Source organism: Trichomycterus rosablanca, chromosome 6 (genome assembly GCF_030014385.1).
Source record: "Trichomycterus rosablanca isolate fTriRos1 chromosome 6, fTriRos1.hap1, whole genome shotgun sequence".
Taxonomy (NCBI): Eukaryota; Metazoa; Chordata; class Actinopteri; order Siluriformes; family Trichomycteridae; genus Trichomycterus; species Trichomycterus rosablanca.
The window spans coordinates 21,746,810-22,035,167 of NC_085993.1; the positions used below are offsets into that span (position 1 = coordinate 21,746,810).

Consider the following 288,358-nt stretch of genomic DNA (forward strand, 5'->3'; position numbering starts at 1 on the left):
GGATGGTTCTTTTTCGTCTTTGGTCCAGAACACATGGCATCCATTTTTCCAAAAAAGACCTGGAATGCTGATTCATCTGACCACAATACACGTTTCCAGTGTGTGATGGTCCATCCTAGATGCCTCCGAGCCCAGAGAAGTCCACGCCGCTTCTGGACATGGTTAATGTAAGGCTTCTTTTTTGCAGAATAAAGTTTTAAGTGGCATTTGTGCATGTAACTCTGTATTGTAGTGCTTGACAAAGGTTTGCCAAAGTAATCCCTCACCCATGTGGTTATATCAGCTATTGTTGAGTGGCGGTTCTTGATGCAGTGTCGTCTGAGGGATCAAAGATCACAGGCGTTCAGCTTAAGCTTGCGCCTTTGGCCTTTATGCACTGAAATTCCTCCTGATTCCTTGAACCATTTAATGATATTGTGCACTGTAGAGGGAGAAATTTGCAAATCCCTTCCAATCTTTCTTTAAGGTAAATTGTTTGTAAACATTTCAATAATTTTCTCACACATTTGTTGACAAACTGGAGATCCTCTGATCATCTTTGCTCATCAAAGACTCAGCCTTTCCTGGATGCTGCTTTTGTACCAAACCATGATTACAATCACCTGTTGACATCACCTGTTTAAAATCACATCATTATTTAGTTTTTCACCTCATTACTAGCCCTAAATTGCCCCCATCTCAATTTTTAGAATGCGTTACAGGCCTGAAATGCAGGAATGGATGTTTTTTAATAAATAAAAAAGTTGAGCAGACAAAACATGAAATATCTTGGGTTCAAACTGTCTGTAATCAAATACAAGTAAAAGTAAATGTAAGGAACACTGCATTTTTATTTTATTTGCATTTTCCATACTGACCCAACTTTTTCTGATTTGGGGTTGTACAACATGTGTATGTAATGCTCAAGCATGTCTTGCACAAACCTGGTGTGACAGACCATTTTCACAGCAATCATGTTGACATGAAATGGTAGGACAAATACATGTGTTAGGAATGATATTAGGGTTCCATTTCACTTAGGTTTAAGAAAGCCATGTTCCTGCTAAAGTGTAAGAGGAGGTACAATAAGTTATATATACAATAAGTTGGTTATATATGTTATATATGTTTTTATTCATGAACGTCTCTAACATCTGGTTCTGGCAACTTAAAACTTTGCACAAAGTTGTAGTATGCATTATTTTTAACAGAAAAAAGACCAGTGAACATAAGTTAATAATATGTACTATTAATAGCAAAATGGAAATCTCGAAATAGCGACAACGAAGTTTCCACCAACATCCAATCAGTAAATGCACTGTAAGCCTCCTGAAGATTAACAGAGCATGACTGAACAGCCAATTATTTGCATGATCACACATCATTGTGTAGCAGTCACCCATTCATAAATATAATTACTTCACATGAACTTTCATATGTCACAGCAGAGCAACAATTCATCCTCCATGACCAGTCTCTCTTGTACTTGACATATTAATGCAGTAAACTGGCAAAGAAAATTTAACTTTTCTTTACAATGTTTTATTACTTTACAAATTGAATAAGTAGATTATACAAAATGTATCTGCTTTTATTTTAAACAAATTAGCAAATGAATAAAGGGCTCTGCAGAACCTTGTTTTTAATAATCCAACTAGGCAATTCACATTTTTCTTCCAGTGCAGACTCACTGATATTATCTCTAGCCCAGCCACTATCTACAGCGGTTTCCATGTGGTATGTCTGTAATAAAATCTTATAGTGGGTTTGAAATATGAGCAAATGAGCGTTTAGTGATATTTGCTTCGTCCTCCTGGCAACATATGAATGATGCGTTTACTTGGTGGGGGAGGTTAGGAAGGCAGTTTATGAACATTACATGTTTTTCAAATAGAGCTGGCCAGTCAATAGGCTGTCACACAAAGACCACATTATTAGGTTGTCCACATGAATGAACAACATTGTAGCAAAAGATAAGGCTGCAAGTGATAGACGGATCTCAGCAGTGGTGGGCTATCATAATAGATTGCTAAATTACATTATACAGTATTATACTATACTATATTATACTACATTACAAACGCCATTTTTGAAAAGGTTGGGACATTTTTTTAATGCAGTAAAAAGAAGAATTTGTGATCTGTTAATTCTATTGAATTATTTTTATTTATTTATTATTTCACTGACAGAAGTGGAAAGAAAAGATTTTCAGTGATTGAACTGATCAGTTTAATTGCATTTAGTAAATTAATAATTTGATGTCTACACTTTAAAAGAGCTGGAACACTTTAACAAAAGCAGGTGAATTGGTAACAGGTGAGGGAATCATCACTGGGAATAATGTAACGATGGACTAGATGTGACAAGAGGGGGCAGACACACGCAGAGATGTTTAACAAAACATTTAATAATAACAAACAATACAAGGGTACACAAAACAAGACACATGAACACATGACCTAAGCTAATGCTAAATGCTAATGCTAATCTAAATACATGAAGCATAAACCTAACCAAGCCTAAACCATAAGCTAAGCTAACAGGCTAACACAAAACATGAACAAGACTAACACTAAACAAGTCTTCTGAGCCTGAAAAGGAGCAAATGAACAGGAGCATGGACTGACAGGAGCATGGACTGACAGGAGCATGGACTGACAGGAGCATGGACTGACAGGAGCATGGACTGACAGGAGCATGGACTGACAGGAGCATGGACTGACAGGAGCATGGACTGGACAAGAGCATACCATACCAAACCAAAATAGTCTCCGCCGAAAGATCCACAGCTGCTCCCTTAAATGCTCTGAGCATTACCTGCAACAAGGAGCAGCTGTGAATCATTAACATCATTGACCAATCATTAGGAGGAGGCGTTGGCCTGACATCCTAAACAAAGCCTCCTCTACCATGTGCTCACAGAGAAATGGGCATGGCACCTACACACTCAACATGCTCTGGGAGCACAGATGGGGCTGAATTTGTGACAAAGTGAGAATCCACCAAAGGATCAGTCTTTACAAGCAATGATGGGTCATGGCTCACCACTTTGTTCCAGATTTCAGAAAAGAATTACCAATCAATTAAAAAAAAAACTTTAAAAAAAACTAAAAAAAAAAAACTATTTCCCAATGCAGAATTACAAATAATTTCTTTCACCACCTACTGTTAAATTATTGTGAAGAGATTCAGGGAATCTGAAGATATCTCAGTCTGTGTAGTATCTTCATGATCTTTGAGCTCTCAGACGGCATTGCATGAGAAACCATCATGTTACAGTGATCAATTTAGCCACATAAACTCAGGAGTGCTTCAGAAAACCATTGTCACTTAACACAGTCTGATGCTGCATTAGAAAATGCAACGTGAAACTCTATTACACAAAAAGAAAGCTGTACATCAATTCTATGTAGAAACGTCTTAGAGTTTGCTGGGCCTGATCTCATCCCAGATGGTTCGAAAGACAGTGGAAACATGTAATGTGGTCAGATGAGTCTATGCTTAAGCTTGTTTTTGGGGAAACCGACATTAGGTTCTCTTTGCTAAGGATGAAAAAGACCATACAGTCTGTAATCAGTGAAAGGTGCAAAAGCTAACATTTATATGGTAGGTGGGTGCATCAGTACCCATGGCATGGGTGACTTGCATATGTGAGGCATTGATGCAGAGGCATTTATTGGGATTTTAGAGACACACGTGCTGCCATCAAGGCAGTGACTTTTCCCTCAAGTCGATGCCAGGCCTCATTCTGTATGAACCACAACAATAGACACAGAATGCATGTGCTCGACTGGCCTGTCTGCAGTCCAGATCTGTCTCCTATTAAAAATGTATGATACAGCATGAAGAGGAGAATCAGACGACTGAGGCCACAGACTGTTAAACAGCTGAAGTCCTGTATTAACCAAGAATGGACAAAAATTCCACTTGCAAAACTGCAACAGTTCATGTCCTCAATTCCCAAGCCATAAAATGTCTAACAGGTAAGGCAATGAAAACACACCACAGTCCCAACTTTTTTGGAGTGTGTTGCAGACATTAAATTCTAAACATGTATGTATTTCCAAAATACAGTACAATAAAGTTGAGCAGTGAAAACATTGGAAATATTTTTTTTTTACCTTTACAGTTAAATATAAGAGTTAAAACTATTAAGAAATCGCAGATTCTTATTTTTATTGCATTTTACAAAACGTCCCAACTTTTCTGGAAATGGGTTTGTATGGTATATTGCAAAATCTATTATCAGAAAATTGGAAACTGAGGACCTTATCTGTTGCAGTTTTATGCCAATTCTTGCTTGATAAAAGACTTCAGATGCTCAATGGTCCGTGGTCACCATTACTGATTATTCTCTTCATGATGCACCATACATTTTCAGTAAAAGACAGACCTGGGCTACAAGCAGGTCAGTCAAGCACATGCAGTGTGTGGAATGAGTTCTGGCTTTTATGGTTGAAACAACAATCAACTTCCTGGAAAAAAAGACATCAGTTTGATGACAGCATATACAGTATCTCTCTAAATTCCCGATACAGTGGTACCATGTAACTCAACTTCCCCTAAACTCAAAATCGCCCTTCGTCAAGAAATATGTACCCTTAAACTCAACGTTTCCCTTAAACTCAATGTGTTCAGTTTCTTTAAAAAAATTATTTATTTAATTTCAAATTAACAATGAACAGCTGCTTTGTTCAGCGTTCAGCTTGAGTGGTGCATTAAAACGTCATCAAAGTGCGAATATAAGACGAATCTGAATTTAGCTGTGTTTAGGTGTGTTTTCCTTCTGTTTCACTTCTAAACTTGTGTTATAGCTCGGGGTGCTGAGAAATGATGAGAATCAGTTTTTCCGAGAGAGTCTAAAACACATCATAAAAAAAAAAAGCTCAATGTGACTTAATGTATTAAAAGAACAACATAGGAACACTAAACCTCTTTTAATTATTGCTGCTCATAAGTTCCCTTCACTAATGAAATTCTTTGCTCGTTTTAGTACAATAAGTCACGTTAAGCTTCATGCACTGCCACACTCCATAGGAAATAAGGAAACAGCCAGGGCAAAAGCATTGGAACGCATTAACAGGTTTCCCATACATCCTTATGGGAAAAAAATACCTTAAACATACCTTAAAATAACCTTTTTAACACCACTCCCAGAACCAACTGACATGAGTTTCAAGGTACCAGCGTAATTACCCCCTTGTCTATGGTATTTTTACACATATGCAATTCACCCATGCTACAGGCACTGATGCACCTCCATACCATGACCGATGTTGGCTTTTACACCTTTTACTGATAAGTGTGTGGATGATTCTTTTTTGTCTTTGGCACAGAGAATAATATTTCTTGGAACAAAGACAGCAAATTTCACTCTATATGTGATAAGTCAAGCCCAGATAACTCAGCGGTTTCTGCATAGAATTGATGTATGACTTTCTTTTTGCTTAAAAGATTTTTAGGTTGCATTTATTGAGATACAGCAGTGGACTGTGTTAAAAATGGTTTTCTGAAGCACTTTTGAACCCTTGTGATTATACTCATAGTAGCTCACACACATTCATTACATTACATTAAATGTTTGGCATTTAGCAGATGTCTTTATCCAAAGCGACTTACTGTACATTACAATTACAGTATACAGTCTGAGCAATTAAGGGTTAAGGACCTTGCTCAAGGGCCCAACAGCAGCAACCTTTTCATGCAACAGCACTGAGATTGAACACCTTGAATTTTTTCCATAATGATGCTTATGAGGAGCTAAATTATTTGCAATATTGCATTCTTTCAAAAATAATTTTTGATCCACACTGTGAACCCAAGTTTGGCACTGTAAAAAATGGGCTAGACGAGACAAGAGCGGGCAGACACACACACACACACACACACACACACACACACACACACACACACACAGAAATGCTTAACGAAGTATTTAATAATAACAACAAGACAAGACAGGTTACACAAGACAAGAATCACCAACACCTGACCTAAGCTAAATGCTAAACTAAACACACATTAAACCTGACTATTCTATTCTAGACCCTAAGCTAAGCTAACCATGCTAAAGCTAAACATGAACAATACTAACACAAAACAAGACTTCTAAGCATGGACACCAAACCTAATACATAAGCATCAAAAACCAAAAGCATGACAGTCAAAGCCAAAATAGTCTCTGCCAAAGAATCCAGAGCTGCTCCCTTAAATGCCCCGAGCATTACACCTGAAATGAGGAGCAGCTGTGGATCATTAATTTCACTGACCAATCACAATTGAGGGGGCGTTGGCTTCTCCCATAACCAAACAACCTCAAACATGTGCTCCTGGAGAGAGGGGTGTGGCACCTCAACCTGAGGTCCTGAAGCACAAAGAGGCTTAATTCGTGACAGGCACAAAGTGACGAGCCATGTACCTATCTTCTCATGCAGTTGTTAACAATTCACCTGATCATTGTGGAATACCTATCACTTTTCACTCTTATTTTGCCCCTCTCTCCTCTTTTTTGTTTTGTTAATTTACAAATACAACTAATGTTCTGGAAATATGGGTTGCATATCATATTATAGGATTTGAGTGACACCATCTGCCTTATGTCCTTTTATGAACTGGAACATATTAGTGCAAAATTACTCTCCAGCATTTCTACAGTAACAATTAGGACAGATTCAAGCTGTTTTGAAGGCAAGGAGTGACCTTACTCCTTATTAGATCTTTATTATGGATTTTTATTATTTTCTCTGTCTTCCATGTAAGGCTGTCTTAAAGTGTTCAAGTATGAGGGGGTACATGTGTCTGGTTGTCCTTTTTTATTCCTTTTGCGTCTACTGGTAATATGAGATTTGACAACTTCACCCTGGAGACCAGCATGCTTTCATCAAGATGAAGCCAAATCCACCTATGTCTCACCTCCAACCTCGGTTTGTGTGTGTATATGTTTGTGTGTGGGTGCGTGTGTGTAAGGGATAGAGAGAAAGAAAAAGAGCAGTGTACCAGAAGTGGTTCTTCTTCATATCCACTTCAAACGCCGTCTAGTAGGCGACACACTTAAACCTCTTTGTATTACAAACAAGCGTGAGCTGATATTAAAAGGAAACATGGTTTGTTAGCTTCTTATCAACATGTATTGTTATACACTGATCAGCCATATACCACCTCCTTGTTTCTACACTCACTGTCCATTTTATTGGCTTCACTTACCATATAGAAGTACTTTGTAGTTCTACAATTACTGACTGTAGTCCATCTATTTCTCTACATACCTTTTAGCCTGCTTTTACCCAGTTCTTTAATAGTCGGGACCACCAAAGGACCACCACAGTGTAGGTATTATTTAGTTGGTGGATCATTCTCAGCACTGCACTGACATGGTGGTGGTGTGTTAGTGTGTGTTGTGCTGGTGGATCAGACACAGCAGCATTGCTGGAGTTTTTAAATACCATGTACACTCACTGTCAACTGTATTAGACACTCCTATTTAGTTGGTCCACCTTGTAGATGTAGAAGTCAGAGATGATCGCTCATTCATTGCTGCTGTTTGAGTTGGTATATATCAACATGTACATAATTTAACTATGTATTATGGAATTTTACTGTAAAATTCTCCAGGTATAATGTTAGACAGGAGGCATATTCTACAAATTATGATGATTACCCAGAAACACTGTGTGCAGGAAAAGAATACACCCTAACCAGGTTTCAAGGTTTCAAAGGTTTGAAGAAACATCTGCACTTTGGTTGCGGAAGCAGTCCTAGTTCCAGCTAAAAATAACATGAATAAGCAGAGGAATTGAGTGGTAAACATGTGGTTTTTTGTTATGCAGAAAATCGCTATACTCAGGAGAGATTGTAAAGCAAGACTACATTCCTTTGAAAGACAGAGGGGATGAATCTGCAATCCTCCTGAGGATTCTGGTATTAATTCTCTCTAAACCAGAAACTCTTTAGAGGTTTCCTATTTTTTTTTTTTGCCTACTCTAATTGCTTTTATTAAATATTGTTGGCCTATTTTATCTGAACCACAGGAATTTTATTTCTTTTTTTACAGCTGTTTATTGCTAGCAGTTTTAAGTAATTGCTTTAGGTTATGATTTTTCTATGTACAGTAGTTTCATTTTTCCTAAATCTGTTTTACTTACCACAACAAAACCGGCGATGACAATAATAATAATAATAATAATAATAATAATAATAAACAGTCAATAATAATAAATAATAATAACAGTCAATAATATAAAATAATAAAGTCAATAACAATAATAATAATAATAAATAATAATAATAAATAACAAAAACAATACATAATAATAACAATAATAATAGCAATAAATAATAATAATAATAACAATAAAAATAATAATAAGTCAATAATAATAAAAAATTATAATAACACAAAATAACAATAATATTAAACAATAACAATACATAATAACAATAATATCAATAATAATAATAACAATACATAATAACAATAATATCAATAACAATAAATAATAATAAATAATAATCAATAATAATATCAATAAATAATAATAATAATAATAATAACAATAAATAATAATAATAATAAATAATAATAATAGCAATAAATAATAATTATAATTATACTAATAAATCAATAATAATAAATAAAAATAATGATAATAATAAAAAATTATAATATGAATAATAATAAATAATAATTTACAGCAAAAGACATTCTGCACTGATCTGTGTTAAATGGCTTGTAGAAATCCATCATTACAGTCGTACACCTTCTTTATTAGGTACCCAGCATGTTTGGTTTGCGCTGACCACATATGGTCAATGCTCCAGGCCTGTTATCTACACTCGCCCAGCTGTGACACATTGCACAAAGCTGACAATAAATCAATTTGGGTTTGAGAGCATGCTTTGAGAAGTGGGTAGCCTCATAAAAAGATCTACAGTAGTTACACTATGTGGCTGGCAAATGTCATCCCCTAAGCCCTTCTCTATGATATTAAATTGGTCCAAATTAGATTAGCTCTGCTCTTTTGCTGTCTTGGACACATGAGACGAAACCATGCAGTGTGTTAGACAACCGAATGACTCATGTGACCAAGCACTTTTTTTGTATATAGAAATATATTGCTGTGGGAAAGTGGTCATCCCTCATCTGGTGGGTTCAAGAAAAAAGCAGGTTTCCCAACAGCTTCCATGGAATCTATGGTTCCATCTATTGTGACAAGTCTTCCAGGTCATTATTCCAGATGTAGTGGGATCCATGTCTTTCAAAAAATCCCCCTAACTAGTCTAGTCTGCTGCAGGCGCTTTCGCCACCTGGGCACCTTTTGTTGATGTGTTCTTAAGAAAATGTTTGTAGGCTGGCTGGCCACTCCTGGGATTGGTCACCACTGTCTTCTCCATTAGTGGATAATGGCTCTCACTGTGGTTTACAGAAGTCCTAGAGCCATTGCAATGGCTTTCTAACCCTTTCCAGACTAGAATACTTCAATGACTTTGTATTGCATCTGTATTTGATTTGCAGAGTTGTATACTTCAGTGACTGTTTTGCATCTGTATTTGAAACCCTTTAGAAAATGGTATGATGCGGTGCTTTTTGAGAACTTCTAGCCTGCTACAAATTGCCAGACAGGTTCTATTTAAGTGATGTTTAGATTCAACAAATTTGGCAGTAATCATGGCTGGGTGTGGCTAGTGACAATTACCTTTTCTAATACATCCAGGTAGGCCTAAACAACATTTTCCTTTAGTAAATAAAATCCTAATTAAGAAACACATGGAAAATATTTTGAGTAGTACAAAGATCAGGACATAATTGTACAAGCCAATTTCCACTGGACACTATAGACCAAAAGTATTTGGACACCTGACCATGAGCTTGTTGCACAACCTATTTCAAAAGCAAAGTTTTTTTGAAAAAAAAAAACGGATTAAATTTTATGTGATCTTTCAGCTCTCAAAAGTTCTGAAGTATGTCTATAAAAAATTATGTCCATTTAGTCGTAGAGCTTTTGTATGACTGGGCACTGATGTTGATCCAGAAAGCCTCCAGTTCCTTCCCAAGCTGTTCAGTGGGGCTAAGGCTCTGTGCAAACCACTTGAGTGTTTTCTATAGACCTTATTTGGTGCACAGTCATGCTGGAACATAAAAGGGCCTTTCCTAAACTGTTGCTGCAAAGTTGTAGCAATTGTTGAGGCTGAAACACATGAATTCAAACATAATAATTAAAAAATAATAATTTAAAAAAGTGTGTCAGTTATTTTGTCCTTAGTGTAATTTAGGTACCATATGTATGTTAGGGAATCTGCCAAAATCTCAGTCCATGTAAGACAAGGCCAGGAACGTTGTTGAATGTACATGACCTTTAAGCTTTCAGATGGTATTGCACGAGAAACCAACTTGCTACTGTGATAAATATAGCTACTTGGGTTTGAGACTACTTTGGTAAACCTTTATCACTTAGTCTACAACTACATTAAGTTCTCTGTGTTATGGGATAGGGGGTAGACCCAAGAGCAGAGCTCCTGGTTTATTTATTTTATGGTAAACCATGAAAGTGAACTAATATAACAAAGAAAACAAGATATGAGGTGTGGAGACTGTGTTTGTGTGCTTTTACTGTGAAGTGCTTGAGGCTGGATTTGAACCAGCAACTCACTGAATCAAAGAGCAATGCTTTACCACTGCTCTACTGGGGACATGCACAAGCATGTGGGAAAAGCACTCAAAAAGGTGGTAGTAAAAAAGGAGACGCCGAAAATGGCGTACTCAAACAAAGGAAGACAATAATAAATAATCCAACACAAAATTATCCTCAGCCTCAGGGCTGGAAACACTCCTTTAACTAAAATGTTGCTTTCTCAGAAATAAACTTAGACAGTGAGCTGAACCCTTTAAGTTCAACTCACAGATTTTCTTTTTGAGTTTATATCTCAGTTAATCTACTCTATTTTTTCTTTGTTTCGGCTTTCTGTTCTTTTCCTCTCTTTTCTTTTACTTGTTTGTTGTAGCTTTCTTTTCTTTTTCTTTTTCTTTTCTTTTCACCTTTTTGCTAACTACCATACCATCTGCCCCTCTACAAAGGTGCAGCACTGAGCAATGGTTTGTGTGAGCTTTTATGCAGAGCCCTGCAGGTGTGTCTGATTGGTAGTAATTAGTGCTGGGGCTTCTGGGAACTGGAGTTCTGAGATCTGCACCAGCAGCTCTTACTGCGCCCTGGCCCCCTGGTGGTGACCAGCGGCGTGGACCTACCACTTACTCTCTGGGACCAAGTTCATCTCAGATAGCATTAAAAAAAGGTGAACATGGGCAGTGTAAGGGGCAGTGTAAGGATAGTATTGGGATACAAAAAATCCTTAAAATCCTTAATAATGTGTGAGTTCAAACAACATGTCAACAGGTGATCACAATCATTAATTGAACCCTTTTTCGTTCTGCATTGTCACTTTTTTGACTCCAGTTATTTTTAAGGTACTACAAGCAGGTTTTTTTAATTGATTTTGTCTTTACAACTTTTAAAGTTATGTTTAAAGCTTTCATACAACAACTTACAGCTGAAGTACATCTAAACAAAAAATACCAGTAAATAATTGTTTGGCATATGTATCTGTGGAACTCCTCTATGAGAAAACCTTAACTAAATTAATACTGGATCAGTGATTTTCCTAATCACTGATTTTATTTGCTTGCATTTTATGTGTGATAATAAGCTTATGATGATAGACAATAATACACAATAATAATACAGTAAAAAATTGAATATAAAATAAGGCTGTCATTGTAAATAATTTAAATATATGTAAGCATGACCTGACATTAGTTGAGGTAATAGTAACTATATAAAGGGATTACTGCTTTAGAGTGTCTTTAGAACTATCCGAACTTTAAAGAGACGGAATAATCAATTTTTTAATCTAGCATTCTTTTTGAACTGTATTAAAAAAGAAAGTTCTGTTCTTGGCCAGTATGATTTTCTTCACAAAAACATTCACACTGTGTTCTTTCTGCAAGGCAGTAGGAATGCAGTGGTGATAAGCTGCTGTCTGAGGTGCTGAAAAATTGAACTGGCCAATGCAAAAGTAATCAAAACAGGCTGCTAAGCTATAAAAAAACATAAGGAATATAGTTGGAAAAGACCAAAGTCAGGCTCAAATCAATGTACTGATAAACCTAGGAAAGACCATATAGCTTCCTTAGAACAATAACTGTAGTAAACTAACTGTGTTTAATAGTTTTATCTGTTGTGATACACTAAAAATGACCTTTGAAAGACCCTAAACTTCAGGCAAAACTAAGGAGTAATAAAAGAGAAAGTTAAATTTAGAAATACGGTTTGTTGAAATAAAAGGTTGAGGTTACAAGCATTATTGTTGTTATTATTATTATTATGTTTGATTTTTTATTACAATGTTATACGATGTTATTTTGATACTATAACATTTAGAATGTAAATACCATTAGCTGTAAAACATAGAGATTCAAAGTTTCAAAAAGGTGCTTCTAGTGTTTGGACTGGTGACCAGATATTTTTATTTATAATTAATTATGTCTTCACCCAAACCCTAAAAGAAACAAGCATCATCACACCATCACACTAGTACTACCAAGTTTAACTGTTGCTACATTGTCAAAATTGTGGCCTAATGTAACATAAACTATGCCTTCAATCAATGGTTATCACTGTGGTTCATTGTTGCTTAAGAAAAATAAATATTACTTTTGGCATTGCAGCTTTCCCATGAATACGATTTTCTCTCTTTTTATTGGTAACACAATTACCATTGACCCTATCTGAGGTGTGAAACATGACGTTTCTCTGGTTTGTCTGGATTATTTTGTGCGACCTAAATGATAGTGCAAAACCCTCTTTAAAATGATATATTCTTAAAACTTTAATCAATCATGCTATAGTGGTTCTGCTTGTTGAGACATTTTAGCCTACTTCACATGGCACAAGTTGAGACACTATTTTTTGGGATGCATTTGTTGACTGATGCAACTGGTGTGGATGCTGCCTATGTACCAAATAATGTTAACAACCCTGTGTTTTGTTGTTGTTGTTGTTTGTTTATTTATTTATTCATTAAAAAAAAAAAAATCTAATATGGGATTGTTTTAAAGTAGTTTTTAAATTCAAGATGGTTGTCAGTAGTCAAGCCTGCGTGTCAAGTTTAATTTATTTTGGTTTTTTTAGGTTGGTTTTATCTTAAATCAAATTTTGTTGTAAAGATGATGTCTAAATTTGGATGATAATAGACATTATCTAACAGCTAACAGCTTGGACTAACAGCTTGGACTCTTTCGCCGGCCTCGTTATATTCACAGGGGCTCCCGGAGAAAGCTTGTTTATCTTCGAAACGGTAACGCTATTCCATCCTTCTGGTCAGCCGTGCGCACTGTCGCTCCGCAAACACGTCATCAGAGCGCTGCTGCCTTGCACACCAGTAGCGGTGTAGTCTCCATGACAACGCTGTCCACGGAGTGGGATGGGAAACGCGGAGTGGACTTAGCAAATCTCCGTTCTCTTCCTCGTTCCTCACAGCCAACTACACAACAATACCACTTGAAAATGGCATTGCTTAATGTTCGTTCACTCAACACAAAAAGTACTGTACTTAGTGAATTTATATCTGACAGTGAACTAGACTTTTTCTGTCTCACTGAAACTTGGCATAAACCCTTGGATTATTTTATGTTAAATCAGACCACGCCAATGGGATACTCGTATATTGATGAACCTCGTATGGAAGGGCGAGGTGGTGGTGTTGCTGCAGTCTATAGGGATGATATTAAAATAACCACTTTGTCTTTTCCTGCTGCTCTTTCTTTTGAACACCTGGCTTTCAAGTTGTCAGGGCCTACTCCTCTGGTCACTGCTGTAGTTTATCGTCCGCCAAAGCCAAACGCTTCCTTTCTCTCTGACTTTTCAGATTTTTTAACCCAGCTTAGTGCCCTCTCATCCTCTGTACTGCTTATGGGTGATTTTAACATCCATATTGATGACAACAACTGTAAATTTGCCAGGGAATTTTTGGAATTGTTACAGTGTTTTAATTTCACACAACATATACATTTTCCAACTCATAAAAAAGGTCATACTCTTGACCTTGTCTGCTCTACTGGTGTCCTAGTTCATCAGCCGTCCAGCCATGACCTTACTGTCTCTGATCATTTGACAATCATCATGGACATTGAGGTCACTAGGCCCATCACTAGAGCTAAACGTAAAATATCCTTCAGGAATCTTCAATATATCTCTCCCTCTGCTTTCTCAGATTCTCTTGTTAAAAAGATGTCTGTCTGTCCTGTACTGTCTAGTAATTCATCTGACCTTGTCGATTACTATAATGACATACTCGCCTCATGTCTTGATGAGCTGGCTCCTTTGAGAACCAAATTTGTTTCATTTAGTCATTCCGCACCATGGTACACAATTGAGCTTCACCAAATGAAATCCCGTAAACGCCAGCTTGAAAGACTTTATAAGAAAACCGGTCTAACAGTACATTATCAGATTTATTCTGATTATCTTCAACATTACAAAGACGCTCTTACGGCAGCCCGATCCACTTACTATTCCGAACTCATACATGCTGGATCAACAAATCCTAAGACTCTCTTTTCCACAATAAATAAACTTCTCAAACCAATTGACAATACTACCAATTCCTTTACAGTTGACAAGTGTAACTCTTACCTCTCATTTTTTCAAACAAAAGTTGAGAATATCCACAATTTTCTGACAGTTTCCCCTGTCATCTCTGTTTCTCCGCCTATCTCATCTCAATTTATTACCCAGCCTCTGTCTCAGTTCTCACCTGTGTCTCTTTTGGACCTATCTGAGATCTTAACAGGGATGCGAAGCTCCACTTGTGTTTTGGATCCTGCTCCATCAAAACTTGTTAAGGGTTGTTTTCCAGTTATCTCATCACTTATCACAGAGATAATCAATTCCTCTCTTAGTTCTGGCTCAGTCCCTCAATCACTCAAATTGGCTGCTGTTACTCCCATACTTAAAAAACCTGGACTTGACTCTAACATTATGAGTAACTTTCGGCCCATTTCCAATCTTCCATTTCTGTCGAAAATACTGGAACGTGTTGTTGCCTCACAGCTCAAAGATCACCTAAATTCCAATAATCTATTTGAATCATTTCAGTCTGGTTTCCGCCCCCAGCACAGCACTGAGTCAGCCCTCCTCAAAGTCACAAATGACCTTCTTCTTTCCTCAGACTCTGGACAAATTAATATTCTCGTCCTCCTTGATCTTACTGCAGCTTTTGACACCATTAATCACTCCATTCTTCTGTCCCGCCTTGAATCCTCTGTCAACATCACTGGTACTGCCCTTTTGTGGTTAAGGTCATATCTCATAAACAGACAACAGTTTGTTAATATCAACAATTGTAGTTCTGCCATTGCTCCACTGTCCCAAGGCGTTCCCCAAGGCTCAGTGTTAGGTCCCCTTTTGTTTATTCTTTATATGCTCCCCCTTGGTGACATCATACGTCGGCATGGTTTACATTTCCACTGCTATGCTGATGATATTCAGCTTTACATCTCCTCCAAATCCATTAATACTGAACTTCACTCCACTCTGACAAATTGCATCACTGAAATGAAATTGTGGATGAAAGCTAATTTCCTCAAATTAAACTGTGAAAAATCAGATATGATCATCGTAGGTCCTACAACCCTGGCAAAAACCACAAAAAATTTTCAAATTACCATTGATAATGACACTTTGTCTCCGTCTTCTAACATCCGAAATCTTGGTGTAATTTTTGATAGCAACCTCTCTTTTGACCGCCATGTAAATCACATCACCAAAACTGCTTTCTTTCATCTAAAAAACATAGCACGTCTACGTCCATCACTCTCCTTTTCTGCCGCCGAAACCTTGATTCATGCTTTTATTACATCCAGAATTGATTATTGCAATAGCATCCTTTATGGTACATCTAACAAAATCCTAAAAAAACTTCAGTATATCCAGAATTCAGCTGCTCGCCTCCTTACTCATACTCGCTCCCGTGATCATATTACACCTGTTCTACAAAAACTTCATTGGCTTCCCGTTGCTCAACGCATTCAATTCAAAATTCTTCTATTCACTCACAAAGCTCTCCATAATCAGGCCCCATCCTACCTCACCGACCTGCTCCATCAGCACATTCCCTCCCGTAGCCTTCGCTCTTCTGAGGCTAACCTACTGTCCATACCCTCTAGGACCAAGCACCGGACCTGGGGTGACAGGGCCTTTTCCATAGCTGCTCCATCTTTATGGAATGCTCTCCCCAAACACCTACGAGATTGTCCTGACCTGTCCAAATTCAAGTCACTTCTCAAAACTCATCTATTCAGAGTGGCATTTAACTTGTAACAACACAAAATAAATGCTTTTATTTTTGCTATTCTTTTTAATAGTTTTTATACTTAGATCATGACAGAAATGTGAAGTCCTAGATCCTAAAACTTGTAAAGTTTTCAGTTTCCTGATTGCATGTAAATCTGTCCTGTTTCTGTCTAATTTTAAGAAATTGTTCTATATTTGTTGTTCTCTCTCATAATTTAGCTAATTTTTAATGAACTGTCTTATGCTGCTCTCTTTGTTTTTATCTTAATTATTCTTGATGTTGATGTACTATTTTGATTTTGTACTATGATTTGTATGGTGTATGTACGTATTTGTTTTGATTATTTGTCTTATGTAAAGCGTCTTTGAGTATCTTGAAAAGCGCTATATAAATAAAATGTATTATTATTATTATTATTAAAGATGACAAATATGGAATTGTGAAATGTTCTATTACCTTTATGCCTAATGTAATAGGTACTATGTCTTTAGAAAAGTTTAACTTTTAACTATCCCACAAAACTTTATCTCATAGTACTTAGGGGTCAGCAGGGTGTTGTTTGACAGATGCAAGTTGCACATTTGTGTTTCCTAGGAAATACCATATAGCTTACTTAGAACAATAACTATAGTAAACTAACTATGTTTAATAGTTTTTATTTGTTGTGATACACTAAAAATGACCTTCAGGCAAAAATAAGGAGTAATAAAAGAGAAATTTAAATGTAGAAATATGGTTTATTTGAATGAAACGACGTGAGGTTAGGAGCATTGTTATTATTATTTTTTTTATTGTTGTTGTTGTGCGTGATAATGTTATTTATTTATTAATAACTTTTATTACAATGTTATACCATGTTACGTATTTTGATTATGTAACGTTTAGAATGTAAATAATATAGGCAAGTATTGCAACTTGTCATTAATGTTCTTGTTGGAATGTCTGTAGGCCGGCCACATCAAGGTATATTTGCCACTATTTCAAGTTTTCTTAATTTGTAGATACTGGTTTCCGCTACAAGGATAAAGAAAATCAGGTAGGGCCACATTTTTACAGTGTATATGTTTGTTTAATGACGCGTGTGGTTTATATATATTTATTTTCTGTAGGTCAACGTTATGAACTATGCACTGTAACCGTATGCTAGCTGCTAGGCACCTGTACCAACCGGTACTCGATCGGCTCGCGCGTGAGTGCACGCGATTTCGTGTTTGCATGTGTGCGCGCGCACGTGTGTGTGTGTGTGTGCGATAACGCGGTCAGAGCGGCGTGCTGAAGTTGCGCACGGATTTTCTCGGTTGCCATGGATTTGTAGAAAGAAGCCATTGACCGGAGTGGTTTCATTCAGAGCTTTAGAACAGAGCAGAGCTGGTGTAGTAAAGTACTTCCATACAGAACCACGACACATTAAACCCGCTCTAACACCAGATTCACACAGCTGTTACACAGCGCTGTGGTTTACAACCGAAGCTGCTACCTGTCACCACACGGACCGCTGCAAACGGTAAGTGTGTGCGTGCGTTTCTTATTTTCGAAATTTCGATATTTCCGACTCTGTTTATGCATACTTGTATGTTTTCGAATTGAATAAACTTGTGTAAACATGCTCAGAGTTTTTGTGTGAAGCGACTATCCATTAGCTTGTCCTGGTAATGTTGGTGACTTGATGGAAAGTCGGTTTGTGTTTGGTGTGACAGGTTAAATTGTTCAGTAAACTGTTGTTGGTACCTGTTTACGTCGGTGTATCGTTTTAAAATAATTGTACAGTATTCCATACAGAAATGAACTTATTTCTAATTTATGAGACCGCTTCTGGACTGGTGTTCCGTACACGCTCCCTTAATTCTGTACTTTCTTTTCGACGTGTTAGCTCTATCAGTCGTCCCGAACGCTAAACCTTTGTAATTTCCGCACATTTTTTCAATTTATTCATTATTTTATTCCCATTTATTAGTTTTTCCTGCTCAGGGTCGCGGTGCAGCCCGCAAACACCATGCGCAAGGCAAGTATGGTCTAGCTTTCCAACATGCGCTCTCATTAACGCATACACTCACACACACCTAGGCTCAATTTAGATGTAATATGCAGACTGTAGACCAAAGCCAGATTTCCCTGAGAAAACCCACACATCAACCTCACAGGCAGCGAGGCTCGAACCCAGGTTCAAATGACCCTTGCTGTAAGGCACACATCCTACAAGCTGCATCCCTGTGCTGCACATGTTTAATCAAAAACATCCACACCTTACTCACTGCCTTAAGGCTGGATGTGTTGACTGCAATCTGTACAGTGCAGGTTTATCTTCCCCATACATGGACTGTTTTTTAATCCTCCCCTGCTGCTGGATTTACTGCTCCTTTGGTGTTATCTCACATTATAGGTGCAAATAAGTACTGGTTTCCAATTTATGCATAATAATTTGAACAGTGTGGTAGGGCTGGGCGGTATTACCGATTACACCATGTACAGTGGACCCTTGACTTACGAATTTATTTGGTTCCAAAGGGCTGTTCTTAAGTCGAAATGTTCGTTAGTTACACCTATTTTTCCCATAAGAAATCATGTAAATAGCATTAATCTGTGCAAGACCTCCCAAACCACCCTCTTACCTAACCTTTCTAATGTCTTAAATTGTCTTTTTTGTTATAAATACAAGTATATTTTCCATTAAATCTTAAATTATAGAATAGACATTCCTGTAATAAACAATAATAAACAACAATACACAGTAGTATTGTACTGTACATAAAAAACACACATCACATTTCAGTACAGTACGTGTGCTGTACCATACACCATAATACATTTCCTTCTTTTTTTTATAAAATGTATCTACCAGAAACAACAATAACTCTCATATTTCTTTATTATTTCCTTCTTTATTTTAGTAGTGTTGTATTTTGTCGGTGTAGTTGCACGAAACAAAGAAGCGATTTCCTTCTTCTCTCTCACTCACTGTTCCCTCTGTCTGATACACAGTGACAGCTACTGGCAGGAGTAATTATACAACACAACAAATGGTGATTTTTTTTATTTTCTCACCACCGCACTTCCTCTGCACATTCTTTGGGGACATTTTAATATTGAATTTTACAAAATATAAAGAAAACACAGGAAAAACACAGTCCGCTGTTCGAATGTTTGCTCACGGTATATATATATATATATATATATATATATAGAGAGAGAGAGAGAGAGAGAGAGAGAGAGACGTTTGGAATCAACTTTTTCGCAAATTTCTGTTCGTAATCTGAAATTTTTTTGTACGTTAAGTTGAAAAAGATCGTTCGTAACCCAAAATGTTCGTATGGTAAACCGTTTATAACTCAAGGGTCTACTGTATATAATGAAGGTTTTGAGTACTATAAGCTTTTTTGCTTGGCCCCACAAAATGACAAAAATATAATGGAATCAGTACGTGTGAAACAGTTGTAATAAATACATGTTTTATTCTTTATTTAATATTGAAGTATTGTACAATCACCCTTAGCTCTCCCCTTAACAAATAAAACGACGTTTGCAAACTCCACTGTACAACTTGATCACAGGACTGTTGTATAAAAGTGAACAACTTTAAATATATCTGTTTCTAGTTAGCTTATAATGTTGTTTTAGCAACTGACCTGAAGTATTTTCGTCCTGTAAGACATACCTGGAATCCAGTGTTTTACTTATTGCTCTGAAAGCTTCTTTCTCGACTGTCTATAAAGGAATCGTGTTCTTGCATATGTGGATTGTTACTGCGATCGTAATGTTGTTGTTTGCAACAGCCGTGGTTTAACAAACCGTACAGTATATAGTGTTTTATTCTGTTCTAAACTGTCGACACGCCTCCTTTCTTTGGCAGGTTCTTCCGGTGCATATTTGGTCTTCCTCTCTTCATCCTCCATCTGTTTTTGTTTATTTTTTACCATATCGAGGAAGCCTCTGTCATCTGTTGTGAGAGCTGTATCTAATCAGCACAGTGCTCCAGAGCTTTTAGCAGTGAACAATATTATATGATTTATATGCCTACTGAAGCCTACAGCTGTTGTATTAACTATGCTACCGTATAGCAGTATTTGAAAAATCCATACCGTATGAGGAATCAAAGACGGTATAACGAATGTACCGTCATACCGCCCAGCACTACAGTGTGGCTTTAATTTGAACATTTGGGCTGTATGGAATATGGTGGGCCTTTAATAGTCCAGCCACAGGGTGTGTTCGAAAACCTAGGGAGCTGCCTTGCTGTCTTACTGTCTACATAGGCAGCTGCCTTAGTAGAGAGGATTCTAATAAGTCAATGACTTATAAGGCAGGTTATTCGAACGCACTACTTAGATAGCGATTCCATCGGGTTTTGCATTTCGCGTTTAGCATCTTGCCATTAAAACCAATGGATGAGGTAGCACAGCACGCTAACGTCAATATAACATCTTCCTTCATGTACCGATAACGGTTAAATTTCCTGACAAGCCCGACCTTGCAAATAAAAACACTCGGTACAAGTTTATACAAGTTAAAAGTCAGTAATATTTTATTTACGTTTGAAAATAACTCCATTCGTTTCTCTGCCCCGTCAGAGAGAAGAGAGAAGAGCACCCGACCCACAATGAATTCTGGGATTGCCTTGATCACTAAGGCAGCGTCGGATGCTCACTCGTTCTTGAGCCAAAATAACATTGAAATATGAAGATACCTCAGAAGTGAGGATTTTAAGGCATCTAGGATTTCGAACAGCCTCCTTCTCGGGAGTGCGCACAGGATGATGTAAAATGCTGTCTATGTAGAGAGATCACTAGCTTTTCGAACACACCCACAGTGTTCCAAACATTACAGGGTATTTTAACATTGTTTGTTATTATTTGGAGTGGTGCACTTGGGTGGCACAGTGCTTGCTCTGAGATCTGAGTTTGAATCTCAGCTGTGCTATTGGCTGGCCGGGTGTCTATACAGACGAGATTGGTTATGTTTGGGGATGGGGAGGAATGGCTGAAGTGATTATGGATTGGCATCCCAATCAGTGTGTTTATGCTTTGCCGAATTTGCCGGTTGATTAAATTTAAACCTGAAGCCTGATGTGGTATTTGCTTGTTTTATTGACCTATGTATTAGCCTTGTTAATATAAAAGAACCTCTTTCTGTAATACACATATGGACTAACACTTTCCAAACAGTGTATACTTGTCTTTTACCAATCTCCCAAATGCAGAATGTAGATTGATCTAAATGTTACCTAGCCGTGAAGAGTCAATACATGTGTTCTGCCGAGTGATTGAAGGGCAACCACATAAACATGGCTCAGATTATCTTGAGCATGCTGCAATTAAATTTTTCATCTTTTTCATAACTAGCAGAGGATGCCCCCATCATGACTTGTGTGTTTTGCATGATGTGTTTGGATAGAGTCTGTTACTTTGATGATATCGGAATCAGATCAGTATCAAGTACCACCTGCTGCTCAGAGCTTTCATATCAGTAGTGCATTGAGAAATTGGGGAAAATAGTTTAAAGGTTTGTAATAATACAGTACTGAGTTTCTTTATCAGGGCAGATACTGGTGTAAATCTATATGCCAAAGGTTTCTATCTTACTTAAAATTGGAAAAAACATATTCTATGCTATGTAAAAGTATTTCGGCTTATGCAGGTTTTCTCGGGTCTGTGTAAGATTAGATATAACTAGGGCTGGCACCGATCCGATACTCTGTATCGGTATCGGTTCGATATTGGCCAAAACACTGGATCGGATATCGGAAGGAAAAAAACGTGTAATCTGATCCGATACTGTTGCTGAAATAACACTTAATGTAAATAAGGCCATTGTTTGTGTGTAAAGCAAATTACACACGAAGATACGTTCCAACAGAGCGCTGTTTATTGCCAGCTCACTCGGCAACTGCCGTAACAAGGTGCATCTCGATGACATCATTAACCACTGTGTGCCACTGATCTACAACTGCAACAGCCAGAAATGAAAACACATTGATCTACTTAAAGTTTTAGCATTAAAAAAAATAATCTACTACTGCCACATCTAAAAACACAGTTTAAACACAATAAAAACCGCTTTATAAATGAAAAATGGCTCACCTGAGATAAAGAAAACCTATCTTGTCCCGGCTTGGAGATCTCTCACATCCTCAACGATGAATCCATTAGTGTTATGAAATAAAACAAACTACACCGTTTCCTGTTTAGCCACAGATCCTCTTCAAAATCCAGCAGGGCTTAATAATCTAAAAACGTGACAGAACTTTAATGGAAAATCTCAACTCTGCGTCAATTCTAATTGGAGACACTTTAGACGACACGCCATAAAGTGAGATGTGTCATGTGAACAACAGCTCGAACGTAAGTGAAATAAAAAATGCTGTTAAATGTTCTGTGTAAAAGTGAAAATATAAACAGCAGTTTTGCAGAAGTGTGATGTTGTAGGTTCTGTATTTATTCCTTTAGAATATTTGTTTCACAGTCTGAGCATTGTTATTTAGATAGCTAGTTTATCCATGGTGCATTGAAACGTATTATTACTGCTTAGTTGTTTGAGCGGAGAAATGACGGTATCGGATTGGTATCGGTATCGGCAGATACTCAATTTGCAGTATCGTTATCGGTATCAGACATAAAAAATGGCCAGCCTTAGAGATAACATTTTATTGCAATCAACCCAAGTATTATTTTAACCTGTTGTCATTATTTAAATGTGTTATCTGTGTACGTCGATGGCTGGCAGATCCATTTAAGTGTAAAAATGCCCTCATGTGCCTTTGACATTTTGAATAAAATAGTGCAGAGAATTGTTTTGATTACTGTGAGGATGTCAGCATCCGATCAGTATCAGATTAGTCCTGGGAACTGGTTGACATTCAGATATTTAATACCAGTATTGAACTTCAAAATTGTTACTATGGCTGTGTGATATCATTGCAAGTTACATTTACAGGTTACATTACACTGACCAACAATATTCACAATTTACTGCTCTGTTGTGTTTTTGTGACCGTTTTAATTTTATTTTTGACCCAATATTTGAGTTTTTAAATCAGAAAGTAGCATCCATGTCAAAGGAATGTGTACGTTTCTATAGAAACTGCCCGAGAGGAGTCTCACATTGTGACTGTCTGATGGGTTAAAGGGAAAATTATCCTGTATAGGAATCTAGCCTATTTTTTTAACACTTTTACTCACTGCCTCATACACAAATGTAATCTATGTTTTTTTATTATAGCATTAAGACATTGTCAATTTTAAACCAACTAAATACAAATACAAAATAAAATGCAAATAACGCAAGGTACAAATTGAATGAGGCGACCGCATCTCTTTCACACTCCAACTGCATTGTTATGATAATTGCCCACAACCAGGCATCTGAACTCTGAGTACATTTCTCATCACTAGATCTGTGAAGTGGTGAATCTGATCACCCTAAATCCCACATCATTACAATAAAACCAACCCTTGAACACCATTATTACCACCACTTCAGTTTCAAGAGTGCATACAGACTGTTTCCGGTCCACAGAGAAACCTGATCAGAGTGGCTCTGCTCTAATGAAACTAAATTAAATTTTATCTCAGAAAAAAAGGGTGCCCTGATAGTGAGATGAGCTACCCAGATATAATGTCAACAATTAAATTCGCATTAGAAACAGACAGTGGGCTGCTGTCAGAGGGATCCAGAGCTTTGAGACTGGCTTATTGAATTAGGAGGTGGATGATGGGTTTTACCTACTGGTTCAAGGAATGCAGATTGTTATGAATTAGACTAATATTACTGTACTTTATTTCTTTAAACACAAAAAGATCCTAATGTAATATGCAGTTATTTTAAACCTGGTGGGATGATTGGGCGGGATCTTACAGTATTTAACACCATACTGTGGCCAATAAGCTGTCGTTTTTAAGTATGGTTTGCTTATACTCAACTATTTAACTACTTTAACCAAAAATAAACCTTTGTCTATCGAAGCTGGATTTTATGAGAGCAGCTTGTCAATTTTAATGACCTGAATAGAAATGTATGTGCCAGAGCATGCCTATTTAGGTCACTAGCACCCCACTAAAATTAGGGCAAATTCTTCTCAGCAGTTTATAACTAATGAAACACATTGGACAAGCAACAGCTATATGGCAAATGTTAATGTGTCCTTTCAATGGGAGACAGGACTGCATTCATTTATCATGTATGACCCAAATTCATAATGAGAACTTGATAAATTTTGAAGTGGAGGATTATAAACTGTTATTGTTATTTTTATGCTTTTTACACTAGCCCACACAGAGAATGGAAACAGAGAATGGAAAATTGTGTATGTGCTGGTTGGTTACATCAACTCATATTTTAAATGCTACCTATAAGGATTTTGGTACATTTTCCCTATGTAAGCATGCATGGATTTCCTCTGGGAAGTCTGGTTTCTTTCAACTTTTCTGAAACGTGCTTATGGTGTACAACGATCAGGCATGACATTATGACCACCTTCCTGATATTGTGTTGGTCGCCCTTTTGCTGCCAAAACAGCCCTGACCCGTCGAGGCATGGACTCCACTAGACCCCTGAAGGTGTGCTGTGGTATCTGGCACCAAGATGTTAGCAGCAGATTCTCTTGCTTATGTTCCCATTGTTGGCGCTTTCGGCAGTGGGCAGGGGTCAGCATGGGCACCTGACTGGTCTGCGGCTATGCGGCTTCATACGCAACAAACTGTGATGCACTGTGTATTCTGACACCTTTCTATCAGAACCAGCATTAACTTCTTCAGCAATCTGAGCTACAATAGCTCGTCTGTTGGATCAGACCACACGGGCCAGCCTTCGCTCCCCACGTGTATCGATGAGCCTTGGCCACCCATGTCCTGTCGCCGGTTTACCACTGTTTCTTTCTTGGACCGCTTTTGATAGATACTGACCACTGCAGACCAGGAACACCCCAGAAGAGCTGCAGTTTTGGAGATGCTCGGACCCAGTCGTCTAGCCATCACAATTTGGCCCTTGTCAAACTCGCTCAAATCCTTATGCTTGCTCATTTTTCCTGCTTCTAACACATCAACTTTGAGGATAAAATGTTCACTTGCTGCCTGATATATCCCACCCACTAACAGGTGCAGTGATGAAGAGATAATCAGTGTTATTCACTTCACCTGTCAGTGGTCATAATGTTATGACTGGTCTGTGTATTTGGCTGCTTCATATTACCAATGGGTGTGTCGCCCTGTGACAGAGTGATAGCATGGCTAGGGTGTTTTTTTTTTTGTGTGATTCCAATAATTTCATGTGTCACCAGATGCACTGCAATCCTGACCAGGATAAAAATGCTTGTTACACATGATGGCCACCACTATCTTATGCCTCTAAAGCAGTTCTCACACTTGCCAGGAAGAACAGAAAGACATATTGACATTTACATGAACCTACCTAACCCTCCTAGGCAATGACCTACTCTGGGTGCATCTCTGTGTAGCAAAACTATTTCTTTCTGTCACACTTCCACTCTCTCATACACATCTACTTGCTCCCTGATGATATTTATTGAGCTTCATCCTATTATTTTATCCAATCATCACAGACAGAGATCAATTCCGCAGCGATACCCTTTCATCTACACCCACAACACCCGATTCCGATAGTCATACAAATACTTTATAATAACACCTGCGTCCTGGGTAGAATATGCTTCCATGGCAAGTCTTCTGAGGCCGTATGACATTAAACAGAGAAGGAATAAAAGAGAACACCAGAGACAAGAGGATAAACAGTATTAAAATAAAAAGGAAACGAAATGTCAAAGAACTGTCACATTACAGGGTTTACGGTGTGAAAGTCCACTCAATAAAGGCCCCTCTGACCTTAGTGATGATGATATTGTTTCCATTTCTTTGGCAGATTTTCTATTTGAGCGTGGAGAAACACCAGAAAATCTGAACTACTTAAACATTACTGAAAGATTTTTATAATAGGCTAAAAGGATAAAGTGTATCTCTGTTAAGAGAATACAAATGTGATGTCTTGAATACATGATACAGCAAGTATTATAATTTATAAGTCATGGTATTTAAACACCTTGGCCTTACAGGGCAACACACCCATTGGTAATACAACCCCATTACCTGTACCCTCTTCTTCCACAGCCATGCCTTTGTAATGTGTGCAGCATGTGGTTTTGCATTGTCTTGTTGAAAAATGCTCGGACATCCCTGGAAAAGATGACGTCTTGAAGGCAGCACATGTTGCTCTAAGATCTCAGTGTACTTTTCTGCATTAATGCTGCCATCACAGAAGTGTAAATGACCTTTGCCAGGGGCACTGACACAGCCCCATACCATAACAGACCCTGGCTTTTGGACTTGTTGCTGATAACAGTCTGGATGGTCCTTTTCGTCTTTGGTCTGGAGCACACAGCGTCCATTTTTTCCAAAAAAGACCTGGAATGCTGATTCATTCGATCACAATACACATTTCCACTGTGTGATGGTCCATTCTAGATGCCTCAGAGCCCAGAAAAGTCGCTGCCGCTTCTGGACATTAACATAAGTCTTCTTTTTTGCACAGTAAAGTTTTAAGTGGCATTTGTGCATGTAATTTGTATTGTAGTTCTTGACAAAGGTTTGCCAAAGTAATCCCTCACCCATGTGGTTATATCAGCTATTGTTAAGTGGCGGTTCTTGATGCAGTGCCGTCTGAGGGATCAAAGATCACAGGCGTTCAGCTTAAGCTTGCACCTATGGCCTTTATGCACTGAAATTCCTCCTGATTCCTTGAATCTTTTTATGATATTCTGCACTGTAGAGGGAGACATATGCAAATTCCTTCCAATCTTTCTTTGAGGTACATTGTTTTTAAACATTTCAATAATCTACTCACACATTTGTTGACAAACTGGAGATCATCTGTCCATCTTTGCTCATCAAAGACTCAGCCTTTCCTGGATGCTGCTTTTGTACCAAACCATGATTACAATCACCTGTTTGGAATCACATCATTATTTAGTTTTTTCACCTCATTACTAGCCCTAAACTGCCCCCATTCCAACTTTTTTTGGATTGTGTTGCAGACCTGAAATGCAGGAATGAATGTTTATTAATAAATGAAATGAAGGTGAGCAGACAGAACATAAAATATCTTGGGTTCATACTGTCTGCAATCACATAAAAGTCAAAGTAAATGTAAGGAACACTGCATTTTTATTTTATTTGCATTTTCCATGCTGTCCCAAATTTTTCTGATTTAAGGTTGTAAAAACAACCAAATACACCATGAGCATGTATCAAAAAAGTCAAAATAAACCAAACTACCCAGTGGAAATCCATGCAGGTGGACATGGGAAAAACATACCAAACTCCTTATAACCAGCACATACACAATTTTCCATTCTCTGTTTCAAATGCAGTTAATAAAAACCCACTATAGATGTCAAAACAAATGCCATTTTTAATATTATTCGAATGCACTATACATGTGAGATCGTGTGGCATAATGGTAAGAGGTTCCAGGGGTTTGAGTCCTGGGCATATTAGTACACATTTAGTGCTGTTCCAATCCCGGATAAATAGGAGACTTTGTCAGGAAAGTCATCAGTTGAAATATGCAGACAATTGGTCCACTGCAGTGACCCCTAACAGAAACAGCCAAAAGAAATCATTCACTCATTTGAATGCACTCTACGCAGACCAGTGAGCTCTTTTTTCTCTGCTGGGCTGTAGAAAGAAACAGTATTGCAAAAAAAGAGAGACTTTGCATGTTATTCAGTGCACCCTGCATGCTATTATCATATTTTAATAGACATTATAATAACCATTACAAGGTAGCGGGCAATCTACAAGGTTAGTGAGTAGGTAATTTTCTCATACACAGTTAGCTGAAGCTGCATATTATAGATAGCAAACTCTTTACCTATGAAATCACCAATTTTCTGTGCTTTCTGGGCAAGGTGCACCTTTGAGGTTCCTACATGCTGCAGTTTTAGTTTAATTAGGCATTTAATAAAACACAACTGGTATTTAACACAAATTACCAATTAAACAATTATTATGACTGGGATAATAACTAGGATAATAAATATATTGCCTGGTTATAATAGTTTCATGTCCTATTTTACACACTCCTGGGTGAAAAAAGGGGTCAAACCCAAAATTCACCGCTGAGACCTGTGCCATCATTTGCTCATTACTACTCACTGGGCAGTGGCCTGTTGGTGGGGATGGGGGGGAGTAATTGAATTAAGTGCATTAAGGGAAATTCACTTGAATAGGTTAATTAATAAAAGTGATCAAGGTCTCTTGCTTGGCCTTTTTTCTTCACATATGAGTGCAATTTTGAGTTTGGCCCAGGAGTGTGTATGCAATACAAAAGAAAATCTTTACTCATTTAGTAACAGTAAAATAATCACACATTTATTTGTTATCTACAACCCCAAATCAGAAAAAGTTGGGACAGCATGGAAAATGCAAACTTTCCTTTTATTTGATTGCAGGCAGGATGAACCTGAGATATTTCATGTTTTCTCTGCTCAACTTCATTTCATTTATTATTAAACATCCATTCCTGCATTTCAGGCCTGCAACACATTCCAAAAAAGTTGGGACAGTAAAGCAGTTACCACTTTGTAATGTTGCCATTCCTTTTCACCACACTTAAAAGACGTTTTGGCACCGAGGAGACCAAGTGATTTAGTGTTTCAGCTTTTATTTTGTCCCATTCTTCCTGCAAACACGTCTTAAGATGTGCAACAGTACGGGGTCGTCGTTGTCGCATTTTTCATTTCAAAATTCTCCACACATTCTCTATTGGGGACAGGTCAGGACTGCAGGCAGGCCAGTTCAGTACCCGTACCCTCTTCTTCCACAGCCATGCCTTTGTAATGTGTGCAGCATGTGGTTTTAAATTGTCTTGTTGAAAAAAGCATGGACGTCCCTGGAAAAGATGACGTCTTGAAGGCAGCACATGTTGCTCCAGATCTCAATGTACTTTTCTGCATTAATGCTGCCATCACAGAAGTGTTAATGACCTTTGCCAAGGGCACTGACCCAGCCACATACCATAACAGACCCTGGCTTTTGGACTTGTTGCTGATAACAGTCTGGATGGTCATTTTTTTTTCCAAAAAAGACCTGGAATGCTGATTTATCTGATCACAATACATGTTTTCACTGTGTGATGGTCCATCCTAGATGCCTCTGAACCAAAGTAATCCCTCACCCATGTGATTATATCAGCTATTGTTGAGTGGCGGTTCTTGATGCTTTTTGAGGGATCGAAGATCACGGGCGTTCAGTTTAAGCTTGTGCCCTTGGCCTTTCTGCACTGAAATTCCTACCGATTACTTGAATCATTTAATGATATTATGCACTGTAGTTTATTTTTATTTTATTTGCATTTTCCATACTGTCCCAACTTTTTCTGATTTGGGGTTGTAGTTATTGATCAAGAAATAAAGGGTGGGAGAAAATCTAAGTATTCAGACTCAGGGAGAACGTCACTATCTTTAAAGACAGTGACCTGAAACAAGTATCAGACCCCAAACTCTGGATGCTTGTTGCTCTACCAGATGAACCGTGATACCACCCTGATGAAACATTTGTGGACTTTAAAGCTTTGCTTCAGTTTCTTAGTAAACACACTCATCTTGTTCACTCAACTGAGCAATGACTCCTGCATGACTTTCTTTTACTTGTGTCACATTCATTCATTGTGTTTCTCAAAGGGTCTTTGCTTTTTTTTTTTTTTTCACTGAGTATCCTTCATGAATTCTTTTTATGAAGAAAGACTTTGGGGAGAGGTCACCCTACATGCGTGAGTGAACATGAATGACGCTTCGCTGTCCATTCAGCAGTGGGGGAGGGCAAAATCGGTATAGATGGGGGCGTTTACAGCACAGAAATGGAGCCCCCCACCCACACACATCTAATTAAATAGGACTTCTGAGTCAGTGGATAGACACAGCCAATTAATCTGCTGCACCCATTGAAGGACAAACCTGAGTGTGGGGTCAATGTTATCACATGTGCTCAGGGCAGCTCGGACCAGTGAATGAACGAAAGGGAAGCTGTATGCTCTGATTGACGTTCATGAAAAAAGCCTTTCCCAATGATTGGAAATTGAGCTGCATCATTATTATTATTGATGAATGACAAATTAAAAAAATGAATTAAGGAGTTTCGAAAGCCTTGAGGGCCACAGGTGATAGAAGCTTGGTCACAAAGATTGCTTAACTGGCTAGCATTTTAATAGGAACAGTAACTAACCCCAAATATTTGTATAATGTCTTTTTTTGACTGTAGGCAGGATTGTGTTGGCCTGATTTCATATGAAGTTCATATGTTTCTATATAATACCGTGCTGCCCATTTTTGTTCATTCTTATGTAATAACATTTTTGAAGTGAACCCACACTATATGTCCTTTAAACCACATGAAAAGTCACTTAGTATGATCAATACGTACATGCTAAATCCCCTGGGAGTGAAAACAACAGGTGGGGTGTTGGTATTTTGTGAAGCATTTCTCTGTGCAAAGAGGTGTGGTCAGTTCCATTCAGGTTAGCACATCATTACTAAAAACAATTTTATGGTGTTGGATTACCCTCAGGCTTATTTTGCTGTTGTTACTGGTAGCAAGAAAGCATTTGTAGCTACACTACTTTCAGATTATTATTATCTGTTTATAATTTGTCTGATAATTTAATTTAAATTTTGTTTACAAATGATTTTTGATGGAGTAATCCAATTAAGATTGCAAATAATTTAAGGTTTGTTCCAACTGTTATATACAATATTGTAAAAAGATTTATGAGTTTCAGGTTGTATTCCTTAATGCAGCGGTAGACTGTGTAAAGTGACAATGGTTTTCCAAAGCACTTCCAAGCCCATGTGCCTATGCAGTCTGTATACTAAAAGAAAGCCATTCTGCTAAGTCATTGTTTGGCCCAAGATAGTGAAAACATGCTGTGGTCAGATGAGTCCACATTTTAGCTTGTTTTGGGGAGTTATCTAAGACAAGGATGAAAAGGACCAACCAGACTTTTATCAGTGAAAGTTTCAAAAGACATCTGTTATTTATGCGGTGCATCAGTGCCCACGGCATGGGTGACTTGAATATGTGTAAAGGTACCATTGACACAGAGGCATGTATTTGGTTTTTGGGGAAAGATATGCTGCCATCCTTGTGCTATCTTTTTTGTGCTAGATGGGCTTGTCTGTCATCCAAATCTGTGACCCCTTTGAAATTGTATATAGGATCGTATATAGGAGAATCAGACAACAGCCGACTGTTAAACAGCTGAAGTCTTGTATCAAGCAAGAATGGACAAACATTTTAATATCTAATAGGAAAGGTGTTGTAACACAATGGTAAGCATGTCTCTGCCATAATGTTTTTTTGGTGTATTGCAGGCATCAAATTTTAAATGCGTTTCTGTTTTACAAAAAATACAATTAAAATGGTCAACTTAAGTGAAAAACACTGGAAATATTTTCTTTGTACGTCACATATTCTTGTTTCAGTTGCGTTTAAGAAAATGTCCCAACTATTATGGGAATTGGGTTTGTACACACAGCTACTTAAAATATAAATTTGAAGGCCACTCAGGTAGCGCAGTGGTAAAATACGCTAGCACACCAGAGCTTGGATTTCGAACACATCGTATCGAATCTCAGCTCTGCCATCCGGCTGGGCTGAGGGGTACATGAACGATTGGCTGTTGTTCACGGGGGGATTAGCCGGACCAGGGTTCCTTATAACTTGTGTAATTACGACCTCTGCAGGCTGATTGATGGTGCCTGCGCAGAGTTGAGTTGAATAATGCTGATCAGGGTGTGGCTCTCCGTTCACAAGGCTGATCTGTGTATGAACTCGCCTCATGGAGATGAAAAGATGCAGTTGGTACTGCACACGTGTCGGAGGGGACGTGTGTCAGTTGCAAAGCTCTTCAGTCAGCAGTGGAGGGTTGTATCGGTAGAGGATATGACTAGATTAGGGGAGAAAATTAGGGGAAAAAATTGGAGAAAAAGAGAAAAAATGTATATAAATTTGGTTGTGTAAAAAGTTTTATAAGCTCATTTTACGGTAATGATTGAGACTACACGACTATAGCATGTAACGTTTTTGTACTCAAACAAATAGGGCTAGCTCGGCACCCATTGAAAGTAAATAGAAAGGTGGTCATTGTCCAGGTTGAAATAAAAACCCAAACTGTAATCTTACCCTGAGAGGGAATTCATCAGACTAGCTTTACAATGGTCTGACTTTACAGAAATATGATGAAAGTATCCATGTCCTAAATTCGCATTTATAAATCTTATTTGGTGTGTGACTGTTAACACCGAGCATTAACACACAACCAACCAACCATAACTGAAGTCTTTTTAATCATCTTCATATCTTACAGCACATATCCCAGATGAAAATAGATGTCCTTGGTAGAGTGGAGGAAATTGAGATGGATTTGTGCTAAACATGCCGCATGCATTAAGCCAACAGTAAGCTGAAAATGTGTATAAAGACAGGAACCATTAAAATGATGAATGTTCTTTACTAGTGAAGGAACAGCCAGAAAGACCTTTATCCCCTGCACTTCTCACAGAGAACGATGCGTGTTGGGGGTATGAGCGAAGTTTTAAGGACACCCCAGAGACGAAAGGACGAACAGAATAGAGGGAGGAATGGAGGAAGAGGGATACATGTGACAGCCATGGGGACCTCAAAGTTCGCAGCGTTGAAAAGGTTTATTGTGTTTTTGGGACGTGATATGAAACAAGAAGGGGGTTTCCTGTTCATTTTCAGCCCCTCTCTCTGTAAACAAGAGTACACTGTTTTGAAACATGGAAATGGTGCGGTGTTCAATCATGTGGTCAATCAAACAAGTATCCTGCTTTAAAAATAGCAAATTGCAACAAATGTCACATTTTCTACTGTATAATGTTACTAGACTCAAATCTGTCTATATAACAAGCACACAAATATATGGATGGCGAGTGCTCTCTGTGAACTCCCTATGCGAGTAAACTGTGGTTTCACGCTCTGCCCGATGCTTTACCTCCCTTTGTTTTGCATGAGCTATGCCTGTAATAAACACACCAATTTGGCTCAGACCAAGCCAAAGCCTATCCATCACACAGAGCGCCAGAGCCCTGGAACGTTCTCCAACAGGGTTCATTCGATTCTCTAAAGACCCAATGGGTGCTGTAACGAAATAGGTCTGACAAGCTTTACTGCCACTAGCGCTCCTGGTGTAATGCAAAGTGTATGCAGCATATGCTCGAGTGCTCTGAATTACAAAATCTGTTTACAACCCGGAGCCCAGCTTGGCTATCCCTCTAATTGAGGATCAGCAGGCTCATCATGAACTGTGATTAGAGCAAAAGAACCTGAAGAGCATGTTAAGTGGCCAGAGTACTCCAGTTAATGCAACATCTTATGCAATATCTACCACACAAAGACTAGAAGCAATAACACTAATGCTTAGAAGTTGGCATGGAGGACTAGAGAGTAAATTTAGAGCGCACTTTTAAATAAATTGCAGACAGTACAAGTGCAGTGTTTAAAACACAAAATAAAAACCCTTTATATTGTTATGCTGAGGGTTCCCATCATATGGTTTTTATGGGCATAACATGCATAACAATGTGGCATTTAAACAATGCTTAGCTTGTATGAGGTGACCCAATTTGTGCCAATTCCTGGTCTTGGTTGATAAGGTTGAATGCTAGTAGGGGGTGCTTTTCTGCTCAACACGGTTGTAAAGCATGGCTAATTGAGGAACCACAGCCTTCCTGTCAGCTTCAACTAGTCTGGCTATTTTCCTCTGACCTTTAGGATACACTGGATGTTTTTTTTTTTTTTTGGTTGGGAGTGCCAGACTGGAAAAGGTTGGAAAGAAAAATAAAAGACAAAATCCCAAAAATATAAAGCAGAAAGTGGTGGTTCAATACCATGCAATAAGAAAATAAAATGCAAGTCAGCACCAAATACTACCATGTTTAATTACCATGTTTGCACTAATTAGTACAATTACTTGTGTTGTTACAGCAGTAACAACAGGTAGGTGTAATGGGGTGGTTCATGCCTCACCAAGGTACAATAATACTGTGGCTAAAAAGCAACAAACAAAAGGGGCAATTGTTTGTTTGTTTATTAGTATTTGAACATCATGTTTTACACTTTGGTTATATTCATGACAGGAATGGTAATTACTCGTTACACAAGATTAATCAGTTCACAAGGTTATATCGAACAGTCATGGACAATTTTTGCATCTCCAGTTCACCTCACTTGCATGTCTTTGGACTGTGGGAGGAAGCACCCGGAGGAAACTTACACAGACACAGGGAGAACATGCAAACTCAACACAGAAAGGACCCAGACAGCCCCACCTGGGGATTAAACCCAGGACCTACTTGCTGTGAGGCAACAGTGCTACCTACTTTGCAATGGAGAAAGTGGATAGAACAGGGGTAGCGCAGAAATGAAAACTGGTTGTTACAGTATGGTAAGCTGCTCAGAGCAACCACAACAAACCTAGTTCTCAGAAAAAAAAAGATTAAAGAGGAAACTGGAACAAGACATTAATGGCAAAAAAAAAAAAAAAAAGCGGCACCTAACCCTACCTCACCAATCGATGCAGCCCATGCCCAGCGTGGGTCCAAATATGGGCCCAGCTCGGGAAGCTCTGTTGTCACGCTGCTTGCTTATCCACAAAAGCTCTAAAGAGTCCCACAATGCCAGCTGGGTTCAGAGGAAAAGATAAAATAGTCTCTGAATATCCACCAGCAACTGGACTAGATCAAGTCCTGTGTCACGGCTTTAAGAGAAAGGCAGATTGCCAACAGAGGAGCTGGCAAATCTGTGAGGAAAAAAACCATTATAAATAGAAACCCTCCTACCTGAAATCAATTAACGCTCAACGAGGCACAGGTGATTGTCAGTTACATCAGTCATTTGCGCCTCCATGTCCCTTCTGCCAGCCAAAAATAGCAAGACAGAAGGACATGATTCTGCACAGCAGGTGGGCCCGGTACAGTAGGTTGTGGTTTGAGACACTGCAAGTTCTGTAGTCATTTTTCTGCACATGCAAATTTGTAGCAAGATGAAAGATAATAACATATATAAACAGAATAATCAGATTCATTTTGTTTTAAATCCAGTTATAGCCTTTTTAATATTATACTGATGCTGGTCATAAAATTAGAATATCATGAAAAAGTTGATTTGTTTCAGTAATTCCATTCAAAAAGTGAAACTTATTATATTTAGTATATTATATTCATTCATTACACACAGACTGATATATTTCAAATGTTTATTTCTTTTAATGTTGATGATTATAACTGACAACTAATGAAAACCCCAAATTCAGTATCTCAGAAAATTAGAATATTACTTAAGACCAATACAAAAAAAGGATTTTTAGAAATGTTGGCCAACTGAAAAGTATGAACATGAAAGGTATGAGCATGTACAGCACTCAATACTTAGTTGGGGCTCCTTTTGCCTGGATTACTGCAGCAATGCGGCGTGGCATGGAGTCCATCAGTCTGTGGCACTGCTCAGGTGTTATGAGAGCCCAGGTTGCTCTGATAGTGGCCTTCAGCTCTTCTGAATTGTTGGTTCTGGCGTATCGCATCTTCCTCTTCACAATACCCCATAGATTTTCTATGGGGTTAAGGTCAGGCGAGTTTGCTGGCCAATTAAGAACAGGGATACCATGGTCCTTAAACCAGGTACTGGTAGCTTTGGCACTGTGTGCAGGTGCCAAGTCCTGTTGGAAAATGAAATCTGCTCTAAAACTTCCTGGTAGACGGCTGCTTTGACCTTGGACCTCAGAAAACACAGTGGACCAACACCAGCAGATGACATGGCACTCCAAACCATCACTGACTGTGGAAACTTTACACTGGACCTCAAGCAACGTGGATTCTGTGCCTCTCCTCTCCTCCTCCAGACTCTGGGACCTTGATTTCCAAAGGTAATGCAAAATTTACTTTCATCAGAGAACATAACTTTGGACCACTCTGCAGTCCTTTTTGTCTTTAGCCCAGGCGAGACGCTTCTGACGCTGTCTCTTGTTCAAGAGTGGCTTGACACAAGGAATGCGACAGCTGAAACCCATGTCTTGCATACGTCTGTGCGTGGTGGTTCTTGAAGCACCGACTCCAGCTGCAGTCCACTCTTTGTGAATCTCCCCCACATTTTTGAATGGGTTTTGTTTCACAATCCTCTCCAGTGTGCGGTTATCCCTATTGCTTGTACACTTTTTTTCTATCACATCTTTTCCTTCCCTTCGCCTCTCTATTAATGTGCTTGGACACAGAGCTCTGTGAACAGCCAGCCTCTTTATCAATGACCTTTTGTGTCTTGCCCTCCTTGTGCAAGGTGTCAATGGTCGTCTTTTGGACAACTGTCAAGTCAGCAGTCTTCCCCGTCATTGTGTAGCCTACAGAACAAGACTGAGAGACCATTTAAAGGCCTTTGCAGGTGTTTTGAGTTAATTAGCTGATTAGAGTGTGGCACCAGGTGTCTTCAGTATTGTACCTTGTCACAATATTCTAATTTTCTGAGAAACTGAATTTGGGGTTTTCATTAGTTGTCAGTTATAATCATCAACATTAAAAGAAATACACATTTGAAATATATCAGTCTGTGTGTAATGAATGAATATAATATACAAGTTTCACTTTTTGAATGGAATTACTGAAATAAATCAACTTTTTCATGATATTCTAATTTTATGACCAGCACCAGTATATCCAATTATAGCCTGATTTAATATACTCTAATATAAAAATGCTGTATACATGAGTGTAAACATAATCCACTCTGATTTAATATACACTAATATAAAATTGCTGTATACATGAGGGCGTACATAATCCTCTAATGTCATTATGTTTCTTTAATCAGATAATTAGTGTGCATTAAATCATATTCTTTGATTATCTCACTGTTAAGGCCATACAGAAGATCTTCCACATAGTTGAGAGAGATTGTGTAGAAGTGTACACAGACTTTGTGTGTGTTCTTGGCATGCTGTGCTGTAAACCTGCACCAAGGCCAAAGGCACAGTAATAGTTCATATCTTAGTGGTCTCACCCTGCAGAAATAACAACTGTTGTTAAAGAAAAATGCCAAATAGTCAGAACACCACTATTAATCAGTATAACGCTTGGAAACTTAAACCCCATGGTCATAATTGCTAACTTGACCCATAAAGCACTTGCAGAGTTACAATAACCTTTTGACTTTGATACTTTTCTCACTGTGCCTTGTTGTGGTGGCCAAATGGTATTTTGACCCCAATTTGTTTGACATATTAGTATTTACACAACGATCAGCCATAACATTAAAACCACCTCCTTGTTTCTACACTCACTGTCAATTTTTTCAGCTCCACTTACCATATAGAAGCACGTTGTAGTTCTACAATTACTGACGGTAGTCCATCTGTTTCTCTGCATGCTTTGTTAGCCCCCTTTCATGCTGTTTTTCAATGGTCAGGACCCCCACAGGACCACCACAGAGCAGGTATTATTTGGGTGGTGGATGATTCTCAGCACTGCAGTGACACTGACATGGGGGTGGTGTGTTAGTGTGTGTTGTGCTGGTATGAGTGGATAAGGCACAGAAGCACTGATGGAGTTTTTAAACACTTCACTGTCACTGCTGGACTGAGAATAGTCTACCAACCAAAAATATCCAGCCAACAGTGTCCTGTGTGCAGCGTCCTGTAACCACTGATGAAGGTCTAGAAGATGACCAACTCAAACATCAGCAATAGATGAGAGATCGTCTTTGACTTTTACATCTACAAGGTGGACCAACTAGGTAGTAGTGTCTAATAGGGGGACAGTGAGTGGAGACGGTATTTAAAAACTCCAGCAGCGCTGCTGTGTCTGATCCACTCATACCAGCACAACACACACTAACACACCACCACCATGTCAGCGTCACTGCAGGACTGAGAATGATCCACCACCCAAATAATACCTGCTCTGTGGTGGTCCTTTGGGGGTCCTGACTATTAAAGAACAGGGTGAAAGCAGGTTAAAAAAGTATGTAGAGAACAGTGATGGCATAGTTACCTTGAAAAAGTAATCTGATTACTGATTACTGATTACTCCTTTAAAAAGTTTTATGGATTTATGGATTACTTGATTTTAAAAGTAACTAAGTTAGAATACAAGTTACTTTATTAGTTATATAATGTGGAATATTTCAAAGATATTCCTTTGCAATACTTTATCATTTGGCTGCCATCTTGTGTGTACTGATGAGACTCAATTGAATCCCAGAACATGCTAGTGTGAATGCATGGAAAACAAATTTTAATTTTCTTTCAAGAATATGATACAGACTGACCAACACTATTACGCTAAATCAGCATTGAAAATTGACTTTACTTTTAATAGCCTTCTACAATGCTGGAGCTTCTTAAAACGGAAGATTTTCTTTTAAATAGAAGTGTTATTTATCTGCTATTAAATTGTTTTCCAACAAAATCCGCCCAATTTGGCGGATAATCGCCCAATCTGGCAACACTGGAATGCGCAGAGAAGCTGCCGCTTTTACTCGTATCGCTCCACGAATACTACTAAATAGTACTACTTCTGTAATTGTGTTGGTGGTTGACATTTATGTTGAGTGTATTACTGAACTGTTTTAGTAAAGAACTACTCATCTGAGGTGCGCTGCTCCTGCGTGCAGAAATGCTTACGCAAAAAAATTGCCGGCAAAGCGGTGGTGGGGGGGCCAGAGGGGTGGCCGAAGATTACTTTATGGTGGCCATGGAAACCACTGGCCACCCCCTGGCTCTGCCCCTGCCAAGAAGAAAGCAAAAATATCTTTTCACTAAGGAAAATGACATAAATAGTAACGCACAGTAACTTGGATAAGTAACTTTAATCTGATTACTGGATTGGAAATAGTAACGCGTTAGATTACTCGTTACTGAAAAATGTGGTCAGATTAGAGTAACGCGTTACTAAGTAACGAGAAATAGATAGACTACAGTCAGTAATTATAGAACTACAACGTACTTCTATATGGTAAGTGAAGCTGATAAAATGTACAGTGAGTGTAGAAACAGGGAGGTGGTTTTAAGGTTATGGCTGATCTGTGTATATAAAATTAAACTGTATACTTCTTTCTTCTCAACTTCTCAGCAGTGTTATTCTCCTTTGACATAATTCAACATCTAAAAAGCTTATATAGTTTAGCTTTAATTCTTTCTCCTGACGTTTAACTAGCCATGACCGCTTCTAACCGAGTTTAAATCTCAGAGGTGCTTTTGGCCGGCCGTCCATCTGTACTGACGTCATTGTCTATGTCTGAGAAGAAGTAGGGATGCCTGAAGCCCAATGATGGATTGGTGCCCTCTCCAGGGTGTTCTTGCTTTCTGCCCAGTATTTTCTGGTGGAAGTGGACACACTGTTGCCCTGAGCATGATAAAATGATTGATGAAAAGAGAAGCTTTTAATGCTATAATGCCTATACAAACATTACACAACAACACTAAACCTAATTGGTTTTATGAGACCAACCTTTCCAACCTTCTGTGACATTTGTTAAGGTTGGACTGAATTTTTTTTTAATCCATGTGTCTATTTATTCATGGCATGATGCACTTAGCAAATATAGTAAGCATAGCAGCAGCACAAGAGGGGCAGACACACTCGCAGAGTTGTTTTAACAAGACGTTTTAATAATAATAAGACACAAGACACGTTGCACAAGACACACTGAACCCTGACCTAAGCTACTGCTAACCTAAATGCTAACGCTACTCTAAACATGAACAATGCTAACTCTACACTAAATGCTATACTAACTGCTTAGCTAATGCTAAACATGAACCTGAACTGACTAACACAAAACATGAACTAAAACAAGACTTAAACAACAAGCATGTGCAAACAAACAAGAGCATGAGCAGACTTAGTGATGTCAACCTCGAAAATCGAATTCGAAACTGAATCAATTCATTTGAAGTTCAGAAGTCTGTATTAAAATGAAAAAGTCCTGTGACTGTCTTGAAAAAGGTTTCATTACGTCATGCTGTTTCTAAACGTTTCAAAACTGATCAGTTGTAGGTGTCAGTGTGTAATAAATATTGCATAGCCTGGTTGCACAAGCACTTCCCCTTTTTGATTGTATAATAAATAATGGTCAATGTCAAGGACACTCATTATATGACAGAATGATGTTTCATACCACTGTCAAAACACTTATTTTAGTGATCTATAAGACATATGTTACTGTTAGACCACTGATTGAACACTAGATGTCACTGTGGTGCGATGATTTGATTCTTTTTCTGAATCATTTGTTTAATTTGCTTCGATCTCTCAAAAGCCCCACTATGCCATCTAAGCAGACTTACAAAGGCATGAACTAGACAAGAGCATGAACAAACCAAAATAATAGTAGCGAGGAACCAAACAAACAGGAGCATGACAAAGGCAAAATAGTCTCCGCTGAAGGATCCACAGCTGCTCCCTTAAATGCCCTGAGCATTACCTGCAACGAGGAGCAGCTGTGGATCATTAGCATCATTGATCAATCATGACGAGGGGGCGTTGGCTTGTCACTGAACTCCTCCACCATGTGCTCCTGGAGAGAGGGGCGTGGCACACAAACGACCCGATTTGTGACAAAAATCTAGTTTAAATGGCAATTTTGATGGTGGCACAGATTTTTTGGCAGTAATTAAGAAATATATTGAAATGTCAGAAGAGTTTGACCACATGACCTTTAGAAGTATGCTTGAGGGATGTCATATTCCAGCTTGGGAATTGTGGACATTGATACATTTACCAGCACAGTACAGAAATAGGTGGTGTGGTGCTGTGAACTGGAATAAAATGCAAGTGAACATGACCTGCTACAGCGCTACATGAAGCACCAGCAGTGCTCGAATAGCATGTAATTTTATTAAAATTTTTTCTTGGGGCCGAGTTACTTGACCCCAATTTGTTAAACATATCAATCAGTATAAAAAAAGGGATTGTGTAATCTTTTTTTTTTAAATTTTTTTTTCCAATACTATTCCTCTTCCACACAATCCGACATTCACAAAGCTGTAACGGTTTAGGTTTAATTTACTCTCTTGAGGTTTCACAGTAGAAGAAAAAATACCTTTTTGCAGAAGTACATTTGCTCTTAGCCTCATACAAAATGTAATGACTCTCCGCAACTTCTGCTGTGTGAAAAGCTTTCACAGCAACAATACACAAACTGACAAATACAGTGTACCCTTGACTTACAAATTTAATTGGTTCCGAACAAAATGTTTGTTAGTTAAACCTATTTTTCCCATAAGAAATAATGTAAATAGAATTAATCCATGCCAGACCTCCCAAACCACCCTGTCTAATGTCTTAAATGGTATTTTTTTGTTATAAATACAAGTATATTTTCCCTTAAATCTTAAATTATAGAATAGACATTCCTGTAATAAACAATAATAAACAACAATACACAGTAGTACTGTACTGTGCATAAAAAAACACACATCACATTTCAGTACAGTATGTGTGCTGTATCATACACCATAATACATTGTATCTACCAGAAACAACAATAACTCTCATATTTCTCTATTATTTCCTTATTCTTTATTTCAATAGTATTGTATTTTGTAGGTGTAATTTCACGAAAGAATAACTTCCTTCATCTCTCTTACTCAATCTCCCCTCTGTCTGATATACAGTGACAGCTACTGGCAGGACTAATTATACAACAACAAAAAACTGCGCTTTATCTGCACCTTCTATGGGGACATTTTAATATAGAATTTAACAAAATATAAAGTAAACACATATATATTTATGAGAGAGAGAGAGAGAGAGAGAGAGAGAGAGACGGTCGGAGTCAACTTGTTCGTGACGTCACGTGTTGCGTGAATTTCGGTTCGTAATCCGAAATTTTTTCGTACGTTAAGTTGAAATGATCGTTCGTAACCCACAATGTTCGTATGGTAAACCGTTTGAACCCAAGGGTCTGATGTACAGTAAAATGTTTATCTCTGCTACAACTAATCATTTTAGTGTGACAAACCTTTTACTTTGTGATATTTATGTAAGTCTGCCTGACTGCAGTTAATCTCTTAAATCAATGGCTAATTGCACAAGCTAATCAAAGGAAAGCAGGTCAGTCGCATAGTGCACTGGAATTTTTCAAATTGAGTCTACTGATGCAAGGTGAATGGCAAAAGATTTCTGAAATGTGCATGCCACCTTGGTTTTAAATTGGAATGTCATGTAAATGAAACAGCAGGGTGCTTGAGGGAATGGAAATGGAGTGGAAGATATGAGCTAAGAAAATCATTAGATTCTAAATATCAGCTAAAGTAGTGATGTGTACATAATTTGTTGGGGTAAAACAGTAAAATTGGAATGTTTAGTGTTTGTTTCAAAGTAAAAGAGCAACCCATTAATGCTTTCAGGCTCCTAATATTCTAATTAATTCATTTCTAAATGCATGAATGGGTGTCTTCCAGAAGAATTAACCTTGGAGGATAATCAAACTGATAATTGTATTTTGTTTGTCTCTCTCTACTTTAATTTATAATTCTGTGCACCAAACATGTTTCCCTAGTGCCAGTAAACACTAAGTGTCAAAACTATAGGGTACAGCAGGGGCGCCTAGGTGGCACAATGGGATAATCTGCTAGCACACCAGTGCAGAGAGTGTATGCTCGCAGGTTCGAATCTTGGCTCTGCTACCGGTCGGCTGGGCGCCCACTGGCAGGCACAGTTGGCCAAAATTGACCCCCAGTCTGCAGGGTGGGGAAAGACTGGACTATGTGGTGGGGTTATTAGCGCTGTGTAAGGACTTGGTTGCCCAGAGGGAGCACAGAGATTGGGACGTAGCCCTCCGTATTTAAAGCTGACCTCAGAGGCAAATCAACCAAAGCATGGATGAAAAAGAAAGGGATTGGTGGACTGCACACACATCATAGGGAGTGTGTGTCGGGCGAATATACACCCTCCTTGGATGCCGTCAGGGTCCCCAGCAGCGGATTGGCTACGCTAAAATGGGAGAAAAAGGGGTTAAAATGCAAAAAAAAAATGCCAGCAAAAGAGTTTGACACATTTAAAGGACATCTTTGTTTTTCCATATTTGGAAACAATTGTCCATTCATGTATCTTTTGTAATGTGGTGCATGTGCTGGATGACACTGAAGTGTCCATCAGTGTTGCCATTTTGGCCATCAAAGGAGGCATGGAGGCACAGATGATTAATGTGTCAGTTTCTCTTGATTGACAATCACTTGTGCTAATTTTTTTCAGCAAGAAGTTCTTCTAAATATCACAGATTCTCCCTCTCAGACTCTCTAGCCCCTCTGTCTGGCAAACCTGCTTTTTTTTGTGGAACCGTGATGCCTGACTGGGTCCGTTCCGGGTTGTTGCTGGCATGGGATGTCAGCATCCTTCATCTTTTTTAAAAGCATGAGGGAACTCAGTTGGTGTTGTGGCAGTATGGTGGTGTCTCATTTGATACCGCCCTGAATGAGCGAGCTACCCCAGAGGTGATGGACAACCCCATTTCCATATGGTGCTGGCTTACTGTTTGAGTTTATAGCAGCCAGTCCACCTCTATGTTTTTGGATAATGACACACTCTCCAAATTTGAAGTATTTAAATAAATGCCCTTTCAGAAGAGGATAGGTCACTCTATTTTAATACTATTTTTAAATGGGCTGGCCAACAAGCATATGGCCCTATTTGGAAACAATTCATTAATCCATTCATTAATCATTTGTAATGTGGTGCAACTGCTAGATGAATTTGGCAGTGAAGTGTCCTTCAGCGTTGCCATTTTGGCCATCAAAGGAGGCATGGAGGTGCAGATAATTGATGTGTCAATTTCTCTTGATTGACAATCACTTGTGCTAATTTTCTTTAGCAAGAAGTTTTTCTAAATATCACAAATTCTCCCTCTTAGACTCTCCAGCCCCTTTGTCTGGCAAACCTGCTTTTTTCTGTGAAACCGTGATGCCTGGCTGGGTCCGTTCTGGGTGGTGTATCATTTGATACCACCCTGAATGAGGGAGCTACCCCAGAGGTGATGGACAACCCTATTTCCATATGGTTCTGGCTTACTGTTTGAGTTTTGTGGAACAATTTGAGGAACAGTTTAGAGCAGCCAGTCCACCTTCATGTTTTTGGATGGTGACACACTCTCCAAATTGGAAGTATTTAAATAAACTAAAGTATTTAAATAAAGGCCCTCTCAGAAGAGAAGAAGAGCCGAGAGTATAGAGGTCACGCTATTTTAATACTATTTTTAAATACTACTTTTAAATATTTTGTAATGTGGTGCATCTGCTGGATGAATTTGGTAGTGAAGGGTCCTTCAGTGTTGTCATTTTGGCCATCAAAGGAGGCATGGAGGCACAGATGATTAATGTGTCAGTTTCTCTTGATTGACAATCACTTGTGCTAATTGTCTTCAGCAATATGTTCTTCTAAATATCACAGATTCTCTCTCTCTGACTTGCCAGCCCTTCTGTCTGGCAAACCTGCTTTTTTTTCTGTGGAACCGTGATGCACGAGGGAACTAAGTTGGTGTTGTGGCACTATGGGGGTGTCTCATTTGATACCGCCCTGAATGAGCGAGCTACCCCAGAGGTGATGGACAACCCCATTTCCATATGGGTTGCACCTACCGTTCAAGTTTTGTGGAACAATTTAAGGAGCCATTTAGAGCAGGCAGTCCACCTTTATGTTTTTGCAAGGTGACACACTCTCTGAAACTAAAGTATTTTAATAAAGACCCTCTCAAAAGGGAATAGGTCACTCTATTTTAATACTGTTTTTGAATGGGCTGCCCACCAAGCATATGGCCAGGTGTCCAAATAATTAAAATAAAATGATGCCAGCAAGATGTTTCAAAGAATTTGGGACAGGAACTAGTTGTTATGTTACTCTACCTTAATTGGATGGCTGAGCATCATTTTTGGCTGGGTAGGGGTTCTTGATAACCACAGGGGTTCCGGGATTGTTACCCTCTTGTGCACTTACCCTCGACTGCTTTCATTTCAGATGAAAGGAACATTTCTACTAGACTTGATGTTACTTTGGTGTGTGTGTGTGTGTGTGTGTGTGTCGACACTATTGTCTAGCTGTGAGTTATGAAATTCACCTGTCATTTTGAAGACTGATGTTTCTTGTAGGCTCACTGTTGCATGACTGAGTCTATACACACTGTTAAATTGCTTTGACTGTCATTTTCAGTATACATCGACATGCAGAGGAGTAAAACAATGCAGTTTCTTACAGCTTGTATATGCTAGCGTAATTTTAGCATAATAAAAGTGCCAGTTTTTAACCATGTTCAATTGTTGTGCTCTCAAATCTGAGCTAATGCTTTGTTTCATGCTTAACAATTCAAGACTGCAACAAAAACAGCCTTTAGGGTTAGTCATTTTCATCTTCCTGTAACGATAAGTTCCTTTTTTTTTTGTTTTACATGCTCTTTACATAAACGCTGTACGTTTCGTACACCCGAATCCCCCTGCATGGTGTAAAACCCACAGTCTTTAAATGCTAACTTAAATTGCACAGCGCAGGTGGTTCAGCTCTGTTTAACATGACCTTCACAGAGATGGGCCACTGGATGCTGGTAATTGGATGATAGGACTGTCAATCATTTGCACAAAGGGGACAGTTTCGGCCGTGCTATCTGTTCAGAGATCACGTGCCAGGAACGACAGCTTGTATTTGATTCATCCCAGATATCTGGGTACATTCTGACCAGCTGGTGTGTTTGATGTTGTCGTATTAGTTCTGTTTGTAATCACAGCCTTATCAGGCAGAAATCCCTTGGCTTTTTGTGTCCTCCACCCACCTTTGATTTTGGACAAAAAGGCCTGGCTCTCGATCAGCATTCTAATTCATCCCAAAGGTGATCAATCTGGTTAAGATCAGGGCTCTGTGCCAGCCACTGGAGTTTTCTCCACATTAGGAACGACTTGTCAAGCCGTGTCTTTATTGACCTTGCTTTGTGCACATGGGCACAGTCATGCTGGAACAGGAAAAGACTTTCCCAAGCTGCTCAGGGTTACCAGTTGTAGCCTAGTGGTTAAGATACTGGTCCAGTAATTAGAAGGTTGCTGGATCAAACCTCACCACTGCCAGGTTGCCAAAGTTTGGCTCTTGAGCAAGGCCCTTAACCCTCAATTGCTTAGACTGTATACTGTCACAACTGTAAGTCGCTTTGGATAAAAGCATCTGCTATGTGCCAAAAATGTACAAATGTACCAAGCTTCTTAAATGCTTACCAGAGGAAATAGAAAGGGAAACTCAGAAAACCAGTAGGAGCGTTGTGGGTTTTTCAGCTGTTACTGGTTTTCTGATGAAGTCTTTGGAAACCAGAGCTAAACAATGTTAGCAAGGAAGCTAGTAGAAGAGACAGGGGGTACATGAGGGATTCTGAGGCCCACAGCTTAATCACAGGTTATTGTTTAATATCTTGTTTCCAGGTATAGCGAGAAAGGTTAAATGTAGCCAGGGTAGGTAGAGATGTTACAAGAGCTACTGTAACAGGCCCATCTTCCGTAGGATCGGCAGTGGGCTCAGATTACAGAATCATGTCCACCTTGCTGGCTGGGGGCATTGAGGCGCAGATGACTACGGTGGTCTCTTTCAGTCTCTGCGTCTCATCACTGGTGATCCGCTGCATCTGGGAGATTCTTTTTAATAATGTTGTGACTACAATCCTCAGTAAAAAAGGAAACATTATTGCTCTAATAAGTCTCCTGTGTTTTAATCAAACACCCCATAGTGTTTACTCCACCCGATACCAAATATCCTTCTTCTACATTTTTTCTTAGTTGTTATTTATTTATTTAAAAAAATAACTATAGTAAATCACTCGACTCTGCCCAGTGTTCTCATGCTTTTAGCATGAACTCCATGCTGCTATATTTCATATATTTACTAATTCTGTGTAAAACAAAACTGTTACATGTTACTCATATACAACCATCTTCCACTTAGAAACTTTGTAAAAAATAAACAAGGTGCCTGAGATTGACCAATACACATTCTGAGTAATTAAGTATGTGTTACTAGATTCATGAAGTTAATGAAGTTTAATTTCAGCGAGTTACTACATGCAAATGGCACCCATTGGGTGGAATGGCCCTATTAATAACTGAGCATTTTGTTCACTTCTCTCAGATCAGCATTTTATAACTGTGTAGTAATTACACTCTATAATGACCATCCGTAACACATAAGAAACCACTTGGGATTCAATATTTTCAAACTGCAGAAAGCGAATCTGTGGATAAGATGGATTAATGTTGGTAAAAATATTTTTACAGTTAACAATTGCTGTCATCTAAAATCAGTGGATCATCCACACACGGGCTTACCTGCTGCACATCCTTTAACCACCCTTATAGAAATGCCCTGCCTTATAAAACTATGAAACTGTGTCCTTGTTTTTCTTGTGTTGTGGTTACCCAACCAATCTAGAGGACAGAGGAAAAGAGAGAAATGAAAGAAATGAGAAAGAGAGAGAGTTTCTGATGCCTAGTCATGTACCCTTTGTACTGGTCTGGACATGATGTCATCACTGACACTTCTAAGTTTAAAAAACACAGTCCACTCATCCTTTCCAAAGTCTCTTCATCACCTGCTATTTAAATGGCCCCAGAGTTTGAGCCTCTGTGTGGCAACTCATCCATCAACCCTGCATTCCAATGTTTTTTTAAGCCAGGGTACAGAGAGAACTGTAAGTTCTTTTAAATTATGACCAAGGCTAAACATACCTATCAGTGGAAATAAACTTGCTGTGCGGTGTTGAAATCATCTTTAAACAAAGGCTGTACTGTTTATGTCTCGCCGGTAAACTCCTAAGTCTTAAGATTTACTGGACTGTTAGTCGAATAAATCACAAAGTAGGAGTGAAATAAAAGTAATAAAATCGATCTTTGCTTGTTAGTAAAATAGGACCCCTTATATACCATTAGTATGTACACCGATGAGGCATAACATTATGACCACCTTTCTAATATTGTGTTGGTCCCCCTTTTGCTGCCCCATGCGCAACAAACAGCGCTGCACTGTGTATTCTGACACCTTTCTATCAGAACCAGCATTAACTTCTTCAGCAATTTCAGCTACAGTAGCTCGTCTGTTGGATCGGACCACACGGGCCAGCCTTGCACACGCTCCCCATGTGCATCAATGAGCCTTGGCCACCCATGAGTCTGTCACCGGTTTACCACTGTTCTTTCCTTGGACAACTTTTGATAGATTTTGATAGTTTCGCAGACTGGGAACACCCCACAAGAGCTGCAGTTGTGGAGATGCTCTGACCCAGTCATCTAGCCATCACAATTTGGCCTTTTTCAAACTCGTTTAAATCCTTTTGCTTGCTCATTTTTCCTGCTTCTAACACATCAACTTTGAGGATAAAATGTTTACTTGCTGCTTAATATATCCCACCCACTAACAGGTGCCATGATGAGGGGATAATCAGTGTTATTCACTTCACCTGTCAGAGGTCATAATGCTATGCCTGGTCAGTGTACATTTAAAGTACATATAGGTCATAAAAACGCACAAATGTTTCTGTACCATAAATTAGTTGTATCATTCATGCACATTTTTTATGTGAATTATGTACCGATGAGTAAAAACATTAGGACCACCCTCCTAATATGCTTAGGTCTTAACCTAACATGTGGACATGGACTCTACGAAGCATCTGAAGGAAACCTGTGCTATCTGGTACCAGGATTAATTATAAATTAATAATTTAACTGGCCTCTAACTCCAAAGCTCAGTACACAGAAGGGGTCAATGCACTACATGTTGTGACACATTTACCTTACCACCAGTATTAACATTATCTAAAATTTGAGCCACATTAGCTCTTCTGGTGATATATCTGTATACCAAATGCCATAGTCTAGATTTCCTTTAGCATGAATACGTCCTGACTGTGAAAATTGTTCTTGGTAGCTCACAATCATACTTAAGGCAATGTGTTGTACAGCACTATGTGTGGTTACACACAGATTTAATATACTGGGATTTGGATTTGCCAGAACACACCAGTGAATTAGTGTAGGTCAGTAAATAAGTTGGTAACACCCCACTATGGATTGGTGCCCATGTTCAGAGTATACCTTGTGTGCCTTGTACCCCATGTTGCTTTCTATCAAATGTACCATAAGTAGTAATTGAATAATTAGTATTATTACTGAATACAATTAAAACTGTTTGCAATAAAAGTGTCTGCCAAATGTTAAAGATATGAATGTATTGAGCACATGTAACAATAAATGTGTAACAGGCACATGATTGAATGATCGAAATTCAGTTTTAGATGCTAAAGTGCAAGCTAACTGTAGCACTAAGCCAGCCAGCCTGCTGGTAGCGAAATGCAGCAGGAAACTGGGGTTTTGTCAAATATCTTATATAAGATGATTTTGAGTTTGGAACAGCTTATGGGACACTGTTGGATAAATGGCTTATTTAAATGTTTACATTTTTTAAAGGTTTATGTCAAGAAAGAAAAAAAACAACAACTTGGAATGGGTGACACACTTTGGTACGCTTGGTCCCTGGTCAGGAAGGGTAACGAAATTCACATCAATTACCTTGGTACAGTATGTTCACATGGCAATGAAAACAAATAATAACTGAAGGGTCAAGGATTTAGAAATATACCATACCACAGGGTACAGTGTAGTCCAAAAATAAGAGGATAATAAGTATATGTTGACTAGCAATGAATTAATCCATTTTTTACGGTGTATTTCTTAAATGTTTTAGTTGGCGCTGAACGCACCACAACCTTGAAAATAAAGTATTTAAAATACCATTGGTTAAGAAGTGTTACATAAAGTAAACAAACGCGCACTAGACCATGACGCTTATTGAACAAAGCAGCGAGGTCTGCGGCTTCTGACGAACACATTCACTGCGCTTTAATTCAGACTTAAGGCTTCATTGCTACCACACAGACGCCTTTTGTTGCCGTAATGACTTCTTTCATCCTGGCTGCTGTGCAAATAGAAAATGGATCGGTAGCAGCCCCGCCGCCAGACACTGCTGGAAGCGGGTTAATATTGAAAGTGGAGTCACGTCAGCATGCTTTTGTCCTCTGAAGTGTGGATGGCATAGTGGAGCTATCTGTGAACCAGAGCTAGCCATGAATGCTAACACCAGCATTCCATCACTCATATCAAGCTTGATAAAAGCATAATTTAGCAAAAAAATTCCCACCCCAGCTAGCAGCTAAAGATTGCTCCTGAAATGGTCTGTCTCCCATTTAAATACGCAAAGTGCACCCTTGACTTTTTTTGTGCAAGTGGGAGTGGTGTAGAGCTGTTACCTGCCACTTTCAATGAAGTACAGGTGGTGTGAGGAGATATGCTGGGAATTCATAAAGGTCTGCATCTGGGAATGGGTGATTGCTGTTCCATACTGCTGGTTTTCTCTCTTATTGACAGGCTTTAAAGGGCAAACCTGGGCCAGAAATGGAAATCAACATAGTGCGTTTGGCAGCTGACAGGGGAGACTGTCTTGGAGATGGTGTGATTGGTAAAAAGAGATGGGAGTAAAGAAAAAAAAAACTAAATAAATATATACACCGATCAGCCATAACATTAAAACCACCTCCTTGTTTCTGCACTCACTGTCCATTTTATCAGCTTCACTTACCATTTAGAAGCACTTTGTAGTTCTACAATTACTGACTGTAGTCCATCTGTTTCTCTGCATACTTTGTTAGCCCCCTTTCATGCTGTTCTATAATGATCAGGACCCCTACACGACCACTACAGAGGAGGTATTACTTGGGTGGTGGATCATTCTCAGCACTGCAGTGACACTGACATGGTGGCGGTGTGTTAGTGTGTGTTGTGCTGGTATGAGTGGATCAGACACAGCAGCGCATACCAATGTCCACTCACTGTCCACTGTATTAGACACTCCTACCTGGTTGGTCCACCTTGTAGATGTAAAAGTCAGAGACGATCGCTCATCTATTGCTGCTGTTTGAGTTGATCATCTTCTAGACCTTCATCAGTGGTTACAGGACACTGCACACAGGGCGCTGTTGGCTAGATATTTTTGGTTGGTGGACTATTCTCAGTCCAGCAGTGACAGTGAGGTGTTTATAAACTCCATCAGCGCTGCTGTGTTTGATCCACTCATACCAGCAGAACACACACTAACACACCGCCACCATGTTAGTGTCATTGCAGTGCTGAGAATGATCCACCACCTAAATATTACCTCCTCTGTGGTGGTCCTGTGGGGGTCCTGACCATTGAAGAACATCATGAAAGGGGGCTAACAAAGCATGCAGAGAAACAGATGGACTACAGTCAGTAATTGTAGAACTACAAAGTGCATCTATATGGTAAGTGGAGCTGATAAAATGGACAGTGAGGGTAGAAACAAGGAGGTGGTTTTAATGTTATGGCTTCTTAAGTTTCTTAAGGTGCTTGGGTGGCACAGCAGTGTTTTCAGCCAGAGGAGTGTATACACAGACAAAAATTATTATGTCCGAGTTGGCCAAAGCCCTGCAATGAATTGGCTGTGCAAGGTATTCCTGCCTGGTGTTTCCCGGTAAAACCAGACCTACCATGTCCCTGACCGGGATAAAACAGTTGATAAAAAAAAAAGCAATAAAATGTATTTATCATTTATTGCATCCATTTTTAACAAATTATTTACAATATAAAAAACTCAAAGATAACTGAGTTACCATCACACAATAACATGCCTAGTTACACCCTACTTAAAACACACATAAATACAAGAATCAATTGTGCTAAAAAATGGTTGAACATCAGTACAGTTTGAAGTCACCATCTGTATGGAATCCCCAGAGATGAAGGGAACAGAAGCCAATATTGACGACATTGCAGGTGCACCACTGGGATATTTCGCTATTTCCTGCATGCTGAAGAGCCAAATAAAGAAAGACACTCAATCAGCAACACTGTATGCCCACGAGTGGGGGGATGCTACTTCATTAACTGCAAAGAGTAGCAACACCAAACCCACCCGCTATCATTACACCACCATTATGTTCTAGAGGCCCAGAGACCACATTCTCTTTCTGCTGTATGTGCACTTTCTGCCAGCTCATTTGAGACCCAAGAATTATGGGCAGTGGGCCATTAGATTGAACCCTGTATTCCCTGGAAGCATCATTCACCAACAGAGCTCAATTTCCTTCCATCTAAACCAGCGGACACTCTTGGCAACAGAACCTCTCTGGAGGAATCTAGCCTGGTTTTAGCCTTTTTTATTTCCATTTGTGGTGCAAATGGCGAGTGTTGGTTTTTACCAGTTGCCCCATTAGGATTACAATCGAGAGGAGGGGCAGTTACTACAGATTGTGCTTGTCAACGGGGGAGGGGATGCTACTGTCTGCATTGGTGCAGAATTTCCTTACACCCCTAATTACCTTCAAAGATTCTCCAGTCCAGAATTAAAGATGCACACTGTGGAGGAATGAAACCACCAACATTAACATGGAGATACACTTAGTTCCAATCGGCATTTATCAAACTGTCACCGCTGTTGCTGAAAATGGTGCAAGTCAATACAATTTGGTGACAAAGCCCATTAATCAACATTGTTTACCCAAATGTTACAGCTGGTCTTACCAACAGTGTTCCCAATTGGATGTTTCGAGTACAGTCTCTGGCGTCCCGCTGGATGGATATGGATTTCTCCACACCAAAGTGAGCACATTGCCTACCAGCTTTGCTTTATTACTTTCAAATGGACCCAATCCAATCAATAACCATTTCATTCAACACCCTTTTTATTCTCACTCCTGGTCCAAGCTCTGTCTTAAAATGAGTCATTGTTTAGAACTTGTATATTCAGACTTTCCTTTTTACTAAACACTTTATTCTGGTGAGGATTATGAGGGTCTGGTGCCACCAGAAACATATTTTCACATTTACTCACACACTCACTCACACTCTTACTCACTGACATTCAAACCTCACCTTAAAAATCCCAGCAAAAAGCCAGTGGAACTATTCTGGTGGCCTTTTTCTCTCATTCTGTGTTATGTTTATCCTGCCTCCTTAAGACCACAGACAGCCCATGTTTAGTTAATCATTTCCTTAATGGGCTATAGACATTTTTGTTGAAATGTCAGATATGTGTGCTGGATCACCTTAAAACAGTGCATAGAGTAAGCAAAAGATTATCAGTCTGGTTTCCAGTCTAAATATTTCCTTATTTGGATCTTGATTTGATTTTGTTACGAATGGTTGGCATCCCTAATTAGATCTCACAGCTTTTCTTGTTGTGCTCTTTCTTTATCTCTTACTAATTAAAGGGCTATCACATCCTGTTTTCGAAATGAGACTCTTGGATTTATTTTGACTGGTTGGATGTTAAAGGAAGTCCAAAAACAGGAAGTCTTCTTTGCAAGAACACGGCAAATACTGTGGATTTTATCTCTAATGTGCTTTTGAGATTTTGGTCTATTGGGTGCTGTGATAATGGTACCAAGAGAGATACGACTCATTAGTTGTTTATTTGTATTTTGTTTGTAGTTTTCATTCCTCATTTTATTCTCTGTCAGCACATTTACGTACTAGTCTGTGTGTACCTACAGCTTTTTTAAGTAGTTTTTAAATTAGTGTCTTGTCGATTTAAACTAACTCGATTGCTCTGTTTGTAGTTTGTTACAGTAAGTCTAAACGCTTCTTATTAAACTCTGGTGCGCACCCAATAAGAGGACCAAGACCGCCTGAGCAGTATGTATCTAAATAAATTCTGGTGCAAATAATTTCAGGTATGAACACAATACAAACATAAACATTAATGCAAAAAACATTTAAAATATTTATATATACAATGATCAGCCATAACATTAAGACCACCTCCTTGTTTCTACACTCCACTTACCATATATAAGCACTTTGTAGTTCTACAATTACTGACTGTAGTCCATCTATTTTTCTACATACTTTTTAAGCCTGCTTTCACACTGTTCTTTAATGGTCAGGACCACCACAGAGTAGGTATTATTTAGGTGGTGGATGATTCTCAGCACTGCAGTGACACTGACATGGTGGTGGTGTGTTAGTGTGTGTTGTGCTGGTATGAGTGGATCAGACACAGCAGCGCTGCTGGAGTTTTTAAATACCGTGTCCACTCACTGTCCACTCTATTAGACTTTCCTACCTAGTTGGTCCACCTTGTAGATGTAAAGTCAGAGACAATTGCTCATCTATTGCTGCTGTTTGAGTTGGTCATCTTCTAGACCTTCATCAGTGGTCACAGGACGCTGCCCACAGGGCGCCGTTGGCTGGATATTTTTGGTTGGTGGACTATTCTCAGTCCAGCAGTGACAGTGAGGTGTTTAAAAACTCCATCAGTGCTGCTGTGTCTTATCCACTCATACCAGCACAACACACACTAACACACCACCACCATGTCAGTGTCACTGCAGTGCTGAGAATGTTCCACCACCCAAATGATACCTACACTGTAGTGGTATTGGGAGAGTCCTGACTATTGAAGAACAATGAAAGGGGGCCAACAAAGCATGCAGAGAAACAGATGGACTTCAGTCAGTAATTTTACAACTACAAAGTGTGGTTGTATATGGTAAGTGGAGCTGATAAAATGATGATATGAATAGGGGATGTATTTTTCTAAACAAGTTCTTTGTTGTCAATGGATATGCTGTTGATCACTAAGGCAGTGGTTCCCAAATTTTTTTATTTTTAATAATATTAATAACAGTAATAATAATAATAATAATAACAACAACAACAACAACAACCATAAATAATAAAAACAATTAATAAAAAATAATTATTTTTAAAAAAATAATTACTTATTATTACTGTTTTGTTATTATTATTGCAAAATTATGTTGAGCTGTAGTTTGAAAGAAAGTCGTGTGCATAACAAATACAAACCTGTGTTGATGATGATCTTCCCCAAAAGAGCCCAGAATCAATTTTGGGTATAGACTTGTGATGAACATTCCACCCCTTTTTATGACTTTTTAATGAGCTTAATTCCACCTTGTTCCTAAAACTAATGGGCTTTTAGAACAACAAATAAGTAGTCTGATATCACACAGATCAATGTCCCCTCCCCCAAGCAACCTTATTTTAAAAAGGTTGTTTTCTCATTAGAGGAAAATAGCATGTGTACCCCCTCCCCCATGTTAGAACCGTTGGGAGGAAATGCTTGTGACAGTTACATACACTGAGAGGAAAATATCCTCAGGGAATTTAGTAAATTACATGGTGAATTGTATGTCACACATGGAACACGTTATTACATTTTATGCATGATTTCAGCATCACGTACGTATGTTTCGGGAAACAAACTGTAAAACAGATTTGCTGACATGCACATTTGACTCTGAATTGGAAATAAAAGCATGACATGGTGCTTAACTGACCAAATGTCATGGTGAATCAACACAGTCTGGGATTCAGTTCAAATGTGCCAGCAGCAGAAGTGTACAGATGGTGTGATCTGTCCTGATAATTACAAAGCTATTATTATATCAAGTACATTAATCCAAACAGAATTTAGTATAACACTACACTAGATACATCATATTTTAATAAACGATGACATAAAATTCTAGATTCTATTTCTTTTATTTTGCAGTCTTCATGAGACAGGTATAGGTGCATTTCTATTGATTGAGGGGTTTAATCACACCCATTGCCAACAGGTTTGTTTTGACAAATATTGATTTGTGGCGGCAGGTTTTCTTTCTTTTCCAGAATTAGTGTGCCCATTGGGCACAAAACAAGGTTCATCAAGGTCAGGCAAGGTCCACCAACCACTGAAGTTGCTCTATACCAAACGTGTCAAATCATGCCCCTATGGACCCTTTTTTTTTGCACACAGGGGCACACTCATTCTTTTTATTTATTTATTTATTTTTGACTGAATGGGCACACATTACCACAAATGTTGAAACTCTTGTGGAACACCTTTCATGCAGGCTGTTACTGTAATGTAGGGCAGTAGGTATAGGGGAACAGGTTGACAGAAAGAGTAGTTGTCTTGGACCTACAGTATATGCCATAGCATTCTCTGTATCCTATTAAGCATTGCTTACTACATCTGAGATCATTTTTTCTATTATTATTATTATTTTGTTTATGCATTTTCTCCCCTTTTTCTTCTGACTTTAGTGTATCCATTTACGCAACTGCATTATGCTTCCTCTCTACTGTTGATCTCCACACTGGTTGAGGAGAGCCAAAACTGACACGCCCCCTCCGACACATGTGCAGTAGCCGATTGCATCTTTTCACCTGCACTAGGCCCGTCCATATGCGGATCGGCTTTGTGTACGGAGAGACACACCCTGATCCTCATTATCCCTTGCTTCAATCAGTCAGCAGAGGTCAAAATTGCTTCAGTTATGAGGAATCCCCATCCGGCTCACACCCTGTATGAACAACAGCCAATCGTTGTTTGTGTAGGCGCCCAGCCCAGCCGGGTAGCAGAGCTGAGATTCAAAACAACGAGTTTGAAATGGAAGCTCTGGTGTGCTAGTGTGTTTTAACACTGTGCCACCTGAGCGCATGAGAGAAATGTTTTAAAAGCATACCTGTGACTCAGCTCAGGGATTAACCCTGTTTGCACGGTTTGTAACAGTTAGTCAAAACCAAGGGGTGGGCAATTACGTTGTTCAAAGGGCCATACAAGAAGGGCCGGACCAATAGGCTGAACTTAATTCCTTTTAATATGTATTTTATCTCTTTAAAAGGCAGTAAATTGTACAATTTTTAATAAGCTATTACTGATAAAAAGCAGGCAGAGTAAAAACATCAACATTACATCAGTATTTAACTAATTTTTATGAAGACAATTGTAAACAAATTTGGAGTCAAATTACCTCATTTGCTGGTTTGCAGTCACAAAGTCTTGAATGTGTAAAACTTTATTAAAAAGTCCTTGTTGCTTTTGTAGTTTAACTAGCAAAACCTTAGATGTGACCGATGTGACTGCATCGTACAAGTTTAGGTATTTCACTGTGTGTTTAGTACCTTAATAGTGATTCAAATTGTAATCCTTAAACACACTGTTTTCTACAAAACAAATACACAGTGTTTAGGTGCTGGACTAATAATCAAAGGATTGCTGGTTCAATTAGACATTGCCAAGTTGCCATGTTGGGCCCCTAAACAAGACCCTTAACCCACAATTGATTAAATTGTATTTGTAAGTCACTTTAGGTAAAAGCGTCTGCTGAAAGCCATAAATGTAAAAACTCTACATTTTGTATCAATCGCACTTACAATTCTGTTCAACACGTTACGGTGAAGCTGTATACACTCGCACAAAAGCACAAACATAAAATAACACAATGCTATTTTATTGCATGTATGGTGTACACTTATTTACGTCTGATTTCTAATTACTGACCTCATGTGGGCCGGTTGGGCACAGCCAAAGGGCCGAATGGTATTCCATGTATTAAGCTTGGCATTACATTTACAATTTCAGCATTTAGCAGATGCTTTTATCTAAAGCACCTTACATTACTGTGACAGTATACAGTCTAAGCAATTAAGGGTTAAGGGTCTTGTTTAAGGGCCAATCGGACAGTGGTGGGACTTGAACCAGCAACCACTAGTCCAGTACCTTAACCGCTAGGCTACAACCGCCTTCCTTGCTTACTACATCTGAGAGAAATGCTTTACAAGCATACCTTTGACTCAACTCAGGTATTAACCCTTTGACTTCCTGAAATACTCTCTGTCTCTCCTACTAGTTCCCATGCATTCTTAGGTTCTCTTGGTAGAGGATTTCTGGCTACTGTAGCCACCATAGGCATCCTTCAGTTTTGAGTTTTTCCAAGGGACAAGTGACTGCTTTCTGGGTTATTTAGCCACTAATGGTGTCTAAAAAGAGTATCCCTGTCTCGCTGTCCTGGTGAGCTTTGATAAACGACGGTATGGTGGACTGAGTAGCAGGCAGAGTTGCATGTAAGTGTTGTTTCCTGATAAGTGTGTGTAGCCTAGTGCTTAAAGTACTGGACTAGTAATTAGAAGGTCATTGGTTCAAGCCCCACAATTGCAAGGTGTTGGGCTCTTGAGCAAGTATTGTAAGTCCCTTTGGATAAAAGCGTCTCCTAAATGCCGAAAATGTAAATGTGTGGCCTGGAGTGCAGCTACTGTATACTGTTCCTGTAAAGCCTGTGTTTCCTATTCTTTGACATATTCTTTGAGCTAAGCTATGTTATAATTTATCATTCAATTTAGTTGGAGTTTATGTAATTATTATTTTCCTTTCTTTGTTTTCTGGCTAGGTCTCCTGCAGTTGGGTTCATCTTTTAATATCTCAGGTTCGGGGTAATATATGGTTCTTTAGTCGCCTCACAGCAAAAAGGTCCTGGGTTTGATCCCCAGGCGGGGCGATCCGGGTCCTTTCTGTGCAGAGTTTGCATGTTCTCCCTGTGTCTGCGTGGGTTTCCTCTGGGAGCTCCGGTTTCCTCCCACAGTCCAAAATCATGCAGTCAAGTTAATTGGAGACACTGAATTGCCCTATAGGTGAATGTGTGTGTGTGTGTGTGTGTCTGCCCTGCGATGGACTGGCACCCCGTCCGGGGTGTTGCTGTGTACCTTGCGCCCATTGAAAAGCTGGGATAGGCTCCAGCACCCCCTGTTACCGTAATTGGTTAAGCGGTTAAGACAGTGAGTGAGTGAGTTACAAGATGTTTACCAACCTATGACAGTCCTGGGGGTTGGGTTGGGTGGTTAAAATCATGACAATGACTTTACAATAACAATGCATTTGGAATGAAATGTTCAGCAACCTCATAGCTATGTTTTTACACACTTGGCAATATTTATTAATTATTTATTGGGATTTTAATGTCATGTTTTATACTTTGGTTACATTCATGACAGAACAGGTGATTACAGGTTATGCAAGATTCATCAGTTCAAGTTTAATGGCAAACACCATCACTGACAATTTGTATCACCAATATGCTTACTATACTTAACTTTGGACTGTGGGAGTAAACTAGAGCTCCCATGCAGACATGGGGAGAACATGCACACTCCACACCACTCCACCTAGGAATCAAACCCAGGGCTTTCTCGCTGCTCACTGAGCCACTTTGCTGCCTACTTTCAGCCATATAGAGTATGATTGTTAAATCTAACGACTAAGTGCGTCATCTCAAATAATTTTGATAATAATTGTGACAGATGACACATGGAAAACATGGCTTTGGATTACCCAAAATAAATCTGTGTTTACATTTGACATTCATTTTCATGTAAAAAATCTGCAGCTCCATCTGTGTTCTTTACATAAATCATAATAATGTATTGAAGACATTTTTTTTTCATCCGTTAAGGGACAAAGATGAAGCACAAGTGCAATCTGACTATATATCTAGTTCTTTATTTTTTCAGGACAAATTGCCTCCTTTGTGTCCAACATTAAGATAAATCAGGTTGTGAACTCTTCCACCGCTTATAAACTCATTATCTGACTATTTCTTTCTTTCTATTTAAGCCAAGTCGACTTCAGGTTCGTTGGTCTCAGTGAACCTCTGAGCTCCTCCTTTAATGAGAAGTCTTTAGTAAGAGCTGAAAAACCTGGCTTCAGCGTTTAGATAAACTCTCAGGCAGTGTTTGTGGACTGGGTTTGTGATTTCTCCCTCATAATTTTAAGATAAAGACCTTGTTTCCAAGAGACCTTGAGCGTTCAGCCAAAGCATGCAGCCGACCGGTGAACTGAAAGCGAAAAAGCAAAACGCCTGAATCTACTAGAAGTTTCTCAGTTCTAGTAAACCAGCCACCCCCCAAAAAAGCTTGCATTAACTGTCAAACCCTCTATTCTTTCTTTTAACTTTTAATATGAGCAAAACGAGGGATGTGAAAATCTCCTTTAATGGAGCCATTCATGGAGACACAGGAAGACGAACAAGTGCTTTCATTCAGAGGCCTCCAAAATGCAAATGCCCCTGGCCCTTAACACTTTTTATTAAGGTTCCCATGTCACAATATGGCAAGGACTGCATCAGTGGCTCTTGCGTGTTTCAGAGCAGTGGAAAACATGAATGTGTATGAGAACAAAAACAACATGGCCGGGTTTGGCGGTTCAGAGATATTTTTTTTCAGTAACGTAGTAGGGATGCTTCAGCACTATTACAACCCCAGTATGGAAAATGCTAATGAAATAAAAATGCAGTGTTCCTTACATTTACTTTGACTTTTATTTGATTGCAGACCGTTTGAACCTGAGATATTTCATGTTTTATCTGCTCAATTTCATTTCATTTGTTAATATACCTCCATTCCTGCATTTCAGGCCTGCAACACATTCCAAAAAAAGTTGAGATGGGGGCAATTTAGGGCTAGTAATGAGGTGAAAAAACTAGATAATGATGTGATTCCAAACAGGTGATTGTAATCATGGTTTGGTAGAAAAACAGCATCCAGGAGTCTTTGATAAGCAAAGATGGCCAAAAGATTTCCAGTTTGTCAACAAATGTGTGAGAAAATAATTGAAATGTTTAAAAACAATGTACCTCAAAGAAAGATTGGAAGGGATTTGCATATTTCTCCCTCACCAGTGCATAATATCATTAAACGATTCAAGGAATCAGGAGGAATTTCAGTGCATAAAGGCCAAGGGCGCAAACTTAAGCTGAACGCCTGTGATCTTTGATCCCTCAGACGGCACTGCATCAAGAACCGCCACTTAACAATAGCTGATATAACCACATGGGTGAGGGATTACTTTGGCAAACCTTTATCAAGCACTACAATACAGAGTTACATGCACAAATGCCACTTAAAACTTTACTGTGCAAAAAAGAAGCCTTATGTTAACCATGTTCAGAAGCGGACTTGACTTTTCTGGGCTCTGAGAGAATGTGTGGAGAATTTTGAAAGGAAAAATGCTACAATGACGACCCCGTGCTGTTGCATATTTTAAGAAGTGTTTGCAGGAAGAATGAGACAAAATAAAAGCTGAAACACGGTAAATAAATAAATAAAATATATAAATGAATAAAAATCTATGAGAATTCAGCTCTATGAGGGCTGATTGATAGCCTTGAATGCACAGTGGTACCTTGAAACTCAACATCAGTTGGTTCTGGGAGTGGTGTTGATCTTAAAAGGAGTTAAATTTTAAGGTATTTTTTCCCATAAGGATTTATGGGAAACCTGTTCAGAATCAGAATCAGAATCAGAATACTTTATTGATCCCAGAGGGAAATTGCGGATATATCCGGTTCCCTTGGAGCCGGATATATTTCAGGCTAATGTAAAATAATGGGGTTGTTTTTGACACTTATACACTGAAAATAACACAAATATAATATTAAAGTACTGAAAAACAATTGCAAACAGTTAAAAATCAATAAAAAATACAATAAAACCTGCACTTTACCCGTACTTCTTTATTGTTTCATTATGCTTCTTAATCATGGATATGCTTGATCTGATACAATACTCCATTCAGTAAAGGTGCATTCACACGAGAAGCAGCAAAATCACTTTTGCGCTGGCTGTGCCGTTATTTTCTATGAAGTGTGCTGGTGCACAAAGTTTAACGTGACTTATTGTACTAAAACAATGAGCGAGGAATTCTATTAGTAGAAACTAATGAGCAGTAAAAATTAAGAGAGGTTTAGTGTTTCTATGTCGTTTTTTTAATATATTAAGTCACATTAAGCTTTTTTTTAAGATAAGTGTTTTAGACTCTTGCGAAAAAAGCTGATTCTTACAATTTCTCAGCACCCCGAGCTATAACACAGATAGGACAGGTGTGGCTTAGCGGTTAAGGTACTGGACTAGTAATCCAAAGGTTGCTGGTTCAAGCCCCACCACTGCCAGGTTGCCACTGTTGGGCAAGGCCTTTAACACTCAATTGCTTAGACAATATACTGACACAGTACTGTAAGTCGCTTTGGATAAAAGCATCTGCTAAATGCTTAAAAATGTAAATGAAAATGTAAATGTAAAGATACATGTGGAACTTTCAGAGTGAATTTGATGGTTATTCCACACAAATGCAGATTCGTCTCATATTCACACTTTAATGACGTCTTACTGCATCGCTTGAGGCCAAGCATTGAACAAAGCAGCTGTTTATTGTTAATTTGAAATGTAATAAATACATTAAAAAAAAAGCTGAACACGTTAAGTTTAAGGTCAACGTGGAGTTTAAGGGTATTCAACTAATTTCCTGACAAAGTGCGTCAAGTTTCAAAGATTTTAAATTTAGGGGACGTCGAGTTACAAGGTACCACTGTGTTTAGATTTTCCACTTTTCTTGACAGTAACATATTTGAAACGCATTTAAACACGGCAGGAAACAATCGCTGTCCCTGCTTGTGCTGAATATTTAAGTTTTTCCTGCCACATTCATTATTTGCTCTTGTTTATACAGCCTGGGGCAAACACAAAGACCTGACATTTTGTCTGAACATGTATTTTATTGTCAGCTCCCAGAATGCAAGAAAAACTCTTCCATATAAACAGCTGAACCTATTATAACGTAAGTAAGCTGCCTGGAAAGCTTCATTGTGCTTTGGTGTAGATCCTAGAAGTCTCTGGAACTGGAATGGGGGATGGAACAGCGGTCCTTTAAAAGAAATTCCTTTAGTTTCGTGTTTTGATGAGAAGGTTTCTTTGTTTATTACACTTCAGTTTCTTAAAGGGGAACAATCACATTTTCCTAATGGGCAATAGTTGCAAAAAGGCTGCTTAATGCTAGATCTTTGAGAAAAAAGAAAAAAATAATAATTTTAACTATTTGTAAGAAAAAACTGATCAAACGAACTGATTATAACATTCAGGGAGATACAAGTTTCCATCGATACATTGTAGCAACATTAACAAGAAGATCCATGATTGATCATGTTGGGTTTGATTGCTATCAGTGATCTAAGTGGGCTAGTACTCGCTTAGATATTTTTTGATTTTACCATTTGGAGTGCTTTTTTCTTGCATATCAACACTTCTCACAAGGTGCAGGTACTCTTTGGCATTTTGGTTCTCTCTGTATATCAGGTTCTGGTTGATTTATAATTATCTGGCCGATATATATAAATGACATTACCCAGGGGCACCATGTAACATTCACCTGTATTATACAGTAGTTTATAATCCACTTCACAGTGAAGTTTTCTTTGACTTTTTTATTATTCCTGCCTTGCTCCCAGTGTTTTCTAGTGGTGTATTTAACTAGTATTTCTTTATTTGGTTGTGACTTACAGTACTGTGACAGTATACATTCTAAGCAATTAAGGTTTAAGGGCCTTGCTCAAGAGCTCAATAGTGGCAACCTGGCGGTGGGGCTTGAACCAGTGACATTTTGATTACTAGTCCAGTACCTTAGCCGCTAGGCTTAACCGCTGGGCAAACTTTATACACACCCCTGTCCTCCTCTTGTGACCATTACAACCTTCGCTTTTCTGGAAAGGCTTACACAAAAGTTTGGACTGTGTCTATGGGAATTTGTGCATGTTTAGCCAAAAAAGCTATCGTAAAGAAAGGCAGCAACATTTTTTACTTTATTTCATAGGTGTTAGGTAGAATTAGATTAGGCATTTGTTTAGTTTAAACTCATTGAGTCATAAACATTGATTTGAAAACATTTTCAAATGTACCACACAGTGCACAGTGTGAAAACACCCTTTGTTTCTTAATGATTTAGTCAATCATGATGTACAACGGGGCACTCGGGTTATGCTAGCCCCCTGCCGCTGGGATCCAGGGTTTGAATCCCCAGTGGTCAGTCAGGCATCTACATACAGACATGATTGGCTCCCATAATGTCTAAGGGGTTTGGCTGAAGTTCAGTTCTGGGTGTGCTATTGCATTGTGCCTAGTGATTCTGGGGAAACTGAACCCACCATGACCCTGGCCAGGATAAAGCGGTGCTAAACATAAAAATAAAAATATTAAATGAAATGACAATTAAAAGTAACCTAAAGTTGGGACAGTAAAGCATTTACCACTTTGTAATATTGCCATTTCTTTTCACCACACCATCATATACACGTTTTGGCACCGAGGATACCAAGTGGTTTAGTTTTTTTTTTTTTTTTTTTGTCCCATTCTACCTGCAAACACGTCTTAAGATGTGCAACAGTACGGGGTCGTCATGTCGCATTTTTGGTTTCAAAATTCTCCACACATTCTCTATTGGGGACTGCTTTTGTACCAAACCATGATAACAATCACCTGTTGACATCACCTTTTTGGAATCTCATCATTATTTAGTGCTTCACTACTAGCCCCAAATTGCCTTGTCCCAACTTTTTTTGAAATGTGTTGCAGGCCTAAAATTACGAAATGGAGGTATATTTACAAGCTGAGCAGAAAAAACATGGAATATCTCAGGTTCATCCTGTCTGCAATCAAATAAAAGTCAAAGTAAATGTAAGGAACACTGCATTTATTTCATTTGCATTTTCCATACTGTCCCAACTTTTTCTGATTTGGGGTTGTAATTAACAACATTTAACATTCAACAAATAACAACGGGCTCTTTGCAAGCATGGATAACAGCCAGACAGTGAGTGTCATACCACGACTAATTGTGCATTTTTGGACATAAAGCATCAGTCAACATTTCTTTGGGGTCAAAAAGCAGAGCTGCGAGCTTTTGTTTTCACTCAGTGCAATTCCTGAGTACGGAACTGAAACACAGGTAGTCAAAGAGTCTCCTGCACCCTGCAGTTAGCACATACTCTGCCTTGCACATTAATGAACCAGAGCTCAGCAGTCCTGATGGGGAAAGTGAAAGCAATTAAGTACTTATCTGGGACTCAGAGGGGGCCAGCACTGCTCTGAGTCGAGGTTAAAATCCACACAACTTCTGCTGGCCCAGATTCTAGTGCTTCCAGCTTTTTCTAACAGGCTTAGAAGGACTTACTATCAAAGAGGAAAATTCAGACCAGAATCAAATTTTTTTTCACATTAGACACAGATTGCACACCCATTGATACATCAAAGTTCTTGCATGATTGTCAAGTGGTAGTGTGTGAGTACAACCTGACCTTGGTATAGAAGTGTGTGCCATGTAAATGAGTGATTTGATTACATATTGTTATACTATTTCATGGATGTTGAAGTAATAGACACTGTATGATGTCTACTTGCATACAAGTGAGTCTGTGAATCCCTGAAATTGTTGCAATCTCAGAATTATTTACACTCAAAATGTGCTATTTATGTCATGGGTGGTGCAGCGGTAAAACACGCTAGCACACCAGAGCTGACATTTTAATCGACACTTGTCGATTCAAAACTCAGCTCTGCCACCCGGCAGGCTGGGCGCCTACATGAACAACGATCGGCTGTTGTTCTAGGGGGGTGCCGGACGGTACCTTATAACTGATGCAATTACGACCTCTGCTGGCTGATTGATGCCACCTGCACAGAGTCGAGGGATAATGAGGATCAGGGTGTGGCTTTCCGTACACAAAGCTGATCCATATATGAACTCAACTTGTGCAGGTGAAAAGATGCAGTCGGCTACTGCACACGTGTCGGAGGGGGCATGTGATTGTAACGGCTCTCCTCAGTAGAGAGAAAGGGTAATGCAGCAGGGTGATTAGATACGACTACAGTAGGAGGAACATTTTGTAAAAATACAAAAAACAAACAAAAAAAGGTCATGGGGTCTGTCCAAAAACCTAATGAGCTCTCCAGATAGATGCATTTTGCAACATCCTACGCACCCCCCTGAGAAGAAGGCTGTCTTAATTCTTAGATGCCTTAAAATGCTGCCTACTAAGGTGCCTCATTTCCAAGCTATAATCTAACTGAATAACGAGGGACCATCCAATAGATCCTAAGCGGTGAAGGCAATCCCAGCATTTAGTGCGGCACAACTTTTCTCACAAAAGAAATGTAAAAGCTAAACAATAAAAGGAGGGACAGAAAGAATATCAGTGCTGGTAAAGATTTTTGAGAGTACCTCAAAGAGGAAGAGGACAGCCAGAAACAAGAAGGATAGATGCAATTAGAGGAACAATGAACATGAAGTGGTTCTGGAGAAACACTATCAATATGATTACCAGGAGTCAGAATCAGCTTTACATCACTATCTAATAATAATACACAGTCGAGTCATATTATTATGACCAATTTCTACTTTCTATGGCAGCAGCTCGTAGCTCATGAAGGAAGTCATGTTTCGTAAGCTGGTTTGGTGGGCAGATAAGGTGTGTGATAGGCTGTCTGCACATATATCCCTCGTTGCTGTCATGGGTAAAAGTATCATGGGTAAAACTGTCTTCCCTAGGTTGAATGGGATTTTCCAGCAAGACAATGTGACATGTCACATGGCTAGAAGTGTCCGACATTGGTTAGAAAAGCATGACCAATACTTCCATGTACTACTCTGGCCCCCTAATTCCCCAGACTTGAAGTCAATTGAGATTCTGTGGGACCACCTCGATCGTCATGTTCGCTCTGTGGATCCTCCCCCACGCACCCTCCAAGCGCTGTGGGATGCACTGCAGTCAGCATGGCTCCAGATATCTGTGACAACCTACCAGGACCTTACTGAGTCACTCCCTGCACACGGCGGTTACTCTGGATATTAGCTGGTGATCGTAATAATGTGACTCGACTGTGTTATAATAGCACGTATACCGGACTGTAAGCTTATTGGACATCCTATTCATTTAATTTTTCTTTTGTCTTTTTTTCTTTTATTCAACCGTAACTTTATTTTTTATGTCAGACAAGCTTAAAATTGTGCCAGCATCTGAGTTCACAGAAAATTGGACCGGCACAGGTGACTGTAAGTTAATAGGAACCTTAACTTTATCTGCGCCTGACCATAAATGGCAAGGCACAAAGACATGATTCTGCAACTGTGCCTAGCTGCTGTTAATGGCATGGGCCATTACAGCTCCAGTTATTACTATTATTTTTTTATGAAGGTCAAAGATTACAAACATCTTCTTGTAACTGTAATTGGCTCCAGTAAAGTGGATTTTTTTTTTTTTTGTGAAATACAGTTTACTATAATGGAATGTTCTATATCAGCTACACATGGATGAGTCTCAGCAAAAAGTTGCCGTTTTCTTTTACGCTCACAGCAGGAGGTTAAATATTCACTTATTAGTATGTAGGAATGTAATATTATAGTTGGAATAACATTAGGATCTAAATATGTTAAATATGTTAATAGGTTAGTTTTTAATTCAGTGTAGAAAAGGCAGAAAGCTTTTACTCTTCATATCTTTCTTTGCATGAATTTTCATGAGCCCTTTCTTGGGACCTAACCTATTTTCTTTTAAGATTTTCTCCCATTCTTGCTTGTTCTGTGTTTCCCAAATTCTCTGGAGAGTTGATGTTTTGACACTTTTGTCTTATTTGATGTCACATTTGCAAAGCTCAGTCGTGTGCATTGTGTGATTGGCAGAACTAATGTTATGGGTAAATGCTGCTGAGTCCAACTTCTCTAAAACAGACAACGGTATGAAATTAACCGATTAACTTCAGAAGTGGTTTTTTGGTAGACATGCTTCCATGTAAACAAGTTTATCAATCAACATCACGCTCAAATAATACGGCACGAATCAGACTCACGGTGTACCTGAGCCTAAACATTGCTGTACACGTTTTACACCTAGTGAAGCATAAACTCTGCATTTTCCTGACCAAATTATTATTTAAAAAGCATTTAAATTGGAACTATTTCATAGATTTTGTAACAGAATACATTAGTGAGAATGTGGAAAATGGAAATAAATAAATGAAACACTTACAAGCATCTTAAATAATTTCCCAAATCTTGTCTACTTCACTTTCAATGGACACCTTATAAAATAGACACCCTAATACTTTAGTGCAGTTGATGTGTAATAGATTAACATGTAAAATACGAGGGATCTTCTATTATATACATATTCGTTGGTGAGGGTGGGAGGAGTAGTAATTGGTCATGTACAGTGTATCACAAAAGTGAGTACACCCCTCACATTTCTGCAGATATTTAAGTATATCTTTTCATGGGACAACACTGACAGAATGACACTTTGACACAATGAAAAGTAGTCTGTGTGCAGCTTATATAACAGTGTAAATTTATTCTTCCCTCAAAATAACTCAATATACAGCCATTAATGTCTAAACCACCGGCAACAAAAGTGAGTACACCCCTAAGTGAAAGTTCCTGAAGTGTCAATATTTTGTGTGGCCACCATTATTTCCCAGAACTGCCTTAACTCTCCTGGGCATGGAGTTTACCAGAGCTTCACAGGTTGCCACTGGAATGCTTTTCCACTCCTCCATGACGACATCACGAAGCTGGCGGATATTCGAGACTTTGCGCTCCTCCACCTTCCGCTTGAGGATGCCCCAAAGATGTTCTATTGGGTTTAGGTCTGGAGACATGCTTGGCCAGTCCATCACCTTTACCCTCAGCCTCTTCAATAAAGCAGTGGTCGTCTTAGAGGTGTGTTTGGGGTCATTATCATGCTGGAACACTGCCCTGCGACCCAGTTTCCGGAGGGAGGGGATCATGCTCTGCTCAGTATTTCACAGTACATATTGGAGTTCATGTGTCCCTCAATGAAATGTAACTCCCCAACACCTGCTGCACTCATGCAGCCTCAGACCATGGCATTCCCACCACCATGCTTGACTGTAGGCATGACACACTTATCTTTGTACTCCTCACCTGATTGCCGCCACACATGCTTGAGACCATCTGAACCAAACAAATTAATCTTGGTCTCATCAGACCATAGGACATGGTTCCAGTAATCCATGTCCTTTGTTGACATGTCTTCAGCAAACTGTTTGCGGGCTTTCTTGTGTAGAGACTTCAGAAGAGGCTTCCTTCTGGGGTGACAGCCATGCAGACCAATTTGATGTAGTGTGCGGCGTATGGTCTGAGCACTGACAGGCTGACCCCCCACCTTTTCAATCTCTGCAGCAATGCTGACAGCACTCCTGCGCCTATCTTTCAAAGACACCAGTTGGATGTGACGCTGAGCACGTGCACTCAGCTTCTTTGGACGACCAACGCGAGGTCTGTTCTGAGTGGACCCTGCTCTTTTAAAACGCTGGATGATCTTGGCCACTGTGCTGCAGCTCACTTTCAGGGTGTTGGCAATCTTCTTGTAGTCTTGGCCATCTTCATGTAGCGCAACAATTCGTCTTTTAAGATCCTCAGAGAGTTCTTTGCCATGAGGTGCCATGTTGGAACTTTCAGTGACCAGTATGAGAGAGTGTGAGAGCTGTACCACTAAATTGAACACACCTGCTCCCTATGCACACCCGAGACCTAGTAACACTAGCGAGTCACATGACATTTTGGAGGGAAAATGACAAGCAGTGCTCAATTTGGACATTTAGGGGTGTAGTCTCTTAGGGGTGTACTCACTTTTGTTGCCGGTGGTTTAGACATTAATGGCTGTATATTGAGTTATTTTGAGGGAAGAATAAATTTACACTGTTATATAAGCTGCACACAGACTACTTTTCATTGTGTCAAAGTGTCTTTTTGTCAGTGTTGTCCCATGAAAAGATATACTTAAATATCTGCAGAAATGTGAGGGGTGTACTCACTTTTGTGATACACTGTATGAGAGACTGAGAGAGAGCTTATAGTCCGGATTTAGCGCCATCTGATTTCCACCTTTTTGGACCGCTCAAAGCAGGGGTGCATCAGTGGCTACATGCTCAACCAAAAACATTTTTGCTGATGGCATTAAAATGGTACGACACTGGAGAAAATGCATCGGAAGGTGACTGAAAAAAAGTGTTGCAATTTGTTTTTGAAATTCATAATAAATAAAATACTGTAGAATAGAAACTTTTTAAAGACCCCTAGTAAAACCACTGACCATTGCTATTTCCTGTACATTTCATAACCATAATCTTTGTTTCTACTGTTTAATTCTCAGTTTATACCACTGTAAGAAAACAAAGTAAACACAAACATCCTGGCTTCAATTAGATTTTTAGATCATTTGGTTTGTGATTATGACTGTAAAATTCTTTGTATCAGTACAATGTATAAATTCTGTGACCACTTCCTGTAGTGAGCATGCAGGACAGCTGAGCCATGTCCAATGTTAATTGACTTCTTATTTTTATTTCTGTGACACTACACATGCCTCTGCACTTGTCACTAATGTAATCCGTCTCATGTATTTATTAACCTTCCTGCACTTTTTCCCAGCATGAACACTGCAGGAGTATAAATCCAGCTGAACAGACTAAGGTCTGCTTTGCATCACATTTCAGGACTTCTATTAAAGTGACCCTGACTGGAATAAAAAAAAAAAAAGTTCAATTCCACATCATTTTAACTGTTCAATCTTATGTAAAAGACACGTCTGTGTCACATATCAGGCCAAATGATTGGATTTGGGTTCCTGTGACCTCAGTCCTGTGACCTTATGTCGTCTTTTTCCACATCAGATGTAACTAGGATGACACACTTCCTCTACTTTCCTTTGTAATTTTATAAACACGGGTTTCTATAGAGCGGCACTTTTAAACCAAAGAGATTGCTCAGCTGTACGTATTCAATAGATAAGAGTCAAGTCAAACAAAAGAATTGTCAAAACAAGCCTTGCGCGTTTCTTTGGTATTGAGATAAAAGGGTTTGCAGAGAGTACTGAGTCACTGAAGAATTTTAAGTTAAAGGAAATATATTTTGAAATATACTAAATGTAATACATAATAGATATAAACATATAAACATATCTATTAAACATATCTAATAAACATATGTAACTTTTTATATGTACTGTTTACTATTAGTTATAATATTTACATTTATTGCAAAGCCTATAACTTGTTTAATAAAGGTTAACAGAAAAGCAACTTACCGCATTATTTATATTACAAAGCATGTCATTTTAAACGCAGCGCAGCAGGATATTAGTCCGCTAGTACACCAGCGCCGAGAACTCCTCGATTCGAAACTCGGCATTTTCACCGGTCGGCTGGGCGCCATCTAGCAGCCATAATCGGCCTATAATGGGGACTTCAAATGCTGTGTTAGGACTCTGATTAGCAGATAGAAAGACGCCTGTGCAGAGTGCATAGGTAAAAAAGGCTACGCTTAGGGCTGCGCTCGGGTCGGAGGAGGCGTGAGGAATCAGGAATCCCCCAGCAGTGGAAGACAAACTGACTACGCTAAATTGGGGAGAAAATGGGAGAAAATTCATAAATAAAATAGAAAAAATCTCTGATAAAATAAAAAATTTCACTGATAATTTGTATTATTTAATTTTATTTTAGATCTACAAAGATTCATGATCATGAGCTTGTTTGGCAACTCATTTTAAATACACAGACATTAATATTTGGTTGCCCCCATCATTCTGGCAATAACAACCTCCACTGTTCTTAAATTTATGTCTTAAGATTCATATAACTCTTTAAAAAAAATAATGAGTTATTAACAGGTTGCACCACATTAGGCAGTATTAACTACAGCACAATCTTTCTGCAGAACTGCTTTAAAGCAGCCACAACATTAGGTTTTTAGGTATGAACTTTCTTGTGTCAGGTCTTGTCACAACCCAATACAAAACATATTTTAATTATTTTCTCTTTTAGCTTTTTAAGCTCTTTATTATTTTTATTTTTTTACCATATTAGATACTTTAAGCTGTTTTTTAAATAGCTAAACTGTCTCACCAGTTAACTATGGTTATTTTTTTGGTTGGATAACCAAATCAATTTGAAGAAGAGAAGCTCAGGTAAGCAGCGGTTATGATTTGATGCTGCTGTGTGGTTGATCTTGGTCGCGGTCCTGCTGTTTACCATGTGCTTTCATTTTGCAATTGCAATACATTATTAAATATTGTGATTTATTTTTATGCTTATTTATTTGAAGTAAAACGGACAGCATAAATGTGATTTTAAGATTCTGCTGGTTTGTCTGATATAAATGTTTTCAATATTAATACAAATACAGTCTTATAATAGTACAAAATATAAACACTGTAATTCTGTCAGAATGTATCAGAACTACAGTATTTTGTGTTTTTAATATAACTTGTAAACAAAGTAAGCTAAAATACGGGCAGTGGTCTGCCACTGTACTTTTAAGTTTTTTAGTCATATCACCCAGCCCTACTTGCCAATGTATTCCAGACTTTGGCACACATAGTTTAGAAGTGTAGTTGTCATTGGTATGTGAAATATTGTGTAACAATTCTAGTAAACATCTTATTCTAGTTTATTGTAAAGAATATATTGATATGATGATAAATGACATTTTATGAAGACATGCAGTAAAATCTAGTTACCTCTAAGGAGTGCAAAGTATATACAAACTATTCTGCAAAGAACTCTAAGTGGAACCCAAAATATGTTGTTTTTCTTGTACCACCTACCAGTGTTATTAAGGTTATTCAGGCTATCATCAGGATAAAACAATATAAATACTTATTTACAATAACTCAGCATAAGATCAAAAGAAAGTATGATGTTTGATGTATCAAAAGAATGTATGAGGAGTGAGGTTCAAACAGAATGTGGACTGACTGTTAAACAACAGATGAGGTCAGGATTCTATGAAACATAGTGGACATGCAAAACGGTTACATGGTCAAGTTTCAGGTCTCAGGGCAGCTATAAACAAATCACCAAAACATTTAGCTTAACTCCAGATGTGCTTTGCAGGTGCTGTTATACACTGGATCATGAGGCCACAGGGGTCATTACACTGTAAAACAAGATACCTTCAGTTACCTAGTGTCCTGGATCTGTCTGAAATATAGACTACTGTAAATTTTTTTACTATTGGTTTGCAGCAGAATAAAACCCCTATAGAGGCACACTCAGCACACTGTGCCATACAGCCTCCCCTAAAACTGGTGATGGATTTTATATTAAGAGTGCTTGTAATACCAAGAGGTGATAAAATGATAAAGCATATCCGTGTCGTAAGGACTGCCATTAGCACTGCATTATTCAGTGACTGATGTCTCCTTGTTCTGTGCAGACTTGATATAGACTTCCAAGGAAAATAAGTCGACCAGATGGCAGCATCTGTCTCCCCAAAATCCTAATATATGCCTCTGCATCAATGGTATCTTCATGCATATGCAAGTCACTCATGCCATTGGCAGTGATGCACCCACATAACATGACAAATGATGGCTTTCGCATCTATCTATCTATCTATCTATCTATCTATCTATCTATCTATCTATCTATCTATCTATCTATCTATCTATCTATCTATCTATCTCTCTCTCTCTCTCTCTCTCTCTCTCTCTCTCTCTATCCATATGTCTGTCTCTCTGTCTGTCTGTCCGTCCGTCTGTCCGTCCGTCCGTCCGTCCGTCCGTCTGTCTGTCTGTCTGTCTGTACAGTAGTGTTCAAAAAAATAGCAGTGATTTTAAAAAAGCAAATAAAGCACAAAATCATTATAATAACTTTTATTTCCATAAATGCAAATGCACTGAAAATACTACACTTTCAATTCTAAATCAAAACATTAACAACATTTAGCCAGTTTGTGTTAATCCTTTACAGAAAGTTAAGAAAAATGAATATTAGGCTGTTCAAAAAAATAGCAATGCCAGCATTTTTCTTTAAAAACTCAAAAAATGTATCTATAAACAGAAAAAAATGTTTGATGTTTCACTTTACTTTAAATTACTGAATTAATATTTAGTGGCATAACAATTGTTTCCGAGATCTGTGTTGCATGGAGTCGATCAACTTTTGGCTCCTCTGAACAGGTATTCCAGTCCAGGATGATTAGACTACATTCCACAGTTCTTTTGCAATTTTGGGTTTTGCCTAAAAAAAACGTGTTTCAGACGTCAGAACACAAGTTCTCTATGGGATTGAAGTCAGGGGATTGGGCTGGTCACTCTATTACCTCAATCTTATTTGTCTGTAACCAAGATGTTTTGGGTCATTGTCATGTTAAAACACCCATTTTAAGGACATTTCTTCTTCGACATAGGGCAACATGATCTCCTCAAGTATTCTGATATATTTTAACTGATCCATGATCCCTCGTATGTGATAAACAGACGTAACACCATGGTAAGAAAAACATCCCCATATCATCATTTTGTACCACCATGCTTTACTGTCTTCACAGTGTACTTTGGCTTGAATTCAGTGCTCAGGGGACGTCTGGCATACTGTCTACAGCCACTAGACCCATAAAGAACAATTTTGCTTTTACCAGTCCACTCTTTGGACCAGTCAATGTGTTCCTTGACAAATTTGAACCCATTCAGGACACGTCTTTTTCTTAACAACGGGACTTTGCAAGGAGTTCTTGCTGGTAAATTGGCTTCACTTAATCATCTGCTGTACTCACTGGTAACTTCAGATGTTCCTTGATCTTTCTGGAGGTGATCATTGGCTGAGTATTTGCCATTTTGGCTAATCTTTGATCCTTTTGAACAGTAGTTCCACACTTCCTTCTGCATCTTTCAGGTTTTGGTTGTCACTTCAAGATATTTGAGATCATTTTAGCTGAGCAGCCTTTATTCTGCTGCACTTCTCTGTATGTTTTTTCCCTCTGCAATCAACTTTTTAATCAAAGTACTCTGTTCATCAGAACAATGTCTGGAACAACCCATTTTACCCAGTATTTCAGAAGGAAATGCGCTATGACCAACCTGTGCAACATTTGCCACCCTCCTACCTTAAATAAGGGCCAAAATTGACACCCGTTCTTCTGCAGAATGAATGACTTCACCAATTGAACTCCTCACTGCTATTATTTTGAACAACCCCCTTTAAATCAATGCTTTGGTTACTCAGAATGAACGGCATGCATGTCCTAATTGTTGGATTTGTTTTGTTTTCATTACTCTACTACACTTTCAAGTCAATTATTTGCTATGTAGAAATAGCATTTCTACTAAAAACAGTGATTTATCAGGTTAATGGTGTTGGACTGCTATTTTTTTGAACACCACTGTATATCTGAAATGAGATTGGGTCCAGAGCATTTGCATGAATGAATGATTGAATTTATGTATAGCTTTCTCATTGAGTTTCAGGTTGCATTACTTTATGTAGAGTCAGAGTGTTAAGTGACAATGGTTCTCTGAAGTACTACTAAATCCTGATCATGCACATCCATGTCGTAAGGACTGCCATTAGCACTGCATAATTCAGTGTCTGATGGCTCCTTGACCCGTGCAGACTTGATATAGACTTCCAGGGAAAATAAGTCAACCAGATGGCAGCATCTGTCTCCCCAAAATCCTAATATATTGCTCTGCATTAATGGTACCTTCACACATATGCAAGTCATCTATGCCGTGGGTACTCATGCACCCACACACCACGACAGATGTTGGTTTTTTCATCTTTCACTGATAACACTCGGGATGGCACTCAACATTCATTTTCTCGAAAATAAGCTGAACCGTGGACTCATCAGACCACAGCATGTACAGTATATCCACTGTACTTCTGTTCATCAGAAATGGGATCGGGCCCAGAGCATTTGCATATACTGTAGAATTAATGTACAGCTTTCTAATTGAGTTTCAGGTTGCATTACTTTATGCAGCGTCAGATCGTTAAGTGATAATGGTTTTCTGAAGTACTACTGAGCCATTATTGGCAGTAATTTTCACTGTAGCATGGCGGTTTCTCGTTGTTGCCATCTGATTGGTTGAAAGTCACAGACATTTAGCAGTGACTGAGATCTCTCTAGATTTCCTGAATCTTTTTACAATATGTACAGTTTGTACAGTAGATGGTGAATGACTAGATTATTTGCAGTCTTGCTTTGATAAATGCTCTTCCTGACTTATTGACAATTCTCTATTCTCAAATTTCCTTTTATGTCCAATCATGATTCCCTCACCTGTTATCAATTCACCTGCTTATTGTGGAACATTGTAACTTGAATATTCTGTGAATTTTTTATTCTTATTTTGCCTCTGTCCCAACTTTTATGGAGTGTGCATTGGGCATCAGATTTTAAATGTGTTTACATTTTTTAAATACAATGAAGTTCACTCACTCACTCACTTATCCACTCACTTACTTATCCACTCACTTATCCAATTCAGGTCGCGGTGGGGGAGCTATCCCAGCTTTTCAATGGCCGCAGGGCATACAGTAACACCCTGGATGGGGCACCAGTCCATCGCAGAGCAGACACACACACATACACACACCCATTCACCTATAGGGCAATTCAGTGTCTCTAATTAACCTGACTGCATGTTTTTGGACTGTGGGAGGAAACCGGAGCTCCCGGAGGAAACCCATGCAGACACGTGGAGAACATGCAAACTCCGCACAGAAAGGACCCGGACCGCCCGCCTGGACCTTCTTGCTGTGAGGCGACAGTGCTACCCACCGAGCCACCATGCCGCCCTACAATAAAGTTGTTCAGTAAAAACACTTAAAATCTTTTCCTTCTACTTTTGCCAGTAAATTAAGTTTTTACAAAATGTCCCAACTTTTTCAGAAATGGGGTTTGTATAAAGATGCAATTTACGTCTTAAGGCATTGTAAATTATTGAATGCAGCCATTTGAGATAAATGTTCCAATATTTTTTTCCCACCAGACGTTTCAGACCGAAAGTCCCAGTAGCAATCAGGTACTAATGCTGGTAAAGTAATTAACCTACACAATCAATCGTTAGGTTCCAACAGTACCATTTGCATAGTAATGCAATTTCCCAACACACCTTCAGCCTACAGGCTCTATTTGCTGACATAATGTGATCGTCTATAGAGGAAAAAAGAAATTACACTTATTTTTTTCTGAGAAAATTCTGACTTGTTACAAATTGGTTCTTAATTTTTTTTTATTACAAATTGAAAGAGTTTTATCTGCCAAATTTTTTTAGTATTATATTACATACAGCACTTAATAAAAAACATTTACATTTTCGGCATTTAGCAGCCTTTATCCAAAGCGACTTACATTACAGTTAGAGTATACAGTCTAAGCAATTGAGGGTTAAGCGCCTTGCTTAAGCGCCTAACAGCAGTAACCTGGCAGTGGTGGGGCTTGAACCAGTGACCTTCTGATTACTAAGTCCAGTACCTTAACCTCTAGGTTACAGCTTGCCCTGTCCTGAACGTACAATTGTAGACCATTTTATGAGCTACTATCATATAGCTGAACTTTTGAGGATACAATTACTGACTGTAGCCCATCTTTTGCTCTGCACATTTTGTCATCCTCTTTTACGCACTGATATGAGTCATGTGAAGCGGTGCTCTTGGCATTTTAAACACCTAGTTATCATTGTCAATGCTGGATGGAAAATAAAGCTCCAGCCAATCATATAAGCCAACAGCATCTTATGATCAGAAGTGGCCACTGATAAAAGACCCAATAATGTTGAGCACACATTGTATTTGAAAGAAGAAAAAAAAGCTTTAGTCTCAAACTGTACACCTAGAGTACTATCAGAATTAGTGTTTCTAATAAGGACGGCAAAAAGTGTAAACATTATTAAAAAAAACTCAACAACACTGCTGCACCTGATACAGTCGGCATTGAAGTCATTACGGATGGTGTGAAAGGGCGTGAAGGGCAACAGTTGGACTACACTTAGTAATAGTATACCAACAAATCTGCATGGTTGGTGAATGGCCAATGAATGCACGTTTGAGACAGGTGTTCCTAAGGAAATGACAGGTGTGAGACAGGTGTTCCTAATGAAGTGCTCAGTTAGTGTACATGTATGTAAATGGTTAACTTTGCCTAAATAATGTCCTGACTGATATATGAACTGTTTGTACTTTTCAGCCCAGTATTTACTATTTTTAAGTTTTACACACTTTGGTTTCATTCATGACTCGACAGGTAGTTACTGATTACACAAAATTCATCAGTTCAAGTTCAATGTCAAACACAGTCACAGACAATTTACCTCCTCCAATTCACCTCACCTGCGTGTCTTTAGACTGTGGGAGGAAACCGGAGCTCCTGGAAGAAACACATGCAAACACGGGGAGAACATGCATATTTCACACAGAAACCACTCCACTTGGGAATCGAACCCAGGACCTTCTAACAATGTGAGGCACAGTAGACAGTGCTACTGCCCAAGCAACAGATGGACTACACTTAGTAATTGTATATTGACAAATCTGCACTTATAAAATGGCCAATGAATGCACATTTGAGACAGGTGTTCCTAATATAGTGACAGGTGTGAGACAGGTGTTCCTAATGAAGTGCTCAGTTAGTGTACATGTGTATAAATTATAAACTTTGTTTGCCTAAATAATAATATTACTGAGATATGTTTGTTTGTTTATTAGGATTTTAACGCCATGTTTTACACTTTGGTTACATTCATGGCAGAACAGGTTGCTACTGGTTACACAAGATTCAACAGTTCAAGTTTAATGTCAAACACAGTCATGTACCATTTAGTATCTCCAATTCACCTCAGCTGCATGTCTTTGGACTGTGGGAGGAAATCAGAGCTCCCGGAGGAAACCCACACAAACATGGGGAGAACATGCACACAAAAACCACTCCACCTGGGAATCTAACCCAGGACCTTCTAACTGTTTGAGGCACATTGGACAGTGCTGCTCACCGAGCCACCATGCCGCCCAAGCAACAAATGGACTACACTCAGTAATTGTATACTGACAAATCTGCATGGTTGGTGTCACTAAAACAGCCATTGAATGCACATTTGCAAGTGTTCCTAATGAAGTGACAGGTGTGAGACAGGTGTTCCTAATGAAGTGCTCAGTTAGTGTACATGTGTGTAAGTGGTCAACTTTGTTTGCCCAAATAATAACATTACTTAGATATGAGCTGTATGGAAGTTTCAAGGTACAAGTCTTTCAAAAGTGTGTTGCTTGCACAATATGACACTCAAAAGACGATTAAAGACCCACGTCTTTACTATAAGCACTTAGGCTGAGCAATAACATGCACTTATCTTCTATAGCATCTTCTAAAAAATGTTCTTACATGGTTTCAGCTGATTTGTTTCTTTGAACTGTTGTATACTTAAACTAGAGTAAGCTAATGTTTACTGTGGAAGCACTTCTGTCTGTCTGGATAAGAGCGTCTGCTAAATGCCGAAAATGTAAATAAGAATAAGTCGCAAGACAAAAAAAGTGGTAATTGAGGGCCCGCGATGGATTGGCGTCCTGTCTGGGGTGTGTTACTGCATAGCACTGAGCAATTCCTGGGAAACTGGACCCACCTAAATCCTGACCAGGATAAAGTGCTGGTAAAAAATACTATTAAATACGATATGTTACACTGTAACATTCCTAGCCATGAGCTGCAGGTGTTTTTTTTTTACCAAGAAAGCGATATGTAATGAATTAAGTCACAGATCTAGGGCAGACTTTGACACGGCTGCAAAATCAGCCGAACTAGGTCTTACACATCTGGAGCTACAGCTGCAAAAGAATGCATCAGCATACAGAAATGAGCATTCCTTCAAAGAATATTTCTGCATCTTCAAAATCCTTAATCATCGCTTTATTCATGAGCAATCAAAGTACACACATACGCACTCATATTTATTCTGCATCTTTAGCTCAGAGGAATGGCTCAGAGTGTTCTGAAGCCTTGTGTAATCGTGACCGACATGCCAATTCCCACACCTCATTTTCCACTTCAAGTGCGGAGGACTTTGCTTTCATTAAGAGGAACTTGCTCAAACTAATCCTTAATATATTTTCCACTGCTGGATTAGTCATGTATTCTACCACGTCGCCTCACAGCCCTGACCCTGGCTCGTCTCTCCTTAAAAGGCACCAGGTCGATGCTGCGGCCTTATCTTGGGCTTGCTAACCAGAATTAGCCCTTGCTTATCTCATTATTGTGAAGAGAGAAGGAAGTGCAGAGATACTGGTGCTTCCCAGAAACATTAATCTTACTTGTTGGAAATCTGATTTAGCAGCACTGGAGGCGTTTGTTTGGCGGTGCACGTTCCGCTCGGTGCACTTTTTGATGGACCTCTCAGCTAGCAGGTGGGAAGATGATGGTGATGATCCAAACAGCCATATGCCGGCAGGGTTTCTGCATTAAATTACTATTGAACCACTCAACCACTCTGGTTTTGAGGTAGCACACATCACTTTTCATTCCTTCTCTGTAGGGCTAGCTTCTATACCCCTTACACAGCAACTAGCAGAGTAAGGTTGCTATGGAGTCTAACAGACTAGATGGGTATTTTAATGAATATGTCTCCACAACTACATGTTTGCCCACCACTCTCGGCTTGTAAAAACAATCTAAATACCCCTGGGCTTTAGACCCTTGACTTTGTTTAGGCTACCCCCTCCATTGGAAATGGTTTATCGATTTCTAGGGAAACATGATTAAAAATGGTTCTATCAGGACTCCTCATTTTAACTTGGGTGGTGGGCAGTGGGTATGCCAAAGGCATTTACTAAAGAGTGAATTTAGTCAGATGGGACCAAATCTGTTACGCTAGCTACAAAAAAAAGTTTGTGCAGTGCCAGTTCTTTGGATTGTAGGGAAAATGTTGCAATTATTTCAAGGAAAAACATGTGCTTGGGTGGCTCATCAGTTTACTGCACTAGCCCATCATCACCAAAATCTCAAGCTGTTGAGTTTTAATCCACACAAGGGCACAAGGGAGGGCACTTGAATATGTACCTCCTTTGAATGGATGATTCATGAATAGCAGTTCATAACTCCCCATACACAATTTTGCTCTCTGTGAGACTCTTTGAGAATCTTTGGCAGGTGAAAAGAAGTGGCCGCTGACTCAGTGTGTGTCGGAAAGGAGTCGTGATAATCTGCAGCCCTCCTCAGTCAGAGTTCAGAAAATGAGACGCAACTAGATTGGCAGGGACACAAAGAGAGAACTATGTGCCCCAGAATGCTTTTTTTTTTACTAACGGATCATGCATTATAGCTGCATGTACCTCATGCAGCTATAATGATTTCTGAGAGTTGACTGCTTTCCTTACATAATACAGTAATAGTGTCAATAAGAAGCTCTGACATTGCACAGTACCATTTTTATATTAAATAACAGGCCCATGTGACCGTTCAAGTTTCATTTAGAAATAATATGTCAATGAATATGTAGAAAACGTTATTTATAGTTGCAGTGATCACCTAAATAAATGCATTTTCTGGACAATCTACAATGGTTCTTCAAACAGTTTCTGCTCCTTTTTTTTAACTCTATTTATTAAGAATTTCAAAAACATATTAGATTACTTTTCTACATAGCATTTTTCCCACCATCGTACCAACTTTTTGAAGATCCTTTGTATTTGGGGTTATGGAAGTCCAGTTTTTACATAGGCTTTTCCTGTGTGTCGTGCTTAAACCAGGAGGTTTTCATTTAGGTTTTATTTACAACAAACAATATAAGCCCACCAAAATTTGACTAATAAAAATGATAAAGCTGATTTCATAAGTAAGATTTGCAGAATCACCAGTGTGAACACAAGATTTTATAGTCCGCATAGCACCAAGGCCATATAAAGAAGGTTTAAATTGGTCAATCGACCACTATATGCAGTCCATACAGCTTGTTTTGGCAAATAGTTTGGACACCCTTCAAATCGATTTGAAATTTATTGTATTTATTTATTTATGTATTTATTTATTTATTGTAGATGGTGTGTAACATATTCTTATGTAAAAATTAAACCTAGTGCATTGTGTTAATTAAAATGGCCAATCTGCAAAGTTGTTATGATACTTGGTCCAGAAACCAATTATTCAATGAACACAAAGAATAATTAATTACTGATACTACTGCTAATACTGCTACCACTCTTACCACTACTACTACTACTCTTACTAGTACTACTACTAATAATAATAGGGTTCTTCAAAAAGTTTCCACACTTTTTTTAAAAAACTTTACTTCATAAAGAAATTACATCACTTCTACTTAGTCACCTTCCATCATTTGTTCCAGCGTTGTACCAACTTTCTAATGCCATCAGCAAAAAAATGTGTTTTGATTAAGTGTGTAGCCACTAATGCCCTGCTGATTTTACATCATCATCACATAAAAATCTTCTTTTTCTGTCTTGAAAATAAATTTTCTGCTAAATCTGCTGATAATTCCCAATAATAACCGTGTTATTAACACAAGTGCTACACAAGACCTTGATGACGGTTATTGCCATAATCACATGGAGTGCCATCTGTGAATATATGTAAATATGCCAATAGAAGTTCAGAAGAAGACAGAGAGGGCGGGAAAAAGCACTCAACAGTATTAGAGTCCCCAGCCATATTTCACCACAAGCACAATTGTCTTAATGAATTTTCACTCTGTGATTTAACATTTTGCTAAAACAAGTGGACAACAGCTTTCAGTAATTGCAGTGTGCCCTGCCAAGCAGGAACCAGTTATCACTTTCCATGCTTGAGTGTAAAACGAGCAAAGGATGATTGCGAGCCAACATTAAACTGAGGTTTGTGTTTCACTCACCTTAAAGTGCAGGTCTGGAATCAATTTGAAGGCTGTTAAAGTGTCAAGGTTAACAGGGAACTGCATATAAACACTACAAGTGAGGTGTGGTATTACATCTGGAGAGGCATATGGCGTTATAGTTCATGAAGAGTACCCATCAGATATCCACCCATCATTTCATGCATGTAAGGGTTTAATGATGGTGTAGAGAAGAAAACATGCTGTACCTTTGAAGTTTTAAATAAAACTTGCTAAATTACAAGTGCATATAAGTGCACTCTTAGTACTGGTCCCAAGTCTGGATGAATACAGTTGTGTCAGGAGGTGAGCAGCCAAAAGTAAAAACTATCTATCTATCTAATCTATCTATCTAATCTATCTATCTATCTATCTATCTATCTATCTATCTATCTATCTATCTATCTATCTATCTATCTATCTATCTATCTATCTATCTATCTATCTTTAATTTTAAATTGATTATTATATTGTCACGCTCTTTTTTTGGCCACAAATGTATGTTTGGAAGGCACTCAGAACTACAATCAGTGTAGCCTGGATTACTGGGGAGCCAGCGGGATCCATTTTCTTACGGTCTAGTGAACCTGGTCATGTCCTGGCACTGACCCTAACCTTCCATACCCAACACTTCATCTCTCAGCTTATATCCACAATCTGGGAGTTCTGTATTAAAGCCAGCACATATATCACCTTAGACAGGATGGTGGTGTTGATCAGGACCCAGGCGAGCACGTCGTCAGCGTTGCCTGAAGGTTAGTCGGAGGTTATTTCTCATAACACAGAACACCTGTGCTCCCCACGCTCCACGTTTGACTTGGCGAGTGGGTTGATTTGTTGGCTTTTGCAGGTGCTGCAGTTTTCTCCCATCCAGTTTGATTGGCTGGAGGAAACCCTGACATCATATAACTGTTTACTGCAATTTTCTGTTATCAGCAGTTACTAATTTTCATGAAATTATGTTCGTCGAATTATACATTTATAATTTGCATTTGCTTTGATTGTATTAAATAGTGAACAAATCAGGCAACAGAAAATGTTAATTACTACAAAATAAATCTAGAAACCTAAACCAATGATGTGACAATGAGTAGAGGTTGTTTTACAAAGCAAATGTCACATCAAATGCCCCAGACCTGATTCTGCACAGCTTGGTGGCATGCTGTGAGCTGTGCAAAGGACAGGAACAGAGATAGAAGGACAAAGAGAAGAAAGAAAAGAGTGGGAGAGCGGAGGGGAGAGAAAGGAAGCGATTCCCTTGGCATTACCCAGAACAATGCCAGGTTTGTTAGGTTCAGCTAAGCTCAGAAGAGCTGGCAGCTCGCCCCATCTACCTTTCCGCAGTTTCAACTCTCTGCTTTCTGTCCGCTGTCCTTCCCCAGAAGTGCTTGTGCAAAGTTCATAAGGCTTCCCTCTGTTTGTGCGGCCCATAATGCCAGCTTCTTCCTGTTGGCACTTAAACGGTGTGCCAAGGGCCCCGGATTGACACAGCAGCGAGTGTTCTCAGCGGCTGGTTTTTGGCAATCTGCTCCTGCTATTAAATAACCTACAGTGTCTGTGCTAAATCCTATTCTCCCCTAGCTGGCCCCTCCTGTGTTAGGACATGAATAGATAGGAGATGTTTAGAGCGGTGCATGTTTTAGCCATCACTTGTTTGAGTTACTGGTTAAATAATGATGAAGAGTGACTAATCACACCATTTTGTTTTCATTGTCATTGGCACTTTAATTGCTTTGATTTCATTGACCATCTATCTATCAAGTTTAGAGGGGACAGATGATTCAGATTTATTAAAATTGGCCTTGTTCTGACTAAGATTGAGAGATGTGTTGAAATGCAAATCAAAACATTTGCATGCAAAAACACAGAAAGATCAATCATGTGTTATACATTATATTATTTTTTTTTATTATTTATGCATTTTCTCCCTTTTTTTCTCTTGATTTTAACATAGCCAATTAGTCTCTCACTGCTGGGGATCCTGAACGTGTCCAAGGAGGGTATATTCGTCTTCCCCACGCGACCTCAGACACTCGACTCCTTCTTATTTACCCATACATACATGGTAGATCTGGTAGTCACCTACCGGTCCCCATGTTCCTCCACTTCTGTACAGGCGCCTCGGCCTACTAACCAGGGTCCTTGCACAACATTGAAGACCTCAACCACTTATTAGTCTGGTCTTTCTCACCCAGCAGACTAGTGGCCTATTGTGCCCGCTAGGGGTCGCTCAGCCGACCGGTAGCAGAGCTGAGATTTGAACTCGGGAGTTCAGAATCCCAGCACTGTTGTACTAGTGGAATATCCCACTGTGCCACCTGGGCACCTGTTGTATATTTTATATGAACAGCCATATAAAAACAGTGGATTTAGAAAGTATTCAAACGTCTTGACTTTTTTTGCACACTTTATTTTGTTGTGGATTCTGTTTTAAATGGATATAATTGACATTTTCCCTCATTTATCTGCACTCCAAGTGTTTTTTGAACAATTATTTTAAGGTCAAAATACAGAACTGTATTATTCACATTGTGGTCAGGTGCATTTTTATAGAAATGTGTCTAGGATCCAACTGGGCATCATTTCAAAAGGTACACACCTAGGTCTATAAGGGTGCACTATTTCACTGCATTGTCAAGACAAAAAAAGCAATGAATTCCAAGAAACTGTCTGTTGATACATATGTGTTTTGAGTGTTCGCATGACTAGAGTGCTACAAAAGTCCTGTTAATTTACATTTTCGGCATTAAGCAGATGCTCTTATCCAGAGCGACTTACAGAAGTGCTTTGATTGAAACGATTGATTAAAAGGCATATGACGGCACATAATGGACTGAGAAAAAAATTTAACTCCTTGGTCAAAACAACAAGAACTACTTCTGTCCCACTGCCCTGCACATCATCAGGCTGTGGTTTTGGCAGCATTATGCTATTGGGGTGCTTCTCAGTGCAGAGATGCTAGAACCTGTTGGGTACTTCTCAGTGCAGAGATGCTAGAACCTGTTGGGTGCTTCTCAGTGCAGAGATGCTAGAACCTGTTGGGTACTTCTCAGTGCAGAGATGCTAGAACCTGTTGGGTGCTTCTCAGTGCAGAGATGCTAGAACCTGTTGGGTACTTCTCAGTTCAGAGATGCTAGAATCTGTTGGGTGCTTCTCAGTGTAGAGATGTTTGTGCAGAGATCCTGTTCGATGGGCAATCATTTATGTAGCTTTTTATTAACCAGTCCTTTATGGCAAAGTGGCAGGATAAAAGCTACAATTGATTAAAAGGCATTAGAAAGCACATAATGGACTGAGATAAAAACCTCTTTGGGCTGAACAACAACCACTAGTTCTGTCACACTGCTCTGATCATTACTAGGCTAATACCATCCCTATGGTTTTAGAGTGGTTTTGGCAGCATTATGCTATTGGGGTGCTTCTCAGAGGCAGAGACATGGATGGAATCAAACAAACTCCAGGTGTGTCAAGGTGACTTATCCAAAAAGATTTGCAGCTGTATGTGCTGTTAAAGGGGCTTTTACAAAGTATTAAATAAAAAGTCTAAACAGAAATTAAAAAATAAATTAAAATTTAAAACAATTATTTTATTTATTAGGATTTTAACATCGTGTTTTATACACTCTGGTTACATTCATGACAGGACAGGTAGTTACTGGTTACACAAGATTCATACAATTTAGTATCTCCAATTCACCTCACATGCATGTCTTTGGACTGTGGGAGGAAACCGGAGCACCCGGAGGAAACCCACACAGACACCGGGAGAACATAAAAACTCTACACAGAAAGGACCCGGACTGCTCCACCTGGGGATCGAACCCAGGACCTTATTGCTGTGCGATGACAGTGCTACCCACCGAGCCACTGTGCCGCCTGAAATTAAAAAAAGAAAGAAATTAAAGATATAACATTTTAAATAACTTTTGAAAAACATGTTTTTACTTTGCCATTATGTGTAGTTAAATGTAGATTGTTGGGTAAAAATAACAATTGAATTCTATTTAAAATCAAGTTTACAACACAATAAATTCCACAATAAGTCAAAGGGGTCTAAATACTTTTTGAATGTTGCTGGTGCTTGTAAGCTTAATGATCCTCCAACTAATAAATATATAGCTTCTACTTCAGCACTAATACGTGATTATTAAAGTGAGAATTCAGCCTCCATTTCTGCTATCGTTTCCTACCCACATGCATATAAGGGGGATGGGCTGCAATGTGGTGTCTGCATGTACATTAACATAATCATATAACTGCAAAATTTATTAGAACATTATATGGATTATTAGGTTTAAATGCACTTTAAGCATATTTTATTACTGTGCCACCTGTGATTTAGATCTGCTTATAGCAGGTTTAGAATAAAAACTATTTATCTTATCTGTTTTAATGACAATGATGATGTACTGATAAACACCACATTGTTTAATTAAAGCCAGCTTTATAATTGTGATATCCTATTATGTTGTGAATTGTTTGGCTGTTTGGTAGGAACATAATTATTTCAAATTATTTATTAATTTATAATGAGGCCACTCCAACATCCCTCTGTTGTGTAAATGTTGAGATTTTATTAATGTTATCAGTGTAATATGACCCTTTTTGGACTTCTATCTCTTTAGTCTTTAGTCTCTTTAGTTTAGTCATTTTCAGTTCCCAATCGTGAATCCTCTGCCTCGTGCACAACCTCCAATCTGATCCAGGAGTGCCAGATCACCACACCTCTGACACATGTCCAGTCTATAGCTGCTTCTCATCACCTGTCAGGGCGGCACGTGGCTCAGTGGATAGCACTGTCGCCTCACAGCAACAAGGTCCTGGGTTCGGTCCGGGTCCTTTCTGTGTGGGTTTTCTCTGGGAGCTCCGGTTTCCTCCCATAGTCCAATAACATGCAGGTGAGGTGAATTGGAAATACAAAATTGTCCATGACTGTGTTTGACATTGAACTTGAACTGATGAATCTTGTGTAACGAATAACAACATGTCCTGTCATGAATGTAACCAAAGTGTGTAAAACATGACGTGTAAATCCTAATAAATAAAATTCTAATAAATAAAAAAAGAAAAATGACTTGCCAGTGTTGGGTTCCCACATAGAGCTGTATTACATATGGAGAGTCATACTAAGGTCCATGTGAATTGCCTCCATACTTGTACAGGTGCCCCGGACCAGTCCTGAAGATTAAATATCCCAGCAGCAGTGGAAAAAGACCCGTCCCTCCTTCAAACACGGGCAGTTGTGTTTGTTTATTTATTTTTTTTATTAGGATTTTAATGCCATGTTTTAGACACCCATATTCATGACAGGACAGGTAGTTACTGGTTACACATGATTCATCAGTTCAAGATTGGCAGTTGTGTTTGTTTGGATGTACGAGGGTTTTTCAAAAATTTCTAGTCACCTTCCGATGCATTTTTCCCAGCGTCGTACCAACTTTTTAATGCCATCAGCAAAAAACTTTTGGATTTTTTGTTGAGCGCGTAACCACTGATGCACCACTGCTTTCACATTATCATCACATGAAAATCTTCTTCCCGTTAAAGCTTCTTTAAGCGTCCAAAAAGGTGGAATTCAGATGGCGCTAAATCCGAACTATAAGCTCTCTCTCAGTCTCTCAGACACGACCAATTACTCGTACTTAGACTAAAATCATCAAAGTATTCTGTCTAGATGACCATTCCAGTAATCCATAGGAGGTCATAGCCTAGTGGTTAAGGTACTGGACTAGTAATCAGAAGGTCACTGGTTCAAACCCCACCACTGCCAGGTTGCTACTGTTGGGCCCCTGAGCAAGGCCCTTAACCCTCAATTGCACAGACTGTATACTGTAATGTAAGTCGCTTTGGATAAAGACGTCTGCTAAATGCAGTAAATGTAAATAATCAGACTACTTTCAGAACCTGATCTTAATATGATTATAAGTGCATGCAAACACAGTCATTGTATGAACTGCTAGCATCAAATTATCTAACATTCTATGCAGACATGTTCACATTTTAGAAACTGTCACCCCATGCTAAATTTAAAATTGTCTGCATGACTAACTGCGCCCAAAATATCAAACTAGTGCAACAATGTGGTCATTTTCCTCCCCATGTCAACAAATTCTGTGCATAGCCAAGTCTAATTCTTTTTTAAAATCCCAAATCTAGTTCTGTGCATTCTCCATATAAAATAAATGATAGGTTTTGGCTTTTTCCAGATTTATTTAATACCTGCCTTTCTTGAAGGACATGATTTTGGTGCTTTAAGGCCGATTCTGTTCTCTAACAACTTACATCCACATGACTCAGGCATGACCCTCTACCCTTCCCCCATTTCCAATTTCTTTTATTCCCTCTGTTAAACCGCCAGTCGTACACCTCACTCCACATCGTATATCATCCAGCTTCTTCTCCCTCATCCCCCACTCCCTCGTGTCGCTGCAGAGGGCTGGGAGGTTTTTTTCTACGCAAGTGAGGGCTTGTTACTAGCCCATCAATCACTCTGATGTGAGTCAAATTTGAATGTCGCATGGGCATGTGGTTGCCGGTCATGCTCTTGCTCATGTTCTTACCCAACTGGTGGCAATTAGTCGAACCGCTTCCAGGTGTTTATAGCATCCTTGAGAAGCTGATCTATGTTTTTTATGAGCCAATTTTGAACAGATTAGACCATTTAGAAGTGCATTACAATGTTTAAAAGCTCACTTGTACTCAATTATCTGCTTAATATTGTTCAGACACTCAAATCTGATTTTGTTTTTAGGTTCTGCCTGTTATTTTTTTTAATGAGCTGTACAGCCAACACTGATCTTAACTAATCTAAGGTCACACACCTGAAATAATCCCTATACTTAAAACAACACGCTATTAAAAATTCATTTACAGTAGAACTACCTAAAACAATTTCTGATTTTAATTGTATTTACTTGTTTTTAGTATATTTACACATTTTAGAGAAACCCCTATTTAATGAAAAGTGAGAAGTCATTGTATAGGAAAAGAATGCATATATGAAAGAGAATTTAAATAAATGTAATTACATTTTAAAATTCATTTTAATGAACAGTTCTGGTCAAGGTTGCACATTTTAAAATAACAAATGTTGTAAATCATTTATTTACATTAACATGCACTGCATTGCAGGCCACTACACACTTACTTACACTGATCAGCCATAACATTAAAACCACCTCCTTGTTTCTACACTCACTGTCCATTTTATCAGCTCCACTTACCATATAGAAGCACTTTGTAGTTCTACAATTACTGACTGTAGTCCCTCTGTTTCTCTACATACTTTTTTAACCTGCTTTCACCCTGTTCTTCAATGGTCAGGACCCCGACAGGACCACCACAGAGCAGGTATTATTTGGGTGGTGCATCAGTTTGCATGTTCTCCCCGTGTCTGCTTGGGTTTACTTGTTAACTTACTTTCACTTTGAAAATTATGGATTTTGACCAGGGACGTTCAAACTTTTTGCATTAAACCGCTCATTCTGAAATGTTAGACTACCTTTGCTTATGTTTTTTGCTCATATTACAGCTCAGCATCACTACCACATTGGTTATGTTCTGCTGTTAGTTATTATTATTTTTTTAAATATATTTTGTTTAGGCTTTTTCTCCCAACTTTTTAGCGCGTCCAACTGCCCGATTGCATCATGCTTCCTCACCACTAATGCTGACCCCCACTTCGATTTGAGGAGATTGAAGCTAACCCAAGCCCCCTCCGACAAGTGGGCTGCAGCCGTATGCATCTTATCACCCACACTAGGCGAGTGCATATATGCGAATCAGCCTTGTGTACGGGTGACACACCCTGATCCGCACCCTTTCCCAACCTCTGTACAGGTGCCATCAATCAGCCAGCGGAGGTCATAGTGCATCAGTTACGAGGAGTCCCTATCCGGCTTAATACCCCACCCCTATATGAAAAACAGGCCAATCGTTGTTCATGTGGCCGCCTGAGGGGCATTTTATTATTATTTTTTAATTAACCAAGCTATCCTGGTTAAAGTTGGTTGGTTATCGGTTAACAGAATTTGTCAAATTTTCTCAAGTGATGTAAACAATCAGAATGTGATCTTAATTTAGAACTTATGTAGATAACACGACAGTGGAGTAAATTTTTTCACCCATGGCAGAAAAAGGTCCTATTCAACATTCCTCAATGGTGCCTCTCTCTCTCTCTTGCTCTCTCACTCACTCTCACTTTCACACTCGCTCTCACTCTTGCTCCTTTGCTCTGTTTTAGCCAGTCCTCTGTGCACCGCGATTGTCACTCACTTAATGAGTTCTTTTGCCAAGCGAGAGGCTTTGCCAGCATATGTCTCGCCTCTGCCTCCCATATGGAATTAGCAGCTTCCTCTAGAGCAGTTCCTCAGTTCCTCTCACCCGGCTGTACGTTCTAATTCTGATCGGTTGTACTGTGTGGCAGAGCAAGATTTTATCTGGAGTGACAAGGGAAAGTCAGAGAATGAAGCGATATCCTGTGAGTACTGACTTTGCTTTTATGTGGTATGCACAAGCTTGTTTTAAATAGCATCAGGTGGGGGATTAGAGTACTGGAACAAGTGTTTCGGGTCTTAGCGGTACAGAGGTAGGAGGGGTGAGGGGGCTGGAAGTAGAAACAGTTCTCATATTAAATGATGATGTTTGACAGTCTGTCTTTTATTCGTCTTGGAACATATTGGAGGATTTATATCTGCTGGAATATCAGAAGCTGGAATCTCTACTTCACTGATGCATGTTTAGCAACTGTTTACACATCCAGCATTTGTTTCTTGGTGGGAATAAACATGTTTGAGATTGAAAAGTTCATGAACTCGATCAACTGAGCGGTTTTGAAGAGTTATTACTACAGTTTGCTGGCCCCGGCGACAGTTGACAGAAAGCTTCCTGTGATGCTGGACTTCCTCAGATCAGTGAGTCGTAAAGGGAACGATAAAAAGAAAGGTGAAACTGGTTTATATAAGCACTGGAAAAAGGGACAAGAACAGAATAAGTTTGCTATAATTCCCCAAACGTTTAAACATTTTGTCATAGAGATTCTGTCCAGATAGCTTTCCTAATTGGAGCAGGAAATACCAAACGACAGCACTTTGTAATCATAGCAACAGGTTGTTACTTGTGGATACAGACAGCTAAAGGGTTTAAAAGAAAAACAGGCAACACTTACAATGGAACTGCATTGCATCGTATTGTAGCGTTAATAACCCATGTGGTCTAGTCCCTGTCATAATAGTTATCATTAAAGGCGTGTCCACTCACTGTCCACTCTATTAGACCCTCTTATCTAGTTGGTCCACCTTGTAGATGTAAAGTCAGAGATGATCGCTCATCTATTGCTGCTGTTTGAGTTGGTCATCTTCTAGACCTTCATCAGTGGTCAGAGGATGCTGCCCACGGTGCGCTGTTGGCTGGATATTTTTGGTTGGTGAACTTTTCTCAGTCCAGCAGTGACAGTGAGGTGTTTAAAAACTCCAGCAGCGCTGCTGTGTCTGATCCACTCATACCAGCACAACACACACTAACACACCACCACCATGTCAGTGTCAATGCAGTGCTGAGAATGATCCACCACCTAAATAATACCTGCTCTGTGGTGGTCCTGTGGGGGTCCTGACCATTAAAGAACAGCGTGAAAGGGGGCTAACAAAGCTTGCAGAGAAACAGATGGACTACAGTCAGTAATTGTAGAACTACAAAGTGTTTCTATATGGTAAGTGGAGCTGATAAAATGGACATTGATTGTAGAATTAGGGAGGTGGTTTTAATGTTATGGCTGATCAGTGTGTGTATATACTGTATATAATCAGCACTTTGAACTACTGTACTTTGACAAGAAGTGATTTTTTTTTTACTCTGTGCAGAAAAATTGATTAGTTTCAAATCGTACTCAGGAAATCAACTGGATCTGGGATGCAATCTTCATTCATCTTTTTTTGTTTTTTTCATCCAGCTGTGGCTGGGTTGCATTCTGTGAGATTGCCAACATCCGTCAGATGTTCTCCATGAATGTAGCTGCGTCGGTTCCCAGAAAATAAGCCACCGGCTTCTGCCATGAAATTGATTTCAGCTACACACCCGTTTCCCGCCGCTCAGACTGGATCACAGCCTGATATTGTTCTGACCATGCTATGATTCACAGACTTCAAACAGAGAGAAAACCATTACAGATAAAACAATTTCTCCTTTTGTGTTCACACACATGGGCAAGTCCTTTGCTCTTATGACAGTACCTGTTATGTCCATGACACACCTTTTTATATTTTGAAATTAAGCTGTGTTTCATCTCAGTTATTTACTGCTGGCCTGTTTGACTTTTTAGCTTGACAGCTCAGCAATTTGTAACTGCTGTAATTTAACAATGTCTTTCATTATTCTCTTCCTTCATGTGTGACTTTGTGTGACAGATATTTTATTTTCCCTTGTTCACAATGGAACTTTTTTTTCTTTGTTGGCTTGAATAGTACTCTTTTGTAACCTAAACTAAGGCTTTGCACTTGTATTTCCTGATCTGTCTCTGAAGTACAAAGGCAAACCACAGTTGCGATTTTAAATGACTAAAAAAAAAAACATAAGCATTTAAATGGCAAGTCAAATGTGGTATGGTGTGTTGGAAAATAATTTATCCATCAACCTTTGTTTCCTGGAAGTGAATTGTCACAACTCTGGATTTGTATCAGTTACACTCGGAACTTTGATTTGTAAATTTTTTGTTAAATGCTTGGTTGAGCTTACCAGGCAGTAGTACATATACGTATATATATATATATATATAGTTTATGCATTTTCTCCCCTTTTTCTCCCTTTTGGCGCGTCCAATCGCCCGATTGCGTCATGCTTCCTCTCCACCAATGCCAATCCCTGCTCTGTTTGAGGAGAATGAAGCTAACCCACGCCCCCTCCGACATGTGAGCAGCATTCCGTATGCATCTTATCACCTACACTTTGACGAGTGCAGTGCAGCTCAGCGTTGTGTACGGAGAGACACACCCTGAGAGCACTCTTTTCTCATCTCTGTGCAGGCGCCATCAATCAGCCAGCAGAAGTCGTAATTGTAGCAGTTATGGGAGAGACCCCATCCGGCTTAGTCCCGCCCATATCTGAACAACAGGCCGATTGTTGTTCATGTGGCCGCTCAGCCTTAGCCGGCAGGCAGAGCTGAGATTTGATACTATGTCTTCGAGATCCCAGCTCTGGTTCCAGCGTGTGTTTTTACCGCTGCACCACCTGAGCGGCCAAACATAAGCATTTTAAATGGCAAGTCAAATGTGGTATGGTGCCATGGAAAATAATTTATCCATCAACCTGTGTTTCCTAGAAATGAATTGTCACAATCCTGGATTTGTATCAGTTACACAAGAAACTTTGATTTGTAAAACTCAGGCAGTCAAATTCTCTACACATTTCTAATAGATGAATTGTGGCTTGTTCTGTTGGAGCTTGGTACATATAGACATTGAATAATAACCTTTTTTTGGTTTATTATTCAAGATCTCATTATACTGTGCTCCAGTCCTTTAATCATTATTCTTGATTATTAGATTATAGACTGAATTATAGAATTATAGACTACATGCTGTTGAAAAGCATTCACACAATATAATTCTACCACCACTATATTTTATAGTGGATTGGTGTTGCCTGTTGAATATGGTTACATCATGAACATTATCTTCGGTCACTGCTTCTAACATTTACAATTAATTCACTATATAAATAAGGCGGCACGGTGGCAAGTGGGTAGCACTGTCGCCTCACAGCAAGAAGGTCCTAGGTTCGATCCCCAGGTGGGACGGTCCAGGTCCTTTCTGTGTGGAGTTTGCATGTTCTCCCCATGTCTGCATGGGTTTCCTCCGGGTGCTCCGGTTTCCTCCCACAGTCCAAAGACATGCGAGTGAGGTGAATTGGAGATACAAAATTGTCCATGACTGTGTTTGATATAAACTTGTGAACTGATGAAACTTGTGTAATGAGTAACATGATGTTAAAATCTTAATAAACAAACAAACACTATATAAATAACACAATATCCCTTGTGAAGTGCCCTTCAGGTCATTAAAAGGTTCACTGTGGCATATTAAACTGACTTTTCTGAATGTGATACATACACATAGCACTTTAAGCATATTTGTCAGCATCTCAACGTCTTTTGAAGTTTCTTCTTGTAGCATTTGCTTTACGAATCTTCCTAATGTTTAATTTCATTTTCCATTTTTTATTTTGGTCTTGTTTCCTTGAAATCAACCCCCTCCCCTCCCCAGACATAGGTAATCATGTCTATATGTCAACACATGACCGTCCAATAGCACTACTAGGGGTTTGAACCCTGAATCCCAGTAGTAGAGGGCTAGTGTAATTTACTGCTGTACCATCTGAACACCCTTCCTAACATATTTGTTTCAAATCTGCTGTATTTATTGATCAATGTTTGCTGAATCTTTAACACGTTTTAAATAATTTAGCAAAATGTCTTTTTTTCAGGGCTGATTTAGGCAGTGTGTCTGTAGTTTCATACTGTATGTGTAGTGTCTTTGAGATGCTTTTTTATCTTTCTTCAGATCTGTGCCTTTTTACGATTAGACCTAATTTGTTTTGATGACTCATTGGCACTATTTTGGATCATTTTGTAAACACTGTCTGCCATACTGATTTGCCTTGCAGGCAAGTAGCTAAAATATACAGTGAAGTCCATACTTAGCATATAAAAAAGACAAATAATAAAAGTAAAAAAGAAGAAGAAGAAGAAATGAAATACATACAACGACAACTCCACCCAAGTTTTCAGAACCATCATCACTGAGAACTCGGGCTCTGGTGTTATCTGCAATGCTATCAACCTGGTCGTGCGTCTAACAGGCACAGTTAATCATGCCTGATGGAGGGAGGTTCTGTGCATGATTCACAGAAGGCGTAGCGTGACACTTAATATGCAGTATGGAACCGCTCAGGTGACGCAGCGGTAAAACACACGCTGTTCACCAGAGCTGAGATCTCGAATACATTGTAGTGAATCTCGGTTCTGCCTTGCCGGCTAAGGCTGAGTTGCTACATGAACAACGATTGGCCTGTTGTTCAGATAAGGGGCGGGACTAAGCCAAATGGGGACTCTCTATCAGACTAGTGCGATTACGACCTTTGCTGGCTGGTTGGTGGCGCCTGCACGGAAATGGGGAAGGAGTGCGGTGGAGGGTGTGGCCCTGTACCGCACTGCACTTGGTGATAAGATGTTCGATTGTTGTGCACGTGTCGGAGGGGGCGTGGAGCAGCCTCGTCCTCCCCAATCAGGAGCAGGGACCAGCTTTAGTGAGAGGATGATTGATGGGTAGAAATTGGATGCGCTAAAGCGGGAGAAAAAAAATGCAGTATGGCTCTCTGTAAGGGGCCACCACTGGCAGGTGAAATGAAACAGCCACCAACTGCATGTGCCAGAGCGGTGAGTGTTAGTCTTCATCTCTTCTCTGTCGGAGTGGTGGAGCTTCAAAAACAATCAAGTTTGCATCTCTTTGCTGAATGTAAAATAAATACACTCAAAAAAACCTGGAACGGGTCTTACTTTTTATTATGAAGACTCAGAATTGTAATCCTGACTGCATATATTTGAAAGCTTGACCCTTGCCCTGGAAAATCCCAATCAATAAGCTAAGAGGAGCATTTGGAAGAAGCGTTGCTTTGATTGAGCTTTGAATTGCATTTTTTGGAATAGTCAAAGGACTCGTTGATCTTTGTCGCCTGTCACTGGGCTTCACTGTGGTCATGAGGTCATTCGTCATCCTGTCAGAATGAAGCTGAGGTCAGGAACTCTGAGGTTCATTTATTGTGACTCAGGGTGAATCCATCAACTTTATCATCTCTCACACTTTCCTGGTTAAATCTTATCACCCACTCCATCTTTCGAATCATCTCTCCATAAAGCCTACTCTAATGTACACATTTATTCAATTTCTTCCTCATTGTTCGTCTCTACCGCCCACTCCAGCAAGAGTTCATCTACAGTGCATCTTCATCATCTATTCTCACATTGCTTCTTCCCTCTGGTGTTTCTAATCTACTTTAACTTCTCTACAGCAGTTCTCTACACTCCTCAGTCTATTTTTAACACACTTTCGACAGACCTGTTTCAGTTTAAAACCACACAGGACCTTGACTCGTTGCCAATCGCCCACTTTTCTCTGCTCATCTCTCTGTTTTGGTCACTTGAAGCATTGGACTGGAGGGTATAACGTAGAGGAGCGTCAAGTTATTTAAGTGAAAGTCATTCAGTTTTTTTGTTATTACTCTTCAAAGTATCTACAAACCAAACATTTGAAAAATAACTAGAGCCTTTTATATAAATATAGAACCCTTATATATATCATATGCTTTTATATAAGAAAAGTCACAGATCAGAAGTGCTTGAAAAGTGCACAGTAAACTTTTATTCAGTCATTTCCACTAAATTCTGTATCCTAATTTGGCAACTTTTACATGAGTTTTGCACTTTGTTCACTGTAAGACTGGGAGCATACACCAATCAGCCATAACATTAAAACCACCTCCTTGTTTCTACACTCACTGTCCATTTTATCAGCTCCACTTACCATATAGATGCACTTTGTAGTTCTACAATTACTGACTGTAGTCCATCTGTTTCTCTGCATGCTTTGTTAGCCCCCTTTCATGCTGTTCTTCAATGGTCAGGACTCTCCCAGGACCACTACAGAGTAGGTATTATTTAGGTGGTGGATCATTCTCAGCACTACAGTGACACTGACATGGTGGTGGTGTGTTAGTGTGTGTTGTGCTGGTATGAGTGGATCAGACATAGCAGTGCTGATGGAGTTTTTAAACACCTTAATGTCACTGCTGGATTGAGAATAGTCCACCAACCAAAAATATATCCAGCCAGCAGCGCCCCGTGGGCCACATCCTATGACCACTGATGAAGGTCTAGAAAATGACCAACTCAATCAGCAGCAACAGATGAGCGATCGTCTCTGACTTTACATCTACAAGGTGGACCAACTAGGTAGGAGTGTCTAATAGAGTGGACAGTGAGTGAACATTGTATTTAAAAGCTCCAGCAGTGCTGCTGTGTCTGATCCACTCAAAGGTATGTAGAGAAACAGATGGACTACAGTCAGTAATTGTAGAACTACAAAGTGCTTCTATATGGTAAGTGGAGCTGATAAAATGAACAGTGAGTGTAGAAACAAGGAGGTGGTTTTAATGTTAAGCGTGATCAGTGTATTGTGGCATTTATACCTTTCACGTGAGCAACAAGCTTAAAAACTATACACAGTGTTAAACAACAGTGTATTAGTTCTCTCTGCCATGTCTGTGCTTTGCTTCTGTATTTGTCACATAAGCAATTTTTATCACTGGCGGCGCTTTAAAAAAGTCAGCGACAAACTGGGTCAAATTTCAATCAGATCTCACTCAAGGCGCTGTCTCACTGTATAAGAAACAATCTCACACTTTATTTTAGATCAGGCTGTGATGGCACAGATGTCAGCAAATATGCCATAATAACTGCACATGATTTTTTATATGCCTCCAGTGGTTGTTGTGGTGTTCAATGTTTTGCAGGTCTTGTTTAAGCTTGTTTTAAAGCCTTTCATGACACCTCCTAAACAAAATCAATTGCAGATGCGTTGTAAATATGGTGCTTATAATGTCTCACTCCAGTGGCAATTCTGTCTGGCCAGTTAACAATCTGCACTTTCTTACTCCACCCATGTGACCCACTTTTGTATGCTTGGTCCATGTTCAAGAGGGACAACCATTATTATGGGCTGCATGGTGGCTCGGTGGGTAGCTCTGTCGCCTCACAGCAAGAAGGTCCTGAGGTCGATACCCAGGTGGGGCGGTCCGGGTCCTTTCTGTGTGGAGTTTGCACTACCCACAGTCCACAGACATGCAGGTGAGGTGAATTGGAGATACAAAATTGTCCATGACTGTGTTTGACATTGAACTGATGAATCTTGTGTAATGAGTAACTACCGTTTCTGTCATAAATGTACCCAAAGTGTCTAAAACATGTTGTTAAAATCCTAATAAATGAAAAAACAAACAAACAACCATGATTATCATGGGTACTTAGGTGCAGTACGGGTCACTTGGCTATGGAATCAATTAATTATTGTGGGATCACAGATTACAAAATGCGTCATACCATGTAGCAAACAGGGGGCATAAGATCACAAATGTAATTTGCTAAGCGTGATGAGTCGTAATGGACATCGTTATTAGACTTTAGAGTGGAGACCATCTGGACTGATTGATCATGCTTTACCATTATGCACTCTATTGGAAGTAAAATCACTCTAGTAGAAGCTCTTGTTGGCTAAAATAATGCTTAACCATTTCAAAGACGGGAAATATGAAGTACACTGTGTTAAATGGGCTGGTCACATGTCAACTTTGCTATTTCCTGTTCTACTAATCAACTGTTAGACTCACTAGGTGCTCATCAAACAAGCATGAGTGAGTAAAGCATTGGAATGGCTTTTAAAATAGAAAATGGGATTCCCATGTTTAAGGCCAGTTAACAAGACCACATAAAAAGCACTAGTAAAACAAAGTATTCTTGCCTTTATACCGCCACCAAATCCCACCCTTCATTCTTTGCCTATGACACATTCTCCCTCCGTAATTCTCACACTGAGGCTGTTGCAATATTAATGGTCTTGTAATTGAACCATTTTCCTTTCAGCATAGCCCTGCAAAACCGAGCCATATTTTCAATCAGAGAAGGTTATTATTCAATATTGCTGCAATTACCATCTCATTAGCTAATTTTGTTTCTCGATTTGCCACAACTGACAGCTTTTAATAATTAATAAACCATGCATGTTTTAGTGGTGTTGAAATCTGGCCTGATTTCACAGTCAAACAGGTAACAGATTTAATGGCCTCTTAGACCCCAAATTTTTTTGGGTTGCGGCTAGATACTCCTTCACTTGTGTGTTTCCAGCACATACCTAGGACATTCTCATGTCTTTTTTTTTTACATACTAGCCATTAAAATCTGATTATGATCTATGATATAGTCAGGGTCATGTGGGTTCCTGGAAACACTAAGCAGAAACACACCTTGAACATGTTTTCAGGGTGTTTTAGTGTAGATTGGTAAATCTGGTGGCAGTTTTTTTGGGGCTAACTGCATTTGTTTTCTCTTTATTTACAATATACAGTTTATTTACAGACTGAATACAATTTGAGCATTAAGAACCATGCTCAAGGGCCCAGCAGTTGTAACTTGGCTCTGGTGGGGTTTGAACCAACAGCCTTTGGATTCTAGTGCAGTACTCTACCACTGAGCTAACCTTCTACTTAGACACACTTCCACCGGGAACTTTGGGTGCAAGGCAAGAATCATCACAGGGCTTCATCCACTCACTTAGATATAGTCAATAATTTCTGCAAAGATGCCCAATCAGCTGATAGGACCGCTGAGATTTAAACCCTCATTTGTGGTTAATTCACCTAATAGACCGCAGCATCATCCGAGCGTCAAATTATTTTGTTGTAATTGTAATGATTGTATAAACCATTGTCCTGTTGCATTACAAAATAGATTAACTTGATTTGTTGGTTTGTTTTATTTTATTTAATATTTAATTTTATTTTTATCAACCACTATCTCCCTGTCAGGGTTATGGCAGGCTCTGTTCCTTTGGCCAAATCATTGCAGGGCTTTGGCCACCAAATCATTGCAGGGCTTCGGACACCCCATCCCACTGATACTGGGTGGGTGAAATTCCAAATGGTTTCTTACCTGCTACTGTCTTCTACACACAATGTGCTGCATCATGTATCCAATGTAAAGTTACACTTTATGGTCAAAAGTATTTGAAAACCTGATCATAAGCTTGTTGTACATTCCATTTTAAAAGCAAATGATAACAGAATGACCTCTATGTGTTCTTTTCAGCTGTGAATATCTTCATCTTTTTATAGACGTTTCTTTGTTCACAGGGGCACAGTAATGCTAGAACAGGAAAGGCCCTTCCCTACACTGTTGCTGTAAAGTTAAAATCATATAATTTCCTTTATGTTATTGCACCTGTTAGCAGTTCCAGTTAGGATTAATATAGCAATTTTTATATATCATGATTAAACTAAACTGTTCTAAATTAAACATATACAATTACCCAGCCGTCTTATTAGGTACACCTATCTGACACAAACTAAATGAATTTTTATATAAGCCACACCTACCATGTAGATAAGTTTTGTGGGTATACAATTACTTATTGTATCTCATTTGTTACCCCACATTTCTCAATCAAAAGACACACCCTGGTGCCCATTGATTCCAGGGGCAAAACAATAAAATAAAAAAATAATATTAATATTGATATAATAACAATTTAATATTAATTACATTACCTGTTAGTGTAGACTAGACCATCAAGTAACATGATGTTGATCATTCGCATGTTTACATAAATTGCTTACAGAGCCTCAGCCCAAGTTTCAGCATGGGTGTCTATATTGGATCAATATCATTTACATTTATTGCATTTTTATCAAAAAAGAAAGATGTGTGGCTTGACCCAGCAACCTTCTTGTCACTCAGTACCTTAACCTTTAGGCTAATTGTCCCCAGCAGCAGTGCTGTGCCAGTGCCAGCGCTGATAAGAAATGGCGTTTATGGCCAACATTTTTATACAGAGCAAATTACAATTGTGACCGATACAATACAAGCAATCAACGGTGAAAGGCCTTGCTTAGGGGCCCAACAGTGGCAACCTGGCTGTAGTGTATTACTTCTTTCTGTTTTCTGCATGATTACTGAATACAGGTGGGACAATAAATGACAACACTGTCATCTCTTTGCAATGGTTGGCTGCACAGATGGGTCCGTTTTTTACAATGCCCTTATCTTGTGTTGCCTGTAGACTGATTTGTGGACTGATGGTGCAGTCCACGTTGTCAGTCCAGCTTATTCTTGGTTTATCTTTTGACAAAAAAACACCACGTTAGGCAGCAATATGCACCCAGCATTGTGGTAAACAAAGCACAAAACACATCATGTAAATGCAGCCTTAATTTTAATAATGTCAAGAGTAAATGGTTTCCATATGCAGCCAAAAGCAGATGCTGTCTGGCAAAAAAAAACAACAGCAAAAAAACAAAAATAGCACTAATACCACTCTCACTGGGATCCAGAATTCGAATCCCTAGTGGTGCCATTGGCTGGTTGGGCGTCTACACACAGACATGATTGGCTATGTTTGGGTTGAATAGCTGAGGCCCAGTGATGGATTGACTTCCTGTCCAGAGTGTATTACTACATTGCGCTCAATGAGTCCGGGTGAATCGGACCAATCGCAAGCCTGAATTGAAATAAATAAAATTAACATATTTTTATCCTACAAGCTTTATTTTTTATAAAGGTTTTTAATGCCAGTGTTTCTGTACCATAGACCTTGTGGACAATATGTGGACCGTTTTTTTAGTTTTTTCTTCTTTAAAATAGGATGGAATCTGATAACATATAACCAAATTGATACATTTAAGAAACCGAAGGGTACCGATTCAGGTGTGTCTGGAGTGCACGTGTTTGGATATATTTACAGGTTTCCTCCCACACTGTTACCTTAACTTCCCACCTCATGATTTATGCTTATGAGTGCTAAACGATCACTCATTAGGAGCAAGAGAAGTGTAGAAAATAGAGAAACAGATGCCATCTGTGAGCTGAAAAAGGCTGCCTGAGATTCTTTTTGCCCCAGATTCCATTTTCATCTCCTCCTTTTCTGGCACCTGTCTTAAACTGCTGCGCTTAGGCACAGCCAAAACTAGCGTGGGTCAGGGGTCACTCTGGGCTTCCCACGCTGGCAGCCTTTAGCCTCCTGCCAACTGCAAGCTCGGATGAAAGCTTTCCGCACCGTGCAAGAAGATTAGAAATCAGCCTGAGGTCCTAAAGCAGCGGCCTTACCGCTTTGTTTCATGAGTAGCAACCAGCCAGGTTGGTTGTTTCTGAAACAGTTCTGGTATTTTAGTATACATTAATGGCCTAAGGTGTCTGAGTACTGATTTATGATGTTTCATTTTCTTGTTTTGAATGTAGTGAGGGTAAAAAAGAAAAATTCTATTAAGGTGTACTATAAATTCACAGTTTTGTTGAATTCCTTGTGAGAGCTTAATGGTTATTATTACTATTATTTTTATTATTATTGTAACAGTGATGCTGACAGGTTGAAAATTTACTGCAAAAAAATATTTGTTCATTATCTTGAATCAAAATTACAAGGGAAGATGACCAACTTAACCCTTTAATGGTCTCACCAAGAAAATAATGTTTAAAAATTAATTTATTGGGACTATTCCAACAACAAACAATTAATATTTGTCTACTAGTGCACACAGTATTTTTAATGAGCCTCTAACAATCAGTTGATGCTTTCATGGATGATGTTTCAGCTGCTAGCTTCAAGTTGACCTCTAGGTTAGAAAGGCTGTTTTCTTAAAACCATCTACCAATAGTTTTGAGTTTAACACGTCAACCAACTCAAATTACTGAAGAAGTTAATGCTGGTTCTGATAGAAAGGTGTCAGAATACACAGTGCATCACAGTTTCAGGGCTGTTTTGGCAGCAAAAGGGGGACCAATGTAATATTAGGAAGGTGGCCATAATGTTATGCCTGATCAGTGGAGAAATTTGCAGTGTTTCTGCGTAAAATTGACTCATGACTCCACACAAGTACTCCATAGCCCATGCTTCTGTACTTATCCCAATAGTTTATCTAGGGCACTTCAATGGACTGGCATCCTGTCCAGTGTGTGATACTGCATTTTATCCAGTGATTTTAGGGAAACCGGAGCCACCATGACCCTAATCAGTATAAAGTGGTGGTGAAACATGAAACCGCAATGAAATTAGGCATAGTACATTTTCTCAAAAGACTAAAACATGACAGAAATTACCACTGATACTTAATGCCCAGTCATGTGGTTTAAAAGCTGTCCCCATCCAGATGGTAATGCTGCATCCCACTAGACACTCAACAGTAATACAGAGAAGCAAAAATCAATTCAACAGCAAGCTCTTAAGCACAATTGTGGAGTTGTACTCCATTTCTGTGGTCTTTGGTTGATGGAGGTACAATAGGTCAAAACGAGGGCACATCATCTTGGATGAGGAGTGTAAAACAATCCTCTGTGTGCGCCGAATGAACTTAATTCAATTATCTTTTTTTCAAATCGTTACAGCCTGGATGCTACCTCTAGCTGCCATCTGTTGGAGTTAGAGATAGAGAAGTCCCAAAAACATAGTGCCAGTACTGAATCCAGCATAGCTGCATTATCTAGCAGTGTTTTACTCTTTTGCAAAACAACCTGTTCATATACTTAAGAAACTAATAAGAAGTCAGCATTTTTACAGTGCTGTGAAAAAAGTATTTGCCCCCTGCACACATGTACACCAATGACGCATAACATTATGACCACCTTCCTAATATTGTGTTGGTCCCCCTTGTGCTGCCCCATACGCAACAAAATGTCATGCACTGTGTATTCTGACACCTTTCTATCAGAACCAGCATTAACTTCTTCAGCAATTTGAGCTACAGTAGCTCGTCTGTTGGATCGGATCACACGGGCCAGCCTTCTCTCCCCACGTGCATCAATGAGCCCTGGCCACACATGACCCTGATGCTGGTTTACTACTGTTCCTTCCTTGGACCACTTTTGATAGATACTGACCACTGCAGACCGGGAACACCCCACAAGAGGTGCAGTGTTGGAGATGCTCTGACCCAGTCGTCTAGCCATCACAACTTGGCCCTTGTCAGACTCGCTCAGTCCTTACGCTTGCCCATTTTTCCTGCTTCTAACACATCAACTGTGAGGATAAAATATTCACTTGCTGCCTAATATATCCCACCCACTAACAGGGGCCGTGATAAAGAGATAATCAGTGTTATTCACTTCACCTGTCAGTGGTCATAATGTTATGCCTAGTCGGTGTATATGTTTCATCAACTGTCATCAAACTACTTTTAACATTAGAGAAAGGTAACCCAAACAATAAAGTTTATTAGTAAAACATTGGGAATTACTACTTAACTACTATTACTAATAAACAAGCCACATATTTTTCTTTTTAACCAAAATGTCCATTTTATTAATGGCAGAAAAATGCTGTTCAGTGCCTCCTGGCCCTATGTGAATTATTTGCCCCATTAGCTACTAAATTAACCAGTTAACCAAATGTAATTAACAGTTGGGTTCAGTGTCACTAGTCACACCCTGGCATGATTGCTACCAGCTCTGTTGAATCTAAACATCACTTAAATAGAACCAGGCTGGAAGGTCTCAAAATCCATCACAGGTTCAGATGTTAAACCAAGGCTGGAAAAGGTTAAGAAAAGCCATTGCTATGGCTCTGGGAGTCCATTGAACCATTGTCAACGCCATTATCTAAAAATGGATAAAACTTGGATTGGTGGAGAACCTTCCCAGGAGTGGTCATCCTACCAAAATTTCACCAAGAACGCATCAATTAAATTTCAAAGAGGTCACAAAAGAACCCAGACGAACTTCTAAAGCTGTGCAGATCTCATTTGTCTCAGTTAAGGTGAATGTAAATTATTTTACAATAAATATATAGTGAAGAAGTAATTGAATAATTGACCAGTGTGCAAGACAAACTCGATTTCCTTAGCACTGCAGTGACACTGACATGGTGGTGGTGTGTTAGTGTGTGTTGTGCTGGTATGAGTGGATCAGACACAGCAGCGCTGCTGGAGTTTTTTAATACCGTGTCCACTCACTGTCCACTCTATTAGACTCTCCTACCTAGTTGGTTCACCCTGTAGATGTAAAGTCAGAGACGATAGCTCATCTATTGCTGCTGTTTGAGTTGGTCATCTTCTAGACCTTCATCAGTGGTCACAGGACGCTACCTACGGGGCGCCGTTGGCTGGATATTTTTGGTTGGTAGACTATTCTCAGTCCAGCAGTGACAGTGATGTGTTTAAAAACTCCATCATTGCTGCTGTGTCTGATCTACTCATACCAGCACAACACACATCACTGCAGTGCTGAGAATGATCCACCACCCAAATAATACCTACCCTGTAGTGGTACTGGGAGAGTCCCGACCATTGAAGAACAGCATGAAAGGGGGCTAACAAAGCATGCAGAGAAACAGATGGACTACAGTCAGTAATTGTAGAACTACAAAGTGCTTCTATATGTTAAGTGAAGCTGATGAAATGGACAGTGTAAAAACAAGGAGGTGGTTTTAATGATATTAAATATGCTATATATATAAACCTCCAAAACTTTAGGGGTATTATTTTGTGGACTGTTGAAGCTACAATCATGCTGGAACAGGAACAAGCCTAAACAAAACTGTAACATAATGTAGAAACCATAATTTTATACACCTTTATAGCAGTAGATCTTTATACAACACCTTTATAGCAGTGGTTGCGGCCGAAACACTTAAACTCAGTATATAATAGGGGTGTCTAAATACTTTTGTACATGATTGAATTCATTATAAAGCTTTAATAACTTTTAGCTATGATAATGTTTTGCTGTGTTTGTAATTATTTTTGATTGACTACAAAGTCAAGCTCATTTTTCAAGTGCTCTTTATGTTATTTGTCGACTACCTGTTAATTCTAGTCCTTAGCATAACCACTAATCTTTTCCCTGCTTACATAAGGGTTTGGCCCTCTTTTCTGTAGAAACATAGGTTTTTTCCTAAACAAGTCTTGCATACATACTGAAGAGCACTGGCGTCGGCACCAGCTCTGGCACACAGTGAGGGGAAAAATGGCCTAGGAGAGGAAGTAGAAACGCTTTAGGCTGTGTTTTGGTATCTCAAGACAGTGGGAGCATTCTATTTTGTAGGGTTTAGACACCAGTCTGCTTAGGGGAGTGCAGATCCCAGCCCCCTTCTTGTCTCTGGCTTTTTTACTGACATCACACAGGTCATGCTGGGGGTCAGATCTACCAGTATTGACGGAACAAAAGCCCCCCCAGACAAAGCTAATACTATTATCGGGATATGCAGTCTTGTGGAGCAGGGTTCATGCCCATTTGGAAAACACAAACCCCCCACCGAAAAGTTAAGGAAATCGACTCTTTCTTGCACACTGGTCAATTATTCAATTACTTCTTCATGGCCTGGTGTTTGACCTCTGTGTTTCCTATTGGGTTTGTTAACTGACGAAGCAGATTAAGTACGGAAGAGGAGAAGTTGAGTGACTCGAGCAGCTGCTGAGGTTATGGTAGAGGAGCTAGAATTGTGTATCTATACTCATCAAAATCTATTAGGTACACGTATCTGGTATGAACATTATAAGCAAATCTTACCATACATATTCAGATTGTGGGTATACAGTTACAGACTGTAACCCATCTGTTGCTCTGTACATTTTTAACCCTCATACCCTGTTCAATCAAATTAAAAGGAAGCATTTCACAGAGACCATGTGGTGTTTGGGTGCAGGACCATTCTTAGCACTACAGTGACACAAACATGGTAATAACATGGTAAATTGTGTTCTGTTATGAGCATCAGGTGCGGTAGTGCTGGGATTTTTAAATACTCTTTACTGGTCTCTGTATTATGAACACACGCCCTGTTAACACGTGTTGTAGGTGTGTAGTTAGAGACCAGAGCTAAGAGCTTTTTTTTTTAGTTCTATTTATTTATGCATTTTTCCTGATTTTATCATAGCCAATTAGTTTTCCGCTGCTTGGGATCCCGATTGCATTCGAGGAGGGTATATCTGCCTGCTCCACGCCCCTTCCGGCGTGTGTGCAGTCCTTCAACCCCTTCTTTTTTCGCCCGTGTTTTGGATTCGCACATAAGGCTTATTCACTTTTGCACAGGCGCATTGGTCTGCTAACCAGGGTCCTTGCACAGCGTTTGAAGACCCCACCCACTTATTCAGGCCTTTTCCCACCCAGCAGACTCGGTGGCCAATTCTGTCTGCAGCAGGCACTGCCAATTGTGCCCGCTAGATGGCACCCACTCGGCCGGTAGCAGAGCCGAGATCCGAACAGGGGTGTTTAAAATCTCAGCGCTGGTGTGCTAGCGATTTTTCTAATCTTCCTCTAGTCCTATCAGTGGACACTACTTTAGTGGAACACCACTTTCCTTCCATCATTGCCATTGAGATGTTTAAAATCCCAACACTGCTACACCTGCTACACTTACAAGTACTACAGACACTGCTATATTATTACCAGATAAGTGTCATGGCAGTGTTAAGAATGGTATTCCACCCAAATATTATCTAGTTAGTGTGGGCCCCTTTTAATTGATAGACAGGGTACTGAGGGGTGACAGTGTGTATCGTGCAACTGGCTAGAGTCAGTCTTTGTATAATTTAAAAAGTTCAGTTTATCCGAGTGGTCCACATAGCGTTGCCCATTACACCATCTATTCAAACTGATTTCATTTTGAGTGGTTAAAAAAGTTTCTTTAATCAGCATCACGTTTGTGAACACTAATGAAAGGACGGACGGTGATGGTTTGAATGGGCATTTATTTAAATTTGGCTAGGACTCAGAGACTCTCTGTTTCCACTTTATGTTCTGTTTAAGGTTTCTTTAGCTTTTGTATGTTTGGCTAATTAGAGTAAAAAAGGAAGTGATCTAATGAGGTGGGTCACAGCCTGAATGGAAAAAGCCAATCAACAGATTCTTGGTGACTCCACGAGAACATTTGTGGCAAAACAAATAACATGAATTGAAGTTTATTTGTACAATTAACTTTGGATAATAATAATTGGTTCTGGAAATCTGGATTGTGGATATCTGGGTACGTACAAGGTAGAGCCAGTCAATCTGCTGGCATGACAGATTGGGTGCTGCACATCAACTTATATCCTGAGGACGTGGGTTTGATTGTCCTGTCTGGATACTGTCTGTGTTGGTTTCCTTGTGGGCATTGTCTGTGTGGGTTTCCTCCTGGGCAGTGTCTGTATGGGTTTCCTCCTGGGCACTATCTGTGTGGGTTATTTTCTGGGCATTGTCTGTGTGGGTTTCCTCCTGGGCAGTGTCTGTGTGGATTTCCTCCTGAATACTATCTGTGTGAGTTTCCTTCTGGGCACTGTCCGTGTGAGTTTCCTTCGGGGCACTGTCTGTGTGGGTTTCCTTCTGGGCACTGTCTGTGTGAGTTTCCTTCTGGGCACTGTTCGTGTGAGTTTCCTTCTGGATACTGTCCATGTGAATTTCCTTCTGGGCACTGTCTGTGTTGGTTTTCTCTTGGATACTATCTGTGTGAAGTTACTCCTGGATACTGTCTGTTTGAAGCTCCTCCTGGATACTGTCTGTGTTGGTTTCCTCCTGGGCACTGTTTGTGTGGGTTTCCTTCTTGACACTGTGTGTGTGGGTTTCCTTCTAGGCACTGTCTGTGTGGGTTTCCTTCTGGGTACTGTCTGTATGGGTTTCCTTCTGAGCACTATCTGGGTGGGTTTCCTTCTGGACACATATGTGTGGGTTTCTTTCTGGACACTGTGTGGATTTTCTCCTGGGCATTGTCTGTGTTGGTTTACTTCTGGGCACTATCTGTGTGGGTTTCCTTTTAGGCACTGTATGTGTGGGTTTCCTCCTGAGCACTGTCCTTGTGGGTTTTCTCCTGGGCACTGTATGCGTGGGTTTCCTTATGGGCACTGTCTGTGTGAGTTTTCTTCTGGGCACCGTCTGTGTGGTTTTCATCTTGGACACTGTGTGGGTTTCCTCCTGGGCACTGTCTGTAAGGGTTTCCTCCTGGACATTGTGTGTGTGTGATTCCTCCTTGACACTTCCTGTGTGGGTTTCTTCCTGGGCATTTTCTGTGTGGGTTTTCTTCTGGGTACTGTCTGTGTGAGTTTTGTTCTGTGTGAGTTTCCTCCTAGACACTGTGTGGGTTTCCTTGCGGACACTGTCTGTGTGGATTTCCTACTGAATACTATCTGTGTGGGTTTTCTTCTGGGCACAGTCTGTGTGAGTTTCCTCCTAGATACTGTCTGTGTGAGTTTCGTTCTGGGCACTGTCTGTGTGAGTTTCCTTCTAGATACTGTCCGTGTGAGTTTCCTTCTGGGCACTGTCTGTGTGAGTTTCCTCCTAGATACTGTATGTGTGAGTTTCCTTCTGGGCACTGTCTGTGTGAGTTTCCTCCTAGATACTGTATGTGTGAGTTTCCTTCTGGGCACTGTCTGTGTGAGTTTCCTTCTAGATACTGTCCGTGTGAGTTTCCTTCTGGGCACTGTCTGTGTGAGTTTCCTTCTATATACTGTCCGTGTGAGTTTCCTTCTGGGCACTGTCTGTGTGAGTTTCCTTCTGGGCACTGTCTGTGTGAGTTTCCTTCTAGATACTGTTCGTGTGAGTTTCCTTCTGGGCACTGTCTGTGTGAGTTTCCTTCTAGATACTGTCCGTGTGAGTTTCCTTCTGGGCACTGTTCGTGTGAGTTTCCTTCTGGGCACTGTCTGTGTGAGTTTCCTTCTAGATACTGTCCGTGTGAGTTTCCTTCTGGGCACTGTCTGTGTGAGTTTCCTTCTAGATACTGTCCGTGTGAGTTTCCTTCTAGATACTGTCCGTGTGAGTTTCCTTCTGGGCACTGTCTGTGTGAGTTTCCTTCTGGGCACTGTTCGTGTGAGTTTCCTTCTGGGCACTGTCTGTGTGAGTTTCCTTCTAGATACTGTCCGTGTGAGTTTCCTTCTGGGCACTGTCTGTGTGAGTTTCCTTCTAGATACTGTCCGTGTGAGTTTCCTTCTAGATACTGTCCGTGTGAGTTTCCTTCTGGGCACTGTCTGTGTGAGTTTCCTTCTGGGCACTGTTCGTGTGAGTTTCCTTCTGGGCACTGTCTGTGTGAGTTTCCTTCTAGATACTGTCCGTGTGAGTTTACTTCTGGGCACTGTCTGTGTGAGTTTCCTTCTAGATACTGTCTGTGTGAGTTTCCTTCTGGGCACTGTTCGTGTGAGTTTCCTTCTGGGCACTGTCTGTGTGAGTTTCCTTCTAGATACTGTCCGTGTGAGTTTACTTCTGGGCACTGTTCGTGTGAGTTTCCTTCTAGATACTGTCCGTGTGAGTTTACTTCTGGGCACTGTCTGTGTAAGTTTCCTTCTAGATACTGTCCGTGTGAGTTTACTTCTGGGCACTGTCTGTGTGAGTTTCCTTCTAGATACTGTCCGTGTGAGTTTACTTCTGGGCACTGTCTGTGTGAGTTTCCTTCTAGATACTGTCCGTGTGAGTTTACTTCTGGGCACTGTCTGTGTGAGTTTCCTTCTAGATACTGTCCGTGTGAGTTTCCTTCTAGATACTGTCCGTGTGAGTTTCCTTCTGGGCACTGTTCGTGTGAGTTTCCTTCTGGGCACTGTCTGTGTGAGTTTCCTTCTAGATACTGTCCGTGTGAGTTTACTTCTGGGCACTGTCTGTGTGAGTTTCCTTCTAGATACTGTCCGTGTGAGTTTCCTTCTGGGCACTGTTCGTGTGAGTTTACTTCTGGGCACTGTCTGTGTAAGTTTCCTTCTAGATACTGTCCGTGTGAGTTTACTTCTGGGCACTGTCTGTGTAAGTTTCCTTCTAGATACTGTCCGTGTGAGTTTACTTCTGGGCACTGTCTGTGTGAGTTTCCTTCTAGATACTGTCCGTGTGAGTTTACTTCTGGGCACTGTCTGTGTGAGTTTCCTTCTAGATACTGTCCGTGTGAGTTTCCTTCTAGATACTGTCCGTGTGAGTTTCCTTCTGGGCACTGTTCGTGTGAGTTTCCTTCTGGGCACTGTCTGTGTGAGTTTCCTTCTAGATACTGTCCGTGTGAGTTTACTTCTGGGCACTGTCTGTGTGAGTTTCCTTCTAGATACTGTCCGTGTGAGTTTACTTCTGGGCACTGTTCGTGTGAGTTTCCTTCTAGATACTGTCCGTGTGAGTTTACTTCTGGGCACTGTCTGTGTGAGTTTCCTTCTAGATACTGTCCGTGTCAGTTTCCTTCTGGGCACTGTTCGTGTGAGTTTACTTCTGGGCACTGTCTGTGTGAGTTTCCTTCTAGATACTGTCTGTGTGAGTTTACTTCTGGGCACTGTCTGTGTTGGTTTTTTCCTGGATACTGTCTGTGTGAAGTTACTCCTGGATACCTTCTGTGTTGGTTTCTTCCTGGGCGCTGTCTGTGTGAATTTTCTTCTGGACATTACCTGTGTGGATTTCCTCTTGGACACTGTCTGTGTGGGTTTCACATGTTACACACAGATCCACATGTGCAGTATTAAAGTCAGACTCCATTGTCCATAGACACAAATCAGCTTTATTGTTTGTGATCGGAATGTGTAATTAATTTGTCATTTATTAATGTAATACAAGGATGTAAAACAGACCTGACACATGGCACAACCAATTTTCATTCTTACTTTAATTTTGGTCTGTCCACTATCTCTGTTTTGGGCTGTAGATGATTTGTGCCTTATTTTGATACTGGTTTCCATTATTTTGGCCACCTCTTTTACTTTCCTATTGCCTGTTTTGTTTGTGGCTTTTAAGTCACAGTATTGGTCTAACTTGTTTATGCATCCGGCAAACTGGACCCACCCCATCACAGCGCCCATATATACATATATATTTTTTATATATTTATGCTTTTTTATGCATTTTCTCCCATTTTTTCCCAATTTAGTGTAGTCAATTTGTCTTCCACTGGGGAATCCCTGATTGCAGTCGAGGTGGGTATATTGCTGCTCACGCCTCCTTCAACCCACGCGCAGCCCTTAGCGGAACCCTTTTTCACCCCATGCATTCTGCACAGGCACCTCTTTATCTGCTAATCAGGGTCCTAACACAGCGTTTGGAGACCCCACCCACATAGTCCGTTCATCTCGCCCTAGCAGAACCGTGTCTGCTGCAGGCACTGCAAATTATGCCCGCTAGATGGCGCCCAGCCGACCGGTGGCAACACAGAGTTTCGAACCGAGGAGTTCAGAATCTCGACGCTGGTGCGTTAGCGGAATATCCTGCTGCGCCACCTGGGCGCCCATATATTTTTTTATTATATATTATATTCCAAGGGCACTGTCGAAAGTACAGATTTGTTCCCGAGAATAGTAATATTTTTGAATATTTAAAGGTGTCAAATGAAGTGTCTTTATTTTACTGCAAGAATTAAGTAAAACATGTTCATGTGTAAAAATGTGTTAAAATGATGATTCTGTTCATTAGGAAAATAAAAAATTAAGAGATATTACATTCAGTTATCAGTTAAACAAATGATTGCTTGATCTCTAGTTTTATATTGTTGGAAAAATGAGACCTTGCTGATATAAAAACATTTAGTTATGTTTAATTTATTTAAACATTCAACCAGCTGCACTCTGAAAGCAAGTGGCATGAGCCTTATGCCACCTTTGCAACCAGCTAATCAAAATCTGTCTTTTTTATTGTGCCGTGAATTCATAATTCATACTAATTTTCCAAACATCTGCTTTGCATTACCATAGCAGCAGGAGGCTTTCAATTTATTTAAATTTCTTTTTTTGGCATGTATATTGCATTATGAATTGTGGGACTGGAGGAAACATGTGCTTTTCACTCCCTGCAGCAAACAATACACAGAGATACAGTGTCTGTTTACGGGAGGTGTGTAATACAAAGCTTTAATATGGAGATTCTCCTCATTTGGTGAGGTTTTCCACAAAGAGCCGTGTGGGTAGGAATCGCTGATGCAGGTGTTCCCTGTCAGCGTGCATGTGCCTGAAGTCATGTGGGTGAACATGTGGTGCGTGTGAGTGGGTGTGAACCTTTGGGATGGTAGACTGAGTGTAAGATGGTAAGTGTGTGAAGGTCTGCACACTTAGGAATAAGGTAGTGTGAATCACCAGCTGGCTGCAAGTGGTACATGTGTGGGTGTTAACAGTTGGTGTGTTTGTGTTGTGCAGGTCACGAGTCTTCTGTTCCTGCTGGAGTGAGATGCACTGAGACTTGGCCTACGCTAGTCTGTCTCTCTTTCTCGGCTCGGTTCCAAAGGTGTGGTCAGCGATGCAGTTGCCGTGGAGACTAGGCCTCGCCTTCTTTTTGGTGGTGCTCATCAACAAATCAAGACATTTTACCAAGGCTCTTGATATTCCGCTGGAGAGTAAGTTTTTAATCCTACACAAAACTTATGACAGTGCTTTTCTTTTTTCAGTGCCAGGTACTTTGAAACTCAACGTCCAATGGTTCTGGAAGTTGAGTTTTTAAGGTATTTTTTCCCTATAAGGATGTATGGGAATCAGGTAATGTGATCCATGGTCCCGTGGAACTGCATATAGTTTAGGCTAATGTAAAATAATGGAGTTGTTTTTGACACTTATACACTGAAAATAACACAAATATAATATAAAAACACTAAAATACAATAAAAAAAACAGTTAAATGCAATAAAAACTACACTTTACCTTTACTTCTTTATTGTTTCCTTATGCTTCTTAATCGTGGAGATGCTTGATCTTGGAATACCGTATTCCGTTCAGTAAAGACACATTCACATTCGCTGTGCCGTTATTTCCTATGGAGTACTTAATGTGACTTATTGTAGTAAAATGAACGAGGAATTTCATTAGTGGAGAGAACTTATGAGCAGTAACAGAGTAACAGAGTGAATTTGACGGTTATTCCACACAAATGCAGATTCGTCTCATATTCGCACTTTGATGACGTCTTACTGCACCGCTCAAGCCAAGCAATGAACAAAGCAGCTGTAATTTGAAATTAATTTTAAAAAAAAGTCGAGTTTAAGGGTACAAATTTCTCGATGTAGGGCGTCGAGTTTCAAAGATTTTGAGTTTAGTGGATGTCAAGTCACAAGGTACCACTGTGCATAACTAGTCTCAGAGGCAAAATGCATTAAGCAGAAAACCAATCGACGCTCGCCACTGGTTGCAGACTGAGCAAGGGAAAATTGAACGACACCTATTTCTACTGTTGCTGCTATATGCAATCTCAGGGACTGGTCTAGGCATCTGCTTGAGTAGGGGTGAGGACGCATAGAGCTTAGTGTGACTCACGGTACGCTATACAGCTCTGTGTGGACTGGCTGGTGATAAGATGCAGCCACAGGTTGGACACATGTTGGAGGGGGAGTGTGGTGGTTCAGCTCTCCTTGATCAGATCAAGGCTGTGCAAGCTGCAGCAGATTTACAATTGGAAACTGAAAAAGAATAAATTGAGAGATAAAGGGGGGATAATGTTGTGCACTACTGATAGCCTGCATGGCTAATCCTATTGGTTTTCTATTATCTTGATCCAGCTACCCAGTTGTATATTTTCTCCACTGCTGCAGACCCTTTACCATGACCAAAGAGGGCCATACCTTGCCCCCTTTAACACGAGTGGTTGCCTGCCACTGCTTTTCACCTGCCAGAGACGGGTTCACAGAGAGAAGTGTCATGTTTAAAGAGACACGCTTCACTCTCCATTATTCACCATCTCTGTGCAAGCCCCTTTGATCAGCCAGCAGAGGGCGCATGTACAGCAGTAATGAAGAATCACATTCACCGTTGCTTTGTCTGTATTTTCACTGGCTCAGGTAATGTATGATTGATTCACAGCAGCTGACTTGATTGTGACCCATGGCTTCTTGGATAACATCATTCTAAGCACTTTATGAACCTGACCTAAAACTTGGTCTCTGGTCCCTGCATTACTGACACTGTGAGATAAATTTACAAAGACAGCCAGGCTCGGTGCAAATCTGCACAATCGTGTTAGTGCAATCTGGGCTAAATTTGTGGCTAACACTGGAGTTTAGATCAATAAAGCTGTAGCTTGTTACACCAATTACAATTGAACCAGCTACAGTATACACTATTCTGAAAGTATTCCCTCAGCTTCTCTGCTGTCTTCTAAACCTGTGAGTATCAGTATAATCGAAGTTGCCACATGTGAGTTACATGAGATCTGCTGAATGCAGTGCTAAATGCAGTTCAACATTTAAACAGTGGTACAACCGCATAGTTTTCCTCAATAGTTGTCAAATGATGTTGCATTATTACATACTGTACTATAAAATATAATACAGTGGTACCTTCAAATTTGACGTCAATTGGTTCTGGGAGTGGCATTAAGTTTAAAAGGCATTGAGTTTCAAGGTATTTTTTCCCGCAAAGATGTATGGGAAATCTGTTGATGTGTTTCATGGTCCTGTGGAACTGCGTATACAGTGGTGTTAAAAAAAATAGCAGTCCAACACCATTAACCTGATAAATCACTGTTTTTAGTAGAAATGCTATTTCTACATAGCAAAAAATTTACTTGAAAGTGTAGTAGAGTAATGAAAACAAAACAAACCCAACAATTAGGACATGCATCCCACTCATTCTGAGTAATCAAAGCATTGATTGAAAGGGGGTTGTTCAAAATAATAGCAGTGAGGAGTTTAATTGGTGAATCATTGGTGAATTGGTGGTCATTCATTCTGCAGAAGAACGGGTGTAAATTTTGGCCCTTATTTAAGGTAGGAGGGTGGCAAATGTTGCACAGGTTGGTCATAGCACATTTCCTTCTGAAATACTGGGTAAAATGGGTTGTTCCAGGCATTGTTCTGATGAACAGCGTACTTTGATTAAAAAGTTGATTGTAGAGGGAAAAAACATACAGAGAAGTGCAGCAGATTATAGGCTGCTCATCTAAAATGATCTCAAATGCCTTGAAGTGAAAACCAAAACCTGAAAGACGCAGAAGGAAGCATGGAACTACTGTTCGAATGGATCGAGGAATAGCCAAAATGGCAAATACTCAGCCAATGAGCAGAATGAAAGATCAAGGAACATCTGAAGTTACCAGTGAGTACAGCAGATGATTAAGTGAAGCCAATTTACCAGCAAGAACTCCTGCAAAGTCCCGTTGTTAAGATAAAGACGTTTCCTGAATGGGTTCAAATTTACCAAACACATTGACTGCTCCAAAGAGAAATGGCTCAACATTTTGTGGACTGGTGAAAGCAAAATTGTTCTTTATGGGTCTAGTGGCTGTAGACAGTATGTCAGACGACCCTCGAGCACTGAATTCAAGCCACAGTACACTGTGAAGACAGTAAAGCATGGTGGTACAAAATGATGATATGGGGATGTTTCTTATACCATGGTGTTATGCCCATTTATGGCATACGAGGGATCATGGATCAATTTAAATATATCAGAATACTTGAGGAGATCATGTTGCCCTATGTCGAAGAAGAAATGTCCTTAAAATTGGTGTTTCAATATGACAATGACCCAAAAGATCTTGGTTACAGACAAACAAAAAATAGCAATTAAAATCAGAAGGTCTAATTGGTTCAGAAAGCGGTTCCTACAATCATTAGCACCAATTCTGTAGGTGCGTTCCATTCACATTATCTGTTACTGTCGCTGTGTGTGCAACTTCAGACTCGGAGTCTAGTACATCTTAGTACTAAATATGCTAGTCATTAAAACTGAGGACAAAATCTGATTTAGTTTAATGGTTTTGATGATTTAGTTTAATGATTGCTCTTCAGTGTTAAAATAAAATTGCACTGCAAACGACATTATTAATATTGTAATAACAATGTGGAGATTGCTTTGTATTCATATCACCCAACTCTAGAATTCATAATATTACTTTACCCTCTCGTTATCTTCTTATATGCCCCCATAAAATGCTTATCACATGGATAAATTATCAGTGTGTTCCTTATTATGCTGCAAAGCGGACAAACAAGGCTTTTTTTGCCCCCGACTCCTGAGCACACTAATGCTAAAAAATGATTCCTTCATTATTTACTTGAAGCCTGTCTCATGTAAAATTTATATTCACTGATACTTTATAGTGATTCCTTTACACATTTTTCCCTTTATTATACCATTTTCTCCATGGTTACCCTAGAAACCAGAAACATTTGCTCTTACATTATTAATAATGTATCTTTGAGTCTGGATACTGATCTGCACAGCACATGCCTGTTCAGACTCTTTCTTCTTAACAAACAGCCGTGTTTGTTTCTTTGTTCTCTGTTCAGGTTTTCTGTTCTAGGTTTAGATCACATAAACAGTAAGTTTTATAAAGCCAGCTTTAGCAACCACAGCTCTCATCATCTGCATTTTATTGTCTTTTAAATCAGACACAGCTTCTACAACATATGTGAGCCATCACCCGCAGGCTTTTGTAGACAAGCTGAATTTACACCAGTCGTGTTGCAGAAGCATTGTAAGGGTCACATAGAAATGCAAACTTTATTCCACATCAAGTCTCAGCAGCTTTGCTTAAGCACTACTTGAAAAAATAAAAAAAGGAAAATGATTTTTTTTACAGTGTTAAAAGTGATAGTGGAGGATATAATTAAACACAGTTCACCTAAAAACATTCAGTATATTTGTGTTACCATATGTTGGTGTAAAATGAGGACATATCGTACAACCCCAAATCAGAAAAAGTTGGGACATGTTGGGAAAATGCAAATAAAATAAAAACAGTGTTACTTACATTTACTTTGACCTTTATTTGATTGCAGACAGGAGGAACCCAATATATTTCATGTTTTATCTGCTCAGCTTTATTTCATTTATTAATAAACATTCATTCCTGCATTTCAGGCCTGCAACACATTCCAAAAAAAGTTGGGACAGGGGCAATTTAGGGCTAGTAATGAGGTGAGAAAACAAAATAATGATGCAATTTTAAACAGGTGATGTCAACAGGTGATTGTAATCATGGTTTGGTACATAAGCAGCATCCGGGGAAAGCTGAAAGACTCTTTGATGAGCAAAGATGGCCAGATGATCTCCAGTTTGTCAACATATGTGTGAGAAAATGATTGAAATGTTTAAAAACAATGTACCTCAAAGAAAGATTGGAAGGGATTTGCATATTTCTCCTTCTACAGTGCATAATAGCATTAAGCCATTCAAGGAATCGGAAGGAATTTCAGTGCAGAAAGGCCAAAGGCGCAAACTTTAGCTGAACGCCTGTGATCTTCGATCCCTCAGACGGCACTGCATCAAGAACCACCACTCAACAATAGCTGATATAACCACATGGGTGAGGGATTACTTTGGCAAATCTTTGTCAAGCACTACAATACAGAGTTACATGCACAAATGGCACTTAAAACTTCACTGTGCAAAAGAGAAGCCTTATGTTAACCATGTCCAGAAGCAGCGTCAACTTCTCGGGGCTCAGAGGCATCTAGGATGGACCATCACACAGTGGAAACGTGTATTGTGGTCAGATGAATTAGCATTGAAAAGAAAAATAAAAGCTGAAACACTAAATCACTTGGTATCCTCGGTGCCAAAACGTCTTTTAAGTGTGGTGAAAAGGAATGGCAACATTACAAAGTGGTAAATGCTTCACCGTCCCACCTTTTTTTGGAATGTGTTGCAGACCTGAAATGCAGGGATGGATGTTTATTAATAAATGAAATTAAGTTGAGCAGATAAAACATGAAATATCTCAGGTTCATTTTTTTTCCATGCCGTCCCAACTTTTTCTGATTTGGGGTTGTATAAAAGCAACTGGGTCTGCTTGCACTGTCTGTGGTAGCATAGTCTCATCTAACATTCAAATGTGTTCAAATACTAAACTTATCAGTTGATTTTAATCCAAATACCATTTTGTCATGATTTGATCACGTAAATGCCTAAAAAAAGTTTTAGGAAGATTAATACCTTGTACACATATACACAATTGTGTCATGTACACAATTTGATTATAATAAATGAGCGATTACATTTACAGCAAACAAATGACCAGTTGAGGCATTACTTGGTTAAATTGTGGTTTGTGTTGGAATGCAGTGGATAAATAGTTGCTGTGAATGTATTGTACACACAACATGCAGTGTGTGCTGCAAGATATCTGTATATTTACTAGGTCTGGGGATGATTTATGAATCAAAAAATCTTTTTGAGCTTTATATTTTACATAAATTACATTATTCTGTTCCTCAACCTGGCAGTGCCTGCATAAGTCTGAACATTTCTTTCTCATTTACATTTTCATCATTTAGCTGATGCTTTTATCCAAAGTGACTTACAGTACTGTGACAGTTAACAGTCTAAGTAATTGAGGGTTAAGGGCCTTGCTCAAGGGCCCAACAGTGGCAACCTGGCAGTGGTGGGGCTTTAACCAGTGATCTTTCAATTACTAGTCCAATAGCTTAACTGCTAGGCTACAACTGTCCTGTTTTTTAGTCAACATGTAGCACAACCTGTACCATTTAACCAAAAGGCAGTTGTAGTTTTATAAGTGTTATTATTATTTTATTTTTCATTGTCTTTGACAAAACATTCTTATTTACATGAACTTGAACTGCATCTGAAGCAGCACACTATCATCCTACTTAGTGTAGTAATGACACGATAGTGGTGCACAGTCATACAATATTTATAACAGTGGTTTGTGGTTATGGTGGTTTGGGAGATCTCCAGCCTGCTTCTGTCTGTTCATGTTATCAAACACCTCCGTGATCAGGCATATCAGCTTATTGGTTAATTTATTCATTCATTCATTCATTTATTTTCTTATCCGCTTATCCAATTAGGGTCGCTGGGTGCTGGAGCCTATCCCAGCTTTTTCACACACACCCATACACACACACACACACACCCATTCACTTATAGGGCAATTCAGTGTCTCCATTTAACCTGACTGCATGTTTTTGGACTGTGGGAGGAAACCAGAGCTCTCGGTGGAAACCCACGCAGACACGGGGAGAACATACACACTCCGCACAGAAAGGACCCGGACCGCCCCGCCTGGGGATCGAACCCAGGACCTTCTTGCTGTGAGGTGACAGTGCTACCCACTAAGCCACCATGCCGCCCTTGGTTAGTTTACTGGACTAGAGAATGGAAAGTTGTCAACATCTACATCTGCCAGTTTGACACTGTTGGTCCCTTGAAAAAGATCCTCTATCCTTAATTGCTTGGACTGTATTTGGCTACAGTTGTATGTTGCTTTGGATAAATGTACTTATAATTGTCACATTCATTACACAATCATCTAATGATATTAGCTCTTTTCTGGATTATTTTATATACACCTATTATTTTATACACCTAATCATTACATTCAGCAATTATATTGAGTTTTACCCTAAGTTTAGGGAAAGAAATAACAATAAAAAATCCACCTTGACCAAGCATAGCCGCAGAATATCACGTGCCCGCTTTGATAGATGCAGTTGCCATCTTTTACTTTAAACAGTCACACACTACTGTCTTTGAATCAACAATTCCTTATGCAGGTGCCTTGACCATAAAGCAGAGGCCACAATTGCAGTAGCAACGAAGAACTTGTCTGACCATTTCTGAACCTCAGGAAACAACCAACTGTGTTTTTGTAGTCACCCAGTTAGTTGATTGCAAAGCTGAGATCTTGAGAGCTGATAACTTGAGAGCTAGCAAGTGGTGGGCTAGCTCATTAAACTGCTGTGCCACTCAAGCAATTTAATAAATTTTTAACTTATAGTAACTTTTTTTCTCATTGTACCAAAAAAATTACTATTTATTTAACCACCTTCAGTATAAACTTCATTTTGATTAGGGTTGAGGCTGGACTAAAAGCAACTCAAAAACACTACATGCAAGACAAGAATATACCCTTGACAGGGCACCAGTACATTGCATCACACACCTGTTTACTCAGTCAGTCAGTCAGTCAGACACTCCAGTATACAGGAGGTGGAATGAGTTTGAGAGGTAGGAGGAAACTAGAGCACACAAAAATTTTTCACATATACCAAAGGTGTAGTTTGGACCCAAATCAGCTTGACCTTGATGTTGAGTGGCACTCACCCTACCCGCTGTATCATTGTGTTATCAACATTGGCCCAAAGACAACATAAAGGACAATTTAATCATCAGTCATAATGAGGTGTACAACAGTGATCATGAATCAAAATTTTTGAATCATGACTATACATGAACAATGGCCAAAAGTATGTAACTTTGGGCATTTTAGCCACACCCATTGCTAGCAGGTGTTTAAAATCCATTATATAAAATAAAATATATGCTTCCAAGTTTGTGGCAGCTGTTCCTGTGTGACTGTGCCCCTCTCTACACAAAACAAGGTACATAAAGACATGGTTAGACACGTTTGGTGTGAATGAACTTCAACTTTATAGCAATTCCAATGACTTTTGAATAGGAACATAATGAATAGCTATACAGTATTATTTTAAACATAGTAATTTAATCCTTTGTTTCCTATTTTGGCATCTAATAGAAACCAAACAAGGAAAATATTTTACAGTGAATTATTTTGCAATCGCTACTAGGGATGTAACAATACACTCTACCCATGATGCAATGCGATTCATGATACTGGGTTCATAATACGAGTTTTTCCCAATTTTTTTAACTGAAATTGAAGACAAATTATGACGAAGTCACAAGTCTTTTAAAAAAGAAATTAAAATACAGTACTGTGTTTGTGCTTATCTTTTATTTATCTAAATAATGAATTTCTGAGGTAGGTACAAACTATGCAAAACAATTTTAAATTAAGCCCAATTTATAGCGCCAGTGTCCTCTGCTGTTTAATGTGAATATTGATTCATTTTACATGTTAAATCGATTTGAATTGTGGAATTTTTTAATTGGTCTTGTGGTGCATTGTTCTTCTGCCTTTTTTAGCCGTTAATTTAAACCCCTTGGTGTTTACAGACCAGTGTAAGGTATTAATGACTACACAGAAGTTGTGCCGTGAAGTTTGCATAGATCTTTGCTACGTGTGACCATTGTGACCAGTGCACTTTATTGTGTTGGGATGTGATTTTAAATGCAGAAAAAACCCAAAACTCAATTTAAAAGAGTTCCTGTGCAGATGGGATAACCTGATAGACAGAAAACAATGCAACACGCCAGTGGCAAATCTGAACCCAGTGTAGTACAAGAGGCTAATAATAATAACAATAATATAATGTAAAAGAAACACGAGGAAAAAGATTCTTTGATCTGATGAGAGGAAAATTTAACTCTGTGGCCAGAACAAGCATTATTTCAGAGGGAGAAAGGCAAGCACTGCACATCACCTGGCTGATAACATCCCTACAGTAAATATGGCAGCCTCATGCTTTGGTGCTGCTTTTCAGAGGCAGGAACAGGGAGTCTGGTAAGAATTGAGGGACAGATTAATGCAGCCAAATACAGGAACATCTTCAAAGAAAACCCCTTTCAGACCACATACAAACTCAGACTGGGATGAGAGTTTGAAGTCTCTAAATGACTTATCATCTGTTGAGAAGTCTGAGGATGGTGTTTCACAGATGCTTGCAATCTACTTTGATGGAGCTTGAGTGGATCATCAATGAATAAAAGGGTAAACTGCCGAAATCAAGATGTGCCAAGCTGGTAGAGACACATCTAAGAGAAATTGCAGCTGTCATCAATTCAAATCCACAACTGTATAGAATAGGATGCCTTTATTTGTCATATATACTTAATCAGATGTATAGTACAACGAAAATCTTTCTTTACATATCCCAGCTAGTTTGGAAGCTGGGGTCAGAGCGCAGGGTCAGCCATTGTACAGAAAGGATTAAGGGCCCAACAGTTGCTACATGGCAGAGCCGAGATTCAAACTTTCGAATAATAGCCCAAAGCTCTACTCACTAGGCTACCACTGCATATATACGTATATATATATATATATATATATATATATATATATATATATATATATATATATATATATATATACTGTATATATATATATATATATATATATATATATACAGTGTATCACAAAAGTGAGTACACCCCTCACATTTCTGCAAATATTTCATTATATCTTTTCATGGGACAACACTATAGACATGAAACTTGGATATAACTTAGAGTAGTCAGTGTACAGCTTGTATAGCAGTGTAGATTTACTGTCTTCTGAAAATAACTCAACACACAGCCATTAATGTCTAAATAGCTGGCAACATAAGTGAGTACACCCCACAGTGAACATGTCCAAATTGTGCCCAAATGTGTCGTTGTCCCTCCCTGGTGTCATGTGTCAAGGTCCCAGGTGTAAATGGGGAGCAGGGCTGTTAAATTTGGTGTTTTGGGTACAATTCTCTCATACTGGCCACTGGATATTCAACATGGCACCTCATGGCAAAGAACTCTCTGAGGATGTGAGAAATAGAATTGTTGCTCTCCACAAAGATGGCCTGGGCTATAAGAAGATTGCTAACACCCTGAAACTGAGCTACAGCATGGTGGCCAAGGTCATACAGCGGTTTTCCAGGACAGGTTCCACTCAGAACAGGCTTCGCCAGGGTCGACCAAAGAAGTTGAGTCCACGTGTTCGGCGTCATATCCAGAGGTTGGCTTTAAAAAATAGACACATGAGTGCTGCCAGCATTGCTGCAGAGGTTGAAGACGTGGGAGGTCAGCCTGTCAGTGCTCAGACCATACGCCGCACACTGCATCAACTCGGTCTGCATGGTCGTCATCCCAGAAGGAAGCTGACGCACAAGAAAGCCCGCAAACAGTTTGCTGAAGACAAGCAGTCCAAGAACATGGATTACTGGAATGCCCTGTGGTCTGACGAGACCAAGATAAACTTGTTTGGCTCAGATGGTGTCCAGCATGTGTGGCGGCGCCCTGGTGAGAAGTACCAAGACAACTGTATCTTGCCTACAGTCAAGCATGGTGGTGGTAGCATCATGGTCTTGGGCTGCATGAGTGTTGCTGGCACTGGGGAGCTGCAGTTCATTGAGGGAAACATGAATTCCAACATGTACTGTGACATTCTGAAACAGAGCATGATCCCCTCCCTTCGAAAACTGGGCCTCATGGCAGTTTTCCAGCAGGATAACGACCCTAAACACTACCTCCAAGATGACAACTGCCTTGCTGAGGAAGCTGAAGGTAAAGGTGATGGACTAAACCCAATTGAGCACCTGTGGCGCATCCTCAAGTGGAAGGTGGAGGAGTTCAAGGTGTCTAACATCCACCAGCTCCGTGATGTCATCATGGAGGAGTGGAAGAGGATTCCAGTAGCAACCTGTGCAGCTCTGGTGAATTCCATGCCCAGGAGGGTTAAGGCAGTGCTAGATAATAATGGTGGTCACACAAAATATTGACACTTTGGGCACAATTTGGACATGTTCACTGTGGGGTGTACTCACTTATGTTGCCAGCTATTTAGACATTAATGGCTGTGTGTTGAGTTATTTTCAGAAGACAGTAAATCTATGCTGCTATACAAGCTGTACACTGACTACTCTAAGTTATATCCAAGTTTTATTTCTATAGTGTTGTCCCATGAAAAGATATAATAAAATATTTGCAGAAATGTGAGGGGTGTACTCACTTTTGTGATACACTGTATATATATATATATATATATACACACACACACACACACACACACATTTAGCAGACGCCTTTATCCAAAGCGACTTACAGTACTGTGACAGTATACAGTCTAAGCATTTGAGGGTTAACCTGCAGTACCTGCAGCAACCTGACAGTGGTGGGGCTTGAACCAGTGACCTTCATCCCACAGCACCAGCTTATTCTTCACTTGACCCAAGGCCATGATTTAGCCACTAATTATAATTACTTCATGTTATCATGTTTACCACTTTGCACACTTACATTAGCCCTGAATGGCATTGTTAATCAAGACCGAAATTCACGTTGTCACAGTAGGTCCTCGGGCTTGCATGCATCAATGGCCATAATTATTATTACAGGCATTATTGTACATGCGTATCCTGGTACAGCTCAGCCTTGTATTTCTCGTGTATTATTGTGTAGTGTGACTATTTCTCTTGTGGTCTCTTTACCAGTTGAGCAGCCGCCCAAGATAACAGAGCAGACTCCGGCCTCTCTGATTGCTTTTCCCTTTGAAGAGAGCTTTGCTGTGAGGTGTGAAGCCAGGAGCAACCCTAATCCACAGTAAGCACCCAGACAAATGCTGACCATGCACGTGCATGCTAGCTCATTAGTAGTGTGTTCTGAAAAAAAAGCCCTATTTTAAAGACATGTTACAAATATTTCATATTATTGTACAGTTGAACTTCTGAAACAGAGAATTTATGCATGTATGTGTTTATAATTATATCTGTAATGTATATGTACAGCTCTAAAAATTAAGGGAACACAATCATCACAGTATAACACCGAGTTGTTTAAAATATTTATTAGGATGTTAACGTCAGGTTTTACACTTTGGTTACATTTCTGACAGGGCAGGTAGTTACAAGCTATACATAATTCATTAGTTCAAGGTTAATGTCAAACAGCATAATGGGCAATTTTCTATATCCAATTCACCTAACTTACATGTCTTGGAAGAAAACAATAGCTCCCAGAGGAAATCCATGCAGACCCAGTAAGAACATGCAAACTCCACACAAAAAGGTAGTTCACCTCCTCCAGGATAACACATCCATACATACTATTGCAAGAAGATTTGCTGTGTCTCCTAGCCCAGGCTCAAGAGCATGAAGAAGATACCAGGATGATACATAACAAGAGCTTGACAGGGCTGTAAAAGGACATCAACCCAGCAGCAGGACCGGTATCTGCTCCTTTGTGCAAGGAGGAAAAGGAGGAGCACTGCCAGAGCCCTACTAAGTGACCTCCAGCGGGCTACTGGTGTGCATGTTTCTGAACAAACTGTCAGAAACAGACTCAATGAGGGTGGCACGAGAGCCCAACGTCCTCTAGTAGGACCTGTACTCACAGTCCAGGACCGTGCAGCTCGATTGGCATTCTCCAGAGAAGGACCTGGAGCACTTCGCTTTGGAATCAAACCCAGGACCTTTTTGCTGTGAGCTGGCAGTGCTACCCACTGAGCCACCATGCTGCCCTATAACACAGAGTCTGTTAATCTCAGGAATTTTAATCTATCCTGGTAGCATGAGGTGGTAGTCTCATTGTACATGCAGCCTATTCAGTTTCTGCAGCCAGTTTAGGTTGCACAGGTAGTCCACCTCCTCTAGGATGACACATCCATACGTGCTATTGCAGGAAGGTTTGCTTTGTCTCTTAGCACAGTTTCAAGAGCATGAAGAAGATACCAGGACGTTACATAAAAACAGTTTGACAGGGCTGTAGAAGGACATCAACCTAGCATCAGAACCGGAATTTGCTCCTTTGTGCAAAGAGGAACAGTAGAAGCTCTGCCAGAGCTCTACAAAATGACCAAACTGTCAGAAACAGACTCCATGAACATGCCTTGAGGGCTTGACATCCTCTATTGGGACCTGTGCTCACAGCTCAACACCATGCATCTCAACTGGCATTTGCCAGAGAACACCAGAATTGGCAGGGCCACCATTGGTGCCCTGTTCTCTTCAAGGATGAGAGAAGGTTTACACTGAGCACATGTGACAGAAGTGAAAGACTCAGGAGACTCTATGGTAATGCTGCTTGCAACATCATTCAACATGACCAGTTTGGCGGTGGGTCAGTGATGGTCTGGGGAGGCATATCCTTAGAGGGTTGGACAAAATCCACATGATAGCAAACTGACTATTGTTATTTACTAGGATAAAATCCTCAGACCCACTGTTGGATCTTACACTGTTGCAGGGGGCCAATGCCTGGCCTCATGTGGCCAGAGTGTGTAGGCAGTTTCTTAATTACGACAGCATTGATGCCATTGACTGACTCTCATGTTCCCCAGACCTGAATCCAATTGAGAACCTCTGTGAGACTGTGTATCAGTGCATCCAAGGCATCAGGTAGAACCACAGAATATCCAGGAGCTCACTGATGCCCTGATCCAGGTCTGGGAGGGAGGAGATCCCCTAGGACACCATACGCTATCTCATAAGGATCATGCCCAGAGACTGCACTTTTTTAACGATTATATTCACAGTTATTTAAAAAGAATACACTTTGATTTTCATTTTAATGCTTTAAAATGAACATTTTAAGTCATTGTTTTTTTTATTTTGTGAATTCTGTGAATTCTACAGAACACTTGATTACTCAATATTACTTTGGGCCAATAATTACTTGATTGTTAATGTTACTTTTACTCTTTGTTTAGATTCAAGTGGACAAAGAATGGGGTGGAATTTGATCCATATCAGGACCCCCAGTTAATAACTAATGAAGATTCTGGGACATTTGTGATTCCTAATAATGGGAACCTTACTGAATACCAGGGCATTTATCGCTGTTACTCCTCCAACAAGCTTGGAACAGCCATGTCAGAGGAAATTGAATTCATCATTCCCAGTGAGTAAAATATAATGCTTTCATCTAAGTTTTACTGGAGTTCTTTCAGTGTGATTTAAAGGCCAACATTTTAGTAAAACAGCCACTCTAGCTCTCATAGGGTGTTGTCCATTGTATTCTACAGCCACAGAACCCCTGAGCCTTGTTTTCTCCTCTGTACAAGTACATTTGTGTGAACCTTGGGAATAGTGTGGGTGAAAAATGATCCCACTGCTCTCTTTTTCACCGCTCTTGAATACATTCCTCACAATGCTGTAAAACCCACCATATAAATCTTGGAGGGATGGAACCAGGCCAAAGGGGGCAGCAATGTCAAAACATGAGCACTTTTCAGTCGCTCACTACACTGTGACATGAGGCTGGAATAAAATAATGGCACATTATTATTGTGCTTTGGGATCAAGGTTGAAGAAGACCTGTAAATCAGCTTTGCTAGGTGTCAGCGCCTTTAAAAGAGAGCTATGTAGAATTTGGCATGTTACTTCCCCCTGCTGCTAAGCTATATTACTGCACCTGTTTGTTTCAACCCTCTTGCTGTGCTCACCAGATGTTCCCAAGTTCCCAAAAGAGAAAATTGATCCAATCGAGGTCGAAGTGGGTCAGCTGGTTATTCTTCAATGCAACCCACCTAAAGGAATTCCTCCGATGGAAATCTTCTGGATGACTACTGGTGAGTCAATACTTACTGTTAACAAAAAATACATTTTATTTTGCATTAATTGTACAACCCCAAATCAGAAAAAGTTGGGACAGTATGGAAAATGCAAATAAAATAAAATTGCAGTGTTCCTTACATTTACTTTGATTTTTATTTAATTGCAGACAGTTTGAACCCGAGATATTTCATTTCTGCTTCATTTAATTTGTTTATATACCTCCATTCCTGTATTTCAGGCCTGCAACCTAAAAAAAGGGCAATTTAGGGCTAGTAATGAGGTGAAAATCTAAATAATGGTGTGATTCCAAACAGGTGATGTCAACAGGTGATTGTAATCATGGTTTGATACAAAAGCAGCATCCAGGAAAGGCTGAGTCTTTGATGAGCAAAGATGATCAGAGTATCTCCAGTTTGTCAACAAATGTGTGAAAAAATTATTGAAATGTTTAAAAACAATGTACCTCAAAGAAAGATTGGAAGGGATTTGCATATTTTTCCCTCTACAGTACATAATATCATTAAACGATTCAAGGATTCAAGTGGAATTTCAGTGCGTAAAGCTGAATGCCTGTGATCTTAGATCCTTCAGACGGAACTGCATCAAGAACCGCCACTCAAAAATAGCTGATATAACCACATGGATGAGGGATTACTTTGGCAAACCTTTGTCATGCACTACAATATGGAGTTACATGCACAAATGCCACTTGAAACTTTACTGTGCAAAAAAGAAGCCTTATGTTAACCATGTCCAGAAGCAGCGTTGACTTCTCTGGGCTCAGAGGCATCTAGGATGGACCATCACACAGTGGAAATATGTATTGTAGTCAGATAATTCACCATTCCAGGTTCCTTTTTTGGAAAAAATGGAAAAACTAGTCATAGTTCTGGACAAACAGAACTATTTGCCCGAAGTCAAATAACACAATTCATTGGTCACAGACAATGCCAGAAATCCACTTGAGCTCTTTTAGTAGCAATAAGATTTTCTTTAGCTGCTAATCAGATTTAAATAATTATAAGGAAGATTTTTAGACCATGCTGGGATTTTATCCATAACAAGCTCATCAGCCCAAGCCACATCATGTTAGGGTCTTGAATTAGACTTGACCATTCCAAAACATTGATGCATTTTTTCCAGCTTTGTACCAACTTTTTAATGCAATCAGCAATTGAGTTGGTTGAGCGTGTAGCCACTGATGCACCACTGCTTTTTGAATCATCATCACATGAAAATCTTCTTCTCCTTAAAGCTTCTTTGAGTGGTCCAAAAAGATGGAAATCAGATGGCACTAAATCCGGACTATAAGCTCTCTCTCAGTCTTTCAGACACGACCAATTACTCCTCCTCCCACCCTCATTGTTTTCAACTAAAATATATGTGCTATGAGATGTTAGATATACAGTGTATCACAAAAGTGAGTACACCCCTCACATTTCTGCAAATATTTCATTATATCTTTTCATGGGACAACACTATAGACATGAAACTTGGATATAACTTAGAGTAGTCAGTGTACAGCTTGTATAGCAGTATAGATTTACTGTCTTCTGAAAATAACTCAACACACAGCCATTAATGTCTAAATAGCTGGCAACATAAGTGAGTACACCCCACAGTGAACATGTCCAAATTGTGCCCAAATGTGTCGTTGTCCCTCCCTGGTGTCATGTGTCAAGGTCCCAGGTGTAAATGGGGAGCAGGGCTGTTAAATTTGGTGTTTTGGGTACAATTCTCTCATACTGGCCACTGGATATTCAACATGGCACCTCATGGCAAAGAACTCTCTGAGGATGTGAGAAATAGAATTGTTGCTCTCCACAAAGATGGCCTGGGCTATAAGAAGATTGCTAACACCCTGAAACTGAGCTACAGCATGGTGGCCAAGGTCATTTAGCGGTTTTCCAGGACAGGTTCCACTCGGAACAGGCTTCGCCAGGGTCGACCAAAGAAGTTGAGTCCACGTGTTCGGCGTCATATCCAGAGGTTGGCTTTAAAAAATAGACACATGCGTGCTGCCAGCATTGCTGCAGAGGTTGAAGACGTGGGAGGTCAGCCTGTCAGTGCTCAGACCATACGCCGCACACTGCATCAACTCGGTCTGCATGGTCGTCATCCCAGAAGGAAGCTGACGCACAAGAAAGCCCGCAAACAGTTTGCTGAAGACAAACAGTCCAAGAACATGGATTACTTGAATGCCCTGTGGTCTGACGAGACCAAGATAAACTTGTTTGGCTCAGATGGTGTCCAGCATGTGTGGCGGCACCCTGGTGAGAAGTACCAAGACAACTGTATCTTGCCTACAGTCAAGCATGGTGGTGGTAGCATCATGGTCTTGGGCTGCATGAGTGTTGCTGGCACTGGGGAGCTGCAGTTCATTGAGGGAAACATGAATTCCAACATGTACTGTGACATTCTGAAACAGAGCATGATCCCCTCCCTTCGAAAACTGGGCATCATGGCAGTTTTCCAACAGGATAACGACCCCAAACACAACCTCCAAGATGACAACTGCCTTGCTGAGGAAGCTGAAGGTAAAGGTGATGGACTAAACCCAATTGAGCACCTGTGGCACATTCCTCAAGTGGAAGGTGGAGGAGTTCAAGGTGTCTAACATCCACCAGCTCCGTGATGTCATCATGGAGGAGTGGAAGAGGATTCCAGTAGCAACCTGTGCAGCTCTGGTGAATTCCATGCCCAGGAGGGTTAAGGCAGTGCTGGATAATAATGGTGGTCACACAAAATATTGACACTTTGGGCACAATTTGGACATGTTCACTGTGGGGTGTACTCACTTATGTTGCCAGCCATTTAGACATTAATGGCTGTGTGTTGAGTTATTTTCAGAAGACAGTAAATCTACACTGCTATACAAGCTGTACACTGACTACTCTAAGTTATATCCAAGTTTTATTTCTATAGTGTTGTCCCATGAAAAGATATAATAAAATATTTGCAGAAATGTGAGGGGTGTACTCACTTTTGTGATACACTGTATAAGTACTTACATGTTCTTCTAGGGACTTCAAAATTGCTTTGTTCACACAAACAGATCTTATTTAATTTTTTTTATGTATTTTTTTTAAATTAATTTTATCTTATTTAATAAATTTTCTTTAAAAAGACAGTTTAAGAATTTGTGTGCCATTTTCATAGGGCACTTAAACAACCTGCACCTACAGACTAATGTTATTTATTACAAAAATCAGTGTCAGGCTCTTGGCCGAAGGGTGTTGCGAACATTAGTTTGGGGTTTTCAACCTGTTTGGACATGTGCCCCCCTCCGTGTGCCGACCCTTAGCTTGCACCCCCCCCCCCCCCCCCCCCATCAACCAGAAACCATTGCGAAAGCTATCAACAAGTTAAAGAGATATAATTAACGCACATCATGCAATGCAATTCTGCTGTTTTAAATAATTACTTCAAAAAGATAATAAAATATTCAATAATACCGTATTCAATGTGAAGACTGAGCCTGTTTCTGCAAACACATAGAAATTTGTGGTTCAATATCAGTTTGAAAGAAGGTCCTGGGTTCAAACCCCAGGTGGGGCGGTCCAGGTCCTTTCTGTGTGGAGTTTGCATGTTCTCCCTGTGTCTGTGTGGGTTTCCTCCGGGTGCTCCGGTTTCCTCCCACAGTCCAAAAAACATGCAAGTGAGGTGAATTGGAGATACTAAATTGTCCATGACTGTGTTCGATATAACCTTGTGAACTGATGAATCTTGTGTAATGAGTAACTACTGTTACTGTCATGAATGTAACCGGAGTGTGGTACATGACGTTAAAATCCTAATTAACAAACAAACAACATCAGTTACAACTAGTCGTAAATCATCCTCCTTTGTCAATAAACGTGAGTAGTTCTTGTCTTTGATGCAGGTTAGTGCCGAACACATTGCTTCAAAGAGCCAAATACAGGCGAGTACATCAGTTGCTACGTTCGCCAGTTCAGGATACTCTGCTTTGATGGAATGGATGGTCCCGCTAGTGGAGTCCTCGGCTAAAACAACCCAGTCACTGGTTTTGTCACTCCGTTCAACTTCACTGTTAGCCCTTTATTCAAGTTTTGCTAGCCACAGGTGCATTTTCAAACAGAGCTGAATATCATTAGCTGTGCTTGTGTGCGTGGTCAGCGAGACTAATCAAATATGCCTCTTGTGGGTGAAAAATGAATTGCTCGGAATGTCACGCCGCCCTGGACAGGTACTCCACCACTGCTTAGAAGTCGAACTCTTGAGTTCGAATCTCAGCTCTGCTTTCGGCGAGCCAGGCGCCTACACATATGTAATGACTGTGTCTGAGGGAGGGCAAGATGAAAGGATACAGTTGGGGACTGCATCAGTAGAGGAGATACATCTAGGTAATTGGATTCGACTAGTAGAAGGGAAAACTGTAGAAATGCTTTATTAAAGTGGGGTTCTTCTGAATAAATTGTCTGATCATTTATATACTTAAACTTGGGAGCTGCAGGGTCACAGCATGGCACTTATCTGAGTAAGAAAGTCTTCTTGTTTAAGAAACCCTGCTGACACATTGTCTTAAGGGCTTAGCAGCTTAGACAAACATATTAACTAAGAAAGGAATGATGTGTTGACATCATTTGTCATGCATTTGTAGGCATTAATAGTAAAGTAAAACAAATCAGTGAACCAACTTCATGTGCGTCATTTCTGTTTCCTATCCAGGCCTGCAGCATATAGAGCAGGATGAGAGAGTGTCCGTGGGGCTGAATGGGGATCTCTATTTCTCCAACGCCATTCAGACGGACAGCCGGCGAGATTACGGCTGCTTTGCCTCCTTCCCACGCATACGCACCATCGTCCAGAAAACTGCCATGACTCTAAATGTTATCAGCAGTACGTTACAAATCTTACAAATTCTATATTTTAAAGTGTAAAGAAATAGAATTCATCTTAATTGCTAGCAATGGAAGTAGAAAAATGTATATTATTGAGGTGGATTTTGATGTACGATACCTGAAAGGTGAGCATACAGGTAAGTTATGAAGGTAACAGGGAAAAAAAGACTCCCGTCTGACATTTCAGTTTTAATTGAATAACAAGCGTCTCACAACTTACAAGCTGTGAGCGAACCCAATATTAAATTTCCACACGTTTGGACCTTTGACAGACATGAACCAGTTTAGTTGTAGCTGTGAGATATTAAAGTCGACCTGTAATCAAACCAAGGTAACAACTACACAATAGTCAAAATGTTTTTATGGAATTATATCATAATAGGCTTACACCATAGTAGGTGTGAGCAGTGTGTAAGCACTTACACCAGTAGGTGTAATTAGATGTGACAGTGATGACTGATGGTTACCAGTGGATTTGGTTGTTTTTAATATTATTACTATTTTAACACAATAAAATGCAATTTATTATAAAAAATGGTTCTTGGCTGGCACAGCGATAAAGTACACTAACCTACTGCCTCTAAGATCTAGAAATCTGGGGTTCGAAAGTGTTTGAATAAACATGATTGGCTAATGTCTGGCTAATGTCAGTCTAGCCACTGGGAGATGCACTTCTCAGTGCGCTTTCAATGCCACTCCCAAACCTGGATAAAAATAAAGTGGCACCATGAATGGCATCTGGTGTAAAAACAGTACCAGGTCTGGTGTGTTGATCAGATCTGCTGTGGCAACACCTAAATGTGGGAGCAGCCTAAATGAATAAATTAATTAATTAATTAATTCATCAATGAATGAATCAATAAGTAAATGAATGAATCAATAAATAAATAAATTAGTAAATCAATGAATGAATCAATGAATCAATCAGTAAATAAATAAATGAATTAATGAATCAATGAATAAATAAAAAATGAATTAATGAATCAATCAATAAATCAATCAATCAATGAATGCATCAATGAATAAATAAATAAATACTTTAAAAATTAATATTGGGCGCCCAGGTGGCACAGTGGGATATTCCGCTAGCACACCAGCACCGAGATTCTGAACTCCTTGGTTCAAAACTCGGTTTTGCCACCGGTCGTCTGGGCACCATCTGGCGGGCATAATAGGCAGTGCCTGCAGCAGATGCTAATTGGCCACTGTATCTGCAGGGTGGGGGCCGGACTATGTGTGGGTGGGTGGATCATCATACGCTGTGTAAGGACCCTGATTGGCGACAAAGTCGCCTGTGAAGAATGCAGGGGCGAGAAGAGGAGGGCTGTTCATGTGTCAGAAGAGGTGTGTACAGCAACGTGCTCTCCTTGGATGCAATCGGGTATCCCTCAGCAGCGGAGGACAAATTGAGTATGCTAAATCGGGATGAAAATGGGGAGAAACTGCATATAAAAAAATAAGTCAATAAAATAATATTAAATGCCATGATTTATTACAGCCATTTGCCCCTTTATCACTTGGCTTTCTATAAATAAACCAATAATCAGTAGTAAGTAATTAATCAATTAATGAAAAATAAATAAAATTGTTTGTACCGAATAATTTTTACATTTAAATTTATGACTACACTCTACATTTCTGAATTTAAAGTTTAATGGATCCTTCACTTTAAGTAAGCTTTTGGTCAGTTTGCAGGACACATTCAGTTGAGTTTGTACTATTTGTACATCAGGAGCTACTTGACACCATAAGGGCTGTGACTATTTGGAGTACAAACATAATAAACACGATGAAACTGAATCAATATCTGTATCATTAATGATTATTCTCATATATAGGTCAAATGCTAAACTTACTTAAACTTTAAAACTGCTGGTGGTAAAGGTTTAAATTGTTTAATAATTTTTTGGATAGAAAATTGACTATTATTTAATAATGACAGTGTATTAGGTCAAATCAAAGCATGTGTGAGTTGTTTTTATAGTTCATCTTTTCTTTCATTTGTTCCCCACCTGCATGTGATACTTTCAGTCATTTCTTCATATCACCATGGACATAACCGCTGGAAATCATACCATCCTATGTTGTTTTTTATTTAATATATAGGGCTTTAAAGACTTGTTTTGATGGAACCCCACCCACCCAAGCACCCTGAGAAAATGTTGGGCACCACAAATGTCTTTGAATTTGATTGCTGTAAAAATCGGGGAGATACGTATATAAGATATATTGTATTGACTTCTCAAGCTGTTAAAAGAAGGAAGGCTATAAACTCTTGTTATAAAGTTTTCCTCGTCACAATTGCTATTGCAGAAGATTATGCAATAATAATTACAATAAGTTTACAATTATTTTTTTGGGGCACATCACCAACAATAGTTGTACCATCTAGACTCTATTATGCAGTCATTGAGTTTACAAAGCAAGCTATTTAAATTGTTTATTCTTTAGAACTATGCAAAAATACAGTACACATTTTGATATAAATGTGTGCATTGCAAATCCCTGATTTTCACTTAATTACTCGTATCAGAATTCAGTATTTACTGTATTGTTTATTGCATTTATTATTTGGAATCATTATTTTTTGCATGCATGCATGTTCCATCTATGATTTTTGTTTCTCCATTTTAGCCAAGTCGAGGCACTCTGGTAGCAAAAGAGGAACCGGTAAGTTTCACTGTACCATCTCTCCTAGCTTAGAATAAAAATAAACAGGATACAAGTTTTTTGTCATCGAATTATTGCAAACTTTTGATGACTTTGTTTGCACGTGTACTCAGTGAAACCACACAATTATGAATTATGCCAATATTCAATGTGTCAAACTACATTTCCATGCATAACTAGTGCAGTATATAGCCTCATGTAGATCATGTTGTATTTTCATCTCAGCAAACGGATTGCTAGATCGGAAGCCTAATCTTCTGTCGCCCTCTGGTGACCAATCATACGAACATCTGGTGAAAGGCGAGGAACTGCTGTTGGAATGCATCGCTGAAGGCTTGTGAGTAACATTTTCTGTTTAGTATTCATCAAAATAAATAAATAAATACATATTTTTTAATTGCTTGAAGTGTATATCTTTATTTAACGTCATTGGAACCTAGTGCATTTGCTAAATAATTTTTTTTTAAATAATAAAGTATTTAACTGATCCAATATTGTCTATTTACAACTAATATTGTTGATTTTATTGTTCATAAATCCAGTTCACTCTATTTTGTAATTTAACTTTTTAATTATTAATTTAAAGTTACACAATACACATTATGTCTGTTTGATTTATTAATGAATTTTCCTTTGACCTTTACTTTCCTCAGTCCAACACCAAGGATCGAGTGGAGCAAGGCAGGAGAGAAACTACCAAAAGGGACTGTGGTAAAAAATCACGGAAAGCTGCTCACCATCGATGAAGTGAACAAAGATGATGAAGGGAAATACATGTGCAAAGCAAAAAATGCTCATGGAGAAGCTGTACATTACTTCCATGTAACAGTAGAAGGTGAACTATATTGCAGTTTTTGCTAAAACTGCATTTAAATTTTTAAAGCCTTAATTAAGTTTGAAATTCTTTTAATTATATTCATTATGAAATACTTGATATAACTGATATAAAAAGTGAAAGAGACAGCTGACAATATCTCTATATAATAACATATGGTGCTTGGGTGGCACAGCAGTAAATTAGGCTTTCAGCGGTGCTATTGGCCAGTTGGGCATTTACATACATACATAACTGGCTATGTCTAAGGAAGGGAGTGTGGCCAAGGCCCCACGATGGATTGGCGTTCTGTCTATGTTGTGTTATTTCGTTGCGCCCAGTGATTCCAGGGAAACCATATCCACCGAGACCCTGACCAGAATAAAGCAGTGGTAAAACATAAAAATTTAATTAAATAACACATGGAACATGCTTTCATTGTGGTTTGGTGGAGTCTTACAGCCAACTTTGTCATTTATTCCAGACTGACATATTTTAACAACATTTTTACTTAGCTCTTTTGCAATTTCCCATGGTAGGGACAGAGTTACTGTTTAAAGGTTACTGTTTAGTTTGCTCTTATAGTGAAAGTATCAGTAAATATATGTATGTGTTTGTGCTTTATTGTTTTATTAGAACCTCCTAAGTGGGATATTGAACCCAAGGACCAGTTGAATGTTATCGGAGCTAATGTTGTTATCAAATGTGCTGCATCTGGCAACCCAAAACCTGATGTGAAATGGATGGTGAACGGGCGCCCTCTCAGTGGTATGACTAAATTTTTTGTGCTTCTAAACAGAGTCACACTTCAATAAATTAATGAATAAATAAATTGTTGTTCAGATAAAACATTAAATCTCTTTGAGTTGTTATTTATTTGTTATTCTAAATGTGTTTCAAATTGTGGTTGTAAATGATCTCAGGTTAAGAATAAACCATATGTGATGTGAATAGTAAAAATATTACATTTTAATAAATTACAATGTATTCCAGTACTAACTCAAAAGGATATTGACATGAATCCCCTACAAACTACAATAAAATTAATGTTTGTCATTTTATTTATTGCAGAAGTTCCAGATGCCAGCAGAGAAATATATGATGACACAATCATGATCCACAATGCCAGTCCCAGTGACAGTGCAGTCTATCAGTGTGAAGCCTCGAACAGACATGGAACTATACTAGCCAATGCTAACATTATGGTCATGAGTAAGTAAAGCATTTATATTTGATTGTAAGCAGCTACTTATGCTTACGCCTGGTACTCATAAGACATTTACTTTTTCATTCAAAAAATAACTGGTGTCCCCAGCCTTCAGGTCACTGTACCGCAACAGATAAAAAAAACTCTGAAGATTATATTTATATAAAAACTTACCTTAGAGTTGTGTATAATTGTATGTTTAATATTCCTTTAGTATATAAATTGAAGTATAGCTTGCTAGATTCATTTAAAAGTGTAGAAAAGGTAATTGTTTAATGTACATTGTAGCTTACCTAATATACACCCCGTCTAATTATTAAATCTATGTGGTTCAGTCACAACAATTGCTTATGTTTTATACATCAGTTATATACATTATATACCTCCAACTTTGGGAGACTTAGGGAAAACCCTTTCCTGTTTTATCATCTCTGTGTTCCTTGTTCACAAAGCAATGTCTATAAAGACATGGAGAAAAGCTTGGTTTAAAGAAACAATTTATTGGCCTGCACAGAGCCGTGACCTCAGCCCTACTGAACAGATTTGGACTGAACAGGAACATCAGTTGAGAATTTCTTGATCAACGTCAGTTTCCGGCCATACAAATTTAAATATAGCTTGCTACATTAATTTAAAAGTGTAGAAAGTGTAGATGATTGTTTTATGTACATTGTAGCTGACCTAATATGCATCTTAACCAGCTATAATTGTTATGTTAACATCTCCTGTGTCTACTTGTGACAAATGTGAGCTAACATAGATTTTACTAGTTAGCTTAATTTTTAAGAGGATAGAGTCTGGACATGAAGCCATGGTTCCATTAACAAAATAGTTTATAGTTAAACACTGGTAAGCGGATAATGAAGGGCAGCATGAAGCATGATCAAGGTATAGCTATGGGTCCAATAATAATGTAATCAAACAAGTTAAAGGTACACTTAAAGGCAAATTCAGATAACCTTAGTGTTTAAATGATGTAAGGACATAGAAAATGAAATATTACTGATGGGTGAAGTCAAAACAGTGATTTAAAAAACACTTCAAAACATTTCTGACACTGCTAATTTAAACAGCGTTTAATAGTGGCATCGTCATTTGATTCTAGAACAAAGCCTCAAGTTTCAGCTACCACAATTGCTCAAAGGTGTAATAAATCAATTAAACTAACAGAATAATGTGCTTCCAACTTTGCAGCAAGAATTTAGAGAATGTTTTTTTTAATGTACACTTTTTATATACACTGTAGAATCAAAGCATCCAAGGGTTTAGAACTTAAAGCAGGATGTTGTCTGGTGTTTTTATAAACAGTCCTAATCCTTTCCAAATTGCAGACAGGTTGCCCCCTGGTGGCTTGGTGTTACAATGACATTTGTGGCATGGTTGGTTATCTTGGATGACATTTTTAGTTTTTTAGTAACTACTGCTCATGGGTGCTTGGATTAAATAGAAGGTTCTGTACTTAAGAAAGATAATTATAATATATAAAATTTCTTTTATATATATTAAATGGTCAGGACCCCCACATGACCTCGACAGAGCAGGTATTATTTGGGTGGTGGATCATTCTCAGCACTGCAGTGACACTGACATGGTGGTCGTGTGTTAGTGTGTGTTGTGCTGGTATAAGTGGATAAGACACAGCAGTGCTGCTGGAGTTTTTAAACACCTCACTGTCACTGCTGGACTGACAATAGTCCACCAAACAAAAATATTCAACCAACAGCGCCCCGCGGGCAGCGTCTTGTGACCACTGATGAAGGTCTAGAAGATGAACCAACTCAAACAGCAGCAATAGATGATCGATCGTCTCTGACTTTACATCCACAAGGTGGACCAACTAGGTAGGAGTGTCTAATAAAGTGGACAGTAAGTGGACACTGTATTTAAAAACTCCGGCAGCACTGCTGTGTCTGATCCACTCATACCAGCACAACACACACTAACACACCACCACCATGTCATTGTCACTGCAGTGCTGAGAATGATCTATAAAATACTACCTGTTCTGTGGTGGTCTTGTGGGGGTCCTGACCATTGAAGTACAGGGTGAAAGCAGGCTAAAAAGGTATGTAGAGAAACAGATGGACTACAGTCAGTAATTGTAGAACTACAAAGTGCTTCTATATGGTAAGTGGAGCTGATAAAATGGAAAGTGAGTGTAGAAACAAGGAGGTGGTTGTAATGTTATGGCTGATCGGTGTATATATATTTTTTTAAATTATTATTGGGCAGCACGGTGGCTTGGTGGTTAGCACTGTCGCCTCTCAGCAGGAGATCCTGATGCAGTCAGGTTAATTGGAGATACAAAATTGTCCATGACTGTGTTTGACATTAAACTTGGGAACTGATGAATCTTGTGTAATGAGTAACTACCTGTCCTGTCATGAATGTAACCAACATGATGTTAAAATCCTAATAAATACATAAATTAGTATTATTTAGAAGCTTACAAATGCAATGACAACCATCTGTTAGGCTGATGATCAGACAGCATGACAGTAAACTGTGGTAATGCCACACAGATACATTTTAATTAGATTGTGTTGTAAATATTGAGTTCACATCCTTTACATGCACAACACAGGCAAACAGATATCAACATTTTACTGACAAACAGAAATTTCCCTGCAGAGCAAGGGCATAAGGAGTCAGACAGTTTGTGAAAGTAAGCACAAACATACAAATAAAAACACATTACACTTCAAACATTGTAAGGTTCTTCTGTTAAAGGTAGGCTCATAGAAACTTTAGTCATTTTGCCTCCTTCTGTGAAAATGAGGCTCTTTTATATGCTAAGTTTGCTCTTCCCATTCAGCAGCACAAAGCAAAACATCTGCTGCATTCATCTGCACAACAGCCTGTGAGACAGAGAGGAAAAATAGCTTTATAAATAGCTATATTTCACCTCAAACTGGAACACCCACTGTAAATCACACATACAGAAGATTCTACCTTTGGCAAGAGAGACTGGCCATAGGTTAGGGGTCAGATTCTGCTTTGCACTGATAACAGTAAAAAGAAACGGGTGTTCCTTATGTGTACAGTAGAAAACCAAACAGAACAGTTACAAATGTACATACCCAATTCCAGAAAAAGTTGGGACAGTAGGTAAAATGCTAATAATTAGGAAAAAATGTTTTTGTAAATTGAACTTTATCAGTGTGTAATAGAAAACAGCACAGACAAGATATGCTATGTGAACAAAAGTATTGGGACACCCCTTCTAATTATTAATTACATGTTACATTACATTACATTTAATACATCAGTTAATTAATTATATGCTTCCAACTTTGGGAAACTTAGGAAAAGCCGTTTCCTGTTCCGTCATTCCTGTGTCCGTGTTCACAAAGTAATGTCTATAAAGACATGAAAGAAAGCTTGGTTAAAGAAACTCCAGTGGCCTGCATAGTGCCTCGACTTCAGCCCAATTAAACAGCATGGGACTGACCTGGAACATTAATTGAGGCTTTCTTGACCAACATATGTGCCCAGCCATACACATGCTCTTTTGGCTGAATGGGCACAGTTCCCACAGTTGTTCTTTATAGTCTTGAGAGAAGCCATCTCAGAGGAGTGGCTGTTATTATAGGTGAAGCTATCACATACAGGTCACTTTATTTTAATACCATTTTTGAAATCGGATGTTCAGCAAGCTTATGGTCAGGTGTCAAATTTTTGTAGTGTATGTATGTTGTGTTTTACTTCATTTTTGTAAACATATAATAATTGCTAATTTGATGCCTGGAATCCATTTCAAAATGGGACAATTAAGACTGGAAACTGTGAAATGACTGAACTTTTCACAGGTAAATAGATAAATAGGTAATAAATTATGCTCCCATAAATAAAAAAAATAAATAATTAAATAAATAAAAAAACGTACAACTGGCAACAGCTCTAAATTTTTTGCTAATTAATTAATTAATAGTTTCAGCACTTTTACTTTAATATTCTATTTGAGGCACCACGGTGGCTCAGTGGGTAGCACTGTCACCTCACAGCAAGAAGGTCCTGGATTCAATCCCCAGGTGGGGCGGACTGGGTCCGTTCTGTGTGGAGTTTGCATGTTCTCTCCGTGTCTGTGTGGGTTACCTCTGGGAGCTCCGGTTTCCTCCCACAGTCCAAAGACATGCAAGTGAGGTGAATTGGAGATACTACATTGTCCATGACTGTGTTCGATATAACCTTGTGAACTGATGAACCTTGTGTAATGAGTAACTACCGTTTCTGTCATGAATGTAACCAAAGTGTAAAACATGACGTTAAAATCCCAACAAACAAACAATATTGTATTTGAAGAAGCCTTTACATTTGCCAGCTTTTTTTTTTTTTACAAAACTCCTAATTAAACACAACTTATTTAGTAAGCAGAGTAAGCAGTCTCAAGGAGCATCTAAATGCAATAATAAGGCTGTCATTAATGCTAAAAAGATTTAGAGGTTTAGAGGTGCAAAACTGTTTTTTTTTGTTCCTCAGATCTGCATCCAATGATCCTGACAGAAGACGGTCTTCAGTATTCTGCTGTGGAGGGGAAACGAGTCATCATGAACTGCAAGGTTTTCAGCTCACCACCCTCAGATATCAGTTGGTGAGAAGAGTTTTCTATCTGAAAAGCTTGTCACAGCCGAATAGCACTGCATTAGCGCCAGTAGTCCTCATAGGCCAATGCTCTGCTGCTCCAGTTTATTTGGTGCCTGGAACTAGGAGGGAGCAGCAGCCACATGATGTAAACAAGTTTATTCATGCTTGTACAGTCTGTGTGTTTTATCAGACATATTTTGTGTGTTTGTGTGTCTGAGGGTTTTCTAAGCTGAAATCTGTAATATTTAAATTGCTAATCATGTTAAAGAATACTATGACATCACTATCTACTCTATACTATATGGCCAAAAGTATATGGACACCCCTTTTAATTATTTAGTTAGTTTGGAAAAGCCTGTTTCTCTTCCAGCACAACACTAGGTACATATGGACATGGTTTGATAAGTTTGGTGTGTAGGAACTCCAGTAACCAGAGTCCTCCAGAGTCCTGACCCTAACCCTAGTGAATGTGTTTTGGATAAATTAGACCTTTAAATTTGAGCCACATCAGGCATGCCCAACCTCAAAAATGCTTTTTTGACAGAATGGGCACAATTACCTGGACACACTCCTTGGAAAATCATATGAAAAGCAATTTCAGAAGAATATAGGTTGTTTTTGTAATGGTGGTGGGTCACACCTTGTTATTGAAAAGCAAGGCAAAGCCACACAGCAACAAGAATAAAAAAAGAACCTAAAATGCAAGATATTTTACCAAGGTGGTACAATACCATTGCTTAAAGGGCACCAACAAAAAGTGGTCAATCACAAATAAATAAGGTGTCCAAAATAACAAACACAAAGTCATAAATAAAAAATACAAAAACATCCATAACCGTAAAAGTGGATAGAACAGGCGTTCAAGTGGCGCAGCGGTAAAACACGCTAGCACACCAGAGCTGACATTTCGTTGTTTCGAATCTCAGCTCTGCTATCTGGCAGGCTGGCGCCTACATGAACAATGATTGGCACTTACATACAGGGTGGGGGCCAGATGAAGAGTCCTCATAACTTATGTAATTATGACCTCTGCTGGCTAATTGATGGCGCCTGCACAGAAGCCAGGGATAATGCGTCAATCAGGGTGTGGCTCTCTGTACACAAAGCTGATCCAGATATGAACTCACCTAGTGCAGGCTACTGCACACATGTCGGAGGGGGCGTGTCAGTCCCGGCTCTCCTCAACCAGGGTGGAGATAAAATGGATAAACAAAATTATATATATATATATATATATATATATATAATTATATATATATATATATATATATATATATATATATATATATATATATATATATATATATATATATATTTATATATATAAAGTGTATAGAACAGACATAGTGCAGTAATGAAAATTAGCTGTCACAGTATGACAGGCTGCTTTGACCATCTGCGACAACTTAGTACTCAGAAAAATGGAAAGAAAGGGAACCTTCAAAACCAGCGAAGACAGGCGATACACAACATGCATAACAAATTTATGGTCAGGGTACTCTCCAGAAAAGGGACGTCACGCCACCTCTGGGGCAATCCTCTCTTCCAAAGCAGTTTTGTCGTGAGGCCAAAAACGTTAGCAACACAGGGTGAGTCCCCAGAATAATATAGTATGCTTGCATCACATGCCAGCAGAAAAACAGGCCGGACCAAGCAGCCCATCACAGTTTCAAATAAATAGCTGGCAAGTCTGAGAGGTAGTAACCATGATGTATAGGAAACTTTCCACCTGGAGTGAATTTACACTCATAAGGCACAGGTTATTGTCAATCAAAATAAACTGACACATCAATCATCTACACCTCCATGACCCTTTTGTCAGTCAAAACGGAAACACAGAAGGACACGACTCTTTAACGTGACACACAGATTACAATTGGTATACCACCAAATATATTAATGTCTGTGTGATTAGAATAGGGTATCCAACATGGTAATAGTCAGATGGCCACATACTTTAGGCCAAACTGTGTGAAAGTTAAAAATGTTACCAATAAACTAAACTACATACCACCAGGAAAACTCTTTCAAATGTATTTTTATAACAAAAGCTTGAAATGCTTCAGCATTTCCACTGAAGGTCCACTTTTTATGAGCTGGATGTAGAACTATAAAGCTCCATGGGCTGACTGTTATAGAAAAATAATAAACGATGGGCGGTGTGATTCACACAGGAGCTGTTAACCACCCAGAGTTCATTATTTTCCAATAACAGAATGCTCAGGAGTGCTTTATTCCACGTATTTCATGGCAATGGTGGATACCTCTTCCTTTTCCCACTTCCAATCCTTAAAAAAAATAGAAAGCAACACAAATGCTGAAATGTGACGAAAAGTTAACAGATTTTAAACAAGCCATACTTACATTTGGATCATTTTTTGTGAGGAGCAGTGCTTTCATGAAGCCTGATTTGAGACACGATCCCAAGGCTGTGAAATTTTACCGCCATATTAAGCAACACTAAATACTAGTAATCACAAAACAAGGATCTTAGATTCCGTACTGCCTCATTAAAATACACAGTTATGCTAGCCCACTGCTACTGGGACCAATGGTATTCCCAGCAGTTCTATCAGTTCAGTGTGTGTTTGTGTGTGATTTTAAATTTGAAGGATTTATGCCAGAGCAGTACCATTCTAAAAAAAAAATAGTCAACACTTTTTGACCAATGAGTGTTGGGTATTGAGCACTGTTGTAATATTTAATTTTAGGAAAGTGTAACAAAAAAAATTGTTTAAATGAATATCTGTAATCAGCCAATTAGAGAATTGAAAATCTATGATGCAAAAACGCTGTATTAACTAATGGCAATATGCAATATTAGCTGCTCCCATATGTATGGTTAAACAGTGTATAGAATTGTGAAAGTCTGCACAATGCTTAACCTTATTTAATTATTTTTTTATTAGGAGCAAGGTGGATACTACCAGCACTGTAGAGGGGCCGAGGTTCGTCATGCATGAGAATGGGTCACTGGAGATTGTTAATGTGGAAAAGGAGGATGAGGGCGAGTACACATGCTTTACTGAAAACACAGAGGGCAAATCTGCCATCAGTGCAATTCTGGAAGTCAAAGGTAAGAGGATTCTGTTACTTATGAATGTGTTATGATTTGAAGGAATTGAGTGAATGTATATACAGCGAACAGGCATAACATTATGACCGCTGACAGGTGAAGTGAATAACACTGATTATCTCATCATCATGGCACGGGCATGGGCAGTGCAGGGCAGTGGCAGTCTGGGTGGTTAACACAGCCTGCATGGGCAGTGCAGGATCAAAGGTGGTCTAAGGAGGAAACAGTGGTAAACCGGCGACAGGATCATGGGCGGCCAAGGCTCACTCATGCACGTGGGGAGTGTGGTCCGATCCAACAGACGAGCTACTGTAGCTCAAATTGCTAAGAAGTTAATGCTGGTTCTGATAGAGAGGTGTCAGAATACACAGTGCATCACAGTTGCAGGGCTATTTTGGCAGCAGAAAAGGGGGCCAACACAATATTAGGAAGGTGGTCATAATGTTACGCCTAAAAAACACCACTAACTTTGGTTCTAACAGAGTTTTAACAGATTTGTGTTCTTGGACTGTTGTTTACTTAAACTAGAGTAAGGTCATGTTTACTATGGAAGCACTTCTGTAAGTCGTTCTGGATAAGACCGTCTTTTTAATTGGTGAAAATGTAAATGTAAGCTACCGAATTCCCATCTCAATGTTGCTACAGGTCTTACCAGGTGCCTTACAGAAATGATTTGCATTTCCTAAGAAAGGTAGGGTCAGATGTCAAGTGTTTAAATAACAAAATGTATGATCCACACAAAGTCTACACAAAGTCTGGCAATTTGTTCAAACACTCAACACTATGCACACATAACTCAATTTCTAATGTAAATTTTGCTAAATTGTAATGCTGACATTTATTTCAACATGTATAATAACAAATTCCTGGACTGGAGTCACTTGCACACTCACTCACTATGAGCCTATTTAGATTTCACCTAGGCAATTATCTTTAATTACATGCATTGCAATGAGTTGATGGGATTGGTAATTACATGAATATTGTTATGTGTACAAGCACTGTGTACATTATGCATGATGTTCTAGCAATAAAACAAGCTTTGTGTTAAATTTAATTCTGGTAATGTTTCTACAAAAGCCAAGGTATGTCCTGTGTTTTAATAATGAAAACAATTTCAGGAATGAATATGTCTTCATAAAGTAGAGAACACTACAATGGTGTAGATAACACTGTGTCATTTACCTTAGTTATATAATATAACATTTTATTTTTGAGTGTGATTGACTACATTTGGTTAACTATCTGTGCCCATATAAATAGGATTAGGTTGACAGACAGTTATAAAGTAAATAAAACAATGATCTTTTGTCAATATTATTTGAGAAATACATGCTGTCATAATATGCCAAGAGATTTATCTGGGTGAGCATTTGTTCAGAATGAACTTTAATAGTGTACAAAATAGTACATTATGAGGCCAAACATATGTAGGACATGACATGACCAAAACCATGGACTTTTATTTTGAGTCCTCCCCTCTTTTCAGCTATAACAGGCTGTAGTTTTTGAGAAGGCTTTCTACAAAAGTTTAAAAAAGCATTTATGAGGTCAGACATTGATTTTAATAAGGTGTTTAATAAGATTAGGGTCAGGACTTGATGCCAGCCACAGGTCAAACTAAATTTGACCTGTGTCTGTCATGACATACATGTCACCTGCATGTCCCAACTCTGCTTAAGCACAGATCTTAAATAAATTCTTTTTTTGTTTGTTTGTTTACTCTTTCAGATCCAACTAAAATTGTAAGCGCTCCTCAGGACTTGCGTGTGATGGTAGGAACCACAGCTGAGTTCTTATGTCAGGCTGAGGTAGACCCTTCCTTCACTAAGGACTTTGAGATGATCTGGAAGAAAGATGACATCGCTCTTAATGACAGTATGAGCACTAGGTAAAAGGCTTGTGAACTGCCATTCATCCTTACTAAGGTGACTGAATGCTGTGGGAATCTGCCTGGCCAAAAAAGCTTTCACCTCTTTTTTTGTTGGTAGGTACGTTGTGGATGATGAGCTGCTGCAGATCATTAATGTGAGCTTTAGGGACCAAGGTGTGTACATGTGTGTGGCTAGGAGTCCAGTGGATCAGGACTTTGCATTGGCGCAGCTTACAGTGCTGGGTAAGTACAAAACGTTGATGAATCAGCATTCACCAACATTATGATGATCCTGTTGCATTTATCAATAAGTGTTTCACCAGGGAGGGAACAATCTCACTTTAAATTGTATTGGCCAGTCAATACATCCCCTAAAGTTATGATAGCATCCAAAGCAGCTGTGTTCCAAATTGTACTACATATTCATTTTGGTGTACTTTGAACAGTATAGTTACACATTATGTGGCATTTGAGATGCGATTAGAGTCATGGAAATCCATTTTTTGCATGGGTAAAAATCACTCTATACTTTTAGTTAAATGTGCAAATAAATATTATTCAAAAATGCTGCCAGCAAACACTGAAAACACTGAGAACATTATAGGACAGGGGTGCCCAATACGTCGACCGCACAGTGCACGCTGGTGGATCGCGCCTCATTCAAACAGGTCAACGTGATTGACATGAAATGTGGCCACTGTTTCTTTAATTTGTGGTTTGTTACCATAGCTACGCCTCAACCCACCAAAAGCACTGCAAATCTAGAAAGTTTTCATTCATCAGTAGCCAGTTTGCGCCATTTTTGCATTTTTCCTTTTGTAACCTACACTGTTAGAGAAGATGAGTGTGCAACCAAGAACAAAGAAACCAAAAATGCTTCGATTCGGGCCAGAACACTGCAAAGACGGCTGTCAAGGGCCTCTGCTGGACAGTTTTGGAACTTGCTAGCTGAGGAACAATATCCAAAGAAAATGTGCCACATATTTGACTGCATTTTTTGGATCAACCTACTTGTGTGAATCAGCCTTTTCCCACATGAAAATAATAATAATAAGTCTAAATATTAGTCCACGCTTACTGATGTACACTTGGAAGGCTGCTTGAGAATTGGCATCAGCAGCTATTGTACAGACTACATAAACCTGGCTAACACCATTCAGAACAAATCATCAGAATAAGGTTAGTGTGATTTTTTAGTCGCTTGCCCTGTAATGCTGAATATCAATATAAGTGACTGAAGCGCATTTTAAAAAAGCTACAAAGCCTACAAAAGCTACAATTTTTGAAAATTGATAAGGCCAACCTTTTTAAAAAGTAAATCACGGTGACCTGTTAACTGAAATAGTGAAATAGATCTCAGGCCATGAAAGTATAGGCAAGGCAAGGCAAGGCAAGTTTATTTGTATAGCACCTTTCATACACAGTGGCAATTCAAAGTGCTTTACATAAGGAAAAAAAATTAATTAAAAGCATTAAAACATTCCTGAGATCTAAAACCTCAGAAAGACTTCTTGCAAACATTTAGTTACAATTAAGAACATGAAATTCAAACAAGAGAGATAAAAAAAAATTAAGGACATGAAAAATTAAAAGAAATTATTGTAAAATATAACCTACAATTTAGGGAATATGAAATTAAAACAAGAGAGATAAAAAATTAAGAACATGAAAACTAAAAGAAAATATAGTAAAATATACACTACAATTTAGAAGAGCATGAAAAACTAACACACAGAGGAGCCATTAACTATTTGTTGCAAATCAGTTTTTACAGAGTTAAAAATAGTTAAAAAAAATTCAGATTGCAGTATGTCGAGACAACATGTCGATGATTTAAGATGCTGAACTGTTCTCTCCAGTGTTTTTTGGTCTATTGTATTAAATTGTGACATAATAGTCATGTTATTTCTAAGTGTCTGTAGGGGCACCCCTGTTATAGGAGAACACAAACACATTATCAGAAATGCAGCATTCAAAAAAACAAAGAAACACAAAAAATGCCGTAAACAAACCCTGAGAACACACCAGTATTAAGGGAGAACACAAACACATTACCAACAATGCATTATTAAAAAATAAATTAAATAAATAATTGAACAAAATTTGCATTAACTATAAAGAAAAATAAATTAAGAAAATGATGCATTAACTTAAATGGAAAACATTAAGGAAATCGCTGCATTTGAGGATTGCTCACAATGGAAATGCTCCTGTCCACTAGGGCGCACTTTCTAATTTTAGTTGTTTACATAGCAATGTAACGAGCAAAGCAAAGACAGCTGCTGTACAGCCAAACAGCTACAGCCGAAAGTTTACCATTGTTTCTAGTCCCTGAATTCTCTTATTCTGAAGAGAAGCACCATCTAGGCCACATCTAGGCAGCGGTAAAAACACAGCTGGGCTGAGTGGCCACATGAACAACGATTGGACTGTTGTTTATATAGGGGTGGGATAGTATTAAGCTGGATAGGGTCTCCTCGTAACTGATGCAACTATGACCTCTGCTGGCTGATTGATGGTGCCTGCACAGGAGCGGGAAAAGAGTGCGTTGATCAGGGTGTGTCTCTCCGTACACAGTGCTGATCCGCATTAGCACTCGCCTAGTGCAGGTGAAAAAATGCATACGGTTGCTGCCTACGTGTCGGAGGGGGTGGGAGATTGCTTCATTCTCCTCAATCAGAGCGGGGATCGGCATTAGTGGAGAGGAAGCATGAAGCAATCAACAGCTAAGATTTTAAAGTGCACCCCTAGTGGCCGGGAGCATTTCCGATGTCAGCTGGGCACGAGATGCATCAGTTGGTGGGATGGGGTGCTGCTCATGCATTGCTGCCCCCGTTAATTTGTTTCTGTTGCTTTGTTTGTGGTATATAAGACACTGTATTCTTTTACCTTGATTAAGCATCCTGCAAATTTGGGTTCATTTTCAATTCCTGCAGGTGCAAAGCTGCACCTGGCACTTCAATGGCAAGGCACGACCTGCCCCCTTACACAAAATAGTGTATTTCTAAAAATTCTCTTTGAAGAGAGTGCTCAATTTCAGCTCTCTTCATAGCCAAGTTTTTAAATGACCTCCCCAGATGCCAAATCTTGTTAAGCGAATGCCATCTTGCCTGGCATAACTACTGAACTCTGTTAATAACTAAGACACTGAAAACATAAATACAGTTTTAAAGATCTTATTGCTTTAACATTAAGGAAGATCCATGAAACATTCATTGCCGGGTAGTTAACAGAACTGGAAATCGTCCATTGTTAGCCCACATGAACCCTTTAACAGTGTTCACTCAGTCAAAACACTCATTATGTGCTCTCTTCTCAGATGTGCCAGACACTCCCGAAGATGTGGTGCTTGCTGAACGCAAGGACAGAGTTGTAAAGCTGGAATGGATCCCGGGAGATGACCATAACAGCATGACCGCAGGTAATTGGGTCCCCCGCATCCCACTAAATTTCATGTATCACCACAAACACAGAACACACAGAGGTACACTGCACTCACCGTAGCACAAGCGATGTGTAGACTACAGCTTTAGAAACAGAACAGAAATGCCCTAACTAGCCACACAGCTGCAGACAGACTTTATTGATCTATGTGCTTTTGAGCTGGAAGTGTATTGTGCAGTATAATATAGATGGAGAGAGTTTGGCATACCTGTAGAGGAGAGGTAGCGGTATGAATTGGTCCTGATGGTAGTACATACTGAAATGTCTTGTCTAACTGTGTACGCCTATTGTTAGTTGGAAATGTACTGAAAAAGAGAATTGCTGATATGTTTTATTTAGGTAGAAGAAAAATAGCATTCATGTAGGCCTTCTTAGATGTACAATGGCAGGGAAAGTACTTATTATAATGATACTAAAGAACTGCAACTGGTGAATCCAGGAAAACCAAACCCACTACAACCCTGACCAGGATAAAATTATGGTAAAACTAAAATTAAATAAACTAAACGCTGCCTGTTAGGACTGATCATACTATTTTAGCAAACGTTTTTGATTTAGTGTTCCATCGCAAAATGAAAAAGCATCGCCTGCTTATTATTGTAGTGATCCCAAATGGCAGCAAAATTGTGCTTAAAGAAACTTAAAAGCTAAACCAATTTAAAGATTTGTAAATTAAGATCAGCAGTGAGCACCCAGAGGGCACAGCAGGATAATCCGCTAGCACACCAGTGCTGGGATTCTGAACTCCAGAATTCGAACTTCAGCTTGGCTACCGGTCGGCTGGACGCCCTCTAGCGGACATAATGGACAATGCCTGCAGCAGACAAAATTGGCCATTAAAAGTCTGCCGGGTGGGAAAAAGACCATACTGAAAAGTGGGTGGGGTCTTCGAAGCTGTGTATGGACCCAGGGTAGTAGCCCGAGATGCTTGTACAGAAAGTGGAGGAGACTCGTGCGTGAATTCACAGAATGTGTGGGCGAATAAGAAGGGGTCGGTGGACTACGCACACATCGGAGGAAGCATGAGTCAGGCAAAAATACCTTCCTTGGCAGCAGTGGAGAACCAAGACCAGACATGTGCTGGGTGATCAGAGCTCATATATCCATAATAAAAGATTTAACAAAAACTGGCAGAGGCTACTGGGACAACACAGCCCAAAAAGTACAAAAGATCACTCTAATAGGAACTGCACACATCCGACCCAGGACACAGGCACTTCAGCAGTCACCAGCATATTGACATATAAAACAAAAACAATAATAATAATAATAATAATAATAATAATGCTTAAGAAGCATATTGTAATGTTAGTATTTTCCACCATTCACAGTCAGTTGTCGAATCTTCTGTTTGATCCCAAGTAATCCCAAGTAAAAGTTTTCCTGGTTTTGTTTCAATGTCATGCATTAGGTTTTTCTACGGCGGGACCCTATGTGCATACCACATTCTGTCAGTCTGAATCTCTTTGTACTAACTAATCGGTAATGTGGTCACGCTATTTTATGCACCGTCACCTTGGATAGACCTTAATTAGCAACTTTCCGATATTATTGTAATGCTTCATTGGTGTAGTTTTGCTGCCATTAAAAGAACAGATGTATACAATATACTTCAAAATGTATGTGATTCAAATAGGGCAAATTATTATTATTATTATTATTATTATTATTATTATTATTATTATTATTATTACTATCATTATTATTATTATTATTATCTTTATCATTACTATCATCATCATCATCATCATCATTATTATTATTATTATCTCTATCATTACTATCATCATTACTATCATCATCATCATCATCATTATTATTATTATTATTATCTTTGTTATTACTATATTATTATTATCGTCATTATTATTATTATTATCTTTATTATTACTATCGTCATTATTATTATTACTATCGTCATTATTATTATTTTTTTATTATTATTATCTTTATTATTACTGTCGTCATTGTTATTAGTATTATTATCATTATTATCTTTATTATTACTATCATCATTATTATTATTATTATTATTATTATTATTATCTTTATTATTACTATCGTTATTATTATTATTATTATCTTTATTATTACTATTGTCATTATTATTATTATTATTATTATTATTATTATTATTATTATTATTATTATTAGTCTGGCAGAGCGGTAAAAACGCTAGTTTATTTCCACTGAGATCCATCTCAGCAATGCTGTCGGGTAGACGGCCAGTCGGCCATCTACACAGACATAATTGGCAATGCCAGTTTTGGAGTGTGGGGGTTGGGGTGCAGCCTAGCCATTGGGGGGTGCACTTGTTAGTGCACTCTTAGTGTCAGTCCTAAGTCAAGGTAAAAAAAATAAGGGGGTTGTGTCAGGAACAGCATCCAGAGCATCCAGACACACATTCTGACATTTACCCCTACCAATAAATACAGACACTGCCATTTTTTGGATGCATGGGAAATGCCTTTACATAAAAACCCCACTGGTTTCCTAATACAAACATTTGAGCTTTGGGAAAGTTATCGCCCCACCAGGCTTTTATTTTTTTTTGCCTGGATTGCAAATGATTTACCAAAATGTGCCACCTAGTGGTCCAATGCTTTTTAAATGTCTTGTGCAATGCTGTAGTGTGGTGACAAATTTTTGTATTATGCAAATTAGCTAACATCGTAACTGGGCAAAATTAAACAGTCTAGACAGTGAGTCTTTTTGCAGCCAAAGAGTCTGTGGAAAACTCAGTGCTTTTTTGAACATTTTCAGTGCCTGTTCATTTTCCACTTCCCAATCAGAGTTCATCATTGAGTATGAGGAGAGCAAGTGGGAGCCAGGAAGATGGAAGGAGCTTGTTCGAGTGCCAGGCAATCAACACTCAACTGTACTTCAGCTCTATGGACACGTGGACTACAGCTTCCGTGTCACAGCTGTAAATGCGGTTGGAAAAGGGCGACCCAGCAGAGCTACTGAGAGATACAAAACCCCAGCATCAGGTCTGTCATAGTCAACTTTCTCTTTTCTGCTTTATCTGCGAAGCACTGCATATAAAGTCTTCGAACACTGAAATCTGTAGGTTAGCTCCAGAATTATTTGGCACCTTAATTTAAGACGGGCAAAAACACATTTAGTACCTTGTAAAATCTTTCATTTTTCAGTAAAACAACATTAATTATTCCCTTACAATAGTTATTGAGGCTGTTTGAGGCTGTATATATATACACACTGATCAACCATAACATTAAAACCACCTCCTTGTTTCTATGCTCACTGTCCATGTTATTAGCTCCACTTACATATAGAAGCACTTTGTAGTTCTACAATTACTGACTGTAGTCCATCGACCTCTACATACTTTGTTAGCCCCGTTTCATGCTGTTCTTCAATGGTCAGGACCCCCACAGGACCACCACAGAATAGGTATTATTTAGGTGGTGGATCATTCTCAGCACTGCAGTGACACTGACATGGTGGTGGTGTGTTAGTGTGTGTTGTGCTGGTATGAGTGGATAAGACACAGCAATGCTGATGGAGTTTTTAAACACCTCACTGTCCCTGGACTGAGAATAGTCCACCAACCAAAAATATCCAGCCAACAGTGCCCCGTGGGCAGCGTCCTGTGACCACTGATGAAGATGACCAACTCAAACAGCAGCAATAGATGAGCGATCGTCTCTGACTTTACATCTACAAAGTGGACCAACTAGGTAGGAGTGTCTTATAGAGTGAACAGTAAGTGGAGACGGTATTTAAAAACTCCAGCAGCGCTGCTGTGTCTGATCCACTCATACCAGCACAACACACACTAACACACCACCACCATGTCATTGTCACTGCAGTGCTCACAGCATCAACACCATCATTTATCAATAGCTGTTATAACCACATAGACAAGGGATTAATTTGGCAAAACTTTGTCAAGCACTACAATACAGAGTTACATTTACAAATGCCACGTAAACCTTAATGGTGCAAAAAAGAAGCCTTATGTAAAGCATGTCCACAAGTGGCGTCTAGCTCTTTGGACTCGGAGGTATCTGGGATGGGCCATCACACAGTGGAAACGTCTACTGTGCTTAAACAAATCAGTATTCGAGATCTTATTGGAAGAAATGGACAATGTGTGCTCTGGACCAAAGATGAAAAAAAAATATCCAGACTGTTATCAGCAACAAGTGTAAAAGCCAGGGTCTGTCATAAAATTGGGTTATGTCAGTGCCCTTGGCAAAGTTAATTACACTTCTGTGATGGCAGCATTAATGCAGAAAAGTACATTGAGATCTTAGAGCAACATATGTTGCTTTTAAGATGACATCTTTTCCAAGGATGTCAATGCATTTTTTTTTTCAGTCCTGACCTGACTTCAGTAGAGAATGTGTGGAGAATTTTAAAGCAATAACTGTCATAATGATGACCCCATACTATTGCACACTTTAAGACATGTTTCCAGGTAGAATGGGACAAAATTACACCTGAAACACTTTATTGCTTGGTATCCTCTGTGCCAAAACGTGTTTAAACAAAACAAAAGTTAAAACAAAAGTCAAAGATATTCCTGATTTCTTAACCAAGATTTGACTTGGAAGTGTGCTGGGAATTATTGGAAAGTCCAGTTATCAAAGGGTTTAATTTGATCATAATATTCCTCCTCAAAATGCTCTGCTATTTCTGTTAATTTATGATGCCAGTCCCTCGGTCAATATTACCAGTTCCTGCAGCAGAAAAACATTCCCACATCATCACTGACCCACCTTGATGCTTGAGTAGATATTATTCTGGTCATAAGCCTTGCCTTTCTTGTGCCAGACAAACCACTGATCCATATTGCGCAACAGTTTCAGTTTTGAAGGCCTATCCAAATTGAAGTCATTGGTTGTCATTAGGCAAATCTCAGTAGTTGCCACTGACAGATTTGTCCCAGCCTTTATCGGGTAAAACTGGATGTTTTTTTCTTCATTGGCCTCTGGACGAGATTTTGGGCATTTCCCCACAGCCAGGCAGGTCAGCTGCTGTGCTATAGGTAAATAAGCATGTAATGTATTCTTGAAAAGAATGTTGCATTTATTTCATTTTCTTTCTGTAAGATTAGGTCAGAACAGGCAGAGGCTTTTTTTTTTTCATAACCATCTGTAGGGTGCCAAAAATTCTGAAGCTGACTGTAAATGATTTCCTCTTGTTAAACCACTGATCCCTCCTAGGTGTATTTCACAGATTCTTCTTTTTCTGTTCTTTTCTTCTCTCTCCGGGCTAACAATTTCACTGCCAACAAAATCCATATTTCTGTTCTTTCAAAAGCGCCTGACAAGAACCCTGAAAATGTCAAGATCGAAGCTCATTTGCCACATGAAATGAATATCAACTGGAAGGTATGAGACTGGCTGCTCTGTTATGACATTCCTTTAATATTGTACATTTTTAAAAGCACTTTCTATTATTGGTAAGAATTTTCCTTAGAAAGGCTTTCATTTCCAGATTGTGTCATCCTCACTCCTATACAGTAGGTTACCTTACACCGCCCATTGTGAAACTGAGTATAAGTGAATTTCAATGCAGGTGATGAAAATAAAAGGAACAGAATAGCAGCTAGCAGAATATGAGTAATAAATTACACTTTTTATTATCATAGAAGATTTTCTCCTATTCACTGAGTTATTCAATGGCTCTCTGGATGTGCCAATAGAATATCTCAGAAGGTCTTTTATTATTAATAGTGTACTTTAATGGATGATTCTATCTCATTTAATCATCTGCTCTTATACCATTATTAGATAATCTAAGTGCTTTTTTGTTGAATTTCTGTAGTCTGTTGTAGTTAAGATCAGTATAACTAACAATAAAATAATTATAGCCTGACACACATGCACACTAGGGTGGCCAGCGGTAGGTCGGACAGTCCGGTTTTTCAGCTGCCAGTCCTCCGCCCATGCAACGCTAGGACGGACAGTTAAAAATCCTCCTTTTGGAGTGAACTGGTTACATTTTTGATCAGTATTATCTGTCATTGGCTCAGGTACATGCCAAAACAAATGCTTTGTATTTCATTGGTTTAACAGCCTCATTTGACTGCTTATAGTGCTACCTATTGTGGGCGGACCTTCTGCGATTGGCCAGTGATGGACGAGCCACGATTCGCAGAAGGTCTGCCCTCTAAATGCTAGTCTGTGAATTCACCACTGAGGTGAATTGGAGATACAAAATTGTCCATGACTGTGTTTGACATTAAACTTGTGAACTGATGAACCTTGTGTAACTAGTAACTACCTGCCCTGTCATGAATGTAACCAAAGTGTGTAAAACATGTTAAATTCCTAACAAATAAATAAATAATTAAATAATCAGATAGTCATAGATATCCAGTAATAATCAGATTATTAGTGTGCATCTAAACACACTGAGGAAGTTAAGCTTAATGTTAAAGCTTTCAGCTTTTGTATCCTGTTTTTTATTCTATCATGCACAAGCAGTGAGAATATTGTGGATAGGCTTTATGTAAACAGCTTACTTTAAGGGTTTCTAACATATTGATTGTTGCTGTTTGTGGAAGCGTGGCTGCTAGGTGAGGCTTACAAGGTAGCAAGCAGGCAAATACTTTAAATGAACAGCTTCACATAAAGTATCAACTGTAAAACATATGAGAATCAGTTGTGTATGATAAGATTTGTGTTTTTTTTGTTGCTTGCTTGAGATAGGAGTATGATAGACTTTTCACATATTGACTTGTTGAGCACTTTATTAGGTACATTAATCTTGTAGGAACAGTCATTGATTATTTTATAATCTACCTCTTCCTACCATACAGATGAACTTTGGGGGTATGCAGTTATCGACTGTAGCCCGTCTGTTGTTCTGTACACTTTCTCACCCTGCTGTACTCAATTTATTGATTAATCATTAAGGGACCCGTAGTTGGCCAGATGTTATTTAGCAGTGCAATGATATTAATATGGTAATTACATGATAAAGTGTATTAGATGCAGCAGTGTTGTTAGGATTTTTGAACACATCAGTGTATATGCTTGAAGTAGAAAACTGTTCCAATCAAAAATATAAAACCAACTGCACTGTTCACTGATGAAAAGGTCAGGATTTTGAATAAAAAAGGTCAAGTCAAGTCAAATTTATTTATATAGCGCTTTTTACAGTGAACATTGTCTCAAAGCAACTTTACAGAATCCAGGACCAACAGACCAAAAACCTGTATTGAGCAAGCCGAGGGCAACAGTGGCAAGGAAAAACTCCCTTAAAATTACAGGAAGAAACCTTGAGAGGAACCAGACTCAGCAGGGACCCATCCTCTTTGGGTGGCCTGGGGGATACTTTAAATAAACAGGATTTACACAAATCTTACAAACACAAAATTAAATTAAACTGAAAGATAAACTACCAAAAAAAAAAATTGAAGTTGTTCAGTCCAGTCTGTGATAAAGTCTGTTGTATGTTCTGGGTATTTTTGGTGCAAACACCCCAGGTTCCCATCCCTGATGTAGTTACAATGTGAAATTGTTATGTCAGTTGTACAGAGAGTAGCTTTAGACTCCGGCCCCCCTAATTATTACAGCATAACTAAAAGGGAGAGCGAGCAGGTAACAAGGTCATTAGGGCTTTCATAGGACATCAGTGCCCACCTCCCCCATCATCATCAAACCTGAGTGATCGGACAAGAGAGACAAAAGGAACCCCTACACTGAGTGCAAACAGGTCATGTGTTTCTAATAAACAGACCAGTGCATTTAAACAACACATTCTACCGTGTCTACCAGGTTAGTGTAATTGCAGTTCTGAGAATTTTCTATCAGCAAAATATCATCTGGTCAATGGTGGTCCTAAGAGGCTTCATTCCGAATGATGAATAGGGTACAGGCGAACAAAGTGTTTATGATGGCCTACAGTCAACAATCTTCATGAAGGGTGAAGGTTATAAAATAATTGATGAATAAACATACCAGATTGTACCCAATAAAATGAAAACAATAATAACTCATGGCCTATTCTGTCATCTCCTAGCCTCTGACTCCTATTGAACACAATGGACCCGGTTTGGAGTACAAGTTGAGCTACCGAAAACAAGGAACTGAAGAGGTGTGGCAGGAGCACATGGTAAAAAGACACTCATTCGTGGTGGAGAACACCCCAACATTCATCCCTTATGAGATCAAGATCCAGACTAAGAACCATGCTGGCTGGGCTCCTGATCCGGAGGTCATAGTAGCATACTCTGGAGAAGACTGTAAGTACATAAACAAACAATACATACATAATTAATTCATTAATAATAATAATAATAATAATAAAATAATAATAATAAAGTAATAGTAGTAGTAAAACATTAATTGTTTTACTATGCATTTACAATAATAGTAATAATAATATGTTAAAAAAAAATTTATAATCCTGACCTATGTAGTATTAATTTATAACATAAAATACATTTAAATCATACATATTTTATCTGAATTAATAGGTAGAGTGTTTGTAAATCCTACCAAGAATACAATACTTTTAAGGACTATTAAAAAATCCCCACTGGCTCACTGATCCTAGAGATTAACAATTTGCTGTGGCCTAAATCATCTGTCATAAAAACAAATGTATAATACAAGGGGTCTTCAAAAAGTTTCCGCACTTTGATATTTTGGTTGGAAATGGTGAGGGTGGGAGGAGTAGTAATTTGTCGTGTCTTAGAGACTGAAAGAGAGATTATAGTCCGGATTTGGTGCCATCTGATTTCCACATTTTTGGACCACTTAAAGAAGCTTTAAGGGGAAAAAGATTTTCATGTGATGATGTGGACGCAGCGGTGCATCAGTGGCTGTCATACAAAGAGCCTCAACTGAGCCTCTTGTTATCATTTTGTTATTAAAAAAGACTAAAGACCCACCTCTTTGCTAAGTACTTCAATGAAAACTACCTTTGCACTTAATAATATTTCAGTCCTTTAGAATATATGGGACTGTTCTGATAGGTATATACAGTGTATCACAAAAGTGAGTACACCCCTCACATTTCTGCAAATATTTTATTATATCTTTTCATGGGACAACACTATAGAACTAAAACTTGGATATAACTTAGAGTAGTCAGTGTACAACTTGTATAGCAGTGTAGATTTACTGTCTTCTGAAAATAACTCAACACACAGCCATTAATGTCTAAATGGCTGGCAACATAAGTGAGTACACCCCACAGTGAACATGTCCAAATTGTGCCCAAAGTGTCAATATTTTGTGTGACCACCATTATTATCCAGCACTGCCTTAACCCTCCTGGGCATGGAATTCACCAGAGCTGCACAGGTTGCTACTGGAATCCTCTTCCACTCCTCCATGATGAAATCACGGAGCTGGTGGATGTTAGACACCTTGAACTCCTCCACCTTCCACTTGAGGATGCGCCACAGGTGCTCAATTGGGTTTAGTCCATCACCTTTACCTTCAGCTTCCTCAGCAAGGCAGTTGTCATCTTGGAGGTTGTGTTTGGGGTCGTTATCCTGTTGGAAAACTGCCATGTTTTCGAAGGGAGGGATCATGCTCTGTTTCAGAATGTCATAGCACATGTTGGAATTCATGTTTCCCTCAATGAACTGCAGCTCCCCAGTGCCAGCAACACTCATGCAGCCCAAGAACATGATGCTACCACCACCATGCTTGACTGTAGGCAAGATACAGTTGTCTTGGTACTTCTCACCAGGGCGCCGCCACACATGCTGGACACCATCTGAGCCAAACAAGTTTATCTTGGTCTCGTCAGACCACAGGGCATTCCAGTAATCCATGTTCTTGGACTGCTTGTCTTCAGCAAACTGTTTGCGGGCTTTCTTGTGCGTCAGCTTCCTTCTGGGATGACGACCATGCAGACCGAGTTGATGCAGTGTGCGGCGTATGGTCTGAGCACTGACAGGCTGACCTCCCACGTCTTCAACCTCTGCAGCAATGCTGGCAGCACTCATGTGTCTATTTTTTAAAGCCAACCTCTAGATATGACGCCGAACACGTGGACTCAACTTCTTTGGTCGACTCTGGCGAAGCCTGTTCCGAGTGGAACCTGTCCTGGAAAACCGCTGTATGACCTTGGCCACCATGCTGTAGCTCAGTTTCAGGGTGTTAGCAATCTTCTTATAGCCCAGGCCATCTTTGTGGAGAGCAACAATTCTATTTCAGACATCCTCAGAGAGTTCTTTGCCATGAGGTGCCATGTTGGATATCCAGTGGCCAGTATGAGAGAATTGTACCCAAAACACCAAATTTAACAGCCCTGCTCCCCATTTACACCTGGGACCTTGACACATGACACCAGGGAGGGACAACGACACATTTGGGCACAATTTGGACATGTTCACTGTGGGGTGTACTCACTTATGTTGCCAGCTATTTAGACATTAATGGCTGTGTGTTGAGTTATTTTCAGAAGACAGTAAATCTACACTGCTATACAAGTTGTACACTGACTACTCTAAGTTATATCCAAGTTTCATGTCTATAGTGTTGTCCCATGAAAAGATATAATGAAATATTTGCAGAAATGTGAGGGGTGTACTCACTTTTGTGATACACTGTATACATATGACCTAATATTTTCCAGGAGAACACTGCCTAGAACATGATACAGCCTCAGCCTGCAACATACCTTCTTCCCACAATGCACCCTTGTGCCATCTCTTTTCAAGGCTAGTAACGCACATGCACCATTCACATGATTCAAAAGAAAGAACAATTCATCAGACCAGGCCACACTCTTCCACTGCTTCATAGTTCAATTCTGATGATCACTTGCCCATTGTAGAAAGTTTCAGCAGTGAACTGGGCTCAGCATGGTCACTCTGACTGGTCTGTGGCTAACCCTATACACAGCAATATTGAAAGTTTCTACAATGGGTGCGTTAGCATAAGAATTGGACCATGAAGCAATGGAAAATTGTGGCCTGGTCTGATGAATTATGTTTTCTTTTATATAATGTGAATGGCCTTGTGCAAGTGTGTCAACCTCGGCAAAAGAAGAACAGCACAAAAATGCCCTGTGGGAACAAGGCGAGCATGCACTAGGCAGTGGTCTTCTGGGAAATCTTAGGTCCTGGTATTCATGTGGTTGTTACTTTGACACGTACTACTAACCTGAATGCTGTTGCAGACAAGTACACACTGCCTTCATAGCAATGGTATTCCCTAATGGAATCTTTCAGCAGGATAATACACCCTGTCACACTTCAAAAAAATGCTCAGAAGTAGTTTGAGAAATATGACAAAGAGTCTAATCAAGCGTCTGTGATGTGCTGGACAAAAAAGTCTGATCCATAATAGCTATTTCTTAGAATTTACAGGACAGCTAATGTCTAGGTGCCAGATATCACATGACACCCTCAGAGGCTTTGTATAGTCTATGACTTGATGAGTCAGAGCTGTTTTGGTGGCTTTAATGTGGTTTTAATGTTTAACTGACCAGTGTAGGTACTGTATAGCCCATGTTTTGTATTTTCTTGGTCTTATATCACATTTAGTTTGATGATCTTAATCATTTACTGTGACAAATATGCCAAAATAGAGAAAGTCAGAAGGGAGAAACTTTTCCTGGCACTGTATTGTCTATAGCAGAGTCTATTTATTGTCTTCATCTACCCTTTTCATGTTCGTGTTTCATGTTCATGTGAATAGGTAATGCTCTGCAAACAGAACTCCCACTCCTCTGAAAGTGCCTTACAAGCATGAGAAGAATATCAACAAGCCTAGAGGACAGTAACCCGCTGATAAAATACAGACTTGGCTTAACACAATTATCCTCATGTTCAGACTATTAAATAGTACTCAGGGGAGATGATTTCCCATGCCAATACTTCGTAGACCTCAGCAGACTGACAAATGAAATGCTATCGAGGCTGAGAGCTATCTGCATTTTCAGCTTTAATTATTCTCCCTGCCTTCAGCCTTCTTTCGCAGTTCTCCTCTTGCTATCTTGGTTTGCTTGTATTCTGTGTAATAGGTTTAATTCATGCTGCCTCGTTTTTTTTCTTTCTGTCTTTGTATCTCTTTACATCATCAAACTCTTTTTACACATGGGTTTTCCTGGTAATTTACCAGTTTTTATGGGCTGAGGGTTATGTGTGAATGGAAATGCTAGGCAGACTGAAACTGTAATTTCCTGGGTAGAGAACTATAACAATTCCCGTGAAAGACATTAATACAATAGCCAGCAGGAAACGATTTTGGCGAGATTTTCAAGTGCTTTTCTAGTGCCAAATCTACTAATTTGCAAGGGTTTTCACAAATCTAGACATACAGTGGCAGCCAAAAGTCGGAAATCATTAGTTAAGATGCTTCTGTTTTGCATTCTTTTCAAATGTAATTTGACATTTTATATACAAATCATGTATTAAGACAAATTGAGATTTCTTAGTATTTGGTCTGGCCACATTGATTCTAGGTGAACAATGGCTGCAGGTGTGTTAAATGAGCCTCTGATAAGAAAAGTCAATCCACTTAATCAAAGTCGTCAGCATGTGTCAGTGGAAAGGAGAAGACTTAAGAAAATCTGACCTTTTGTATAAAATAAATGACATGATCAATTTCACTAATGCCCTTACTTGCTTTTTAATAGTTCTGAAATGTGTCATGAATCAAAGAGTCAAATGTAACTGTTATATTGATTAATCAATTAATACCTAGTTCACAGTATGCGATTTTTGTCATGATTTTCACTCGCCGACTGGTCGCCGCAAGATGTGGCAGCTCGGAGGCAACTCGGCGTTTGCTCTGGGCTCGAAAATCGGCTCTCGATTGCTATGTGTGAACTGTTCAATGACTCAAGAAAAATATCTAGCATGTTAAATATCTGGACCTGACGGCGACTCAACCCAGGGATAAGAGTTGTAAATATGTGGAACGGGGCTTAATATAGTCTATATCAGAATACATTGGCACACACAAGCTTTACAGTATTTGTGACTTTTCGTCAACGCCAAACCATAATATTTACATTATTCATTTTCAGCATTTAGCAGACGCTTTTTTCCAAAGCGACTTACAATTTTGACTGAACATGATTTTAAGCAATTGAGGATTAAATGCATTGCTCAGGGGCCCAACAGTGGTAACTTGGTGGCGGTGGGGCTTGAACCGGCAACCTTTAGTCCAGTACCTTAACCACTGAACTATCACTACCAATGTTGGATTGCAAAAAATATTTATTTGACTTCCGACTCCCTCTGCAGAACACACAATTCCTGCTGGCCGTGTAGCCAGTCTTTGCTTTTACACTACACATCAGTGCTCAAATGACTTTGATTGCTGGCTTTTTGTTGACGTGCATTTTTGGACATGGTATCATTAAACCCCTCGTCACTTCTTGCGTGTGTTTTCATGACAAAACGTAGTTTGAGAGACCAGATAGACTCGTCATGGTGATAGATCTTGTAGTGTGTGACCCCCTATTGCCGATCAGTCGTGTAGTGTGAAAACCACAACGACTTAAAAGACTTCTGATTACAAGAGATCCAGTTGTGTAGTGTGAACTTGGCATGAGGAATAATGCAAAACAGAGGCATAATTACTAGTGGTCTCATATTTTTTGCACCCCACTGAGTTTTCAATAAATACTGTTACCAAATCAGGGCTGTTATTAACCTGAGCTGTAATAAGCTTTGTGCAGATAGTGTGTTTGCATTTTGTAGGAACACGTTGGCTTATCTGAAATAAAATGTTCATACACTAGACTAATTCTCTTTTAGAGATACTAAACAGGTACAATGTAATAAAACTATAATACCCAGATTTTCTTGACAATGTTTTTACACCTTTTAAGATGGCATCACACATAGGCAGTTAGGCTAAAATGAACTCTAATTCAGCGGTCCCCAACTTTTTTTGCAGCACGGACTGGTTTCATATAAGATATAATTTCACGGACTGGTGGGGGCGGGGGGATTTAAAATAGAATAACTATAGAATGGAAAATCAATTTGAATCCTGAGCTTTTTTTGATGCAATGAGACGCTGCTCCCACCTAGTGGTAATTAGAGACAATAACACCCGAAGGGTGTTGGAAATTGAATTGCTCTTGTAGCGATCTCTAATTATTTACTCTTTCTGTGTGGCAATAAATGACCCACGGACCGGTACCGGTTCGCGGCCCGGTGGTTGGGGACCACTGCTGTAATTAGTTTATCATAGTCATTTATAGTTATTTACCAAAACTCATAATAAAATATTAACCATGCTTACAATTTTGTGTTTCTGTAACCACAAAAAATTTGTAAAAAAAAATATTGCAAGTCACTAGTATGATGTTACTACTCTCTAAGAAAGTGGCTACATTCTCTACAAAGTTAACAAACGTCCCATTTCAAAAACATTAGCATTAATGCAGTTATAACAATCTTTATTTTTTTGGAAATACTGCTCACAGGATTCTGAGTTCTTCCATTTCAAACTTGTCGAGCCATGATTTTGGGATCTTGCTGAGGCACTCACATCATAGTGTTTGTAATAGTATATCAGTGGAGGTTAGGTTTATAGCTTGTTTTGTTAAAGGTAAAAGTTGTTTTTAAGTCAATATAAATATTAATTTTCCAGTATCGTTGGGACTAACAGTTGAAAGTTCATGTAATAATAATTCCCCCGTCTTATATTGAAAACCATTTCCTAAAACTATAATGATTCAGAAATAATAAATTGCTGGTACTTGGAGGGCACAGTGGCTTACTTATAGCCCACAACAGCTGAGATCAAATCCCAGGCAGTGCTACTGACCCGGCCGGTGATCCAAACAGTGATCCAAACTTGACTGTGCCTGAAGGTCAACTTGGCTTCATTGCTGCTGTACTATTGTGACCTTTGCTGCTTCGTTAAGGGGTCTGCACTAGTGGTAGGGTATCTGCAGATTTTACAGAGTTTTTCTGTACACGGTATAGCTCTCAGTGAGACTCCACCACTTCTCTGCCAGCATGGGTGTGGTACAAGCAGCAACAAAGTTGCAAAAGGAGAAATAGGAGAAATATGGGGCTATGCCTCATTAAGTACAGTAAAGACAAAGCTAATAAATACATTAAAGTAGTTGATGCGTACATTCCACCATTAAATGTCCATGTTTCTGATGTGAAATGGACTTCTATTCTTCTATCACTCACTTTCAGTTTGTGTTTGTTTAGTTGAACTTTTATCCTGTTGCATTAACTCCCCTCGCTTGCATTAACGGACCTTATTGCGGCAGCAAAATGAGCTCTGCAGGCTTTAAATGGTAAATAGCATTTTACAGTAGGGAGAAACCTATTTGCAGTGTTTAGGAAATGGAATGTGTTTATGTCTGGTGGAAATGCAGAAACATATTATGATTCATGGCTGCACAAAAATATCTATTAATGGCAGCGCCACATATTCCACTTTGGAAATTACACTACACCTTTATGACCGTCTTTATAGCATAGCCATGGCTGGAGCTTTTTTAGTCATTATTCCAACACCCAAGTGGCTAATGTAGCTCCAGACCGCTTATATGGGGCATTTATTGTGATTTGCTGTGTTTGTGTATGTGCGTGTGTGTCTGCAGTCCCATCAGCAGCTCCAGGTGACATGGCAGTGGAGGTGATGAACAACACAATGGTGAATGTCAGCTGGAGCCATGTTCACAAGGACAAATTGCATGGACATCTGGGAGGCTACAGGGTAATCTCTCACCGATGCACCTTCTGATTTTTAGCTCTCATTTAAAGGCTCGCCACCCACTGCACCACCTCTGACCGCTCCAAAACCACCCCCGGTCGCACAATTACAGCCACAGGATCATGATAAAACCTCAGAGACAGCTAGCGCTACGGTCTGTTTTTGCCTTTAATCTCATTTATGCCTCTCACTGAAGAAAGAGACTGTTTTATGTGGCACACAAGCTTTGATTTTAATGTGTTTCAAATTCTAATTGGGCACTTCTGTGGATTTCAATGACAATGCATCTCTAAATTAAGCACTTTTTGAAAAATGAAAGATGCATTCAGTGATAAAAAAAATTCATATTTTGGGGCAGCGGGATAATCCGCTAGCACACCAGTGGCAAGATTCTGAGCTCCCGGGTTTGCATTTCAGCTCTGCTACCTGCAGCAGATAAAACTGGCTTTCAGTCTGTTGGGTGGGAAAGGCCAGACTAAAGGGGTGGGGTTATCAATGCTGTGTAAGGACCTTGTTTGCCCAGGGTGCCTGTACAGAAAGTGAAGGAGTGCAGAGATCAGGGTGTGGCTGTCTGCACGTGAAGCCGACCTCACATGCAAATCCACCCAAGTATGGGTGAATAAAAAGGGATAGATGGACACGTCAGAGGGAGTGTGTGTCAGGCGAATATACACCCTCCAGCAGCAGATTGGCTACACTAAATTGGGAGAAAAGTGGGTAAAATGCATAAAAAAGTACAAAAAAATGATCCACGGTTTTAGAGGTGGGAGATATAGTCTATGTCTGTGTATGTTTCAAATTGATAGTATGTGTCATTATATAGTGGTCAAACTTTGGTCTTAGGAGTTTCTGCTAGTTGACAGATTTACAATAAAAGTAAATAAATAAAATACATACATAAATAAATACATGAACAGTGTATTTTAATTGCAGCCTTAAATTGTCTTCTTTTGGCAGCTTAAGTTTACAGCACATATCTAATGATCTAATATCTACCAGTCGATCGCACAGTGCACGCTGGTAGATCGCACCTCATTCAAACAAGTCAACGTGATTGACATGAAATGTGGCCACTGTTTCTAAAAAATTTGTTTTGTTACCATAGCTACGCCTCAGCACACCTTAAGCACTGCTAATCTTGAAAGTTTTCATTCATCGGTAGCCAGTTTGCGCCATTTTTGCGTTTTTCTATTTGTAACCTACACTGTGAAGATGAGCACAAAGAAACCAAAAACTTTTCGATTCAGGCAAGAACACTGCAAAGATGGCTGCTTCGTTCATACATGGAAGAAGCTGATGGAGAATATTCAGATCTCATGTTACATGCAGAAATTTTAACCCTACAATCTGACATTCATATGAAGTCAAGAGCCTCCGCTGGACAATTTTGGAACTTGCTGGCTGAGGAAAAATATCCAAACATAAGAAAATGTGCCACATATTTGACAGGATCAACCTACTTGTGTGAATCAGCCTTTTACCACATAAAAATAATTAAGTATAAATATTGGTCCACGCTTACTGATGAACACTTGAACATGACATGCTCTACAAGACTGCTGATTCACCAGTATCTTTTCTTGTCATGTCATTTTTACACTTGCGTTGTCAATCTATTTGCTTGCACATGCAAAGTAGTTCCTTTTTCTTCTATTTATTTATGCATTTTCACCTTTTTTCTCCCGATTTAGCGTAGTCAGTTTGTCTTCTGCTGCTGTGAATTCCTGATTGCATTCGAGGAGTTTATATTGCTGCTCACGTGCCCTCCGTCGTGTGCGCAGTCCTAGCGGACCCCTTGTTTTACATCTGTGCTTCTGCACAGGCACCTCGGTTTGTTAACCTAATTAGTCCAGCCATTTCCCCACCCAGCAGACACTGTAGCCAATTCGTGTCTACTCAGGCACTGCCAATTGTGCCTGCTAGATAGATAGATGGATGGATGGGTAGGTGGGTTTTGGATGGATGGACGGATACTTTATTAATCCTGAAGGAAATTAAGACGGCATTCAGCCGACCGGTAGCAGAGCCGAGATCCGAATCTTGGCGCTGGTGTGCTAGTGAAATATCCCGCTGAGTAGTTTCTTTTTTGTTAGTAAATCTAAAGGCTCAATTAAAACTTTCGCAGTAAAACCTGGCCTTCAGTGTAGATAAAATGGTAGATCTACCACCCGTTTCCAAAATGACAGCTTTCCAACCAGGTTCCCCTCTTTTGCAGGACTGGAGAGGTTTGTTTATGCAGAATCCATAACCCTTACCTAATGAGGCACATATTTTCCTCATAACGATGTGACAGAGGACAAAAACAAGCCGGCTGATGGCAGCACTGCTCTCGGGCTGTCATAACATATATACACACAGAAACACACAGAAAAACAAGCCAGTGTAGTTAGGACGTAGAGGAGGGGGTATAAATTTGAGTAGACTATAATTCTGGGGGGAAAAAGGGCTCTAAGATAAGCTTTTAGAATTTTATATGTACTGTAATTGTCTATTACACAGAGGCCCTTATATCCTGGTGGAGGAAGATTTTGTTGCTATTAAAATCATTAAAAGAGAAATGCAGAAAACACATTGTTACATAAAGGTGTGTGTTGCAGGTAAAGTGGTGGCGTCTGCGCAGTCTGCTGAATTCGAAAAAGATGCCTGGTAATAGCCACTTGCTGATGTTTCCCGGAGAGAAGAACTATGCACTTATCCCAGGACTTCGGCCCTTTTCTGAATATAGCCTCGTTTGCATGGCCTACAATGGACGAGGCAATGGACCTGAAAGCCACCCCATTACTTTTAAAACCCCAGAGGGAGGTAAGAGGCTAAATTAATGCTTGTCATTTTTATTATTTAACTGTTATACTAATTTAATTATAAAATGAAGGTACATGTCAAATATACTGTATAATAATTACTATAGTTATAGCACAGGTCCACAGCCTATAAATTGGGGATTAATTATTGTTTAGGGGGTTTGTAAAACTGATAAGTAATATTTCTGGATTTAAAGCTATTGCCATGGTATACCCATCAATTCCCAAAGTGTTTATAATGCACAAATCAGTAATAAGCTAAAGTGTGTTTTTAACTATACTATATTTAGGTCCCAGCCTACTGACTCTTGACTATTTCTGTTTTCTTGACTTTTAAAAAGCAAACACCAGCACTCCAACTCTAATAAGATCACCTGGCATGCCTCTCTGTCACCCTGACAGACACAGATCTGTCTTTTTACTCCATAATACTGCCCAGCACAAGTTGTTCTCTTGATGCAATTAGCTTCATTAGGGGATGCTGAATGACAATATCTCACATGAGGGGATGAAGATAAACCCAGCAAACCAGCTTTACCACTAAGCCCTGTGGAAAAAGCTCATATGTTCTCTGTGATTTGGATGTGAAATGACAGCAACAGTCCAACAGAGAATGAAGCACCATCTAGTTCTCTAATAATAATAAAATAAATGAATAAATAAATAAATAAATAAATAAATAAAGGACCTAGGTACCTGGGCTTGATTCCTCCTTGTCTTTGGTTACTGTTTGTAAAATGATTTTTATTTATTTGGATAAAAGTGCAAGTATTTGATTATTTGTTTTGTGAATATGACAATTTTGAATTTTTTTTTTTTTTTTCCTATGTCCTTTAAAATGGAGGTATATGGAACACTCACTGTCCATTTTATCAGCTCCTTTTACCATATAGAAGCACTTCTACAGTTCTACAATTACTGACTGTAGTCCATCTGTTTCTCTACATACTTTTTTTTATCTCATTTTACTCTGTTCTTCAATGGTCAGGACCCCCACAGAGTAGGTATTATTTAGGTGGTGGATCATTCTCAGCACTGCAGTGACACTGACATGGTGCTGGTGCTGTTATGAGTAGAGTTTTTATACACCTCACTGTCACTGCTGGACTAAGAATAGTCCACCAACCAAAAATATCCAGCCAACAGCACCCCGTGGGCAGCGTACTGTGACCACTGATGAAGGTCTAGAAGATGACCAACTCAAACAGCAGCGATAGATGAGTGATCGTCTCTGACTTTACATCTACAAGGTGAACCAACTAGGTAGGAGTGTCTAATAGAGTGGACACGGTATTTAAAAACTCCATCAGTGCTGCTGTGTCTGATCCACTCATACCAGCACAACACACACTAACACACCACCATCATGTCATTGTCACTGCAGTGCTGAGAATGATCCACCACCTACATGTAAATAATACCTGCTCTGTGGTGGTCCATTGGTGGTCCTGACCATTGAAGAACAGGGTGAAAGGAGGTTAAAAAAGTATGTAGAGAAACAGATGGACTGCAGTCAGTAATTGTAGAACTACAAAGTGCTTCTATATGGTAAGTGGTATCAGTGTATTAACAAATGAAATGAAGTTGAGCAGACAAAACATGAAATATTTTGGGTTAAAACTGTCTGCAATCAAATAAAAGTCAAAGTAAATGTATTTTTCATACTGTTCCAACTTCTTCTGATTTAGGGTTGTACAATAGAGACACTGAACTATTGTCATCGCCTGTGGGGGTTTGGTTGCTATGCCGCCAAGGAAAAAAAGGGCCATGGCAGTACAGTGTAATTTATTGACTAGTATCTGCAGAGCATATAGAAAAAAAGCAATTTTATCACAAATCAGATTCCTTCCACACAGTTTTTACCACAAATCAGATTCTAATAAATCGCTTGTCTATAAATTTAATCCCTGCGCAGTGCATCACTGTCGGTGCAGTCAACCTAACAAGAAAACATTTGTTCTAAGGATCCGCTGCTACGTCTATTTGCAGGAGTTTGACATCGTGACAGTGTGTTTCTGTTCTATCTTTAGTAGAAACCAAGAACCAAGTGTACCGTTTCACACTTGGTAGAGATAATGCACGTACCGCTTTGCTCAATGCCTAATTCCTATTGGTAATTGATATTACTTTATGCTCTGAATTCGCATGAAGTTAAACTTCGCTTAACTTTTTGTGTTGCTAACTCCGCCCACTTGACATTCCTCTTGTGGCCGGAAATCACCAGCTGTAATTGACCATGAATAGCAAAATGTCCCTTGTTGTGTCACTTTGCTGCTGGTCTAAACAAAGGGTAACATTGTGCTTTTAGACTCTAAAGTGATGCAAAAATTACACCAGTCTAATGTAAACGAGTTTTTTTTGCTATAATATCACAAACCATTTCTGCAAGACTATCACACCCTTGAATGGAATAAATTTTCATTCTAATAAATCTCTTTCCTCCCCCTGTAGTTCCAGACCAGCCTGTGTCTCTCAGAGCTACAGATATTCAGAAGCATACAGTCACACTGAGCTGGTCTCCTCCAGCAGAGAGCAACGGAGTTCTAACCGGATGCGTCCTGCAATACCAGCTAAGTATGTCAATAATAATGCAGCCTCTCGAAATATTTTCTCAAAATAGCCAGTGAGTTTTGTGTCTTACCACTAGGAGACATTGTTGTGCCACCTTCCTCCAGGGAGGCACTTGTTCTGAACCCAAGCCTAACGAACACTGCACATGGATCCGGTTATTACAGGAACTTGTTACCTGCGTTAATGTTCTATAAAATGCCTGTCGGTAGTTGATAGTACAGCTGGAGAGACATCTGTGAAAGCGTAATACATTAGGAATTATACAAGATGATTGGACCGAATTGTACAATGTGTAAAAATAGATCTGGCTTGAGATTAGTCAGATATGACACAATATTTGCTTACATCTTACATCCATTGGTGGGAAAGTTCATTTTTACACTGTACATATATATATATATATATATATATATATATATATATATATATATATATATATATATATATTAGGGCTGTCGAAGTTAACGCGATAATAACGCATTAACGCGATTTCAATTTAACGCGATTAAAAATAATAGTGCCGTTAACGCAAATTCTAGTTAATGTTGAGACTTGACTGGTAGAACTACAACGCTCGGTTACATTATGTTAACAAACCGCAAATGAAAAACGGTGGCAAGTCCGACATGTAACCGAGCGTTGTAGTGATGCACTTATAAAGAAATAAATACACGCTATATTCACAAGTTGTCGGGAGCAGAACACTTTTATTAACTTATTCTGTTAAGGTACCAAATACCGGAAAGCTGAGTCAAGCACGTTAGTCCATGCACTATGGAAGCCCCAAAGGGTCAAAACACACTCACTTCGTGTAGAAACGGCCATCAAACCATTGTCACAATACAACCACAGAAAAGTCTGTTACAATAACTACGCCTTATCCCACCTAAAGCACCGCTGATCTACAATGTTTGCTGATGGAGAAATTCTAAACTACAATCTGACATTTACTGCCTAGTATGTGAGTGAATAAAACTCCCTTACAGTTTTCTCTTGTCCCAGCAGTTTTTAACATCAGTACATTTAGCATAAAATGTGTTCACCATTTTAATTGTAACATTTCACATAAAAATCCTTGTTTTCTATAACATTTACACAGATTTTTTTTAATGCGATTAATCGCGATTAACTATATGAAATTCTGAGATTAATCGCGATTAAAACTTTTAATCGTTTGACAGCCCTAATATATATATATATATATATATATATATATATATATATATATACTGACCAGGCATAACATTATGACATTATGAAGTGAATAACACTGATTATGTGCAAGTGAACATTTTATCCTCAAAGTTGATGTGTTAGAAGCAGGAAAAATGGATTTGAGTGAGTTTGACAAGGGCCAAATTGTGATGGCTAGAAGACTGAGTCAGAGCATCTCCAAAACTGCAGCTCTTGTGGGGTGTTCCCGGTCTGCAGTGGTCAGTATCTATCAAAAGTGGTTTAAGGAAGGAACAGTGGTAAACCGGCGACAGGTTCATGGGCAGCTAAGGCTCATCGATGCACGTGGGGAGCGAAGGCTGGCCCGTGTGGTTTGATCCAACAGACGAGCTACTGTAGCTCAAATTGCTAAAGAAGTTAATGCTGGTTCTGATAGAAAGGTGTCAGAATACACAGAGCATCACAGTTTGTTGCGTATGGGGCTGCATAGCCACAGACCAGTCAGGGTGCCCATGCTGACCCCTGTCCACCGCCGAAAGCGCCAACGATGAGCACATGAGCATCGGAACTGGACCACGGAGCAATGGAAGAAGGTGGCCTGGTCTGATGAATCACGGTTGCTTTTACATCACGTGGATGGTGGGTGCGTGTGCGTTGCTTACCTGGGGAACACATAACACCAGGATGCACTACGGGGATGCTTTGGGCAATGTTCTGCTGGGAAACCTTGGGTTCTGCCATCCATGTGGATGTTACTTTGACACGTACCACCTACCTAAGCATTGTTGCAGACCATGTACACCCTTTCATGAAAACGATATTCCCTGATGGCTGTGGCCTCTTTCAGCAGGATAATGCGCCCTGCCACAAAGCAAAAATGCTTCAGGAATGATTTGAGGAGTACAGCAATGAGTTTGAGGTGTTTACTTGGCCTCCAAATTTCCCAGATCTCAATCCAATCGAGCATCTGTGGTATGTGCTAGAAAAACGTGCATAGTCCAATGCATGGAGGCCCCATCTCACAACTTACAGGAGTTAGAGGATCAGCTGCATCTTGGTGCCAGATACCACAGCACACCTCACTTTCTAAAGATAATTTTAATGTAATCATTTTATCATAATTTTATTAGATTTTTTCCATGTATTCAAATATATATTACAATTTAACCAGTAACAAAAATATGATCGACTACAGGACTACAGTAGTTTTTTAGGGAATTGCTAATACAAACTCTAAACTGTGCATTGACTGTTAAACAGAATGAAAAGTTCAACTTGTACTTACGTGAAGCCACAGTGGTGCGTTGCTTTTTTGTTGCAGCAATTCCCTGTGAGCACACCCTGAAAAACAGACCTACACAGTCTTATGTATACTCACAGGTAGTGAGCTTGTGTGGCATAACGATAAGCCATGCTGCTGGTAACAGCAGTGCCTGAGTGCCTGGGGTTTGTATCCTGGAGCTCACAAAAACAGACAGTACATGGTGTTGGGTGAACCTAGCTATTGAGGGCAGGGTTGGGACACACATACACACATCAGTGCACACTTAGTACCACTCCCAACCCTGGATAAATATGAAGGTTGTGTCAGAAAGGGCATCTGGCATAAAAACTGTGCCAAATAAAATATGTAGATGAATGATCTGCTGTTGCAACCCCTAACGGGAGCAGCGAACAAGAAGAAAAGCAGCAGATTAATGTGTTAGCCCACCACTGCTGAGACCTTGAGCTTTCAAGTTTAGATCAGCTGTGCCTGAGAAAGGGAGGTCAACAGTGTTTCTCATAGCTGCTGCAATTGCGACCTCTGTTGGCTGGTTGAGGTGTTCGGATGATTCAAAGACACCAATGCATGACTCTCCATATAAGATAAGGGTTTCTGTGGGACTCTGTGTCTAATAGTCTGAGTCAGGGCAGTGGTAGCTCAGTGGTTACTGGGTTAATGATCAGAAGGTTGCTGGTTCAAGCCCTACCACAAGTCTTAAGTTGCTTTGCATTAAAAAGCATCTGCTAAATACCTTGTGTGTACATTATTTTGGCCTGGATGTTGCAGTCAAGGTAGAAGTTAGTGGGGAATTTTACATGGCCAGATTGGGAAGGGAAAAATGGGACATTCATATACCAAACCACACAATATCTAAACTGTATATTACATATAAATAGTGAAATAAATTTTTTTTTCATCAGCCACGTTCTGGTTTCCAAATGAGATGCTTATTCCTTATTATCCATGTGAGCATTTTTTTATTATTATTTTCAAGCGTACGTGACTCATCCTCATCATGGACCACTGGCTAGGACACATCATATTACCTCGCACGTCTCTGGCTGCCAAGTAGAAATTATGATAAAGCAGGTTGTAATGCACAAAGCTTGGAGATGTTTGTTAGCTAATTGTGTTTGACTATGCAGCTGATCACCGTGGCCAAGTGCCATGGTACACATTAAAAGGAGGGGCATTTAATCAGAAGAGTGTGCAATAGCCATCATGTGCCCTTTGAAGTGGGTTTTTGAAGTCCCCGCAAAGGAAGCGGTGTGTAAAATGTTGGAGATAATGCACCCAGCTGTCCACGTGGCACACAGCAGCGCTTGGAATTTAAAATGCTTGAGCTCCGATGTCCTCTTCCTAAGCCTGGCTGCACTGAGCTTTTACACAGTCAATATGTCACGCTCATTGCACGTCTCAGCAAGAATATTTAAACACAGTGTTGGGACACTATTAGATTGTAGTGGTACCTTATAACTCAACGTCCCCTTAACTCAAAATCTTTAAAACTCAACGCCCTTCGTCGAGAAATTTGTACCGTTAGGCTTGACGATTCCCTTAAACTCAACGTGTTCAGTTTCTCTTAACAAAAAAAATTCATTTAATTTCAATTTAACAATAACCAGCTGCTTTGTTCAGCGCTTGGCTTGAGTGGTGCAGTAAAACATCATCAAAGTGCGCATAAGAGACGAATCTGCATTTGTGTGGAATAACATTCAAATCCACTCTAAAAGCTCCACATGTATCTGTGTTTAGCTGGATTTTTCCTGTTTCACATTTAAACTTGTGTTATAGCTCGAGGTTTTGAGAAATTGTAAGAATCAGCTTTTTTTTCTAGACAGTCTAAAACGCTTATCGTTAAAAAGCTAACATGCCGCTTCTCATGTGAATGCACCTGTACTGAATGGAATACGGTATTCCAAGATCAAGCATCTCCACCATTAAGAAGCATAAGGAAACAATTATGAAATAAATAACTACAGTGCAGGTTTTATTGTATTTCTTATTGATTTTTAACTGTTTTCAATTGTATTTCAGTGTTTTTCTATTATACTTGTGTTATTTTTAGTGTCAAAAACAACCCCATTATTTTACATAAGCCTAAATATATGCAGTTCCACGGGATCACGAAATGCATTAACAGGTTTCCCATACATCCTTATGGGAAAAAATACCTTAAAACTCAACGCCTTTTAAACTCAACGGCACTCCCAGAACCAACTGACATTGAGTTTCAGGATACCACTGTATATTAGCTCAGCGACTTAAAGAATTAACCAGTCACACCCGGAATGCCTTTCAATATCTGATAAAGTCAAAAGTAGCTCTTTTGTTCCTGTTTTCTTTTAGATGTTACTATTAAAGTGTACAGTATTTTTATTTAATTGTGTTTACTGTTGCAAATAATGTGAAAAAAAAAAAGGTTTAAAAAAAGACACAGCATAACGTAAATGTTGAAACAATTAGACAAAGACTGTATTTTTTAGGGCTGAGGCAATGGCGTTTGAAAAACACAAGTCCAGGCTGGCTTGTTTAAATTTATTCACTCTATCATACCTCTTACTTCTTAAAAAATGAAAACAGGGCACAGAATGCTAGTTATCAAAACAGTTTTACTGTTTATGTAGCAGTTATTGAGGACCGAACATTTAAAATATAATCTTTATTGTCACTATTCACAGGTACAATGACATTTTGTTTAGGATTACAGTTAAAGTGTAAATTGCAATTAATAGAAGTAACCTGTTATACAGCTAGACATACAGTCAGATTAAATATACTTATTGGACAATAACACAAAACAGTTTAAAACTTTTTAGCTTGGTATAAAATGCTTAACAGAAAAAAAATTAACATTAAAACAGAAACAGACAAAAATACAATAACTGGGTACATATTTGCAATATTTAGATTACAAGACAAAATAAAGTATAAATATCAGCCCTTATTATTATTATTATTATTATTATTATTATGCAATTACCACATGATTAAATTATTTAAAGTTAGTCATGGCTATCATTATGACTTACAAATATTCTTGACATACAGTCAAGTGCAAAACTTGCACGGTGGCTCAGTGGGTAGCACTGTCTCCTCACAGCAAGAAGGCCCAGGTGAGGCGTTCCGGGTCGGTTCTGTGTGGAGTTTGCATGTTCTCCTCGTGTCTGCGTGGGTTTCCTCCGGGAGCTCCGGTTTCCTTCCACAGTCTATATTTATAAATATTAATATATATTCTGGTACTGATAATAAAGGTGAAGACCAAGACATTTCTCCTGGTTTTCTATAGTTCGATAGTAGTAAAACAATAAGAGTGTACTGATGACGTACATAGATAACTTCGATTACTAATAAGTATGCAAGAATACACTCTATCATAAAAATATGAGACACATCTGCAAAGCTTGCCTAGAGGCCAGGAATCCTTGTATTGTAAAGGCTGAGTCATTCGCTGTTTCTGGGCATCGATCCCAGTGAATGTCAAGGGATATCATCTCAACCTCCCATCCCACAAAGCTTTTCATATTCTCATCATATGATAGAGCAAAGAAACCACTAAATCACTATAGTAAAGGCTTTACAGGACTGATATTGAAGACTAAAGACAGCTCAAGACAAAATCCATTACTTATGTTACGGTGAACCTACCTTGCCAATTCTAAAATGCTTTTCCTTTTATTTTCCTGTTCAGTTAACAACACGGAGGAAATAGAACCTCTCCAGTCAGTAAACATAAGCAACGCTGGTACGACTAAGTGGCTCCTGAAGGACCTGGAGCCTTTGAGCCGGTACAGATTCTACCTTTATTACTGTACACGAGTAGGCTGTGGCCCAGCAATCAGCGAGGAGTGCACCACGGTCCCTGAAGCAAGTGAGTATACACTGCGCAAGTCTTCTAGTGTGTACATTTCATGAAAATAAGACGTATTCCGGCTTACGTATGTCTTTATGGCTATATATAACTCTATGCTGGCATCAATATTCATTTTTTAGGGAAAGCTGGCACTACAGCTGGCTACTTCATAGTTTATAGTATACTATTAGTATAATTTGTTAGTATACTGATTATAATTAGTATGCCGGTTATAATTAAAAGGTGTGACTTAGTCTAATAGGTGTACACTCATATTGCACATTATTACAACACCTGTCTTGAACACATATTTATTGTTAATTTAAGAGCTAAATGTACAATATAGATTTACTTTGTGGGTATTCAGTTACTGACTGTAGTTTATAAGTTGCTCAGTACACTTTGTCACCCTGTTGATAGAAAGGGACCTCATAGGCACACCGCTGATAATATTAATAATCAGTTTAATGATGTAGCAGTGTGGGCACTCGGGTGGCGCAGTGGTAAAACCCGCTACACACCAGAGGTGACATTTCTCGTCGATTTGAAACTCAGCTCTACCGTCCAGCTGGGCTGGGTGCCTACATGAACAACAATTGGCTGTTGTTCATACAGGGTGGGAACCGGATAGGGACTCCTCATGACTGAGGCAATTACGACCTCTGCTGGAGTCAAGGAATAATGCGTTGATCAGGGTGTGGCTCTCCATACACAAGGCTGATCCGCATATAAACTCACCTCTTGCAGGTGAAAAGATGCAGTCGGCTACTGCACACGTGTCGAAGGGGGCGTGTGTCAGTCTCGCTCTTCTCAATCAGGGCAGGGGTTGGCATCAGTGGAGAGGAAGCATAATGCAATTGGCTAATTGGATGTGCTAAAAAGTCTGGAGAAAAAGGGGAGAAAGTGCATAAACAAACAATATATATACAGTCATGTGAAAAAGTTAGGACACCCCATAAAATCCTTTGTCTTTTTGAACATATTTAAACATTTGAACATTTGAGCTTCATTTGAGCAGTACTGAGAGATAAAATGTTAAAAATTACTTTTAAACACAAGCTGTAAAATGTAATGAACAAAAATGGAAATTTATTGTGAGGAAAAAGTGTGAGGAAAAAGTTAGGACACCCTCACATTTATTACTACTTAAAATGTCTAAAATTAGAATCCGGTGCACCACATCAGCTGCAATGATTAGACCATTGTTAGGGGACAGTGGAGTTTTATTTAAACCTCAGACATTAGTTTGGTTTGCTCTTGATTGTTGAAGTAAGTGATATCACCATGGCGAGATCTAAACAGCTTTCTGAGGCCTTCAGAATGAAGGCTGTAGATGCATATGAGTCTGGGAAGGGATTTAAAAAGATCTAAAAACAATTAGAAATCAGCCATTCTACTGTCCGGAAAATCATTTACATGTGGTGAACATTTAAAACAACTGCCAACATGGCCAGGTCAGGCTGTCCTAGCAAGTTCAGCCCAAGAGCAGACCGCAAGATGCTTAAAGAAATCTCCAATAATCCTACAATATCATTATGGGACGTACAGCTAGCTCTTGCCACAGTTGATGTCAAGGTACATGCATCTACCATCAGAAAGAGACAAGTTTAATTTTCATGGGAGGTGAGCAAGAAGGAAACCCTTGCTGTGAAAAAAACATCAGGGCAAGACTAAAGTTTATCAGAGAACACCTAGACAAAGACCAGAACTTCTGGAACAATGTGCTTTGGACAGATGAATCCAAAGCTGAATTATTTGGGCACAGTAACAGAAGACATGTTTGGCGCAAACCAAACATAGCATTTGGGAACAAGAACCTCATAGCAACTGTGAAGCATGGAGGTGGAAATGTCATGGTTTGGGGCTTCTTTGCAGCAGCACGGCCTGGCAAGCTCTCCATTATAGAATCCACAATGAATTCTTCACTGTATCAGAGGGTGCTTGATAAAAATGTAAGACCATCTGTCCAAAAACTGAAGCTGAAGCGGAGGTGGATCATGTAACATGCCAACAACCCAAAACATCCCAGTAAATATAACCAAGGAATGGCTCAAAAGAAGGAAATGGAGAATTCTGGAACGGCCAAGTCAAAGCCCGGATCTTAATCCTATTGAGATGCTGTGGGGTGATTTGAAACGGGCTGTGCATGCAAGAAACCCCTCAAACCTCACAAAGCTGAAGAAATTCTGCATGGAGGAGTGTGGAAAACTTTCTTCCAGTCGATGTCAGAGACGGTAGATGGTTATAGGAAACGTCTAATTGAGGTTATTTCAGCCAAAGGGGGAAACACCAGCTATTAGGACATAGGGTGTCCTAACTTTTTCCTCACAATAAAATTTCTTTTTTGTTTATTACATTTTACAACTTGTGTTTAAAAGTAATTTTTTCAGCTTTGTTTGTTTAGTTATATAAGCTCCGTCTCTCAATACTGTTCAAATGAAGCTCAAATGTTCATTTGTTTAAATATGTTCAAAAAGACAAAGGTTCTCATGGGGTGTTCTAACTTTTTCACATGACTGTATATAAACAATATACAGTGTATCACAAAAGTGAGTACACCCCTCACATTTCTGCAGATATTTAAGTATATCTTTTCATGGGACAACACTGACAAAATGACACTTTGACACAATGAAAAGTAGTCTGTGTGCAGCTTATATAACAGTGTAAATTTATTCTTCCCTCAAAATAACTCAATATGCAGCCATTAATGTCTAAACCACCGGCAACAAAAGTGAGTACACCCCTTAGTGAAAGTTCCTGAAGTGTCAATATTTTGTGTGGCCACCATTATTTCTTAGAACTGCCTTAACTCTCCTGGGCATGGAGTTTACCAGAGCTTCACAGGTTGCCACTGGAATGCTTTTCCACTCCTCCATGACGACATCACGGAGCTGGCGGATATTCAAGACTTTGCGCTCCTCCACCTTCCGCTTGAGGATGCCCCAAAGATGTTCTATTGGGTTTAGGTCTGGAGACATGCTTGGCCAGTCCATCACCTTTACCCTCAGCCTCTTCAATAAAGCAGTGGTCGTCTTAGAGGTGTGTTTGGGGTCATTATCATGCTGGAACACTGCCCTGCGACCCAGTTTCCGGAGGGAGGGGATCATTCTCTGCTTCAGTATTTCACAGTACATATTGGAGTTCATGTGTCCCTCAATGAAATGTAACTCCCCAACACCTGCTGCACTCATGCAGCCCCAGACCATGGCATTCCCACCACCATGCTTGACTGTAGGCATGACACACTTATCTTTGTACTCCTCACCTGATTGCTGCCACACATGCTTGAGACCATCTGAACCAAACAAATGAATCTTGGTCTCATCAGACCATAGGACATGGTTCCAGTAATCCATGTCCTTTGTTGACATGTCTTCAGCAAACTGTTTGTGGGCTTTCTTGTGTAGAGACTTCAGAAGAGGCTTCCTTCTGGGGTGACAGCCATGCAGACCAATTTGATGTAGTGTGCGGCGTATGGTCTGAGCACTGACAGGCTGACCCCCCACCTTTTCAATCTCTGCAGCAATGCTGACAGCACTCCTGCGCCTATCTTTCAAAGACAGCAGTTGGATGTGACGCTGAGCACGTGCACTCAGCTTCTTTGGACGACAAACGCGAGGTCTGTTCTGAGTGGACCCTGCTCTTTTAAAACGCTGAATGATCTTGGCCACTGTGCTGCAGCTCAGTTTCAGGGTGTTGGCATCTTCTTGTAGCCTTGGCCATCTTCATGTAGCGCAACAATTCGTCTTTTAAGATCCTCAGAGAGTTCTTTGCCATGAGGTGCCATGTTGGAACTTTCAGTGACCAGTATGAGAGAGTGTGAGAGCTGTACTACTAAATTGAACACACCTGCTCCCTATGCACACCTGAGACCTAGTAACACTAACAAATCACATGACATTTTGGAGGGAAAATGACAAGCAGTGCTCAATTTGGACATTTAGGGGTGTAGTCTCTTAGGGGTGTACTCACTTTTGTTGCCGGTGGTTTAGACATTAATGGCTGTATTTTGAGTTATTTTGAGGGAAGAATAAATTTACACTGTTATATAAGCTGCACACAGACTACTTTTCATTGTGTCAAAGTGTCATTTTGTCAGTGTTGTCCCATGAAAAGATATACTTAAATATCTGCAGAAATGTGAGAGGTGTACTCACTTTTGTGATACACTGTATATATAATGATGTAGCAGTGTGTTGTGCTGATATGCATGTGTCCGGCGCAGCAGTGTTTTTGGGATTTTTCAACACCTTTAGTGCATGTCAATGCCAAGAGAATAATAATGCTCCAACCAAAAATATACAGCCTCCAGTGTCATGTGGTTAGAAAGTGTCCATGAACAAGACAAGGAGGGTAAAAGGTCTAACTCTAACTCTGTATGGGATAAGTTTCTAATAAAGAGGCCAGTAAAGTGTAAACAGTGTTTAAAAACCCCTAAGAAGACTGCTGCACCTGATACGCTCATACCAGTAAAACATAGTCTACCACTCCAGCATTACCCCGCAATGCTGAGAATGATCTATCACTCAAATAATAAATAGCCAAATGGCAGAAATAGCTCATAAAATGGCCTATTAATGTTTAAGACCAATTCTTCTGCTACATTACACCACCCCCACTTTGGCCAAGTAGGGCCACAAACTAGTACCCATGCCCACTGATACATGTGTATTTGTCATGATCTTCTTTGCACTAGTCAGCGGTAAGTTCTCGCCATATGAGGGGCCACCCTATGCCCTATGTGTTCCTCCACTACTCATGCTGATGCCTCTGTTAGAGCAGCAATGAAAAGAAACTCATCAGCCTTCCCTCCCTCATACATGTCTGTGAAGCACCCCTTCAGGCCATTTAAATTGCCAAGACTTAAACTCAGGAGCCTGAACACTCCACAATGGTAGTGAAAACCAATCAGACTTCAAATGTTTCATTTGTGCTCTTCTAAAGAGTTTAAAATATATGTACTATGCATATCTATCTACATCAAAATCTACAGCGAAAAGAAGGGGTCCGCTAGGACTGCGCACGGGTCGGGGGAGGTGTGAGCAGAAAATATACCCTCCTCAAATGCAGTCAGGGATCCACAGCAGCGGAAGACAAATTGACTATGTTAAATTGTGGAAAAAGGGAGAAAACACATAAATAAATAGAAAAAAATTATATCAAGGCGTTTTTTTAAAGATATCTGACTACCCTGCTTGTAAAGTCAGTCGTAAACACAGGTCAGGAACATCCAACAAGAAAGAGCCAGCAAAACGAGCCAGCTAAATTCATGTAAGGCAAAATATATCTGCTTTTGTGGACATACGATTAACTGGTTTTTATATCTATACAATATAATAGTGGTGAAAAAGCAGCATCATTTATCTTTGTCTAGAAAACAGCCAAAACTTATCTTTGTTCAACTCTGACCAACTGCTTATTGATTAGGAAAAAAGGTAAAAGCTTTATTGAAGGAAAAGAAACACCGTGTCACCTTCAGGAAGGGGAAGCTATGTAATTATCATTTCCCTTAGTGCTAATGAAATAGGGAGGTGCTGTGTAGAAAACAATTCAACAGTGGAACAGCATACTTTTAACAATAAAAATAATGAATATAGTGGAATTCTCCTTGCACTATATTTTCCTTGGCTGGTGATCCATACACTTACAGCAACTATAGAATCAAAGCCAAAGTCCTGTGGTTTCTTATTAATATACTCGACAGTAATAAAGAACAGAAAGGAAATTGAGTTGCCTCCTTGATATGTAGTTTGATATCTTTTCTCCTTTATCTACAGACTATTAGTAGGATTATGGGTCTCAAAATTGTCAGGAGGACTGTAAAGCTGGAATATCCATCTCATATAGTGTATCTAAAAGTCACTGTTCAGCAGTAATGCTGCAAGCAATTTGAACATCCTAATTTTCAAGAGCTCAGCAGTTCTTCTGGTTTGCTGCTACTCTGCTTTTCCTCACAATGCTCTGATAGCACACATTACTTTTAACAGAAAGTAGATGCGCTTTGCTTGCAGTGTCTGCCATCTTTTGCAAGATGTGTCTTTTATGCTTTCTTTCCTTTTTTTGCCAGCTTCAACAGGCATGCCTGCTTTCAACATCAGTATGAAGTTTTGGGTTTCTTTTCTCTCCATAGATGTAGATTTTTCTGAAGTTTGTAGTGTTGTAGTGCAGCAGTTTTTTTAATGCATGTGAGTAGCAAAGTAGATTTAACTTGCTTACAAACATGTAATGGGAATTATACTTGTCATACCTTAGTAAAAATCTTATTGTTTGCGCCTGCCGCAATGCTCAAAGTTCTTCTGATCGAACTTTGACCCATTTTGCCACTGACCTTTTCAAAGCACTTCCAATGAGACAAAATGTTTGATATGACGCTGAATTTATTTAAGGAACAAAGTTATCCAACATAAAAATCACCCTTAAACTTAAATGGTAAGCTAGTGATTTAAACCAAAAAAACATGACTGATTTTAGCTAATGCTTAAAATTTGAGATCTTTATCTTAAACTTTAACATAAAACTCAAGCCTACATCTTAAAATGTCTACAGGAACACAATGCCACAAGCTAAATAATTTCACAAAGAACTGAAAGGAAAATAAAAAACCAACCTTTTTAAATATATTAGTCTAATCCATTACTTAGGGTGCATTTACATGAGAAGCAGCAAAACCGCTTTTGCGCTGACTGTGCCATTGTTTTCTATTGAATGTGGCGGTGCCGCTTAGCTTGTCGCTGCACTTCCATAAGCCACGTTGGGCTTGTGTTTTTTACACTTGCCACAGTTCTCAAAGTTCTTCTAATTGATCCTTGACCCATTTTGTCACTGACCTTTTCAAAGCACTTCCAATGAGACAAACTGTTTGATATGAAGTGGTAAAAGCGACGTAGGCAGCACGAACAATGCTTAACGTATACAAAGCTTATTGTATTAAAACAACATTTGAGTAACATTAGTAAAGGGAAATTACCAGTAATAATTAAAAGAGGTTTAGTGTTCTTACGTAGTTATTTTAGTACATTAAGCCACGTTAAGCTTTTTATTACGATAAGCATTTTAGACTCTCTCGGACAAGCTGATTCTTACTAATTTTCTGCACCCGCAGAGCTGTATAACACAAGTTTAAAAAAACATATCACACATTATAAAACATACAGTAATTAAATTTATTTAAGGAACAAAGTTATCCAACATGCAAATCACCCTTAAACTTAGATGGTAAGCTAGTGATTTAAAGAGAGAAAAAAAACATGATTGATTTTAGCCAATGCTTAAAATTTGAGATTTTGGTTTTCGCAAACTTAAACATCAAAGTCAAGAGGACAATTTTTTAAATTTCTATGGGAGTCAAATTAGAAGCCTAACAAATGGGTGGCATTTTAGTATCAGTTGTAAGTATTGAAAACAGCCCGTAAGAGTTTATGGATTTTACTAATGCATTGTCAATGTGTATTCCAACATATTATAAGCTACTCCAGATAAATAAGACTCAGATTCAAGTATTAATTTACATTTGTAGAACTTTAGTTCAGTAGAAATTAGCTTGCATGGATTCATTAACAACTCAACCGCTAGTAAATAGTTGCTAATAAATCAAGTGCACAAAGTATGTTATGTTTTTTTACAGGACAGTCCAGAACTTATTCTCCTGCAAGAAATCCTACTCGCTCCCCGGTGGCTAAAGTCACACTTTCTTCTATAGGTATTAAACATGAGTCCATATCTACAGTTGGCCATGTGTAGTCCATAAGCTATACTGCATGTTATCAATATACAGTAGATTTAGATACTATTGACCTTCCCCCCCCTTTTTTTGGACAATTTATTGTGTTGTGGATTGGATTTCGAATGAATCTAATTGCCATGTTTACCCAACAATCTACTCACCCATAATGAGTTTTTCAAAAATGAATTAAAAATCAAGTACTAAAATATCTCATTCACAAAAGTAATCAGACCATGTATGTTATACTTTGTAGACGCTTACAGCTGCAAGTATGCTTGGATTTTCTCATTCTTAATGATTCTTTACACATTCTTACAGATTGTTTTAAGCTCAGTCATATTGATGAACATCTGCTTTCAGTAGCAGGTGTTTCAAAGTGGGGTTATGGGGTTTTAAAGTCTGAGCTTTGCCTGGGCCAATCTAGAACATTTAAAGATTTGGCTCAAAACTGTTATTTTTTGGCTGTTGAAAGGTGGACTGCTGCCCCAGCCTGAGTTTGCGTGCTCTGTGTAAGCAGTATTCATTAAAAATGTTTGTTGTATCTGGCTGCATCCCTCAATTCTTGCTGGTCTTACATCGCTGCTGCTTGTGACAAGCTTTTTCCTATCACAAAATTATTGAACACTCAAAGCCTAAGATACTGTTTAATACCCGTGCTGCCCTGATGTATGCCTTGCCACAAAATGATCACAGAGATCCACATATAGTTGTCCTGGCAATGCAACGTAAACTGTGGTCCTCTGTAGACCCTGGTTTGTGCCTTTCCAAGTCAATTAAATTCCCAACAGGAAATCTCTGTTTGCAAAGGGCAAACAGGCAAATTGCAACTCTATTTCAGTTCTAGTTGAATTCATTTCCATGTTTTACCACAAATATGTCCTGATCAGGGTCACGGTAGGTCCAGCTTTCCTGTATTTAGTAGGCGTAAAGCAGTAATGCACCACATGCATGCAGTACGTCAACGAGGCATAACATTATGACCACTGAAAGGTGAAGTGAATAACACTGATTATCTCTTCATCACAGCACCTGTTAGTGGGTGGGATATATTAGACAGCTAGTGAACATTTTATCCTCAAAGTTGATGTGTTAGAAGCAGGAAAAATGGGCAAGCATAAAGATTTGAGTGAGTTTGACAAGGGCCAAATTGTTATGGCTTAGACGACTGGGTCAGAGCATCTCCAAAACTGCAGCTCTTGTGGGGTGTTCCCGGTCTGCCGTGGTCAGTATCTATCAAAAGTGGTCCAAGGAAGGAACAGTGGTAAACCGGCGACAGGTTCATGGGCAGCCAAGGCTCATTGATGCATGTGGGGAGCGAAGGCTGGCCCGTGTGGTCCGATCCAACAGACGAGCTACTGTAGCTCAAATTGCTGAGGAAGTTAATGCTGGTTCTGATAGAAAGGTGTCAGAGTACACAGTGCATTGCAGTTTGTTGTGTATGGGGTTGCATTGCCACAGACCAGTCAGGCTGCCCATGCTGACTCCTGTCCACAGCCGAAAGCGCCAACAATGGGCACGTGAGCATTAGAACTGGACCACGGAGCAATGGAAGAAGGTGGCCTGGTCTAATGAAGCACATTTTCTTTTACATCATGTGGATGGCCGGGTGCGTGTGCATCGCTTACCTGGGGAACACATGGCACGAGGATACACTATGGAAGAAGGCAGACCGGCGGAGGCAATGTATTGCTTTGGGCAGTGTTCTGCTGGGAAACCTTGAGTCCTGCCATCCTTGTGAATGTTACTTTGACACGTAGCACCTACCTAAGCATGTACTTAGGTACTTGTTGCAGACCATGTACACCCTTTCATGGAAATGGTATTCCCTGATGGCTGTGGCCTTTTTAAGCAGGATAATGCGCCCTGCCACAAAGCAAAAACAGTTCAGGAATGGTTTGGGGAGCACAACAACGAGTTTGAGGTGTTGACTTGGCCTCCATATTCCCCAGATCTCAATCCGATTGAGCATCTGTGGGATGTGCTGGACAAATAAGTCCAATCCATGGAGGACCTCGCAACTTATAGGAGTTAAAGGATCTGCTGCTACCATATTGGTGCCAGATACCACAGCACACCTTCAGGGTTCTAGTGGAGTCGATTCAGGGGTCTAGTGGAGTCCTCGACTGATCAGGGCTGTTTTGGCAGCAAAAGGGGAACCATCACAATATTAGGAAGATTAAAGTAAACAAAACACTGACAAAAAAATGATGTTTTGTCTTTCTTAATTTCTAAATATCTATGCAAATAAAACCAATTATCGCAATATTTTCAGGAATTTTTATTGCAAATCAAATAATCAAGATAATAATGTGAGTGCAATTTGAATATTTGAATATTATAAGAAAATAAATGTATACAGTATTATCCTTCATTCCTTCATTGCTAAAAAACGATACTATTTGCACTGTGTGGGACTGATTGAGTGTGAAGCATTTACTTCTAACTCAACGCTAGTCAGATCTTAGTGATTACAACTTCTCATATGTGGCAGTGGTAACCACTTCAGTGGATAAGTGGTAGAGGTTAAATTCTGTGAATCATAACATTTTTGTTGCCCTCTGGCCTTCAGTATTCTTTGGCCCTGCGGGACACAGCATAGTGTGAAAGCTTAGCCTATCCTGCTGCAGTGGAAGATGATTCCTGTCTTATTTAATCCCACTCTTTGGTGGAAAATGACAAATCCTAAGCCATAAATTTTTTTTTGACAGGAACGCATCTGAGTAAACTGCAATTTTATGAGAACCGTTGGCATGACAGGGAGCAAAGAAGAACATCTGAAATTAGAGACTGACATTTTTGAATGCCACCATAGGCAGGATAGGCTCTAGCAGATACTTGTCAGGGAGAGAAAAACCCTATAAACTGAAGTAGGATGTATGTGATTATCACGTCTGGGCCTGAGGGAGGACGCTTCTGTGATTGAGATGTAGATTAAACAAAGCTGACAGCGTAAGACACTTTGCTTAATTGAAACACCCGAAAGCGGTGAAAACAATTAACTGGCAAGCAGCTATTAAACCGTGATCTGTGCATTGTAGGACAGAGGAGGAATAAACTTCCATAAAAACCAGTGCTGAGCTATCAGGTTGCGCAGAGATTTTTCATTTTATGAAATATTGATCCTTATAGTATTGCAGAACTGAAAGTAGTTTTTCACTCCTGAAACATAACCTGGCCATTGCTTAACACTCAGAGGATGAACAAAATAGCAGAAAGCTGAAACGATATCATTCCATTTAGCTAATAAGAAATAGGGACACCTACAGAACAGCTTGGTTCTGGAATGCATCTATGCAAGACATGAATACAGAAGGTTTTTTTTGGGGAATGATGGTGCTCCAGGTCTTCCAATAAAATATGAAATTGGTCATTTGAAACAAGTTTGTGGTGGCATGGTGGCTCACATCACAGCAATAAAGTGATTCCCCAGTCTGGGTCCTTTCTGTGTGGAGTTTGCATGTTCTCCCAGTGTCTGTATGCCTTTCATCCGGCAGCTCCTGTTTCCTTACACAGTCACAGGCGTAACCTAATTATATAGGTTCATGCTTTATTAATGTAAAACATGACCTTCATTGTGTGTCTGTTTTACCACCGCTTTATCCTATTCAGGGTCCCAATGGGTCCGATTCACTGTGTGAAAGGCTGAAAAACACCCAGAACAGGTCACTAGTCTATAACAGGGCAAACACTCATACACACACTCACTTATATCCAGGGGTTACTTTAGTATCTTCAATTAATCTGACTGCATGTCTTTGGACTGTGAGGGGAAAGCAGAGCACCCAGGGAGAAATCTATACAGACACTGGAAGAACATGCAAACTCCACACAGAAAGGACTCGGATTGCTCCATCTGGGAATTGAACCTAGGACCTTCTTTTTTTTTTCCTTTATGCATTTTCTTCCTTTTTTCTCCCCTTTTTATCATGTCCAATCACCCGATTGCGTCATGCTTCCTCTCCACCAATGCCGATCCCTGCTCTGATTGAGGAGAACGAAGCTAACCCACGCCCCCTCCGACACGTGGGCAGCATGCCGTATGCATCTTATCACCTACACTTTGACGAGTGCAGTGCAGCTCAGCTTTGTATACGGAGAGACACACCCTGAGAGCACTCTTTTCTCATCTCTGTGCAGGCACCATCAAACAGCCAGCAGAGGTCGTAATTGCACCAGTCATGAGAGAGAGACCCCATCCGGCTTAGTCTCACCCATCTAAACAACAGGCCAATCATTGTTCATGTGGTCGCTCAGCCTTAGCAAGCAGAGCTGAGACTCGATACGATGTATTCGAGATCTAGCTCTGGTTCCAGCGTGTGTTTTTACCACTTGCATCACCTGAGCGGCCAACCCAGGACCTTCTTGATGTTAGGTGACATTGCTGGCCATTTGTTGGGATAAAATTGGGTTGGCTGTTTTACTACCACTTGAATTAAACGACTGACCAAGTGATTTTCACTTGATGGTCGTCCATACTGTCTTGCAATGGTCAATATGGAAAAACACAGATCTGGACTGACTTGTCCCCAAGAGGCTTTTAGTTTTACCGCCAAATATCTTCCACTTACAAATATAAACTTGGCTGACTGACTTGCTAAATATCTGGCATCCTATGATACTATGGTGGTGGGGACTACATAGCAGCAGTCCCTTACTGCAGTATTTAATTTATTTGTTTTTACTACTAAAATCAAAATTTTGGGCGGCACGGTGGCTAAGTGGGTAGCACTGTCGCCTCACAGCAAGAAAGTCCTGGGTTCGACCCCCAGGTGGGGCGGTCCGGGTCTTCTGTGCAGTTTGCATGTTCTCCCTGTGTCTGTGTGGGTTTTTGTCTGGGAGCTCCGGTTTCCTCCTGTAGTCCAAAAACATGCAGTCAGGGTAATTGGAAACACTAAATTGCCTTATAGGTGTGTGTGTCTGCCATGCAATGGACTGGCACCCCATCCAGAGTGTTACTGTGTGCCTTGCACCCATTGAAAACTGGGATAGGCTCCAGCACCCCCTCCCCCACACCGCGACTCCAATTGGATAAGCAAGAAAGAGAGTGAGAGAAATCTAAATTTTACCCAAAGCACCTATAACAGTTAGTAGCAGACATTGTTTGTTGAAGGCATCCTTTGGCTACCATTAAATATATATATATTTTGAATGTAAAGGTTTTAGCCACTTCAGAGTCAAGCTTCTTTTTTGTGTAATATGTTTCCTAGTTTGTCTTGACTCTTTATCTGATGACCAATGTCCTACCAATCAGGCTTTTACCTCATAAAGCCAAATCATTAATTAACCATTTAGCACCAGAAGGCTAAAATTATCTGCAGGTTAACAGCACAAAGAAGAAACATGGTTTAGAGACAGGACTTAAACATTTGCTTCAATATGATAATGTCATTTTAGCAATAATGTTATAAAAGCATTTGCTTTTGTTCCAGTTCATATTGCAGTGCTCGAAATGTTTGAGACATGACATGATAAAAGGCAGATAATATTTATTATAACAAAAAGGCTCCTGCTTTCCTATTTATTTTACTATTTGTTTATCTTTTACTAAACACAAACCTCTTTTTTCTGCTGCAATTTTAATAACTTTTCTTTCTGTTTCTGTTCTTTTGCTAATTGTGTTGATTATTATCCATCACTGCACATATCAGCTGGATTTAGTTATACAGCTAGAAGAGCTCCTGTTTTGTTATTTAATAAACCTAAATAGAAAAAGCACACACTTTATAGTTATAAATATGAACTATGGATTAATAGTCTTGTATGTGTAAATACGTCTGATCATATTTCCTTTATTTTTAAAGTAAACTTAATTAAATATAGCCTGTACTAACACAAACTCCTGCACAGTTATTACTTTTAATCTGCTGAATTTAACTTTATACAAAAAATAATAAAATTGGCCATAATATTTGTTTTGTATAGGATTGTACGTATAAAGCTTACAAAGTACATGAGCGTCCTGGAATTCTCAGGGACAAAAATATCAAACACTAGGGGTGTGTTCGAAAACCTAGTGAGTTCTCTACATAGACAGCATTTTACATCATCCTATGCCAAGAAGAAGGCTGTCTAGTAAGCTACCTTAAATCTGAACGGTATTTTGACTGAATAACGAGGGAGCATCCGATGCTGCCTTAGCGGAGCATTCAGTGAGGCACAACTTTTCTCACAAAAAAATGTGGTGGACGAATGCGGAGCAATGGGTTATTTTCAACATAAATAAATTATCGTTGAGTTTTCATTTGTATAAAGGTGAACAAGTGTCATTTTTAAATCCGGGCTTGTCAGTGACAATTTAACCATTTTCGGTACACGCAGGGAGACATGCTAGTGCATTGTGCCACCTCATTAGTTTGAATGGCATAAGGCTAACTGTGTTAGCTTAGTTAGCAAAAACTGATGTAAACGCTGTAATCGCTGTCCAAGTGCGTTTGAATAACCTGACTTATAAGTCGATGGCTTATTAGAATTCGCTCTACATAGGCAGCTGCCTATGTAGGCAGTAAGACAGCAAGGCAGCTTACTAGGTTTTCGAACACACCCTTGGAGTGCAAATAGCCACAAAGCAATAACAAACACTTTAAACTTACCTGTCAGTATGATAGGTTTAATAATCCGCAAATTTAATGGATTCACAAATACATTGAATTGAACCATAAGACAGGTGCACCACACAATGTTCTCTTAGTGTAATGATCATATAAGTATGTGAAAAGCCACGTAAGTCACTTAAAAGAATTGCAGGATGTCGTGGAAACAGCAGGCACAAATAATACTCACTTTGTACTCTAGGACTTGAGAAATAAGACTCACTTCGTACACTTTACCTTTGAGATCCATGTGTAAAATACAGCACATAAGCATTTGAAAAATCAGGACAACTGTTAGATGAAACTCTCACTGCTTTCAAAAGACGATTAAAAACCCACCTCTTGGTGGGCCTCAGGTGGCCCAAGAGGTGGGTTTTTAATCGTCTTTTGAAGGCAGTGAGAGTTTCATCTAACAGTTGTCCTCAGGTGGCGCAGCGGTAAAACACGCTAGCCCACCAGAACTCGATGTTTCGAAACTCTGTCATTTGGCTGGGCTGGGTGGCTATATGAACAACGACTGGTTTGTTGTTCATACAGGGAGGGAGCCAGATAGGGACCTCATAACTGATGCAATTACGACGTCTGCTGACTGATTGATGGTGTCTGCACAGAGTTGAGGAATAATGCTGATCAGGGTGTGGATCTCCATACACAACGCTGATCCGCATATGAACTTGCCTCGTGCAGATGAAAAGATGCAGTCGGCTGCTGCACACGTATTGGAGGGGGCATGTGTCAGTTCACTCTGTTCAATGTAGATGGGGGTCAGCACCAGTAGAGAGGAAGCATAACACAATTGGGTAAAAATTGGACGCGCTACAGTTTGGGAGAAAAGGGCAAAATGCATAAAATAAAATACAAAAAAACACCTCTTTTCTAAGCACTTCAGCTGAGAACTAACATGTACTTACTAATGCTCTTATTCATAAAAAAAAATAATAATGTTCTAACAGGGTTTCAGCAGATTGTACTGTGGAAGCACTTCTGTTGCTTTGGATAAGAGCGTCTGCTAAATGCCGAAAATGTAAATGTAAATATAAAGCTTTTTGGTAATAATTTATAATACTCATAATGTTTTGCATATGATTACAAGAACACCATACTCAGAATAAAATATGGAAGCAAATACTTCACCTCCTTCATCATCATATTGAGCTGCTTTTATCCAAACTGTGCCAACTGAGTCATTATACCTCATCAAAGGAAACATAAATAAACATGCCAAAATAACTCAGGAGTGGAGAAACTCAGTTTGGAGAATTTTAAATCAGTGAGGCCTTTGTACCCAAACCTGTCAAAACATGGACACTGTTTTGTGCACACTGGTGCAGTCATGCTGGAATAAGCAATAACCTTTCCCAAACCTTTGCCGAACACATAAAAATAAGATTTATATACTCAGCAAGATAGGTGAACTCAACAGTTAAGAGGGGTGTCCACATACCTTTGGCTATAAAGTGTAAATTTGTGTTGGCTCCTGTAAAAATGTCCCATTTCATGTTATGAATGGAAGATGGTTCAAAATGTACAACATCAAACATTTTTGTACGTTTTATTTGAGGACAGGACTCTGTTAACTCTCTGTCTGGTCCCATCCCCATTACCTTGCACTAACTTCTCATTTGTAAATCCCTGCCTGTCAATGTTCTCCTGCAACTGTGTTCTGCTGCCAGCTCAATGAGATGGAATTATGCTGTCCCAGCACCTTGTGTTGATTAATTATACAAGCAGGTTGGCTGGTTAATATTAATTCAGGTTCATTTCCATTCTGTTAGTCTGAGCATCACTCATCGGGTGTCAGAAAATCTTAGTCGATGTAAACAGTCAATCACGGGCAAAGGTTAAGCCAAATTTTGTCAACAAATGCTTGTTTTTTTCAGGTTTGGCGAGCATACACAGCGGCATCTCGAATCAGGGTTGGTTCATTGGACTAATGTGCGCCGTGACCCTGCTCACACTCATCATACTCGTTGCCTGCTTCGTGAACAGGAACAAAGGAGGAAAGTATTCCGGTAAGTACCGGTACCATATGCACCATCAACCAGTGTGTTCATTTGGCATCAAGGGCCATTTACCTCATGGGCACTTTAGATTCATGATGGAATCATATTCTGTGGTGTTATAGGGAGAGAAATAGGATGAAAAGAAAGGGAAAAGCAAGGGAATAATAGAGGTAAAGTGAAAAAAAAATGAATATAGAGAAAAATAGAATGGAAAAGAAAAAAAAGAGGGAATAGGTGGATAAACAAAGGGAGGGGAAAAGAAATTTAAAAAAAAGTAAGGCAAGGCAAGTTTATTTGTATAGCACCTTTCATAGATTTGATAAAACATAAAAGGATTTTAAAATAAAGATAATAAAACATAAAAATAGCTTATCGAGGTAAAGAGCAGTAATAATAGAGTGCAAAATTTAAACTTTATTCTGTAACTAACCGGAAGCCAGTGTAGAGATTTTAGAACTGGAGTGATGTGCTCTGTTCTCTTCGTCTTGGTTTAAACTCAGCAGCAGTGTTCTGAATGAGCTGTAACTGTTTAATGGTCTTTTTGGGATGTCCAGTTAAAGACCATTACAGTACTCCACCCTACTGGAAATAAAAGCATGGATGAGCTTCTCTAGATCTTGTTGGGACACCAGACTCTTGATTCTGGATATCTTTTTAAGATGATGAAAGACTGTTTTGGTGATGGTTTTGATATGGCTAGTGAAGGTGAGATCTAAATCTATTAGAACGCCAATATTTCGGACTTGGTCTTTGGGTTTAAGAGACCAGGAACTGAGATGTTCACTGACACAAATCCTCTTCTCTATGATGCCAAACACGACAATCTCTGTTTTGACCTTATTTAATTTTGGCTCATCCAGTTATTTATGTGGTACACTAAGTATAAAGTATAACTGGAATAGTAAAATACTAATAAAAAAACATTAACTAGAAAATAAAGAAATGCAAAACAGACTGCAAAAGTTGATATAGTATAATATATATATATACATATATATTTATATATATATATATATATATATATATATATATATATATACGTATATATACATATACAGTGTATCACAAAAGTGAGTACACCCCTCACATTTCTGCAGATATTTAAGTATATCTTTTCATGGGACAACACTGACAAAATGACACTTTGACACAATGAAAAGTAGTCTGTGTGCAGCTTATATAACAGTGTAAATGTATTCTTCCCTCAAAATAACTCAATATACAGCCATTAATGTCTAAACCACCGGCAACAAAAGTGAGTACACCCCTAAGAGACTACACCCCTAAATGTCCAAATTGAGCACTGCTTGTCATTTTCCCTCCAAAATGTCATGTGATTTGTTAGTGTTACTAGGTCTCAGGTGTGCATAGGGAGCAGGTGTGTTCAATTTAGTAGTACAGCTCTCACACTCTCTCATACTGGTCACTGAAAGTTCCAACATGGCACCTCATGGCAAAGAACTCTCTGAGGATCTTAAAAGACGAATTGTTGCGCTACAAGAAGATTGCCAACACCCTGAAACTGAGCTGCAGCACAGTGGCCAAGATCATCCAGCATTTTAAAAGAGCAGGGTCCACTCAGTCCAAAGAAGCTGAGTGCACGTGCTCAGCGTCACATCCAACTGCTGTCTTTGAAAGATAGGCGCAGGAGTGCTGTCAGCATTGCTGCAGAGATTGAAAAGGTGGGGGGTCAGCCTGTCAGTGCTCAGACCATACGCCGCACACTACATCAAATTGGTCTGCATGGCTGTCACCCCAGAAGGAAGCCTCTTCTGAAGTCTCTACACAAGAAAGCTCGCAAACAGTTTGCTGAAGACATGTCAACAAAGGACATGGATTACTGGAACCATGTCCTATGGTCTGATGAGACCAAGATTAATTTGTTTGGTTCAGATGGTCTCAAGCATGTGTGGCGGCAATCAGGTGAGGAGTACAAAGATAAGTGTGTCATGCCTACAGTCAAGCATGGTGGTGGGAATGCCATGGTCTGGGGCTGCATGAGTGCAGCAGGTGTTGGGGAGTTACATTTCATTGAGGGACACATGAACTCCAATATGTACTGTGAAATACTGAAGCAGAGCATGATCCCCTCCCTCCGGAAACTGGGTCGCAGGGCAGTGTTCCAGCATGATAATGACCCCAAACACACCTCTAAGACGACCACTGCTTTATTGAAGAGGCTGAGGGTAAAGGTGATGGACTGGCCAAGCATGTCTCCAGACCTAAACCCAATAGAACATCTTTGGGGCATCCTCAAGTGGAAGGTGGAGGAGCGCAAAGTCTCGAATATCCGCCAGCTCCGTGATGTCGTCATGGAGGAGTGGAAAAGCATTCCAGTGGCAACCTGTGAAGCTCTGGTAAACTCCATGCCCAGGAGAGTTAAGGCAGTTCTGGGAAATAATGGTGGCCACACAAAATATTGACACTTCAGGAACTTTCACTAAGGGGTGTACTCACTTTTGTTGCCGGTGGTTTAGACATTAATGGCTGTATATTGAGTTATTTTGAGGGAAGAATAAATTTACACTGTTATATAAGCTGCACACAGACTACTTTTCATTGTGTCAAAGTGTCATTTTGTCAGTGTTGTCCCATGAAAAGATATACTTAAATATCTGCAGAAATGTGAGGGGTGTACTCACTTTTGTGATACACTGTATATATATATACTGATCAGCCATAACATTACAATCACCTCCTTGTTTCTACACTGTCTGTTTTATAAGCTCCACTTACCATATAGGAGCACTTTGTAGTTCTACAATTACTGACTGTAGTCCATCTATTTCTCTGCATACTTTTTTGCCTGCTTTCACCCTTTGTTTAATGGTCGGGACCACCACATAGGAGGTATTATTTAGGTGGTGGATCATTCTCAGCACTGCAGGGACAATGACATGGTGGTGGTGTGTTAGTGTGTGTTGTGCTGGTATGAGTGGATCAGACACAGCAGCGCTGCTGAAGTTTTTAAATACTTTCCACTCTATTAGACTCTCCTACGTAGTTGGTCCACCTTGTAGTTGTAAAGTCAGAGACGATCGCACATCTATTGCTGCTGTTTGAGTTGGTCATCTTCTAGACCTTCATCAGTGGTCACAGAACGCTGCTGACGGTGCGCTGTTACCTAGATATTTTTGGTTGGTGGACTATTCTCAATCCAGCAGTGACAGTGAGGTGTTTAAAAACTCCAGCAGCGCTGCACAACACACACTAACACACCACCACCATGTCAGTGTCACTGCAGTGCTGAGAAGCTGAGAATGACCCACCACCTAAATAATACCTACTCTGTGGTGGTCCTGGGAGAGTTCTGGCCATTGAAGAGCAGCATGAAAGGGGGCTAACAAAGCATGCAGAGAAACAGAGGGACTACAGTCAGTAATTGTAGAACTAAGTGGAGCTGATAAAATGGACGGTGGGTGTAGAAACAAGGAGGTGGTTTTAATGTTATGGCTGATCGGTGTATATAGTATATATAATATAATAAAGTTAATATAGAAGTATTTGTCAAAACCACTGAACAACAGCTTTTTCTTGTATAATTGGGCGTCTGCATCGATGTGCAAAATGAACCGAGGTCTTTATATTATAAGTGTCACATTCTGTTTAAAGGATGCAAATGAAGACATGCAATTGGAACACTATACAAACCTATACACTATACAAAGCCTTTAAATCTCTGTTCTAACCACTAACTGCAAAAAGAGCTAAATAATGAGACATTTCATTAGCAGAAATATCTGCTTTTATTATTTTAAATATTGATGCAATCATATTACCAGCAGTCCTCTTTGTCATTGCAGCATTAATGACAATACAGGATGGATCTATCTATCCATATAAAAGCATTTGCGTTTTAATTTATTGGTTCATTTACTTTAATAGCTTACTGTGTTAATGAAATTAAAAGAAGCAATTGTATCCTCCTTCCCACAGTGAAAGAAAAAGAGGACCTCCATCCTGACTTGGAGTCTCAGGGAATAAATGATGACACCTTCTGTGAATACAGGTGGGCTAAGTCCTAATTACGCACTCCATAAAACTGTATGCTTTTACTGTATGGAGTTTTTTATCTGGTGTAAACAACATGTGTATGAGCTTATATACACTGAAAATTGAAATACATACATAGTGAAAACATTTATAGTTTGTAATAATTGACATTTATAATAAAGTGATTATCACTGTAGCATACTGAATATCAATGTAGCTTACTGATTGATTGAAACTGCTTTATTTAGATGATTGTGGTGGGTCCAGAGGGTCAAGTCTAATTTATTTGTGCAGCGTTTTTTCAAGGAACATTGTCTTAAAGCATTATATCATTTCTCTGGATAAAAACACATAGAGCTAAGCAGGCTCACCATATGCGGCACATTGTTGGGGTTGGTTGTTTGGTTATGTGCTAGTCTACGGCTCTACTTGGACTAGGGCTGGCTCGATACCACTTTTTTATGTCTGATACCGATACTTCAAATTGAGTATCTGCCGATACCGATACCAATCTGATACCGTCATTTCTCCTCTCAAACAACTAAGCAGTAATAGTACATGTCTCAATGCACCATGGTTAAACTAGCTATCTAAATAACAATGTTCAGACTCCACAACTGGAAGATGTGAATGTCCATCAAACGCGATGGACCAATTAGAATTGACGCAGAGTTGAGTTTTTTCGTTAAAGTTCTGTCACGTTTTTAGATTATTAAAAACCAAAGCGCGTTTATTTAAAAAAACCTGCTGGATTTTGAAGAGGAAAACGGGACACGGTGTAGTTTGTTTCATTTCATAACACTTATGGATTAATCATTGAGGATGTGAGAGATCTCCAATTTATTCAAGTCCGATTTATCATTTATAAAGCAATTTTTATTGTGTTTTAACAGCGTTTTTAGATGTGGCAGTAGTAGATGATTTTTTTATGATGATTTAAAAATGCTAAAAGTTTAAGTAGATCAGTGTGTTTTAATTTCTGAATGGCTGTTGCGGATGAGTTGTAGATCAGTGGCACATGTTAATGATGTCATCAAGCGTGAGTGGCAATAAACGACACTTGTCATGTAATGTGAATTACATATATATTGTCTGGCCTTTTAAGAAATGCTAGGGTATAGGGAGCGAGTGTGTAGGGAAGAGACTAGAAAATGATAGTCTCCAGCTGTGCCATGTTGTTGTGTATGTTTGCGACATTAAAGTAGCGTTCTCGTGAATCCCCACTCGAGTGTTTGAACATTTGAATTATTTTACAACACTCTGTTGGAACGTAGCTTCGTGTGTTATTTGCTTTACACACAAACAATGGCCTTTTTTACATTAAGTGTTATTTACATTAAGCAACAGTATCAGATAACACGTTTTTTTTCCTTCCGATATCCGATTTGGGCCAATATCGGACCGATACCAATACCGAGTACCGGATCGGTGCCAGCCCTAACAGCAGCAAAGAAATTGTAGTGATCAATCCACAATCACTAAATTGTAGAAAAAGGGTAAAACAAAGAGATAATGCAGTTAAACAAATAAATACTTTTTTACTTTATTTTTAGTGCAATGTCTTCTCTAGTTCGGATTTAAACATTTCAAACTGACAAACAGCAATCCATGAAATGTAAACCAAAATAGAAAACTGGGCTTCATTGCTCACGCATCAGCGTTGCTCCTATTTCACAGTCCTTGGTGGGTGGCTGAAGTGTTCTGATAGGAATTGGAAGTAATTGCATCACTGTTAAATTGAACCGAGTTTGTTTTTTGGAACGAAATGAAGTGGAGTGTGCCCAGTACTCAGCAGGAGATGATGTGGGGTACAATCTGATTTAATTGAAAGGCACTTATCTCCAGGGCAGCTATATCTGTGTTCGTTTCATTAATCTTTCAGAGATCCAATTCATAACAGTCTGCCTGAGAGCTCACCATGAGTGTAGATCTAACACACATCTAACACTCAAAGCTCTTTTATCTAACACATGGAACAGGTATATGAGTGTGGATGAGGATGAGGGGGTGGCACGATGATGCAGCGGGTGACATGCAAATATAAATGTTCAAAGGCTTCATTCAAGTAGCCCAACATTTTGCCTTTACATGAACTGAATTACATTTTACATAGTTCCACATTATATAGTATACACTGAAACCTGAACCACCCCCAAATGTGCATAAGAATTTTCTGACAATTGGGCAGGTCATGGTCAGGGACATATTAAATGTTGGCTGATGGTAGTTACTTGTAGTCCATGTGTTAAATGCAGCAGATACACCGATTAACCATAACATTAAAACCACCTCCTTGTTTCTACACTCACTGTCCATTTTATCAGCTCCACTTACCATATAGGAGCACTTTGTAGTTCTACAATTACTATTTCTATGCATACTTTTTTAGCTTGCTTTCACCCTGTTCTTCAATGGTCTGGACCACCACAGAGCAGGTATTATTTGGGTGGTGGATCATTCTCAGCACTGCAGTGTCAATTACATGGTGGAGGTGTGTTAGTGTGTGTTGTGCTGGTATGAGTGGATCAGACACAGCAGCGCTGCTGGAGTTTTTAAATACCGTGTCCACTCACTGTCCACTCTGTTAGACACTCCTACCTAGTTGGTCCATCTTGTAGATGTAAAGTCAGAGACGATCGCTTATCTATTGCTGCTGCTTGAGTTGGTCGTCTTCTAGAACTTCATCAGTGGTCACAGGACGCTGCCCACGGGGCACTGTTGGCTGGATATATTTTTGGTTGGTGGACTATTCTCAGTCCAGCAGGGACAGTGAGGTGTTTAAAAACTCCAGCAGCACTGCTGTGTTTTATCCACTCGTACCAGCACAACACACACTAACACACCACCACCATGTCAGTGTCACTGCAGAATGATCCACCACCTAAATAATATCTGCTCTGTGGTGGTCCTGGGAGAGTCCTAACCATTGAAGAACAACATGAAAGGGGGCTAACAAAGCATGCAGAGAAACAGATGGACTACAGTCCATAACAGTTTTAATGTTATGGCTGATCGGTGTATTAACAGACATAAAGACCTGAGTGACTTTAATAAGAGCCAGATATTTATGGCATCCTGTCCGTGGTGTGTTATTGCATCGTGCCCAGTAAAAAACGAACCCAGCTCAACCCTACATGGATAAAGCTTGAATAAATAAATGAATGAATTATTGTAATATCATAGACGCTCAGGTGGCATAGTGGTAAATTACACTAACCCACTACACCTAGGATCCAGGGTTTGATCCCTGTCTACATATAGACATACACATTCGAGTCACATTATTATGACCACTAGCTAAAATCCAGAGCACGGACAGCAGCTAGACGGACTGGGAGTGACTCAGTAAGGGTCTGGTAGGTTGGTACAGTTATCTGGAGCCATGCTGACTGCAGTGCATCCCACAGCTGCTGGAGGGTGCGTGGGGGAGGATCCATAGAGCGAACATGTCAATCGAGGTGGTCCCACAGATGCTCAATCGAGTTCAAGTCTGGGGAAGAAGGGGGCCAGAGTAGTACTTTGGAAGTCTTGGTCATGCTCTTCCAACCAATGTCGGACACTTCTAGCCATGTGACATGTCTCATTGTCCTTCTGGATCCTATCCGCCCCAGGAAAGACAATTTTACCCATGGTACATCAACAAGGGATATATGTGCAGACAGCCTATCACACACCTATATACCCACCAAGCCAGCTCATGAAACGTGACTTCCTTCATGAGCTACGCGCTGCCACAGTCAAAAGTAGGAATCGGTCATAATAATGTGACTCGACTGTGTAATTGGCTATGTCCGGGGGAAGAATTGTGGGGGCTGGCTGAGGTTCTGCGATGAATTGGTGAGACCTGTCGTGACCCTGACCAAGATAAAGAGTTAGTAAAATGAAACAACACCAAAAACCTTCTGATCTACTCATATATTCCAGTGTGACATTTATGACATTCTTGTCTTATATGACCAAAAGTAGATTGACACTTGACCACTAGTTTGTTTATTTTATCAACCACTTTATCCTGGTCAGTGATGCGGTGGGTCAGTTTCCACTGGGAAGCACCATTCACAAGGCAGGAAAACCTTAGATAGGGTGTCTATCACAGGGCCATCCAGCCACCCCTCCCACATAGCCAATCTCGTTTGGGTAGACGCTTGTTTGGCTAATAGCACTGCTGAAAATTACTGGTAAGTGCCCATTAGCTAGTAGTTCTTCCCATTCCAAAACCATTTCATGGGCGTAACTGTAAAAGCTTTCACTTTTCTGGTAGAGCTTTTTACGTATCTATGGGAATCTGTCATTTAGTCAAAGGAGCATTTGTAAAGTTATGCACTGCTGTTGACAAGAAGGTCTGATTGGTTAATTAGGTTGAGGCAACTAATTGTCAAACCATGTCTTGTCTTTATTTTTTTTATTTTTTTTTTGCATTTTCCCCCAATATTCCTTCCACCCAAATAGTCATGTCCAATTACCCAATTGCATTATGCTTCCTGTCTACTAATGTTGACCTCTAGTCTGACTGAAGAGAGCCATGACTAACACACTCCCCCTCTGACACGTGTGCAGTAGCAAACTGCATCTTTTTACCTGCACGAGGCAAGTTCATATGTGGATCAGCTTTGTGTATGGAGAGCCACACCCTGATCCACATTATCCCTTGTCTGTGTGTAGGCGCCATTAATCAGCCAGCAGAGGTTGTAATTGCATCAGTTACAAGAAACCCCCCCCCTTTTAAACAACAAGCCAATCGTTGTTCATGTAGCTGCCCAGCCTAGAGCTGAGTTTTGAACCAAAGAGTTAGAGATGTCAGCTCTGGTGTGCTAGCATGTTTTACCACTGTGCCACCTCAGTGCCACAAACCACATCTTCGTAAACCTTCCCAAAAAGTTGGAGACATATATCTACATTATATCTTGAATGATTATTTAATTATTTCTTGGATGGGGAGTCTCAGCAGTATAGTCTTGCCACTTCTAAACCTGCACTGGTTGAGAGACGAAAACTAGCATGTACCATCTCTTAAAAATGCCTGCGGTTGCTGGCTGCTTCTTTACACCTGGTAGTGGTGGATTTTCACAGACAGCCTTATACCCCCACGGATGTGAATTATACAACTACACAGTAAAGGTCACATTTTATTTCATTGCAGCAGAAATGAGCAGAGACCTTCCAGACAAGGCCAATTGTGTCTGCTAGATGTCTGACCAGTCAGCAGCACAGCTGTGATTCGACCTTAAGAGCTAGTTATTAGACCACAGTGCCATCCGAGCGGCTATATCATTTATTTAATACAGTATGCCTGATAACCTTGGGTCTAGGTGTATCTCTCAGACAAGGCCAATTGTGCCTGTTAGACACGTGACCAGGTTGATAGTGCCGCTGAGATTTAAACTTGAGAGCTAGTGTATTAGACTGCCGTGCCATCTGAGTGCCTATCATTTACACCGATCGGCCATAACATTAAAACCACCTCCTTGTTTCTACACTCACTGTTCATTTTATCAGCTCCACTTACCATATAGAAGCACTTTATAGTTCTACAATTACTGACGGTAGTCCATCTGTTTCTCTACATACATTGCGGTGACAATGACATAGTGCTGGTAGTGGATCAGACACAGCAGCGCTGCTGGAGTTTTTAAATACTGTTTCCAATCACTGTCCACTCAATTGGACAATTCTACCTAGTTGGTTCCCCTTGTAGATGTAAAGTCAGACACAATCGCTCATCTATTGCTACTGTTTGAGTTGGTCATCTTCTAGACCTTCATCAGTGGTCACAGGACGCTGCCTACAGGACACTGTTGGCTGGATATTTTTGGTTGGTGGACTATTCTCAGTCCAGCAGTGACAGTGAGGTGTTTAAAAAGTCCATCTGCATTGCTGTGTCTTATCCACTCATACCAGCACAACACACACTAACACACAACCACCATGTCAGTGTCACTGCAGTGCTGAGAATGATCCACCACCCAAATAATACCTGCTCTGTGGTGGTCCTGGGAGAGTCCTGACCATTGAAGAAAAGCATAAAAGGGGGCTAACAAAGCATGCAGAGAAACAGATGGACTACAGTCAGTAATTGTAGAACTACAAAGTGCTTCTATAGGGTAAGTGGAGCTGATAAAATGGACAATGTGTGTAGAAACGAGGTGGTTTTAATGTTATGGCTGATCGGTGTATTTTGTAAGGCTGTTAATAATGAGCCTAGCTAAAATACTCGAATTTAATCATTTGGATGGGTGTATACATACTTTTGGCCATAAAGTGTAAGTCAAATAAAGTGTTAACATATTTCCATTACAATTGTTTACCCATATTAACCAAAGGTGGCAGTAATTGTTTAGGCATAGACAGACACAGTTTGAGGTACAGCTATAATCTGCTTCTATTAAAACTTCCTTTTTACTTCACTATGTTTATGTGTTTATTTTGGGTTAAAACTGACACTCATTGAATAAATACACAATGCTAATGCATGCTTAAAAGCAGATATAAAGTAACTAGGCTATGGAGAAATGCAGATGCATGCATGACAAATAGTTTACCTAGTTCATCATACTGTGATCGCCTGGCGCATTATTTCTGGTCCTAATTTTCCCTCTTCATAAATCAAGCTAAATGGGGCTTCCCACAGTGTCATAGGCAGGTGTTGCTGTAACCTCTCACACACCTGCAGGCCTCTGTTACCAATAAATAAATAGGCAGTTTTTATACTGGTTGTACATCATCGGCAGCCTAAATATGCAACCATCCCTAAATCATACACTATCTTCTTCACTTTAAAATGAAATCAGTAAGACATCCAGCCGAGCGAAGTATAAAACTGATAATAATCTTGATTGAATCTTGATTACATTTACATTTTACATTTTCAGCATTTAGCAGACGCTTTTATCCAAAGCGATTTACACAATGAGCAATTGAGGGTTAAGGGCCTTGCCAGGGACCCAACAGTGGCAACTTGGTGGTGGCGGGGCTTGAACCGGCAACCTTCCGTTTACTAGTCCAGTACCTTAACCACTGAGCTATCACTGGACCTTTAGCTGGTGATTAGCTGGTGCTTGAAAAAGTACCTTTTGTACAGAAAAGTAACTGCTGGTTTGTAAAAAATTCATTTGAAATTTGCTTTTGTCATTACACACAGCTAGTGATGCAAATTTCACCTTCTTTTAACCAACGTCCGGCCGTCATCCTGTCATACATACACCGATCAAAACCACCTCCTAATTTCTGCACACTGTCCATTGTATCAGCTCCACTTACCATATAGGAGCACTTTGTAGTTCTACAATTACTGACTGTAGTCCATCTATTTCTCTACATACCTTTTTAGCCTGCTTTCACCCTGTTCTTTAATGGTCAGCACCCCTACAGGACCACAAGAGAGTAGGTATTATTTAGATGGTGGATCATTCTCAGCACTGCAGTGACAATGCCATGGTGGGATGTGTTAGTGTGTATTGTGCTGGTATGAGTGGAGCAGCCACTCACTGTCCACTCACTGTCCACTCTATTAGACACTCCTACCTAGTTGGTCCACCTTGTAGATGTAAAGTCAGGGACGATCGTTCATCTACGTATTGCTGCTGTTTGAGTTGGTCATCTTCTAGACCTTCATCAGTGGTCACTGGACACTGCCCACGGGGCGCTGTTGGCTGGATATTTTTGGTTGGTGGACTATTCTCAGTCCAGCAGTGACAGTGAGGTGTTCAAAAACTCCATCAGCATTGCTGTGTCTTATCCACTCATACCAGCACAACACACTAACACACCACCACCATGTCAGTGTCACTGCAGTGCTGAGAATGATCCACCACCTAAATAATACCTACTCTGTGGTGGTCCTGTAAGGGGTCCTGACCATTGAAGAACGGGGTGAAAGCAGGCTAAAAAGTATGTAGAGAAAGAGATGGACTACAGTCAAAGCACAGGGTCAGCCATTGTATGACGCCCCTGGAGCAGAGAGGATTAAGGGCCTTGCTCAAGGGCCCAACAGTGGCTGCATGGCAGAGACTGAATTTGAACTCTCAACCATTCAGTTGATAGCCCAATACTTTACCACATCACAGTCCTTGTGCTTTGGTTGTAACCCCACACCTGCTATATTGGAGAATGAACCCAATTGCAGACTTAACCAAGGTACAACAATACTGGGCGTAAATAAACACGCAGATATAAGAAATTAAAACTATAATTACTAAATGAACAAACTAATAAAACTTGAGAAATCGATGAAACAAAACCAAACCCTAAACAATTAACTGGCCCGATTTAGACAGGACAGACAGGTAAGCACATTACTGCACTACATTCTAAGAGAGAGATAGCAAGACAACACAGAAAATGCAGGTACTTGAAAGGGAACAAAAGGCCACATGGGTGTAATTCTGCCAGCTACTCAATCCACCAGTGAGCTACAACCCAAAAATGTATCACAGGAACCAGACAATGGACAATGAAACCAATAGCAGCAAAACAACCAAAAAGCAACCACGCCACCGAAGGACAAAACTGAAGATTCACTGACTTGAGTTCAACAAACAAAACTTTAAAACTGCTAGAGAGAGTGCTGGTAAAAAAAGCCAGAGTACATGTGGATTTTAAAGCACTGTCCAGCAAATAATGTTTAATGGGATGCAGTGAATGCTTTGAAGTGTATCTTAAAGAGAGCTAGACTTCCCGTCCAACTGTGCATCCTTTACCTGCTAGGCCAAACTGAGCATGGCAAGTGAGGATGTTACAGTTTAATTAAATCACTGTGTTTGTGTGAATGTAGAACAGTAAGATGAACATCATCACTGTGAGCAGAACTAGTTAAGTGTTTGGAATGTAGATATTTTATGGGATGCAGGAGCTTGACCAGACAGCGTCTTTCATTCTGAATCACTCCAATTTTCACGGTTGGCCATTTCTTCAACATCAAGCTTTCTTTTACTGATGGTCCACTGTGTTATTATTTTAAACCAGCCACTTCAGTTGGGACCGCATGGAAAATGTGAATAATAAAAAAGCAGTTTCTTACATTTACTTTGACTTTTATTTGATCGCAGACTCTATGAACCTGAGATGTTTCATGTTTTGTCTGCTCAACTTCATTTATTATTAAACATCCATTCCTACATTTCAGGCCTGCAACACATTCCAAAAAAAGTTGGGACAGTAAAACATTTACCACATTGCAATGTTGCCATTCCTTTTCACCACGCTTGTGCATGTAACTCCGTATTGCCAAAGTAATCCCTTGCCCATGTGGTTATATCAACTATTGTTGAGTGGCGGTTCTGAGGGATTGAAGATCACAGGCGTTCAGGTTAAGCTTGCGCCCTTGGCCTTTACGCACTGAAATTCCTTCCAATTCCTTGAATCTTTTAATGATATTATGCACTGTAGAATAGAAATATGCAAATCCCTTTCAATCTTTCTTTGTTTCCATTGTGTAATGGTCCATCCTAGATGACTTTGAGCCCAGAGAAGTCGATGCCACTTCTGAACATGGTTAACATAAGACTTCTTTTTGCACAGTAAAGTTTTAAGTGGCATTTGTGCATGTAACTCCATTTTGTAGAGCTTGACAAAGGTTTGCCAAAGTAATCTCTTGCCCATGTGATTATATCAGCTATTGTTGAGTGGTGGTTCTTGATGCAGTGCCGTCTGAGGGATTGAAGATTACAGGTGTTCAGGTTAAGCTTGCACCCTTGGCCTTTACACACTGAAATTCCTCCCGATTCCTTGAATCATTTAATGATATTGTGCACTGTTGAGGGAGAAATATGCAAATCCCTTTCAATCTTTCTTTGTTTCCATTGTGTAATGGTCCATCCTAGATGACTTTGAGCCCAGAGAAGTCGATGCCACTTCTGAACATGGTTAACATGGTCTTTCTTTGAGGTACATTGTTTTTAAACATTTCAATAATTTTCTCATTCATTTGTTGACAAACTGGAGATCATCTGATCATCTTTGCTCATCAAAGCCTTTCCTGTATGCATGATTACAATCACCTGTTTGGAATCATTTCTTTATTTAGTTTTTTCACCTCATTACTAGTCCTAAATTGCCCCTGTCCCAACTACTTTTGGAATGTGTTGCAGGCCTGAAAAGCAGGAATGGAGGTATATTAACAAATGAATTGAAATTAAGCAGATAAAACATGAAATATCTTGGGTTCAAACTGTCTGCAATCAAATAAAAGTCAAAGTAAATGTAAGGAGGAACACTGCATTTTTATTTTATTTGCATTTTCCATACTGTCCCAACTTTTTCTAATTTGAGTTTGTATATTTGTACTATTTCTTATTGGTTTAAAATGGGATTGATATTTCAACCCTCATTAACCCCCTTCCTGGGAAATTCCTGGGTAAAAGTGCATAGGTTCTAGTTTGTGATATGCCAAGTGTCCTTTTTCACAGCTGAATAACTCTATTAACCTCCTACAAAACCAGATACAGCAGTTCTGTTTGATCGTCTTTTCATATTTTGCCCTTTTTTCTCCACCCAGCGATAACGATGAGAAACCCCTAAAGGGCAGCCAGAACTCGTTAGTCGGGGACATGAAGAGAGGGGACAGCGGGGACAGCATCGTGGACTACGGTGAAGAGGATGGCCAGTTCAACGAGGACGGGTCCTTCATCGGAGAATATGCTGTCCGCAAAAACAGGTCATCTGTGGAAATCAAGGGAACCAATCAGAGCACTGCGTAAAAGACGTTTGTTTTGGACTTTGCTTACTAGATTTTGTCTCAAGGACTCAAAGGGAAAAATGTTTAATTAAAATGTAAGAATTTATGTGGTTTTTGTCAATCATGCTTCTTGCTTTCATTATTTTAAATGCTTAGCTTCCCACATTCTGTAACAGATCAATCATTTCAGCTGTAAATAGTGTCAAGTATTTTTTTTGTATTGCTAAACTGCAGAGGTGTTTTTTTTCTTTCTTTTTTTCTCCTTTTTTGCCTTTTTTTGTAAAGAAAAAAAATCTTAATTTGTTATGCGTTGTGAGTTTTCTCTTCTCTCACATCCATGTCTTATTATAATCAAGCAAGATTTGTGTTAGGGTACACAATTTGTGCTTTTGTCATTCGTTCTTTTTTCATTTGATGCAAATATTATGACATTTTATATTCAGAGCGACGTTTATTAAACGTGATTTAATATGTGTACAAACGTTGCTCATTAAGTTATTTCCCATTTTTGAGGTATGCATACTAGAAGATGATGAAAATGAGGGTGGAATTTTTGAAAGCAATTGAGAATCCTTCTTATTGCTCTGTAAACATATCAAATTTTGATAAAGCTGCACTAATCATTAATAGCCTTGTACAGCTAAACTGTTCCATTGTGTATGATTGTAACTCATTCTAGTTTCTGCACTGTACTTATAGCACCATGTTAGCCTAGTCTTTAAATATTGTATGTCTTGCTTTTTATTACATCACAAGGGCTTAACGACAATGCACACAGGATCTGTCTTAGTAATTACTGTTCCGACTGTGCCACTCTTTCACCACGTCTTAATCTGAGGTAAATTGCCATTACAGCTCAGGATCCAGCTCAGACCATCACCCAGTATACAGGATGTTTTGTCTAAATAAAGTGGTTGGTGTTTGGAATCTTAATTTCAAGACTTAGAATTTAAAACAAGGTATAAAGCACTGTTATTGGATACTCATAGACTGATTCTGCCCTGGTCTAACAGTGTATAAGTGCATCAGATTGTTCTAGCAAACAGAAAGTTTAATGGACAGGCAGCTTTTCTGTACAAACATGTTTGTGTTTGCATGTTCATAGCTGTTAAATGATGTTACTCACAGATTTGCCATTAAATTTTATTACTCGTCTTCAATTTGTCTGTGATGACTTGTAGGTATGGTCGTTGTGGTAACACTTTACTTAAACCCTGCTTCATACCACTGATGTGAGCCTGTTATAAACCTGTCATGCTGTTATAAATGGTTATAACTGCTGTCAGGTATTTTAACAGTGCTGTGTTAGCAATACTGTAATTGTCATGACAGATTTGATAATGTAATGTCAGAACAGCTTATGTTATGTGCTAATAGGTTGTAACTATACTGGTAATATAAGACCTGTCAAATGTTACCCGTCATGACACTTCACATGGCACATTCACATGAGAAGAGGTAAAACCGCCTTTGCGCTGGCTGTGCCATTGAAATCTGTGGAGTGTAGCCGTGCTGCTAGGTTGCCTTTACCTGATTGAAGTTTGACACTGACCTTTTCAAAGCGCCTCCAATGAGACAAACTGTTTGACTCAGGCAGCGTCTCCGGTAGTATGAACAATGTTTAACTTGAACAAAGCTTAACGTGACATTGTACTAAAACAACATCTAAGGAATTTCATTATTGGAGGGAAATTATGAGACTTAAGAGAACTTAAGAGAAGTTTCATGTTCCTATGTTGTTCTTTTAGTACATTAAGCCAAATTAATTTTTTTAATAATAAGCGCTTTAGACTTTCTCAGAAAAACTGATTCTTACAATTTCTCAGCACCCCGAGCCATAACACAAGTTTAAAAGTGAAACAGTGAGGAAAATACAGCTAAACACAGATACATGTGGATTCTTTATAGTGGATTTGACAGTTATTCCACACAAATGCAGATTCGTCTCATATGCACACTTTGATGGCGTTTTACCGCTATGGCTCAGAGGCTTGTGGTGAATGCCCCTTATTTGTTACCTTAATTCCTTTGTTTCTTTAATGTAACGTGTCACAATTACTAATCTTAAGTCACAAAGAACGCAAAGAAACCCTGACTTGACTTGACTTGCAGACTAAAAAATTCAGTTCTAATTTAAATAGTAAAATAGTACCTTATGTTTACTTACACCGAGAATGTAAAGCAGCCAATTTAACGGCTGGCTTGTTTGAAAAAAAATTCTTAAAGAAAGTTTGGCAAACTCCAAAGTGTAATGGTAGGTTAGAGTAAAACTCAGGACCCTGTCAAGCGTATGTCAGCTGTCTGGCATCTGCTGTGCTACTTTACCTAAAATGGTGTGTTTCAGGCTGGTTGCATGAAAAGGGGGATAAAAAAGAAAACAAAAAATCAGCAGCCTTAGCAAGCAATCAATAATCAAGAATAATAACAGATTAAATGAATGCATGCCTTCACAGCTAAAACAAGGCCGTAGATGGCAGTTTATTCACACATTATACAGTGGACTCGGAAAGTATTCAGACTTCTTCACTTAAGTGTTTGTTTTTAAAATTATTTTTTGTTTTTTTCTTCAATGTTTTCCCCCCACTCTTCAATGTCTCCCCTAATCTAGTCGTATCCAATTACCCTGATTGTGTTACACTTCACCTCTACTGATTCAACCCTCCACTGCTGACTGAGGAGCTTTGCAACTGACACACGCCCCCTCCGACACGTGTGCAGTACCGACTGCCTCTTTTCACATGCATGAGGCGAGTTCATATGCGGATCAGCTCTGTACACGGAGAGCCACACCCTGATCAGCATTATTCCTCAACTCTGCACAGGTGCTATCAATCAGCAAGCAGAGGTCGTAATTGCACTAGTCATGAGGAACCCTGGTCCAATCGTTGTTCATGTAGCCTCCCAGCCCATACGGATGGCAGAGCTTAGATTCGATACGATGTATACAAAATCCCAGCTCTGGCGCCACCTGAGTAGCCGTTCTTCAAGTTAGTTTGAAAAGGCACACACCTGGGTCTATAAGGGTGCACAATTTACACTGCACTGCCAAGACAAAAAAAGAAGAAGAAGTGAAGTCTACGGCAAATTCTATGGATTTTTTAGATCGGAATTGTGGCAAGACATAGAATAGAGCAATGATATTAGGGAAGAAAAGCTGTATCACAGTAAAAGCTATAGGTAGGAAAGTATAGCTATAGGGAAGAGAAGCTGTATCACGTTAAAAGTCATAGGTAAGGAAGTATAGCTATAAGAAAGGGAAGGGAAGCTGTATCGCAATCACAATAAAAGCTATAGGTAAGGAAGTATAGCTATTAGAAAGGGAAGGGAAGCTGTGTTGCAATAAAAGTTATAGATAAGGAAGTATAGCTATTAGAAAGGGAAGGGAAGCTGTGTTGCAATAAAAGCTATAGGTAAGGAAGTATAGCTATAAAGAAGGGAAGGGAAGCTGTATCGCAATAAAAGCTATAGGTAAGGAAGTATAGCTATAAGGAAGGGAAGCTGTATCGCAATAAAAGCTATAGGTAAGGAAGTATAGCTATAAGGAAGGGAAAAGAAGCTGTGTTGCAATAAAAGCTATAGGTAAGAAAGTATAGCTATAAGAAAAGGAAGCTGTATCGCAATAAAAGCTTTAGGTAAGGAAGTATAGCTATTAGAAAGAAAAGGGAAGCTGTGTTGAAATTAAAGCTATAGGTAGGGAGGTATAGCTATAAGGAAGGGAAGGGAAGCTGTATCGCAATAAAAGCTATAGGTAAGGAAGTATAGCTATAAGGAAGGGAAAAGAAGCTGTGTTGCAATAAAAGCTATAGGTAAGGAAGTATAGCTATAAGAAAGGGAAGCTGTATCGCAATAAAAGCTATAGGTAAGGAGGTAAAGCTATAAGGAAGGAAAGCTGTATCGCAGTAAAAGCTATAGGTAAGGAAGTATAGCTATAAGGAAGGGAAGCTGTATCACAAAAAAAGCTATAGGTAAGGAAGTATAGCTATAAGAAAGGGAAGCTGTATCGCAATAAAAGCTATAGGTAAGGAAGTATAGCTATAAGGAAGGGAAGCTGTATCGCAAAAAAAACTATAGGTAAGGAAGTATTGCTATTAGAAAGGGAATTGAAGCTGTGTTGCAATAAAAGCTATAGGTAAGAAAGTATAGCTATAAGAAAAGGAAGCTGTATCGCAGTAAAAGCTATAGCTAAGGAGGTATAGCTATAAGGAAGGGAAGCTGTATCGCAATAAAAGCTATAGGTAAGGAAGTGTAGCTATAAGGAAGGGAAGCTGTATCGCAATAAAAGCTATAGCTAAGGAGGTATAGCTATAAGGAAGGGAAGCTGTATCGCAGTAAAAGCTATAGCTAAGGAGGTATAGCTATAAGGAAGGGAAGCTGTATCGCAATAAAAGCTATAGGTAAGGAAGTATAGCTATAAGGAAGGGAAGCTGTATCGCAATAAAAGCTATAGCTAAGGAGGTATAGCTATAAGGAAGGGAAGCTGTATCGCAATAAAAGCTATAGGTAAGGAAGTGTAGCTATAAGGAAGGGAAGCTGTATCACAATAAAAGCTATAGGTAAGGAAGTATAGCTATAAGGAAGGGAAGCTGTATCGCGATAAAAGCTATAGGTAAGGAAGTATAGCTATAAGGAAGGGAAGCTGTATCGCGATAAAAGCTATAGGTAAGGAAGTATAGCTATAAGGAAGGGAAAAGAAGCTGTGTTGCAATAAAAGCTATAGGTAAGGAAGTATAGCTATAAGGAAGGGAAAAGAAGCTGTGTTGCAATAAAAGCTATAGGTAAGAAAGTATAGCTATAAGAAAAGGAAGCTGTATCGCAATAAAAGCTTTAGGTAAGGAAGTATAGCTATTAGAAAGGAAAGGGAAGCTGTGTTGAAATTAAAGCTATAGGTAGGGAGGTATAGCTATAAGGAATGGAAGGGAAGCTGTATCGCAATAAAAGCTATAGGTAAGGAAGTATAGCTATAAGGAAGGGAAAAGAAGCTGTGTTGCAATAAAAGCTATAGGTAAGGAAGTATAGCTATAAGAAAGGGAAGCTGTATCGCAATAAAAGCTATAGGTAAGGAGGTAAAGCTATAAGGAAGGAAAGCTGTATCACAGTAAAAGCTATAGGTAAGGAAGTATAGCTATAAGAAAGGGAAGCTGTATCGCAATAAAAGCTATAGGTAAGGAAGTATAGCTATAAAGAAGGGAAGCTGTATCGCAAAAAAAACTATAGGTAAGGAAGTATTGCTATTAGAAAGGGAAGGGAAGCTGTGTTGCAATAAAAGCTATAGGTAAGAAAGTATAGCTATAAGAAAAGGAAGCTGTATCGCAGTAAAAGCTATAGGTAAGGAAGTATAGCTATTAGGAAGGGAAGTGAAGCTGTGTTGCAATAAAAGCCATAGGTAAGAAAGTATAGCTATAAGAAAAGGAAGCTGTATCGCAGTAAAAGCTATAGGTAAGGAAGTATAGCTATAAGGAAGGGAAGCTGTATCGCAATAAAAGCTATAGCTAAGGAGGTATAGCTATAAGGAAGGGAAGCTGTATCGCAATAAAAGCTATAGGTAAGGAAGTGTAGCTATAAGGAAGGAAAGCTGTATCACAATAAAAGCTATAGGTAAGGAAGTATAGCTATTAGAAAGGGAAGGGAAGCTGTGTTGCAATAAAAGCTATAGGTAAGGAAGTATAGCTATAAGGAAGGGAAGGGAAGCTGTAACGCAATAAAAGCTATAGGTAAGGAAGTATAGCTATAAGAAAGGGAAGCTGTATTGCAATAAAAGCTATAGGTAAGGAAGTATAGCTATAAGGAAGGGAAGGGAAGCTGTATCGCAATAAAAGCTATAGGTAAGGAAGTGTAGCTATAAAAAAGGGAAGCTGTATTACAATAAAAGCTATAGGTAAGGAAGTATAGCTATTAGGAAGGGAAGGGAAGCTGTGTTGCAATAAAAGCTAAAGGTAAGGAAGTATAGCTATAAGGAAGGGAAGGGAAGCTGTATTGCAATAAAAGCTATAGGTAAGGAAGTATAGCTATAAGGAAGGGAAGGGAAGCTGTGTTGCAATAAAAGCTATAGGTAAGGAAGTATAGCTATAAGGAAGGGAAGCTGTATCGCAATAAAAGCTATAGGTAAGGAAGTATAGCTATTAGGAAGGGAAGGGAAGCTGTGTTGCAATAAAAGCCATAGGTAAGAAAGTATAGCTATAAGAAAGGGAAGCTGTATTGCAATAAAAGCTATAGGTAAGGAAGTATAGCTATTAGAAAGGGAAGGGAAGCTGTGTTGCAATTAAAGCTATAGGTAAGGAAGTGTAGCTATAAGGAAGGGAAGGGAAGCTGTATCGCAATAAAATCTATAGGCAAGGAAGTATAGCTATAAGGAAGGGAAGCTGTATCGCAATAAAAGCTATAGGTAAGGAAGTATAGCTATTAGAAAGGGAAGGGAAGCTCTATCACAATAAAAGCTATAGGTAAGGAAGTATAGCTATTAGAAAGGGAAGGGAAGCTGTGTTGCAATAAAAGCTATAGGTAGGGAAGTGTAGCTATAAGGAAGGGAAGGGAAGCTGTATCGCAATAAAATCTATAGGGAAGGTAGTATAGCTATAAGAAAGGGAAGCTGTAATGCAATAAAAGCTATAGGTAGGGAAGTATAGCTATAAGAAAGGGAAGGGAAGCTGTATCGCAATAAAAGCTATAGGTAAGGAAGTGTAGCTATAAGGAAGGGAAGCTCTATCGCAATAAAAGCTATAGGTAAGGAAGTGTAGCTATAAGGAAGGGAAGGGAAACTGTATCACAATAAAAGCTATAGGTAAGGAAGTGTAGCTATAAGGAAGGGAAGGGAAACTGTATCACAATAAAAGCTATAGGTAAGGAAGTGTAGCTATAAAAAAGGGAAGCTGTATTACAATAAAAGCTATAGGTAAGGAAGTATAGCTATTAGAAAGGGAAGGGAAGCTGTAATGCAATAAAAGCTATAGGTAAGGAAGTATAGCTATAAGGAAGGGAAGCTATTATGCAGTAAAAGATAGAGTCTCACTTAATCTATTCATCTCAATACTGTTTATGATCTCAAGAAAAAAAAATTTCCTTCTCTTTCAGGCTGTAAATAGGACCACATAGCACAGAGTGTTCATAGTGAGACACTATTATATGCAGAATGCTTAACCTCTGCAAGTCCAGTCACACAGCCGCAACACAGCTATACAAAACAATCTAGCTACGGTTCATCTGTATGTCACCCAGAACAATATTAATAACGCAGGGCTTTTTTCCTCCAATGGCCAAACAAGTTTGCTGTAGAAAAACTCCAATAGATGGCATAAAGCACTGACTTTGACCTTACTTTACACCTTGAGACTAGGTACACTGATTGTGCACCAGATCTTCTCATCTAACATCAGTGCATCATCTTTTTTTTATCTAAATGGGCCAACATCATAAGAATGCAACATCATTAATAATAATACAACGCCAAATCAGAAAAAGTTGGGAGAGTATGGAAAATGCAAATAAATAAAAATGCAGTGTTCCTTACATTTACTTTGACTTTTTTTTTTATTGCAAACAGAATGAACCTGATATATTTCATGTTTTGTCTGCTCAACTTTATTTCATTTGTTAATATACCTCCATTCCTGCATTTCAGGCCTGCAACACATTCCAAAAAAAGTTGGGTTGGGGACAGTTTAGGGCTAGTAATGAGGTGAAAAAACTAAATAATGATGTGATTTCAAACAGGTGATGTCAACAGGTGATTGTAATCATGGATTGGTACAAAAGCAGCATCCAGGAAAGACTTTGATGAGCAAAGATGATCAGATGATCTCCAGTTTGTCAACAAATGTGTGAGAAAATTATTGAAATGTTTAAAAACTATGTACCTCAAAGAAAGATTGTGTGATCTTCCTGTGATCTTCGATCTCTCAGATGGCATCAAGAACCGCCACTCAACAATAACTGATATAACCACATGGGCAAGGGATTACTTTGGAAAACCTTGTCCAGAAGCGGCGTCGACTTTTCTGGGCTCGGAGGCATCTAGGATGGACCATTACACAGTGGAAACGTGTATTGTGGTCAGATGAATAAGCATTCTAGGTCTTTTTTGAAGAAAAAAAATGGACGCTGTGTGCTCCAGACCAAAGACAAAAAGGACCATCCAGACTGTTATCAGCAACAAGTCCAAAAGTCAGGGTCTGTCATGGTATGTGGCTGTGTCAGTGCCCCTGGCAAAGGTCATTTACACTTCTGTGATGGCAGCATTAATGCAGAAAAGTACATTGAGATCTGAGAGCAACATCTGCTGCCTTCAAGACGTCATCGTTTGCAGGGACGTTCATGCATTTTTCAACAAGACAATGCAAAACCACATGCTGCACATATTACAAAGACATGGCTGTGGAGGAAGAGGGTACGGGTACTGGACTGGCCTGCCTGCAGTCCTGACCTGTCCCCAATAGAGAATGTGTGGAGAATTTTGAAAGGAAAAATGCGACGACAACCCCGTACTGTTGCACATCTTAAGATGTGTTTGCAGGAAGAATGGGGCAAAATAAAAGCTGAAACACTAAATCACTTGGTGTCCTCGGTGCCAAAATGTATTTTAAGTGTGGTGAAAAGGAATTACAACATTACAAAGTGGTAAATGCTTTACTGTCCAAACTTTTTTTGCAGGCCTGAAATGCAGGAATGGATGTTTATTAATAAATGAAATGAAGTTGACCAGACAAAACATGAAATATCTCAGGTTCATCCTGTTTGCAATCAAATGAAAGTCAAGGTAAATGTAAGAAACTCTGTTTTTTATTATGTGCATTTTCCATGCTGTCCCAACTTTTTTCTGATTTGGGGTTGTAATAATAATAATAATAATAATAATAATAATAATAATAAAAGTTTGGGAATAGGAATTTTGATGCCTACCAAAAACAAAAGTCTTAAAGAAAACATTGCACTTCATGCCATATTTGCTTAGGTCTCTTGGGCTAGCTGGCTTCATCTGATAAGGCGAAGTCTGCCCTTCCTGGCAAGAAATTTTTTTCCAATGTGCACTGCATCAATCATTCTAACACTGATCAATCAATAGGTCAGTGCTCCATATGCTTTTAAGCACAGTGTTCCTTCCTGCTATAAGTGCAGTCGGAATGATTTAGCAGCAGGTGCTTTTATCTAATACATTAATCCAGAAGTCGCTTCCTGGTGATAAAAGCAAGACTTATTATAGTGCATGCATATAACAAACGTAAATTTGTTTTAAAGACAAATATGTTAGATGCCCATCCAGCTAATGTACCTTATGTACCATGTATTGCACCCATGTTCACTGATTTCTTTCCCTCTTATGCTTTGAAGAAACACCCGCCTCATCCCCGTCAAGCTGTAAATATAGACATTTGAGCTCTGATTGTTCATACAGAGATAATATCCAGAGAGGGCCAGCTGGGTACTGGACCAGTGATCAGAGGGTCGCTGGTTCAAGCCCCACCACTGCCAGGTTGCTGCTGTTGGGTCCTTGAGCAAGGCCCTTAACCCTCAGTTGCTCAGACTATATACTGTAACTGTAATGTAAGTCGCTTTGGATAAGGGCGTCTGCTAAATGCTGAAAATGTAAATGTAAATGTAATATGATGTGCAAAGACGGCTTAACTGCTGTAAGTGGAAAAAGCACAGCGACACAGCCTCAATACAGCAAGACAAAACACTGCAGCGACGGTTCATCTGTACGTCACCCAGAACAATATAAATAATGCAAGGCATCGTTTTACTCCAACAGCCAAGCAAGCAAAGGCATAAACATGATGAATTCAGATTCAGCAGTTACTATTTAATAGACTCTAACATTTATAGAGGAGTAGGATTACACCTTGTCATATTTAGCCAACTGGTTATAAATTAATGCCAGCAACTTCACATCTAGAGACTGGAGTTGTGGGTAATTACTTAAACATCACCATTTCTTAGAGAATATGTAATATTTTAAGGATTTCTTGGATTTTGGACTTCTAACCTGGGCCAATAAAGATATAAGATGGAAAGAGGCTTGTTAGGCACATGGGCGAAATTCCTGCCTCCTCCGCAGTGCTTTTGGGACATCTAAGGAAATGATCTCAGCATATAGCAGCTCTGCAGCAAATGAATTGGTCCACAAGTCTCAGGAGCTGTCAGCTATTCACTTTGTATGAAGGCTTCATTCATCACTACACCCCCACCCCTCTCATCTTACTACATAAAGCACTTGCATAGTAGTGAGAGTAAGCCAGAGAGAGAGAGTAAGAAAGAGAGAGAGTGACTGTGTTACATCACCTTTCCTATTATTTCTACTTTTTAATCATTTGGGAACTAAGGACAATAACTATTGCAGTTTTGCAAGTGGTATTCCTCATTCCTGCTTGATACAAGACCTAGCTTCTCAGCAGTCTGTGGTCGCTGTTGTCTTGTTCTGTTCATGATGCATCATACATTTTTAATAGGAGACAAGATCTGGAATGTGCCAGTTGGGCACACAGACTGTTTATGAAGCTGTGCTGCTGTAGTGTATGCAGAATGAGGCATGGTATCGGCTTGCCGAAATAACTATGGACCAGAATATACCAGAATAAAAGACATCACCTCTATAACAACATGTCTCTCTAAAATCCTAATATAAACCTCTGCATCAGTGGTACATTCACACATGTGCAAGTCTCCCATAACTCGATGTACCCAATACCATGACAGATGTTGCCCTTGTCCTTGTCGAAGAGAACAAAAAAGCAGTGGACTGGGTTAATTAACATCTGAGCCCATGTGGCTATATTTATCACAGTAGCATGACAGTTTCTCATGCAATGCTGAGAGCATTCATCAGTGACCTGCACCTCATAAACTCTTTCCAGATTAACTGAATCTTTTCACAGTATTACATACAGTAGATAGTCAATGCTGAGCAGCTGGAAGTAAGCATGATGTGTCTTTCATCTGCTGCACTAAGTTTCCTTGGCCAACCACTGCGTCTATGGTTGTCACCATTGCCCGGTTCTTTGTGCTTATTCAAGAGCTTGAAAAGCACATGCTGAAACCCCAGTCTGCTTTAAAATCTTTGCCTGGAAGAGACCTTGTTGATGTAGTATAACTAACGTGTGTCTTGTTGCTGTGCTCAGTGTTGCCATGGTGTATGATCTGTGACATAAAACTGTCTTCTAAAACCTCACCTTTGTAGCAAAGTTTGCTCTTTCTCTTTCACTCTTTCACAGCTCTTTCTTTTTCACTTAACGACTGTGTTTAAACCTATCTGTCTGTCTGTCTGTCTGTCTGTCTGTCTGTCTGTCTGTCTAAATCTTTATCATCTCTATCTATCTGTCTGTCTGTCTGTCTGTCTGTCTGTCTGTATCTCTAAATCTTTATCATCTCTATCTATCTATCTATCTATCTATCTATCTATCTATCTATCTATCTATCTATCTACTGTATATCTCTAAATCTATATCATCTTTATCTATCTATCTAATCTCTATCTATCTATCTATCTATCTATCTATCTATCTATCTATCTATCTATCTATCTATCTATCTATCTATAAATCTATATAAATACCATCTCTATCTATCTATATCTCTCTATCTATCTACAGGGGTTGGACAATGAAACTGAAACACCTGTCATTTTAGTGTGGGAGGTTTCATGGCTAAATTGGACCAGTCTGGTGGCCAATCTTCATTAATTGCACATTGCACCAGTAAGAGCAGAGTGTGAAGGTTCAATTAGCAGGGTAAGAGCACAGTTTTGCTCAAAATATTGCAATGCACACAACATTATGGGTGACATACCAGAGTTCAAAAGAGGACAAATTGTTGGTGCACGTCTTGCTGGCGCATCTGTGACCAAGACAGCAAGTCTTTGTGATGTATCAAGAGCCACGGTATCCAGGGTAATGTCAGCATACCACCAAGAAGGACAAACCACATCCAACAGGATTAACTGTGGACGCAAGAGGAAGCTGTCTGAAAGGGATGTTCGGGTGCTAACCCGGATTGTATCCAAAAAACATAAAACCACGGCTGCCCAAATCACGGCAGAATTAAATGTGCACCTCAACTCTCCTGTTTCCACCAGAACTGTCCGTCGGGAGCTCCACAGGGTCAATATACACGGCCGGGCTGCTATAGCCAAACCTTTGGTCACTCGTGCCAATGCCAAACGTCGGTTTCAATGGTGCAAGGAGCGCAAATCTTGGGCTGTGGACAATGTGAAACATGTATTGTTCTCTGATGAGTCCACCTTTACTGTTTTCCCCACATCCGGGAGAGTTACGGTGTGGAGAAGCCCCAAAGAAGCGTACCACCCAGACTGTTGCATGCCCAGAGTGAAGCATGGGGGTGGATCAGTGATGGTTTGGGCTGCCATATCATGGCATTCCCTTGGCCCAATACTTGTGCTAGATGGGCGCGTCACTGCCAAGGACTACCGAACCATTCTGGAGGACCATGTGCATCCAATGGCAGTGCCGTGTATCAGGATGACAATGCACCAATACACACAGCAAGAATGGTGAAAGATTGGTTTGATGAACATGAAAGTGAAGTTGAACATCTCCCATGGCCTGCACAGTCACCAGATCTAAATATCATTGAGCCACTTTGGGGTGTTTTGGAGAAGCGAGTCAGGAAACGTTTTCCTCCACCAGCATCACGTAGTGACCTGGCCACTATCCTGCAAGAAGAATGGCTTAAAATCCCTCTGACCACTGTGCAGGACTTGTATATGTCATTTCCAAGACGAATTGACGCTGTATTGGCCGCAAAAGGAGGCCCTACACCATACTAATAAATTATTGTGGTCTAAAACCAGGTGTTTCAGTTTCATTGTCCAACCCCTGTATATCTCTATATCTATCTATCTATCTATCTATCTATCTATCTATCTATCTATCTATCTATCTATCTATCTATCTATCTATCTATCTATCTATCTATCTATCTATCTATCTACAGTATCTCTCTCTCTCTCTCTCTCTCTCTCTCTATCTATATTTTTAAATCTATATCTATAACTATATCATCTCTATCTATCTATCTATCTATCTATCTATCTATCTATCTATCTATCTATCTATCTATCTATCTCTATAAATCTATATATATATACCATCTCTATCTATATCTCTATCAATTCAATTCAATTCAAAGTAGCTTTATTGGCATGAATGTAAAAAAAAAAGATTCAATATTGCCAAAGCATTACAACGATAATAACAGAATTACAAAAGAAGCAATATATGACAATAAAACAATAAACAATAAAAGTGAGTAAAGATAAAATAAAAATAAACAATAAAAGTATTTTAGCAAATTTACAGGAAGATATACAGACAGTATATACCTGTACTTTACACAAATGTATATATACACACAGAACTGTTACCCACTGTCTCTCAGGCAGTGTAGCGCTGACACATACTGTGCGGCGAGGGGGGCAGTGTGCCCTTCTCCCAGAATTTTTTGTAATTTTTCCAATTCTGTGAGTGTTTGGTAATTTGTGATTTGTTGTTTAAATCTTTCGGTGAAGTTTTCTCGTGTTGTTTTGAATTTTTGGCAGTGAAGAAGGAAGTGCATCTCTGTCTCCACCTCTCCACTCTCACAGTGAACACACAGTCTCTCCTCTCTGGGCAGCCAGGACTTTTTGTATCTGCCCGTCTCGATGGCCAGACTGTGGTTACCGAGTCGGTACTTGGTCAGGATCCATCGCTGCTGTGGCTCTCTGACTGCTGTGAGATACGGTTCTAGTTTGTACTCACTTTTTACTTCCCGAAAGCATTCTAGTCTGCTGTGAGACTGGATTTGGTTCTCCCAGTGTTCTAGATATCTGTTCTTACTATTTGCTATGAGCTGTTGGACAGTGCTGTTATCTGTGGTGAGGCCTGTTTGGGGGTCAGAGAGTCTCAGGGCCAGCTGGCTGAGGTCACTCTTTTCAGGGGTCAGTTCCTGGCACTGAAGTGCTTTAAACTGTAGTGACTCTTTGGGACTTGACTTAAGGTGTATCCAGAAATTTAGAGATCTTTTTTCTATGTTTATAATTAGAGGAAATCGGCCTAATTCTGCCCTGCAGGCGATGGTTGGTGTTTTTCTCTGGACTTTTAAAATAATTCTACAGAATTCAGCGTGCAGGGTTTCTGTTGGATGTTTGTCCCATTTAATATAACTGTGAAAATTGAGTGGACCCCATACTTCACTTCCGTACAGTGCAATGGGCTGGATCACGCTATCAAATAATTTACTCCAAATTGAGGTGGGAATGACAATGAATCTTTTCCTGATTGTGTACAGGGCTCTACGAGCTTTTTCTTTTAGTGCATTCACTGCCATGCTGAAACTCCCAGATGCAGTAATGATGAGACCAAGGTAAGTGTACTGCATTGTGTGCTCCAGGGCAGTGTTGCCCAGGGTAAACTGGTGCCTGTGTTCCTGACATCTAGGTTTTTTTTGGAAGATCATAATGTTTGTTTTTTTTAGATTTACTGATAGGGCCCAGTTCTGGCAGTACTGCTCCAGCAGGTCCAGGTGCTGCTGTAGCCCCTGTGCGCTGGGGGACAGCAGCACCAGGTCGTCTGCATAGAGCAGGAATTTTACTTCCCCATCCTGCAGAGTGAGTCCGGGGGCTGCAGACTGTTCCAGCTGCACCGCTAATTCATTTATATAGATATTAAACAGTGTTGGACTCAGACTGCAGCCCTGTTTCACTCCTCTTTTCTGAGTGAAGAGTTCTGTATGTTTGTCACCAATTCTTACAGCACATTTGTTACTCGAATACATTGATTTGATTATATCATACACTTTACCCCCGATTCCACTCTGTAGGAGAGTGTAATACAGCCCTTTGTGCCAAATAGAATCGAATGCCTTCTTAAAATCTACAAAACAGGCAAAGATTTTTCCATTTTTGGATTGATGTACATGTTTGTTAATCAGGGTGTGGAGAGTGTAGATATGGTCAGTGGTTCTGTGGTTTGGTAGGAAGCCGATTTGATTTTTGTTCAGGACATTGTGTTCATTAAGGAAAGAGAGAATTCTGTAGTTTAAAATGCTATTAAACACTTTCCCCAGATTACTGCTCACACAGATGCCTCTGAAATTGTTAGGGTCCAATTTGTTTCCACTCTTATGGATTGGGGTAATAAGTCCTTGGCACCAGATGTCAGGAAAACATCCTGAGCTCAGGACCAAGTTAAATAGTTTGAGCACTGCCCTCTGCAGCTCAGGAATGCTGCTTTTAAGCATTTCTGTTCTGATGCTGTCCGGGCCACTGGCTTTTTTAGATTTTAAAGATTTAAGTTGTTGAGCCAATTCTTCTTGTGTTATAGGATAATCAAGGGGATTTTGATTGTCTTTTATGGAACTTTCTAGTAGATGTAATTTACGTTTGATCACTTCATAGTTGGTATTTAGGCAATTTGGGGGGATTTCTTGGTAAAGATGTTCAAAATGTGTTTTCCAAATTTCTCCATTTTCTATAGGTAGGTCCTGTGTTTTGGTTGTGCCTAAACTATTCCACATTTCCCAGAACTGATTTTGTTGAATTGAGTCTTCAATTTCTCTGAGTGTTTTGTTTGTATGGTTTATTTTTTTCACTTGAACTGATTTTTTATATTGCTTTAGGCATTCACAATATTTCCTTCTCAGATCTGGATCATCTGGCTGTCTGTGTTTTAGGTTTGATAGTTTGATAGTTGGTTTGATAGTTTTCTATCAAGTTTTCTATCAAGGTCCTGTGAAGCGGGTACATTTTACTGGGCTCTTTACCAACTGTGTTTACAATGCTGTCGAGGTTGTTTCTATTTTTGAGGTTAGGTGTGGTGTACGGGAGGCTTTGGCCAAACACATGTTTGTTGCCCTGTGGATCTATATAATCAGGTTCAGTTCCTGTTCGAGCATTAAAATCTCCACATAACAGTACATTACCCTGGGCCTGAAAGTGAGTAATTTCTGTTTGGAGGTTGTTTAGGTACTCCTCATCGTAATATGGGGATTCAATTGGAGGAGTGTAGACAGCACAAAGGTATATGTTTGTTGCCGACAGGCCAATATTTTTATGGAGTTTCAGCCAACAATGTGATTTCCCTAATTTTACCATTGAGATGTGGTTGGCTAGGCCTGTTCTATACCACACTAAAATTCCTCCAGAATCTCGTCCACGGTGGACTGTGTTTAATTTGAGTGAGGGTATCATAATCTCACAGTATCCTGAGGGACAGTGGGTAGGAGTGTCTTTACGGCACCATGTTTCTGTTAAAATAAGGATGTCTACATCCTCAATGTTCTTTAGAAAGTCAGGATCTCTACTTTTCCCTCTGAAGATTGAAGAGTGGAGACCCTGAATGTTCCAGCAACTAATGTGGAATGAGCGCATTAAATATGTGACTTATCAAAGAAAAATCTAGATCAGCTTGTCTAGTGGGACAAAACAGAGGAAATATCTAAATTGTTATAGTGCAAACATGATTGTATATTTGGGCTTACTTTGTAAGAAGTCTATTACACAGGTTGTAGAGCATCTCTCTTATCTCTCCTAGTTCCGTTGTAGTAGAAGGCAAAGCTATAGCTGGAGGAGGAGAAGGCTGTGTCACTGCTGCAGCGTAGCTCTTTGGCCTTTTTTGTGCAGGAGTCTTCTTCTTAGTGGATTCTCTTTCCATTTCTTTCCCGGTGGTGTGGTGTGGTACAGCAGGTAATGTTGTGGCTGTGGGGAGCTTCACAGGTGTAGGGGAGATTGTAGTAGCCCGGGGGGCTGGTGGGACTTGAGGTCTGCTATGCCTTCTAGGTGACAAATGTTCATACCTTGGTGCGTACAGTGCTGGTGGTCTGGGGATTCCTGGTCTTGTTGATGCGGTGATGCGGCCCAAGGCGACATCTTTAAGGGTCTTTGCAAAGATCCGTACACTGTCCTTGTGTAGATGGAGTCCGTCGTACATGTCATGTAGGGTGATGGTGGGATGATTTGCCAGATATACATTTGGTAGAGCAGTACATCATCTGTTGATTTCAGAATTGAGGCTATAGATGATGTGTGGGGGTGTGTCCGATCGTGGTAGCAGGGTGGAGATGACAATGTGGCTCTCTGGGAACTCCTTGCTTGCTCGCATGGCCATTCTTCGAACTGCCTCAGCGGTGTTACTATGCAGTGTATGGAGGTCATTGGTGCCTGTGTGGATGATGATGTGCTGCGGTTTGCCAAGGGTTTCTTTGTTCAGGAGCCGGTGTGCCTGGTCAGTGGTGCTACATCACTTTGCTGTCACTTGGTGTCCAGGGAAGAGCTTCTGGGGATCCAGAAATTTTCCATTGGAGTCAATTAACATCACTACACGTGGCCTCTGTTCTGTTGTGTTGGTTGTGATGGTCTCAGGGGTAGGTGGGGACTCTGCTGCTGGAGGTGTCTGACTGTCATTTTCCGTTGTTGTATTTTTTATATAAGATAAATTAGAGGGGGTAAGTACTTCAGTATGTTCACCAGTCATGTCTGGGGTGGCACTGTGTGCATTTGTGTGATTCTTATTTGTTTGTATGTCGGTGGGTGTGCTACTGGAGGTTAAGGCATAATGTTTGAGTTGTTGGAGCTTTTCTGACAGATCTTGTATCTGCCTTGTCAGGGTCCTTTCTTTTATCATCTCATTGTCTTTAAGTTTTGCCAACTGTGCCCGTAGACTGAGGTTCTCCTGTTGAAGCTCTTTCAGGCTTTCTCTAAATTCTGTCATGCAGGTCTGGTTTTCTCTCTTTAGCTGTTGGAACTCCTCTCTCAGCTGCTGAATTGGGTTGCTGGTGGCCTTGTCTGAAAGTCTGGCCTGTGTAGATTCCTTAAACTCAAAAAAGTCCAGTTCAAGCAAAGCGAGGTTTTCTCTCAGCTGTCTTTCTGAGGAGGGGGGTCTGAGGTGGAAAGTGTTAATGGTGTATCTTGGCTGTCCTCCTCACAGTCTGCGTTGTTCACAGTAGCACCTTCACCCTCTATTTCTGCTTCAGACTTTAGCTGGGAAAAGATCTCCTCAAAAGAGCCCAGGTTGAGTTCGTTTCCTTGGATTAACACTGTGCCTTTGGTGTAATAGGTTATTGTGAGTACAGGATTGTCAGTGTCCAAATTTCCATCTTCACACACAGTGATTCTTCCCCCTCTGCCAATGCCTTCCTTGACATTAAACTGGTAGTGTTTACAGATTGCAGATTTCCATGCAGACAGAGCAGCAGTGTAGAAGATCAAGTTGTTTTTTATCCTCTTGCCATTCAGGTGGATGAAGTCTGCATACAAGGTGTCAGGGTTTTCTGCTAGAACTTGTTCCTTGTGTTTCTTTTTTGCCTGGGCACTCTTACACTTAGCAGGGTACTCCAGCTCTCTGCTCTGGGTAGGCCTGGTTGCCATGGTGACAGACGTTTTTGTGTATTCCAGCTGCTGCAGGCTCAAGGGGGGAGGACTTCTGGAGCCTCAGGTAGATCAAGGTGTTAACTACTAACTAGTCAAGCTAGGGATTCTTATGTTTGAGATAGTTTTAAAGTTTAAGATTTTTAAACAGACTTTAAGCAGGTTCTTCAACTATGCAGCATACCTTGCTTTAGTATATCTTGTCCTTATGTGTCAAACGTTTTCTTGTTCTCTCCTTGACGTTTTCTCCTTGTTCATCTGTCCTGCTGTTGTCCACTGGAGTCCAGACTCCGCATTCAGTTTGTCCTCTTTGTTGAAACTTTGGTTTTATTTTTGATGTTTTTGGTGGATTAGGTCAAAAAAATAAATAAAAATTAGAAGAGAAAGTTGTTTGTAGTCTTATATCCATTTTTTTTAAGTTTTCTTTCTCTGTTTGTCCCACTTTAGGGTCTAGTTTTTGTTGATATTTCAGGAGCTCATGTTATCTGTCACACATTCTCTCTCTTTGTCTCTCACACCTTTGTCTCTTTTTTTTTCCTTTTTTTTTTTTTTTTATATCTCTATCTATCTATCTATCTATCTATCTATCTATCTATCTATCTATCTATCTATCTATCTATCTATCTATCAATCTATAAATCTATATATATACACCATCTCTATCTATCTATATCTCTAAATCTCTCTATCTCTCTATCTATCTATATTTTTAAATCTATATCTATATCATCTCTATCTCTCTATCTCTCTCTCTCTCTCTCTATCTCTCTATCTCTCTATCTCTCTATCTCTCTATCTATCTACCGATCAGCCATAACATTAAAACCACCTCCTTGTTTCTACACTCACTGTCCATTTTATCAGCTCCCATTACCATATAGAAGCACTTTGAAGTCCTACAATTACTGACTGTAGTCCATCTGTTACTCTACATACCTTTTAGCCTGCTTTCACCCTGTTCTTTAATGGTCAGGACCACCACAGAGCAAGTATTATTTAGGTGTGCTGTTGTGCTGGTATGAGTGGATCAGACACAGCAAGCGCTGCTGGAGTTTTTAAATACCATGTCCACTCACTGTCCACTTTATTAGACACTCCTACCTAGTTGGTCCACTTTGTGGATCTAAAGTCAGAGACGATCACTCATCTGTTGCTGCTGTTTGAGTTAGTCATCTTATAGACCTTCATCAGTGGTCACAGGACGCTGCCCACAGGGCGCTGTTGGCTGAATATATTTTTGGTTGGTGGACTATTCTCAGTCCATCAGTGACAGTGAGGTGTTTAAAAACTCCATCAGCGCTGCTGTGTCTTATCCATTTATACCAGCCCAACACACACTAACACACCACCACCATGTCAGTGTCACTGCAGTGCTAAGAATGATCCACCACCTAAATAATACCTGCTCTGTAGTGGTCCTAGGAGAGTCCTGACCATTGAAGAACAGCATGAAAGGGGGCTAACCAAGCATGCAGAGAAACAGATGGACTAGTCAGTAATTGTAGAACTACAAAGTGCTTCTATATGGTAAATGGAGCTGATAAAATTGACAGTTAGTGTAGAAACAAGGAGGTGGTTTAAATGTTATATTGATATAAAGGGGAAAGCACAAAACTGAGAACTGTTTTTTACAATATGACAACCTTCTCCGCCCATCTGGGACAACTGTTAACAGAAGCCAGAGAGGCTGAAACATGAGCGATAAGCCCATGACCATCAACTGGCACAGCCTGCACCCAGAGTATTTCTACTATCTGAGGAACACTCCGTAAAATAGGTTGTCACAAACAGGTGGGGCTGCAGTAAAAATGTAGCAAAGGAAAAGAAAAGAAAGCTGCTAATAACAGATAACTTGCCTCAGATGGAAAGTGAGCAGTTCACCTTGGTTAAACACTGCTAGGTGATATATGACATCCATTTCTAAATCCATGGGCATTAATGTAGTTAGTTACCTTTTTGCAGCTAATACAGAGTTCACTCTTATGGGAAGGCTTACTACTAAATTTTTGACTGTCTTTGTGGGAACTTTAGACCATTTATCCATTCATCCTGGCTTGCAACCTCTGTTCTAGTTCATCCCAAGGTGTTTTAACCAGCCGACAAAAACAAACATTAGTTCTTCCAGAACAAACTCAACCAACCATGCATTTATAGACCTTGCTCTGTGCACTAGGGCACAATCATTCCCCAAACTGTTCCCACAAATTTGGAAGAATACAATTGTGCAAAATTTCTTGTTATGCTGAAGCATAAAGATTTTCTTTCACTGGAACTAATGGGCCAAGACCAACACCTAAAAATAACCCCACAGCATTATGCCTTCTCCACCAAACAACAGTTGGCACAATGCAGTCTCCTGGAATTCGCCAAACCCAGACTTGTCCATATGACTGTGATTCGCCATTCCTGCCAGGAAGGGCAGACTTTGGCTCATCAAAGAATAGTGATTCATCAATCTTTTTTTTCCTTTTAGGAAATAAAGGATTGTGCTCGGGTATCACAGTGGCCTATTGCACTAGCCCACCACCATTGGTCGGTCGATAGTATCTCTAAAAGGGTAGGCCAAAGCCCTATGATGGATTGGAGCGCCTATTTTTTTTCTCCAGGTAAAAACAGACTCTCCACAGCCCTGACCAGAATAAATTAGTTACATGAAATTAAATGAAATAAAATGAACAAAATAAGGAAAATTTGCAAATGGGCTGTAATTGTCGTTTGAAGACAGCAAGAGACTCAGATGTTTGAACAAACAGGAGAAGATCATTCCATCACCTGGGGACTAGTACATAGAAGAGCCTTGCTTTCATGAGTCCTGAGGGGTGGATCAAGACAAGCCAGATTTGTAGCTCGAAGGAAATAAAGTACAACACAATGATAAGTGCTTTAAGGTTGAGGATTTTGGCCTTGTAGGCGAGTATCATTGTTTTAAATTAAATGTGGGCAGCTACAGAAAGCCAGTGAAGACAGAGATGCTGTGAGGTAATGTGGCAGTAGTAGACAAAAAACCATGAGTGCGGCTGCATTTGGAATCTGTTATAAGTCTGATTTACATATGTAGAAATGTGTAAACCAAGAGGTAGTTGCAATAGTTCAGTCTCAAGGTGAAAAAGACTGGACAAAAATCTGAGTGGCTTCTACAGAGAGGAATGGCCAAGTATTAATGTCATAGATGGTGAACCAAAAGTATGGTTTTAAAATGGTTTTATAATTTTATTAGAAATCAAAGAATGTATTTAAAATATAATATTTATTTACAACCTCAAATCAGAAAAAAAGTTGGGACAGCAAGGAAAATGCAAATAAAAAACAACACAGAGTTTCTTACATTTACTTTGACTTATTTGATTGCAGACAGGATGAACCTGAGATATTTCATGTTTTGCCTGGTCAACTTTATTTCATTTATTAATAAACATCCATTCCTGCATTTCAGGCCTGCAACACATTCCAAAAAAGTTGGGACAGTAAAGCATTTACCACTTTGTAATGTTGCCTTTGAATTGTTGTTTCCTTTTCACCACACTTAAAAAACGTTTTGGCACCGAGGAGACCAAGCAATTTAGTGTTTCAGGTTTTATTTTGTTCCATTCTTCCTGCAAACACGTCTTAAGATGTGCAACAGTACGGGGTCGTCGTTGTCGCATTTTTCGTTTCAAAATTCTCCACACATCTCTATTGGGACAGGTCAGGACTGCAGGCAGGCCAGTCCAGTACCCATACCCTCTTCTTCCACAGCCATGCTTTTGTAATGTGTGCAGTGAAATGACCTTTGCCAAGGGCACTGACACAGCCCCATACCATGACAGACCCTGGCTTTTGGACTTGTTGCTGATAACAGTCTGGATAGTACTTTTTGTCTTTGGTCTGGAGCACACTGCGTCCTTTTATGCAAAAGAAATATGCAAAACCCTTCCATTCATTCTTTGAAGTACATTGTTTTTAAACATTTCAATCATTTTCTCACACATTTGTTGACAAACTGGAGATCCTCTGATCATCTTTGCTCATCAAAGACTCAGCCTTTCCTGGATGCTGCTTTTGTACCAAACCATGATTACAATCACCTGTTGACATCACTTGTTTGGAATCCCATCATTATTTAGTTTTTTCACCTTATCACTAGCCATAAATTGCCCCCGTCCCAACTTTTTTTAGAATGTGTTGCAGGCCTGAAATGCAGGAATGGGGGTATATTAACAAATTAAATGAAGTTGAGCAGACAAAACATGAAAAATCTCAGGTTCATTCTGTCTGCAATCAAATAAAAGTAAATGTAAAAGTAAAAGGAACACTGCATTTTTCAAGAGTATACATTCATAGAGTATACAGTTCAAGAGTATATATTTCTTAATTGCTATAGTTTTTATCTTTATTATACCTTTTATTGCCTTTATATTGGATTTTCTGCACAGGTGAGAATATTTTTTGATCATCTGCTGATCTTTGTCTGTCCTTGTTGCTAATTGGCTGATTGATTTATTCTAATTTTCAGCCATACAGCAGCTTGTCTTACAGACATTAACATTTCCCTCCTGACATGTTGGGCTATGGGGCCTTGAAACAAGAGTATTATGTTTACTAATGATTACCAAGTACAATTCTGTTTTATCTTTCACATAAGCAACAGACTGACAAGCTAATACTAAATAAGTCTGGTATTTTGTAATCAGAACGTCAGAGACTTAAGCTTTAGAATGGCTAAATATTTTTTTTTTGATGGGCTGAAATTAATTGGCACAACCTGATTCCTATGTTATGCTTTTGGGAAGGCAAATCACATTGCAAATTACCCTTAGGTCTTAAATATGGGCACCATGATGTTATTTTTCATCTCAGATACTCATCTGTAGTTCGGAAAGAGAGATGGTTTTCCCAAAGCTCAGGTGTATCTGCAAAGTAGGTCACAGATTGCAACATGTGGGCAGACAGAGGTAGTGGCAGTCTCTAGAGATGACAGACAGATGGAGTGTGTAAGCACATTGCTGTGAGTGGTTCGTTTTAGGTTAGCAGACTACACCTGAGGACCAGGACCAGTGGTGCTCACAGAATAGTGGGACAGTGGAACCGTTCTGGCCAATGTTTTCAATTACCTAAAAATTTGCCTCTAAAATGCAATGCAATTATAAAACTAACCAACAACCTGTGTCCAGTAGTAATAAGGTTTTTTATTATTTTAAGGCTATCTATGCATTTATATACTTTTAATAGCTACATCAGCTTAAATCATAGTAATGGTGGGTCTGGTGCCAGCCAGAAAATATTTGAGGGAAAATACATCTGGTTAGGACATTAGTACACCCATCTGTCGTTTCACGGCCAAGACAGAATCTGCAATGTATTGCATTCTAGGCTGTAAGTCAGGAGGGATTTTATCTCCTGGCTGGCCTGGAAATGCTTGAGAATTCCCCCTGGATATGCTGGTTGTAGTTTTTAAGAGACAGAGATGCCTGGACTGCTTTGCTTGCCCTGCTGCCAATGTGACTCTTTAAAAAAAAAAAAAAAAGTGAACAAGATAATGATAATGCATATATGTGCATGACCTTCGAGCTCTCCGATGGCGGTGCATGAGAAACTGTCATGCTACTGTAATAAATATAGCCACATAGCCACAGAAGTACTTTTAACTAAAACCATTGTCACCTAACACAGTCCTCCACTGGAACAGTAAATGAAACACTAAGGGTGTGTTCGAAAACCTAGTGATCTCTCTACATAGACAGCATTTTACGTCATCCTACGCACACTCCCGAGAAAGAGGCTGTTCGAAATCCTAGATGCCTTAATATCCTCACTACTAAGGTATATTAATATTTCAACGTTATTTTGACTCAAGAACGAGTGCGGCAGCTCTTTTCTCACAGAAATATAAAAAAAAACACGGTGCGGAGAAACGAGTTATTTTAAAACGTAAATAAATTATTATTGATTTTTAACTTGTATAAACTTGCACAAGTGTCGTGCAAATTTGCAAATTCGGGTTTGTCAGCAAATTTATCCGTTTTTGGTACACAAAGGGAGATGTTAGTTGACATGCTAGCACGCTGTGCCACCTCATCCCATTTGTTTGGGCAAGATTCTTACTGTGTTAGCTTAGTAAGCGAAACCCGATGGAATCGCTAAGTAGTGCGTTCGAATAACCTGCCTTATGAGTCAATGACTTATTAGAATCCTCTCTACTGAGGCAGCTGCCTATGTAGGCAGTAAGACAGCAGGGCAGCTCACTAAGTTTTCGAACACACCCTAAGTTCTCTGGGCGCAACCTTAACTCAGATGGTCCGAAAGACAGTGTGAAAACTTGTCCATGGTCCATAGTCCATGTTTTTTTTTTTTTTTTTAAGAAAGACAGAGGTTGGGTTCTCTTTGCCAAAATAAAAGAGACCATCCAGACATATCAGTGAAAGGTACAAAAGCCAACATATTGTAAGGGGGCAGTGTGTGGTAAATAATAATGTAGAGGTGACTTTACTTATGTATTATTTACTTTTATTATTCACAAACACACAGGTTGGACCCACTGTGCAGGACGGAAAAGGTGTGAGCAAGTTTGTTAGTGCTTGTGTTACTTTAGTTTTCGCCCTAAGCCGGTTTCGCACCTAGGGCGAAAGATTAGGCGTGCTGCACTCTGCACACTGCGCTATACAGCGAAGAGAGGAGCAGATTGTTCTGTTTATATGCTTGCGATACCTACTGCGTTACTAAAATGCCTACAAACTAAAACTAAAATTAAACTAAAACGCTGTTCACGTTTGAAACTACCTTTTAGATTCCTTCTTTCTCCTTTTTTCTTTCTTTCTTCTTTCTTTTCTTTCTAGTCTTTTCACTTTTCTAAGTGCGAGTGTTTCTTTCTACAGTTCTGTTCTAAATCTCTAAATAAATAACAATTCAAAGACTGAGCACCACGCTGTTAGGAACACGCATTAATATAGCAGCGAACCCAGGTGCTGCAAATATTCGCTGATGAGCGCGGTGGTCTGTGGGAAACGTAGTTATTCCAAACTACGGCGTGCCGCTGGGTGCTTCCTATTTCCATTTACAGTAGCGACAGAAACCGCTCGTCCCGTTACACATACACTATATTGCCAAAAGTATTTGCCCGTCTGCCGTTACATGCATATGAACTTGAGTGACATCCCATTCTTAATCCATAGGATTTAATATGATGTCGGCCCACCCTTTGCAGCTATAACAACTTCAATAGCTGCAAAGGGAAGGCTTCTTCTGGGAAGGCTTCCACAAGGTTTAGGAGTGTGTTTGTGGGAATTTTTGACCATTCTTCCAGAAGCGCATTTGTGAGGTCAGACACTGATGTTGGACAAGAAGGCCTGGCTCGCAGTCTTCGCTCTAATTCATCCCAAAGGTGTTCCATCAAGTTGAGGTCAGGACTCTGGTGTGGAAGAACTTGACTGGCCTGCACAAACTCGCTCATCCATGTCTTTATGGACCTTGCTTTGTGCACTAGTGCGCAGTCATGTTGGAACAGAAAGGGGCCATCCCCAAACTGTTCCCACAAAGTTGGGAGCATGAAATTGTCCAAAATCTCTTGGTATGCTGAAGCATTAAGAGTTCCTTTCACTGGAACTAAGGGGCCGAGCCCAACTTCTGAAAAACAGGAAATTTCACGACTGGACTTGTTGCACAGGTAACATCCTATCACGGTAACACGCTGGAATTCACTGAGCTCCTGAGAGCGACCCATTCTTTCACTAATGTTTGTAGAAGCAGTCTGCATGCCTAGGTGCTTGGTTTTATACACCTGTGGCCATGGAAGTGATTGGAACATCTGAATTTAATTATCTGGATGGGTGAGTGAATGATTTGGATGGGTGAGTGAATGATTTGGATGGGTGAGTGAATGATTTGGATGGGTGAGTGAATACTTTTGGCAATATAGCGTATGTCATGGTATAGGGGTGCATCAATGCTCATGGCATGGGTGACTTGCATGATTATTTCAGCAAGATGATGCCAGGCCTGATTTTATATGGACTACAACCATAGACACAAAATGCATGTGCTTGACTGGCCTGTCTATAGTTAAGATTGATGGTAAAGCATAAAAAAAGTGAATATGTTGAGCAGCTGAAGGCTCGCATCAAGCAAGAAAGGACAAAAATTCCACTTTCAAAACTGTAACATTAAAAAAAATGCATTCATATCAAAATGTGATGTAACAGGGGTAAACACACCTCTGTCCCAACTATTTTGGGAGTGTGTTAAAGGCATCAAAATCTAAATGTGTTTATATTTACAAAATACAATAAAGTTGATCAGTAAAACATTGGAAATCTCTTCTTTCTTCTAACCCTAACCCTTAAAGATTAAAGAGAATTCGCAGAGTCTGTTTGAAAACCTAGTGAGCTGCCTTGCTGTCTTACTGCCTACCTAGTCAGCTGCCTAAGTAGAGAGGATTCTAGTCATCGACTTATAAGTCGGGTTATTTGAACGCACTACTTAGACAGCCATTCCATCAGTTTTCGCTTACTAATGCTGGGATTACTTTTACCGTTAAGGCAGCATCGGATGCTCCCTCATTATTCTGTCAAAATATCGTTCAGGTTTAAGGTGCCTTACTAGACAGCATTTTAAGGCATCTAAGAATACGGACAGCCTCCCTCTCAGACCGTGCATAGGATGACATAAAATGCTGTCTATGTAGAGAGCTCACTAGGTTTTCGAACACACCTTAGATTAAAATCACAGATTCTTCTTGATATGATAAGACTAATGAATCCAGGTCTACCCAGAGCTTAGTGTCCTTGGATAATAGAAAGTAAGTTCTGCCTTAATCTATTTTACATTGGATCCGTCTGTACCACCAAAGTACAGTAAAAGACTAACTATGAACCTACTATAACCTACTACAAACTATGGTAAAATTCCTTTAAGAGCTTAGCAAAACACTAGGAAACTGCAATGTTTTAGCTTCAGCTAGGGTCAGTGTTCATAACAACATAATATGAAAAAGACATGTAAAAAATGGGATTCATAAGAGGCTATCAGGGAGCATACTACTGCTAAAAGATACATTGGTGGTTTTCTAACATTTCCAAAAGTAAACAAAATGATTCCCAAAAGTATTTGAAAAACAATCTTTTATGGACAAGATGGACAAGATATAATATGTGGTACAACAAGGACCGGAGTATAGCTGGTAAAAAGCAAATACAGCACTGCATAGTAAGAAGATCATAACAACAGTCTAACATGGCAGTGGTATGTGACAAAACCTATTTGAAATTATATCATTATTTAGGTATTTTTACTAGCCCTAAATTGCCCCCGTCCCAACTTTTTTGGGATGTGTTGCAGGCTAGAAATAGATGTATATTAATGTAACAAATAGGCTAATGCAAGAGACGAGGGGCAGACACACATTCAGATATGTTTAACAATATGTATAATAATAACAAAAGACAAGACAGGGTTACAGAAGACAAGACATACTAACACGTGATGTCAACCTCGAAACTCGTATTCGAAACTGAATCGATTCATTTGAAGCTCAGTGTTTCGAAACGTTGCTTCGAAGTCCGTATCAAAATGAAAAAGTCACGTGACTGTCCCGGAAAAGGTTTCGTTACATCACGCTGTTTCGAACCGTTTCGAAACTGATCAATTGTATGTGGCAATGTGTAATAAATATTGCATAGCCTGGTTAATTGTATAATAAATAATGGTCAGTCAAGGACATTATATATGACTGCATGATGTTTCATACCATTATCAAAACACACTTCTTTTAGTGATCTATAAGACAGATGTTACTGTTAGACCACTGATTGGACACTAGATGTCACTGTGGTGCGATGATTCGAACATTTCACAAACTTAAATCTTTTTCTGAATCATTTGTTTCATTTGCTTCGATCTCTCAAAAGCCCCACTTATGCCATCACTAAACACATGACCTACGTTAAATGCTATGCTAATTGCTAACTGCTAACCACACATGAAATCTGACTAAACTATTCTAGACCCTAAGCGAAGCTAACACCAAACATGAACAAGACTATCACTAAACAAGACTTCTAAACATGAGCATGAGATCAAAATTCTCAATCAATAAACCATGACAAAGTCTAAACCTTAGCAATCTTAGAAAACCAAAATAGCCTCCATCAAATGATCCACAGCTGCTCCCTTAAATAGCTTGAGCATTTCACCTGATACAAGGAGCAGCTGTGGATCATTGGCTAGTCTAATCAGAACAGATTATACGTTCTGATTAGCAGGACAAGCTTATCCCATAAACAAGCCACTTCCATGTGCTCCCGGAGAGAAGGGCGTGGCACATAAACAAACTCTGGGAGCACAATGAGGCTGGATTAGTGACAATTAACAAATGAAATTAGGTTGACCAGACAAAACAAGACATAGTTAAACACAGTGCTTTGCCTAACTTTGGTGAAACAAATTATGTGTTAATAATTTGAACTTACTAAACAAGGGTCTTGGAATAGTTATCATCAACCCTTGTCCTGCTGTTTCTATTGGTAGAACACAAAATATTTTCAACTGATTTGCTTTATTATGAAAGAAATAGGGAACCTAGGATTGTCTAGAACACATGTCCCTTTTGGATAATAAAATAAATGTCTTGCACAGTTTTGCATACAAGCATTAGATACAAATAGCTCTGCCACTGCCATACACTACACAAAGCTTTGACAAATAACTAGTACACAAAGCTATCAGATTATTCAATTATGTTCTTATAGCAAATAATACTGATAACAAATGATCTACTTCACCTTATCCATATTTTGGGTCTGGCTGGTGATTTACAGAAAAACTGAATGAAGTTGAATAAAATGAAAAGTCAGCATGAAAATGCATACATCATTGAGACCAGAGAGAAAAGGCAAAGCCGAATGAAACTGTTACTTAGATAAATAGATCTAATTGAGCAAAACAGGTCTGGACTTTATTGAATAATAAATCAAATGGCTCACCCATCATGGGTGCAGTAAGAGGTTTTAGACACCATTAATACATTCTGCTCTAAATGTGCTTGTGCATGTCCAACAAAGACACTAGAGATTATTCCCAGCCCCACTCTTAAACTTCATTCAATCACTCCATTTAAACACGTATAATTGTTTGACAGGTGACATCCCAAAGGTTGGTACTACTGATGCAGTCAACTGTGCTGAGATTTGTCAGCTATCAAGACCTTCCCTGCAGTAGATATACTCATTATATGTTGCAATATGCTGTCAGTTTTCAAACCCATGAAAAAATCCAGTGGGAAATGTCAGAATGGCCTTTTGTGTCAAAGTGATGTGTAAAAAAAAAACAGCAGCACAATATTACAGACATCTACATTGTCACAATAAGCTAAAAAATACATTTTTGATAAATTGTGACAGTTTTTAAACTTCTACTTCACTTTTTCCATACGGTAATAATTGACAACTTGATAGGTAACCCATTCTTCAAGTTACTATTAATAAAAGTGAAGATGTGATAAACTTTAAGCTACTTGAAAACTGTCAATAAAAACTAGCAGTATGCACTTTACCCCATTTATTAGTGTATTGTATTTGTTCTTAAAATATGATGCATTCAGAGTTAAATGGCACAGTGTGTAGCACGGTTTGTTTCCCAGCTTATGCCAAGTTCACACTACATGACTTTCCAAGTCGTCAGGTCGCTGTACAGTTCACACTACACAACTGGATCTCTTGTAATCGGGAGTCTTTCAAGTCGGTGTGGCTTTAAGAGGGGTTAAGTGATACCATGTCCAAAAAACAACAAGTAACAGGCAATCAAAGTTGTTTGTGCGCTGATGTGCAGCGTAAAAGTAAAGAGCAGAGACCAGCAGGGAATGTTCTATAGTAAGTTGGAGGTTAATAAAAATTTAATTTATAAATATATATTTTATAAAAATATTTTTGTAATGCAGCGTTGGTATTATGGTTTGGCGTGGGCGATAAGTTCACAAATATTGTAAAGCTTGTGTGTGTGCCGATGTATTCTGATACAAATTATATTATCCCCCTCACCACACTCATTGCCAGTCACAACCGACTGATCCAGATATTCAACAAGCTAAAAATCTCTCTTCAGTCGCCGAGCGCTCGGCGAGCACACGGGGGGCCGCTCGGATCGCGTTGTTGAGTAGTTCACACATAGCGACTGAGAGCCGAGTTGCTCCCGAGCTGCCACATCTAGCGCCGACCAGTCAGGGCAAAAATCGTGTAGTGTGAACTAGGCATTAGTGGCCAGGGTTCTGTGTGGAATTTTCATGTTCTCACTGTGTCCGTTTGGGTTTTCTCTGGGTCATTCAGGGTCTGTTCGAAAACCTAGTGTGCTGCCTTGCTGTCTAACTGCCTACATAGGCAGCTGCCTCAGTAGAGAGGATTCTAATAAGTCATTGACTTATAAGGCAGGTTATTTGAACACGCTACTTAGACAGCGATTTCATCAGTTTTCGCTTACTAAGCTAACACAGATAGCCTCATGCCATTCAAACCAATGGGATGAGGTGGCACAACAAGCTAGCATGTTAACTAACATCACCCTCTGTGTACCAAAAACAGTTAAATCCGCCCTGTGACTGACTGGCAACCTGTCCCGGGTGTTCCCTGTATTTCGCCCAGTGAATCAGACCCACTACGACCCTGACCAGGATAAAATGGCGGTAAAACAGACAATTAATGAATGAATTAATGTAATTCATCTTTGTGTTAAGGCACCTTGTGAAATGTCACTTTTATGATGAGAGAAAATTTGTTCAAATGACCAAATCCAAACCAAATGCAACTTAAAAACACTACAGGGCGCTCAGTTGGTGCAGCGGTAAATTGCGCTAGCACACAGGAGCTGACATTTCCAACTCGTCGGTTCAAAACTCAGCTCTACCATCCGACAGGCTGGGCAGCTATATGAATAACGATTGGTTGTTGTTCATACAGGGTAGGAGCCGGATGTGACCTCATAACTGATGCAATTACGACCTCTGCTGGTTGATTGAGGGCGCCTGCACAGAGTCGAAGAATATTGTGTTGATCGGGGTGTTGCTCCCCGTACACAAAGCTGATCCGCATATAAACTTGCCTCATGCAGGTGAAAAGACGCAGTCGGCTACTGCACACATGTCGGAGGGGGCGTGTGTCAGTCTTGGCTCTCCTCAACCTGTAACGCGGGGTCTAAGGACCGAGACAAGAGGGGCGGACACACACGCAGAGATGTATATATGAACAAAGGTTTATTTAATAACGACAGCAGAACACAAATTCTATAAACTTTGACAAAACAAAAGCTAGGAACATGACTAAACTAGAGCTAGGAACATGACTAAACAAGAGCTAGGAACATGACTAAACTAGAACTAGGAACATGACTAAACAAGAGCGAGGAACATGACTAAACTAGAACTAGGAACATGACTAAACAAGAGCGAGGAACATGACTAAACAAGAGCGAGGAACATGACTAAACAAGAGCGAGGAACATGACTAAACAAGAACTAGGAACATGACTAAACAAGAACTAGGAACATGACTAAACTAGAGCTAGGAACATGGTTAAACAAGAACTAGGAACATGACTAAACTAGAGCGAGGAACATGACTAAACAAGAGCGAGGAACATGACTAAACAAGAGCGAGGAACATGACTAAACAAGAACTAGGAACATGACTAAACTAGAGCGAGGAACATGACTAAACAAGAGCGAGGAACATGACTAAACAAGAGCGAGGAACATGACTAAACAAGAGCGAGGAACATGACTAAACAAGAACTAGGAACATGACTAAACTAGAGCTAGGAACATGGTTAAACAAGAGCTAGGAACATGACTAAACAAGAGCGAGGAACATGACTAAACAAGAGCGAGGAACATGACTAAACAAGAACTAGGAACATGACTAAACTAGAGCTAGGAACATGGTTAAACAAGAGCTAGGAACATGACTAAACAATAGCTAGGAACTAGTGATGGGTCGGTCGCGAACGATCCGGCTCTAAGAGCCGGCTCTTTAAAGTGAACGACGGGATGTGGCTCCTGACTGGGAGCCGATTCGTTTTTTTCCGGGGTTTTTTTTCTGTCAAAACCGCACGTGATTGGTCAAGATGCGTGGTGGCGTTTGTGTAATTACACTGAGCAGGAGGGGAGGGGTTACACACACACACACGCACACGCACACGCACACGCACACACACACACACACAGCGTGCACACGAATAGGAGGGAGAGAGAGAGAGAGAGAGGGAGAGAGAACTCAGCGCTTTACACAGCCAGACATTACACGCTGGAAAGGTGAGGAAAATGAGTGAGAGGAAACATAGTAAAGTTTGGACACGAGAAGCCCCTTTTACAGAGAAGTTCAGACCCACTGAACCAAGTGTTTACTGGGAGACCAAGTGTTCAGTCTACCCACATCTTATACATGTGATGGCACAGAGACTGTGTATCTGTCCCCTCAGAGAGAATCTTTTTTTAACAGGGCAGATCATAACAGAAAGGAGAAACAGGATCAACCCCTCAAAGATGAGCTCCTTGGTTTTTCTGAATGCCAATCTTCACTAAATACTTACAAATACTGTCACCTGGATGCTGCTTTTTCTTTTTGTTTTGCACATTTTCATTTATATTTTGTTGAGTGATTCTTCGTTGATGTGTTGTTTCACTCTAGACACTTTTGTTTATTTTGTTTTGTTTATTAGGATTTTAACGTCATGTTTTACACTTTGGTTACATTCATGACAGGAACATTCACCTCAGTTGCATGTCTTTGGACTGTGGGAGGAAACCGGAGCACCCGGAGGAAACCCACGCGGACACGGGAAAGACATGCAAACTCCACACAGAAAGGACCCGGGCACTTCACCTGGGGATCGAACCCAGGACCTTCTTGCCGTGAGGCGACAGTGCCAACCACTTAGCCACCATGCTGTCCCACTTTAGATGCAAATGTACAAATAATTTACACAATTAGATCTTTTTGTCTAATTGAGATGGGTCTTTGATTTGGATTTTATAATTTATTGTTGGAGCACTCTGTTCCATGTTGAGTATATAAATAATGCAATTTAAATAATAAACATTTGATACAAAGTTTTTTTACATTAGTAATTCATTTTACATGTAATTTGGTAATAAATTAATTTAAGCAACAAAAAAATCTAAGGAGCCACTTGGGAGCCGAAAGAGCCGGCTCTTTTTAGTGAGCCGAGCCAAAAGAACCGGCTCTCTAAAAGGAGCCGAAATTCCCATCACTACTAGGAACATGACTAAACAAGAGCTAGGAACCTGGCTAAACAAGAGCTAGGAACATGACTAAACAAGAGCTAGGAACATGAGATATACAGACCCAAACCAAGCCAAACAGAGTCATGAACAGATGACAAACCAAAATAGTTCCCAACGTCTGTCTGTGGAGAAGCTGCCTCCTTTTATCAGGAGCAGCTGGAGCTAATCAGTTCAAATGAACCAATTGTGAGAGAGGGTGTGGCAGGAGACTCAGTGTGCTCATGGAGAGGGGGGCGTGGCACTTCAGGAGCACCAGAGCACATAGAGGCTTTCAGTGTTACACAACCAGGGCAGGGATCAGGAAGCATAATGCAATCGGGTAACAAATGAGACATTAGTTGCCAAAACCACATTAGTTGCCTCTTGTTACTCTTAACTACACAAAATCTTTTGTGCCACATAAACTTTAAGTGCCTAAAAATAATGTCAGACAGGCCCTGAGATAACAAGCAAAACAGAAAAGCCATAAAAATCAATAACATTGCAATGGACGTATTTTACGATTCTAAAAAACAAACATTGAAGTGAAGACCAAATGATGCCAGCAAATCTAGAAAACTACTCAGTGATCTGCAGGTTTTTTTTGTTAGAGGTAAATATATATTAAATACCAAACAAAGAGGACAAAGAGGCTTTCATGTCACACACTAGTACATTTATACTACAGATTATTTAATACAGACTTGAGCCTTACATTGAAAGAGGGCTGCCAGATGTGCAAGCAGGATTTAGGGAAGGCAGAGGAACAAGATATGTAATCACAGATGCTATGTAGCTGGAATATAGAAAGAAAAAATTTGCTTAACTGATTATACCTAAGCTTCTGACTGAGTTGACTGCTCACAATTATGGAATGTCCTCAGGGAAATGGTAATAACAACCATCTAATTGTTTTAATGAGGAATCTCTACAGTGATCAACAAGCTTCAATGATGATTGAAACAGACTGATAAACATTGGCAAAAGAGTCACAAGGCTGCATTCTGTCACCAATCCTGTTCAACCTGGTTGCCAGGAGTCTACGTTTTGTGGTACTTTAGGGGGTTTAAATAAAAATAGTTACCTATGTAAATATGTAAAAGGAGCATAAGGCACATTTTGGAATCACTAATATTTCTAAGTATATGGTTGTCAGTCAGACATCAGCATTTGTTTCTTGTAAAGTCAAATATTTACAATAATAAAATATGACTAAACACAATGTAAGCAATTGAGGGTTAAGGGCCTTGCTCAGTGGCCCACCAGTGGCAATTTGGCTTGGCGGTGATATGACTTGAACCAGCAATCTTCTGATTACTAATTCTACACTGAGGAGCTTAGAAAATGCTGTTGCTTCTCATCAGGCTTAAAAACATCTCTAGAGACTCTGAACTTCACCTATTAGCAGTCAGGTAGACTCAAGAAAATTCAAGACTCTTACCATATCCAGAAGTGGTCAATCAACAAGGGCAAGCCGTAGCCTAGTGGTTAATGTACTGGACTAGTAATCAGAAGGTTGCTGGTTCAAGCCCCACCACTGCCAGGTTGCTGCTGTTGGGCCCTTGAGCAAGGTCCCTAACCCTCAATTGCTCAGACTGTATAATGTAACTGTAATGTAATTCGCTTTGGATAAAGGCGTCTGTTAAATGCCGAAAATGTAAATGTAAATGCAACAAGGATTACTCCACTGAGCTAGCACCGTCCTTTTGGTACTGCTATTATGAGCTAGCATACACAGTAATACCCATGAAGAGTATATTATTGTGAATATGTTTGAATAAACAGAACACATTATCCGTTTACAAACCCTATTTAAAAGTTGGGGCATTTTGTAAAGTGCAATTTAAAGAAATAATCTGCGCCCCCAAGTGGCGCAGCAAATACAGCACTGCATAGTAAGATGATCATAACAACAGTCTAACATGGCAGTGGTATGTGTCAAAGTCAAAGTGAACTTTATTGTCATTCAGACTGTACAGCTAGGAGTGCACAGCTGAACGAGATTGCGTTTCCCAAGCTCCAGTGTGCAGAATATAAAACAAAAAAAGAGCATATACAAGACAAAATATACATTAAGTTTTAAAAAAAGATATACATTAAGTGAAAAAAAATAAAAAACACTATTGCACATACGTACATTGTAAACAGACATAAAATACACGTTAAGTAAAGTAAAAAAATATATACACACTAAGTAGGAAATATTGCACATAATTTGCAGTGATGAGGTACCAGTGTAATAAATAAATAAAATGCCTGGTGTTAAACACTTAAGTTATTGCACAGAATATAATGACATAATGACATAACCTGTTTAAAATAATATCATTATTAAGGTATTTTTTACTTGCTTAAAATGCAGAAATCAGGTGCCCAGTTGGCGCAGCGGGATATTCCACTAGCACACCAGCGCCGAGAGCACCAATATACCCACCCCCCAGCAGCAAAAGACAAACTGACTATGCTAAAACTAGGAGAAAATGGGAGAAAATACATAAATAAATAAATAAATATGTAATTTGTAAACTCTTTTGAATCTTTATTTACCTGTTAAAAATAGAAAGAAAATATGTTTTTACTGATCAGTGCCATTGTATTTTGTAAATTTAAACTCATTTAATACTTGATGCATGGCACACACTTGGGAAAGAGGCATGCTTTCCCTGTGTTCCATTACTTTTCCAATTAATGACACTTTTTAATGGTTTGAGAACTAAGGACACTAATTGTTGCAGTTTTTCAAGAGTGGTTTGCTCCATTCTTGCTTGATACAAGACTTCAACGGCTCATTAGTCTTGGTGTACGGCTGGGTGGGAACAAAGACTCATTAGAGAGGGAACAAACTGGTTTCAATTGTATAAGATCTTGAATGCAGAGCTTAAAGTTATTCTTACATCTACACAAAAAAATGGTGAGTCCTAAATCACTAAATATTGTGCTACATAGTAAGTTAACGTAGTGCACTTTAATTAATATTTCATACACTACGCAGCACATAAACTGTGGTTTGGAATACAACCCTAATCCAAAAAGCTGTAACACTAATTTATAAATAAATAAATGCAATACAATCTTTTTTTTTTCAGGTTAAGGGTAATAATGGTTTAAAAATGTATCTCATTTTGACATCCTAAATGCTAACAGTGGAAGTCTTGCAGGCAATATCCAATCATTTGCATAATTCAAATCTTCCATTACTATATTTCGTCATTTATTACTTGCAATACCTGCATTTTAAGTGTAAGATATCCACTAAGGAACCACCTTGAGCTATCCATCTGTTCTCTTTTGTTGAGCTTTTTTAGAGCAGGACACCTTAACCCTTTTAATAGGAATCCCTCGGTGTCTTACTATGTCTTTTGATTCTCTTTGTAGTTTGGTGATCAGCTAAGCTTTGATTTGTCTGGCATCTGGACTCAAAGGCATGAGGGCAAAAGTTAAACGCTACTGCTCTTGGTGCATTAGCTCAATGCTGGAAGTGACATTTCTCATTTTTCACAGCTAGCTTGTACAGAGGCAACCACAACTTGTCATGTCTCAGGAGTTAAATCCATACTGGCATATTTAAGTTATAGTGTCTTAGTTGCAAGTGGAAACTTCAGCTCCTTGATTTCTTTCTTTAATATACTTTTAATCTGTGGCCTGTAGTGATATGTAGCAACATTTCTACTCCTTTAACCTATTAGGCCCAATGTCCATATTGAATATCTATCTCTCTGTTTTCTGTAGAAAATGATTTAGAGTCACATATAAAATAATACATAATAGTTTTATAATGTTTATTGGCATACTTGGTCATGTCTGAGAGACTGAGAGTCTGAAAGCTTACAGTTTGGATTTAGTGCCATCCGAATTCCACCGTTTTGCACAGCTAAAATAAGTTTCAGGGCAGCATGGTGGCTCAGTGGGTAGCACTGTCGCCTCACAGCAAAAAGGTCCTGGGTTCAATACCCAGGTGGGGCGGTCTGGGTTCTTTCTGTGTGAAGTTTGCATGTTTTCTCCGTGTCTGCGTGGGTCTTCTCCAGGAGCTCCAGTTTCCTCCCACAGTCCAAAAATATGCAAGTGAGATTAATTGGAGATACAAAATTGTCCATGACTGTGTTTGACATTAAAACTTGTGAACTGATTAATCTTGTGTAATGAGTAACTACCATTTCTGTCATGAATGTAACCAAAGTGTAAAAAACATGACGTTAAAATCCTAATAAAACAAACAAAAGAAGCTTTAGAGGGAAGATTTTTATGTGATGATGTGAAAGGTGCATCAGTGGCTATGCGCTCAATCATAAACATTGCTGATGGCTTTAAAAAGTTGGTACAACACTGGGAAAAATTATCGGAAGGTGACTATGTAGAAAAGTAATTTAATTTGTTTTTGAAATTCTTTATAATTGACTTATACATACATATACATATATAAAGCAAAATGCAGTGTTTATTAACTGCAAATCAGTATAAAATACATTAAATAGATGTTGGAATCTGATGATAAGCATACAATTTTTCTAAGACTGTGCTACTGCAACTCTGTTTTGACTGTTCAACATCAGACCTCTGCAACTGATTAAAAACTTTGCCCCATACCATATGTTTAGTCTACTCATGCATTACTTTACTGACTTCCTAAAAAATGAACCAGGCCCCACCCCTGCCCCATACTCTTTAGTCTATTAGTATGAGAACCACTTGACTCATCCCTCAGGACTCAAGGAAGATGAGCATTAAGGCTGTTTACTGCCCTATACCATTTGTACTTACACATATTACATTTTAACATGAGTTTTATCTCAATGGTTTTTAAGGGAGGCATAAAGGTGCAGTGGGTAGCAATGTTGCCTCACAGCAAGAAGGGCCTTAGTTTGAATCACCGGCTGGGCGGTCAGGGTAATTTCTTTGTGAGGTTCGCATGTTCTCCCTGTGTCAGGGAGTCAGGCTAATTGGAGCTACTAAAATTGCACTTAGTGTATGTGTGTGTGAATGTGTGTGCCTGCCCTGTGATGAACTGGCTGTCTGTCCGAGGTGTTTCCTATCTTTTACCCAATGAATCAGACCCATTGCAACCCTGAACACGATGAAGCAGTGGTAAAGCAGACAATGAATGAATGAATGGTTTTCCTAGATTGTGCTCTGTTTGTACTTCAATCAGAATGTGTCTTCTGGGAAGAATATGAAGTACCTCTGTATATCACTCTCTGAGACTCACAAACTATGACAAGTATAGTAGAGTGCACATGTTAAAAGTGTCAATCATTCATAAAGGTTAATAAAAGCTGTAATACAACAACTGTTTCTGAACAACATGAGGCTGTGAAATCAATTCAATTTAATCAGCTTTACTGTCATGTAACAATGACTCAGGATGCAGGATGTATTGTATATACATCAGGAGAGTGTACAAACAAGGAGAATCCAAAACTCAAAGCCAAAAGAGAGAAACAAGCTCATTCTGTCAGCAAATAGTGGTAAATCTATGTTTGTGGTCAAAACAAAGGCAACATTCACACATAGCAAAGGATCTAGGAAAACCACGCATCACAGCTTCTGCATAATCACAGACACATCACACTGGTCTCCAAACACGAAGGGGTTTAAATAAATGGCTAAACAAGACAGGGTAAACAAGGCACAGGTGAAATACATAAAAGCAATCAAGCAAACAGAAAACAGGTGTGAAAACAAACTAAACATGCATGGCAAAGCAGGTGGTGAAACAAAACGGGGCTCAGACCAGTGCGAGAGCTAACAGCATGACCATATTCAGTTACTGTATTTTGAAGCATTATAAAACAAACAGGAACACACAATAATAATGATAATAATAATAATATATACACTGATCAGCCATAACATTAAAACCACATCCTTGTTTCTACACACACTGTCCATTTTATCAGCTCCACTTACCATATAGAAGCACTTTGTAGTTCTACAATTACTGACTGTAGTCCATCTATTTCTCTACTTACTTTTTTAGCCTGCTTTCACCCTGTTCTTCAGTGGTCAGGACCCCCACAGGACCATTACAGAGCAGGTATTATTTAGGTGGTGAAACGTTCTCAGCACTGCACTGACATGGTGGTGGTGTGTTAGTGTGTGTTGTGCTGGTATGAGTGGATCAGACACAGCAGCACTGCTGGAGTTTTTAAATACCGTGTCCACTCACTGTCCACTCTATTAGACACTCCTACCTAGTCGGTCCACCTTGTAGATGTAAAGTCAGAGACGATCACTCATCTATTGCTGCTGTTTGAGTTGGTCATCTTCTAGACCTTCATCAGTGGTCACAGGACGCTGCCCATGGTGCGCTGTTGGCTGGATATTTTTGGTTGGTGGACTATTCTCAGTCCAGCAGTGACAGTGAGGTGTTTAAAAACTCCAGCAGCACTGCTGTGTCTGATCCAGCAATTATTTGTTCCAAATTTGAATTGGTATTTGAATGTGAATTTGAAAGTTGACCGGTTTCCAGTTCCACAAATTTTTAATCCAAATTAATTAAGCTTTTTACAGTTGTCTAATTAGTGTTCCTGATGTGAAACAATACTGATATTTGAATTTTTGTTTTATTTATTTATTTATTTATTTAAATCTGTTTACCTACAGGTTCTGCTGTAGACCCTGCTCTGTCAGGGACAGTAAAACCAGGACATCTGCATAGAGCAGAAGCTTGATTTCTGAGCTGTTTAGAGTGAGACCAGGTGCTGCAGAGCGCTCTAAAGCTGTGGCCAATTTATTAGTATAAATATTTAAAGTTGGGCTTAGACAGCGGCCCTGTCTCACTTCACGGTCCTGTGAAAAGAAAATTGTCCTTTTGTTGCCAAGCATTATGCCGTATTTGTTGTTTGTAAAATCACTGTGGTAGGCCACATAAAATGACAGAGCGGGGTCAGACCTCCAAACTTTATGTGGCCTTCAGATTAGCTCAAGAACAGTGTGTCACTGCAGTGCTGAGAATGACCCACCACCCAAATAATACCTACTCTGTAGTGGTCCTGGGAGAGTCCTGACCATTGAAGAACAGGGTGAAAGCAGGCTAACAAAGCATGCAGAGAAACAGATGGACTACAGTCAGTAATTGTAGAACTACAAAGTGCTTCTATATGTTAAGTGAAGCTGATAAAATGGACAGTGAGTGTAGAAACAAGGAGGTGGTTTTAATGTTATGGCTGATCAGTGTACATTTACGTTTGATGTTTTGTGAGAAGGAGCTTTAATGCTCTGCAAGCTTTGACATTAACATTACTGAACATATTTTAGATGCACTGAAATATTGACTGAAAGTCAGTACTTTAAAATTATCTTTTCAAAACTATTAAATGGGCACAAAATTCCACACACACACTTCACAATTTTTTTTCCAAGACAAGTTGAAAGGTTATCAATCAAGCTCATTAGCCATACAGTGTAGTTGTTCCATACCTTATGCCAGTTTCCCAATTTGCTTGAAAAATTGCCTAGGAAGCAGATGAATTGTTGTTTGTTCAAGCCATAAGGGCCCATCTGCACAGCACCAAAGTTGAGTGCTAATGACTTTTTGTGAATTACAATTAGGTTTAAAGTTAATGCAATGTGATTCATCTAAGCAGATTAATAGGAGGCTGCATTTGCAAAAATGAAATGAAAAAGTTTATTATCATTATTATTATTATTTTTGAAGGGCGTTTGAGTTACATCTCATTGGTAAGGTAATGATGTATGCCACGGGTCAAGTGGAGACGGACTGCAGTGTGACAGTCATTTACCGCTTTTACTGAAGTAGACTGGGACACCATCTGCAATTTTACGCTTGATTTAGAATCCCTTTATCCCCCCTCTTTATTGGTGTGCACTTCACTATCAAATGCGCATCAAACTCTCTTTGCTTGATTACAGCTTCTGCTGCAGTAGCAGGGCTGATCTAATTGCCTAGGTGCTCAGCATTCGGTAGCTGGGATAGCCAGCTTGTTGAGTATAAAAATTCTGTGAAACATTTTATGATCCCAGCTAAGATAATTTTTTTAAATGAGCTGTCTTCCTTTATAAAAAATATTAACATACATCAAAGTATTAAAGCTGCAGCAACAATGCAAGTATACTGTACAGTCAAGCAGGAAAGTCTGCACACCCCTTTCACCTTCTCCACGTTTTATTACATTACAACTCATTCTACTGTATAATAGATTGAGTTCATTTTTTGTCACAGAATTCTACACAAAATAGCCCACAATGCAGGTTTTTAGACATTTGTGCTAATTTATTAAATATCAAAATGTAAAATATCATATGTACACAAGTGTGCACACCAGCCCCGGTTCTGGACTGCTTTGCTTGGGGGGGCAGTAAAACCTAATGAGGGGGCATGTTGATAGTCATGTTTTTGAAGCCAGAAATATATTCAAGGCTTGATTTGTGCATGAATGATGACAGCCAAGCTATTGATACTGGCTTAAAGTGATGTATGAGGTAAAGAAATAAAAATGCATGTTTTCGAACTTAAACTTAAAACCCAATGATTAAAAAATACATGTTGATTATGTAAATGGAGAAAAAAGATTATCTAATTGTATTTCATTTTAATACGCCCCCTTAATTAAATTGCCATTACTAATAGAACAACTCTATTTCTTGAAAGGCTTTAATACAAATTTAAGTCAAAGCTGACAAATGTACCTACACACAGACTGAGAATATTCAAACGTGGAAATAGGAATGAGTGAGAATATTTATATTATTGGGAAATTAAAATATAAAGAAAACAAAAGAATACTAATTCTGTAAAAAAAAAAGTGTTTACCAGTATACCTGCCTCTCGCTCACACTAACAGAACATATACTGCCGAACTGAACTGTTTGGGGCAGTCTGCCGATTTTTATATGACTCAAAGAGCCAATCAGGAATAAGCAAGAAAATATCTTCACACTGCACTGCAAATTTTTGTCTTCTTACCAAGATTTAAAATCTTACATTAGGAAATTTAAGATTGATTATCTTGTTTCAAGAGTTATTCACTAGTTTCTTACATTTGGTCCCATGGTATAGTCTTAAATTCATCATGAATGTGTCTATCTTATCTTACTTAGTCAAGAAATCTTAAATTTAGTATATTGTTGGTAAAACAAGTAAAAAATACCTTAGGAATCCATTTATACTCTTTTATTCCACAATACAAAACTAATTTCAAGATTTAGCCACACAAACTGAGTTTGATTCATACATTACATTTCTTGATTTAAGTTCAATTTCTTAATTTGAGAATAATTCACAGTTACATTTGTAAAAACATTTTTTATTGGTAAATGGAATTCATAATTAAAATTAGAAGAACAAAGTAAGCAAACCAACAAAAGATTGGCTTTGACCACTTTTCAACAGTGGAATTGGATCAGCAAAACAAACAGCCTACAACTGGCCAATACTGACCTAGCTACAGCAAACTAATGTACAGTATGAGGACATCTCACCCAGAGCTCATTATACATCCCCAGGGCCGTTCCTATGTACAAGGACATCACAGAGAGTATATTTTATTGGCACAAACACACTATCCTTAAAATTTACTGGAAAATATGAGGTGTGATCTAAAAGCTCATGCACCAATTCTGTCGCCTGGGCAATAGCAGGAACTGCAACTTCATATGCCAACAAATTGTTATCAAAATGCAATGTTTCATAACGCTGATACTCAAAAGCAACAAAAGAAGAATCTACTAAAAAGATGTCTTTCACCAGTCCAAACACAGGCAAAGTATCATTCACATCTGCAATAATCAGAGACTTCCCACTGATGTATTTATTTCCATTGAGAATTAGCCACTTCACAGAGACAACAGATTGACTGATGTCCATATTAAAAAAATCTCTAAATTTGGCCTTAACATAATCAGTATTTGAAATATCAGTAACAGGCCCCAATTCTCTCTCGGTTGCAAAAATGGGATGTTCAATGCCAATTTCATGTTGACAACATTCAAGAAATTGATTATGTTTGGCAAGTGACTTACACACATTTTTAAAATTCAACTTTGGAGCCCACTGTTTGAAATAACTGTGCTTGGCCTCAAACCGCATGCACATAGTTCTTATTAAAGGACCAAGGGATTGAATTTGACTGGGCAAATGCAACATGTAATGTTGCTTGGGTATTACATTAGTTTCGGGAAATAAATGTTTGAACTGACTAAGGTGTTCTTCAATCATAAGTTTAAGCCGTATTACTGTCTGTAAAGAAATAATAGGAGCAAGAACAATCTGTACAATTTCAATCAGCTTAACAATAAATGTAACATACTCATCGTCCAAGTCATACAGAATAAAAGGTAATACTTTTAACAGTATTAACATTTGCCCACATGATTGTTTCAATTTGTTGTCACTTGCTGTCAAAGTGCTGACACTAACAGGGCAAGGTTTATCACGTATATCAAGAGGCGAGTAAGGAAAATTCTGAATGGCTGAATTGAACACATCTAATTCTAGATTACCTGACAGTATAAGACGTTTTAACACAAGCTTCATTTCCATTGGTGCAACACCTTCAAAAATGACATGCATTATGTCCTGTGGAGTTTGCCTGATTAGGTCAAATGCAGGAACATCAATAAGTCTGCTTTTTCTATTAATTCCGTAAGTAGTTTTGAGGGAGGACTTTAAAGTATCTGTGCTTGCCTTGTCTATTTCAAGACATTGCCTAATATGCCTTTCTAGTGTTCTTCTGACAAAATTATTCTCATCAAAATATATTTGCATATCCTCAAAGGTGCATTCACAGTGTCTGCACTTGCTATAGGCAAAGCCAACCCCTTCTTTAAAGCCAGCAAGCTCATGTTGAGCAAGTGTATCTCCACATACTGCTATCACAGCTCCAAACAAGTCCATTTCACCATGTGGTGTTTCAACCTTGACACCGTTATAAAGCAGAATAAGATCTTTTATAATTCTTTGTAAAATAACATCTATACCCCATTTAGAAACATCAACAGATTTTGCAATAGCAAGGAGTCGTATTGCTGCTAACTTGGACCTAAATTTTGGATCAATATTACCTAAACTGTAGTAAACCATTAACAACTTATTTGAAGAAGTATGGGGCCCTAAAGGGTTACATATTTCAATCTCGTCTGAGTACAAAATGATCTGCAAAGCATTAGGCCTCACAGAATATAAAGGATGAGATGTAAAAAGAGACCCATCTGAAAAGTCATACAAGAATCCCTCTCTGCTTCTCTGTGGTACAGTGTTCAACATGGAGAAAATTCTGGAATTGGTCAGTAGCTGCTTTAGACTTTCAATTAGTGGTACATAGTAAAAACTTTTGTTTCTTATGGCCATAACCTTTGAACTACCTTGCTTAACCAAACAAATCTTCTGAGAGACAACTACTTCCTCTGGGCAGACTGGACTGAAGAGTTCACAAATAGTCCTATTCTGTCCATATGCTGTGGTTGAGAAAGGATCTTCGAAAGTATCAAAAGTATTCAGAACCTCATTTTGAAGCTGAGTGGTTGTCTCTGGATGTCTGTCAAAAACGCTTCTCATTCTTATCCTTAATGTATCCAAGAGAGTTGCTTGGTACTGTTGCACCCCTCCAATGACTCTGTTGACGGTCCTCTGTGAAAAGTCATAAATTGGGCTTAATTTTTACTAATATAATGTCATGACATCACAGAATTAAATGCAACACATTCTGATGCATTAGAATTAGCCTACTTTACAATTAGGCTATCAGTTTATCAATTATTATTACATTCACTCTTTCTACATGCACTTTTTAAGCAAAACTGACCTGTGACAGATGGCATTCTTCCCGGACACTGATTGCAAAAGCTGCCGCAGACTTGCCAATATCCGGTTCGGTTACAGATGTTCCAGCTCCATTATTTTCCTTTCATGAATAAAATCGAATATCTCAGTCATAACAAATGCACTCAAATCCATAATACAAATTAAATTTCAAATTAAGTTTCATAGCCTACAATACATTTTATAGCATACATTTTGACTGTCTTCTCCTCACTTCACCATACAGAAATCATAAATCTGCCTCATGGATTAAAATTAACTTAAAAAAATTAACTTAAATCAAAACTTACCTGAATACAAGAATGGGAATCAGGAGGAGTTTCCATACAAGTTTCAATTTGACTGCCGTGTGACTGTTCCTCCACAAAGTACGTTCTTGCAGGAGTAGCGGCTTCAGAAAAAATAGATGCACCAAAGTTCTCTGACCCAAGTGCAGCTGAAGTAGGTGTTGTCCCCCATGCCATTGGTGGGCATCCGGTCGCCAAATACAAAGGGTGTGTTCGTTTAAGATGGCGATAAAATGAGTTGTAAACTCTAAAATCTTGTTCACAACCATCAATTCCACACAGAACCCAAAAATCTTGACTACGGCTATGCGTGACATTTATGTGGCTGAGGAGCGATTTTATACTTAACGCAACAAAAACGAAACAGATCATACACCGCCACACTGCCATGATTCACTCCAGTAGTCTTTAGTAGGCTCGTTTTGGTGCTTGTCTGTGGGCTTGGTTACACCTGTGCCTCCTATTTGCTAACCAGAAATATGAATTCCCTTCAAGACTTTTTTACAACAACTTATGTCGTACAATTTTGTATATGAGAAAATATTTGCACATGCTGCTCACGCCTCTGCTCTATGACCTGCTCTCCGCTCACCGTCACATCAAAATGACGTCAGATATATAAATTGAAGAGATTTGGCGCCTGATACATTTTGGGAAAAAGCAGCAGTGTTCAACAGAAGCCGTCTGAAAAGTGCACTTCGGGGTAAGCACGGATTTAACATTATGTTCACGATATATTTGGTATAGTATATTGTATGTTACAGCATTGTATACATTTGTTCCGATATTATTTAATATTTTTAATATTTTACCTGCTCTCCTAGCTTGCAGACTGAGGAGCTTAACGTTATTATCGAAAACTAGTCATAGTCAGCAAGTCTACACTACTAAGCTAGATGTTTTTGCTAGGTAGCATTAGCTAACTTATCTATATGTTTTGTCCTCAGATATCGGCTCACATTTGAGAACAGCGATAGAGAGAAAAGCCACTTTCTTCGGTATGGATGATTTAGACGAGACTACACTGTCGGTGCTACGGGGTAAGTTGTGTTTAAACTAGACTATTTCAAAGCATGGTGTCAGTTTGTACATTAATGGAATCATGTGCAGATGGAGAAACACCAAGTTCACAAGCTAACACGTTAGCATTTCAGAAAAGTGTTGGATAAACCTAAATTAAATAGTTGGCAATTCTAAGAAATTCCTGTTAAGTTAGGGGTTATTTGCTGATCAGAATGGACGATGTGTTAGAATTATTCGTGCATTCATCTCGTTTTGTATGTATTTTAAAACGATGTTTGCCGGGTTTTTTTTTTCAGTTAGTCTAGTCATGCTGCTAGCAAATATCCATAGATATGTACAGTTGTAGGCTATGTTTCAATGAAAAATTCGTACCAAAACATATGTGATGTGATACTAATGCCAGGCGTTTTTAAAGCTGCAAATATTGATGAGGAGGTTCTGAAAACCCTAAGTCGGGAAGATTTGAAAGACCTCTTTCCTGGACCAGAGAATTTTCTGAAGAGGAAGAAATTATGGGACATGATTGGTCCAAAGGTAATGCGTCTGTGGAGGAACTCAGGAGGTTTATGGAAAGCATAAAATTTGATTTTATTTTAAAGAATGTTTTGTGGGTGTTGTAATTCGTATAGGATGGTGATCCTGATCAAAACCGAGGAAGTGGGAATGTGTCAGCTACCTGTGCAGTGTTGACAAGCCAGCCTCAGACCTCTACCCCTGTTCATGAAATCACAGCCAAAACGGTGAAACTGCCAGACCCACCAGAGTATGTAGTGTACACTGACTCAGAGTTGGACATGGTGCGCAGCCAGTATTTTGATTTGCTCCGCAATGGAAAGGAAAAAGTTTGCAAGATGTCAAAGGAGCTAAGTTGTAGGCTCATCAGAAACACAATCACCAGCATGGTTGCCATCCTGCGTGCTAGTCCTCTGGGAAAAGAGGAAAGATACCCCTCAAAACTTGAGCTGAGAGCAATGTCACAGAAGATCGTTGACTATTACCCTATGCTACGTGACACTTCAGATCTGCCATATGTAAGTTATTTTGCATCTAAACCATTTAAGGGCTTGGTGGATGACATGGCAGCTTAACGTAGCTTAACTTTCCTTTGCCACAGCTGACGATTTACTCTAAAATGTATAAACGACTGCAAAATATGAAGTCTCCAAGAAAGAGGCAGGGCCCAAAGCCACAAAGAGGGTCTGCAAAGAGATCACTCTTTGAAACAAGTACAGAAGAAGAAGGTACTGCAAGTTCTTCAGCTTCAACTGCTTCAACTGTCATTCTTCCAGAGAGCGATGTCAGCAATGATGACTTAAGTCCAGGTAATACTGCATTCGGTATTGTTTGTTTTTATTTTGTGCGTGTGTGTTTTCCCTTGGATTTATATTTTTGTTAAAGAGCTTACCTTTACACTGGCACTTTGAATATTTACCCATGAGTTTTATTTATTTATTTATTTTCCCTGTTCTTTGGCTGATCAAGAAAATATATTTAGAAATTATTAAACTGTCTGAACTCTACTGTTGTATTTTAGAACATCAGGACAGTCTGAAAATGCAGGCAAGGCACTACAAAACACTCTTCAATATGTACAGCAAACCCAACTCAAAACCCAACCCAAGTGATGTTGCTCAAATTTTGGACCTTGAGTTTGATGGAAGGCGGGCCTTCATTGACTCAAGTGTGTTGAAGGAGGAAGACAGGATTGCGAAGATATTTGAAGCATATCCATGTTTCAAAGACCCTCAAAATGTAAGTTTCATATCTCACCCTTTTTGTGTGCTTGTTTCTGTATAATGATATCAGCTGCACTAAATGCACAATTTTATCCTAGGCAATGGATGAGCTGCGTCGCATCTTGGGTGGCACCAACCCCAAATACATTGATGAAACAAAGAAAAGATGGGAAAACTTCTGTGCCAATGTCCAGTTCTATGGTGTGTGGAAGAAAGTCCTGAAACCCCCTATACCCTTGAATATGCATGATGGTATGTTGCAGTTTTATTCCAAATCTGAACCCTGCAAAACTACTGTAATCCTTCAGCTTCCAATTTGTGTCTGCAGGACCTCTGATACACAGGTGTTTTTAATTATTTAAAATAATTTATCTAATTATGCCTCTTCCAGCGGATTTCACCATTGCCATTTTGACTGGTCTCCCATCACTATTTCCCTCACCAACTTCGCCACCAAAACGGCTCGGGAATCCCAGTGAAGCACTATTGCATGTCCTTCAGGTGAGGTTATTGTGCATTTCAGTTACTATATTGATTTTTCTCTTAACGTCTTCAGACATTTACAATTGTTTTCTTTTTCTTTTAAATTAAAGGCAAGGGAGGATCCATCGCTTTACTTGGAGAAGCGTCCTCTCACCAGTCCAGTGTTACTGTTTGATGGAAAGGTCTGCATCCTTGCCATGGGAAACGTACCTGTAAGCACCATACCAAAGGAGGAGTTCTTTGATGGGATGTTGATGTTAATGGCATACTACTACACGATGCACCTGATGTACCCAAAATGTGTTGCAACCCTCCTCTCGGTCATTCAAACTGAGGTACTGTGTGATGCGATCCATGATCGAGATGCTACAGGTGCATATAAGAGGGCAATGGTGGAGTGGAAATCATTTATTGAGAAGTAGTTGCACATGGCCTGTTTTTTTTTTTGTTTACTAGTGGGGAAACTCATGTTCAAATGCAGTTGTTCACTGTCTATTTAAACCCCCCTCCTCTCCCATGTCTCTCTCTGTCAATCTTTTTCTTTCCCTCTTCTCTCTTTCTCACACATTCTTTCTCTCTACTCTCTCACACTCACTCCTCCCTCACCTACCCACAAACAAGTGGTTTAATAATCAAGCATTCACAAAGTGGAAATCCTTTACTAAGATGTAGTTGCATAACTTGGTCTATCTTGCTGTTTGCTCAGTATACTGAGATGTATCTTCATTCCATGTTCTTGGGAAGTTGACTGTACTAGTGGTAAGGTGATGTTGTGCAGTTGTTCACTGTCAATTGCTGCAAAGTACTGTGTACTTCAATTGTTTAGTGTGTATTAAACAAGTGTTTGATAGTTTTACAGTACTGTCAATAAATGTTGACAGAATTTTCACTTGTTTTGGTGGTGATTTACTTATGGGTTTCCTGTTTTAATATTTAATATGTAAGATATGTAAGACATTAATATGTAAGATATGTAAGACATTAATATGTAAGATTAAAACCTAGTTTCAAGTCAAATGTGGTTTTTAAGAGTACCTGTTTCAAGATGAGACAACTTGTTTCAAGTAGTCATACTACCCTAGTACTAAGTATTTTACACTTAAATTTGAAAACCTATATTAAGAATTCCAAAAACTAAATAAGTATTATTTGCTCATATTCAGAATATTATACTTGTTACTGTGGTCTAGCAAATCTGTTTTCAAGTAATTTTATCTAAAAATGAGTATTTTTGACTTATTTTAAGCTCTTGGTAGCCGGTCAGAGCAATCTAATTTCAAGACTTGAACAAACTTATTTTGAGAATTCTTGTCAAGTAAAATTATCTTGCTGCATGGACAGATAATTTGGCTAGTATTGATTAACTTTATGCTTGAATTAAGTTTTTTTTTCTTATATTTCAACTAGCCTTTTTTACAGTGTGTAAAACAAAATGCATTTTTGTGATTGGTTCAGAGATAATTTTAAAAATAGCCGTTGCTTGCATTGTGCTTGGGGGGGCAAAGACACAATTTGGGGGGGCAAAGACACAATTTGGGGGGGCAAAGACACAATTTGGGGGGGCAATGCCCCCCTCAGCCCCCCCCCTAGCGCCGGCCCTGGTGCACACCCTTTGATATGACATCCAAAAGTGAGCTGAGGTGCATCTTGTTTTCACTGATATTGCTTGAGATGTTTCTACAATTTAATTGGAGTCCACCTGTGGTTAATTCAATTGATTGGACATGATTGGGGATTGCCAACACCTGCCTATATAAGGTCCCACAGTTGATAGTGCATATCAGAGTAAACTCCAAGCCACCTAGAGGTCTCTCAAACCATGATAAACAAGATTCTCTGGTCTGATGAAACCAAAATTGAACTTGTTGGCCTGAATACCAAGCGTCACGTCTGGAGGAAACCAGGCATCGCTCATCACCTGACTAATGCCATCCCTACAGTGAAGCATGGTGATGGCAGAATCATGATGTGGGGGGCAGTTGTAGCCTAGTGGTTAAGGTACTGGACCAGTAACCAAAAGGTCACTGGTTCAAGCCTCACCACTACCAGGTTGTCACTGTTGGGCCCTTGAGCAAGGTTCTTAACCCTCAATTGCTTAGACAATATACTGTCACAGTTCTCTAAGTTGCTTTGAATAAAGGCGTCAGCTAAATGCCAAAAATGTAAACGATGTGGGGATGTTTTTAGCAGCAGGACCTGGGTGACTAGTCCTGAGAGAGGGAAAGATAAATGCAGCTAAGGTTAACCTGCAGCTAAGGTTTGAAGAAAACCTGCTCCAGAGCTCTCTGAACCTCAGACTGGGATAAAGGTTTACCTTTCAGCATGACAACAACCCAAAGCACACAGCCAAGAGAACAAAGGAGTGGCTTTGGAGAAAGTCTGGGAATGTCCTTGAGTAGCCCAGCCAGAGCCCAGACCTGAATCCAATTGAACATCTGTGGAAGGAGCTGAAAATGGCTGTGTACCGAAGCTCCCCATCCAACCTGATGAAGCTTGCAATGATCTGCCAAGAGGAATAGGCAAAAATGTCCAGAAACAAGTGTGCCACTCATTGAAGCTGTAATTGCTGCCAAAGGTACATCAACCTAGTATTAGGCTAAGGGTGTGTACAGATATGTAACCTTTAAATAAAAGATTTTTGTCAGTCTAATAACATTGTATATTTTCGAAACCCTGTTTTCACTTCGTAATTATTGGTGATTGTGTGTAGATGTTTGAGGCAAAAAAAGAACTCTTTCTATTATAGAATGAGTCTGTAACGAAATAAAATGTGGAGAAGGTGAAAGGGGTGTGCAGACTTTCCAGCTTGACTGTATGTTAGTTTTGTCACACTGTACACCTTTGGAAAATAAATAAATAAATAATGAATTTTATGGGTTTTTATGCTTATTTATTTGAAATACAAATTGATTTGTGATTGTAATTTTTATATAAAAATATTGAAACAAATACAGCTTTGTAATATTACAAAATATAAATACGATTAGGTATCAGAATGTACTTTTTAATTTTTAAGGTAACCACTAACAAGCTAACATTATTTACATTGATGAAAAGTAGGCATTTCATGGCATCAGCTTTCAAATGGTACCTTGTTTACTGTATGTGTTTATTATACAAAAAATGACTTTAATTTGCACATGGATAATACAATGGATGAATACGGGACCACATGTAAGCTTTGGTTGACTTAGAAATGTGTTTAGGAACATTGGCTTGCTGAAAAGTCGAATTAGCAAATTCAAATTTCACTACAGTAAGCATTTCACATCAAAACGTCTTGGTATTTATATGAACCTATGATGCCAGTCACCCAACACATAATTAATCATTGCCAATCATAGCTAATAGTCAATCAAAGCCAATCATGTCTGTGTAGAAGCCTGGCCAGTCAATAGCACCACTGACATTCAAACCTGTATCTTAGCAGTTGTGGGCTAGCTTGAGCACAGTAAATGAATAAACAAATCAAATAATAAAGTTCTTGTTTTTCCATCTTTTTTTTCTTATTAGCTACAGATTGCTCCTTTAAGTATGTGTAAATTGTATATGAGTGTGTGTTCTGCACAATTGCAAGCATAGACCTTGATGTTTTACAATGTTTGTGTCTACTTCATGTCTTAATTATGAAACAAGTATTTAATTTTCTTTTGAAGGACATCAGAACCTGGTTCCTGACTGCAAGTGAATACGGAGGCAGACCTTGTGAAATGAATGCAAAAGAAGTATAATACATGTGACAAAACTGACGTTTTTGATCATGGTGCCATTTAAGGACTAATTATTTTCTTACAATCTGAGAGAGTAGGCCAAGTTCACAAGCAGCTGTATGCTGCTGTAATTGCTCTTTTTACATTTTGAATCTGAAACAGGCGATGGCCTTGGCTGGATTATTTTAATTGGTAGAGATTGGGTAATATTCTTGTCTAGAGTTGACTGAGAAAACAGAAAATGAGGCACTCATATAGACAGGGCTTGTTCTGTTGCCCCAGCAATAAAATATGACATTTAGAGAAATTGGATTCTGCAGTTATCTGTAAAGATCCTGAATAGAAGAAAAAAGAGGCCAAGGGAAGAGGTCCAATAAAAGTTAAGTTTTGAACAGTGGTCCTGTGATCTTTTGTACAGGTACAAAACACATTGATATATCAATACATACAGACCACATTACACCTGAAAAAAAGATAGACTACTATTCTGTTTGCCAGTCAAAAGGTAAACCAGATATCTCTACAACTACTTACTGCATTACAGCAAGGTCAAACAATAAAAACTGTCAATCTAAATGTTGCTTCCTGACGTTTTCCCACATGTTTACACCTGTTATCAGTATTCTTCATTTCAAGGCTGTTGAGGGAAAAGGCATCATCTAAAATAGTTGAGGGGAAAGGTGTCATCTGAAGTACCCCCAGTTCACCTATTAAAAACTGCAGCAGTGGGTCAAGAATGTCTTTCTTTAAGGTCAGTCTTCAGCTACCTTTGACAACGAGAACACATGAAGTGTTTTGAAGGATTTGGAATACTGAGTGAGAAAGAAATATCGTGAACTTTTTGTGCTTTCCTTTGCAGTTATTTCAGGAAGAGTGATCCATCTTTACAAATGCTACGCTGCTGGTTTTGGATTATTCCCTTGTTTTAAAAAAAAATCTAGAAAAGTTTAAGGACACGGTAATTCTGGGTTAATCTTTTATTCAGTCATAGCAGGAGGAGCTATATACCAAATTTCTGATAATTCTGTAAATATTCTAAAGTAAGTGAATTCACCCGACGTATTGTGGTAAACAGCGCTATCAGATTTTGGTATATATGTTGGTTTCTAACGGAATTGAAACCAATTTTGTAGTAAGTTTCTGTGTAGTGTGTTTCTAAAACAGCCGAAACTTTGTTGGGGAGTTTTGAAACTCCAGAAGAGGCTAAGTTAAGCTTTACAATAAACCCGAAGCAGTGTGGTTTAGGCCCGACGTAGTGTGGCTGTGTCCTGATATAGTTTGCCTTACATTGTTTTAACTGAACTAGATAGTGTTTGGTCATTAAAGCAGGGTGCTTTTAGACTATTAGATCGAGTAACAGTTTACAATGGAGAAACTAGTCATTGCATACATTGCCAAGCATGTTTCAAGTGGATTATTTGAAGGGATTGAGAACACTGTGGATGAGCCCTATGAGTGGGCTATGTCTCGGTTCGAAAATGAGCCTAAAATGTTTAAGAATAATAAGAAGCAAAATGTTGCTAATGCACTTCATGCCGTCTTCGCTGCATATAAACTTCAGGAAGAGACACCCTGGTATATACGTTTGATTATGATAATAATGCCATTGAGTGCAGTGGGGTAAACTAGTTATCATTGGGTCCATGCTGTAATTCTTACAGCATTTTGCACCACTCCTTCAGAATGTAAATTTAACATATTGTAAAATAAAGTGTCATTATTAGTTTCCACAAAGTGCTTGTCTTTGGCAGTTGTTGTTCCCTTTCTTAATACATTAGAACAACTGATTTTATCTTTAAACATACACATCAGGTTTTCTGTGACTTGTGGATTTACACTATACGGCCAAACATATCTGGGCATGTGATCATGAGCTTATCTTACAAGTATAAAGGCTGCAGCAGGATTGATTTTGGGCCCAGAAAGTTAAAAAAGCCTTTCTGAGGTCAGCCTTTGTGATGTAGGACAAAAAAGGCCTGATATTACAACCCATACTAAATGTGTTCAGTGGGGTTAAAGTCAGTGCCTCATGTAAGTTCCTTCATAGCAAATCATCACCCCACATCCCACAGGCTTAAAAAAAAGAAAAAGAAAGAAAAAAAAAAGATTAATGGTGACATTCTGGGTCACAAGTTGGGATTTTACTGTATGCAATTGAATAAAAGTCAAAGTAAATGTATATTATATGTACACCGATAAGGCATAACATTATGACCACCTTCCTAATTAGTTTAGATTAGATTAGATTGGATTCAAATGTATTGTCATTACACATGTACAAGTACAAGGCAACGAAATTCAGTTAAGCATCTAACCAGAAGTGCAATAAGCAACAAGTGCAGGATGTACAGTATCTACGATATACATTATTTACAGGATACAGGCAGTGGTATGAACAAGATATACAGGTGAATATATTATTGAATATACTATAAACATGATATACAGATGGGAGTGCTATAGACATAATATACAGATTAAGGTGCTATGAACATAATAGACGAATGTATACGGTATAGGCTATGAACATAATAGACAGATGTATACGGTATAGGTGGAAATTATGAACAAATGAGATATGTACAAATGAGGTATGAGGTATGTACAAATGAGATACTATGCAATGCAGAAAAAGGTTTGTAGTGCAACCTTTACCAGAAGGAGAGATGTGGGGGGTTAACGGGGGACAGAGTTCAGTAAGGAGACAGCTCTAATATTGTGTTGGTCCCCCTTTTGCTGCCAAAACAGCCCTGACCCGTTGAGGCATGGACTCCACTAGACCCCTGAAGGTGTGCTGTGGTATCTGGCACCAAGATGTTAGCAGCAGATACTTTAACTCCTGTAAGTTGGATTTAGATCTGGGGAATTTGGAGGCCAAGTCAACACCTCAAACTCATTGTTGTGCTCCTCAAACCATTCCTGAACCATTTTTGCTTTGTGGCAAAATCAGGGAATACCGTTTCCATGAAAGGGTGTACATGGTCTGCAACAAAGTAGGTAGGTGGTACGTGTCAAAGTAACATCCACATGGATGGCAGAACCCAAAGTTTCCCAGCAGAACATTGCCCAAAGCATCACACTGCCTCCGCCGGCTTGCCTTCTTCCCATAGTGCATCCTGGTGTCATGTGTTCCCCAGGTAAGCGACGCACATCCCCCTATCTCCATGTAAGCCATGGCACCCTGCATTGTTCTTTTTTCTGTACTAGGATGACACTTGCCATCATGTAATAATAATAATAATACATTTTATTTATATAGCGCTTTTCAAGATACTCAAAGACGCTTTACATAAGACAAATAATCAAAACAAATATGTACATACACCATACAAATCATAGTACAAAATCAAAATAGTACATCAACATCAAGAATAATTAAGATAAAAACAAAGAGAGCAGCATAAGACAGTTCATTAAAAATTAGCTAAATTATGAGAGAGAACAACAAATATAGAACAATTTCTTAAAATTAGACAGAAACAGGACAGATTCACATGCAATCAGGAAACTGAAAACTTTACAAGTTTTAGGATCTAGGACTTCACATTTCTGTTGTGATCTAAGTATAAAAACTATTAAAAAGAATAGCAAAAATAAAAGCATTTATTTCGTGTTGTTACAAGTTAAATGCCATTTTGAATAGATGAGTTTTGAGAAGTGACTTGAATTTGGACAGGTCAGGACAATCTCGTAGGTGTTTGGGGAGAGCATTCCATAAAGATGGAGCAGCTATGGAAAAGGCCCTGTCACCCCAGGTCCGGTGCTTGGTCCTAGAGGGTATGGACAGTAGGTTAGCCTCAGAAGAGCGAAGGCTACGGGAGGGAATGTGCTGATAAAGCAGGTCGGTGAGGTAGGATGGGGCCTGATTATGGAGAGCTTTGTGAGTGAATAGAAGAATTTTGAATTGAATGCGTTGAGCAACGGGAAGCCAATGAAGTTTTTGTAGAACAGGTGTAATATGATCACGGGAGCGAGTATGAGTAAGGAGGCGAGCAGCTGAATTCTGGATATACTGAAGTTTTTTTAGGATTTTGTTAGATGTACCATAAAGGATGCTATTGCAATAATCAATTCTGGATGTAATAAAAGCATGAATCAAGGTTTCGGCGGCAGAAAAGGAGAGTGATGGACGTAGACGTGCTATGTTTTTTAGATGAAAGAAAGCAGTTTTGGTGATGTGATTTACATGGCGGTCAAAAGAGAGGTTGCTATCAAAAATTACACCAAGATTTCGGATGTTAGAAGACGGAGACAAAGTGTCATTATCAATGGTAATTTGAAATTTTTTTGTGGTTTTTGCCAGGGTTGTAGGACCTACGATGATCATATCAGATTTTTCACAGTTTAATTTGAGGAAATTAGCTTTCATCCACAATTTCATTTCAGTGATGCAATTTGTCAGAGTGGAGTGAAGTTCAGTATTAATGGATTTGGAGGAGATGTAAAGCCGAATATCATCAGCATAGCAGTGGAAATGTAAACCATGCCGACGTATGATGTCACCAAGGGGGAGCATATAAAGAATAAACAAAAGGGGACCTAACACTGAGCCTTGGGGAACGCCTTGGGACAGTGGAGCAATGGCAGAACTACAATTGTTGATATTAACAAACTGTTGTCTGTTTACGAGATATGACCTTAACCACAAAAGGGCAGTACCAGTGATGTTGACAGAGGATTCAAGGCGGGACAGAAGAATGGAGTGATTAATGGTGTCAAAAGCTGCAGTAAGATCAAGGAGGACGAGAATATTAATTTGTCCAGAGTCTGAGGAAAGAAGAAGGTCATTTGTGACTTTGAGGAGGGCTGACTCAGTGCTGTGCTGGGGGCGGAAACCAGACTGAAATGATTCAAATAGATTATTGGAATTTAGGTGATCTTTGAGCTGTGAGGCAACAACACGTTCCAGTATTTTCGACAGAAATGGAAGATTGGAAATGGGCCGAAAGTTACTCATAATGTTAGAGTCAAGTCCAGGTTTTTTAAGTATGGGAGTAACAGCAGCCAATTTGAGTGATTGAGGGACTGAGCCAGAACTAAGAGAGGAATTGATTATCTCTGTGATAAGTGATGAGATAACTGGAAAACAACCCTTAACAAGTTTTGATGGAGCAGGATCCAAAACACAAGTGGAGCTTCGCATCCCTGTTAAGATCTCAGATAGGTCCAAATGAGACACAGGTGAGAACTGAGACAGAGGCTGGGTAATAAATTGAGGTGAGATAGGCGGAGAAACAGAGATGACAGGGGAAACTGTCAGAAAATTGTGGATATTCTCAACTTTTGTTTGAAAAAATGAGAGGTAAGAGTTACACTTGTCAACTGTAAAGGAATTGGTAGTATTGTCAACTGGTTTGAGAAGTTTATTTATTGTGGAAAAGAGAGTCTTAGGATTTGTTGATCCAGCATGTATGAGTTCGGAATAGTAAGTGGATCGGGCTGCCGTAAGAGCGTCTTTGTAATGTTGAAGATAATCAGAATAAATCTGATAATGTACTGTTAGACCGGTTTTCTTATAAAGTCTTTCAAGCTGGCGTTTACGGGATTTCATTTGGTGAAGCTCAATTGTGTACCATGGTGCAGAATGACTAAATGAAACAAATTTGGTTCTCAAAGGAGCCAGCTCATCAAGACATGAGGCGAGTATGTCATTATAGTAATCGACAAGGTCAGATGAATTACTAGACAGTACAGGACAGACAGACATCTTTTTAACAAGAGAATCTGAGAAAGCAGAGGGAGAGATATATTGAAGATTCCTGAAGGATATTTTACGTTTAGCTCTAGTGATGGGCCTAGTGACCTCAATGTCCATGATGTAGTTAATTCAATCTACCCTGACTTTAAAGGACAGCAGCTGGGCTATAATTTAAGAGTGCAATTGTATCTGAAGCATGCCTTGGCCATTACATGAAATGGGAATGATTGCAGTCCAATGGTTTAAATGGCTACAATTGGACAAGCTGAATAAAGTAGGAAACAAGAATAATCATGAGACTGTGATCATATGATTCTATGCTTTCCATGAACACAGGTTTTTAAATAAATTACTTGACATTCTTATTCATTATTTGCTTTTGGCTTTGTGTTAACCTCCAAAATATGTTTTATTCACTTCTCCTCAGCTCTACCTTGCTAAGAAACAGAGAAAATAGCACACAACATTAATAATAATAAAAACAACAAGGTTTAAATAAAAAATGGATACAGTTTGCCAAGTCGAGACAAAGGTTTGGAAGAAAGAACAACTTTGCACAGCAATAACAGGTCACACAAGAAAGATTAGGAAAATCGTTTAACAACACAGTGTGTCCAAGTTTAATTGTGGGTTATCTCCACAGCCAGTAACATAAAGCCAGTATTAAGGATAAGTGCATAAATAGTTAAAGAGAAAGGGGGTATTGGACTGGTCTTCCCACATACCTACCTGATATATGCTGTATTTCTTGGTCAAAATAATAGACTTGGCCGCTCAGGTGGCGCAGCGGTAAAAACACACGCTGGAACCAGAGCTGGGATCTCGAATACATCGTATCGAGTCTCAGCTCTGCCTGCCGGCTGGGCTGAGCAACCCACATGAACAACAATTGGCCTGTTGTTGTTCAGATAGGGGTGGGATATTAAAGCCGGACTCTCCCATACCTAATTCAATTACGACCTCTGCTGGCACAGAGACGGTAAAAGAGTGCTGTCAGGGTGTGTCTCTCAGTACACAGTGCTGATCTGCACTGCACTCGTCAAAAGTGTAGGTGACAAAATGCATATGGCTGCTGCCCACGTGTCGGAGGGGGCGTGGGTTAGCTTTGCTCACCTCAATCAGAGCGGGGATTGGCATTGGTGGAGAGGAAGCATGACGCAATCGGGCAATTGGACGCGCTAAAAGGGAGAAAAAGTGGAGAAAATCCATAAACAAAAAAATAAAATTATATATATATATATATACAGTATATATATATATATATATATATATATATATATATATATATATATATATATAATCAATAATAGACTTGGCTTTAAACTGACTAAATTGAAAAAAACAAACAGATGGACAAATATACTAGGTTATTTTTTAGGTAAAAGCATTCATCATCTAGTAATCTGACAATTAACACTTGAATAGGTGAGAATAAAAACATGCGTCAGGTGAGGCATTTTCCAGGGATTCCTGAATGATTGTCTGTGGATGTGCAAACATGAAAAAAGTAATGATGTCTTTACAATAATAATAATAATAAAAATAGAGAAAAAAAAACAAGAAAAATGTGCAATGATGGCTTCACAAAGATGTAAGTTGCAAAAAAATTAGACAAGCAGCAGATATAAGTCAAATATATGTATGCATCTTTGAAAATCATTAGCTTACACTTTACAAACTAGACAGAGGTGAGAATTATTAGATGTTGTGGATAATCATCTGAAGCAGGGACATGAGAGTTTTTAAAACATCTTGTACAAAGGCTGAAAATTTTTATCATCTAGCTTTAAAAAAATGTAAAATCTATTATTAAAATAGAATTTTTATTATTATTTTTTTTCCTTTCTTGCACTATGTGAGTGGGTCATAGGAGAAGTCAAGGTTCGGTCAAGGCTAGACATGAAGGAAATTATATTGTTTCAACTTTTTTGTTACTGGGCATTTTACCAGCTTTACTGTGACCCTGTGCACAAAGCAAGATCTTTAATAACATGAAGAAAAACTTGGTTTAAAGAAACTCCAGTGCACAGAGTGCACAGGGACCTCAGTCCCACTGGTTAGTTTTGGAACAAACTAGAACATCAGTTGAGGCTTTCTTGACCAACATCAGTGCCCAGCCATACAAATGCTCTTTGATTGAATCGGCATGATTTCCAACATATAAAGTCTTGTAAGAAGCCGAATAAGAAGAATTGCTGTTGTAATAGCTGAAAGATCAGATAGAGGTCACTCTATTTTAATATCATTTTTAATAGGACGTCCAACAAGCTCATGGTCAGGTGTCCAAATACTTTTGGCCAATAAAGAGGGTTAACAATAACGCTAAACAAAAAATAGTGTTTAGCATTTGTTTTAAGGTGAGCCATTTAAGAGACTTACCAGAGATTTTGGTGAGTGAAACATGCTGTACAGTTGCAATCAAAAATATTTAACCCTTGTATCTTAAATGTTATTATCCAACAAGATATGTATATAATTAAATTCACATATACCACAAGCTGTCTTAGTAAACTGAGAAAAAATATTTATTGATAGGGACTATCAATAGGGGGGATAGCATTTTGATAAGGTGACAAAGTAACAGTTTCTGAACAGTTTTGGAACAAACTAGAACATCAGTTGAGGCTTTCTTGACCAACATCAGTGCCTTGCCATACAAATGCTCTTCGATTGAATGGACAATTTCCCACATGTAATGTCTTGTGAGAAGCCGTCTAAGAAGAATGGCTGTTGTTAGAGGTGAAAGATCAGATAGAGGCCACTCTATTTTAATACCATTTTTAATAGGATGTCCAACAAGCTCATGGTCAGGTGTGCAAATACTTTTGGCCAGTAAAGAGGGTTAACAATAACTCTAAACGAACAATAGTGTTTAGCATTTGTTTTGAGGTGAGCCATTTAAGAGACTTACCAGAGATTTTGGTAAGTGAAACATGCTGTACAGTTGCAATCAAAATATTTAACCCCTGTATCTTAGGTTAATATGCGGATATGTATATAATTAAATCAACATATACCATAAGCTGTCTCAGTAAACTGAGAAAAAATATTTATTGATAGGGGCTATCAATAGGGGGGATAGCATTTTGATAAGGCGACAAAGTTGAGTTCTGAACAGTTTTGGAACAAACTAGAACATCAGTTGAGGCTTTCTTGACCAATATCAGTGCCTAGCCATACAAATGCTCTTTTGATTGAACAACTTCCCACATTCAATGTCTAGTGAGAAGCCTTCTAAGAAGAATGCAGCTGAAAGATCAGATAGAGGTCACTATTTTAAAAACATTTTTAATAGGACGTCATTACAAATGTCATGTGTCCTATTATTATATTATTATAATTCCAAGCCTCAATACTTGGTAGAACATCCTTTTGTCTGGATAACCATAAGTCATATATTCTGTATAACTTTCAGCTATTTGAGGTTTGATAGATTTTATGCTGCAACTGCTTTCTTTAAAAACATCAAATATTTTCTATGGGATTTTAATCTGAAGACTTCCCACTTCATGATATTCCAAAACATATTCCTTAACCAAGCTTGGTTGACTTCAAAGTGTGCTTGAAACCATTGTATTGCAGGAAAGTCCAATTATAACTAAGGTTCAATTTCACCACAGAAGGCATGACATTCCTTCTTAAAATAACTTGGTATTTCTGTGAATCCATAATGCCAGTCACACAGTCAAGATTACAAGTCCCTGCAGCAAAAAAAAACATTCCCACATCATCACATGACCCACCTCCATGCTTGACAGTGAGGATAGTATTTTCTGGCCATAAGCCTGTCTTGTGCCAGAGAAACAGCTAAACCATATCTCCAAACAGTTCTAGTTTTGATTTATCACTCTATCTAACTGTCTTTCAGAACTCTGCAATCCTATTCCGTCTGCCGTATTCCAATGACCCGTCTTGTGCTTCTTGATTAAGTGTGGTGGGAGTCATGGAGTCCAGCAAGGAAGTTCTTCATGTTAAGTGATCTTCTTATGGTTATTATTGACACACTTGTCCCATCAGGCAGGTCTGTTGCTGTGCCATAAGTTTGAAACCTCTTGCAATACACTCAGTGGTGTTTCTAAGAATGTTTAAGATCTTGGAATTCTTGTTATATCCATTGTCCTTTTGGTGCAATGAAATTATGTTGTCTCTCAGATTTTGTGACATCTCATTAGTTTTCACTATGGTTGCAGCAAATCGCTTTGAGAGGTGTATATATACCGAGCAGCCGTAACATTAAAACCACCTCCTTGTTTCAACACACACTGTCTATTTTATCAGCTCCACTTACCATAAAGAAGCACTTTGTAGTTCTACAATTACTGACTGTAGTCCATATGTTTCTCTGCAGGCTTTGTCCCCCTTTCATGCTGTTTTTCAATGGTCAGGACCACTGCAGGGTAGGTATTATTTGGGTGGTGGAACATTCTTAGCACTGCAGTGACACTGAAATGGTGGTGGTGTGTTAGCGTGTGTTGTGCTGGTATGAGTGGATCAGACACAGCAATGCTGATAACACCTTATTGTCACTGCTGGACTGAGAATAGTCCACCAACCAAAAACATCCAGCCAACAGCGCCCCATTGGCAGTGTCCTGTGACCACTGATGAAGGTCTAGAAGATGACCAACTCAAACAGCAGCAATATATGAGCGATCGTTTCTGAATTTACATCTACAAGGTGGACCAACTAGGTAGGAGTGTCTAATAAAGTGGAAAGTGAGTAGACATGGTATTTAAAAACTCCAGCAGCGCTGCTGTGTCTGATCCACTAATACCAGCACAACACATACTAGCAGCAGTGCTGAGAATGATCCACCACCTAAATAATACCTGCTCTGTGGTGGTCCTTTGGGGGTCCTGACCATTGAAGAACAGGGTGACAGCAGGCTAAAACGATATGTAGAAAAACAGATGGACTACAGTCAGTAATTGCAGATCTACGAAGTGCTTCTGTATGGTAAGTGAAGCTGATGAAATGGACAGTGAGTGTAGAAACAAGGAGGTGGTTTTAATGTTATGGCTGATCATGTATAACATATAACAAATCACAGCAAAAGTAAATAAAGGTCATTATTGACTTTCCAATGGTTTAATCATGTTTTAACAGAAATGTAAATTTAACAGACTAGCAGAATATTTTAGGATTACCAAAAATGGTTTAACTAATTGTGGCATGGCAGTATTAACAAGACATCCAACTAGTTAAAATACTACATAATTTATTTTATTTGCTCAGTTGCTGTATCAATCATCTAATAAAGACGTCATCTAAATCTAGCACTACAAAAAGATCTTAAACACCAGAAGTTGACAATTAGGAGAGTTATTTACATACATTTGGACATGAATTGTACAAAAAATGTCTGAGGTAATTAAAGCCATTTTGTAATAATTCATTATAAGAGAACAATTCCTCTTGGTATTAAGTAGTTAGATGTTTAAAGGGAAGCCATACGGTCTTAGAAGTGCATCTAAATTTGTGGCTGTAACATTTAGAATGGTAGAAGTTTTGCTACATGCTGTGATAGTGGTCATCTATCTGTCTAATCTTCACATTGTGCGGATTAGGGTTTAATCCTGTAAAAATGACTTTCTCTGTGTCGCTGAGCATCTTGCCCAACATCCACAAGCATTTTCACAACACTATCATCAGCTTTGACCTAGACAGCAATATAGTGGGTAAAAGCCTCTGTTGACACAGCAAGTGCCAGCAAATTGTGCTTTGCAATCACAAAGGATTTCAAACATACCAAGAGTACAAAAGCTTAAAAATGCACTTTTTCCTCCATATACAAAGCAATCGCAAAGCTATAGCAGTTAAAAATTCAAATGATATGCCATCCTACTTTAATAGTGATTTTTTTTTATTATTTATTGACAAGATAGAAAAAATATGACTTTAAATTCAAAATGTGCCATCTTGCCCTTTTAAGTGGCAATTCACATGGAGCAGAATGGGCAATAAAAGTGACTTATCCACAAAAGCCAACTAAAGTCCTTTAATCCAATCTTCCAAACTGACCTAACTGCATTGATTAAATAATCAAAGTCATTGTTATTCATACGTGATCGTATTCCAACCTGCTTACTTTAAGATTTACTCCCTGCCATTGTATAGCCCCTGCTTACCATAATAGGACATCCCTTAGACTTGGATATGTACCAAAACTGAGCATCACATGCTTAATCTTGTGCATCACAATTGTTTCAGACCTCTTTGATGCACACGTTAGTAATATTACTAAGAGTTGCTTTTTTTTTAAAATGTGTAATATCAATAAAACAAAAAGAGGCCAGGTGTTGTGAAAGCACATTGATAAGCACAGAGCTACATGAAAAATGTAGTTCATTTAAAATTATGGCACATCGATTGCCGCTTCCTTTTTCTCATGAAGATAGGGCAAGCCAATTTCTCTGTTACAGGATCTCCCATTCAAGGAGAAGCTCCTGATGGATCTATGCTCACTGCCTGATTACTTCTGAGTCGTATCCCTCCCAATAAATATGATATTGTTTGGAGTTCACCACCTGGAAAATGTCCAGCAACTGTCTTATGGTGTATGCAGGGAGGGGAACCTGCTATCAAATGCGGTGAGGGAAGTTTAAGGCTTTATAGACAGTGGATGAGACAGTCTATAGAAGACTAGACTGATCTATCCATCCATCTAAGATAGAAATAAATCCCACATATCTAAGTCTCAATTTCAAGCACTCAGTTGGCAGAGGGAAGACCTTGGCAGATAGCATATTATAGGTGCATTTTGCCCAGAGCAAGTGTTTGGCCCAAGATCATTCTGACCATTAGACTGAAGGTGGAAACCAAAGGATAGGCTGACAGAAGGACTCTAATCACCTGTCCAGTAATATCTCATTGGTCTTTTTTGCCAAGGGGAGCCTAGGTAGGGCAATGAATTTCCTGGCCTTGGAAATCCTGTCCACAGTAACCAGAATCACGGTGTTGCCCTCTTACAGTTGTAAGCTTTAGGAACAGGTGGGACCAAGGAAAGGATGGGATTAGCAAGGGGTTTGGAAACCATGTCAAACAAGGCAGAGGTTCCTTATTGTGGGCACGTCTTGCAGGATGCATAGGTCCATAACCCTTGTCCATGGTTGCCATAACCATTCTAAAGTTTGAATAACCCAGAGGTATCCTTCAAATGGGAAAGTGTGTCCTAATTATAAGGTCTATGCTCTGATGGACGTGGGTACAAATAATGCTCCTGAGGGCCACCACTAGGATCCAGCTCTTGCTTTTAAGCCTAAAATAGTCTTCTCAAGCCCCTATCAAATCTGGTCCATGATTTGAGAACCTGGAACTATTGTCTCACTGTGGTGAGAGGGAGTAGGGCTTTGTGTTCTTAGATTCAGGACGATAAGATAGAACAAAATTACACCAGCTTAAAGAACAGCGTCTGCTTGGCTTGGCAGTGATTGAGGCACCTGGTGCCTCAATCACATGGTGTGCGCATGCGCGGAGCCGTGCATGCAGCCGGTTACAGTAGTTCCCGTTCGTGTTTACTTTCGTTTTCTTTTTAACTTTATTTATCTTTTTAATAGTTTATTTATTTGATAAGGCAACTTAGTGAAGCTGTGCCCTCTCGAAACATGCTAGTAGAGAGAGTCTTGGTCTGTTTTTTCGCCGTGAAAATGCTTATCTCCTGGTCCGCTGCTGTGCAGCAACATGGAGGCTTTGTTTACACCCGGGATCAGCTGATCGCGCTGAAGCCGGCCGGCATGGCGACCAGACCAAATAACATCCCCGAAGAACTTTGGAGACGGACGCACAGGGGATGCAGAGGAGGAACGAAACAGCGCACGGGAAAAGCGAGGGCGAGAAGACGGCGGCTTATGGAGAAAAAAGGAAATAAGCCGCGTCTCCCCTCTCTCATCATGGGCAACGTGAGATCGCTGGCTAATAAAATGGATGAGCTTACAGCATTATCCAGGAGTCAGAAGGAGTACCGGGAGTGCAGTTTAATGTGCTTTTCGGAGACATGGCTACACCAGGACATTTAGGATGACAACGTTTCCATCGAGGGCTTTCAGACTATTCGGGCTGACCGGGACTGCACTAAGAGCGGTAAGTGCAGGGGAGGAGGGCTCGCTGTGCTGGTTAATAATCGTTGGTGTAACCCTGGTCACATTACCATCAAGGAACATGCCTGTTGCCCGGACATTGAGCTGTTGGCTGTTGGACTCAGGCCATATTATCTACCGCTAGAGTTCTCACATGTTATTATCGTGGCTGTTTACGTCCCCCCCTCTGCCAACCCGACATCGGCGTGTGAAGTCATTCACTCAACCATAGCATGTCTCCAAACTCAACACCCGACTGCATTCATCACAATATCAGGTGACTTCAACCATGTCACTATGGCCAAGGTACTACCAAACTTCACTCAGTATGTGGACTGTCCTACCAGAGAAGAAAAAACACTGGACCTGCTGTATGCTAATGTTAAGGAGGCATACAGCTGTTCCCCTCTCCCCCCTCTGGGGGGCTCAGACCACAACTTGGTGAACCTCAGCCCCCGGTATGTGCCGCTGGTGAAGAGTCAGCTTGTGACTACGAGGACAGTGAAGAGATGGTCTGAGGGTACGTACGAGGCACTGCAGGACTGTTTTGAGACTACAGACTGGCCGGCACTCTGTGAGCCGCACGGAGAGGATATCGACGGGCTCACAGAGTGCATCACTGACTACATTAACTTCTGTTAGGACTCCACTGTACCAACCAGGACTGTTAAGTGTTACCCAAATAACAAACCGTGGGTAACAAAGGACATTAAAGCTCTCCTTAACGATAAGAAGAGGGCCTTTAGAGCTGGAGACAGGGAGGAGGTGAGAACGATCCAGAAGGAACTGAAGACAACTATCAGGGAGGCTAAGAACAAATATAGGAGGAAGCTGGAGGGGAAACTCCAGCAAAACAACATGAGGGAGGTCTGGAGCGGAATGAGGACCATCATCGGCTTCAGGTCCAGCAACAACAGAGGAGCAGAGGGCAGCGTGGACAGGGCCAATGAGCTAAATCTGTTTTTTAACAGATTTGACACTACAAGCTCTGTCCTCCCCAGTCCTGATTCTTCTGCTGCTGGTCCTCCCTCCCTCCTCCTCCTAATAGTCTGCCCCCCTCCTGTGATCCTCCACCTCACACCTCCACCCCTCCCCCACTCGCCACCTCTACAGTGAGCCTCACTGCTGACCAGGTGAGAAAACAACTAAAGAGACTCCACACAAACAAGGCTGCAGGACCTGATGGGGTCCCCCCCAGGGTGCTTAAAGCCTGTGCCACCCAGCTTTGTGGAGTACTGCAGTATGTTTTTAATATGAGCCTGAGTCTCCAGAGGGTCCCTGTGTTGTGGAAGACGTCCTGCATTGTTCCTGTTCCGAAGACGCCGCGACCTAGTGACATCAAGGATTACAGGCCAGTAGCACTGACGTCCCACATCATGAAGACCATGGAGAGGCTCATCCTGGATCAGCTCCGGCCCATAGTCCTGTCACTTCTGGACCCCCTCCAGTTCGCCTATCAGCCCCGTCTGGAAGTAGAGGATGCCATCATCTACCTGCTTAACAGAGTCTACGCTCACCTGGACAAGCCAGCCAGCACTGTGAGGGTCATGTTTTTTGACTTCTCCAGTGCATTCAACACCATTCGGCCGGCTCTTCCGGGTGACAAGCTGACAGTGATGCAAGTAGACGCCTCCCTCGTGTCCTGGATTGTTGACTACCTAACTGGCAGACCACAGTATGTACGCCTGCAGCACTGTGTGTCGGATAGAGTGATCAGCAACACTGGAGCTCCGCAGGGAACGGTACTCTCTCCCTTCCTCTTTACCCTCTACACCACAGACTTCAGCTACTGCACAGAGAACTGCCATCTACAGAAGTTTTCTGATAACTCTGCAATAGTTGGATGTATCAGAAGGGGTGATGAGGATGAGTACAGGGCAATGGTGAAGGACTTTGTCACATGGTGCGAGCTGAACCACCTGCAGCTCAATGTGACAAAGACAAAGGAACTGGTGGTGGACCTGAGGAGGGACAAGGCACCGGTGATACCTATGTCCATCAGAGGGGTTAGTGTGGACATTGTGGAGGATTACAAATATCTGGGAGTGCACATTGATAATAAACTGGACTGGGCTAAGAACACTGACGCCCTCTACAGGAAGGGCCAATGTCGGCTCTATTTTTTGAGGCGCCTGAGGTCCTTCAACATCTGCCGGACTATGCTCAGGATCTTCTATGAGTCTGTGGTAGCGAGTGCTATCCTCTATGCTGTTGCATGCTGGGGAAACAGGCTGAGGGTGGCAGATGCCAACAGACTCAACAGATTGATCCGCAAGGCCGGTCTGGACTCTCTGACATCAGTATCGGAGAGGAGGACGCTGTCTAAGCTGCAGGCTATTATGAACAATGGCTCCCACCCACTTTATGCCACGGTGATGAGTCAAAGAAGCACTTTCAGTGCAAGACTCATTCTCCCAAAATGCACCACAGAGCGCCACAGGAAGTCTTTTCTACCTGTGGCCATCAAACTCTACAATTCCTCCCTTAATATGTGACACTATGGTTCACCTGTGCAATATTCTGTGCAGTATTCAGTGCAATTTTTGTATTCATATGTGCAATAATAATAATGCAAGCATTTAATTATTTAATTATGTGTAAATAACTTTTTAAATTCTATTTGCAAAATTTTATTTTCTTAGTTCTTAGCAAGTAAAGTGTTTATTCTTTCTACATAAATGGGTGCTACTGTAAGAACTGCAATTTCCCTCTGGGATCAATAAAGTATTCTGATTCTGATGGTGTTTTCTGATCTGTACAGACCAGGAATTTATGATTGACTTCCTCTGGCCAATGTCTCCACTCAAGGGCAAGTCTACCTGCCAGCAGTTCCTTATTTCCCACATTATAGTTTCTCTCAGCAAGGCGAAACTGGTAAGGGAAATAAGCGCAGGAATGTTGTGGTTGTTGGGGCCCCTACTTCAGAGGCATCAACCTTTATGATGAATGAGACTTTATGATCTTACAGTCTGAATACTGAGGCTGAAATGAATCACATCTTAATTCTACCAAAGACTTCATGTGCTTTAGTTGTACACTTCAACTGTCCTGCGTTCTTTCTGCTTGGTTAGGGGACCATAATGGTGCTAAAGTTGGCCATAAGGCATCAAAAGAAGTCCAGGAAATATTGGACCAGTTGTACAGAGGTGTGCCAAGGCCAATTTGAGATGGCCTTGGTTTTGTTTGGATCTATTTAAAGGCTCTGTCTGGAAACCACGACTGTTAAGGATGCACTATCCACAAAAAACTGGGATTTTTCCAGTTTTACAAAGGGATGGTTTTTCAGAGGAAATAAAGTATGCACCCGACTTCTGTTGTGTGCTCCTTTAGGTCTTTGCTGTAAATGAGTATTTCATCTAGATAAATGAACCCATAGTCCCATAGTGCCTCATTTATTAACCACTGGAAGAGTGCGGGGGCATTCATAAGACCTTAGGGCATTACTTGGTACTTATAGTGCCCTGATGGTGTAATGAAGGCTATCTTCCATTCATACCTTTGCCTAATTCTGATAAGGTTGTACCCACTGTGCAGGTCCAATTTTGTAAATACTGAGGCTTGCTGCAGGGACTATTTTCCTCAGTGAAGGGGGCGTGGGTTCTCATCCCAGATGCCAATGATATACTGTCAATGGTTGAGACATTATAGACTTTGTTTTTGGACAGCACTGTGTTGCTGCAAACTCACACTAAGAAGTGCTAAGTCCAAGTTTTGTGAGTGCACATTGATGAACATGGTGGTAGGTGGAAAATGTAGTTCATATAGAACCATTATACAACAGTTAGTTCCGACCTTACAATCTGATTGGTTGAGAAGCGTTCTAACTGTGCTGATATTCGTGATAACAGCATGGCCTTTTCACACCACAACTGTATAACTCCGCTGACGTGTTGCCAGTAACGACAAGCTTCATGCACACAAATGCGCACGCAGGCAACACAGCCTTTTTTCCCCGATCGCGTTTTAAATTCGATATCTGATATACAATCTAGCGCACTGTGTAGGAAACATAAATCCGCGATCTGATACACAATCTAGCGCACTGTGCAGGGAACATAAATCCGCGATCTGATACACAATCTAGTGCACTATGTAGGGAACATAAATCCGTGATCTGATACACAATCTAGTGCACTATGTAGGGGACATTAATGTGTTTGTAACGCGAACAGTTAGCTTAATAGCCCAGCTAGCAGCTCCTAAGAGTTCTGTTATCACCCTTATCCTTTGTTGTGTGTGAGAGGTTTTTTATTTCTTTTTTTCCCTTCGGAGGTTCTTGCCTTCTTCTTCTTGTTGTTCTTACCTCCCTAAAATGAGTTTTTGCAACTTGGGATGTCTGCTTTGTAGTGTTAAACTTTATATTCATTGTGGAACTACTTTTTGACGGAAGGTATTGTCAATATTAAAGCATATTTATTATGAAATTTAGGGCTTCTTTGATTTATTTTCTTTCTTTATTTTGTAAAAACTGTTGTATAAAAGCAATAGAACACTTGAGGTCATGTGTTATCGCGAATAACATCACGGCTGTGATGATCTACGGCACCCGCCTTCGGCTCGTGCCTGCGACCAAATCACAGCCGTGATGTTATTCGCGATAACACACTCCCTCTCATGTTCTATTGCTTAATAGCACATCAGAGGTAGCAGAAGCTGATCACTCTGTGACATTTGGTGTCAATAGAATGTTTGACCACCAATTTTGTTAAAGAGAATTAATGGTTTAAAGCTGTTAGTAATGTATCTTCGCACCCTTAGTTCCCTTAAATTGAAAATTTTTGTTTTACAAAACTTCTAACTACTAGAAAAAGTTTTAGGTTTGCAGCACTTACTTTTAATATGCTCTTTTCATTTACAACATGCCAATATTTCATTAAATAAAGCAGGTCTATAAAGAAATGGTTTTGTAAAATTTATGTCAGAACTTGATAAGACTGAGTGCTTCCATTCAACACTGCAATAAACAAATGCTGTTTTCAAATAGACCTTTTTGTCCAACATCATTAACAGATCGAAAACCGTAAAATTCAGCTCCTAACCCTTTATTAAGTCTTATTATAGATTTATCTAATGTAAATTTATGTAACATCTTTTATATAAGAGGAACTGGGTCTTTTTATAACATACACTTTGTCAGTAAAGAAAGAAAACAACTGAAACTGCTTTACTTCAGTGTGATTTTGGCCAATTCTTCTGCAAATCAGTCAAAGTGACACTTAGTGTCACAGTAGCCATTCTATCCAATTCCTCTTTTAGTTTGTTGCCAAATTTTGAGAAATGGTCTGACCTAGCCAGTGTGGCTGTAGCTTTGAATTGTCTCCACTATTTTCTGATGGACTATTTTCTTGTGTCCTTCGGCAGATTCGTGGTTCTCTAAAACTAGATCACTAACATGTTTGGAAGATTTACTTAAACCTCGTTTTATTATATTTGAAGTGTGCACAATTGTGTCCTGACTTGAATATGATGTGGCAACCTTAAACAAACAGTTTTTGCCCTCCAATGTAGCCAAATTAAACCAATTCTGCTACAAAAAGTGGGGCTCAATTTCTATACAGCAATAGAGATACTCATAGCTCGAGTAAATGCAAATGTTTAATTGCATTTGTTATGCCATGGGTGGCACAATGTAAGGTTTGGGCCAAAGAAGGATGCATGCAGATGAGGCTAAAAAGGTTTATTACAAAATCACAGTCCAAAGGCATAGTCACAAACAAGCAAAAGGTTGATAACTAAACATACACAAAAAAAAGGGAATCCAAAGACAAAGTTGAAAAGATGGTCAAAAGTCAAAAACCAGAAAGAGCAATAATAAGGCTTGGACGCACTGTGAATCAGAGACGATACTTTGCAACGAAATGAACAAAGCAAACAGCTTAAATAGACTATAAAACATGTGAAAACAATCAGTAATCGGGTGAGGCCGATCTGGGATAGGTTGCAGGCTGTATGCTAGAGGTCAGTGATCACCCAAGGTACCCTGAGAAATGGAGTCCCAAAGGGCTAGGCTCAGTATTGAGGGATGCGTGACACACAAACAGTTATTAGGTTTGATAATACAATTACTTTTTTACAGGGGTGATAGCTTTGACAAATCTTTATTTGTAATAAATGAAAAGATTATGTAAAGCTACATTTTGTGTTTACTTATGTTTTGTTAATCTTTTAATTAGTTAGTTAGTAAATCTGATATCTAAATATAAGAAATTACCAAAAATAGAAGAGAAGGACAAATACTTTTTCACAGCACTATATATTATTGTGCATGCAATCTCAGTTCATCTTGTATTGATTGAATTTATGTACTAGGCAATATCCTTACTTTATGTCAGTTACTCAATGGGATACATTGACAATATTTCATTATATTGTTGACAATATTCCATTATATTATATAACCGAGGGTGGTATCTGTTTCAGTCCTGTAATGATTATGGCTGTATATTTGACTATATCTGGTCCACAGTGTGTATTTGATGGCAGTCTCTTCTGTTTTCCTTCTAGTTTTTTGGCCCATTACCTTCACCTTGGCAGCTCCCGTCTGTGGATCTGCTGGTGTGCTTCAAAAATTGTTTACTAATTGACTGTCTCTCTTTTCGAAAAGCTATCTATCCATCCTCCCTCCACATAATTACCCACTCACAAGTTGCCAGATCGTGCAGGAGATTTTATCATGACAGAGATTGTAGTACAGATAATAGAGCAAAGTGCTTCTAAAGCAATGTTTGCTTACATTTATTGTATCTGAGTCTGCGGAATTCCCACTGAAATTCAACCATTGTGATTTTACATGATCATTGTTATGTCTGTACATGGCAATCAATGAAAATGTTGTTTTGTATTGAATGATCCTTTAAATGTAAGTAATGTATTGGCTGTTACAGCTCCAGGGATACTGTAAGACAAATAGCAAAGTGTAATAGGACAGGTTGCGCCTTGCTGTTGCAAGGATGAAAAGAACCCAAGTGCACTTAGATCCAGGGACTCTGCAATACAGAGAAAGAATGCCTCATTAAGCAGAAGCATTTGATCAACATTAAATAATTTCCTGTTGTTTTCAAGATGTCTCAATGTCCCCTTCTGGCTTTAAGAAAAACGGACCTGTTATACAAAATAGTAGCAAAGTGCACTGGCACTTTGTGCACTGGCAAAATGAAAAGAATGCAAATCTAAATGCTTTATCCAAGGTAGAACAATACTATGAATACTATGGCTAAAAAGCCACCAACAAAAAGGGAATACTCACAAAAATGAATAATATGGCAGAGACTGTGCTTCTGTGCACCTTCTGCCGGCCAAAATGGCAACACAGAGGGACATGTCACTCAACGTGACTCACTGCCGAATTCATTCAGCAATCGAGACCTGTTAGAGCAAAGCATGTGTATTACTGCATCATATAATCTAGAACATGAGCTTTAGTCTGATGATTGTGCAGACTGCTCACAGTACCATATGGTTGTAGTATCGCTCAAAAGTGGACAATTTGTGGACTCCAAATTTATGTTTTATGTCAACTTTTTTGTTTTTTTTAACCAAGGGCTCGGTGGGTAGCACTGTTGCCTCACAGCAAGAAGGTCCTGGGTTTGATCCCCAGGCGGGGAGGTCCGAGTCCTTTCTATGTGGAGTTTGCATGTTGTCTCTGGGAGCTCAGGTTTCCTCCCACAGTCCAAAAACATGTAGTCATGTTAATTGAAGAATTGCCCTGTAGGTGAATGTGTGTGTGTGTATGTGTGTCTGCCCTGCAATGGACTGGCGCCCCATCCAGGGTGTTACTGTGTGCCTAGGTGGGATATTTTTTTTTTTAACCAAGAATTCTCCTAAAATGTATTTAGATATTTGGGTTGAACAAATCAAAACTACTAAAATGTAATTTATTTCTAGTTTCTAGTTTTCTAGTTTTATGATAAAAAATAGTTATTTGATTAAATAAACAAACTTAGAGTTGCCAGTCACCCTAATGGCATTTTTTAAGGAAACCCATGTAAACACTGAGAGAGCATAAATAATAACCTTACAGACATTAACCAAACAATTGTACCAAAAACTCTAAAGCTGTATTATTATGACATTAGCAGTTATAAATAGGGACACAACAATAATAGTACTAAGACTTGCAATTGCACACTATTGCAACTCTGGTCTGAATGCTGGTTTGGTTAATATTTATATAGTTTTGAATCTGATCCTTTACAACATTTACATTTTCAGCATTTAGCAGACGCTTTTATCCAAAGCGACTTACACAATGAGCAATTGAGGGTTAAGGGCCTTGCTCAGGGACCCAACAGTGGCAACTTGGTGGTGGCGGGGCTTGAACCGGCAACCGTCTGTTTACGAGCCCAGTACCTTAACCACTGAGCTATCACTGGCCCATGGCAACATTTAATTCTAAATGTATACAATATCTTGAGTAAGTATTTATAAGCCACTAACAAAAAGCGGATCATTGCAAATAAATACATAAGTGGCCAAAATAATGAAAACTAAGTAAAAAATGTAAGACACAAAAAAATCCACAACTGAGAACTGGTAGTCACAATATGACAGACTGCTCCAGTCGTCTGCAACAACTCAGTTCTCGGAAGAAAGAACAGACAGGAAAAACTCAGAATCAGCCAGGACCAGCAATGCAGGAATGGCACTGCCAAGCCTTGTGTGGACTTACGGGTATAGGTACTCTGATCTGCAGAAACATGCAGAAACCAGACCAGTGTCACAGTTTTGGTAAAAAGCAGGATTGCTAACAGAGGAGCTAGTAAGTCTAACTAGAAATACTCCAACAGGACACAAGGCACATGTGATTGTCAATTAAAATACACTGACACATCAATCATCTGTGCCTACATACCCCTTCTGCTGGCCAAAATGGCAACACAGAAGGACACGACTCAACGTGACTAACTGCTACATTCATTCAGCAAATGATAGCTGTTATAGAAAAGCATAAATTATTGCATCATATAAACTGAAAAACTGATAATTGTCCTGTGCAGACTGATCGTTTAAAAGTAATTTAGCCAGGTTTTTAAAGTAATTTAGCCAGGTTTTTAAAGTAATTTTGCCAGGTTTTTAAAGTAATTTTGCCAGTCACCCTGATGGCATTTTTAAGGAAACTTATGTAAACACTGAGACAGCACAATTAATTACCACACAGACATTAACCAAAGAATTGTACCAAGGACTCCAAAGCTGTATTAATATGGCATGCAGATAAAAATAGGGACAAAACAATAATAGTACTGAGAATTGCTATGGCACACTATTACATCACTGGTCTTGGTTAAGATTTACATAGTTTTAAATATAATCCTTTACAACATTTAATTCTAAATATATACAGTGCTTTAAGTAAGTACTTATAAGCCACTATCACAGAGGATGATCGCAAATAAATAAATAAATAAATAACTGGCCAAAATAATGGAAACTAATAAATATAAGATACAAAAAGAGACAACTCACAGCTGAGAAAGTGAAACTGGAAAAAAAAGAAAAAGAAAAAAAAAGCAGGGCAGAACTGAGAACTGGTAGTCACAATATGACAGACTGCTCCAGTCGTCTGCAACAACTCAGTTCTCGGAAGAAAGAACAGATAGGAAAAGCAATGCAGGAACGGCACCCCAGCTCCATCAACTGGCATTGCCAAAGCATTATGTAGACTTACGGGTATTAGTACTATGATCTGCAAAAACATCCAGAAACCAGACCAGTGTGACATTCTTTTTTTTTTTTAAAAAGCAGGATTGCCAACAGAGGAGTTATCAAGTCTGAAAAACCCATTATAACTAGACATACTCCCATAGGGTACAAGGCATGGTGATTGTCAATTAAGAGACACTGACATATCAATCATCTGTGCCTTCATACCCTTTCTGCTGGCTAAAATGGCAACGCAGAAGGACACGACTCATAACATAGCTTACTGCCAACCTACTTCAGCAGCTGCCACATTACTAACTAGACTAGGACATTCAGTGTTTGAAGGACTGTTAAAGTGATAATGAGCCTGGTTTTACTGTCCACTCTATTAGACACTCCTATCTAGTTGATCTATCTATCCATCCATCCATCCATCCATCCATATTTATCTCTGGGACCAGCACCTAGGTAATTTGTAAATGGTCCCTTTAAACCATGGAGAGAAAAAAGTCATTTTCTTGCTAAGCTAACACAATCAGAGTTGATGAATGAAAATCCACATTGCTTTTATTGAGCAGAGAGTTAACAAGACATGCTAAAAGCTCATTGGATTTAATGGAGAAGCTCGTTCCATGAATCTGCAAGGGCAATAAACCTAACCCAAATGACAAATCGATGAAAATTGAAATAATGTCCTTGGGTCATTTTAATCTAATTAAAGACCTCAAAAATTGCATTAGCAGGTATGGAGTTTGTTAATAAATCAACGCTCTGCAGAAATGACAAGACTGGTCTCTGTATTTAGGGTATGCAGCAGTGTAATGTGACACTTTATGACAGATTTGGGCTAAGTGATGATTTATTTGTCTGGCTTTTTTATCATAGATCCACATTTGTGCAAGGCTAGATAGTGTTTGTCATATTACAGTGAACTTGAATGAACTTTTATTAATGGAAAGAAGGTTGTATACATAAAAAGTAGTAGCACAAGCATTCAGTGCAATGAAACAGCTATGATTCTGGCCTGCTTGGCACAGCTGCCTGCATTGAAAGGGTTGTGGATGGGTGGGTGGGTGGGTGGGTGGGTGGGAGTGTGTGTCTCGCTGATTAAAAAGACCACTGCTCGGCAGTGATAAAGCACCTAATCTCGGGGGTCAAAAAAAAAACTAGCAGTGTCTCAAGTGGCCATGAAATATGAAACAAAATGATACCAAAATTATTGGGCACAAAAATGCAATATTTATAAAGATAATTGCATTGTTGCCTTTAGTAATAATAATAATGCCTCTTTCAGCTGCTGTTTTAATGGAGGGTGTTTGCAGAGCAATTGTTGCCTGCAGGTTTTTTGAGCATTGGGGTTAATTAACATCATCTTCCACAATACAATACAATTCATAACTGCAGAAATAATGTACATTTATCCTAAGTTAAGGAAAAGCATGCATAATACAACCACATTTAAGGACGATAACAAACAAGTTTTGAAATTCATTATTTATGTTATGTATGTTATGTTATATATTTGAGCAAATTTATTATTTATGCATGATATACTATATATGGATCAGTGCATGAGTTTAGAGAATCCCTAATTATCTTATACTGTATAGTCAAATGCTTTGGAGGAAAATTCAAGCACTTCAAAGTAATTTTTATTCTTTCTATTGCCACTTATGCACAATTTAATCTTGTGCCTTAAACTACGTATGTTTAATACTATGTTTAATACCATATTGAAAATGTATGCATCTTTTTGAATACTGAAGCTAGCAGCTATATTTCAGAAATCAAATAAACTAATCTCTTTATTGGGTGGCACGGTGGCTCGGTGGGTAGCACTGTCACCTCACAGCAAGAAGGTTCTGGGTTCGATCCCCAGGCGGGGCGGTCCGGATCCTTTTTGCGTGGAGTTTGCATGTTTTCCCCATGTCTGCGTGGGTTTCCTGTGTATGCGGGAGCTCCAGTTTCCTCCCACAGTCAAAAAAACATGCAGTCAGGGTTAATTGGAGACACTGAATTGCCCTATAGGTAAATGGGTATGTGTGTAAGTAAGTAAGTAAGTAAATTTTATTTATAAAGCACTCTTAAAACAACTTACGTTGACCAAAGTGCTGTACATCGAACAAGCATACATAAGACAACACTTACACAACTGTGTGTGTGTCTGCCCTGCAATGGACTGGCACCCCATCCAGTGTGTTACTGTGTGCCTTGTGCCCATTGAAAAGCTGGGATAGGCTCCAGCACCCCACCCCACGACCCTAATTTGATAAGCGGTTAAGAAAGTGAGTAAGTGAGTAATCTCTTTAGTGTTTCCTCCAAAACCAAGCTCATGCATTTATGAATTTGGATATGAATACAAGCCAGGTAAAATACCACCATATGCTTACTGGTTTCTCTGCATCCTAACCATTTACTGATATACTCGCTTTACATCAAAGGAAATTTACAATAGATGTGCTGCATTAAATACCTGTACTTCAAGTATCTACCATCATCCAACATTTAATATATCCCTGACCGTGGCAAGCAAAATTGGCATTGCCATGCACATTTTTAGCTCATAGCATCAATGTGTTTGGTCATTAGACGTTTGGTCTGGGTTGGGATGGATGCGGTTTTCCCAGAATCACTGGGCACAATGCAGTAACACAACTGGGACAGGATGCCAATATACTGTAGGGCCTTGATGTATTGTAGGGCCCTTTGTTCCCCAGACATAGCCAAGCATGTCCATTTGTTGACGCCTGACCGACCCACAGCACTGCACAGGACTTGAACCCTGCAGTGGGCTAGCACAATTTACCACTACACCACCTGAGCCCCTAAAAAGAGTATTTATGTTCAAAGGTTTATGAATTTATTTACAAATTCCCATACTCACACACACACACACACACACATGCATTCACACGAAGCCATGCTATTATAATGCATACAGAATGAGACCTGGTATCTTCTTGCTGAAATAATTATCGACTTCCCAGTAAAACACATGGCCTTGGTGGCAGCATGTGTCTCTCGTGAATCCCAATATACGCCTCTGCGCCAATGGTACCTTCACACATGTGATCACTGATGCAC

General features: G+C 39.4%; 3 protein-coding genes across 3 annotated transcripts; 2 read left to right on the forward strand and 1 right to left on the reverse strand.

Annotated features, from left to right (window-relative positions):
* Positions 1-17,682: 17,682 nt before the first annotated feature.
* chl1b (cell adhesion molecule L1-like b) lies at positions 17,683-209,430 on the forward strand. Its single transcript, XM_062997549.1, has 26 exons — positions 17,683-17,827; positions 113,529-113,725; positions 125,387-125,495; positions 127,600-127,790; positions 128,338-128,460; positions 133,136-133,306; positions 135,943-135,978; positions 136,204-136,315; positions 136,632-136,813; positions 137,429-137,560; positions 137,864-138,004; positions 142,479-142,590; positions 145,493-145,659; positions 147,391-147,550; positions 147,651-147,775; positions 150,852-150,953; positions 153,769-153,966; positions 156,266-156,336; positions 158,975-159,197; positions 166,502-166,617; positions 169,212-169,416; positions 171,867-171,989; positions 178,115-178,294; positions 194,473-194,604; positions 198,532-198,604; positions 209,081-209,430. Exons 2-26 carry the CDS (start codon positions 113,629-113,631, stop codon positions 209,280-209,282), a joined length of 3,483 nt encoding a protein of 1,160 aa, XP_062853619.1. The 5' UTR covers positions 17,683-17,827; positions 113,529-113,628; the 3' UTR covers positions 209,283-209,430.
* A 42,661-nt stretch (positions 209,431-252,091) lies between these two features.
* Positions 252,092-255,489, reverse strand: LOC134316963 (uncharacterized). Its single transcript, XM_062997550.1, has 3 exons — positions 254,911-255,489; positions 254,604-254,702; positions 252,092-254,428 (listed from the first exon to the last, which is right to left on the reverse strand). Exons 1-3 carry the CDS (start codon positions 255,295-255,297, stop codon positions 252,293-252,295), a joined length of 2,622 nt encoding a protein of 873 aa, XP_062853620.1. The 5' UTR covers positions 255,298-255,489; the 3' UTR covers positions 252,092-252,292.
* A 71-nt stretch (positions 255,490-255,560) lies between these two features.
* Positions 255,561-259,036, forward strand: LOC134316964 (uncharacterized). The gene is made up of 9 exons (XM_062997551.1): positions 255,561-255,610; positions 255,855-255,947; positions 256,346-256,464; positions 256,560-256,961; positions 257,045-257,252; positions 257,465-257,682; positions 257,765-257,918; positions 258,058-258,167; positions 258,260-259,036. The coding sequence occupies exons 2-9, from the start codon at positions 255,908-255,910 to the stop codon at positions 258,569-258,571; spliced, it is 1,563 nt and encodes a 520-aa protein (XP_062853621.1). The 5' UTR covers positions 255,561-255,610; positions 255,855-255,907; the 3' UTR covers positions 258,572-259,036.
* The last annotated feature ends 29,322 nt before the right edge of the window (positions 259,037-288,358 follow it).

What these genes read in the sequence shown, in the direction of transcription:
- chl1b (XM_062997549.1), top strand. Translation starts at nt 113,629, where the DNA reads ATGCAGTTGCCGTGGAGACTAGGCCTCGCCTTCTTTTTGGTGGTGCTC. An exon ending in CCATAACAGCATGACCGCAG is followed by an intron (nt 150,954 to 153,768) that starts GTAATTGGGTCC and finishes CTTCCCAATCAG; the next exon opens with AGTTCATCATTGAGTATGAG. An exon ending in AAATGAATATCAACTGGAAG is followed by an intron (nt 156,337 to 158,974) that starts GTATGAGACTGG and finishes GTCATCTCCTAG; the next exon opens with CCTCTGACTCCTATTGAACA.
- LOC134316963 (XM_062997550.1), bottom strand. Translation starts at nt 255,297, where the DNA reads ATGGCAGTGTGGCGGTGTATGATCTGTTTCGTTTTTGTTGCGTTAAGT. An exon ending in ATTCCCATTCTTGTATTCAG is followed by an intron (nt 254,703 to 254,910) that starts GTAAGTTTTGAT and finishes TATTCATGAAAG; the next exon opens with GAAAATAATGGAGCTGGAAC. An exon ending in AAGAATGCCATCTGTCACAG is followed by an intron (nt 254,429 to 254,603) that starts GTCAGTTTTGCT and finishes GACTTTTCACAG; the next exon opens with AGGACCGTCAACAGAGTCAT.
- LOC134316964 (XM_062997551.1), top strand. Translation starts at nt 255,908, where the DNA reads ATGGATGATTTAGACGAGACTACACTGTCGGTGCTACGGG. An exon ending in CAATGATGACTTAAGTCCAG is followed by an intron (nt 257,253 to 257,464) that starts GTAATACTGCAT and finishes GTTGTATTTTAG; the next exon opens with AACATCAGGACAGTCTGAAA. An exon ending in CACTATTGCATGTCCTTCAG is followed by an intron (nt 258,168 to 258,259) that starts GTGAGGTTATTG and finishes TTTAAATTAAAG; the next exon opens with GCAAGGGAGGATCCATCGCT.